Here is a 206958-nt window from a genome sequence, read left to right as displayed (position 1 = left end):
CCTCTGCCCGCTATGCTTGCCCCTTTAGTCTCAGTCAAGTCACAGAAGGATGCTTTAAAACGTTTTCTTTCCAAAAATATTTCTTTGATTAATTAAGTAAAAAAGAAAATGAGGCAAAATATACCCCAATCACTGCAGGTCAATAACTGGGGAGTACGAACTTCCCCCACAGAAGATCAGATAACATGTTGGCAGGATTCTTCACAACAACAAATCCACATGTTAACCAATAAAAATAACTTAGTAACAAATGTTTAGTCTCAGTTTTGATAGTAATCCTACATTCAAAGTATTTTTCACTTTAAGAAAAGCCCACAAAGCAAATCTATAAAAGCTAATGAACCCAACAATTTCTTTAATTTTTACACAATGAAAAATAAATGTATTTCTCCAAATAAACGGTGGGCAGCCCACAGGCAGAGGAGGTTTTCCACATTCTTTCATGAAGCAAATGTTTCAAAGATAAGAATTTGAATTGCTGATGCTTTCAAACTCTTATCTCTGAAGACTTAAAGCAGTGAGGACAGGACAAGTTAAAAAATAACACAGTATTTTTATGTCGCTGCGTAAAATTCAATTTGCCAAGGCAAGCAATCATGGCAGGTGAACAAAATACCATTCATATTTTAATTACCAGGCTAAAGGCAGCCAAGTTGATTTCTGTGCCTGACATTTTCTTGACAATTTTGCAATGCTTCGGTAAGGCAATTAACATGAGATGTAGGCTTCTGCCCATGGCTAATAATTCTCTTTAGATCCAGCAAGACACTGGTTGACTAAGGGTATTTGAAGGAAAAATGTGCTGGGATTCATTTACTCTGCATGTACGAGGATAAACTCAAGGCAACATGATTATTCGCACGCAAAAGGCGCAGGAGGGATGACCACTGTGCATTTAGGAGCACAAAACCTCTCCCCTCCTTTTTCTTTCTTCTGATATTTTGTGTTCACATGTAGGCACAAACCCAAATGTTCAAATGAAAAAAAAAAAAGGAAAACAAAAATCATTTTTCTTCCAACTAACTGAAGGCTCTACATTGCACCTAGCAATGTATACTAGTGCATTTGTGCCTGTGGCTACATACTCAGTTCTGTTTTCCTGCTGTCAGGTAGTTAATTTTGGCGGTTTCTCTCACAAGCACCGACTCCCGACTGTAGTGTGTGCTCCAGAGGAGCAGTGGACAGGCAGCCCGGTGTAACACAGATGTACGCCACCCTGGGGAGCCTCCACCCAGCTGAGTGTGGCTCTCCACTTGTCATCTCAAATAAATAAAAATGGGAATTCTCTTAGGGAAAGTTTGGGAAACGTTCCCTCTGATAGACAGAGCAGATATTTGTATTTTCCTAATCGGTTAAACCCTTTTAAACGGCTACCACTACAGCAGCTTATGCATTCGTCATTCATTGTACTGCACAGCAGAGCTATTAGCTAGGCTACTATTGGATAGGGATCTGACAGCTGTCGGATGCTTTCTGATTAGCTACTCTGTTATTTTGTTTTCTTGTCAGTACTGAAGATAAGGACAACCACTGACCATCTAGGATAGCCTTCTGTATTCATCTGGTATAGTGCACCCTACTATGTACCTCGGGCTGGAGCAGTGTTGTGCACACTTGGTGAATTCACGTAATCATGGAATTCAATCTCTTTTGGAAGCCATTGCTTTTAGTTATCAAGAAAACACTAGCATATTGAATTTCCTCCCCAATGGAGAATTTTTGAACATGAAGGCATTTTAAACTAGGCAGTAGAAAGGAGAACCAGACCAGAAGCAGGGCAGTGAGGTCATCAGAGAGCTGCTTTTCCCCCGGAAGGCTTTTAAATGATTAAATACATCAGCAGCTGAAAATTATTCCACATCAGAAGCATCATTGTCAGAAAGATGGTAATTACTTCCCTTCACCCGAATATACTCAATATACCTCCCTTCATCAGAATCTGACACGCCACACGTACATAGCCTGCTTTCAAACAAAGATTCGATTTCCTCTAGCTTTTTCCCTTTAGTCTCAGGAAGGCAGCCGTAGATGAAAACCAGTCCCAAGCCGGCAAAACCCGCGTAGAGGAAGAAGGCTCCTGCAACAGAACACAACACACACAGAGTGGGTTACAGAAGTTCCCATCCCGTGTGTGCTCCAGCACAGAGCAGCGGTGGAGGCAGCCGCCTGCCCGCTTCGAAGGAACGCGCAAAGTCAAAGTTTGGAGCAGCATCATCACAACACCGAGCTGGGGGCTGTGGGTGCAGGAGAAGGCTGCTTTGTTGTGTGGCTCTGCAACAGAGTAAATTAACAAAAGTAATTTAATTTTGCATGGATGATAATATGTGTCCTTTTTGGGCAAGTTGTTCTGCTGTTAAAATAAACAGCAATTGAATGGTTGCATACCCAATAAGAAAAGCAGATATGAAAGGCAAGAACTTTCTTAGTTTGCTGCAACAGCTGAGGATGCACTAAGACCAACCCGCAGAATGAGAAACTTCAGCAAAAGAGAGTAAGGATTAAAATAGTGCTTGTGACTCTTATAGCTTATGATTATTTAAAAGACCTCTGCAGAGACAATTAGCAGTGAGAAAGAGCTTGTTCCACCCCCGCTCTCCCTCCTGCCTCACCTAGGGGGGCAGAGAAGGTACCAAAGGACCAACAAACATTTACCTGAGATGTGTTTCAAGACTGATGACTCAAAGCAATGACAAGTAGAGCTGAAAAGCTCTGTAGTAATAATGATGTGAAGGTCACCACAACTCCCTAGCAGCTTAATGTAATTTAAATGACTTATACTTGAGTGGCTGAGCAGTAATCTAACAAACTCCCTACAGGCTCCAGCAGACAGGACTTAACAGCTGGGACCAGGGCAGCAGCATCTTACACAGCTATTTCTGCAAGGACCATCTGATCTTGGCCTTGGATACTATCACAAACTGGAAAATTGCAGATGTTGTCTCCTTAAGTGGGAATCAGCATCTTTCACTACATCAAAAGTGGGGTTTTTTATTTCCAGTTTCCCTGTTTTAATCAACTGTCTAGGTTCTCAGTTAAGGACAGAAGGAAATGTTTCTTAGGAAAGCTGGACCAAACTCTATGATCCAGGCAGGTCGTATCAGGTCTCTAGTCTTACTAAACCACGGTGTGTTGAGAACACCTCATTCACAGCTGACATTTCACAGCAAAACCAACCGAGTGACCCAGAATTGGGAGGAAAATCTATACGCTTACAGCAGTACTGCACGCACAGACACATACTGTTTCTTACCATAGTATGTCAGATATTCGGCCGCATGCAGAAACGTCAGTGACACGAGCACATTGAAAACCCAGTTGACTCCAGAGGAACACGCGTTTCCTGTACTTCTAGCCCAAAGTGGGTAAATTTCAGAATTGATGGTCCAAGGCATAGGACCCATCCCTAAGAATTAAGAAAAAAGATCAATCTCAGTTTAATGGCTGGACTCAAAAGTAAATTTATCCTGTAGCCTCACTAATTGACATTTTACCTTTACAATTTTTAAACTTATATGTGTAAACAAACATTTGCTTACCAGGTGCAAAGAAAACCAAGTATAAAATAAGGCCCAGAAGTGCTGTCCAAGAGTATGGAGTGGGGCAGAAATTGTACGCCCAGAACAAATCCTCCTTTTTGAATACTGTTTCATTTGAACATCTGAAAAATAACAATATAACTTAGTATTAAAGAATTTTTTGGGAAATGGGTGACATCTCAATATAAACATGGCACATAATGCCTTATGAAAAGCTGACAAATGCAAAATTAAGATAAAGAAGCTCCACCCTTGTTAATTTATCAAGATCTTTGGGCCAAGTCCTACATTCAGAAATGTGCTTTTCCCCAAGCCTGGTCTGAGGAAAAGTAACCAGCAGAACACTCCTGAATTTAAACACTTCCCTTGTATTTACAGATCTTCTTCATATGAATAGTCTTTGCTATGCAAGTGGTCACACCAAAGCCAATGAGACCATTCACATGAATATCGCACAGCGCAGAAAGAGCTGCAGCAGCAGAACTTCGAGCTAAGGATGCTGCACACAAGGATGTACGGTCAAATCAAAGTTAGTTCTTCAGTCACCGATGAACTATATGCTGCACACTGTTTGTGCAATCAGTGATGCCTATGGAGTGTGCCAAGATCCAGTTATAAGGAAAAGAGGCGTACACTTTTTTTCTACGCAGTGAAATCATTTAGAAGAAGGCAGCATTTCTAATTAGCCAGTAAAAACAAGAATCAGACCAGAGGTAAGCCATGCCTGCAGCAATGAAAGAAAAAGTGACTCTGTTCCAAGGACTACATAGAAATCGCATGAAGGTATAAAGCCAGGTATTTTCATCTGACTGTCATCAATATATTTTAAAGGAATATTGGCAACTTACTTTTTCGTTATAAATGTTATTTTTAAAATTTAGCTTTTGTTTAAAGGGACAACAAGTCATAACTGTAACTAGAGAAATTTTTCAGCTGCAACCACATCAGTTGCTACAGTTGAATAACTGTGTACTTTTGGAAGAGAAGACGCAGACACCACCCTTTCATATGCAGACAATGTTATTTACTTGGAAAGAAGAAATCGCAGAGAGCTGAACATTTGTCTCAGTTATGATTTCCAGATCAACTGAGCACTTATGTGACAGACATGACCCTGTTGACAGCAGGAAAACCAGAATGAAGATGGCTGCAATGGGTGATAAATCACAGCTGGGCAATGAGCGGAGAGACAGTGGAGCAACAGACACCCCAGAACATTTCAGAGCACCTACCACCACTGCAGCTGACTTTCAAAAGCAGCTTAAAACAGAACATTTCTCCTCTAACTTTCCTGTTGAGAAATGACCAGGCAGGCCCAGGCTGAACAGGAATGTGCTGAGCACTGGTGGCCAACCCACAACCAGTCCTGGGACAGAGATCTTCCCTGTGCTGGCATGGATGTACCAACAGGACAACACTGAAGGCAGGACACCACTGTGAAGCCCCAAATCCAATTTCAGGACAGTTGGAAATCCAAAATTCAAATACACTTAGAGAGGTTAACCCAACAAATCCTGGAAAAATGCACATCTGAAACCCCAGCCAAACCCAGACACTGCCTTAAGGGGTCATAAACCTCGAGGTTTGCAGTTCTACCTGGCACCTGAGCTGTGCCTGAGCAGCTGGTGCTCCCCAGAGAAATGCCAAGCCCTGGATGTGCTGCCGGCATCAGCATTCCCTTCCACCCTGCCCGGCCCAGCTGCCCCCGAAAGCCCCTCTCATCCAGCCCACACAGCTTCTCGTTCAGTCTCGAGGTGAGAAACACACAGAAAACAAGCCAAATGGACATCTTTCTCAAAGACACATCCCTCGTGCCTGGATATGACCTGCTCACGGCTTCAGCTGCTGCCTGGCCACTGGAGCACCTGTCAGCCTAAGACACCACCAGCTTCTATAACAGAGACTTTTCACCATTTCTCAGTGAAAAGTAATGCTGCCATTCTTGCCACTTCTTCATCTTGCTTCTAAGCATTACCCGAGGTTCCCTCTTCTGTCACTTTGCTCTTTCACAGCTCAGCTCAGCATTTCTATGTTAAAAGCACATGACATGGATTATTCCCTGTTAGTGTCTACCTTGACACTTCCCTACTGCTCTGAGCACACCTCACCACATGAAGATTAAATCAAGTTTGAGCTATGACCTGGGTACAAGACATACAGAAGAATGAACTGTGCTGGAGAACTATCCAGATGTTTAAACTGGCCGTTCCTTACATGTTAAGGAAATAGTGTTTGAAAGATTAATTACTGAAGATGTGGTGATCCTGCTGCCATCTCCTGCTGAGCCCCACACAGCTGCCAGCTCTGCATCCGCACCACAGCAAGATCGCAGGATTGCTCAGATCCAGGCTGTTTTAACAACATCAGGTTTGCTTCTTTTGCTGTTACTCTAATTTCATTTGCAGGTGCTTGGTAATGAATACAACTGATTAGCATTTTAAAAGATCTCAGTGCTGAGTTTGGTTTCTCCAATCTGCCCAGCCAGATCGGCAGCTCCTCAGAGAGGAGCCTCATGCTTTCCCTCCAATCCTGCTGTAAACAAAGACTTACTTGGTTTATTATCTTGCATCCATCTCCATCAGCACAAACCACCCTGCTGACTCATACAGACACAACCACCGGGAGGTCTGGATGTTTCCTTCCCCCGCCATCTTTCCCCAGATGTGTCCTACTTTTGACAGAGAGGAACACAAATGATACACGGGAAAACCAGATGTCTCTGGAACCTGCCATGGCTGACGCCACTCATCTGTTTTCCTCTCTCTGCCCATAACCGAGAGGAAATTCTGTTTCAAGAAAGCAGATTCAGTGCGCTGAAACAGGAAAAATAGCACCGGAGACTCGATTTAACAGAAACTTTGCAGTACTAAATCGAGTTTTGCTTATCCTTCAGTAGTAAACCAGCATGGCACACAGAGTAAAAGCAAAGATATCTGTATTTACTGGCATCTTGCAGTGCTGTGTACATTCAAAAAGAACTCTCCTTTGAGGTTAGGGATTTGTTCAAGCTCTGTTACTGTGCTAATTCTACTGCTATACTACTATTTCTACTATATCTGTTATTTTGCTGGGGAATATATTAATAATTACTGTAGAATGTAATATCAGATAAAATTCTGGGTTTTGTCCTGCATGAAGAAAACATCTATAATGGAAGGCAAAGGAGCAGCAACCCATCGCCTCACAAGCTGAAACACACAGAGGAAAATGCCCTGTAAAACACTTAAAAGTGAAATGATGCACTCAGGTACCATTGCAGAGTTTGTAAATACTGATATGCTGGGTAATCATCAGTATAAACAGTGAAGACACATCACACCATTTCCTCTGAAATAACTGCCAAAGTGAAAACATGACAGTGCTACACTGAAAATCTTTACTGTTAATTTCTCTTGATACGTATTTTCCACAGATAATTTAAGATGCACATTTGATTTAATTTGTGAAAACCTGACCTTCCAACAACTGATGCGAACAATTCAACTGACTGGAAATATATCAGAACAGCAGATTTATAAATTACAGGCATTATATGCTTGGTTTCATATTCACAGAATCCATCCTTTATCAGATATCGTCTGTAGTTCAGAAGACCTAAAGATTTGCCCCTCACCTCCTTAAATTACCTTCATAGGGCACATAAAAGAAGGTAAGAGGGGAAGAGCTGGTGAGGATGGTCTGAATGTTCTTGCAAATAATAAGAGGATGAAACAGGATAAGACCATTTCCTTGATAATCAATCTAAATTTTCCTAATACTTGAGCCAATTTGGCTGTGGAATAATTCTCAAGTGCAACACTGAAAACTGCAGATAGGGAAATGACTGGAGAGTACATAGCACAGGCAAGTGTGCACAGCATAAGACAGAGACCTCAAATTTCCATTAATTTTTGCTTTACTGTAGAATGAAGACTCTGTAGTCCTAAAGATATGGCTTTTCTGGGAATTAAATGTTTCATTCTGAGCAGTTCATATATTTTTAATATGAAAGCTGCTGACTTCTCATTGTCTTTTAAGCCCTTCATAAGCATCTTAAATGGATTTAGATCAAAAGTCTTAAAAGGTCAAAATTCAAATTAAATCAGGCTAAGGAAATAAATGACTTCTAAAGAAAATCACTAATGTGATCATCCATCTCCTTAAAATGCATGTTAGAACAGGCATATTTCAAAATTACACATTCTGCTCCAAGATAAACTTTAACATCAGGTGCTGATGGTACAGAAAGATTTTACACCCAATTCAGAGTTTCCCTAATCCCTCATTTCTTTGTTCTAACAAGAGTAAAACTACTTAAGGACTGCTCCTATGCCAGACTTTTGTGTCTGGGTTATCAAGATGATCATAATCTACAATTTACTAAATTAGTCTGCGGTGTAACACAAATATATTGGATTTTTAAAAAATCTCCTTTAAAGGGATTTTTGAAGTCTCCTGTGTAGAGTGCTGACTTTTATATCACACCAATTCAACCAAACAATATACATTTATGCCAAGCTTATTGACTCATCTTTTCACCTGAAGCCTGGTCATGGAAAGGTCAGAGGACCAAGCAGACACAATTTAGAGTAGCTGCTGAGAAAGGTTTTTGTGGAAGGTGCTTGGGAACAGCTAAGATTATTTATTCACAAGCAATTACTCATCCTGTGGAAGAATCTGGACCTTGACATTTGGGTTAGCTCTCACAACTTCAAGTCCCTCTTTTTCTGCTAAAGATATTTAGTTGTCTGAACTAACTAATTTAGTAAGGTACCAGATTAACTGTGTAATAACAGTGGTAGTCAGACATGTAACTAAGGAGAACGCTGCAAACTGTCTCTTATCCCAGGGGTGTCAAACTCATTTTTTACTGGGGGGTCACATCAGCCTCGCAGTCACCTTCAAAGGGACGAATGTAATTTTAGGACTGTATAAATGTCAGAGTAGTTACGTTCATACAGTCCTAAAATTACATTCGGCCCTTTGAAGGCGACCACGAGGCTGATGTGGCCCCTGGTGAAAATGAGTCTGACACCCCTGATCTGTCCTGTCCATCAAGTGGCCTCTCTAATCCAGCCATATACATTCAAAATAGTTACATCAGCACAACCCCTAGAAACCAGTGAAACCATAAGGTACAGTATCACTATAAATCAGTATATTCTGATTTAAAGAAAAATCTCCGCTCTTTTCAGTGCTTAATTTTTTATATATACATACTGTAAGATGCTATCTGAAGTACTGAGGAAAGTGTAACTTTTCTCCTGAAGGCGAACAGATTAATTTAAACCTGACTGATGTCTGAATCAATATTTCCTAAGCTTTCTCACAATTCCCTAGCTACTGGCTTCTGTGCCTCTGAGAAGACGAGCTCTCTAGAGAAGTTTGCACCTACCGCTTTGACTTTGTAGTTTATACAGAGAAATAACTCATCCATTAAACCAGATGTTGCTAAAAATATGCAGATGAAGCTTCTTGCATCAGATGATGGCAATTGAAAAAAACTGAAAAGAACAAACAGATGCAGCTTTGAAAAAAAAATAAAAATGTACCCATAAAATTTCACGGTGTTCAGCTAGACATTGCTTAACCTTCATTACATAAAAATACCAGCAGCGTTTTGGGACACTCATTGAAAATTTCTGCTACAGCTGGCAAAGAGGTTTTAAAATAGTAGCATCCACTTCAAAAACTTGGGAAAATAGTTTCATTCACAACAAGAAAGCAAATTGCACCTCAGCAGATCACTGATGCATTTGCACATGACAGGAGAAGTCTTTATGATGCTGAGGCCCCCTGCTATAAGATCTATCCATTGTATCTATGGAGCTGTGGGTGATAGGCTGCACCAAGAACAGAAAGCAGGGCACTGGAATAGATAACAGCTATACTAACTGCCACTGTCCAAAATATTAAAAAAAATCTTCAACTAAAGAGAAAAAGCCATTTCCTTTCTTGATGCAACACTTCCCATGCCAAGTAAGTTTAGTAGCAGCTACTAGGGCTAGAACAATACCAACAGGAAAACTATGCTTCTCAAGCTGAATGACCCGTACTTCATACTCTGCATCTGGGAAACTGAAAGCACATATTCAAAGATAGCTAAAAATGAACAAACAAATAAATAAATAACAAAACCAAAACCCCAGCCAAACAGAAGCTTAGTTGTTTTGCCCATTACAGAGCTAAAGAGTTTAGAGGTACCTTCCTTTACTGTGTGCTGTAGGGTAAGGACTCAATTTCTAATAAGATTTTACATTTAAATCAGCATTTCTTACAGATGTGCTTGGAGGCAGAACGTAACATATATAGCAATAACTCAATTATTCACACTGAGCATCTTTTCCCTTACTGGCTCTTATCTTCTGATCTCTCTTTTACCTTCTTTCTTACAAAAGAAACAGAGACTCTACAGACTGCTAAAATCAATCACAACTAATATTTAACCATCACTCATACACACTACTGAACTTAAAAAAACCTAATTAATATTTCATTTACCCAAGCAGAAGACCTTACTGAAATGATTACTACATAGAAATACCTATCTCTAAGACATAACTGCCTTCTGTCATGCTTGGATGGGCATACTCTTTGCTGGGTAAAGAACTGTCTGGATGGCCGGCTCCAAAGGGTGAATGGAGTCAAATCCAGCCGGCGGCCAGCCACAAGTGGTGTTCCCCAGGGCTCAGGACTGGGGCCAGTTCTGTTCAATATCTTCACCAATGATCTGGACAAGGGGATTGAGTGCACCCTCAGTAAGTTTGCAGATGACACCAAGTTGGGTGGAAGTGTTGATCTGCTGGAAGGTAGGAAGGACATACAGAGGGATCTGAACCATCTGGATCGTTGGGCTAAGCCCAATTGTATGAGGTTCAACAAGGCCAAGTGCTGGGTCCTGCACTTGGGTCACAACAACCCCAGGCAGCGCTACAGGCTCGGGGAACAGTGGCTGGAAAGTGCCCGGGGGAAAAGGACCTTGGGGTGTTGACTGACAGCAGCTGAACATGAGCCAGCAGTGTGCCCAGGTGGCCAAGAAGGCCAACAGCATCCTGGCTTCTATCAGGAATAGTGTGGCCAGCAGGAACAGAGATGTGATCAACCCCTGTACTCAGCACTGGTGAGGCCGCACCTCGAATCCTGTGTTCAGTTTTGGGCCCCTCATGACAAGAAAGACATTGAGGTGCTGGAGAGAGTTCAGAGCAGGGTGACGAAGCTGGTGAGGGGCCTGGAGCTCAAGTGTGATGAGGAGCAGCTGAGGGAACTGGGGCTGTTCAGCCTGGAGAACAGGAGGCTGAGGGGAGACCTTATCACTGTCTACAACTACCTGAAAGGAGGGTGTAGCATGGAGGGGCTTGGTCTCTACTCCCAAGCAGCAAGTGGTGGGACAAGAGGAAATGGCCTCAAGTTGTGCCAGGGGAGGTTTAAATTGAATATTAGGAAAAATTTCCTCACAGAAAGGTTTGTCAAGCATTGGAACAGGCTGCCCTGTCTGATTAGACAACTCTAATTTCCCAATGAAACACATTCAGCTTTGGATTTGTTTCTGGACTGAAGGTTCTCTCTCATATTACTGTACCCTCTTCCTGTCCTCTCCAGGTTCAGCCTGCTGCTCTGTTAGACTTGTTTGATCCCACCCTGCTGCCTTCCAAGTCCTGCTGGCCGCCTCCAGGCTACAACTTCCCACTGTGCTGTCACACCACCAGTGTTTCAAGCTTCACTTTCCATCATTTCTACCATGAATGGAGAGAAACAAATCTCTGCTACTACCAGAACACCATCCTACAAGCTTCTCTCATTGTCTTTTGCAGTCTCCTCCCCTTGAGAAATGGACTCACACCAGGAAAAGGCAGAAGAACATTTACACCTGGTGTTAAAGCCCAGCCCTTGGAGGTTTCACCCCAGCTGACAGACAGCACCTGTTAGGTACACATGTACACCAGTCCCAGCTACGGCACACTTGAAAACTGGGAGCAGAAATAAGCAAATATCTGGTTTTTGTTACGGGACATACAATTACCTTAATCACACAAGACACAAAGTGACTTATTTTTCTTCCCAGGCTTTTTCCTACTCTTCCAAAGTATCAGAAGGTAACAAAAATATCAGGAAACATCTCATGTATTTGTGCTCTACAGAGTCCTAATTCTGATCCCAACTTGACACAGTGTTTGCCCCAGTACAAATTAAAATTAACTAGCAACTATTAAATTGTAGGATTTCAAAATCAGGAGAAAATCATAGGTAATTCACGTATTATAATATATTAATAATGTGTGAACTTGTGAGTGGTCATATAACAACTACGAAAAACAATTATCTGTTCACTTCCACAGCTAGCAGTCATGCCTCCAGAATCTTAATGGGCTGAATTAAAATTAAAACCTAATCAAAATGCAAAATCTTAATTAGTTTTGAGAATAAGTATCTTACCTTAATATTCCTAACGAATTTCTACCCATGATAATTTTAACTACTTCAATCATTAGACAATGATTCAAAGTTTCAAAATATGGTATTTTGTGTTTCTTTTAAACAGTGGACACTTTCAGGTATCAAATAGTTAACAGTACAAATGTAGCTGTTCAGGAAGCAAAAACAATGAAGGAAAATGGTGCATCTCTTTCATTTTTCTACGAAAAGCTTCAAAATTCCCCTAATTTTCAATTAAAAAAAATGACATTATAAAAAAGCAACAGAAATGTCATAAAATAAAAATTGTCTTGGTTTTGTTTTGCATTTTGTGTGGGAAAGGATTATTAAAAATATTTATAGATATAATTAAAGAAAACTAACATCTTCAAAAAGCACTTTAAATAAAATCCTCAAATATCTAAATATATTACTGCACAAACTGAGTGCACAGAGTTCCATTCTATATGCACTTATATCCAAGTCTAAGCCCACACTCAACAAACAGCCGGCAGATAATGACTTAACACCCAGCTAAGGGGTTGAAATCATAGCTGTAAAAATTAGGTGCTGTTAAGAAGCCATGACAAAAATGGGTTTATTATGTATACCCAGAAGACTACTTTAGGGTCTGAAACTGTAAAATTCAGGGACACCAACAGCAATAAGTGATAATTCTAAGATGGAGAATCAAATACCAGTGTATACGATAAACATATTTCAGTAGGAAGGAAAGAGAGAACAAAATATTTATACTTCTGAAACTTCCACTAAAATCAAAAGGAAAGTGTAAGGGTGCAAAAATAATTTTCTGAATTTGCTTTTTTGTTGAACTTGATACCAACAAACCTGTAAGGACAAGGCATTTAAATTATAGATCAATATTACATGTATTAGTGTACCTTTTTTAGTGCTTCCCTGCTCTATTTGATTTCTAGTTATTGACATACATATAAGGTTTATATTTTAATAGTTCTAACAATAGCATTTTGGCCAACTTAACCTTCCATCTGAAGTAGTGAACTGTGACATTCAGTTTCTGTAACAGCAATTTAGACTCAAACACTACATTTTTAACGATTGACAGCAACTGTCTTTCTGCCATTACAACTGAAATCTATCCAGACTACACATTTAGGATCTTGCATTCACAGTTTTAAATAGATGATGGAAGAGTATTTTTTTTTAATAGGAGCTTTTCCCGAATTCCAGTAGGTGGCAATAGCTCTGCCCTAAAAAGCTCAGAGAAAGTGGTGCTTGGGAAGGGGAAAGAAGGCGCATCCCTGCCCAGGGAGCTGTCCTGGGGAGGCTCTGCACCCCAGCAACCAACAGAGCCACACAAAGGAGGATTCCTCCACTGCCAGCCCTAAAATCCACTGGAAATTGTTAATGTCGTAACCGAAAAATGGAGCCCCAATGAGATTCAAATAATACTCTAAGATCACTTATAACAAGATAATTATTTCATGCCTGATTTGTGAGAGTGAGCACTTAACATGGAGTGTTGCTCTGCTTTGATTTGTGCATGCAGGTGCAATACCTAGGCCAAATCCAATGAATTTTCTAAAATATAGAAATTGTAAGTGGTTATACTAGCTCTAGTTTATGACATTTATAAACACTGGGTACCAAAGTCTGTGTTGTTACATGAGACTCAAAGTTTGGGAACTGGCAGTAGAAGAACTCAGCAGAAATCAAAATAATCATCTACTTTCCGTGGCCTCTGACAGCTACAAAGCAACTTTACATAAATAAGTGCTTTTTAACAATACTTTTTTGCCAAGAAAAATATGCCAAATGGGAACATACATCATCTGAATCACAGGTTTGAAGAAATAAATAATCATGCGGAGCCTCAAACTTGTCTCTCATTATCATCTATGCAAAGCTAATGTGGCAGCTGTGCAAAGCTACAGGGAAAAAGAAGGTCTTTGGATCTTACAAGCCAGAAGAAATGCTCACAGTGCTGCCGTTCAGAAGTACGACCTGCCATCTACCAGACTGCCCATTTCCTAGCCTGTACTAACCCACGAGCCGAGTTAAAATAAGGTCACGACTCTAAATCAAATGAATCAATAATTCCAGCTCATCTTGTACCAGCGAGAGATTGATCTTACTGCCTCCATTCTCAAGGAAATGAACTACACGTGCAGACAGCACACACAATAATTTATATGAATTAAACTCATCAAACATATTGAATTATTCAACAGGGCTAATGCAGAAACGTGTTAATTTATTTTTCCTCAAAAAGGAAAAAAATACTCTGAAAACTTCGTCCTTTCAAGAAGGGAAGAGATCACAATTTTATTATATCAGATGATGTGATTATTGAAGAGTTGCTTATTATGGAATAAAGGTGTGTAAGGTTTGGATTAGAGATGCTGTTAAAGGTACAAGCTGCTGTACAGAGGGCTGGGTTCAACCCTGCTGAATGTTCTTTATCAATAAAAATCCCCAACCAAAAGCATCTTTCGAAAACATTTTCTTCCCTCAAAACAGAGACAATTTAGTTTTAGCAAATTCATTTCAGCGTGCAAAAACCTAAAGGAATCTGCTGAGGCAATTTTCACTGAGGATTTTTAGTTAAATCTGAACCTCAGAGCCAATAACTGAATACACATGAAAAACAACTATTGGAAGTATTCCTCTCTCAGGAAAAAAATAATAAAAATAATCAAATCCACACGCTCCCATAGATGAGTCAGTTCCTCCTGCTTTGGCTTGGAGGCAGGAGGGGAAACCACCAGCCCTGTCTCAGCCCCCTGCGCAGCATCATCCCGGTGCCCTGACCCCAGTGCCCTGGGCCGGGGAGGCGAGCACGGCCTGGATGCCCCGGGAGAGCCGCCCTGGGGAGGCACAGGAGCCTTTCAGTCCATCCCCAAAGAGATGAGCAGCTGGAGAAGCAGTAACAGACTCTTTTCTCCAAGGTACATTTTGTAAGAGAGAGAGAGAGAAAAGCTGCAGGAATTATCCACGTAGCCTGAGCACACTGACAAGAGACTGCCAGCTCTCTCATGTACGTTGGCAATTTTTTCCTTTGCATTCCTGCCTATCTCCCTTGTCATCTAAAAGCAAACATGCCTTTTCAGTAGGAAACAAGATCAATTTATTCTAGTCCCATTCATTTCAGCTGACAAGAGAACGCCTGAAATGATCAGAAAGGTTTTTCCTTCAACAGAATGTCAATTCCAAATTTAAACACCACCGCATCTTCTTCCTTGGACCACTTTTAAGTGGTGAAGAGCATTGACTCAAACAGTTTTCCATTTAAATAACACAATTTTTTCCTGACACAAACCAGCAGTTGGGAAAGTTTTAGCTCAAGGGCCGCTTTTGTTCTTCTATTCTAGTTACATCAGTGCTATAGCATCTGAAGCAGTTGTTACAACAAGTAACCCAAATAACTGTCAGCATGCATCTCTTCATCATCCTCTACCAGAATGCCTCTTAAATGGTCACTTAGAGTAAGATCTGGAAGCAGTGTTCAGCAGCAAAGTGCAATACAAATGAACAGGTAGAGAACAGACAGAAGAACAATGTTTCAAACTACCCAGGCCTGCTTTAAAATCCTATTTTGTGCTGGGTGTCTCCAAGAAATAAATTTTGTCTTCAGCATATAAACTAAACTTTTACATTCACTTCATAACAGGACTGACAAGGAGTATATTTTGTCCTTCTTTTCAAGCATCCAGAATTTGCCATTGGTTGAATAGACATAATGAGTTAGGCCTGTTAACATTTATTCTTAAGCAATAACTTTAAAGGTATGTAAACAGTTTTAGTTTAGATTATCATGTTGCTCTGCTCATTATTTTAGACCTGAAATGCAGATACAATACACAAAGGACATTAATTATTCAAGCATTAGATTCAGTAAAAAATAAAATACCAAAAAATGCTTTTATCCCCCTTGAACATTAAAAAAAATAATGAAGAGACTGTATCATCTGTTAAAGTTACAAAAAAATTCCACCCGCAGTTTAAATTGTTTAAGTACATATATAGATTTTGCCATATATTTAAATGCTTAAAGAGATCTTATGGTTATCAGGCCCACCAGGAAATAATTCCCTTTTAAAATAACTTAAAAACATAATGTCTCAAAGACCTGAGCAGGAAAAGTGGCTGATAGGATCAAAACATTAAAATTGCACTTAACTTTGCTACCTACTCCTGCATCACCAATAACAGAGGCTTCACCTACAATCAAGGACAGGATTTCCTGCATCACTTCATCCTTCTGTTCTTCCTATTAGCTCTCACCAGTTAGCAGAGACAGCATTAAAATATGCACATCAGATTTCTAAAGTTCCTCCTCTACCTCCCCAGCTTTCCAGTATGTGCAACCATTACTGTGATTACACTAATGTCCTCCTCCCAGAAAAGACCTTGTGGCTCAGATTTTAGGCTGACAAAGACTGTAATAAGCTCTAAATCTTTTTTTTAATTTGTTTTTGCCCACCTCACTAACATGCATTAGATATTATTATGCTGAGGTCCATACTCTTAATTGAACAGGACAACCAGCATTGTGTTCTGCCACCCAGCTGCTTCAGGCTTCCAGACTTACTGGCAACGGTGAAGATAATCAGAACTCAATTCTATTTGACACTGCATATATTTTAGTTTTCCTTCCTAAATGATCCCAGAAGGAAGAGGGTAATTCTATGTTCTGGCTCCTACTGAAGTGATGAATATTTCAATTTAGTAAATATTTAGCATATTGTCCAGAAAGGTATTTCTCTAAGACTATTGCTTGTAACTGCAACTCTGAGTGCTGCCGATACACATGCAGATGTAAATATTCTAGATCCTGCTACTTTCCTAAATTATTTACTCCCTTCACTACCTTTCTAATTTGCAAATGTGAATACCATTATCCTATGTATAAACTTCATCTATTGATCTGAAGATTTAGTAAGAGAAGTACTAGTTTCTCCTCTAACTGCTGCTGAATTGAGCAGCACTTTTCAACGCCCGCTGTTGTAGAAAGATTCCAAATCAACACTTCAGCAATAAAATCTTCTACCAATAGTTCCTGCATGACAAAACAAGCAACGTCTACCTGTGGACAGAGGAGTACTTCATTCCTGGAAGGCTGCTGTGCTGTGAGCCTTTCCGTGGTAAAAGGAAAGGTCTGTACACCCATTCCCCATGATGAACTGAAAATAGATTCTCAGTCTTTAAACGTATGAATACGCACATACATTTTTTGGCATTAGTAAAGCAGTCACGGCAACTTTTACAAATGTACTTGTCATATTGCAAAAGCATCTTTATAAGACTGACTAGCAAAACAAGTGTAATGAACTTGCTTATGTGTGTCTGTATTTACAAGCAGGAAAAGGAACCTGACATCTGTAGAAAAATCTAATGTTGCTACAAAGGAAAAGTATTCTAATAATCTTAACAGTCTCATCTGCTATGCATTAGACAACGGGCAGCACTGTGTGAATGTAAAGCTCCCCAGAACACTCCCGGGGCTGTGACAGACACTGGCATGTCTCCCATTGGACATAAACCAGGCTGTTGTCTGAGAATCCAGCTAATGAACTCCCATGGTTGGTTTTTTTGACCACTGGAATCTAGTTAGCGTCCAGGCTCAAATGCCAAGGTCGTTAGGCGCATTCCTGTGGTGGGAATTCTCCTGCAGCTGGGAACCAGGGTCTGCCTGCCTGACCTGATTCCTCACACTGCCCAGGTAATTCAAACCCACTTTTCCCCAGAACGGGTTTCCGAGACACAGTTAAAATCCTCAGCAAACTGACAGATCTGAGCAACAGGCACCCAGCGACACGCAACAGCATTACCGAGCATCTGTAAACATGCCCTTAATTTTACAGGGAAGGAAGGAGAACAAGAGAGCACTGGCCAGGGGGAAATGAAGATCTTCCAAACGCAGAGCTCTGCTGCACTCATCTTCGCACGGAATGCCCTTAGAGAGGAGAAAGCTTCTTTATACTGACCAAAGCAGGATTCTCCATGAAGCATTGAACTCCCGTGGCAGGGAGATGTTCCTCTAATGAAGTTAATAAAAATGGCTGAAGAAAGCAAATCACTCAGCTCCTCTCCCTTTATAGATTTTTGTTCCCAATCGTCCTCCTTCAGGGACTGTGGAGACCTGCCAGCTAATTTTGTGGACAAGATGGCTTCTAGGCTTCTCTCTGATCTGCAGATAATGTTATTATTTCTTCATAATTGTTTACTGTATAAAGTCAACATCTTTCTCTCCAGAGGGAGATTGCTCAGAGTCACTCCTGAGAGGCTTTTAGCTCACAGTTGTGGGCCTGCTGTGGTCTTGACAACATACTCATGTCAAGGTTAATGTCATGTCACAGCACTATTAGTAGCTCCTTTCCTTGTGCGGTTATTTTTTCAACTGTAAGAATATTAATGCAATTTAAAGTTACTTCTAGAGCATTCTTTGCTGGCCTTGTGGGTTATTGCAATTATACAGACAGAAGTTTCAAGGCTTCCGAGAGTACGGTGGGAGTAATTGCAATTGTGGGGAAAAACTAGATTTTGGTTTTTGCTCTGAAAGCAATCACCTCCACATTCACTCCTGGCTGAGACACGGACTCTGCCCATGACCTCTTTCGTGCCACCTGAGCTTCACATTGGAACTTTCCCATTGCAGCCCCATCTGTAAAAGCAAGATAACGCTTTTTATCAACTTTATGGGGATTTTATAATGCAATGCACATGAAGAGAACTGCAAGCCTTTCTGTGGTATTGCTGAATGCGAAACTTCCCTAAATCCTGGAGAACAGAGTCTCAACACAGAACCCCCAGACCACACTGAGAGAGAAGACTCAGCTCTTCTTCCTTTATTACAAAGTGAATAATTTAAGAATATTCTTGCTCACTGTCTTGAAACCATCCTTTATATGTCCCTGGGCAGAGCTGGAGGCAGCAAGGTTTGCATGTCAACAGCTGTTTTGGTTTTTTTTCACTGGTTTGATAATACCAAGAGCAGCAAAGCACCTGACTGTGCTGGTGCCCTGGGCAGGACCCTCCACCCTGTGTTATTCCAGTATCAGTCAAGCTTATGTAACTGAATAAATAAAAAAATAAATCAAACTCTATTCTTTGTCTTACATTTATAATCTCACAACAGTACCCATTGCACATTACCCATGCTGCTTGGACTTTGTCAGATTTATTTTTATGGGGTCTACATCCCCTAGAGCCACTGCTGGCCACAGAGTTCCCTATACTCAAAAGATCCAAAATGCTATATTCTTCTTGAAAATCATTTAGACGCTCTAATTGTCTCCCTAGGTTTCTATGACAACCACAGCAACATAAACAGCCTTGCTGGCAGCCACAGGAGACTGAAATCTTCGCTCTCTTCCCTGGAACTTCTCAATGTAGAATGTACTGTAACCAAATAAATACAATTAACAATAAACACAGAGGTGGTATCTAGTATACCAGGCTGGCACTGGGGAAACTTCTTGTAAATAAAAAAACATTACAGTATTTTATGATAACAGTCAAGGCACTGCCTGTTACATCAATGTTACTGAAGTACCTTGGGATTCACTGTGAAGAACAGTGCAAAGCTATAAATATATAAAAAGGAGGCTTTTCTATGTCAGCTTGTGTGGCTGCAGAGAGCTTTAAAACAATATATGACAAGACCTTCTCTGTTGGTGCCCCATAGCACCTCTCACCTCGCTGGCAGGTTGCACATCAGGAACAGAGAAGCCCCCAAGCGAGTGTCAGGATAGCTGGGGTCAGGATGGCTGCGGAGCCACAGGGCTCCATGCACATCATGTGCTGTGACCGTGGGCACCTCTCCTGGCGGCAGCTCCCAGCGTCCCAGCAGGAAGATCATGAAGACGACATGACTGCAGCAGCAGTGAAACGCTCTGCACAGCACCCGCGCTCCGAGCCCAGCAGAAGCTGCTTCTCTGAACCTCCTGCGTCAGGCAAGGAAGTCAGAGCTGCTGTTTTTGCTACAGTCGAGCAAACTGAGGTCCAATGAGTCCCAAACAAATCACTCGGGTCTTCCTACTCTCCTGAGCAAAATGAATGGAAAAATAAAACGGCCATATAAGGCCAGTGTAACTCGGGAGGTTTTAAACCATTTAAATCCATTAAGCCAATACAGGATGGCATGAAGCAATCAGAATATACAGGAGCTACAAAGAGGTTGCATGTGATAATTATGATTATTCAATGTCCATAGATCACAAAATCGTCTTTCAAATTGTTAAACCAGCTTCTGATCATAAAAATGCCACATATTTTTAAAATAACTGCCACTGTATACCCAGCACATGGTGAAATAACTTTATGAAGCAAAGATACAATTTCAAGCATCAGCGCAAGTGTGATTCCTTGGCCAGTGCTGTTAGTTTGTCTTGGGCAGTTGTTCTCCCTGTGCTGCCAGAAGATACGGATGATTCTGCTGCTCTGAGACAACCAGGGATGTAATTACGCTGTTTCCACTGCAGCAATCTGCCCATTTGGAGAGAAAATCCTACAGCTTTTTGAGACTGGCTTTGCTGTAAAGCGGGCTCAGGATTTGAGGAAGGAAGGGGGGGCGGGAGGTGGGGTGGTGTACATGAATGTGAACCCTTGGAAGTCAAAATCCACGGAGATACCCTCTGGACTGGGGTGCAAAAACACACCGACCCACGAGGAGGAGGAGGCGGTGAAACGCTTGTGTGTCCCAAGGGCTTGGGAGGCACAGAAGGGGCCACCTGACATTTCACAGCTTGGAGGATCAGCTTTTAGAAAACTGCCTGATTCCATAGACCAGGTGGAGATGAGATTGGAAATTAATGAACACTAGAAATAGGGATAAATGTACAATCTTTGAAAAATATTTGTGGAATTTCAGTGTTTTTCTTTCTTAAGGCAAAACTTCCATTCTAATGACTACCAATATTAACATGGCGCAGTTTTCTCCTGAAAGATTTTGAACAGGGTATTTATGCTATGGAATTATTGTACAATACGGAAATATTGTATTTTGCAATATGGAAAGGAAATATTCCTCCTTTTCTCTCTGATTTGCTCCAACAGGCTGTACAGCAAGGAGGGTTATGTGAAAGTGAATATAAAAGGATTGCTGATGTCCACATTTACTACATGTTATACAATAAGATTGCCTAACTAAATAAGTCTGATTTTATCTATCGAGTACTCATAACAAGTTTATGTTTCCATTATACAATAAGACTGCCTAATAAGTAAGTCTAATTTTACATATCAACTACTTGTAACAAGTTTATATTTCCATTTATGGCTGCCTGCGTGTTAGCGTGATTTTGCTAACTACAGATGTGCTACTTAAAACTACATCATATATGAAATGAATGTTGATTTGGAATACAAAGACAGATCCGTTAATTTAGAAATATGAAAGTCCAAGCACTGGAGAGCATAGCAGGACAACAGGTAATTTGCAAAGTATGTTGTATAAAGCGCCATAGTCACCGAAAAAGCAAGAGGGATGAGAATTTGTAGTTTTCAGTTATTTATTAATAAACAGTAATAAACCCCAAATGATCACACTGCTTTTAAATTAGGATTACAAAGCATACAAGCTACCCTCTTGGCATCTGGAAGGAACCACTAGGCATAATATTCTAATAGTACTGAAATCAAAAGAAGGACAATTTCAGAGTAATTTTAAATTAATGATTTTACAATTAGTAGATATTTTCATAACTTCCAATCTTGGTACAGTATGACTCACTGCCACTATGGCGCTTGGTTTTAAATTCTGATAAATACACAGAAAGTTAAAAAATATAAGAATAAACAAGCTGAAACCACCACACAATCCTTTCCATATTTCCCAAGTATGTTTATGGTGCGTGGGTGGCAGAGATGAGTTATGGCAAGGAGGTTTTACCAGCAGTAATTACACATTTTATCAGCAGTAATGATATAATTCCCTTGTGGCACTGAACCATTCCAAACTCTAATCCAAGCCCTAATCACCATTAAAGTATTGATAAAGCCCTTACAGGACGTTGTTCCAACTCATAAAGCCATTCCTTAAGAACAGTCAATACTTAATAAAACTTGAAGATTGCTGTGACTTCACAGGAAATCTTTGTGCTCTTAAGTGTGATGTATTTTACAGTTGCCTTGGGACTTTTGCATGAACACACACAGTTTTACATTCCAAGCACAATGTGTGGCATTAACACCACTTTTAAGCACAGAACAGAGAAATCAGTGGCCACAAACCACACTTTTGACAGTTGGAACTTTTCAGAATTTTGGCATTTTAAGTTATGCAGCTGAGCAACTTGGTTTCTTCAGTAGGCCAATATTAAAATGTGGTTTAATTAAAGCACTGAAAAAGACAATTAATTCAGAGGCCTTTAAGTGTATACCTAGGGAACATGCCCCTCAAACGAATGAAGACCTCAGGGAGAAGTAATTTTCCTAATTGCTAGTGTACTTTTGCCACACTTGCTAGGTGGCAGACCACACCGAACTGGCTGCACACATCAGGATTGCAGCTTTCATTTAGAACAGTTGTTAGAATGTAATAACCCACTTTTGACAACGTCAAGTTATTTTTTTCTTCCTGAACATCATAAGAGTAACATTTTACGTAAAAGCAAAAGTGCTCTCGTTAGCATAAAATAAACCATCAGTAGAGCACAAGATCAGAAAATCCTGAAAAGTGACATACCTGCCCCACGCTGCTTTCATTGTAGAGTCTTTATCAACAGGAATGCATGAGGACTCAACAACACTTGATTTATTCAATTTGTAGCAGAGACCACAGTCCGGATCTAACATACATCCATTACAATAACTGAAAGAGAAAGAAAGAAATACTGAAGCCACACTTTATTCATTTGTACATATCAAAACCAACAGCATCTCCTAATCAATCTTGGGATGCACGTAGTCAAGTTGTCAGTGTTGGAGACAAGATAATAGGAACTGCCCAAAAACTAATATAGATTGTTTTCGCCTTTTTCTGTACCACATTTTGGTGGCCCGGTTGGAAATCTCCCAGTGACATCTGATCAGGCTGTAGGAGAATTCATTAATGGAATGAATTTTAATCTAAATAAAGAAAGATTGAGGTTGAAAAGAAAGAACCATACGTCATACCTAATAACCAAACTCTGATTTGGGCAGTCAGTCTGAGCTCACCATACTGCCTGTGTGTGGGAAGTCGGCGCCTGAGTTCCCGTGATATTCGATGGATGGAGTCCATATGTCAGAGGAGCCAGTTGACATACAGGTGTCTAGAGCCCAAAAATATTCCCCTTGCTCTTCACCTGGCACGGCAGAGCATGTGGTGCTCACGCAGACCATTCCTGTGCAGCACACTTGCCAGCTCCCTACGGACACCTCCCAGCTCCTTGGTAGTCTCAAGGAACCAGAGATGCCTGGATTTGGACACATGAGCTATGCAAGAATTCCAGAAGCCTTCATGCAGTGCAGGTGATTGGAAAGCTGCTGGCACAAGCTTCCCCAGACCTTGAAAGCGCTTAAGAACATTGCTGTGGTGGTGTTTACCTTCCTTGGAAGCCATCTCAGATTCAGAGACACATTCTCATCAGCAGAGCCCCTGATATATTCTAAGGAATAACTTCAGGACTTAAAAATAGGAGAACGAAAAACTTCTGAACACAGACTAAGTCTGGAAATTTGAAATTAAAATTAGACTTTGAAATGTAACATCTGGAAATGTATTATTAAGGTGACTAAAATAGCTTCAACATATATCCCTGTAACAACAAAACCAAGGAAATAATCCTTTCTGAGTGTGTATCTTTATCATAACAATGACCTAGTGAATGCAAAAATAATCTGCTTAAACTACTATACCATTATGAGAAAAAGTAGAAGTGTATAACAAAGTCCAAGAAACTAAATCAGTAAAGCAGATTGTGTGGATTTTAAAAGTCTGAAAGTAAATCCTTAAAATCTAGTAGTTCAAACTTTTCTTACTATGATATTTCTAAAAGAGTTATAGTGAGCTCAATTCATATGGTAGTTGGCAAAAAATAGAGAGCTGGGAAAGTGTTAAAACCAATGTATTCATTTGCATTTTCCTGCTTCTCCCAAATTTCAGAAATTTGTGCTCTTTGTTATCATGTGCTTCCTAATTTATCAAATTACTGCAGAATTTCCACGTTGTTTACTTTTTAGAAAATAACTGGTATGCCAAATTCATTTTTGAACAGCTTTTTCTTTTATATATATATATATATATATACATATATATGTATGTTAGGAAAACTGCATTGAATTAGCTCTTTAAACAGAGATATAACCTGCAGAAAAGATTTTTAGAATGGAGATTAATCAAAACTTTCAAGTAGAAGTCGATAATTTAACTGCAGTAAACATTTCTTCTCTTGCAAATATAAATGAGAAAAAGATAACTCTGCAATTATAAATTATGAAAGGAAAGGACAATTCCAATATTACATTAGTGAGACTTGGTTAGATTTTGTTAATTAATATGAGGACAGCAAGGGGTAGCAATGAAAAGAGCTGACAGGAAGAGAAAACTATACACGAATAAAAATGTTTTATAAATCACAAATGTGTTAAAGGATGTAATAGCAACACTGAAAAGAACTATAAAATTATAGCATCTTCTAGTGAAAATAATCCTATGATATCCAACAGGATTCTGATACATGATTTTCAAACTGTAGAACACTTTCCACTCAAATTATTTTATATATCAAAGTACCTTTTAACAACATGAATTTATAAGATCACCCACAGTGCTAACACATCCAGCACGGCAGCCTGGCACAGAAAGCTGACATTTCCAAACGTTCCATGCTATCAAGTGCAGAAGTGGATTTTTAAGTCAACTATATGCCAACCATATTCATTGTGAATACCATGTGCAAAATCTAACACAATAAAGTGGTCTTTAGGCAACAATTATCTTCAGAAAATTTCAAGGTTCCTCTAAATTTATCCTTTTTTAGGTTTTATTTCATGCAGAAATATAGTCAAATAACCAACACCAGCCAGACCATCAGCAGGACACAGGAACGCAGAGGAATGACAATTAGACAGGAATGAGCGTCATCTTTAGAGTGTTGCCAGCAGAGGACAGGATGGGGACTGGACACCTCCTCATTTCCCTCAATGTCCTCACAAAAATCAATGCACGAGACGAATGACAGAACAGAACCGTCCACTGTCTGTTCTGTCCTACTGGGTTTGTGCTCCGGATAACTCCACATGACCTCAGCAGGCGGTGGGTATCAGTAACCAGTCAATTAGGAAGCAGAAGGTATCTTATTTATTCCTCCCCCTCCATCCAGCAGCCCAGAAAAAACACAAGAAATTTGATTAGTGATCCCACTGTCTGCCCACACGGCTGTTAATTCAGCTGCTCCTCAGCCTTCATTGGGAATGCACAACTGTGTCTTCCAGTCGGCGTTCAACATCATAAAAGCTGCTGGATTTCATGTCATGCTAAATATCGGAGGTTACACTTACTCATAACAGTTCAAATAATTTAAAACTCTTATTTTCCGCAGCTTTTCTACAGCTTGCGTTTCAGGTTGAAAAGTTAAATAACAAATATTTTTAAACCCTTTACCTTTAGGTTAGGATTTTTTGACATTAGCTATATAGTAAGTTCATACACTCAAGCTTTGACTTTAGATTTTAGAGACAAGACCAATTTACGTCAGAGGAAACCTGGAAACTGAATATACAAGACCTCTCAAATCTAACTCCCAGCAGACTGAGGGTAGGCGGCTGCCATTCAGACCATCTATCATTCTTCTGTGCTCTGTTTTATCATTGATATAAAACCTTTATGTTGACTTTGATCAGGTAGATAGTCATCACCTTTTCCAACATGACAGAAATTTTTTTTTCCTCCAGAATTCCAACGTATGCACATTACAACTGTTTTATGCACAATAAAGAAATCTGTATTGGTTAATAAAGACTAATGATCACTGAAGATGCAGCATGAAACAAGAAAGGAAGGGGTTTTTCTTAATGAAGCAAGTTAAAAACAACTAAAAAAATAATGTGCTGAGGCTGTTTACTCCAAATTTCTGTCTCAAAAAATGGAAATAAAATATATAGTAGTTTCAGGCTTCTGCTCTTCTTCACTCTAGCCCCATTACCATTTGCTAAACAAAAATATTTAAACAATTTGAAATTGAGCACATATTCTTACATGCTCATAGTGTAAACAAATTAGGACACAGTATACCAGGAAAATAAATGCACAATATAATACTTATTGACATATATGTACTACAGATCTCCTTCCTGTCCTTCAATGTACCTTCTTATCAGCCCTATCCAGACATATCGAAATATATGTCAGAGTACAAATATATAAAAATACTGATACTTCTTAAATCTATACCACAGATCAGTTATGGCCTGAACAGCTCCATACCAGAACACTCAAGGATGTCTATGTAGGGAAGGAAATTTGCATCCAATTATAAATGTGAAACTTGTTTCCTGTACTTTATCCTAAAATATGTATATTCATGCTTAGGTTATGAGCTAGTGTCTTGGAAACAGGTTCTGCCACAAAGAGACAGTTTAAAATTCCCAGGCAGGGTGTTTCTCAGTCAGACTGACAACTCATCAAGACTGAAATACATGAGAGAGATTATTTGATTTTGATGAAACCAGGCAGCATTTCAGCACAAAGGTTCTACAACGTGTCTAGTTCCCTCCCTGCGTACCTGCTGGGCTCTTGGGCAACGCAACAAGGCAGCAAGTACCTAGACTTCGGATGCTTCAGCTTACTTAGCCGAACAACAACAACCAGTGATGTCAGGCTTCAGAAGTCCCAAGATGTTCAGTTTCTTGGCAGCTCGGTGGCATGAAGCCTCCAGAACATAAGTCCCAGTAGCCTGGCCCCTCAGTGCACTGGGAACTGCCAGGGAATGGGATTTCTGGGTTCCTGCTTCATTGTCAGAGCATGTTTACTGACAAGCTGATGGACCTTTAGGAGACTAGATATCCCCAAACCTGCGATTCCACACTCTGATTCTGTGAACACAGTCAAGGCTTCCATGCTCTTATGTTCCCATTATCTGACCACAAGGGAATATGTGACCTTCAGAAAGCCTGACTGCACTAACCCCAAGGTCCCTTGCTAGCAATTTCTTGCCAGCCTGAGCACCACCAGCTTTCTTGATGCTCTGTTCTGGAGCAGCCTGCCCCATTAACCGCTCCTGAGGTCACAGATTGGTCCCAAAGATCACAATTCCTTCCCCTTTCACAAAGAACTTAATGTATATAGATGAATTATTAATGGACTTACTGTGCACATTTTTCTTGATAACAAAATTACTGTTTACTTTCTTCCTAACAGTGTAGTCTACCAGCCTCCAGTGCAGTTTCTAAAAAGACTGAATAAAATCTCTGACCTGCTAAAGTGACCCTCCAGATACCAGTGAAAGGTTCACGATTGTTTCTTCCCATGCGTTTTTCTCCACTACTTAGAATACTCTGTACTTGTATTTGGTTTGTCATGATATTTTGTGCTTTAAAATTTGTAAAATGACCTTGTAAGTGTGACTTTCCTATAATTCTCAGGAGCCTCTTAATTTGAGCTGTAAATTGTACCTTGCCACTTTTTGTTGAGTGATTTAGCAGTAAAACCTTTGCCCAGTGCCCTTGTTCTGCAAATGCTGTTTCTCTTTGTCAGATTATTTTGCCTTTTACAAGCTGAACCTCAGTTTCTGAACTATTCATTTCAAAACATTTCATCAATTTTCACTTTTGCCACATGGTAAGGAACTTATAACTTTGCCTTCCATATTCTGTTAGCCAATCATAAAACTATATTAACATGTTACTGCCATCCAGTTACAGAAATACAAATTGAGCTTGATATTATATTCTGGATTGTGTAGTTCTTTTCCAGAATAACACTTGATTACATTTCCAGTAACACCTGATTTCATAATATTCTACTACATGGGTAGCATGAACAGCCTCTCAGAGTATCCAAATGTCCAGAAATATGGACGAATCTTGGGGATGGACTCTTTCTACTTGTTTTGGATTCATCAGTCCCCCTGAGCACACGCTGCACAATCAGCCCATGTATGCGAAGAAGAGCTATATGCAAAAATCTGATACACTCACAACACACAAGACATTTGGGTCATGGCCTGTCTTCCTCACAGAATAAATTCTGCTGTTGTGTACCTGCTGAACACACTGCTCCTGCTCTGCATGATGCTCATATTGCTAAACAAGGTTTTCCTCACAGAGCTGTAGGAACAATAAAGAAAATCTCAGTCAGGAAAGCCACAATGTAGGGACAGGAGGGTCTTGCAATATCTACTGAGGATTAGCACATACCCCTCCAAGAGAACATAAGCTGCAGATTACCTCAGGCTGGAAAGGAATGTCACTTTGTTTGCACTGCTTGCTGTCTGCCATACTGGAGACATGATCCTAGGCCAGGTGGATCTTTGATCCTACCTGGTATGTCCTCAGGTTTACTCTTTGCTCTCAAGACTGGTTACATACACAATCCTCCACCTCCCTTAGAAGGTGGTGTAGTTGCTTTCCAGCTCTTTACAGAAAAACAACATAGAATCACGGAATCATTTTGGTTGTAAGAGACCCTCAAGATCACTGAGTTCAACCATAACCTAACTCTAGCACTAAACCATGTCCCTAAGAACCTTGTCTATGCACCTTTTAAACACCTCTAGGGATGATGACTCAGACACTTTCCTAGGCAGTCTGTTCCAATGCTTCACAACACTTTCCACAAAGAATTTTTCCCCAATATTCAATCTAAATCTTCACTGGTACAATTTGAGGCCATTTCCTCTCACCCTGTCACTTGTTATCTGGGAGAAGAGACCAACCCCCATGCTACACCCTCCTTTCAGGTAGTTGTAGACAGTGATAAGGTCTCCCCTCAGCCTCCTGTTCTCCAGGCTGAACAGCCCCAGTTCCCTCAGCTGCTCCTCATCACACTTGTGCTCCAGATCCCTCACCAGCTTCGTCAACTTCCTCTGCTCTTGCTCCAGCACCTCAATGTCTTTCCTATAGTGAGCAGCCCAAAACTGAACACAGTATTTGAGATGTGGCCTCACCAGCACCGAGTACAGCAGGACGATCGCTTCTCTAGTCCTGTTGGTGAGACTGGAATCAAGCTTTCCTTGCTTCTGTGCTTATATTCTCTACTCTACAACCAGAGAATGCCTCTTCCTCCAGCCCCAGCTGAAAGAAAATGGCCAGGATATCTGAGCTGAGCATCACCATTCAGAGCACGACTACCCAGCTGGATTTAACAAGGGACATGGGCAACTGATTAATCGAAATGAGAAAAACAGCAAATATATTTAACTCAACAAAAATATAAGACTTTTGGACAAATAATGCAGTATATTTCTTAGCTCTGTTGACATGTGAGAAGATTGGTGTATTTGGCTTTCAGCCAGCTACACAATCAAAGAGTTTAAGGGTTGTTTTTTTTTTTAAATGGCTTACTTCATTCTCATACAAACTCATTTCAGTCAGGTACTAGGACCTTTTTTAAAACTTCCTGATGTTTGTGTCTGAGGTCTTGTGCTGTTTGCAAATGCTTCACCGCACCTCAGGCAAGAATTTAAGCACTTTGTGATACTTCTGATGATTCCTGTGTTGCTTCTGAAAGCTAACCATTAAATTCTGATTAAATATCACTGGCCATAGGGGATGCTTTAAGTAGTTATAATGTGTGGTAACTGCAAGATACCACTCCAAGCTGTCATATCTGGGACACATAAAATACAATACTTAACAAAGAATGAGAAAAACCTACTTGGACTTCAAGAGCACTTTCTTGCTATTACAGGAGACATAAGTTTATTTGCTGAGGTCTCCTAGCAGTCCGTTACATAACACATGTATCCACTCAGTGATTTTCATAAAGACAAGCTACTATTTATAATCACAGTACTCATACGCTACCTGCAGTTCTGTCATTTACTATGCAGCTATTCCAACAGGTCTAAATCACGGTCATATTCAAGTATGATCAGCTCTTCCTCATCTTCCAATCAAGCTCCATCTAGTCCACTGACACTGTTCCTCACTGTCTCCTTCATAGGTAAGTTCCAGACAAGTACTGAATCCTTATTCTTCTTGATATGCCAGCCACACATGAATCCATTAGCTCTCTTCAGACCTCCCTTAAACTCTCTTTTCCAAAGACGCATATGCCTCAACTACCCAACACAACTTATATACACTCAGAGCAACTGGTTTTGGTGTCTTGGTGTTTGCTACTTCTGCTTTAGACCCAAAGAGGACCCCGATGGCTCATCCATTATTCCTACCTATGATAGTCCTACAAGGGAACTACTCTCTGCACTATTGCTTTGCTGAAGTCATCATGGTTACAGCACTACTGCTATAACCACCTTGGCAGCAGACTGCGCTGGAATGCTGACACCACATGAAAAATGTCCCGACCTACTGGCACATAGGTATCAATTGTCTCTTGTCCTTGACGATCTTTCTTTCTGAATTTATACAGCCCCCAGCACAACAGCTTCCTGATTTATGCCTGGAACTGAGCAACACAGACAATAAATAACAGAAACAACTGTCTTACACGTACCTTTATTTGAGTGTAATGGCAGTCTCCGTAGAATACTTTGCTTTTAAAACTACTCTTCCAAAGAGACCCTACACAGAGCTATTATACTATACTGCCAGTTTCTGGGCAGATCAGATACAAGCCTTGTTCAAACTTGATTAAAAGCATTGTTTTGAGTTTTTCTTTAACAGCAAAGTTTTAGAAGTATTAGCGGAGATGTGAAGTGTTAATAGGTCCCTCAGTAATGGGGGTTTGATTCAAAGACAAAGTGGAAATGTTAACAATGGTTATAGGGTCTGCATTACACTGATAGACGTTATAGTTCAAGTAAGTCACTTCTCAGATCTTTGTGTTTAAATTGATGACAGGAGTTTTTCCTCAATCACATTAGAGTTGCTTACTACATGGAAATGACATATTCCTTCTTGTTGCTTATGACTTTTAATTAAACTACAAGCTTTGAGTGATAAGGAGCAACATGCCAGCAGGTAGAACATTATTACCAAGTGATAGATCCTTATAGGATCTCCTTAATAAATTTCAAGACATTTTGAGGACATTTTACAGTTCTGCAACATACACTGCCTCTCAGAATTTTAATTATATTTCATAAGAGCTGCCAAAAGTATTCTCAAAGATATTTATCTCTTTACATACTCATAATTTTTGAACTTAATAGCAGAAACACATTATCATATTTATTCCTGCAATTCTCAGTTATCAGATGACCAGCAGCTTAGTCATTTTGACATAAGAAACATAAAGAGTATTTTTAAAAATACAGGTTCTGTGATACAGTGACAGTACAAAGAATACCAGCCTCTAGTTTGCAGCTAAATAAGATTGTCCATCTCAACAAAACAAAGTACAATAGCTAATATACTTCCTATATGCATCCTAAAGCTATTAAATACAATAAAACCAGCTTCAGTCACTAGATTAGCTAAATTTTTCAGGACTGATCCCAATTATATACTTTGCTAAACTAATGAAGAAAATTTATATTTCTGTCTATTAGCTATCTTGTAAAATTTCTATGTAAGAGTACTAAATATTGGTGCCTTCATCTCAGTGGTGTGTATTTGTACAATGAGCTTAGGAACATTAACCATGTGAGGGTGACTAATTCAAAGATGAACAACAGAGTCCTTGTGTGCTCAGCACAGCTGGCACAGCCTGTATTATTTTAATCAAACTCTGAGGACAATTTATTTGGGAAGAACCTTGAAAAAGTTCTTGTGCACAAGTATTTCCCTAGTACATGAGCTTCAGGGTTAACCTAAGCTTAACATAGAGGTTACCATTTTCATATAGTAGCTGATGTGAAAAAATATTGCTTAAGTAGAACAAGTTCACATTCTGTCTGCCTGGAGAAGACTGAGGGGAGACCTCATCACAGTTACAGCTTCCTCACAAGGGGAGGAGGAGGAGCAGGCATTGATCTCTTCTCTTTGGTGACCAACGGCAGAGCCTGAGGGATTGGCAGGAAGATGTGCCAGGGGAGGTTTAGGTTGGACTTTAGGAAAAGGTTCTTCCCCCAGAGGGTGCTGGAGCACTGGAACAGGCTCCCCAGGGAGGTGTCATGGCCCCAAGCCTGACAGTGTTCAAGAAGAGACTGGACAACACCCTCAGACAAACAGTGTGAACTGTGGGGTTGTCATATGCAGGGACAGGAGCTGGACTTGATGATCCTTGTGGGCCCCTTCCAACTCAGGACATTCTATGATTCCATGATGACTTTATGACTCTATGACAGTGCATATGCCCTAACCTTGAACTCCATTCAGAACCAGGCAAATCTCCATTAAGAACGGGAACACATTTATAGAGTTTTGAATAGTCAAAATATTAATAGGAATGGCTAGCGTATATTTTTATTTTTAAGGTTATAAACTTTGGAATGATGCTGCTCTTAAATTTACCTCTGAGCTTCTCCGTGGCCTTGATAAGTAACAGATCACAGCTATTGAAGAGATTATAACAATTCAAAGAAGAGAAGTGGTCACACTGCAAACATCAGTACAATCTTACACAGCTTGAGTGTGAAAATGGAGTTTAAGGATGGCACACAGATGAGCATGCACCTTACCCTTCCTCAGTGAGATACCCACCCACTTCTACCTGTGAGAAGGCAAAGAGAATTTCAGTGTTCTACTGGGTTTGCTTTACTTCCATGATGTCCTTGTGAATGAGGATTGCATTCATTTTTTTTCACTGATTTACAGATGATTTTTGGCTGTTGATCAACTACGATATTATATGCCTCTATGCCAAATGAAAATATTTTATTTTACATTTGCAGCCTATCTTACTGGTTTGCAAGCATGTACAAGTAACCTGTACCTCTCTTTGCAAAACATCGCTCTTTCAGAAAGTAGTATTCAAGGTGCTTTTTTTAATCAGGACTGTGACTGTGTTCTTTATCTGCTAGTTTGTTCTGTCTTCATTGTTATTCTAGCAGCAGGAATTAATCTGTGCAGAGGAATATGGATTTGAGGGAACAACAAACAAACAGACTGTTTGTAGTAGCTCTAAGGCTTCCATAATGGACACCTACACTTACTGTAGCACAACAGATTTGCAAAGATAAAACGCATTTTTACTCCGCACAGGATCTGTGAAACTTTTGTCAGAAAAATATGTTTTACCAATGATTTTATAACTTGTAAATACGTTTTGGTGGAGAAAATTATAGTTATATTTAGGAAACACTCTCATACTCTGAGATGGCCAAGCTGCAAACAGGTTTAGACTCCAGCTAAGTGTATCACCATTCAATGAAGGAGACTATGAGCTGCATTTGTGTAGGCACACATATTTTAAAGGGGTTATGGTGGCAACAGGGAGATGGCATTACATGTTGATCATCTGAAGTCCTGCTGTCTTTTTGCTTTTCCAAAATTTCTGAGACCTCTTCAAGGCTTGCAAGATACAATGCTAAGCAACATGAGATACCAGCAGTTATAATGAAGCAAGCTAATACATGCATTAAACAGTAAGAGACCACTGCCACTAAGTTGCTTCATTTTACTTTGATTGGGTAACTTACTTGTAACTATTCCTACAGTAACATTTGCCACCTGATGTGGTGGTGATCTGTATGGCTCCTTTAATGCTATTATCACAGTATCACAGTATGTTCTGGATTGGAAGGGACCTCAAAAGATCATCCAGTCCAATCCCCCTGCTGGAGCAGGAACACCTAAGTGAGGTTGCACAGGAACATGTCCAGGTGGGTCCTGAATGTCTCCAGAGAAGGAGACTCCACAACCCCCCTGGGCAGCCTGTTCCAGTGCTCTGTCACCCTTAGAGCAGTGTAGAAAATATCCAAAACTGGCATTATGCAGAATAGACTTTTACTTCCAAATCCTCAGGATTGAGAATCTCTTTGACTCAACTCCATAACTGCCCTGGGGATAACTTCAGGGCCCAAAAGGAGAGAGGTGATCCCCACAAAACACAACACAGCCTTTAGCTTTCCTTTGGTTTGCAGCCCCCACCTCCTTTTCTTTCCAGGACCGTGCTTGTTAAGCTGCAGTTCTTCTAACCCAAGTGGAATGGTGAAGATACCATGTACTTTCTTGCGATAGAATGACTTCTTTAAATTTCATTCAGCTTATTCACCATGTGCACAGAACACAGCTGTGTCTCGAACAGCCGTGTTTCCAAGTTGAATATAATGTATGCCTGTATGTTACCCCCTCCAGAAATAGTTTAGATAAAGGAATAAATTAATGTATATTTCCTATGCACAAGAGCTTGGCAGAAAGGCATGCTGAAATTAAGCTCCTCGAGACATCACTGGAAGTAAAATCTTTAAAATGGTTTTCTTCCCTTGATCCATGCTGAAAACAAAGAACATTTCTTGTACTTCTTGCTCCTTTGGCTGAAGACACCTGGAATTTTGAAGCTTCCTGGTACTGAGTCAGTGGATGGACACTAATATTCATGATGCTGATGGAATATTCTTTGTCTGATTCTAGCAAGATCAGGGTTTGGTGATGTTTTGAGGCATGAAAATTCATATCCCAAATACAGTTTTAGATACACAGGTGTGAAAGTCATTATTAACCATATAAATGCCTATTTTTAAAAACATTCCAAATAATGGGTGCTGTAGCCTAAGTCTGTGATCTGTGGGCAACTGCATCCATTTATTAGTTTCAACTCTCCCGGCTTTTGTGTCTCTTTACCAAGGTATACTATCAGACTAAACCAGAAGCAACTAAAGCTTTCCCCTGTGTTGCTCATTATTTCACATACCGCTCTACATGTTCACTTTTATCTGCAGAATAAGAGAGATCCTCCTATTTCAAAATATTCCCAAATGAAAATAATTCAATTATTTTATTGGTCTTTTCTAGACTCTTTGAATTTTTATCATATCTGCATTTGCTCGCTTCATGCTCGAAACGGAAATTATGACAGATTAAAATATTCCAATAATTCATGATAAAACATGCTTTTACTAGAAGTAGCTGCTTTCATTTTTCATGCTTTTGCCCAGAAGTGCACACCAAGCAAGCCACATCAAATCTATATTTCCTTCCTGACTAGCTGTGGTTAACTGGAAAATGAAAACTGTGTTGAATAATTTTTCATTATTTCTTAAGGTGGACTAACCATAGTTCTTCTACACAGATTTTACAATGTTTCAGGTTATGCAATCACCTAGCTTTATTAGATAACAAATAATGAGTTCTACAAATGGTGCATCTGTGCTCTCCAGACATCTTTTCCAAATAGTTAAATCCTAGGCAAATCCTTCTGACATCTTACTATTAAAGTTCTCTTACTCTGTAAGCAGAGCGTTTGACAGCTCTTCCCCTCTTTGCATCTTTTAACCGGATTACTTGCCATTTGAAAAAGCTGTATAGGCACATCTCAAAACTTGCAAAACACAGTTCATTCTGTAGTAGAAAACAAGTAAAAATATGGGTTTTGCATGTAGGGATCCTCACATCTGGTAGTATCTAATGTCACAGTTATTAGCCTCTATCTACACTTTTCTGAAGATGCTCTGTCCCCTTCCTGGGTACCTATAAAGCTTCAGATCCCCAGAATCTTTCACCTAAGACATTATTCTGGCATATGAAAAGCCATAAACCATATTTCTAGCCAGTACTGCTAGGAAACTAGAAGCATACCTCTCATCTCTTCATACTCATCTCTATTGCAAATACATGTAAACCAGATTTCGAATGTAAGAAAGAATTTCTTCAGCCACTTTAATAGGGAATTTCCTGCTCTGCCAGCTAAATGAACATAAGAGCACTCACACAAGAATAAAAACATCAAAATACAAAAATTTACACATTCTTTGTTAAGAAGTAACGTTATCTGAAACTATTGCATATGAAAGCGCATCTTCTGCCCACTATAGAGAAAAAGGTTAGAAAAAAAAAATCACATTTGTTTTAATTGTTACTTGATCTGTAATTATCCGAAGGGTTGTTCGTTTTATTTTTCCTTTTTCCATGCAGGAAGACAAAAGGCAAGGAGGGCAAGGAGCACATCTTCTTCAAGAGTTTACAGCTCTCATACATGACAAGTCTACAAGCAGACAAATAACAGCAAGTATATTTACAAATCACTTTTAAAATACTCCTAACTTTGTGTCCACCATAAATTGCAGCAGGTGTGATACAGAGGAGATCTCAACCGGGGAGTTTGCTGTTTAACCATCTTATTTAGTCCAAAAAATTTCAGAGGATTATTCAGAACTTTGAAGAAAATAATCTAATTTTCTCTGTTGAGGGAAGTTAGGATTTTAACTTGAGGTATCTAGCGTAGCCTTGTACTAGACTTAGTGAATAACTGCCTATTACTTACACTAGGTTGTAAAACTCAATTCAAAATAATGTTCAAGAAGATTGGATGAACAACTGAAATCTCACCTGTATTTTGTGCAAGTAGAGTTTTGATGTGAAGGATCTGGTGGATTAAGTGTGATTCTTGGCGAGACCTGAGCTGATAGCAAAAATCCCGAAGCTAGGATAATGAGTGCTACAGCAGTACCTAAAAACACAGATAAAGAACAATGTGACATTTTTCTTCAGAGTACATGAAATAATTCTCTATTGAAATGAACTATGCTTTGGAAAACAAGGCACCCCATTACTATGTACACAGCATTGCCTAAGGAGTTGTGATGAGAACCTAAGAAAAACACCCTTTGCTACATCCACATCTTGAATCAGGTTAGATGTTAAAGTCAAGTGCATTGGGTTTAATGTTCAGATATTAATAGGTTTAGACATTTTTTTTTATTATGCGTTATTGAAGACTGGATGAATGAACAGACTTTTTTTTTTGGTGTTGAAAATTATGCTGTAAAGGTAAATTTTAATAGTGACTTTGAAAGCACGACACTTCTTCCCCCTCCCACACCCAGACTTGCAGGCTTTCCTGAGAAACTGAAAATAGCATCAGCTTTTTCATTGACTCCGCTTCTCTTTGTGAAATGAGAGAAATTTGACTTCTCATAAAAATACCACCAAAAACCGCAATTGCAATTTTTGATCTTGTTCCAAAGAGCACACATACCACCTGCTAGGAAAAAGTCCCCTTCTATCTATTTGCCCAATGAATTCCTTGTGCACAAGCTGGGCAAAGTGATAAGGAGGAAGATGGAAAAAATGTTCATTCTTTGTACAACAGGCCGTTACTAGAACGTAGCCCATAGTTCTCCTACCTCCTTTGTCACACACACACAATATGCTGCATCGTTTTTATGAAAATTTATATACTTCACAACAGGATACTACCCTAACTGTCCCAAATTCAGACTTATAAAACATTTACATCTTGCTATTCGACAAGGCATCTAACTCTGTGTTGCATAAAATACCCTGTGTACCTCTTTGTATACTCACTATTTATGTGGCATGTTTGAGAGGCTGCATAGAACATGTACAGCCTGATCTACAGACTACCAGTACTAAAACCATAAAAACTAGTGATAACTTCATTTGTGAGCTAGTTACTAATGATGTACTACAAAAAACAGTCTCACAAAGCACTGAAGCACCTCCCAGGGAGTCGGCAGCACACGTTTGCAGGGGTGCAATGATACAGCTTAGCGGCTGAGGGCAAATGAGGTTGAGGGCAATTCTTAATTCAGCTCCAAGTGCTCCCCATCATCTCTTTGCTCTCTGCGCTGGAAGCTCCTAAGCAATTTTCTCAGAAATGCTTCTGTGCAAACCTTTAGAAAAGCCACTACATTGAAAACCTTCCCGTGTCACTGGTCATCTTTAAGAAATTACACACGATATGGTTTTTATTTTGGGCTTCTTTTATTGCTGGTGGGCAGACGGGATGTTTTGGCAGTTTCGGGCATGGGTTTAACCGTGTTTTTACAGAGAAGAGAAGGAGTTTTCCAAGAGGCAAACCCACTAAGTATGTGAAAAACTTTTTCTGAGATATAAATAATAACTTAAGGACCAAGATCAGTGTAATAAAATGATTCATGAATGTGGCTGTGCAGCAGCCATGGCTAAAGGGCATGAATATGCACAAACTGGAGACGACTGGACCACCTGAACTGAGTCAGCTCAGACCTTAAATTCAATCATAAACTATATGTGGAGAAAGCACCTACCCACCATAAAATGTGATTTAAGTTTATGCCACACTTGGCTTTATACTGCTGTGGCTGGGAGGTACGCTAATAATCCCAGTTTTCTGGGCTGGCTGGATATTGCACTAGATTTACTGTACTTTCAAAATGCCATGAACCAGACAGCAAATATCTTTAGACAGGGTCTATAATCTTATTTATATTCATTCTAAATATGCTTTGTCTGTCTTTTAAGTTAACCAAATACACACTACCCACTCACTTCCAGCACCTCTGCAAATGTCTTATTTCTTTGGAAAAGTACTGATCATGTAAATTGGGCAAATCAAGTTTATTATATATGTATTCTTTGGGAAGTTTGCCTATGAAAAGAAAAGAAAAAAGTATCCTGAAGATAGTTTAGATTCTCTCTGTTACACAAACAGATAGAGATTGTCCAATGCCCAACTACCACCTGCTTTCAAACTGACATTTTCTGAAGGGGAAAAAGGAAAACACAAATAAAATGAGTAAGGCTCTTGTCAAAATTGCTGCATGTTTCCAAATTAACAGTTTTGAAGCAAGAAATTAACCAAAGAAAAAGATCAAAAGAAAGATAAAGAAATGTTGCCCAGATATAAAATAAATGCGAAACTAAAATTAATCAGTAATTATAGTAAAGAGAATTAAGAAAGTGTGATTAGTTTCCCTAATGCCTTTGAATCTATCTGAAAGTTTGCATTTTTCAGAAGTTGTTAACATATTATTTTGAAAATGATGAAGATACATTATATTAAGTGTAAAATAGCTCTTTCCCAAATGTTTTCAGAAAGCAGGAAAAGCTGTATGAGATTACAAAAGTAAACTACAGTACGTTGGCTTTTAATCAAAATATTAATATTAATATCTCTCTATTCTTGTAGGTTTTCATCTAACAAACATCAAATCAATTAACCTTTACCAAAAGAAATCCCCACACCCTTGCAGCAAGAAGCAGTAGTTTTGTCTTCATTTCATGTAACGGTAGGCTGGGGCACAACTGGCTTCTCTGAAGACCAAAGAAGCAGCCAGGGATAACTCTGCGTGAAAGTCAGTGTCCTTAGAAATGCAAATCAAAGTAGATCACTAAAATATAAGTTTATCCCATAAGAAAACTCATAATGGGAAACAAATGCATCAGCAGATTTAGCAATTTTCATTTTATTAAACGGGCTTCTCGGTAAGGAAAACACATCACATCCACCGCTACCTAAATCAAAGTGCCAAACATTGCCTAAAATAATTCTAAATAGTAAAGAGAGATAACATATTATTTCATTACTGTCAGTATTTGTATTTTGCTTGAGGAGGGACTGTGTGATAAAGGACACAGCAAGCAATGCAGCATCGATCAAGTGATGCTGCAGACTGGCCACCAACCACAGAGGACCAAGAATATTCCTACCAATTACTTTGTGTCCAAACATCATAAACAAATCTGTCTTATTTCCATATTCTTCCCCATTCTATGACTAATATGCTTTGTAAGAGACATTTATAGCTACATTTCAAACATATGACCTTTGAATATGTAAATGGGAGCCAAAAAGCTCTCTAGTTCTGTGACTGTATGAAAAATCCACACAGGAATGACACCTATACAGCTGAGTCCACAAAAGCAATAACTCTGCGGGGGGCTGGACAGATGTATGAGGTATCAAGGCCAAGTATATAAACGTAAATATACTCCATTCCAATAGAATATAAAGGAGAGGCAGCACCCAAGAACCAGAAGTATGGGTGCAGTGCCAGAGGAGATCCACTTTGTGGAAAGACAAGAAAACTGATCAGTACCACAGTGGAAATAAGGTATTGAGCACAGGGAACAGTACAGAACCAGGTTGTCCCTCTCTAAAAGACTGGGCAATGGGTGAAGACATAAAAGAACTTATACCAAAGGTGTATTTTAACTGATCTGGAGGTAGACTGTGATAAAAGTAGCAATTTGAGATTTTTGTTGACTTTTGTTAAGACATGAGGAACATGCTCCTGGAATATCCTCTGTCATTACCACATTTCTGACCTCAGATCATGAAATATGCTTCAGGCTTCTTGACTCCAAATCTAAACAGTAAGACACTAAATACATTTTTATTATAACTTGGAATACCAACTTGCCTCAAACTGCATGTTTTAATTAACAGATTTGGGTAACTGTGTATCAAACCAGACGCGGCACTGTGCCGCCTATATAAATGCATTCAAATACTGTGAGCATAGATTAACTCCTGTCCCTTGGGAACTGCAGATGGCCAGTGACTTGGCAGGTGATCCCTGCTCTGCTGTGCTGCTTTAACTACAAGTTTGGATCCCTGACAGTGAAAACAGAACAAAACATGGAGACACTAAACCTTCCGAGCTAAACACTTGTGAATGTTATTTAGAGAGGAGTGTGAACTGTTTCTCTCTTCCAAACCCTGTTCTCGGAAGCACCTGAACCTTTCAGACGTTCAGCCAGAGGCAGGTATCGGTCACAGGTCACTTCAGCCAGAACGAGCACGTAACGCTGGAGCAAATGGGGACTTACTGGGTAAATGGCAGGAGGCAGCTGGGCGTAGGCAAGGCTGCTCGCTCTGCCTTTTCCTCATCCAAGAGATGGCTACGTGATAAGTTGTGGTGTTGGAATATTTGGAAAAAATGTACAAATCCAGAATTCTGTCTTTCAGTATCTCATACAGTTGATTAATTAAGATCACATTACTGTAGAGAACGTATTTACTGCATTGTATATGAGATAACTGTGCAAAGAACTGCATTAGTTTTTAAGAAGTGCCACAATGGCTATGCACTACGCTTTCTCCAGTGGTTCTTGATAAGATGTTCTGAATTCACATTAATGAGCCAGAAATTACATACTGTGTATACACACATGAGATTTAAAAACTAACCAGCTGTGAAGTTCCAAGCACTTGATTCCTTATACTGAAGAAAAAAAGCTTAAAAAGCTAAATGAAAACATTGTGAATCATGACTTGAAGGAGAAACCGTACTTGAAAACGTAACATGCTAAACCTCTGGTTTTTAAATTAGCCTTTAGCTGTGGTTCTATCCTACTAGTCTCGAAAAGCTATATGATTTCAGGGAGAAGAAAAGGTCAACACTTAATTTTATCATGGTAGTCCTCTTTAAAATATCACTTGAAACTCTATTTTCATTTTATTAGTAATTATGAGGAATACACAATACACTAATTAAGCACTCACCTGTTAAGCTACCAAGTGTAAGTTTCCGGCGACCCATTCTTTCAACGAGCCAGACTCCCACAAGAGTAAAGATGAAGTTTATAAACGCTGTCAGCGCAGCCAGCCAGATTGCCAGCCTGTCGTCTTCAACCCCCGACATCTGCAAAATGGTAGCACTGTAGTACCTGCAAGCAGAGGGAGAGACAAATACAAACAGCACTCATTTCAATTTGGCTTATGTTAGTGTTTCTGTTTTAAATTGAAAAAGATCATAACGAATATCAAGCGTGGCCTCCTGCATAATGCAGCCACAGAGTGACACTCGATTATCCTGGGAAATCCGGCATAACCGAGGCATGACTTGTGCTTGACTAAACTTTGGATTGGAAGACATCAAGAGACGAATTGCTGTTCCCTTGGCTGTTTACATTTTCAATGGTCCATCATATTCTACTAGAAATGGGGTTTGCATTTTGAATTTAAATAAATCCAGCTTTCAAATCCAGCTGTTCCTTTGTGTTCTATCTTCTTTCTGCCAAAACATGCAGGATTTTAGCACTCTGTGTACTGTCTAGGGAAAGACAGCTCAAAAATCAAATACATTTTCACTCCTGCTAAAGGTCATACAGAATTAATCTATGGCATCCAACACATTGCAAGTGACACTTGCAACCTCCCGGTTTAGGTTTTGCAGTTTTATTTCACTGCCACTGAAGCATCCAAAACCTCCTCTGCTGTATTACTTTCATCTTAACCAGAATACGATTGCTTTGAAATGCCTTAGCACCACATTGCAGCAATGTGAATCTACATCCAACAGGAGCATTTGACAGAAGTTTCCACTTCTCTCTAAAACAAATAAACCATTCCACGCAAACAGTAACTCATAAATAACTCAATCCAGCAAAATGAAAAGGGAAAAAAAAAAGCAGCCTTCTGCCATTTTTCACAGAGATCAAATGAAGACAGATATTCTGTCTATGTTCTCAGAGAAAGCTAAATAAACCTTCAGGAAAACACATGAGTAATTTTGTTAATGCTGTAGAAGCAATTTTCATCTTGTTCTACTAATCTGTGCTGACTGGAATACTGAATATTCAAGCCCTCAAGTATCTAGCAGCCTATAGGCTTTTACACAGTAATAACCATCAAAAATGTCAAAGCTGAGGACCCTGAGGAGCTCAGGGTGCAACTCTTGGTGCCGAGGAGCCCGTACCTACACACACATGGGGCCTGAGCCGGGCTCTGAGGCTTGACTGCCCATTACCAACTGCAACACCTTGTCCAGGCTCAACTGCCTCAAAGAGATCCCAGCAAGGGTGCGAATCTTGGAGAGACGAAGATATATGAAGGACAGACAACATTTGAATTAAAACACTAATGTTAATGTGTCCACACTTCTTAAGGCTCTCTAAATTAAATTGCTAACTTCCTGTCAAAACTTACATCCTACTGCACTGTTCTAGTCACCAAAATCACCCAGACACTCTCCAATCTCAAATACACCTTTCTTTTTCTTCTTAAGGGTAAGAAGATAACAGCAAATGTCAAGTCTTGGCCTGCTGACACCTACTATGAAACCCCTACTTGCTTCTACCAGACAAGGCTTCAGGAAGCCAAGTTTAACTCTTCACATCTAAATCTTCTCAAAATTCAGTTCTACCGGCAAGGCAGAAATTGATATTTGTCAGCAGCAATGTATAGCATACTGATTCTACATGGTTAAAAAGGCAAAGAATAAAGAATCACATAAAACATGTGCATGTCTACTGCCTTATATATGTAAACAGGCACCTTCTGTACCCAACATTCCTTCTGGTTGTTTATTCCAACTCATTGGCTATATATTCTCAACTAGAAGCTTGCTGTTTATCTATAAATAAACAACATATTTCACTTATATGGAAAACAAATCAGGGGAATTAAGATTCTATGAATCCAAATGCCAAGCTACCAAAGCCTGGGTGCTAGGCAATGACATTCACGTTTACTATGGCATAGCAATCTAATTTCAAAAATGTAGAGGAACACTTGCATGGTTTATGATAACTACTAAATCCATTTGCTTATGTTTCTCTATTTTAGTACGCTCATTTTTTATACCAACCTGTGCAGCCCTAACTGTCTATTAATACAACAAGATGAAACACGGAAAAAAAAAAATCTATATGGCAGAAAAAGGTCAAGTTGCAATATTATACAAACACAGTGAATATTGCAGCTCCTGCAGGGAATGCAATTTCAGTGGCAAAGCTGTGCAGTTCTAGCTTATTTTCTAAAATGTAAAGAAAATGAAAAAAGAACATGTGTATCCTTGGAATTTTTAAGCAAGTATTGCATCTTAGAAATCAGGTAAATACAGACAATTACAAAGCCACACAAAGTAGCTGAGTCAGATATATACAGAAATATTTTCATAGTGATCATTTCTGAGGATGTCAAAATCATGAAGTTCTATCAAGAGTCGCTGTACATTTTTAAAAAGCCAGAAGCATTTCCACATTAGAGAATCCTCAGATTAACCATTTGACTATATGCTGAAAACGCATAGTATTGGAGGATATGAGGCACCCCAAACACTTTCCTTTCTCTTCTCCTTTAAGAGTCAGTATTTTTTTTAAAGCAACAACATTCAATATTTAAAGAAAAGGAGAATTTCCCCTCTTCAAGCAGGTGTTACAGATAATTCCAGCTGCATCTGGGTTCCCAGGTTAGCTCATTCGGCAGCAGACAGCAGCCCATCATGCCAAGCTTTGTGGCTCTCAATTAAAAAACAATGACTGTCAATCAGCTGCCATCACGGCTTTGGTCGCCCCCATCTTTCAGAAGGGGCTCCTCCAGCCCATCTGTTATACCAAGCCTACTCCAACACAGTTTCCGTGTAAAGATGTCAGCCTTTTCGGACAGAATTCATAATTCTTGTAAAATTAATGAACACATCTAAGTAACTCAGAGGTACCTTTCAACATCTTGAAAACGTTTATATTTTTGCTTTTCAGAAAACAAAAACAGAGCATTCTGGCACTGCTTTGCAAGGGTTTGATAACATTTTCTAGCATAATACTTTGGAAATCACTGTCCAACTACTCAAACTACTTAATCCAAGAAAATCAGTCTCTAGGGATCATGAAACCCTCTATCTTTTTTCCTCAAATCAACTGAAATAGCGCTAAGTGCATGGCAAGCAGTACAACAGCCAAGAAGTAAAGGATTCAATATTGAAGAAAATCCAAAATGGTGGCAACTTCAACAAATCTATTTTTTTTTCCTGCAACTGTGCATGAACAAAGATCCTCTCCTTCTGCTCTATCAGTTTATTTTATGTTACAATTATTGGACTAAGACAAAAGCATTCATAACAAAACGTGCTCCACATTCAAAAAATCGGATTTCATTTGCACCTTTGACCTGTTTCCCTGGTTCTTCAGGAATTACTAAAGTTTATTCCCATCAAGGTTGGTGATTCCCAGCACGGCAGGTGCAGGAGATGTGTCCAGGCTGTGCCCGGCGTGCCGCGTTCCCCAGCTGAGGCACCGTGGGTGCTGCAGCTGCTGCAGCCCATAGCCCTGATCAGAGTGACTCCTGCAACCACGCATGAGACAAAGCATAGGTATTTTAAAAACAGCAATATACTACAGACTATAAACATACGGAATTTAGCATCTTGTCCTTCAGACCACTTTTTAAGCGGTGAAAGGTTTAGCTGAGAAGCGGCAAGTCCATGTTTTCAGTTACGGATGCTTGCAGACTGGCCATGGGGCCAGCTGCCAAGCCAGGCAGCTGCATTACTATGAGACTATGACAACCCCAACTGGGAAGCTGGACCATTTAGACAGATACTGTCTTGTAAAAAAATCTGAGGGCCTAAAGCTAATTCAAATTTCACATCCATTTGAACAAAAGTGTCCCACTCAACTTAAAAGACTTCTGATTTGTTTCATGTTTCCCTTCTTTTGCAAACCATCCCACATCCCTGCAAATACAATTATAACATTCTCCAAAATAGCTTGTTGTTCTGACACAGGCTTCGAATATATAAATTACAACAACAATGAAGTGAACAGGTTAAGCCAGCCTTCAAATTTTACCTTTGGTGATAAAAAATCATGTTGGTTTTACATCTTACTAACCTGAACAGCAACAGCCCAGCAAACGGCATTGCCACGGTGCAGAATACAGAAGCTCTGCAGCAGCACAAGGCTTGGCGGTGCTGGCTTAGCTCACCAGGTCCCACTCACTGCAGGAGGGGTTGGAGAAAGACCCCACGCTCCTACATACAGGTCCTGAATCATTCCACCTAATCAAAGGCCTGAAGTGAATTTGCACGTGATACAGTTTTGCTGAGAACTGAAAATGGATTTGTATAATAGTACCATTGCTATTAACTGTTTTTAACCATGCAGATGTACACATTTTCCTCTTTAGTCTTTTGTTTGCAACTTAAACATAACAATCTTACTGTGTTTGGCATTTCTGAAGATCAGAGATGCTGAAGAAACAAGAAACAAGCCAGAAAACTCCCACTGGTATTACTGCTGCTGGAAAGAGGTCAGGCACATCGAGAAACTGCAGTTCACTGAAAGATGGGACTATATAAACTTGAGAACACCTTCTAGAGCAAAGCAGGCTTGCAGACAGAGCAAACTTGCATCTGCCTGTCACACCCATTTGCACCTATGTTATGAAAGGGATTTAATCGGGAAAGTTCAAGTTGACGCTTTGATCACTAAGGGCCTGGAGAATTACCATAGCTTCACTATGATGTTAAACTGTGGCAACTCATCTGTGTAGATGAACTCACAGAAACAGCAGGAGAAAGCAAGAGCAGCATATGGCAAATTAGATGCCAAAGTACTGGAAATGAAAACAAGACAGGAAGAAGTTGATATATCTGTAAGGAGCCAAACACAGCAGATGTTCCAGGTGCAGAGGCTCTCTGACAGGAGGGATGCTGTGGCCCTGCTAAGCACCATGCGAAGCCTGGGGAAGGGAAACAGGCACATTGGCAAGATGCTACAGGAACACCAAAGTAAAAATACCCCTTGGTTAGACTTGTTTGAAACAAGCACTGCAGAGCAATATCGCAGCATTTGATGATAGAAATGGAGTGTCGGATAATGTGGCTGAACTTCTCAGCTCTATGTTCTGCACACCAAAGTGGTGTTTCAGAAATATTAGTAAATCTGGTTTCACCTTATGCATTTAAAAATCACAGAGAATGTGAACAACAATACTTACATAAGAAAATATTTTATATTTAAATATATATTACTCCACGTGCAATTGTATACACATACAAGAAACTTTGTGGCTAACAACATTCTGTTAAACACAGTGCATCTTGTTTTACTTCATCTGATGAATTGCTTCAGCAGGGCAGCAGGAGACATTCTGTCATACCTCCTGTTGTCTTCCAAAAGATACTTAACAATAAATTTAATTAATTATAAGATGTTCCTCTTTGTGCATGTCAGCGGCATCTCTTGTGGCACAGATGAGACGTGCTTGTATGACACCGTACAAACAAAACGTCTTTGATCATCTATCCGCTGGACATCAGTAAGACCCTTTCAGCTCATCAGCTCCAAAGGCAACTGGGCTTCAGCTACAAAACAGGACCACTGGGTGCATGTACCTTTCTTTTCAGGTTAATAAGGCAAAATATCTAAGGACTAGATCCTGAAATCTTACTGAAGCAGACTCTGCCGCTTTATGGGACTCCAATTTAAGACCAACAGTTAAATATTCTTTCCTATATTTCCACTTTTGAAGTCCTGAAGAGCTCTCTGAGGAAAAGGTTGCTGGATCATCTCAAAGTCTATAGTGGATTTTTCAAAAAGAGTGCCTGGGAGGCAATGCGGGGGAGTGCCATTCTACGCTTCCCTGCTGTAATTATACCTTCCAATTCCCCATTTAGCAGTAATAATGTATTGTGTTGTAAATGCTTTCAGCATAGAGTGAAATGACAGTGAATGTCATTTATTACAATAAGTATATTTTGATAATAAAACCCCTAAGTATTAAGTACTGTTTGACATAATTCTTTACACCAAATATGTTCTCTGATTGACCACACGTCATCCACATGCAAGGAACAATGAAAGGTTTTAAGGATTACCATTTAATTATGTTAAGAAAATGCTCGAATTTTTCTTAGTGTCCAAAGAGACTAAATTCTATAGCTATTAAGCAAAGTAAGTGTACCAGTGTTTAGCAGGGATTAAAAATACCTTTAAAGGCTTAAGATCACCAAGCTACACAAAGGAATTCACTTCCCTAATTTAATGGATACTGTCACACAGGTATTCAGTCATTTGAAAATACTGTTGTAATATCTGCTGTGAGACTGGAGAAAAAGAATCCTTTTTTCTTTTGCTTATTCACTTGGTACCATATATATCTTCGCACACAGCCAGAGTGCTTTTCACACTCAGTCATTTCACCCATTTATGTGGGTCTTTCACAGGTCTCACCTGAACCTATGTGGGAGAGAAACTGTTTTCTTCTTCATAATAGAAAAACAGTAAAACACAAGGAGGAGCTAGAACTATTATTTAAAAGAAAAAAAAAATCAGACAGAAAAATAATAGCAAACTCCTACATAAGTCTCTGACAGACAAAGTGCCCTGTAAATTTGAAGACATAACCCTGTAGTTAAACCCATTGAAGAAGAAGGTCAAATTTAACTGCAGAGTTAAACGGAAAAGTACCAGGCAGAGCTGGTAATTAAATTAAAGCACTGGAAGGAACAAAGTCTTGACCACCCTCCTCCTCGTCCCAAAACAGAGATGAAGTTTCCAGCACAGAACAGGCTGGAGTCGGTAACACCTATATGCTCAGCACTGCAACAAAAAGCAAAGTAATGGCAACTTTTTCACCTTATATATCGAATGAAGACACCAAAAACAAGTGCCTAACACTTCAACAGAACATTTATGAAAGAAAATCACCATTATCATCCCTATTTCGTAAATGAAGACCAGTGAGGCTTTTGGGAAGAGGAGGGTGACAGATGACCATCTACAGTTACCCACCAGAACTACCTGCAGCATAATGACGACACGGCAGAGTCTCACTGCAGATAAGTGCTCTCTGCAAATTAATAAGTATAAAGCAGGGAAAGAAAATCTGCCAGGTGTTTTGCAAAATATACCTTGTTCCGTTATTCATTTATTCTCACAACTTCAGTTTAGTTTAAATTGTTTAATATTCCAGGGTATTCTAATGCTGGAAAGCACTGATGCCTGCCATAAGCTGTCTGGGATCCCCATAAATGAAATCAGCTCTCATTAAAATCAACAGACTGGCTAAACGTATGTAGCATTTAAAAAATAAATAAATAAAAATCAAGCAGCCCCTTTGTTTAAGCCAAGGCCAGCAGCAAACAAAGGGATTCCATACACGATAGTCTCACTGTAAGAGCCAGGAGTTAGCAACTTGGGAGTTACGGGATCTTGAAAGGTAATGAAAAAAAAATGAAACAAGCTTTCTTTTGAACCATGTTCATGGATGCTTCTTCAAGAAAGACTAAGCTTCTCTGCTAAATATTTATTTGGCTTTTGGGAAGAAATGTACTACTTCTAATTTTTGCTTTTGAATAGCAAAAAGATAACATCACAATTTAGCCACAACTTTCCAACCATGGTTTAGTAGCTGAACAGAATCATGCTAGTTGTCCCAAGCTTCCCTCCCAGGCAGGCAGAAGGAAAATCATATGTTAATAAATGCACTATGAACTGTTAAGAAAAAGTAATTTCAGTGTTCCTTACAGGATCTGATCTTTAAGACATTTTTCAGTTAAGAAAAGAAGCAGATTTTTTTCATGCACAGCAAGGTGGTTGTTGTTCAGTTTGCACAGCGCCTCTTTTCAGATAGTACATCTTCAAAATAGAGTTCTTTTATTCCCCCAGCAGGGTCAGATTCCCCACATATGCTCTGTGGAGCTTTAGGACATCTTTGAGTAACCCTGTTGGTGGAGCTCCCTGGGGAAACCATTTCACATGGTATAAGACAGCACTGAAAAAACTGCTTAAAGGTACCACGCCGCCACCTACCACTGGAGTATCTGAGCTTTGTTTACAGTTTCCCTAATTAGAAACAAGACAAATACATATGTATTTAGAATAATAATTTCAACATATACAAATGGGAGCTCGATGAAAATGTCCATTTTAAAACAGCCCTTTCCATGGCAAAGATACATGACTCAATCCTTAGAGCATGAGCCCCACTGCTTCCTTCGGCAACAAATTCATGACTATACACACAGGTATCTTCTTGCAGAAGGAGGCGAGCCCTGCACAACTACCTGGGAGAACACAACTAGTTCAGGGGAATTAGCTAGGATTAATAGCTCACAAATGATCTCTCTAACATTTTCTGCACAGAGTAAATTATTTCTGATATCTCCACATTTAGAAACGCTTCATCTTGTACTCCTGCTATTCACTTAACAACTTTTAAAAAATGTGATTTAAAAAACAAACAACCCCCTCCACCTTGCAACCAAAAAACCCCCCACAGTCCCCTCCTTCACTCCTCCAATTCTTGTATTTTTAAGTAAAGGGTATGTTATGAAAGCTCTGCAGCTAAGCACAGGTGAGTAAAGAAAAGTACTTCTTCCATGAAACCACACTTTATTCTTTTAAATGAGCAAGTTTGCTTACAGACAACATACTATTACAAATTTAAAGTTTACAGAGTTTTAAATATCCACACAAAACCAGGAACAACATCTATGTGAATCTCCCAAATCTGTAACTATCTTACTAAATACTCAGTCTTTCACTTACAGAACTTTATTTCCATATTGATATCATATAAATTATCAAAATAATTTGTCTATGGCATATAAAAACTAGTTAATATTCCAGCAACACTACAAATATTAATTCATATGTGAAATCTTATTAATATTCTATCCTTTTCAATTTTAATTAGAAGATGTTGCATTAATAATGTTTATCTTGCACAGCTTAGCATTTTTAGAGCTCAACCCATGAGAATAATTGCAATGAATTATTACTAAGAATCCACAAAATTGGTCTAAAATAATGAATAGGTCATCGTAGTATCTTCTGACCACCAAGAGCGACTTAGTAGAGACATAAGAAAGCCTTCCGGCTATCAAGCTATATGTTTCTTTATTTTAAGATACTGATTGACCTCCTAATACAGATGTCCAAGTCTTGCCTATTTTATAGACCCCAATCATTAACTGCTGTGCCAAGCCTCCTTTCTTAGCTTGCTGAACTACATGCTACTGTCAATTTTAAAACCCAGGAAGCCTGCAGCTGCCCTTCAGCTCCTTCCTACTTGTCCCATTGCCACTGTTGTCAAAGCCAAGCGGCCAGAGACAACGCTGCTCTTAAGAATGAAGCCGCTAGACAGCTTCAAACCAACAGAAAGTCTTCTGCTGTCTTAAAGGCTTTGGGTTTCTTTGGATCAGGTTTCAAATACTTGAATAAAACATCCCTGTTCCCCTGGAAGAACAAGTTTCAAGACAGATAGTGGGTTGCACTTCTGGAAAGGCAAGAGTAGGCATCAGGGAAAAAAACTAATTTAACCAGAAGTTAGGCTACTGAGATGACTGACTGTCGAGGGATTCCAGCAATTAAAAGAATAGAAAACAGAGAAAGACATAACCAACAGCAGAATTTATTACTGGGGACACAAGGATGGACAAAGAACAGCAGAAATGAGAAAGTCAAAACTCATCTGTGAGGTGAGGCTGACGGAGCCAGAGCAGCTGTGGTGAACCTGACACATTCCCCCAATGATGCTAGAATAAATGGTGGAAGCCTACTTTAAGAACTTTGCAGTAAATATACATTTTCTTCTCATTCTGAATAAGTCTATTATGGCACCATATTAAAAAAAAAAAAAATCTGTTGGCAGCAATTCCACAGTCACTCAGGGAAAACCCCATGATGAGCAATGAGGAATAACAACATGCATATGTGCGTATGAGTATGCCATAGCTGCAGTCACTACTGGGCACAATGCCCTCACTAGTAACAATTTCAAGCATATGTCCTATGTAAGAAAAAGAAATAAAATAGTTCTGGGAAATAACTGGCAGAAAAGTCTTCCCCAGGCTCAAATGCACAGATGCACCCACATTGTCAACAGTCATTTCAGGACTGCTGAAAAAAACAAACCCAAAGAGTAATGCTGGAGTGACACCATCTGAGCTCATTATTCGTGGTGGCAGATGAGATCCTTTTTTGGAGCATTGGTTTTGGCAAAAACATCCTAAGTTGACAACCTCAACTGACCACTCTAAATCTGCATTAAGAAATTTATATTTTTAGATGTTTCTGGCACCAAACACCAAGAAATGGCAACTGTTTGGTGTCTTTCAAATTCATGCCACTCACTTGTAGTGATTTAATTAATATTTCTAAATCCAACCTCAGGTTTTAATATTCATATAATCAAAAATTACCCTTGCAATACATTTCAGACATACACTGCACATAGACTAGATCTCAACAGACTTGTATTTTCTGCTTCCTTAGAAAACAATATTAATTGCACAGCAAACTTAACTGTGTGCAGCGTGAATATTAATTTGGCAGTGTCTGCTTCTATTACACGCAGTCTTTTCTGTTGTCTTTCGGCCCATCTGTTCCATCATAGAAAGGAAAAAATTATGGCAGACCGAAAAAATTCCTTAGAGTCGTATCACCAATGTACACAGATTTTTTTTTCCTTTCATGTTCAGGATGTTTAAAACTGTAGAAGTAATTTTAACATGGCATATAAATGACAAACAGAAAACCAAAGGGTATGATTTCTGATGTTGGAATGATTAATCCACCTGAATGCAACATCGAGCTGCTGCTTTCGAAATGTCTTCTTCACTTTCAACAGTAAAAATTGCCTGAACAGATTAGTTCTTTACCTTTCACTTACTACAAAGTGATCTGCAAGCATCCCAAGTATGCAGTTCTGCTTTTCTGTCAATAAACAAACCATCAGTCTCACATTCTGATGCTCTGACCTGAGATTCTCAAGTCAGATCTCTTCCTACTCACGTTGTTTCACTCCATGCCCTGAATATGCTTTGTGGAGACGCTCTAGTCACAGCAGAGCTGAGAAGAACTGGATTCTAATACCCAGTCCAAAAATGTTAATACAAAAATGTAACACCATCAGATGGAAAGACCCAGAACAAACTTTTAGTGCCAAATCTAGAGAATCACTTGCCCAAGCTGAGCTCCTTTCAACAAGTGTGCCTCACCTGATGCGCTGGGTGCCCAAATCACCAAGCCCTGCTGCACCTTAAGGCGACTCTTCTGCCTTCTTTTGAGAAAGACTTCCCCTCACTTGGGCACGTTGCTCTAGGAGATCAATGGCTAAAAATGGAAGAGGAGGCAGGTATCGCCCTGCTCCAGAGGAAGCTATTTCTCCTGTTGCCACCTCCTACAGCATGGCTCACTGGTCCTCTGGTCAAGTCACCGACCTTTGTGAAAGCCCTTCACAGACACCTCAGTCCACTCATGTTCTAGGTGAAGACCTCAGGAATTTTACCTCAGCAAACTGCATTTACTCATTGCTCATGGATTTAGCTTTTAGCTTGTACTTTCTTCATTATTATGTAGGTGTCAACTATGTTTCGCCACTGCTGTGAAGTTTGTGACTTCTGCACCAGTTGCCATTCGTAAAGGCTAAGCAGAATTATAATCGCTCTTTGGATCCAATGAGAAAGTTAAAGCAGCTATGAAACAGACCTCTAGCAGAGGACTCCACTACATTTCTAATGCACCGTGAAAAATAAATCTGTACTTAGAAAAGCACTGAATGGCTATTTTGGGAAAGTATGTTTCAGCATGGTCTGCACAATGGAAGCAGAGTGCTGTGAATGTGCTACCTGTTCAAAAGGACAAACATATTGCTCTTTTCCTCAATACAAAATGTAGCAATTAGCACAACATCAAAATTATTAGAGCTATACAAAGCACTTTGAAGACTAATATAATTAAGAATTAAAGGCTAATGTAATAAAGAGTTAGATTCTCCACAGTGCAGAATAGTAGCCTTTTAATCTATGAACCACATGCTGGGCAACAGATTTGTTTGATAATCTCTAGAGTGCGTTATACACTGTATACTTCTATTCAATAGGGCAATTTGTTCTAAATTTATATAGACAAATTTTAAAATGTTCTTATATATGATTTAACCACATAGAAGAGAACTTACTGTTTATACAAAGCATACAGTTCAGTATTAAGTGTGCATGCACGGTTTACTGCTGTATGTTCTGTATAATATTTACATACACTTTGAATTTAAAATTGAGTGAAGCTGCTAGAAAATACATAAAAGTTTAAGATAGAATTGCATGAAAATTTCTACCACAAAGTCAATAAGCAGATTAAAAGATTCCATGCTAGATATTTTTAAGAGTACCTTTAGAAACAACATTTTAACTTCTCTCTGAAACAATCACTTGTGAACACCTAGCAGAGGATAGATGCAGAATGGTATTCATGTTCAACTGCTTCAAACAAATACTTCCCGTATCAGCTGTCCATTTTGCTGTGTCACCTCCGGGTAAAGATCACTTTCATGTTAACCACTGCCTTGTTTCAGCTAATGAAGCTCCCAAGTTTTAAATCCCTGGCAGCTTATACTATTCAGACCAATTATTCTACATGCTAGGACAGATTGACTACATACAATCTCTGTTCTCTGTCCTTCAGAGTTCATCCTGTGAACTCAAGGCCAAGATCAAAAATGTAAACTATAATCTCAGTTCTATGACTTTGTAACCCTTGGGGATGTCACCTCATTCCTTTGTGTTTGTTCCTCCTCTGCAAAAGCTTTTTGAGTATCTTTTCCACACTTCTCACAGGAAGATTCGTATGTGGATAGTACTTGAAAACAACTGGAAGAGAGAAAGGAGACCAAGGTAAGTGTTGATCAGTTCTCCTAATGCTCACCAGAAGGACCCCATGGAGGTCTGACCCATGGAGGTCTGCATCACAGCTCAGGAATGTGCTGAACAGCAGCAATCTCAACAAGGAGGAGGTGAAGAGTGAAGTTGTTTTTCAAAGCAATGGAAACAAAATCTGGATCTCCCTCTTAAATTGTTAAGAAGCTAAAAATTGTCTTTCACTGCCTTTCAGACTCCAGTACCAGAGAACTGTCAAGATCATCTTCCACTTCATACGAGAAGCCTCTTCTGCAAAGAATGTCTGGAGGGACTGGTTCTGTTTTGAAGATAACGTGCAACAATCATCAACAAAACTTTAGAACTGAAGTGCTCAAGTGAGGAGCACTTGAAAAACGCTTCACAAGGGGACAGTAGTAACATCAACACTAAGCTCTGCACTTGCCAAAAACTAATCACAAAAGCAGTGCAAAGAAAAACTAAGGTGTTCTTTATAATTAAAGAAATGAAAAGATATGAGGAAGACTAATTACATTTATGTAATTGTGCATTAATTCCACAATTTGATTAAAAATTAATCTAATCATAACCTCAATCCAGATTCTACTTTATGTTAATCAATGCACTATTTTACTGGAAATCAATTTAATGTACCAAACAGTAATACCTCGGGTTACACAATTCTCAGCTAGTTACAGAACAAGGGGCCTCTGTGGGAGTTAAGCAGAATGTGGAGCTGTAAGATTTATTACACATACCTTAGTATGACGACAGGGCCCTGGGATTTCCCATGTTACTTCTGCTCCACCATATCGGGTGTACATTTACAGCAATAACAAGATTTAACAGTGCTGAAAACAAAAACTTGAAAAAGCAGGTAGCCTACTGCATATTATTGTAAGGAGTTATCCTCTTTGAGCTCTGACATAATTTTAAAACATGAAAGATGTGATTTCTGATCACACCAAACCAGACCATGGTGAAAGGAATAAAGCATGTCAGCAGAGGCTGAGGGAGGTGGGTTTGTGTAGTCTGTAAAGACCACAGGTATTTTCCACAACCTAAGTGGGGCTACTAATGGGGTCAGTCTCAGTCACAATTGTCACAAGCTGGAAGAAGTGAAATTCCAACTGAAAATCAGGAAAAAAATGTTCTTTGCCATGAAAGTGGTTAAGCACCAAAATAGGTTGCCTGAATCTATCCTTTGATATTTTGAAATCTCAGCTCCGTAGAACCCTGAGCAACCCCATCTAACTTTGAAGGTAGCTCTGCTCGGAACAGCAAAGTGGAAAATGACCTCTAGATGTTCCTCCTAAATACAAGTTAACTCAATAGCTAAGGCTACTCAGTCGTTTCCACAATCAGACATCTTAGAGATGCGAAGCTAATTTCTAACATTCTTGATATTAATCTAAAAGAAAGGATGAAGATGATATCCCTAAATCAATCCTGCGCTATTGCAGGAAACCACAATATACTCTGTAAAATCAGTTAGGCTCCACCTTAAATTATGCTCCAAAACTATCCTCCTCTAGCAGTTACAAATTCTCTTCTGATTTTCAGCCCATCTTTATTACCAATGACAATGAATTCTAATTTCGTTTCATTCTATTAGCAAAAGGAAACCTTTTGCAGCAAGGTCTATAACAAGAATACTAAATAAGGCAAGATTAATTAGTCTTTCCTTTTCTCACAACCTTCTGTCACATCATCTTTGCTTAGACCTTTACTCATCTTACGGTCCTTGAGCAATCCCAGCTATTCCTGAAGTAAAGCTGAACTAAAAATTTTTCATGTGAAAAAAAGAAATTGAAACTTAATAGGTAAATGACATTTTCAACAACTTATTGTTCTAGCAAAGCCACTTATTTGTTCAAAGAATAATACTTGGTTGGTCTACAGCTTGATTTTCTTAAATCAATGCATCGTATCCTATTCATCCCATTTTACTTTATCCAATTATTCTTCATACTTAAATATTTTTTTTAATTTGCTTGCACTCCTTCTGCGTTCAGCTACTATTCTTTTGTCATTTTAACTGTAATCTCTCAAAACAAGAGCTGTCCTTCTGCTCTATATTCCTGCATGACTTAGTGCAGCACTGTCCTGATCCACAAATAAGCCTTTAAAATTCAACAGTAATGCAATTACATTTTATTAGGTTAGAGGCTGGTTATGACAAAATTGCCTGGTTTCCCCACCATTTAATGAAACAATTCTATGTTCTCCTGTGTTCACATGCCAATAGTAAAGCTTGCTGCTAATGGATATAATGTTCTCTCTTTCTGAAATTTGCTATGATTCAGCTATTACGGGGTTGGAGAAGAAAAAAAAAGCACACTTTCAAGATTCCTAGTAAATGACACACTGGTTATTGCTATATTTGTTCTTTTTTTAAAAAGAAAACAATGTAAAGTATGTAAAATGCAACATGATGTACGCAGAAAGCCAGAAAAGTCAATCAAATTCACGGAATCAAAATAGGAAAAAGAAGCCCTACAGCTACAGCGTGAACAATGAAGATGACTGTGCCATCATCTTGTTCATAGGATGAACTGTGTTTCACACAAAAATTGTTTTTATACATATTTTTCATCACTCAACCACGCTCCAAGGGTAAAAACAAATGGCAACCTATACAAGGTTTGTTTAGAACAACCTTCATGGTTTTATGATAATAACATAGTAAATATCAAACAGCGTGGTATCACCAGAGTTCTCTTGTGCAGGCAAAGGTAATTCAGCTCTAGTACTTTTAGAAGAGTAATGACTCCACCTGTTTAAGCATAATCTAAGAAAATGAACAGCACAAATGTATTATTGAAAATGCACAGAATAACTGATTCTTCTCTTTAGTATTATTATTATTATTACCATGACCTGTGTACTGCTTGTAGACTGAAATGTCTAAACAAACTCCTTTTGGTTTACATTCACATTTCATCCAGTAGGTTCTACTGAACTGACTATCTGGTGAAGACTCCTCGTTTCTTATTAGAACAGGTTGCATGGAAACCAGAATGAAAGACAAAATAATAGAACTGTATAACAACTCAAGTGAGAACATGGATGAAGTTCTGTTATCAGGCACCTTGTTAAGGTCTCTGAAGAAAGCCAGACTTCTTGATAACTTTAATTTAAATCCTGCAACCGAGATTTTGCTCGAAAATGTCACACTGAACAAAAATTTACATTTGAGAATGTTCATGACAGGTATCTAGAGAACTTAGGGGCATATTTGAACTGAAATATTTTAATGAAGTACCAATTACAGGGCAACAGGCATCAGCTTTCAGACAAAGTCAATTCTCCCCAAAGGTCCTTCTAGAAATAGCAGCCTTGAATAAAATCTGCATCTCGGCCTGCCAGCCCCGCTGATGGAAGATGACTGCCTTCACGGTGGGCAAGACACATCATTTACTGTTTCGCAAAATATTCTGCATGAGACAATTGAGGACTATGACTATGTATCCTCATTGAACTGGCTTTGCTGGCCTGCTAAGCAGGAGTCTAGAAACAGCACAGGAATAAAAGTCCTTTTCTTCTCAAACTGGCCAAGATAAATTAATCCCAGAGGGGCAGAAAGAGTGAAACTGAGAGGAGAAAATCCATCACATAAATGAAAATTCTATGAGTTTCACTGGCACAAAGAAAGGTCTTCTTGCCTGAGGACATTCAAATCAGCGGTCCCGAAAAAATGTTTTCATTTACAAAAGAAGTAAAAGGCAAATGGAAGATGGATATCTACAAAAATACAAAACAGCAGCAGTTCACTGAGCAGACACACCTGACATACAAGGCAAGGGAAGAGTACAAGTCCCATCAAGCAAAGCTGTTCATGAATAGGGTTTTCCTCTTTTTGAGGGAAAAATCCCAGCTGGAGGTAATCCACATTTTGCACCAATTGTCCGCGCCATATGAACCTCCTCAGGTGTTGTCTAAAATGTTTGGAGCAAACTCTATCTTGTGAAACTGCGTGCTACATTTTTTAGATGTTAATGCCAGTATGGACTATGATCAAGTAATTTACCTTCTCACTCATTTACTTTTTTTTTCCTTCATTCTCTTTTTTTAAGGTCAGAGCTAAATTTGCCAGCTGGTGACTCTGAATGACTAGCAGGATGACACTGCCTTTGTCCTGTTCATTCCTACTCAGAGCAAAGTGGGAATGCATGTAGGAAATCTGGATCTTGTTACCTCCGCATTCCAAATCATCCCATCTGAATGCTGTTGTTTTGTCATAACTCACTTTTTGTGATTTGGAGTGTTTCAGAAGATTTTTAAAAGTACAATCAGATGCATGGTAATGGATTAGTCACACATAGGGTCAACCTGTTGTGGTTTAACCCATCAGGCAGTGAAACACGACACAGCTGTTCACTCACTCCCAACCCTAGTGGGGTGGGGGAGAGAATCAGAAAACCAGGTAAGCCTCGTGGGTTAAGATAAAGACAGTTTAATAGGACAGAAAAGGAAACACTAATACTAGTAGAATATATGAGTGATGCACAATGCAATTGCTCACCATCCGGTGATGCTCAGCTCATACCTGGGCAGCAGTTCCCCCAGCCAGCTCCCCCCACAATATATCCTGAGCACCACATTATATGGTGTGGAATATCCCTTTGGCCAGTTGGGGTCAGCTGTCCTGGCTATGCTGCTCCCAGCTTCTTATGCACCTGGCATGGCACGAGAAGCTGCAAAGTCCTTGACTACTTAGCAACAGCTTAAAGCATCACTGTATTATCAACATTATTCTAATTCTAAATCCAGCTACTAGGAAAAAATTAACTCTATCCCAGCCAAAACCAAAACGCTGTCAAACAGTGACCAGCTGGCAAAAAAAAAAAAAAGCTAAAAAATTAGCAAAATGTGGGCTGTAAAACATCCTTCAAAAATTTGATGGTCTATTGCTTGCTACCTGATATAAAGAAACATTTAATAACATACAACTTCTGTTCTTATTTGTTCCGAATATTTCCCATGGCAATATAACAGAAGTTAACAGATACACTAGCATGCTAAAAATCCACTATTCATCTGAACTCTTCCTTGTGCTTCTACCTGATTTCCCTGCTGCCTTTGTCTTCACTCTTCTTGCCTTTTTATTTGGTCTTAATTCCATCCCAGAATCTACTTAACACATCAAGAAAAACATCCAGGATAAACCAAAGTAAGCTCTGTCTAAGACAGACAAGGATTGATTTTCTCAAACCAAAGTCTGTTTGAGGATCCTTGCCAAGAGAAGAACAATACATGTAAATACAGTAGCAAGACCTCCCTACATATGTGCAGTTTCACTGCCCCACCTAACAGTGCTTCTAATAATACCACATACCTGCAACAACATATTTTATTTCCATATTTGAGTTACATATTTAAAGTACAGAGATGTTAACACACTACTGAAAATAAAACTTCTGCAACTGTGATCTCTTAAAGCTAAGTTGCTATTTTATTTTCTAGTTCTACAATATACACACTAAAAATGCATTTTTGTTGTTTAAAATTTTACCTCTTCCTCTCAGTCTGACCTCCAGCCTCAGCCTTGGGCTCTCCACACATCTCCACATTATGCCAAACTTGGTCTTGTTCTTTTCATCTCACTGTGACCACTGAGGCTTCAGCAGGCCCACAGCTCCTGAGCAGGGAAGAGCCTGGTGCTCTTTGCAGAAGACTGACTTGTGGATTTGCACGTTGTCTCAACATTGAGAAGATAAGACTGAGGGCACTTTTGCAGCTACTAGCATAATTAGCACTGTGTGGCAAACAACTCAGATTACCAAGGTTTTATAAGAAGTACATAGGATTTAACATAAGACAGCATAGTAGAGAGACTGGGAAATCACTATCATACCAGAATTATCAAATTCTCAAATCTAATACTAAATGGTCATCTATGTTCTTCCTTTAAATATTCCACTGTAAAATAAGGCATGCTGCAATATAAGATACAAACATTCTAGGCTTACCAAGTTAAGTTTTGATAACTGTTGTACCCTCAAACACTAACACTGACATTACAACTGCCAGACTCGCACAAGCGAAAAAAAAGGGTGACATCTAACCATTTTCTCACAAAGAATTTAAAACTCGCAGCTTGAATTAATAAAAGGGTTGTCATATATCATAAACAAAGCTCCTTCCATTGTAATAGATAGAAAGGATTATCTAGGTAGTTTGTTTGGTTGTGTTTTTTTCCTTTAAATAGAAAGACTACTTTTGTTAGAGAAAAGAGATACTTATGGCCCATGCAGACACTGCTGCCTGTGACTGTGTGGCAGGGCCAGGCTATGACCTTCCTCCTGGAAGGGAAGGCTGCATAAGGATGGAGCAAGTTTTCCATCAGTGAGCATTAGGAGGAAGGAGAAGAGGAGAAATCAGATCTTTGGATTCCACACTGGTATAAAGACAATTACTTTGAAGAGAACTGTCTGCAAAATTACACTGTCGGAAGCAAAACATCACATAGCCTCATTCCTAAAGGTTGACAGCATTACTGAAATATCTGTCTCCACTACTGGGAAGGACTCTGTGTACTAAGTGCTGTACAAATACAAAACAATTAAATGACCTCTGTCAGAAAGCTTGCAGTGTAAACACAAGGCAAAAAACCAAATGGATGCTGACAGATGGAGATAGATAACGAGGAAGCACCAGTAGTCCCTGACTTACAACAATGTCAGCACACCAACACCATGCACCTCTACTGCTCATGGACATCTTGCTCTGAGAAGGTTGCTTTATTTCTTTTTTTAAGCATCAGTTACAAGGATAAAATTTGCACTGCAGGGAAAGGAAATGAAAGGTGAATAGCTTTCAGTAGATAACACAGCTAAAACACCTGCATTGGGGAAATGCAAGACTGATACAGCAGAGAAAGGAAACATCCATTTTCCTGAGTGATCAACTGTACAACTGCACAGCATATCTACCTGACAACTTAGTCCTTTAAGGAGTATGGAGAAATTTCAAAAAAATAAAGCTACGTTAAACTCTTTACACCCAGTCTACTGGCTACAGTAAGCTGCTCTGCCTATGGTGACAAGTCTAATGAGCAGAGACCTGTGTTGAATAAGCCAGAGCTCAACATACAGTTCTCAACCAAAACACACCAGAACAGCCTAGTTCAGAGTAGCTGAAAGCCTGGATCATCGTGGCATCATCATGTTGGAAAGAAGCAAGCCGCACTTCTCACTGGCTCACAGCAATTTTTATCAGAAATACTTCTGAGAGAAGCCAAAAGGAGACATGTTTTGTCCTTGAATGCTGGAGATTTGGGCATCACCTGAAAGTTAAGGCTGACTTGCTACTCTTCCTTTAGACTGCTGCTGCCCCTTACCAGACTCAGAAACATCTCCTCCAGACACAAACCTTGAGCCAGCTGCCTTTTCATTCAAGTCCTTAGCTCAGGCTGGCACTTAGAAATCTGAGTGACGCAACAGTCTGCATTTGATGGAAGCAACTGTTGAGCTGGGAGTTGTCAACATTTATTACAGGCATAAACAGACTGCCACATAAACTTGCATAGTTTTGAGATGACAGTGTATGATACAGTTTCTGAACAAGGAATACTGAATGTTAGCTTTTGCTAATTATACTCTCGTGGGGGGGCATGGAAAAAATCAGACTGAAAAAAATTCGTAAACATTACTTATCTGGCACACCTGTCCATGTAGGCTGCAAGTTCAAAAAATTCACAGCATTTAAAAGACACCAAATAGTAGTATGCATATAGTAAATAATCACACCTTTTAGCATTTTAGTATGCCTCTCTTCATTATTCTTCACAGGTATTTGCATGGAAGAAAATTTCCTCAAAGGCTGTGTCACAAGAACATCAAATGAATTACTGCATAATTCATAGAAAAATTAGTTTACTTTGTTGGGAAAGTAACAAAAGATTACTACTACTTGATACATTATTGCCCTTTGGTGGCCAGTCAGGTGGCATCTCCTGAAGCAAAGGTCATGCTCTCAGTCAGGTGGGTCCTCAAGCATGATGGACAGAGAACATGGGTTTAGAAGACTGCAGGGTCAAGGGGTTCACCCCTTGAACAGTGATGGATAGATACGTACTCGCTCTAAAGCCTTCTCGCCACCTGGTCGCACAATTTTTCAATCTTCTTCAAACACTAGTAACTCTACACCCTTTCTATCAGTCATCAGTGTCAGCTCCCTGATTTCTCCAATGAAAACAGTGCCATACTATCATCCATCGGTTCAATTTGGCTCAGACATACTGTGGTCACTAAGATTCCTGTGTTTACACTATCTAGCAAATATTTTGTAAATACATTTTATTTGCAAGCACTGCAGGCTGTTAAACACACAGAACACCTTTGTCAGTATCAACAATATGTATGACAGTAATATTTTACATGTTTATGTTCCTACCCACACATTGCAGAAACAAAGCAAAGTGAATTCTACCTTTTTCTATATATTTGAACAACACCTTATTTTAAAACTGTCATGTCTTCAACCCTTCTCTATCTAGAAAGACTTAACATACTTCTCATTTATCCTTAACCTAAAATTTCCCATCCTTTCCTCACATTTCTACAATTGCCCATAGAAGGGAAAAGCCTACAGATTTTAGACATGATGTACACAGTTGTGGATACATAAGAAGTAACATTTTAACTTTTATCCATTGTTAGATTTATAATGCGTATAAACAATAATTACTTATGCACATGACATAGTTAGGTATTGTTATCCTGAGAAGAATTAAAAGATGAGCCTATCTCAGCACCTTCCTTCAAAAACCTGGAAAAGCAGCACAAGTACCTAAGCAGGGGTGAGGACAAACTGATGCGGAGTATTTTCTTGCAAGTGAAAAAACACAGCACCATCATGAAATACCAGCATATTCAGTGCTTTGTGGTGTTCTACTTTATTAAGTAGAGCAACAATTGTAGCACTACATTTTGCTCCCATTCTCCCCCTTCCATCCCTCTCATCTCCATAATACCTCTAATTTTACACAGGGAAACAACACCCTTATGGAGTGGATTCTGTCTGTCTGTTCCTTTCCACAAACACAGGTTTTGCTGGGTTTAAATACCTCTGTACAGCTCAAGCAAGATTATAACAGGCAGCAATGTCCTTTTTCCGACTTTAATGACAACATGAAAAAAATTGCTTGTTTAAAATCTTGCATGTAATCAAACATTTATTTAGACACAGAAAATCACCAATAACTTGAATTTTTGAGAAAGCTAACAAAAACAAACAGGCAAGCCATGTCACATTGCTGTACTCTATCATTAATTAGTCTAATGAACACAGAAATCCCACCAAATAGGATGAAGTTGTGACTCAGAGCAGCAGCTGTGATTCTGATCTGAAACCTCTGGGGAGTGTCTGTGCCAGTGAGTGTGGCAGGCAGACTGAAGAGCACGACCACAGAGGAAGACATTTCTGCAATGGAGGAAGAAATTACTCCTTGGATGGCTGTTAATTTGTTCCAGACAGAGAAACTTGCTGTTAGGAAAGGAAAATGCCTTTCATGAAACCAGGATAAATCCCCAAATAAGTAAATTATTTTCCTAGTTTAAAAAAAATATCATAAACAAGAGTTGCTTATAACCTCTTCGTAACTATATTTAGATAGAGTAAAAAATAAAAAACCATGCAAAGAACATAAGACATGTCTATACCAATAAAAATGTTAAAATGTGCATGTCAATTTACTTCAGTGCTTCTGTACACAATGGTTTACTGTGCAGCAAGCGAGGAATCACTGCAAGATTATGTTGTTAGCAAAAGCCAAAAGCTGATTTACTGAAAAGATGGGCCACAGATCAGCTTTGATAGTGCAAGAGAAGATGAAAGACAGACCTTGGAGCAGCCCTGGCCGATGACAGTCCTGTGGCTCCAGCCACCCTGCGTGACCCTGCACATACAGCTCTGAGTGCTGCAAGAGCCAAGAGCTTTAGAGGAGCTAAACTACAATTTCTTCCAAGCTAATAGCCTAAATGAGTCTCCTGACTGAGTTAAGAGAAGCTCAAAAGTATGAAATCATATCACTGTGTGAAAACTATTGTCATATGCACGCTACAGGCACACCACAGGAAGCTAAAACGTGCCACTTAAGGGCAGTAAATTGCTAGCCGGAGTTAGAAAATGTGCTTAAAGCTGCTTGCAACCATGCAGACCAGTGTGGTGTTTGTCAGTCCTTCTAAGAAGGACTGGAGGCAAGATAATATGTTCTTTGCAGGAATATACTGATTTCATTTGTCCCTCAGCTGAATAATTTTCAGGAATAACTCCTTCAGGAAAATAAAAAATAGTTGCTACTTCTTCACGGTCAAAAGAAAAAACACCGTTTTCAGAGCAAGATTGGAAGTCTTACAACAGTATCTTTTCTTTTACACAACCATTTGCTTCAATGTATCCTAACAAGACACAGCAGAAAGGAGGGCTCAAGTGTAACACAGATGCCCAAGAGCTACTTGTTCAGATTTCAAAAGACAAAAACCTCAATATGGCTCTCAGGTTCTGCTGAGAGGAAAGCCAAGTGAACTAAGCGTCTAACCATTGAATTCAATTTCATTTTCCAACAAAAGCTTTCCAGTATACTTTAAAGCTCTGTCCCTCTCAGGCAACACGTTTTTCTTCTCTGTTTCTATACTGCCTTTTTTATTTCCCTCTCTAGCATTGTCTAATCGTCCAGTTGTCTGCAGTAGCATACTACACTATTAAGGGAATTAAGATTTCCTTAACCGGACACAAGTCCACCATCTCAAACTGCTTACCTATATCTACTGCTTGGTCAATATGCATTTCTGCACTGAAGAGTTTGCATAGGTGGTGGCATCAGTTACACCTGTGCAAGGAAAAGTCACTGAAGTTGCTCAAGCACAACTGAAGACACAGCTGGGCAGCACAGCCTTTTGCAGAGATGCTTAAAAGGATGTGATCAGACCAGAATTTGCAGAGAGAGGAGGAATTTGACAATAAGGTAATTTGTTTAAATTATTGTCTAGCTAGTTTAAGCTAATGAATGTAATAAATCAATCAGCAGTAAGATCCAAATACCTGTGGAGACCTGACCAGTACCTTGCAGAGCCTGTGCTCCAGATCTCAGTACAGTCCATCGTATTTTTTATATGCATAGATTACTACAAGAAATTCTGTTTCTGTCTCTGTTCAGAATTCCATCAGTGCCTGAGTTCATTTGCCACAACGTGAAAAGAATCATCAAAAAATTGGTTTTTGCTGTAAGATATTAGCATTTAAAATAGGACTGTATACCCTGGAAAATACAATGAGATAAGTCTTGCTATTTTTACTTATTCAAAACTCTAATAAAGCATATAAGATAGAAAAGACTACCATAATGTATTTGATAATTTTAAAACTATAAATGTTTTAACACAATGATTATTTCCTTACCATTATATGAAACAGAAAAGGAAAATTACTTGGAATGAGTATATGTATCCCTTAAGAGCTGCCCTATTTCACTAATAAGTCACTCTCCATTCCTACATGCACCAGAAAAAGAAAAATCAGCCTGTATCCTGTCTTTTATTTCCACTGTAAAAAATGCCATTCTAGGCGTATCCCGCTCCTTCCCTGGACTCCCCCCATCACTCCTCATTCTCCTCACAGGCCTTACAGACAGGTTGCTTTCTTGCTGCACTGAGGAAATAAGAGTCTCTTAAGTAATTCCTTATTTTCTTTTGATTTGGTGACTGTACTCCATACCACACCTTCCATCTGGGTTATTTTGACCATAGTGATCTCTTTTTTACAGACTGCTTGTGATAACAAAGTCTTGATTAGCCTTTAGATGCCACAAGGTTTTATTTATGATCCACTTCTGGACTACTTTGACTCATGGTAAGGCTTTACATTGCACATAACCTTTCAACCTTCTTTTGGTCTCTCTCCACCTCTGTGGCACAAGGCATTTTGTCTAGCCTGCAGTGGCTTAACTCTTATTGACAGACTCCAAAGAATCCAATTTAAAGAACCATTTTCTATGCCCTTAAAGTAAAGGTGAATAAACAGATCTAAAGGGCATCATATCTCTTACTCTCTGTTTGAGTGGAATCAGTAATATATTTCACCGAGGTTGTTCATGTTGCTGAATCAGGCAGCATCTAACCAGGTGACCTTTTATACTTTAATTTGGTCTTTCAAGACTGGTTACATTGTGAGCTCTGAAGTGCTTCCCATTTATACATTCATTGTTTTTCATCTAAGGAGGAAACACTTTCTTATGCTAAGAAAACAGCCCAATATTTGGATAATACATATCCTCTGTGTTTTCACAAGTGAGCAAACCTACATTACAAACAAAACCCTCTCCCCCTACTACTCTACTCTACCTTAAGGAAAAAAAAATAAAACCAATTGGTCACTGATTGATATCTGATTTCCTGATAGCTCTCAAAACTTTTTAAAAATGGCCTTTGCTAGAGATAATGAAAAAGCACAGTTCAACAAAATGATTAATATTAAACATTAACAACTGCAGAAGAAAGGAATTTTCATAAGATTATTAAAAAGGTAATAGCACAAGACAAACTGTTGAGACCAACCAGAAGCTGTCTAGACAAATAATACATTAAAACAAACAAGGCAACCAGTATTGCTATTTAGGCAGCTTCCTTCAGCAATCATTGACCAATGATTTATAAACAACATCATTGCTCTGAGTTCATGTCATTACTTGGCTTTACATACAAACAACATGAATGAGATGCATTTAACTGAGTTAACAGCTACATTGTGCACACACTATATATAAAGATGTTTTTCTTTACATAATTGCTTTACCATAAATGATAATAACCCAATCCATACATTTCAGCAAAGACTTTACTCCCACCCATGCAGTTCACACAGTTCCTCCTGTATGGCCCTGCAGCGCAGTTCATACCAGATTTGTGACATGGGAGTTATTACCAAGGCAACAGATAGAAATCAAACAGTATTGTGACTTCACTACAGGCAAAAGGGAGAGTAGAAGCCAAATGCCAAAAAAAAGGGAAAAATTTCTATTAAAGACACAAATCCTTGAATAATATCAAAAGAAGTGGTAGAAAATAGTGGCTTGAATACATTTCTTCTTTAAATAAATACTTTGGTTTTAAGTTATCTCCAAAATGACAGTCTTTCTTTAAATATGCTTTCACAATCTGAAGAACTATAGAACAGATTTTATCAGTTACCATTAAAAAAAAAAATAATCATAATTCGGTGAAATAAACAAACAAAAGTACCATCAGCAGGACTGTTGGTTGTTTTCCAGCATTTTAATACAAATGCCTCAGCATTCTGGCTGGTTTACCACTGAAGATTACATTAATTTGTATGAAAAACTGGGGGTAAAAATAATACATTTGTGCACATAATCCCTGCTGATGAGATTTCATTAAAAATAAAACAGGTCGCAAGTGAGAAGACAGATAGCAGTATTTGCTTCAAAACAACTTGGTGTGTCTGCTCCTACACAGTTCTTTGAACATGTGTCTTTTGAACATGTTATATTTATTAAAGACACTTGACTTTGGGTTTTGTTGTTTGGGTTTTGTTGTTGTTGTTTTGGGTGTAGTTTCTTTTTGATTGGTTTGTGTTCGGTTGTTTACTATTATTATTATTACTACTACATATTATTATCATAATTATCATTATTATTATTAAAGTATTAGTTAATGCTCAGAAGAATCCTTTTTAATACATCTGCAAGATTCTAAAGATAATTAACCAAATCATCAGGCAGACCTTCTAGTATATGGGTGCAGACTGTGGCTAATAATTTGCTGCTGTCATACCATGAGGTTTACTTCCACTCACGCTATTCCACTCTTCAGTATAGTTTCTTCTAGCCAATAACCTGAGACAGAACTTAAAAAAGACAAGAAAAATATATTTAATGTGGTGGTTTTCCAATGCATTGAGTTAAAGGTTCGGGTTTGGGGAAGAAAAAGAAGAAAAAACAAAACAACACAACAACAAAAACCAAAACACAAAAAACCCCCACAGAACCACCACAACCAAGCCAGTGTTCAGGACCAGAAAAATAAGCAAAAGACTAATATTTAAAGACTTATGAAACAGAAAAAAATCTAGTGTTTCAAAACAGAATGAGAGGCTGCAGTTAAACGTTCATTCCAGTACCTCACATCAGCACCCTGAACCTGCTTCCTCTGCAATTTGAGATGGTATTTTGTTATTTTTAAACCTGAAGAAAATTATAACGCAAATAAACATCCACCTCAATATCACTTTATGTGTCTGGCAGTCTAGGATTTTTTAAGTTTGTCTTGGTTTTATGGGAAGGTTGTTAAGTTTTGTTGTGTTTTTTTTAATAATAAATGGATAGAAGGTGAGAATTATCAGAAGATAGGTGCGGTGTAAAGGTTTAATTTAAAGGAAATCAGCCTTTTCTTTTGAACTTACATTCACCTTCTATTGTATGTCTACTAATTCCAACACCAAAGAAACCCAAATACATTATTTCTAATACATTCTCTACTGTTGTAACAATTTAAGCAATTAGAAATAAGGAGCGCTTCCTACTTCCCTCAAGACACTCAGTCTAATATCTCTAAGACTAAACTATGCTCTGATAATCATTCTAGATTTTACTTAACTTCATTCTGTTACTCTCATTGGATAACATCTTGAACTACCCTCCCAATCTTCCTGGTACTTAAACCTTCAAAACTTTTATATCTGAATTACCTGTTCTTTGATCTCCAATACTTAGGACAAGGCTGTATCTGTAATAATCATCTTCCAAAAGCTCTGGCTAGTTAGACTGACAAAGCAAGCAACTTCTTAAATAAGATGAACGTTTTATAGCTTTAATCTAGTTAACAACTCCATCATGATTCAGTGGCTTGGTTTGCATTTTTTTTTTCCTTTAAGTGGATTAAAGCTGTGATTTTCTATTTCAAAAGGAACAAGAACATGAAATGCGCACAGAACTGGCATTAGCAGCGAGAAGCTTCAGCCTGAGAGGAAACCTTGAAGTTTGCCGTACGGCATTGCCCAAATAACACAAGCCATAGACTTCAGGCTTTGTGTTTTACAGTGAATTACAAATCTATACTTACAAACTGACTCACATTAATTTCTGGCCATCATACCATGTCAGCACAACAGGAGAAGAAAGATCCACCTGCTTTTTAATGTTATTTTTCAATAGGAAACTTAAAATAATGTGGTTTTACTGATAGCAACACTGATACACGGGTGACTTGTTTTGAAATTTACTGTCTTTCTTGTATCCTAAATACCCTCTCACAGTTATTTCAACTGATAAATTACAGACTTTGGCGCTAAACCATTAAACCCTTAAACTGCTCAGGGTTTTGTAGGCCATCTCCAAAAGCACACACAAGAATATTTAAGAAAAATGTTTCACTCTTTAAACAAAACTGTTAAAGCACAGAAGTTATCTTTAAAACACAGCAAATGGATACATACACTTGAGCAATATTGTGGCAGCCTTACAAATCTTCACATTTAATGAGCTGCCTCCTTGTGCCTCAAGCACAAGATGCATCCATCTACATCACTCAGACTTGCAGTTTGCTGGCTAAGTACAAAATCAAAACAAAGTATAAGGTTTAGAACTATTTAATACATCTGGCAGTATGATGTGCTATTTTCTCTCCCCATCCCTCTCGGTGATTCTAAATCCCAATACTCACTACTATCCACAACCTCTTACCACGGTCAGGATTTGTGCAGGTCACATTAATCCTCAGGCTAGATGTGAGGAAGAAATTTTTTACGAGGGCAGTAAAACACTGGCCCAGGTTGCCCAGAGAGGTGGTAGATGCCCCATCCCTGGAAACATTCAAGGCCAGGCTGGACAGGGCTCTGAGCAATCTGATCTGCTTGAAGGGTTGGAGGGGGGTTGGACTAGATGACCTCTGCAGGTTCCTTCCAACTCAAACTATTCTACGATTCTAATTCACGATGGAAGCAGTCAGCAGCCTGCTTCCTCCCTGTGGAACAAAGAGTTAATTTATTTTCTCAGACCTGCTGCAGTTTTCCTTAGCCAGCTAATGTTTTGTTTGTTTGGTTGGTTTCAGTTCCTGGATGCTGCTATTGGCATCCTGTCATCAACACATTTCTGTTTCAGCCACTTCCTAGCAGATTGACTAAGGCCCACTCCCCTTCCCAGGCAGCACTCACTTCCCACGTCTGTATTTTCTAATGACTGAGAAGAAGAAACAACATCAGAGCAGGGTCTGGAGAAACTATGGTCAAATTCCTCCTTGACCAGCCCCAAGCAGGAGGTGAAGGCAAAGAGAAAGAGGGAATCAAAAGGATTGACTCAGCCAACACAGCCATTTCCCAGCTGTTGTATAATAACTACTACCCACGGCTCCTGCAGACAGCCTTTGATGAAAGGGTGTTTAAGTCTTCTCTAACCTGCCCCACCAGCACCTGAACTGTCAGCTTGTAAACTGCTCCGGCCCAGCCTGAGGCCTGCGCCTCACACAACACTTTCATCTCCAAATCCGAGTTTGTCCTTGGTCAGAGTTCCAAAGCCACTGCTTCTCTCTTTAGGCTGTGTGATAATTTTCCAAATTAAAGTGGAAAGATTTCAACAAATAAGCTAACTGTTCAGTTCAGGCCTGCCAATGGGAAGAAGAAATAAAAAAAAAATAAATAAATCGCTGTTCCAAGGCTTGGAAAACTTATAGCAGAGACTGTTTTCTATGCAAGAAGCTAGTGTCCGATAAGGACAAGTTGGTGACTATCAGCTCTTCAGAGCATTTTTATTTTTCTTTTAATTTCTAATACACCGAAGCAGGTGGTTTCCATAAAGTCTCATTTATAATGTTTTACATTGAGTAATATGAAATCATTTATTAGCTACAATTTGTTCCTCTCAAGCTGTTAGAAGTTAATCGCATTATTTCTGTATACATAACAGAGGCATTTGGTATAACAGGAGAATCGCCTTTGCTTGACTAAACCAGACTTCCACTTAGTTGTTTTTCCAAAAATATTTACAGTCTACCTAAAAAGTACCTGTATACTATACATACCCAAAGATACATCTCTTTTCTCTACTAAAGTTTTTCACCTTGTAAGTTTGCATGCAGTACTATATAAAACTTTTGCAATATGAAGGAAGGATAATACGGTAAAACTAAGGGTCACTTCTCCAAAAAGAGTTACTGGAAGGATTTATTAAAAACTAATGAAATATCTAATGGATTATTATCTGAAAAGCAAGTGCACCTGCAACACAGGGTTTCTTTTTGTTCTATTGAACATTTTCTAAAGCCAAGAGAAAAATGGAAAAATTAAGAGAAAGACAAAAACTGTACAGATTACTCATAAAAGCATACTGAAGGATGAAAACCTAAGCAGGCAGCAGCCTCAATCTTCTGGAGTCAGAGAAAATTAGACTTGAGACATCTTAAAATTTTCTTGAGAACATATCAGAAAAAAACATTGATGTAATTGTTCCTCCTTCAGTCAGACTTAAAGCACAGTTCAGTCTGAGTATATTCAAGAACTGAAGTGATAAGTTACTGGCCATGCAAAAACAAAGAAATAATGGCAGCTTGCTTTGTAATTGCTTTGGCCCAATTTAAACCTAAGTGGAGACTACAATAGAAGATATATTGCTCTTTAGTAACTGCTGCGCAACTTGGATGACATTGTAGCATTGTGTAAGTTTTGGATTTTGTTTTGTTCATTGTTGTGGGGTTTTTTTTTTTTTAAAAGAAGTATGCTTTCTGCATTTTGCTGGCTTTGTTTTAAAATGCACAGCCAGAGAACACATTAGAAACTAATACAACCTTAAAAACCAATGCTCATATACAAACCATAAGAAAAATGTGAACCACCATTACTTTTTGCCAGTCGAAATTCTGTTTGCAGATCTCAACAACTATTTTCCAAAAGCTAAGCTAACAGTCAGTGATCTAGCAAAGTCTCACTTCTATGACCAACTTACTCACTACAAATCTGGTATAATTTTAAAATACATTAATCCACTAATTATAAGTCTCTCTGTGGCTACTGATGCTGAAGGAGCAGAGAAGGCTCGTATTACTTGTGCTGTAATTCGCAAAACAAGGTATTTATTCAATGTTCTTCAAAAAAATAAAAGGTTTAACAGCAGTCACTGTCCTATGCTACCTATTCAGTATTTCATCTCCAAAAAAGTTTAAAACATGGAATTCAAAGTCAAGTTTCTCAGTCTTAGCTTTCAGCATCCCTCTGGGGTTAAATCACACGTCCCTCTCGCAGCAGCCACCACCAGGAGCAGAAGTTCCCAGTGCTGGTACCAGCCCTGCTGGGTCCCAGGGTGACAGAGGGGCACGTGCTGCCCCACGCTCGCTTCAGCAACAGAAGGATTTTACAGCTCCTCATGGGTTCCAGCTCTGCAACTGCTGCACAATAGACCCAGCCATTAAACCTGTTGGGATTTGTGCTTTGCTTCCATTGAACTATTCTCTAGCCTCTATTCAACTTCAGAAGTATCCTGGCTTCCTTCCAGTACCACTCCTGTTCTCTTTGATTCTCTCATTTACATTCAATGCGATATTCGTTCATTTTTCATGGTAATTGTTTTAATATTCTTATCTTCAAACCTTCAATTCCCGTTGGTTACATAACCTCCTCTTGTCCTCCTTTGTCTTTTCCTTCTCTCTTTTATCCAGCTTTTTCTTCTCTATCATTACTCTGAGCTTTTTTCCTTCTCCATATAGTATTTTCTTCTACTCCCTATTTCTTGCCAGCTGGAAAAAGATACTTCTTTTTCATCTCATTCTTTTTGTTCTTTTGTTTGCTTGCACAGATTAAAAAGCAAGACTGCTAGAGCTCAAAAGCATCTGTAGACCAAATCTGAACACCAATACATTTTACATGTGGATTCACTTAACTTTTAGGAGATGCAAGGATATCTTAACAATAAAGAGACATTTTATTAACTAGGAATAACAGATCACATCCACCAGGAAAAATGCAAGTTTAACAAAAGTGCTGAAGGCCATAAGCTCTCCCTGTTGACACATTATACCACTCTTCCGTCGCAGAAAGCTCTTCTAACACAATGTGAAAAGATAATGGCAAATTACAAAATTAGCATCACATCTAGTTTAGTGTTTCAACTGCAGAACCAAATATTATGTCTGGCTTTCATCCAGTCTGCCTAAAGTTTCCTGAGAATAAGAACAATCAAGATGATACAGCTGCCTCTTCAATCTTATCTCGGATTTATAGTCCTGAGGGCGCAGGCAGCTTGAGTGAATGGCCACCAGCTCAGAACTAGAGAGCCCCCAAAAGAGCAGCAGAAACTCCAGCACAAGCCACAAGACCTGTGTGCAGCTCTGACAAGACAATACTGAACTCCCTCCAATCATGCCTCAATTACGGCTTAGTATTCAAGATAACTTGGGATTTTTTCCAAAAGCTTTCTTCCTCATGTTTTGTTTTGTTTGTTTTTACTGCAATGAAGCTGCACAGTACCGAGAGTGTTTTCAGAAGTCCTAGTTCTACAGGAACACGAGCACATAGCTAAAACATCAATATACTCTATTGATGTTTTTCACCGAACGATCTGGAATAGTCAAATCCTCAAAGTTCTCTCTTCCTCCCACACCCCAGAAAATGTGTTGTGGGTTTTTTTTTTTCCAAAAAAAAAAAAAAAGAAGAAACTGATGGAAAAATTAGCTTAAAGTTTTACCTTAAAATAGTCCTCCTCCCCTAAGTCTTAACTATGAGCCACTGTGGGCTTGAAAATATCTACACATCACTGTTTTAACAAAATTCTTGGATATGTTACTACTAAAAAGCAGAATCGTAGTAACTGCTATCCTGGAATATAACTTCCTTCACAGGGCCTTTTTCAGTCTCCTATCAGCCAGAGTTGAGACTTCAGGCACTCTATCTTATCTGTCTAAAATTGTATGACTTCATCTTTTACAGGTCAGTTAAACCAGCAAAAGCCATGACAAAAGGAAACATTTTTTCTACTTCAGGCACTCTATCAAAAAGCAGTGGTACCCTTGTTCTTAGGCAAAAAGGGAACCAAAGCTATAGGTCACTGAGCTTTATTCTTTTCCTGACTAAATTTATCATGCTAGAATTTCTTCCTGTGAGAGTCACAATCTCCTTTGCCTATTTTTACATTTTGTTTCTCTTTTAGATCCACCTCCTCAATGCAGAGGTTGCTCCACGCGCCGCTCTCACCAGCTCAGTAACATCCTGTTCGTGATGAGAGTTCCTGGTTCCTTGGGGCTGGATGTTCCACACGTACATGGCTGATTCAAACACAATATGAAACTATTGCTGTGCATAATCTAGATCAGTTTATTGCACAACAGCGTGAACTCTTACAAAAGTTCTTCTAGGTTTCTTCTCCCCATCCTCAAGAGAAATCCACCTACACATGGACTTTGCTCTCATTGGCTTCACTACTGATATCCAATTTTTAACCAGAAAATGTATAACAGATTTCTAAACACTTAAGCATTGAAGGTCTATATTTTTGTTGTTGTCTTCATGTGTTTCTAGTAGGTATTTTTCTGCTTTTTATGATCTCTTCTACTACTGGGTACACTCAGTGATTATTTTTAGACTCCTGAAAAACTCATATATATAACTTCCTACCTCTAACATCCATACTTTTTGATTCAAACTCCTGTTTTCTAAAATAGAAGATTTACTCACATAAATCGGGGAAGTATTAAATCATTCTACAACTGTTTTCTTCCCTATATTTTCATTTCACTTTCCTGCCTTGTGGTTTGATTATGTTGGGAGGCTTTTTAATGAATTTTTCACAGACATACAAACTCACTCCTATGGCCTCACTTTCTTACAGTTAAATACAAGATTTAACGCATTATTTTACATCAGAAATAGTGAAAATCCTCAAGCCAGAAGATTAGAACAAGTCAGGACTCATCATGGATGCTGCCATGTTAACTGGTCACAGCGTAGAAGAGTCCCATGGAAATAAATAAGGAAGAATGGGGCAACCAGAGCCTAAATGCTCGGGGCAACAGCAAGTAAGGGTCATTAACTGCTTCTCCTATGGCCTAGAAAAGGGCATATGCCAAGCAAAGAAGATTCACAGCTGCACCAAACTTACAGTGAACCATCAAAACATTTTTTTGTGACTGTTTTTGGTAGAAGAGTTTGCAAAACCACTGAAGGCAAGTCCACGCAATCCTACAACCTGAAACAAAACCAATGTCTGTTTTCCTGATGCAACAAAACAGCAATCCCGGAAAAACACAACCAAACATGATGGAGAAGAAAATAGTACTTAGAGAGTTAATACAACATGACAGTTCCTTAAGGTACAATTTAATTACTGCATTTAAAGCAATCACCAATTTTTATGTAAGCAAACCATCAACAGACAAATGGTTACTTATATTTGAAAAATGTCCTTTCATAGAATGTCTTGCATACTCAATAACTAAAAATTTAGTTACACTGCTTTATTATTAAAAAAAAAATTATATTGCAATTAGTTTACAAGCAGTCCCTTAACAACAGTGCCTTCATGTGTTTATTATAGGCATTTTCTTATTTTAAAACTAAGATTCAACTATGGTTTATGGTTGTAATTCTGTCCTCCTACACATCCACAAGCAAATTAGGTCAAACTATTTGTAAAACCTCCTACATAGAAAGGAGTTTATTTTAAACTTCATGTGTTTTAAAATCTCAAACAAAGTCAACCTACCAACATCATAAACCTTGTGAACTGTCAAGTTTTTGTTCCAGCCTAATAAGGCCTCCTAAAGCAGTAAGACCCAAGATGTGACTGTCCATGGCTAGAGGTTGCATCCACATGGTGCTTAATAACATGTTAATAATGTTTATTATATAAGTTTCCCTAATTAACTTCTAAACTTATTTCTGCATTTGGCGTCTGTAAGATCCATTGGCAATGAATTCTACTATGTAATCATGTGTCACCTGAAAAAATATTTATTTTAAGCCTACTGCTGGGTAAGAGCTAGAAGTCATCAAAACTGTTATAAAATATGATAAATAATCATGCTCTCTTCATCTTCTCTATACATTAGTAGCTTTATATGCCTCTTACATTTCTGAACTCATTTCTCTTCGAAGTTGCAGAGTCCTAAACATCTTGTTTAAACACAGGTATCTCTCTCCCCATATGTAAGTTGGTTTATCCTTATTAAAAGAAAAGACAACTGCAATGTTTGTGCTACTGCAGATCGGTCATGGAAGTCATTGTGTTTGTACAGAACTATAATGCAACTTCAAGACCTCTTGAGTAGTAACAATTTAGACTGCCGTCCATGTTAGTTAGCCAGGTCTCTCCTGCAAGAATTATTGTATCATATTGTATAGTTAATATACTTGCCATTTTATTAATTTGTTATCTTGTATTATCTTTCCACAACTATTCACATTCACAGATTTGGGGGTCTTAATATCATGAATGGTGTACAACTGCAAGCTGTCATTTTGCTGTTTAGCCTCTCTCATGGACTTATTAGAACAGCAATATCTCCACAAAGATCCCTGTGGGAGTCTATTCTTGGCTTGTGATAACTGATCTTTTATTCTTATCTTCATTTTTCTCATCTTATAAAGTTATTAACCTGAGAGGGCTTCTCTCTTACTTTTGTGACCATCTGGTTTCTCCAAGAAACTTTGGCAGCAGCTGTCACAGACTAGGAGGGTTAGTTCATATGGGATATACAGTTCTAATGTGACCACAAACTCACATCCAATCAATTTGCAAGCTATAATCTGTCTACAACAATCACATTGGCTCTTCTTTATTATTTTATATTCTTCAGGTCCATGTTCATTTTTCATATTTATAAACATATCTTCTCATTTAATTCTATGACAGTTTTAATTAATTTTGATACGGACAGAAACAAAACTTTCTGGGCTGTAGCTTCACGCAGATTATGCAACATTTCCAAATTCAGTGATTATGTATTCAAATTACTCCAGACCTGTTGGGTGAACCCTGATTAGTCCAAGCAATTTGTTATTACTCATTTTAATCAGCTTGTTCTAAAAGTTGTTTCCATAACACTTGAATTTCAAACAGACCATCTGAGACATCTCAAGTAAGCTCCAGTGCAAGAACATTCATGTAGAGTCCATAATTAACAAAGATGCAAAAAGAATCTTCGTAAGATTTGCTGCTAAAGATTTTTCTTCTGCTAGTGTTCTCACACCATCTTGATCCTTACTGGGCCTGTAGACTACAAGGTCTCTTGCTTCTGATGTGCCTGAGGAATTTCTCCAAGCTCGTTCTGTGCCTATCTTCTGGTTTTCACACGTAACTTACCAGTTATGCCTTCTCTTGTTTCCCACATTTGGTTGCAATTTCTACTTCATAAAATCTCTCTTTAGCTCTTACAGATCTCTTTTCTTTGCAGTTTAACAATAATGAGTTTGGGTTTTTTCCCCTCCTTGTGACAGATGGCAGATATTTACTCTAACATTTAACATGGTACCTCTTGATACCACAAAAGGCTTTACCCTTTTGGCCATTATTTTTAACTATTTCCTAATAAGCTTGCTCCCTGAGATGTAGTTCTCTCCATAAAACATTACTGCGACATATTTTACACTTCCTCTTAAGATAATATTGAAATTGCACTCATTATATTTACTTTGTACGGTAGCTCCACAGTAGTTTAGCCTTCAACTAGGTCTTGTGCCCTGCACATTTACCAAGAGCTGCTCCTCTTGTGAGCTGAGAGCTCATCACAACACCCAATATATTGTTCTTCACTTCTGCATTTACCAAAAGTCTTCACAGATGTAACAGAACCATGGAATAACTGGAAATGCTTCTTCCCTCAGCATCTTACCTCCTTTAGCACTTCACAGTAATTTTCCATCTCATTTATATGGTCAGTAATTTAACCCTCGCAGTATTTAGATCTATTTGCAGATAAAATCAAACTTTAAGTGTACTTTCTTATCTAGACATAGGTTTGATCGTAAAACCCTAACATATAATAACACATCTCCCAGAGCATAGTTTACATTCTCATCTCTGTATAAATGTTTGCCTTTATACTAACATTCTCTTGTACCAGTTTTCTGAGATGCCAAATATGTCAGTATCCAGATTTCAAACTAGCATTACAGCTTTCACATTTCAGATTTTGTCCAGAAGCCCATCTGTAACTGCTATTAGTCTTTTTCTTATATTTTATAAAGAGAAGCAAGCAGTAAATACATACATGACGGTGTTAATCCCTGACAGTTGTTGAAACATCTGCAGACCACAACCCACAATTAAGGCTCTTCGAGTTGGAGGGTATGTTAGCATTCTGCAGATCACAGGTCCAGCTTAAAAAAAAAAGAGAGAAAAGAAAAGAAAAGAAAAAACAACAAACAAAAGAATACGTAATAGTTCTTTAATAGTGCTTAAGTGATTGCTATCAAGACAATGTTCCCAGGCATAACAGGCTTTGCATCTTAGTTTCAAACAAACTTGGATTATTTCAATTATTTTTTAACAACTTAATCATTTCAGTTCAGCTTTTCCACACTGTACCACAAAGATGATTTTCAGGAAGTCCAGTCAAAAAAATTAAACTGTTTTTGTACACAGTATATACTCCTGGTAGCAAATGTACAGCTCTCCTATATCATACTAACAGGCTGCACAGCTGCTGCAGCTGAAAGTACTCAAAGTTATCACCAAATATCATTGTTTTCTTTCTAAAAGTTCCCACTGTTATTGAGAGCTTATTTCAGAAATGCCATTATTCACTACTCAGATCTGGATCTTGCAGATAAAGTGTTCTCCCTTGGCCCCCAAACACCCAGTTTCCACAAACCAGTTGCAAGTGTGGGTACTTTGAAGGTATGGGATAAATGTTCTGTACAGCTGTAAGGCCAACAGAGGAAGCATTTATTTTTCCCACACCTTTGGCAGTAATGGTATGAGACTGCATTCAAAAAGCAGAAAACAGCTTCTCAATGAAGAAAAAAAACCCAAAAATTCTGGCAAACAGAGCAAGTTTTCTTCTCTGGTAATTTTAAATTTTCAAAGTATCCTATTTTAGAAAAAAAAAAAGGTAATACAGGAATCTGTATGATATCAAGCAAAAATTTAAGATACTTGACTCCCTTATTTACTTACTCTCTTATTTACTTGAACTTGTTTCTGTCCAGCATGGTATTTAGGGCAGAACATAGTCTGGTGAAAAATTCTATGTTTTATACATCTTACAATATCTGGTACACCTATTCAGAATACCTAATACAATAGATCACAATAGTCAATATAGTTGCCATAAAAAAAGTGAGGAGGATCTACATTTTTACATGTTCAGTCTTTCCCAAAATACAGAAAATATGAAATGTGTTTATTCAGTATAAAAAACCTATATGGATCTGTTAGAGAAGAACAATTTACATATGCAAAGAGTTTCAACTTCAGAAAGGTGACAATCTGTGAACAGTTTCAATAGGGGAACTCAAGGGGGTTTAGATAACATTCTCTTCACTGAATGATAATCAGACCTGCCAAGAAAAACCTACTTTCATTTTAAAATTATGGTATTTTTAATTCACATCGCAATTGCATCACCACCTAACTTTGCTTCTTTACTATTAACAGTAGAATGGAGTCTGAGAAATTTTGCAGGTGGTTCCCAAGTACCATTAACATTCAGACAGTTCCACCTGCCCTGCCACAGAGCCACAGCACAACCTTAAAAATGTCTCTATTTGAGTAAATACAAATAGAATCATAGAATCGTTTCAGTTAGAAGAGGCCCTCAGGATCATCAAGTCCAACCATGATCTAACTCTAGTACTAAACCATGTCCCTGAGAACCTTGTCTATGCACCTTTTAAACACCTCCAGGGATGGTGACTCCACCACTTCCCTGGGCAGCCTGTTCCAATGCCTGACAGCCCCTTCCATGAAGAAATTTTTCCTAATATCCAATCTAAGCCTCCCCTGGCACAACTTGAGGCCATTTCCTCTTGTCCCATCACTTGCTACTTGGGAGAAGAGACCAACACCCTGAATGCTACAACCTCCTTTCAGGTAGTTGTAGACAGTGATAAGGTCTCCCCTCAGCCTCCTGTTCTCCAGGCTGAACAGCCCCAGTTCCCTCAGCCGCTCCTCAGACTTGTGCTCCAGGCCCCTCACCAGCTTCGTCACCTCCTCTGCACTCTCTGTAGTACCAAAATGTGCTTCTTATGATGAGGAGCTCAAAACTGAACACAGCAAATAGAGCCCACCTCCGTATCTGATAAGATATTCTCAAGCAAGACATGTGATAACACTGGATAGACAAGTATATCAAAGGGTTCAGTGGTCAAAGTGGCACTTCCTCAGTGGACAAAACACCAAAACCAGCCTGGGCTGTCAGCTAGGAGCAACCTGGAGCTCAGACATACCCTCAGGTTTCTCTTCAACTCCAAGCTTTACAAAGAAAATTTACTAACAAATGCAACCATGAACCTCTGTCCACAAAACCAGCTTTCAGGTTTTCATACTTGGCCCCACACCTGAGCACGGAGCCATCAGGCTTAAAAACCTTTATCTGGCAATTGCAGCATCAGTCACGAACTCAGGCTGCTGAATGTAGATGAGATGGCCTCCATTTCTCACAAGCTTCCTTATAAAGTGCTTAACGGAGTTGAAAATCCATCTTTATCTCCACAGGACCTTACAATCAACCTAAAGCTTGAAGTCCACCATCAATGAGTACACTTATTTAATAAGCTGGAACTCTGCCCCAGCAGCAGGGGCTGCTAGGAAAGGAAGCAGAAGCATCCTAAGGAACTGATGCAAAGTTTTGAACAATTCCTGATCCACTCAGCTATTTGATGGAAGTTACATAAAACTCTATTCAAATCCAGCATTGTACAAAACAATTGGAAAGAAGGCATTAAACTGAATAGCTAGAAATTAAAGCAGCTGCTCCCAGACAATGGTTTGAGACTCAGAGGGAGTCGTGAACTCTCAACAAAACCTCATCACACAAATCGGTTTGTGTGCCTGAAGGGGGGCCCTGCAGAAGGTTTAACACCACGTAGTGAAGTCCAGAGCTTTACTTTAGAACCCCAGACTTTTAGAGCATCCACTCAGCTAAATTCAGTACTTGTAATTTTTCAGAGTTCTGATTAATTGGATCAGAAAAATGATGCTAAAAATCATCATACTAGTTCAAGTCAGGGATTTTAAAGTTTCACTCCAAATCTGTACCATGGCAACTGCACATATCAATAAGCATACACAAAATTAAAGGATTTTCTTTCATAAAATTCACAGCCTTCAGGTTTACAAACCAATAAATGCAATCAAAGAAATAAAAGAAGACGTTAATCTCTATATTAAATGAGCTTTACAAACTCCACTAAAAAACCCAAAGGACTTTGACTGCAAGGTGGCTGTTTTTAAAACAGAAAATGAGTTTGAAATGTTTTATTAAAATTATTTAGCCCTAAAACTAATTATATTATGTCTGCATTTTCCTGTCTTCAATTCTGCCACCCATCTTCTGTTATATTACAACCTTAAAACTAAACAACTCTAGGCAAAATATGGTTGCTTACAGAGAATGAGTCTAATCTAAAAAATAAAAAACAAAACAAGTTTTGAGAATTAAATACATTTTTCTTTTGAAAATAAGTCTTCTGAAGACTGAAAGTGTGCTTCAGGAGTTTCTGATAACCGTTAAATCTGCTGTTAGTTATTACAATAGATTAAAATAGCACAAAACAATAAAATCATTAAATCTTTAAAAAGGGGAACGACTTAATTGCTCACAGAACTAGAGGGAAACAGATGATGCAAAAGATATATCACAAAAAAAGCCCCAAAACACCACCCACAAACAGCAAAAATTTGGCAATTTCTACAATGGAAAAACCAGATATTTGTCACCAGAAGTCAATATTTTTTGTTCATGATAGTTCTGCCTTAATTGCTGTTGCTTTCTTTTCTGCTAGATTAGAAACATTCCTGCATTTGAACCACTCCATTTGAACTTTAGAAACCACAGCAATGTTTGCTTTCCTCCTTCTAATCTACGAACAAAAATGAAGTCAAAGGATGAGACTTCCTAATGTCATGAATAATTTAATGAGACTAGATTTAGTTGGACTTTTTCTGCTGTGGATTCAGGTAATTACTTTATCTGAAGTAAATTTCCTTAATGCATATGTTTACGAGGGTTCAAAATCTGCTGCAGTAAAGGGCAGCTGAATCTTGATGTAGTGACAGTGCAAATGGCAGCAATAAAGAACACTGGAAAAACAAGGACAACGCTGTTGTAGAAGGCGACATTACATGTAGTGATGATGCATGAAATGGATCATCATGGTCTAACTGGCTTCTTCTCAGCCTGGTCTAAACTGTCTGTATAACAAGACATTCATCCTTACAAGCAAAAGCCAATATTAGAATTTGGAAGTTCGGCTTCACATCCGAAAAGCCTTATTAGCTTACACTGAGCTAAATAGGGTGGGAAGACCTGTTCTTGCAAACCTTTACTTCAGAAAGTGAGTGATGCTTTCCAAATGTTACATTTTACAAGTGGATATCTGAAACTTTTAATGACAGCTTCCTGTGCTTTAGCTGCTGTTCGTGTTATTAGGCATAACCCACAAGTTCGGCATAGAAATTGGGAATCACCTGGTAAGGCATGTTGATTTTCTTCTGTAGGTAAAATGGATTGGGTGGCAATCATAGGAGCTTGGGTGTGACACATTGCCAACTAAAAGATATAGAGACTTTTCAAAAAATGACAAAACAAACCCTGGTTCTAAAAAGAGATTAAGTAACAAAAGCTAAAAAGCAGAAGAATGGATATTAATGATGTTTCAGCATCTCCCTCTGAAAACATACTGCATACACTTCCGGGGGGATAAAAATATTGTAGATAGACATAAAGTCAACCTAAAAAATCCCACAGCAAATGCAGGCAGACATCCGCTGCTTGGGAAACCTTGTGATCCCCCATCCCTCAAATTAGTAGTACAATACTTGGCAAAATTCCACAGCCAGGCAACTATGGTTCGAGATGAGGCTCTGCCAAAGTCATTTGCAGGTTCAAACATTCTTTTGCCAGCTAATCTAGGTGACAGCTTGGAGCAACAGCTTAAAACTATGTAGGGCTCTTGCCAGCATTTTGTGTTCTTGCTGTAGACGAGTGTTTCCAAAAAGGCTCGGCCAAACAATGAGACACTCACTCATCAATTAAACTTAATCTTCAGATCAGTTTCTCAGACCCATTCTTGTCCCAGTGCCAGTCAATACCCCCTCTTCAATCCAGATAAATCTTCAAAGAACAAGTCTACAGTTAGAAATGGGACAAAAAAGAGAAACTTGCAGATAGTGCTCTGGATAACAGAAGATAGACATGGGAGCAATTTCTCTGTTTTGCCTTTCCTCACAGAACAACAGCTTCCAGCCCCGCTTTCTCTGCATCATTTGCAGAACATTCCTCTGCCTAAGACTCCTCCTCTTAGACTTAGCTATTATTTTCTGCATATGAATGACACAATAAAGCAAACACCCTTTCCCTCTCCAAGCCTATTACATCGTTATTTTCCTAAAGTATCAACTTCATTCATTTTCACAATGTCTTTCTGTAAAATTCACCAAATCACAAGAAAACAGAAGTAGTTTTAAGATCAAATTCACACTATTTATCCTCAGTAGATACAAAACAATTTTATCTAAGTACACTCTCAATAATACAGGAAGCTTCCTACCTCATAGAATTCTCTAATCTGTTGAGAAAGCTCAAAAGCATTGCTTGCTTCAGTGGTTTGTTTTTTTTACAGTATAGCCCTCCATCAGCCAAAAATGAGAAAAGACCATCAGATTGCCTAATAACTGAGTTACAGCATTTTTTGATTTTCCACAGCAAATATATACAGTATAAATGGTATAACAAGACAGCCTGCTCTAAAAGCAAATAAAAGCTAATTAGACATAACCATTTCGGTTCTAGAGAGTTAAGTAGTGCAAGAAGGTTTTCCACACCTAGTTGAACTGAAAGAGTTTTTTCGTTGGCTCAGGAAGCCTAGATTGCAAATAAATGGCCCTCTAAATGTTCTTTTTAATCCACACACTGAGAACAGAAACACTAACAATAAAGAATTTTTTTGGTTTGTTTTGACAGCAAGTTAGGTTGGTCTCTTGGGAACCCTGAAAACAAAGCAACTTTCCTTTATCTGTAAAAGGGAAAAAAATCCCTTGATATCACATTCTTTGATATAAAGCTTTGGTGACAGAAAATCAATGACTGAGTACTTGCACAAAGGCAGCAGCAGTTAAGAAAACCTTTGAATAGGACAAGAAGGACCGACAAGCAGGGAAGTAAAAAAGGAGGGCAATTTTGGCTGTGTATGACATGTTCTTTAGAAAAAACAGAAATTACCGTAATGTAGTCCTTTAAACTGAAGAAACCGTGACAGAACTGATAACAAACAGAGAAGAGTGGCCATTTACATGATGCCAGCAGGAGCTGAGAGAAGTGGCCACAAGGACAGTGAGATTCCGTGTGTGTGGAAGAGGGACCCTGGTGTGGGACCACGCGAGCTGAGGAGTGGGAGGTTTACCTGGTTCTTTAATAGGAAAAGTGGGGTAGGGATGGAGAAAAGCACTGATTGCATCGTGCTCCTGTTCCAGCTCTGGTGGGCACCTTGGAAATAAAGCAACAGGTATTACGGTGGACTTGTGCACACCTGCAGGCTGCCCTGTGGTTTTAGCAAACAAACGTTTCTTTTCACGGGCTGCTCTAGAACCGCTTTACACAGGAGACAGGAATGTCACCCTCACTTAAAAATGGAGAAAGGCAACGAAGAAAGATAAGATGATGTAGCCAGCATTACACAGGCACAACCAAAATAAGGCAGGTGTTGTAACAGCCTCAAGAGCTTCCCACTCCATCTCTCATCAAGTGATGAAGTGCAGAGCATTCAGCAGTCTGGAATTGGAAAGCTTTTTTTCCTTCATTGCAAAATGAAGAAAGACAATTAAAATAAAATCACAGCCAGGATAGTTCAAAAGTGCTTTTTTTTGGTGGTGTTGTTTCTCTTGCTTTTCAATTAAAAGGGCATCAAAAAAAGGTGATGACTCAGAGTTCCCTCCAACCCAGCCAGTAACCTACTCTCAAGCTGATCTGCCCAACTGTTATTGTATTAATACTTGTACAAATATTGTATTTTAATTCCTGGGCAACACACTTCAAGCCTTACATATTTTTGCCTTTTTTTTTTTTTTCTACCAAAAGTCTTACTTTAGCATTTTCCCTTCTATACCTTGTCGCCAAATGAAATATCCGTGTACCTGCTCTAAGTCAGTGGTTTAACAGTAAAAACAGATTTCTACTTCTTGCCCTCCAAAAGAATGAGATACAGGGACAAATTCCCAGTAGGAAGGGGAAAAAGGTCAACAAAAGAAGTCGCCATGGGAACTTTTGGATACAATCTGTTGAATGTTCACTTCTTTTTTTTTAACTTTATTAATAGCACATTTAGTTTAGAGCATCACCTTAAAAAAGGTTTTAAAAAAAACCAGTTTATCTAGGGGGCCTGTAAAACTCCTTGTACTTTTGAAAATTCAGATGCCATTAGTATGAGATCTTCATTAAAAATAAAAGAAAAAAGTTAAATCAGAGATGAGGTTCACATTTAAACAGATTTTAACAATGTGTTTTGAAATCAATATAATTTTAGCACAGATCAGCTGGGTTCCAAAGCTATCAGAGGGGAGAAAAATCAAAAAAATCACTTTAGGTTAGAGTCAAAGTACTTGAACTTTGACTTATAACAACAAGATAGCACCATCAATGGTTGTATAAATGACATACAGCACAGCAGGCTAGTTTGGAACTAAAAATAGTAAGTCTTAAGAAACTACTTCAACATCAAAAAAAACCCCAAAAATATGAAGCATTTGAACTTGACCACAAAGCTGAGTTCCACTGAAGACAGAACACTTAAACATTTCACTGAACTGCAGCCTAAAACCACATCTTAACTTAAAGGATCAGCTAATTTACTACATGTTAGTATTAACCATATTCCACCAGAAACACAAGAAGTCTCTAAGACAACCATTTCCACTCAACAACAGCATGTTTTTCAGCAGAGAAGGCTACCGGAGGGTCAGAGAGAGACCCAGGCTCCCCAGAGGTGTGCAGGGGGAAGACAAATTAGAATGCAGAAAATTGGGACCAGATGTGAGGTTGTTGTCTGTTTATTTTGCACCATAGAAGTGGTCAAACACAGAAAGAGAGATGCAGACAGGTCGTGGTCAAAATTTCACTGAAAAAGTTCAGGAGAACCCTGCTCTGACTTGTCCTGCTTTGATTAGGGATGAGATTACACAACCTTGAGAGGTCATCTGCATGATTCTCACATGAAACCTACATCATTCTTAGATTTGTGCTGGTACCAGTTATTACAACCCTATGAAAAACTAAGTCTGGTCCTTCACAGTAGCCAAAAAAACTCCATCAAACTGAATATTAGGAATTAACAGATTATCACGATACTTTGTGACAGTGCACTTCTTTCTACTTCTATTAAAACCTTATTGGCCTTCCAATATGTAATAATAGCACTATTTTCACAGTTATCTCAAGCAACAGTTACTGAAAAACATCCTTGCATGAAGATCCTGTAAATCTCAGCCATCTCCATATCACCACCAGCACATCCGCCTCTTTTTGCAATTTCAGGCCTAGGCTTCGTTAATCAAGAACCTGTCAGTCACACTAGACTGACAGTTTTTACCCTGAGAATTTATAACCTCTGTAGAGAATATAAATCAATATTGGCACCAGCAAGTGAAAATACTCAATTGACAACTCTCATAACTGGTATGAACTATGACACAGCAATAAACACCTCATTGTGGCCTTTCAATACACAAAAGGGGCTTAAAACATAAATGGGGAGAGACTTTTTACCAGGGACCACAGTGACAGGACAATAGGTAATGGTTTTAAACTAAAAGAGAGTAGATAAGGTTGGATACAAGGAAGAAATTCTTTACCGTGAGGGTGGTGAGGCACTGGGACAGGCTGCCCAGAGAAGCTGTGGATGCCCCAGCCCTGGAAATATTCAAAGCCAGGCTGAAAGGGGTTGTGAGAAACCCGGTCTAGTGGAAGGTGTCCCTGGTCATGGCAGGGGGGTTGGACTAGACGATCTTCAAGGTCCCTTCCAACCCAAACCATCCTGTGATTCTAAGATTGTTAAGAGCTGTACAAAGTTCTGGTCCCCTTTGCTTTCTCCCCCTCATTTCAAAAAAAGGAATACGAGAGACATGAGGAAAGACTAAGAAAAAGGCAAAAAGAGCAATCAAATTAATGGAACAATTCCAATATACAGCAGTGCTAATACCATCTTTACTAGGCCCCTGGGTATTAAAATGCAGATACGATTATATCATATTAGTGTAGTTATGTTTGGATTCACTACAAACTAATATTAACAGTCTCTTCAGTGTGATTCTGCCTTCGTTAGTATAATCAGCCTCTGCTTTAGCTACAGGTGAAAGCAACAAATCAAGTGCACCATCCTACAAGCTGGAGGAAAGGAGCTGGATTAGGTGATGGAAATGTAACAAAAATTTCATAAAATCAAGTGACACAATGAAGGTGAGTAGAGACTATGGTTGTTTCAAAGTAAGACAGAAAAAGAGATATATAAAATGGCAGATGCAGAACCAAAAGCGCAGCTATCATCCAGCATGTGTTGGCCACTACTGAGACAGAAGAGCAGTGAGACAGACTCTGTCTGACACTGCATGGCCATTTTTATCAAGTGTGAAAAATCCACAGTGTAGTGGACGTTTGGTTCTTGTCTGTGGTCCAGAAGACAGAGACAAAGGGCCAAATTTTTGCTACTGCAAATTATACCTCACTGGAGCAACCACCTGCTTGATTCCAAATCAGCCACCTGCTTAAGTATTATCACTGGCTCAACTAGTAATAATTTACAATTTGAAAATGCAGAGAACTGATGATAACCTCTTGGGCTATGATCCTAAGAAGTGTTTTATCATGAGAACTGAAGATTATGAAAAGCTGATGTTCGTAGCAGTTTTCAAATCTTCCTCTTTCTGTAGGATTCACATACAGCTTATCTGAAGTTTTACATTCCAGCCACTCTGGAGTTTCAGACATAATCAAGTACTTCACAATGAAGTATGATTCTTCACAATTTTGTATCAGATATAATAATTAGCATCAATGCAAAACCAGCACGGAACCAGTTTATTTGCACAAAGAAGAAAGCCTATGGAGAATCAGATTAGTAACTTCTTGATTTATTTCATAATGCTGTCAATGGTAGCAACAAAACTCCTCCAGCAAGATGCACTGACCATTTTTAATGTACCTTCACCATAAAGTCTTACTGGCTTCCAGAAATTAGAGAGAGACCGTCTCTGCATAAACTTTAGATAGTTCCACAAGAGTAATTCTTGCTAGTGTCAGTGAGACTGACAATAAGTAGCTGGATCTATGTACAATTATTTGTACAGCTGAAATAATTTTGTCTGTTGATTAACAGAGAACATACAGTAGGCCTCACTTTCATTAGATCTTTTTTTAAAAGTAATTTCAAAACCTGACACACTGATGTGCTGTATCATTAGCTGTGACTAACTTGGTGAACGAAGGCTCCAATTAAAATGGAATTTAAATAAAAAATACCTTTTGTCTGCTGTTTTATGCAGCATTATAGTATCTTCCCATGTCATGATGCTGGTTTTAGGAAAAATTGAATTAATACTCCCTAATGGACAGTTCAAGGTCTCTCCTGTACTATGGAATACATCTAATCTGCAAGCTGCTTGCCTTACAGCAAGGGAAACCCTTCTGATCACTTTCAGCATAATGAAGGTAGAATGGCATTGCCTAAATGCCATGTTTATTAGCCATGTTTATTAGTCTTTGTAAATACGAAATATTTTAAAGGACAATTATTTAAATAGCTGTTGAAAATCCAGTAGAGTGTAAGATAATGCTTGATCTCTTTTCCCCCAGTTAAGTATGCGCTACAGGACAGAAGCATGCAGGACAAGGATCTTTTCAATGCTTCTGTGCAACCTCAAAAGATTCAGCAGATAAAAAGGAAAATCAGAAGGATTGTATTAAATTACTTAGAGAGCTCAGGCCCATTTTTCAAAAAGATACAGAAATTCTGAGAGATGTTCTCATGCATTCCAGGAAGCAGATTTTTATGATGATTTTATACCCTTATCGAGTTAATCCACCATCTAAAGGAAAGCACAGTATCCAAATGACAGCCATTGTTCAGAAGACACTAACCTGGCTCTGTGTGTGTGTGTGTATATATATATTTATTTTTTTTTTTAAATATATATATATATATGTAAACTAGTGTTTATGATGCATCTCAATTTCCTCTTGTGCTCCCCTACTGAACTCCATCTGTTTTAAAATTTTAAAGAGAAGTTTTTAAGTTTTGGACAGACATCATGTTTTCAACCTGTGTTTCTTATGCAGCAGCTTCCAGCTGGTCCTAATCAGAGAAAGTGGCCACAATAACACAAGGAAAATGGAACCATTAAGAGTGGAGCCAAGCCCCACCAGAGCCACCACTTTGAAGGGGCACATTTCCATTCCATCACCATGTTTGACCATATTAAAATCAAACTATTTCAGAGAAAGATCATTTCTCAGATACCTGCAGCGATATGAGCCATTGCCATGTCAACAGATATACATTTCTTTCTTTGGCAATAGATACTAACAATAATTTTAAAATACCACTTCTAAATATCTTGCAAGAGGACTATTCTCTCAGAATGAAACGGAGCATCAGGATTTCTTCAGTGCTAAGAGTAAAAGCAAGCAAGTTTCAATGTGGTAGTGAGAAGAACCACAACAAGCTTTGGCCTGCAAGCCAGTAAGAACAAAAGTGAGACTCACACGAAAACTGGAATGTTAAAAAAAAACCCAACAAACAAACAATCAAACAAACCCCCCACAAAACACTACACATTCTGATGCAACTATGAAGGAGTCAAACTACTACACAAACACTAGAAGATGTACGAAGATCAACTGATCTCCAAATACACACTGGGCAAGGACAGGTCAGAATTCGTATTCAAAAAGTCCCACATTACAGGAAAATTGCACACGTCTGTGTCACTCACAGAGGTGATCTGGTGAGCTGCTTCAGGACTACAACGCTGGCTGTCACAGAATGTGATACGGTACCAGTCAGGTTAGGTTATAGTTGGACTTGATGATCCTGAGGGTCTCTTCCAAGTGAAATGATTCTGTGGCTCTTATGATCATGGGAAAAGAAACACAGTTTATCACAGAATAACATCAATTTTTTCCCAGAGGGGAACAAAGTACTAAAAAAGCTCTTGCACGCCAAAAGATGAAGGGAAGGTTTTAGATAACATTCACAGCACAGATTTTCACTGGCACATTGCTGTCTGCCAGCACACGAGGGGATGCAATTTCAGATAGCACTGATGTGCTGGCAGGAGGCTCTTGTGGAGAGATGCTACCGAAAATCCATAGAGTTTTGGGAGTAGGGATCACTTGAACTTGTTTGTTTGGCAAGGGTGGATTTTTCCCCCATTATTGAGGTACCAGGACAGCAATGCCAAACCAGCAGAGTCCATCCTCCTGTGTTCTCAGGGCTGTACTCCCACAGGAGCTGTCACAGCTGTTCCTCGCCCCTTCCACCACTGTCACCACCACGTACCACAGAGGTCCTGCCTGCAGGCAAGAGCCGTGCTGCTGCAGAGCCCCAGGACACAGCAAACACTCAGTATTGGTATGGGGCACAACTGTTTCTTTACTAGAAGATCAGCTAGGACAGACATGGTTTTGTTTCACTTCTATATTATTTAAAGAAATGGAAGCTTCTGACTTCTTTGTCAAAATTATGGATTTCTTTTCAATACAGGTCAGAATCTATCAGGGCTCAGCCTACCCTGTGCACAGGTACTTGGGTTTCCAGCACCAAACAAGGGCAAAAAACCACTGTGCATCTCAAACTGCCCTGCAGCACTGAAGAGCCTGAGGGAATATGCCCTAGCTGATAAATGAAGACTAAATAAAAAAATAAGTAAAAACTGGATTGGCATCAAAACAATCCTATCCTTTGAGCTACTCTACATATACCCTCCAGACCACAACAGAAAATCACTATTTTAATAGAATCAATGCAGCCATCTACTGAAAACCAACTCTTTTAGATTCTTTGGGTTGCGCAGGCACTACTAACTGTCTGAACTGGATGAACTTTCGAGGTCCCTTCCAATCCCTAACATTATGTGATTCTGCGTGTGAAGCTCTGTCCCTGGGTCGATATATCTGTGCCAGCAAGCTGCTTTCAGATCAGCCCAGCTGTCCCTAAAGATGCTGCACGAGAACATGTTCAGCTTCTTCTCAGTTTCATTTCCTAATGCTCATTTGTGCAGGAAGACAAAAGAGCAACAATAGAAACAAAACCAGCAGCACAAGGGCATGTACAGGTAAATCAATAAATATACTCCTATATGTAATAAATACACAAGAAAGTTTACATGTTAGGCTAATGGTTGCACATGGAAGATGCTGCTAGAACCTGCTATATAAATATTTTTTTTGCCTGATCACATTCCAGGCCAAACCTGTTGGAAATAAGAAATAATATGAGGAAAAAAAAAAATTTGCATTACCGTTTCATTGACATTCTTCAGGTTTCAGCTTAACATTACAACTTGCATCAATGCAGCAAGCATTCTCAGCTGTAACGCTATTTCCAAAAAAAGACTCAAATTCCTTTCTTAAGGGCAGTAACAGCCTAAACTATACTAAGGGAAGAAGCTGGTTTTAGGACCAATATGAAGTCTTACTCAGGGCTTCACAAGCACACGTGCAATGCCTAAAGGCAAACATGATGCAAGACAAACTTCAGGTAGTGATTCACAGCATCCCAGTGGAAGAATGTGCTCAGCAACTAGTGGTTACTGAATTGCATTTCAGTTTCCCCAGAAGCTTCTGGTTTTCCTAGTGTTGAAAGCAAAAAATATCACTAGTGTGGATGGAATTTCAGGTAACAGAATCACAGAATCGACTGGGTTGGAAAAGACCTCAGAGATCATCGAGTCCAACCCTTGGTCCAACTCTAGTCCGTTTACTAGATCACGGCACTAAGTGCCATGTCCAATCTCAGTTTAAAAACCTCCAGGGACTGCGAGTCCACCACCTCCCTGGGCAGCCATTCCAATGCCTGACCACTCTCTCTGTAAAGAATTTCTTTCTAATATCCAGCCTACATTTCCCCTGGCAGAGTTGAAGCCCATGCCCCCTTGTCCTATTGCTGACTGCCTGGGAGAAGAGACCAATCCCCACCTGGCTAGAACTTCCCTTCAGATAGTTATAGAGAGTGATGAGGTCACCTCTAAGCCTCCTCTTCTCCAGACTAAACAACCCCAGCTCCCTCAGCCTCTCCCCATAGGTCTTTTGTTCAAGTCCCTTCACCAGTCTTGTTGCTCTTCTCTGGACCCGCTCCCGCACTTCAATGTCTTTCCTTCCCAGCTTCAGGGCCAACTGCAGACTTCCCACCTGTGATCAGCCAGAAAGATTGGCTGTGGCACAGAGAAGGGGCAGAATTTTACCCAGACGTGTATCTTCTTTAATGCACAGGAGCTACTTTACCAGGATGTTTAACTGCTTTCCAGAGGCAAAATAACTTGTTCTGAAAAACAGGTGTTTCAAGGACAAGCTCTAAAAAGAATAGAAATAGTATCAGTCCTCTTGTTTGTTTAAAAAAAAAAAAAAGGAGAGGGTAATTACACCATTTTGAATTTGTCAGGCTGCATGCAGAGGCTGGCGAGCTGAAGGCATCAACAAAATAGCTTCATACCATCACAAGTTACAATAGCCTGGTTGGCACTGGATTGGGTCAGGAAACAACGAAAGTCAATTTTCAGTGTCAGATAGAAGAAGCATCTGCATCTTTATATGGATACCAGGAAAATATTTTCATGTTTTTCAGTAAGAGCATCACTGCCCAACTGTGCCTTCTGCCAACTGTCACCAACCTATTAAGCAGGCTGAAAGGAGAAATTCTTGGACAGGAAGTCCGGGGGAAACTGGTAAACAAAACCAGAGGGAGAGCAAAGCTGGAAGAAAGCTGCAGTGTTTAGGCCACCTACGCTTCAGGGTAGATATTCAAGTATCTCCATTCACTGACCATGTGTTTGCTGGCTTTCCATGAGCTGCCACTTAGTCACTGAGAGAAATCACTGCTTCTGATCATGCAGGCTGTGAAGCTCATCTGAGAAACTAATTCAGTTCCATTCTCTACCTATACACACCTATATGCATTCTCCACCTATATACACCTATATGCATTCCGCACCTACACGGCTAGGACAGAGACACCAGCAGACAACAGACTAGAATAGATTTCAGTTGGAAGTGACCTATGACAATCATCTAGTGCAACCGCCTGACCAAAGTATGTTGTTAAGGGCAATGTCCAAATGCCTTTTAAACACCGACAGGCCTGGGGCATCAACCACCCCTCTGGGAAGCCTGTTCCAGGGTTTGACCACCTTCTATTCTATGGGAATAGCTGGCATTTAAGATCAAATATATTAAAACTTGCAGAGTAATGCTGAGATGTAACAGCCATCTGACTTAATCTCAGCATCTGACACACTAAAACACAAATGAATCATTTGCATTATCAAAAATCACCCAACTGTAAATTCATACTTAATGTAATACACTAAGTGCAAGCTACAAGGCCATACCATTATAACTTTGAGATCAGTTCCACCACGAAGAAAAGTAGTTTCATTAAGGACAGAAAATGCTATGAAGTTCTCCCCACTGTGGAAAAGTGCTGATTTCAACAAGGGTTGAGGGAAGGATGCACATAAACTCCCACATCCAGTTATCTTTAACAATATGCTCATACTCTAAGTTATACATCTTTAACACAGAAGTTCACTCATTTACAAAGAAAATCAATTCCCTGGGCAATATGCAGTTTAGGAAGCAGTACGACCACATGAATCTCAGCATGTAAGGCAGTGCAGTAGGCAGGGATCATCAGGTTGAAGCTGTTTCAAGACGAAGTCCCTGGAATTACACAACATGCTATTTGCAGGTTTTATGTCAGACTAGACTTAGCCCAGACCCCTAAACAGAACTTTGCTGTGAGAAGCTACCCTGAGACTCTATCATTGATTTGAACCGTCACACCTGCAAAAGAGCCTGAGCACATTGAATCCAGCCCTGGAGCAGAGCCCTGGTTTAGTTTCCCCTAAAGGAAGCTACTCCGTGGGCACTAACATAACTTTGTGATCTGAACAAACAGTACATGGGGGTGACAACAGGAGATGAGAAGAGACTCACAGCGGAGCTATTCTGCTGGTCACAGCCAAAACGCTAATGCAGATGCAGTCCGTGCATCTTTTATAGCTGTCAGTAACTGGAACTGTTCTGCATTACACCACACTAGGAAAAAAACAATATGAGCTGCTCCTATGAACTATTAGGTTTTATTTTAAATTAATTTAGAAGAAATACAGAACAAAATTAATTCAATTTTTGTAACTCTGGCACAATGTATTCAATAGTGCAACAGCTCCCTATGGGTTTGAGTTTTAGCCTCCCCCCATTCATAGTTTTGCAAGTTCAGCCTAAAACCTGAGAATAACTTCGCATCTTTTGCCATTAGCCGTCTTTTTCTCGTCAACAGCCATCAACAATTGTTTTTTTTTTTGGTGTAGAATAGGTTTTTTCTCAACAGAATTATAAGGTCTTATTCCCTCCAGTAGGGCTGTACAACCTTTTACTATGCAAGCTTAATAAATAATGATAAAAAACACAGGGGCTGGCTGATTGAGCAGGGGAAAAACAAAGGCAAGTTTTGAGAGCTGGTTATGTTCTACGCCTTCTTCTTCAGCCTGGATTTTCAGAGACAACCGACACACAATGACGGAAAAAGAATTTGTAATCTGAGAATAGATCCATCAGAAAAGGTATGGAAAGGTTGAATAAGTTGGCTTTCACTTTTAAAAATCAATTTAAAGAAATGTTTACGATATCGTTAGGGAAAGTTGTTGGAAACTAAAAGTATGCTTTCAATTCAAATAAAAAGCAAATTGTGCCCATTAAGAACAAATTTAGGCACACATTATTGTTACTAAGCCAACAGCAATGTCAACACCAAAAAGATTAACTTATCAATGTCACTGCAACGTGTCTCCGTACTTCCAGCGTCAGGAAGGCCACTATTTAAGTGATTTTAAGTTTAGCAGTTTCAGATATGAGCCTTCACGTCAAGTACAGATTACTTCACTTTCTGCTGCTCAATGACTACACTGCCGTTCCTTCGGACTGACCTGCGCACACCTTCTGGGCACCTAAACACCGGTCTGAAGGCAAGTGTCCCATCCTGGCAGGGACCTGTGGTGTGTCCCAGCTCTCCCTGCCCACCCTCACCTGCAGACGCCATCACTCTTTCCCAGGTCCCAGCCCCTACATATCTCCCACTTCCCCCACTGGCCGTGCCAGTTGCTTGGAAGCACCATAGGAAGGGGATTTTGCATTGGCTTTACATAACGATGAGCTTAATTGATAGCACCTGACTGAAGACTGCATACTTTTGTGTTTTTCCATATTTCAAACCATCCTCTGCAGTATTAATAAAAACCCACAACACATTTAAAGAATCTGAGCAAGAGCCAGGACTGAATTAGGACAAAGAAAAGCAGAAAACTGTGGTTCTAAGTCTAGTTATAATTTACTGAAAGAAAGAAAAACAAACAAACAACACCAAACTTCTCAAAGAGGTAGTTTTGAAGAAAACAATTTGCTGCTCTCAGATGAAAGGGCTTAGGAGAAATTGCTTATTTGTGCCACAAAAATACAACTGATCTCTGCCACACTGAGTTAGAGCTGGCACTTCCAGGCACATTGCAGACCTCTGATGTTGAATATTGGCTCTTTTACTTCCAGTCTAGCCACGGAATTTTTCACCTAGTGGCTGTTTCTGCCTGTGCTACTGTGTATGGTGAGCACCAGCTGGGTGACAGGGCCATCCGGGTGACACTGAAACCCAGGTGACTGAATGGAGCATTTTGCAGGAACACTACACACTACATTCTGTATCTTTAAAATAATATATGAGAAAGTGGTTAGCTATCACTTATCGTCAAAGGAAAGCACACAAGTATCCCTTGAGAAATACTGAGGCCAAGCTATAGCTCACCATCCCAGGCAGTAGGGGAAGCAGTGACAATGTGGGACCCAGCAACATTTCTATTCAGCAAGAAACACCCAAAACTCAAAATAACAACAGGAGCTGGGGAGGCATCAGGTTGTGTGAGAGAAACAGACCCAGAGGAGTGAACACACACACACCTCCACACACCCCCACCAGCAAAGGAGACCAGCATATGTTGCCCTTACTGGAAAAGGACACAGGAGGGCAGATCTGGCTCCAGGGCCCAGGAGCTTTGCAGCTGAGCCAGGCAACTGCTTTTTCTTCGGTGCTCTCTACAGATGTCCTGCTGTCCCGTGCTGCTGTGAAGCCAAGTGGCTACCTCAAAAACATGCAGTAACCTCCTGCCATGCCGCTCACATCTTCCACCAGTTTCCATCACAGCTACAGAGAAATAGTATTTTATGGAGGAAGTGCAAGCCTTCAAAGATGCGATACGTAATGCTATTTACATGAGAAGAGAGGCTTAACTTTTTTTTTCTTCTTTTTTACATTGATTCTTCCAAATAATTCACTCTGTAAACTCACCTGTAAGCGTAAGTCTAGAAGAAATTACTGTCATCCCACTGGGATACAATACAAGAATGCGGATTCTAAACGAGTGACCTTCCTCAATAAAGGACAGCAACTCGATTCTGTGATTGAGAAGAGCAATATTTCACTTCACCATTCACGTCTGAGAGATGGCATTGCAATGACACTGACTTAAAAAGGGAGGTTTTTCTATTCTCAGTGGACAAAGACAATGATCACAAATGTCACCTACGTGACACGCTTTTTCCTGGGCCTCAGTAGAGAGAAGTTCTCAAAAGCAGCTGATGTGACATAGCGATAGTAAAAACATAGTTCTGTCTAGAAAAGTGACATCAACATTTGAGTAACCATTTCAGACTACCAGCATACACAATGAGCACCAGCGTGCCCTTTCTTCTGCGCAAGGTGACACTGAATCATCCTGACTCTTTAGCCCATGAAGCTCTACCAGCCTGTACTGCTGTAGGAGAACAACTCCCGGCTCAGCATTTGCTGTCCCATTTCATCATGTAAATTGTGTCTCTTAACACCCTTCCTAACACCACACTCTACTAATACTGTGTTCCTCTCAAAGACCAGGTATTTGCTTTATAACCTCAAAATTTATAAATGACACTAACTCCATATAACACTGCACCACAAGGACTAACTAGAAACATTGTATAGATGGTAAACTTTCCACAAACATACCGTATAACTTTTGAACAAGTAAAGGAAAGTCTTTACACTAAAAACAATTTAAGTTATTCCAATCTCAAGCTCTGTGATGCAGATCTAACACCTGCATCTCCAACATCTTCCCTTATTTTACAAGGATGGGAGGAAGTATTTAAGAACATAATAAACACATTAATCTGTCACTGAAACAGTGACTTTTGGCTGTTCACATTTGGTATATGCTGGAATGCAAGTCTCAAATCCATGTAGACACTAAAGAGCAGGAAACCAAAATGAACTACAGCATGACAACAGCTTTTCAGTTAATAACAGGAGAACTCACTGCTGCTTTCTCAAAGAGCACCACAATGATACCAGTGGTCTGGCATCAAAGAAAGAAGTTAATGATGCAAAACTTTTCAGAACCACTGGGGAGACTTCAGCTGTGGCTTCTGCAAGCCCAAGCTTGTTTTTCATTCCAGTGTGGCAACACTGCCATAGCATGCACAAAGGGCCCACACTCATCTTTTGGAAGTACATTAACTCAGGGTAGGACGTTGCTGAGATGCACCATTGCAGCACTCAATCACAAACGATGCACTAATGGAAATTGTTTTACTGAAAATGTTACCTGATGGCATAATGCTGTGACAGAAAGTATTAAACGCACATCCTGACCCCAGAGGTGATCACTACCTCCTGCTGACACAGAGGCAAAGTTTAGGGCATTGTTTCCAAGAACTAACGCACAAGACTCTGTATCCTTCTGGATGTGACATTCTTAGTAAATAAGCTATTAAAGAAAAGAAAATTCATTTAAGGCAGGTTAACATGATAGATATGAAGAGTAAGCACAGGCAAAATTTCAAGTTCTGATTTCTCTCAACTACAGCAAAACCTGCAGTTGCAAGCAGCAAGCCTCAGTTCAGCTTTTCCTGAGCATTCCTTGTAGAAATTAATTCATTAGCCATTGTTATGGAAACAGTAGAAGAAACAAGAAGTATCTATCCCTATAGTATCACAAGAATTAAAGAAATCAAAAGACAATGGTAGATCACAAAGAAGTAATAAAAACAGCTTAAAGAAATGAAGAAAATATAAACCAACTAAATGCTATAGGACGACGAGTGTTCCCCAGAGCTCATCGTTCAGAATGTCTGTACTTAAACATGCATCCAGGATTAACTTGTGACCCCTGTTTTAACTAGAAAGCTTTTCATACAAACGTGAACCAGTCAAGGTGTAATGCATGTGGATTATCTGTCTGCATCTGTCTTTGGGGATCCATTGACCGAGTTAGTTATCTAATGCTATTATTGGTGATCATTACTTAGGTTTTTTGTTTGCGTTGCTTAGTATTAATTTTTAAAGAGTCTGTAAGAGTGTTACCATGTGTGTATGTGGCAGCTCAGCTCATACAAGAGCACGGGACCAGTCTCCTCTGACAGTGTTGGGTTTCTAAAGCACTTGAGAAAAGCATTACAGCATCTAAGCTTGTCAGACAGCACAAGTGAAGCACCAAGCTTCAAATACAAGAGTAATGCCATCTGAGGCAGATGTCTGTAACAGCCCTTGTCCACACTATCTGAATTTTCTACACTTGTGTGAGACCTATAGGCCACACAGAAATCCTCCTCACAGGCATCTGGAATCTCACCACAATTCAGTGATAATTTGTTGTTGTTTTACCTGCACAGAAATTACCCAGACCCACCTCCAAACAAGGATATACAAGAAAATATCACCTCAATTCAAGGACCAAGGTGCTTGAGCAATGGAATAAGAGCTTGAACAGTTGCTTGGTTTAGCAGCACCCACTTGGGTACATTTGACAGAAGTGTCAGCACTAAGCCAGCTTTGTCAACAGCCATGCTTGGAGCTTCTAAAGAGCTGCCACCCATGGCTCTCATGCACCTTCTGCTCTCCCCTCAAGGTGCATGTACATGTTCATGTACTTGAATATAACATTTTGAGGATGGTCTAGTATTGCCGAGGGTTTGTTGTAGGAACTGAATCCCATCACAAGCCTCGTGCAGCCCTTGGAAACTTGGTGCAAAGCCTTTGACTGTTCATCTCTCTAACATGAGATTAGTGGGACTTCATTGCATTAAGGACGTTGAAAATGCAGTTATTCAGAAATCAAGGGGTGCATACTTTTTATACAGAGACATTTCCCTAATGAGAATACAGAACAACAAATACTTTTCCTGAAAATGGTTAAAGGATTCGTTAAGAGGAGGCAAATCCTACAAAAAAAAAATCCATTCAAAAAAACTGCATTAGTTGCTGTAAACTTTTGGAACATTTAGCTATTACCTTAAAAAAAAAAAATCACATCTAAATACATAAGAACATCTAGTGAAAAGCTAGAAAAAGAACCTTAAATTTAAAAAATGTAAGTTACAGAATGAAAACTATCACTTACATTCCACACTTCAGTTAATCTATGTTAAGTATGCGTCAGGTACTAAAAGTGTCCATGGGCAGGCCAGACAATTTAATGCATGATAAATTCAAAATCACCAGAAACTGGAAGAGTGCTGAGGTAAAATATCATATGTGTTCATGGCCTTCTACTCTTTCCTAGACATTTGCTGTTGACTACTGCTGAATCAAGATTGGCCTAGTGGGACTACACAAACAAACACATAAGCAGAATTACAGGCAATTTAATTCTTGCATTTCCATAAATGTGTGAATGTTTCTCTTCACTTCTGCACATCCTGCTAACATGACTGCTGAATGCTCTTTTGTTGTCACCAACACACATTTTGTTCATCAAAAAATTGTACAACTATCTGTCTGCAGACAGCAGAGTCCATGTATCATCTTTAGTAAATGAGACAAGACTAATCACGTAGCAGCAGATTTATTGCCACTAGAAGATGCCATGTAACAGAGAATAGTAAATGGTGTAAGCACATTTCATAGGTGACACATACAGTATGTGAACTGTATTATGCCTCAGAAAGCTGCTGTAGTCAAAGCACTTGATACCTGGGGTCTATTCTCGATCCTACCAGAAATTATATCACACTGCTTCAACTATTCTTTCTGTAAAATAGCAGGTTGACCTTGATTTCTCATCAATGAAGACACAGAAGGACCTATAGGGTATTCAGTACCTAAAAATCTTAGTAGTGGAAAAGTTGTAAGAGGAACTGAAGACTTTATTTCCAGCCTGTTTTATAAACCCCCTCTCCAAAATACTTCAAATGGAGGAAAATAAGAGAAAGTGGTTCACTTGAGCTTTTAAGGAGTTTGGCTCCATGCTGTGCTTCCCAATAGTTCATGAACACCATGCAATTTTTCAGTTCAACAATAAATGTTTTTAAAATAAGAAGAGAAGGTAAAATTTTCTAGTGTTCAGGATCACAACTAGCCCACAATTACTTTATCAAGCATGTAACAAGTTTGCTGATGTATTATTACAGGACTGGTTCAATTACTGTAGTAATAGATCATCTTGCACATTTTTACTAAGAAATATAACATAGCAAAAATATATACAGCCCTACTGGCTACACTAAATAGTCTCTGCTGTAGCTACACAGGAAAGTGAATCACTGATAAAAAACAAAACATGCAGACTCTCTGTAAAGACAAGTAAGAGCTTGCACTTCATATCATCAAATCCTTCATGGAAATCACTTGGATTTTTTTTTTTCCAATTGAACAAGTACACATAAAAACTTCTAAACAAATCTAAGTTTTAAATCCAAGTTTATTCTACAAGTAGAGTTTGGATATAATGCATTACTACAACTGAGACTCTAAAGGCAACTTATATCGTAAAAACAGTTCATATGTCATTCAAGGTTTATATTCTCAATGGAATTAAAAATGTAGATGATACTTCTTTTTGTAGCCATTTCAACTACAATAAGCTGCTGTAAAAAATACTGAAAAAAAATATGGTGTTTAGCACCATAGCAACAAAATACTACACTTTTGAGTATGATATCATACAGGATTTACACAAAAACTGATCAATAGTTTTCAATTGTTATGTCTTACAATTAGAACTCACAAATTTTGTCTAATGTAACACTAATGTCTCCATATCGTTATTACAAAATGTAAGCAAAAATTTGGCCTAACACTGATATCAGTATAAGACAATATTCAAATTTGCAAAAGCATTGAGAGTGTAGAGGGGAAATTTTATCACCAAATCAAATAAATATGTTTAAGAAGAACCATAGGAGGCAGAGAATTTTTTTTAAATTATCCAGATCATGATAAAAGAAAACTTCTTTGCAACTGCTAAGCTAAAATTGAAGACCACTCTTCAGATTCATGAGGTTCCCAAATACAAGTTGGGAAAAAGCATTAACAGGTTTTTCAGGTTAACTTCTCCCTACTGGAGTTAGATAAAGGGACAGAAGTTTATCAGAAGGGCAGAAGAGTGCAAGCTTATTAAAACTACATTTCAAAATAACTCTCAGTTGATTTTGACAGCCAGTTTCAGCTGATAAGAAGAAAAAAAATGAAACTCAAAGCATATTAGAAGCCCTTATTTTAAAGTCTTTTTGTATATAGTAGCTCCTAACACACCCATTATGAGTTGCATGGTCTAGTAAAATGCAGCTACGTTCATGAAAGACCTGTGAATGTCACCCAAAATTCACACTTCTAAAGGATCTGCCTGCACCCGAACAGGGAATATCTTGACCTCGATCAGTCACATTCTAGGTAGAGGTTGTCAAAACCAGGACTACACAGACCAGCTGATATTTTGTATTTTGGGCCAGGCTCACACAGCACCACAGACAAGTGGCTGCAGATGGAAGGGAATGTTTGTCAGACGAGAAGAGAAAGCTAAATTGAGCAATGACTTCTCAAATTCATAAAATACAAATAATTTGCCTCAAAATAGCTAAAAAACAAAAAATAAATCCTATCTCCTGTGTAATACTGCTGGATTAAACTACCATTGCATTCAAACGTAAATTAAGCTACATTTTTAAAATGTGTCTGTTTATTTCAAGTATTTAAATCTAATACAGCATGTCAAGAAATATTTTAAATCAAAACACTATCATTATGCAGCCCTGGAGTACATATGTCACTTCTAGGCTTACAACATTATTCATTAACCATGATTTGGTACATTTATACACAGATTCATATCACATAAAACCGGACAGTTTTTCCCTAATAAAGCATTGCACACCAACAGCTTCATGGGCTCCTGGCAGCTCAGACACCCAAAAAAACCTCTTTCTTTCAGTCCTGATTCTCCTGTCAATGGGAACTGGAGCCCTTGAACCATCATCCTAGCAGCACAAGCAGTTCTCAGCTGGCACAGACCCCACGTCTTTTCATGGTGTATCATCCCTTGCCTTTGACACTGAGTAGTTAGCACTGATTATCTGAATTATCTAGGACAAACAAGTGAACATTCACTCTGATGAGGGAAATGAGTGTGCGGCTCATAGATAATACCAGAATCTCTGCAAATTTAGGTTGGTATTTTCACATTAAATATTCTCAGGTTATAACTTTAAGAAAATCTTGACTGTTGCTGCAGAAGATTTCATGAAATCTGACATGAGGGTCAACTGAAAGACCCCATTTCAACCTTGGATGGGCACCACGTGTTCCCATCCTGCCAAATGAACAAGCATTTTGGGTACCTGTCAAGCTCTGTCCCTGTCAGGGAATGGCACAACAAACCAAAGTGTACAAGTGACCAAAACCATACTACTTGGTTTCTATGTATGGATATACTGTGCTCAAATAACAGCAAATTTTGGCTGCAGAACATCTTCTTATACATGAAATAGGCTGCCCCATCTATCCTACTGATTTGGGGAAGATTTGGAGACCAAGAAAAGTAAACAGCTTGAAGGATATCAAGTATGACAGATGGGGGCAGGATGATTAATTTGAGGCCACTCATTTACGGATAGGTGATATCTGGGTCTTCTATAATGGATCATTTTTCTGGAGATGTGATTCAAAGGGATGTAAAGCTCTAAACAAACCAATCTAGAAATGAAATAGTGTCTCAGACCTCATCCATTATTATACTGGGCTGTAATTAGAGTAGGATAAACACTTCTCACTATATTCAACCCTATTTATTTGCCACCTGTTACCTCCTACCCACCCCATCAACCTCGTGTTCTTTGGTTAACGCCGCTTTAATTTATCTTCTGTTGTAAGACTCTCTTGTCTCTTAGTACTACTAAAAATAATAATCACTTAACACTGAAAATGTAAAGTCCCAAAAAATTATGAAAGATGCAAAGGTAATATAAATCACCATTAAAGATAAAATGACTTGATGATAACAAAAGATTTGTATAGCATTTATACACAGACTCACAGTGAAAAGCAAGGAGAAATTAAAGGAAGGGAAAAATAAATAACAGAAAGAGCTTACAATTAAAAAATTAAGTATGGGGCAATCTAGATGCATTTTTCTTTAATAAAAATCTTGGTTTCCTTTGAGTATGAAATGAGCTATTCTGCAACTGCCACCTTTATTTTAGACTAGCAACAGTCAGAACCACCTACATTTTAAATCTGCTTTTATTGCCATAGAAACGTATGCTTGCTTTAACTAAAAAGGAAGTCTCCTGGCTTATATCCAATTGTCTACTTTCCGTATCATACACTACAAAAGACATAATTTATGCATTCATATATCCATACTTGCACTCTCAAGTGAGCTCCATCTGCCTCACCTACAATGAAAATCACATGCAGTTTGTGTTATGTGAGATATTTATATGTTTATATTTAAATGGAAAAAACTAGTGCAATCTACTCTATATAGCCACAAAAAGACAGAATGACTTTAAAATTATTTATGCTTTTAAATCAATCCAGTTCCAAGTACACTTAAGCTGACTTTTGCTTCAATAGTAATTTAATGTTTAGAGCAGTCACATACCATATTGTTACATATTTGTAATTAAACTTTTCAGTGTTCAGTAAGTGATGGCAAACAGGTCAAAATACACCAAAGAAAATGGTATTTTTGTTCTCTTTGTAGCCACTGACACCAAGAACGCACATAAGAATTAAAGATGTCCAGTGCTGATAAAAAACCCCAATATATTCATGCAGTTTTAGTACCCAAAAGAAAGATCCGTGCTTTTTCTGTCCTAAAGTACTGTTGTAAAAGGCACAGGGGTGCCTGGAAGTCCCCATAGCCACAGTTTGCAGAGGTTTGGGGGCACAGACACCCACAAATGCCATGGGCTTCCAGCAGCCCCTGCCCAGCACTGCAGATCGGCCGGCAGCGCCCTGCTATTGCCTGGTGCAGCAAGATGCTTGTTTCATAACCTACAATAAACACTGCCATTTCACTAGAAAAGGACAGAATAAACATGCAGCATGTCCTATTAAACATATTCAAGCAGCTACAAGCAATACAGCAACTTGGACTCTCAACAGGTTCTTAGCAATTCTCCAAGCTCCTTCAAAAGGAAGGTGGGGGAGAATAATGTGCCAGCTTTGCCAACACTAAATATTGGCCTGAATTCAACTCTATAAGGGGGGAATTGGATGCTCACTAAGTATGGCAGGGAAAAGGAGAAATTTTTCAAGCCCTCAGAACCTTTACTTACAGAATAATTCTAAATGTAACTCACAATATTGGAAAAAAAATATATATATTTCTTCATTCCTAAATCACCATGGCTGCATCGTAACTTACTGTCACTAGATAACACTTTCCATATGACTTCTGGTAAGTATCTGTAGACACTGAACTATACTGCTTTTGAAAACATTATTTCTGATTCAACAGAAATATGCACGCATGTGCAGAATCAGAAAAAAGTTTAAAACCATTATTATCCAGAAATGCAGCATTTATCTCTATGCTCACAGAAAAAAACAACGTACGCAAATTGACCACTACTAGAACAGTGGAGTGATCCTCTTCTCATAGGAAAAAGACATTTAACAGAATAGTGGTTTCCTGGGGGAGGGAAAAAAAGAAAAGGTCCTAAAAACGACAACTGGGTTTTGGTGAGGAATTGTTGTTAATGGCAATTTTTCTTTGTTGGGATGGATTGATTTGGGTTTTTTTAGCAAAATGGAAACCTGATAACACGAGTGGAATAGACCAGTCTTACTGATTCCTTTACAATTTTCTTATTCTGTTAGTTGAGCTATTCAGAGCTTTATTTGTACAGGTATTTCTAGAACATGACTGAAATACTGTTTAATATTTGTGAAAGCCGCTATTTCCAAAGAGTTCATACTAAAAATTTCAAGTTTGCAATGCATTTGTTACAGGTTCACATCGAAAAATTCAGAAGTATTTTAACACTTCCAAAACAAATATGTCTAAGGAAACAGCAGTTTCTCTACAGACAACTGACAAGCAGAAAGAAAGTCTAAATTAATTACATAAATTATTCATTGTGAATTATCCATGCAGCATTAGTTATCTTGTGCACACACACTTGCTTCAACCATACAAACCCCCTCTAATCTACATGGACATTTTCCAGGAAAGCAGTAATATTTTAGAATACAAAAATAGTATAATAAACTTCCTAGAAAGTACTTCACTTGCAGACACACCACACAAAAAGCGTAAGCCCACAGACACATTCATTCAGTGGATGAAAGGAAAAAGGGGTGCTCACCCTTCCTATTCTGGAGTGAAGCAACAGGAGGAGGAAGCTCTTTTCCTAGGGATCTGGCTCTATGGCAAGACTAGCACACTGCTACAGCTATTGAGCATCACTATAGCCTAGGGAATACCATTAAATTAAAAAAAAAAATAATAATAATAAAAAGGAAAGCAGAATTCTTTTTGCTGATGAAAAAATTACGAACGAAACAAAATTCTGAACCAGTTCACCAGTTGTAAAAACTATAGTCAAACAGAATTAAAGAAATAAACTATTTCTTATCCCCTAGATAAAAGCACTAGATTTAAATACATATTCTGGCCAAGTAATCAACATGAATCACAGAATCACAGACCCTTGGGGATTGGAAGGGACCTCAAAAGCTCATCCAGTCCAATCCCCCTGCCGGAGCAGGAACACCCAGATGAGGTTACACAGGAAAGTGTCCAGGCAGGTTTTGAATGTCTCCAGAGTAGAAGACTCCACAACCCCCCTGGGCAGCCTGTTCCAGTGTCTGTCACCCTTACTGAGAAGAAGTTTCTTCTCAAATTTAAGTGGAACCTCTTCTGTTGCAATTTGAACCCATTACCCCATGTCCTACCATTGGTTGTCACTGAGAAGAGCCTGGCTCCATCCTCCTGACACTTGCCCTACATGGAAGTACTACAAAATTTTTGAGTTACTTTCAAAAGGAAGAAATCCCAACAACTTGCATTCTTAGCACAAGGAAAGCTCAAGAATATTTGTGTAAGGGAGCATTCACATAGATAGCTTGGGAGTCACAGCAGCACCATGCTCAGCAGACAACTACATTAAAGTATTCTATCCTTTTTTTTTTCTTTTTTTTCTTTTCCAAATCCATCTTCAGCCAAACAAACCACAATCCACACCTGGCAGCATGCCAATGGTGACAGACTTCACATTCCTTGACGAGCTTTGCTGAAATGCTCAGTGTATGAATACTTCGGATTAACTATCAGGAGGTGAGCAAGGATAGCTGCTTATTCTGAACGAAATCCTTCAGGTTCGCTAGAAGAATGAAATGTCTTGAAAAAAAAAGAGATTAAAAAAAGCCCACAATGCTGTTATTTCAAAAGACAAGACAAAAAGATGAGCATTGGGCAAAAAACAGGCAGACAGTACCTTGATGAAGGCCTCCAGAAAAAATGAAGCCTGACTAGATTGCAGGAGCAGAACATGGCTTTACACAAAAGAAATAATTGCAAGCCACATTTAAAACCCTTTTCCCACCCTAATGGTTTCTTCCTCTTAACAAAGTACTTCAGTCTAAACACACTGTATAAATACTGTATTAATCTGGTCACAGGGCCAAGAAAAATCTACTGTTGTTGAAGAATTATTAACATCTGATGGGCTGGCCAAGTTCTGCCCCTGTCATCCAGAAGGCAGCAGCAGAAGTCAGCTCCGCACTGACGTTGTTCTCACCACACTGCAAAGCAATTGGAATTTAAAGAAAGTGGGGGGTGGAGGGAAGGCAAAACAAAATTTTTTTTTTTTAATTTTAATGATTATGCTGAAAAGGCTAAAATGGGATCAACAGGTAAAGTTTGCTCAGCTACTTGTCTGTGGCATTTACATATAAGCATTGCTATTAAAAAGCTTAGAGTTTCCAGTCATCTTCACAAGGTCAGAGACCAAAGAAGCTGCAAGATTATCTCCAACTTTTGCCACAGAACCTGCTTTCAGAGCTAAATAATGAATCATATTACTAAGCTTAGTGAAGTGTTATAATTATTCCTCAGTAGCCTAAAAAAAATTGTCCCCCTATGCCCATTAACATTTTCACACAACACTGTATATTTTGCCTGAATCCCCGCTGCATGTAAACAGGCAGCTCAAGTGGGAGCAATGGGCTTAGAATTGTGTATTCAGAGCAGATGCTGGATCCAGCGGGGAAATGATGGAGAACGGGGCCTGCTTGTTTTTTTTAATTAACTGAGTTCTTGAATACAATTAGCAGCTCTAGAGGCACCATAATTTTATTACTTCTTAAGCACAATATACCTAAATAAAAAAGCAGATGCAAAATTTCAGATGAGAAACAAGTACATCAGTGTAAGCACATTAGGAAAAAAGCAAAGGCCCAAAGAGCAAATTCTGTTGGGGAGGCAGCGCGTGCTCGTCTCTCACACAAGCACACAAAGGAAATTCGAAATCATATTTCCACTTGGTGATAGAAGCGGGCTGACCGTGCTCCAGCAGCTAACTTTTACCAACAAAGGCTTCTCTCTCTCTCAGAGAATATTCTTGACCAAGAATATTCCATACAAGTCCTTCACATTCACTTCCACCAGGAATCTTCAGTCCAGTTTTCCTAAAAATCTCCCCACACTATTTTTGTTTTTCCCCTCAACTAACTGGGAAGGAAATACTGTAAACACATACAGTTATAAATGCTGTTTAACACTGATGCTATTATATAGCAGACTTTTAACAACAGGCCAAGTTACACAGCTAAGCACTACTAGAAAATCCAAGATATGTGTCTACCTTACCACTTTCTAGAACTGAACTGAGCACCCAGAAGGCACAGAAATCAGTGCCAGAAGCCGATAGCTTCTAGAAACTGATCTAGTCCAAGTCAGTTGGAATAGCCTGTAGTTTGTGCTTCTATAGTAGTAGCTACCCAAGTAGTTTGTGTTTCTATAAATTTGAAGAACTGTAGCTAGCCCTAACAGATAATAAACGTGAAATGGAATGAATGATAACACCTGGACAAACAGCCAAAAATGCCTAATTTTGGCTGTTCAGATTAAGAAAGAAAAATAAACTGTTCTAGTTAGATTAGCAGGGGTAGAGTTTGTAGGGATTTCTTTGGTTTTTTAAGCACAAGTTACAAATTCTTATTCCTCTGAACAAGACAAACAAAACATACTATCCTAATTTACAGCCTCTCCTTCAGTCACAGTTTGCTTTAGAAGAACATATTTTCTCACAAAAGAATGTCCATCACTAGTCTTACCATTCCAATTTTTTCCACTCCAAAACATGAGTTTTCACCAAACAGGGAGTAGCTGAGTGTTCAGTGATGCACTAGTATTGGTACATTAGACAGGTAGTCCCACAAGTGACCTCTGATGAATAGCAGCAGTTAACACTACCTGAACATCAGCAAATTCAACTTCAATATCTGAACAATGTCATTTGGCTTAAGCCAAAATCATTATGTCCAAATTCATCTTTGAACTGGTACAGAATGAAGACTTTTACATTTTATTTTCCAGACTTGTAGCTGGAATTTTCCGTAGGCTTCAGAAGCTGTGAACTAATATAAAGCTAATAACGCTGACAATAGAAAGTTAATTTACTTCCAGAAACTTCACAGGGATTCTGAAGTGGTCAAAAGAAACAAAACCAAACCAAACTCTCCCACCTCACAGTGCTTCCCTACACTTACATGAAGCTTTACAGAGCCCTTTAGGGGCTTTTTCTTGCCCTTCAGGACTACCATGCACTAAATCTGTCTGGACTTCAGGCAAAGAAGAGTTTGTTCTAAAACATATATCTGAAGCAGTCTACCCAAAAGAATCTGATCTTCAGACAGGCAATTAACCACCACTTCCAGATAAACATTCAATTTATGTCAGCACATTTAAAACCAAGGTGAAAGATTAAGGGACTGGTTTTGGCCATAAGCCACTGGAGCAAGACTGACTTGAAACGCCCTGGCAGATAAACACACAAACACCAGGATTCCTGAAGTATGCAGACATTCCCAAAATCATGGTTAGGTGCCCAAACTGAAGGTATATGCAGAGCTTTAAGATACCAGAAACAAACTATTATTTTTAAAATATAGCGGTCATATTTCTATACAAGGCAGAAAAACAGCAGTTGTTCTTTATACACTGTATTTCTCAAAGGTCATATTTGCAAGAATCAGTCATCCTTTTGAAAGACTTCAAGGATAAAATGAGAACCAAAAAATCTTATCTCTCTTTATCAATTGTTTAATACAGTAATTCATACTTTCCCTATTCCTTGCCAAGTTTTCTGGAAGGTTTTTTCTTGTTATCTGATTGTGCACTGAATTGAGTTAGTGTACTTTCTCAGGATCAAATGTCTCCATGTTTTATTTGCCTGCATTCCATGAATTTCCAAGTATCCAGAAGAGTGCTGTTTTTATGAGTTCAACTCAAACCAAATTCTAGTAAAGACATACACAGGAAGAACTTCTGTTCTTAAGGAAACAGACAAGGAAAAAAATCCTACACATCAAATGGTTAAAATACAAGAATGAAATGAAGACATGCCTGTGAAGTACCTCTTGCATCGGCCACACTTCCCACAAAACCCAAAGGGAAAACCCACCTACAGCTGACCTTGGCACTTGGTATTGCCAAAAAGCAAGAATTTCAGGCTGACATGACTACCAACCATATTGGATTTGGGGTTTTCTTCAATGAATCCTTGGCCCAACACCTTTGTCTCCTTTTGTCTCAAAGACTTCCATCTAATTTCATGGTTACAGATAACAACAGCCGCTTATTAGGAGTTGAGTGCCTGGAAGTAGAACATTCAGAGTTCTGCACAGCCCTAGCAGAGCATCACAGTATTACCAGGTTTCATTAAATAACATTCTAGTGATGTCCAATAATAATAATAAGCACGTCTATATCTTTTTCAACACCAGGCATGTTGGGCAATGGCCTAAGATAAAAGGGACTCCCTGAATCAAGGGGAGAATTATGATTAAGAATAAAAACTGTGAAGGATTCCAGTATCTGCCTAGAAAGATGCATGTCAAATGATTCCAGCCAAAGCCAAAGCCAGGAATGCTAACAAGTTTAAATAGTACTTAAGAAGAAAATGGGCAAGAAATGGAAAAATACTGGAACCAAGAAGGACTGAGGGAACAGATCTCCTGCCTGATAATATCCTCTTTTAACTAACAGCTAATTGGGTAAATTTATGAGCTCAAATCTAAGGGCAATCAGGCAATTTTACCTTATAGCATGTAACATTTATCTCCAACAGGAAAATACAAAACTTAAAAAAGAGACTGATTCAATGATCCAACAGGATCCAACAGCAAAGAAGTGAGTCAGGCCTAGAGGAGTGAGAGAGTGGCATCAATACATTTTTCTTGGTCTCACACAAAAAAAAAAGCTAGACTATTTTTTAAAAATGTATTAAATGAAAACACAAGGAGATGTCTGATCTAGAAGCAGTGCTCATTACATGACATTCTGGTACAGCTACAGAACAGTAGGTTAAAAAAATATTACAATGTAATGATTGATTTTCTAAATCACTCAGTGAAGTTCATAGAAGCAGCATTGGTTTCACGCACCACTGAGCCCCAGTAGTTTTACATGGCCAGAATTACTCACCATAATCTGCAAAAAAGACATCATCATGATCAGAAGTTGACACATACACATGCATAAGAACAGATAATAAAATGTAAAGGTCCACAGGCATGGCAGACAAGGTCAAGGGTCTCAACCCTAATTCACAGGGTAGAGAAATGTAAGATAACTAGGGCTGGGGGAGATTACATCGCTCTCCTAGTGTAACCGTGATTCATGGTTACACATCCTTCATCTACACAAAAATAAATGTCTAGTCTTAATGCAAATGATGTTCATTTCGTCAAGATGTTAAGTTAGTACTATACTCATCACTACTGATTTCACGTGAAATACCAGGCATCCTGGCACACCACAGCTCAGTATTGCTACAAGACAGGAATGAGGAAAAGCCAGGCAGTTTGCAGATGCTTCCATGCAAGTAGACAGGACAAAGTGATACTCTTCTGTGATCTGCTTTGAACACCAGAGTGTTGTCAAACATATAGGAAATTAATGATCTATTTTAAAATCTCTCTTGGATGCTGTAATGATTTCTTCTCAGTCTGAAATGACCACTACACTGGCAGCCGTTAAGACTTTTGTTAAAGGTGTACTAGATAGCTTTATTGTTATGCACCAAACCATCACTGTTAGATTCACTCCAGTGTTCTCTCTAGAGTTAGCATTACAAATCTCACCCTCTAATTCACTTAGGTTACTTCATCCATACCTGTGTATTAAGCCACGGCGCCAGCGCTTACCTGAATTGCTATGATTTGATTGCCTGTTTTTAACTAATGTGCAGTACAGAACCTCTGCCTTAACTGTACTAAAACCCACAATTCAGCAGCAGTGCAAGTCAGCCATGTTTTGCTATGAAGAGTCACTCCTGAACCTTCCTGTCTTTAATCCTCCCATTGGTTGCAAACCCCTTCTGACCATTCTCTCCCCTTAGGCTTCAGAGCCTGAGCCAAGCACCGGGGATCCACAGCCTATCTGAAGGTGAAGGCCACTTTGCACCTATAAACTACCGCTTCCACAACTCTTCGGGAGCTTTCTTGCCTCTAACATCTTCCTCACCAGTCCTTCCTACCACCAGCTCCCTTTTGCACCACAGCCCAAACATCTGAAAGGGGGATGACGTTAAAAGATGATGATTCTTAGTAACGTTACTGCAGAATGCAATGCTCTCCACTTCCCTCCTCAAAATGCAAGGTTACAACACCAAGTCACACTGCAAGTGCAGAACGCAGCATGCAAAAGCAGTTATTCGTGACTGCCAGAAAAAATGGCATTTGCATAACCAGCCATGGGGAAAGTGTTTGTCAAAAAGATATATCCTTTTCCTGATACCAATCTGAAAATGCTAAAATATAAGCTGTTAAGCAGCATCAGCAGCAGTGATTTGGCTGAATGCATTGGAAAGGATAAAGAAATGTGAATCATTTGCTTAACAGATATCCCACATTGATACAAAAGACTTTTGAAACAGAAGTTTGCTGCTGAAGGCATTTTAATTATTTTCCAGACAGAAGCTGTTTAATGACCACATGGAAAATGCAATGAACTTCTCTGGTTTTATGACAATAAAACCAAACCTTTAAGAAAGCAGGTAAAACACCACAGATGAAGTTCCCCTGTGATTCATCATTTCCATGACAAGAAGGTGATGAAAGAGTTACAAAAGACATTGTAGTTTTTAGTGTGGAACCACCTGTAAGTCATCGAAAGGTAACAAAAATAAAGTATGTCTTGATGCTGACACACAACATACCTTTTTATAACAACGAAGACTTCGGGTTAAATGAGATGAAGTGCAATTATTACCAAGTTATAATAAAAAAACAAGAGTGACCATAACTATCTAATGCCTATTTGCTAAGCATTTATAGTAAGTGAGACAGCATATACTTGTAACTACCCTTATTTTTTAATGCTCTCTGGTGACAACCCTGAAGCTGTGGATTACCTGAGAGGCAAATGCTGATTCCCTGTACCCAAGATTTCTCCTAAGAGTGTGATTGATTTAACTACAGTCCAGGAATACAATAAGTTATCAGGCAGGTGTGTGGGTGGAATCAAGAAACCTACACATCCCAGAAAGCCAACAACCTCATAATTAGTGTGCCAGTCCAAGTTACAAATGTACAGAAGACCGATGAAGTCAGCCCTACAGCCATCTTACACCACCACATTTACCCTACAGTGAAAAAAGGTTTAAGAGAGAAAAACAAGGTCATACCCTTGTCTCTTACCCAGAGACTAAAAATAATGGACTGGATGTGTCAAACACATGCTCCTTTTATTTCTACAATGCATAAAAACTTTAACACTAGACATTAAGTGGCTCTCCATGGAATTGAGCAGCCCAATCGCTAATTTGGATCAGGAATCTCAGCACAGGACACTTAAACCCAAGCTGTTCCAATAATATCCTCTTCAGCTTTTTATCAATCAGCTTTGATTAACTTCATTTTCCCCATCTAAACTGAAGAACTGGAAAAAAGTATCCAAAGTCTCAAAAACATAATAGGAGAAAATAAAAAAACAAACAGCCCTACTTCACACCAGTGATCAATATTTTGAAAATCCTTTCACTACTATGTAGCAAATAACTTTTTCCAGATACTTGTTTATTTATTGTAAGGCTCAAAGCCAAACTCCTTGAGGCAACAAGATTATGTATTATGTTAAGTGTCAATTTATACAGACATAAAATAACTTGCATTTTTCTTTTCATCAGATCTAAGAAGACACAGTATTCTCCTATCAGCGTGTAAGGAAGCAAGAATTAAGATGAGCCTTAATTAAGAGCATTAGTAGAGATTCCCATGTTTACCCTTCCAGGATAAAGCAAAGGAAAAATATGTAGTGGACAGAAAGTCAACGGAATTATAATATTGCTTTATAAGTACACACAAAGTCTTGAGTAATTATGATGTACGGATACAAAAGAGTAAAAAAAAGGATTTGATTTAGATGCCTTATTCTCTTTGGGGCAGACCAAAAGGACTTTCAGAAAGTGCCTTTACTGAAAAAGAATTACATGCTTAGTTTTGTAGATCTTTCCAAAGGCTGCTTGTCTAGAATATGGTGGGCCAGGATACAGCCTCTGGATAATTCAGGCATATAAAATGCCTTCTGACTTCCCTGGCATCTGTTTGGTTTTTTCCACTGATGAAAGAAACAAAACTTTATTTCATTTATTTCCAGTCTTCACGGTGTGCATTCTTAAACTGAGTGATTTTCTGAGTGCAATTCTCAGTAAGTGTGGGAGGTATAAACTTAGAATCTTACACAACTTTACTTTTCCCTCACTTAAGAAATCAGAACCTAATTTAAAACTGTAGGACTGCAGAAACATCTGTTCATTTTTCAAGCTACCAGTATATGAAATATTTCAAATAGCAAAATGGATAAGAAAAAACAAAACACCAAGTTCCCACAGGCTACGATTTCAACATTTCTTTTGATTTTTATCTCCTCATTGATAGAGAGGCCAACAAGCACTCAGCATACCTGCTCCAACTTCTTTTTCCTCTTCTTCAATGTTGTTTTTGATACTGTCATACTCCTCATCGATTGCCTGGTTGCCACGCATTTGAGACAGAATTCTCCGTGCTCTCTGAGTCTGGCCTTTCTGAATGAGCCAGCGGGGACTTTCAGGAAGAAACAGAAATCCAAGAAACTGTATAACTGCCGGAACAGCTGACAGGCCCAGCATGTACCTGGAAATAATCAAATAAATAAATACATAAATAAGTATCTAATACTTGGGTTCAAAAACATGCTATGAGAAGATGCAGCTACAGCTCCTCAAGCTGTAATTCATAAATCAAGCCCTCCTCCCCTTGTATTCTTTATCATCAGAAGTTAAGCAGGCAAGATTGATATTATGCAAGTATTTTAGAAAACAGGACCCTCGCTTTCAATTCCAAGAAATCTCATGGACATGTTGACTATTCTGCCACCACTGACCCTACAGCCACTTGTCCTGAGGACACTAAGTCAGACTTAATAAAAACCCTGAAACAATCCAGTAGTCTGGAAACTGATAAATCCTTTGGTTAAGATATAAGAAAAGAATGAACAGAAAGAGAAAGCAAAGGCAGAGAGAACAAATGGGTACTGCTGATGGAAAAAAAGAGACCAAAACCCTGCTGTTTCAGAGACATTAAGAAAAACAACAACAACCACCAACATCCCTCGCCAAACCAGCTAATCAAAAATGCTTAATTTGGTCAGTAATATGTATGCACAGACACACTTGACCAAGGAATAAGGCTCTTGTGTAAGGAAATGCCTGGTTTACTTTTGAAAATTTTTTACTAGAAGCAGAAACCCTGAATAAAGTTCATTTCACCACCATGACAATTTACACCACATCTTTTAGAGAGTTTGCTCTTAAATCTTCAGCCAGCTGCAATGTTAGGTTTAAAAATCAAAACTGCATTTTAGATGCTGGGGGTTACAGCATTAAGGCTAGTTTGCTATTCAGAGAATGATCACAGATATTGATTCCAGCTAAAGTGGGGGGAAAGGATTGTGGAAGACAAGCATACCACCAACTTCCATGCGTAGTTCTGGTCTATACACTTCACATTTTTATATCACTTCAATAAACACTAAGAAACACTAAGAATAACAAGAATTGCAGAACGATGTATAATTTTGTTCTGCTTTTTAAATCTGACCGTTTCCCATTTGTGCCTCACTGAGATTTTTTTCATTTCCATTAAAAACTTTAAACAGTGCTCGTGTCACCTGTACGTTATTGCATCTACTGTGGGTTTCACATCAGTGGTTATAGTCATTGAAACACCTGCAGAAACCGGCCCTCGGGATTAATACTGAGGTAGCCTGTGCTCAAACAGGTTCACACCTTGACATTAGTGAGGAGATGAAGCAGATTTGCTACTCTCTGCTCAGCCCCCAGGATGCACGCTTTCATGGACGATTTGGCAGTCTCTCACCTGGATGTTTTTATAAAACACACTATGAAATAAGATTGCTAACGGAGTAGGAAAGAGAGCACAACCATTAATGAAAACCTTGTTCAGGGCAATGAACCAAATGTATTTGTCAAGTCCAAATGCATTTTGGATGAAAAGGGAAAAAGACTTCCTTAGAGGCATTTGTAAATTTAATTTAAAAAAAATACGAATAATAGGGCAGAAAACGGGAGAATGGGGAAAAGAACACGCAAAAGGTGATGCAAAGAGGATGGCCATCCTGGGACAACATGCGTGCAGGCCAGTCTTGCCATCCCCAAGCCGAGCCCTCAAGTTCTTCCTACAACCAGCAAAAATTTCCAAAAGGTCATACAAGCAAATCTTGGTCTAGAAAGAAATCCATGGGCAAGGCTTCTATTTTCTAACACTTTAAGAATGGCATAGCTATCATTAGTTGAAAAAAGAAAAGCAGATGGAAGACAATAAATTCAAAACACAAAGCTTGTGGAAAGATTATTAGTTGATTTATCTTCAGCCAACACAGCTAACAAGTGTCACTAATTAACTAATGTTCTCATTCCTCACACTAATGTTCTCATTCATTAATGTCCTCCTTTCTTCCTATACTCTTCCCGCTCCACAAATATTTTGGTAGCTGTATGCAGCTTTATGCACCTTTACACATTCACCATTGAAACTCACCAAATTGTATATTCAGTATCTGCATTAGATTGGTATTTAGAAAGCTTTTTCTATTTCAAATGAAAAGCAGAACAAAACCACAGAAATTAAAAACACAATCACTTTATTCTGTCAAACTGCAAGCAAAAGGATCTTTCAATGTATCTATATAAACAAATTTAGTCCTTTACACTCAGATTATTTAATTTCTGCTCCTCCAAAGCCCTTCAGTCCCTTAGATGCAGCAGAGCCTCCAGAATTAAGCAGCTGGGTACCTGCAATCATCTTAGGAGGCAAAATCAATTGACACTCCCAAAAGCTTGATCCAGCCTGCTAAGGCAACCAGTTGCACTCTGTTGGATTGTTTATCACAGGAAAGATAAAAAAGAAAGGTACAGAAAGTGCTTGGTCACTAAAGTCAGTTTCCAATTGACATGTTTCTGGTCAAAGTTGAGTACAAGGAGCAAGCCAGAAGGAAAATGTTCTGTTAAGAGCGCACAGCCATTGCCAGTTCAAGAGTTGTTGCAATTTGCCCATCAAGCAACTTTGATATAACCAATTTAGAGTTAGGGCAGGCAATTTTAGACATTTCATGCAGCGAGCCAGCTTTCAGAAATCTAATATAGTTCTTTCCTATACAGAGTACAAGACTTTGCATATGAAGCCAGATGTCTAGCAGACCTGAAAAAATCCAGCATGAAATTTAATAAGTCTGCTGTAACATTTCTCCTTCTCAGACATACTGCTGCAATACTATTAAGATGGCATTAGCAGGGTTTATAAAGCTAACCTGACATAAGAGTCAGGTTAAATGTTTGTTTTCTTTGGTTTACTTTTAATTTAATATTCAGCATTTCCAAGGGCAAGCAGAGCTGAGATAAAGGAAAGTTCCTTATTGTTTTTTGTAGCACTCCAATACTTCGCCATTCAGTCACTAAGAGCTACAATAACTGATGTAATTTTCCTTCCTGTAGGCAATGACTCAGGAGTGAACATCTGTGGTTTCTCCCCATGTGTTCGCTGGCCATTCTTCTCAGGTGATTGACCACCTGTGCTCTTCCCTGCTCAGTCTCAGGTTGCAGAAAACTCGCTGAGGACAGACAAGCACACTATTGCCAATTAACAGCTCCAGCACCACCACTGCAAACCCTTGGACATCTCAGCACTAGCACAGCCTCAGTTTCTGCCCAATGCATCATCAACAGCTTCAACTGGCTCAATCTGGCAGATCAGTACTTGGCATGTACATAAAACATAGAATTACCACGTTATCAAAATCATCCAGCACGAGCCAGCAGGCTAAAAGAAACAATTCTTCCTCTCTACTCAACACACCATGCTGAACCTGGAAAACAAAGACGGGGAACACCAACATGAGGGAGAGCTATGGATCAGGAATAGCAACAGGTCACAAAGGCGGTAGCGCAGCTGGAGTGTATGACATAAAAGAAGAGGCCAAGAGAACTGGGTTTCTGCTGTCCAGAAAAAGAAATTATCAAGAGGAGATTTAACTGCAACTTTCACAACTGAGAAGGAGCTCATAGAGAAGATAGAGACAGACTCTTCCCAGATGTACACTGTGAAAAGACAAGAGTCAACAGGCACAAGCTGCAACAAGAAAAACTCAGATCAAAGATGAGGGAAAACAATTCTTCGCAGTATGAGTGACTGAACATCTGAACAAGTTGTCTTGCCAAGTGAAAATGCCCATTGTTGGGAGATTTTCCAAATTCAGCATCTCACACAGCTGAAATCAAACACTGAACCTCTTAGTCTTACTCAGTCCCCAGGTTCTAGATTTTATTTTTAATTGTTTCAGTTCAGATAGGTTAAAAGGCCTGAATTTACCAGGGCGGTTTATTTTTTGTTCCAAACAGAAGAATAAGCTACATCAATGTGGAAGTTCTCAGAGCAGTTGTGCAGCATTTCAGTGGGTAGGAGCCTCATTCCTATTCAAGGTATAGTGGCATATAAAACACCAATGTTTTACAAAAATACGAAATCTACATTTGACAATGACTATTGCCTTCCACTTAATCTTCCACTTTAGCTAAATAGATTTACAACGTAACATATCAAAAGACTGTAACATGTGTAACATTCTGGAATGATATTTTTCAGTTAAATTATCATTTACGTACAACTGTACTTGTCAATCCTACATCACCACTTGATTTGAAAACTGACACATCTTATACTACACTGTTAGCTCTGATCTTTTCCAAAGAAGCCTACAAGTTTGCTTTCGAGCTGCAAAAAAATCACGCTAGGCAATACCTTGGTTTATCTGAACAATTAAACAATAGCCACAGCTCCAATAAGATCAATACTTTCTTAGCTTGTATTTTTCTTCCAGTACACTAGTATTTACTGAAATACACAGATTACAAACACATCCTCACCTCCTATGTGTCAGCCCACTGAAAGGGAAAAACCCACAGATTTACATCCACAAAAGCTTCCCCCAGCTGAATTCCTCACCACTGAGGAAAACTGAACTTAAATCTGCCTAAACAGAAAGTGCACAACGCCTCTAACAGTAACAGTGACTCATAGTTCCATTTCTAAATAAATATCTTTACTTGTCTATTCCTCCCACCCAGACCTATGCGCAGGAAGCCAATACATTCGCAAATTATTTAGGCTAAATGTTAATTTAAAATAATAAAGCAACTACTGAAAAATGTGCATCGAGGATCAAATGCTTTAGCTGGTATTTCACCTAGAAAAGCATTACTGCATGCCATTATTTCTTCTCAAAATTGAGCATATTCCTTTAGCTGTAGAAAGGCATTAGCAATCCTATAAAACTAACTTTTTCTTTCAGTGATGGCTGTTTCTCTGTTCCCCATGAGTGGACAGAATACAGCTGCATTGAAACGAAAAGGTCATGGAAAGCTTCACATAAAAATGTGAAATGCTATTTCCATTTGAGCCAAAGTAACTAATGCACTTCCAGAAAGCACAAAGCAGAGCTAAAAATATTAAATTAGAATTAAACAAAATCAGCATGAAGTGACTTTTTAAGGTCAAAATATGACACCTTTTTACAAAAGAGGCAAAGGAAGCAATTGTATGGACAAAAAATAAAACCTTCAAACTTCCTGAATCTTCAGACATGCACAAATTAAACCACAGATTCATTAAGAAGAAAACATTGACTTTTTGTTTTAATGCACATTTCTTTACATACTATAAAAAGATCAGCTTCCAAGTTCTTCTGTGTACCAAGTCCCAAATAAATTGCTCTTAAACCTGAAACATCAGTGCACCTAGAAATCCCTATTTAGCTCAATCGGAAGCCAGAACGTGTAATAATATTTATGTTGCAAGCTTTTAAAGGTGGGAGAGGCTCCTTCAAATTACGATTTGCAAACAGCAAAATGATTCCAGGCTGTAGCAACAGAAATCGAAGGCCCTACAACAACATGCATCCCTTTCCCAAGAGTGTTTCAAGAGAAAAGCACACACTATTAAGCACAGGTTTCCAGAAGTCGGGATGCATAGTGTAAGTTATTCCCCCCGTGCATTTCTGTTAATTATTTTTTCAACTCAGCACTGCAAGTAAAATACTGAGCTACCGAAATTTCTCATCTCTCAAATGACACACCACTATCAAGACAGTAGGTATAAAGCTGCAGTCCAGAAACACCTAGTGATGCCTACAGGAAGAAGACAATATGAGAAAGCAGAGTAAAAGAGATTCATATTGTTGTATAACTTAACTATAAAGTTATGCTGCAATCCCCTTCACTTTAATTCTGATTGGATTACTACTGCTCAGACTAAGATTATTGAAAATACACCTCTGTTTTGCGCATACAGCATCATACTTATTGGAAATGTGCCTTTTGAAAAATCAGCATGTAATTATTCTAAATGCAAAAGGCAAGCTACTTGCATAAACATCACGACAATCATTCAAGCTTATTCGTGCATATTTATTGCTCATCCATTTTAAAGTTTAGTAAATTCAAAAAATCTAAGCATACTGTGAATAGTAAGCCTAAGTGAAAGCAGTATATGTATATCATTTAGCAGGACTTCCATTTCAGTATACAGTTTTACCACTTTATATATAAAGTCTATTTTACCAACAAGAATTATAACAGCTGCCAACCCAATCACGACCACAGCAGTTTTGCTTTCAGCAAGGAAGACTCACAAACCTCCATCCATCCTTCGCGAGGTAGCTGAAGAGTCCATCGACGACACTTGCAAAAAACTGCCCTCCAGTGATGAACAGAGTGTTAATGGTGACTAATCTGCCTCTTAAGTGCGGTGGAGCAACTTCTGCGATATACACCGGCACAGTCATAGATGCTACACCTACAAGAATAAATTAAACTACAGTTATATAATTGAAAGAGATACTATATCACCTTTTCGTCATAAAATATTATACTATTTAAATGGAACAGGCGGGAAGAATTTGATTTCCAGGTTCCAAAAGAAGAAAAGAAAGAAAACGCACCTAATGAACTCTAGAGGCATACCCAGAGCAAATGGGCACATACACTGGCTCCTAGCAGCTGCACTGCAAGTTCAAGGTTTGATGTGATGATACAAGGAATCACTCACTCCAATTCACACTGCGTGTATACTAAGAAGAAAAAGTTTTGAAAAAAAGAGTTGCTATGATCCAAGTAAGCACACTTAAGTCAAAGTGACTAACTGAAGATGCCGAGAATTCACAGCTCTGAGTTCAAACAGAACTTCAGCATAGTTTACACCTCCAAGAAAGAGCAAGGTCAAGCATTATTATTCTTGTGTAATGTCATTATTTTTATATAGAACAGATTGTTTCTTGACTTGGTTTATAAGTATTCCATATGCAGTGTTAACAACTCTACCACAAGGAAGCAAGGACTAAAACTAAAGCACAGCTGCCTTTTATTCTGTCTTAACACTGGCAGCATTTCTTACAAATTATGTGATGTCTCTAAATGAGCCATTTGTGTAAAAGACAGAAATGCCTGTGTGCAGCACACACACAAGCTGTAAAAACAGGAGTTCAGCGGTGTATGAAGAGCAGATCTGGGTGAAGTATGTGCTTTGGTGGTCCAAAGCCACCAACCAAGTCATGCTCTCATTTTATATGCCTGTTTCCCTAAGAGAACCGACAGTGACAACCAACAGCGATTTCTTTTGTAGTTAAAACTGGAAGTATGTTGGCAGCACCCACACAAAACTACATTTTGACTGAAGCCAGTGGAGATACAACTTGAGCGCGGTGAGCACAGCCAAGCCACAGCAGAGACACCACATCTTCCAGCCTGGGCAGCTCCACCACATCCACACCAACAGCCCCAGGCCAGCACCATACCGCCAACGAGAAAGAGGGTCACCTAAAGGTGTGCACTTGGCCCCTGAAGCACAGCCATGGTTCCTGGCTCACGTCACAGCAAAAACGCTTCCCCAGTAAATGGCGGAGGCTTCATCCGGCGCCCCGCTGCCTGGCTGACTCACCGAACTGCGCACAAAATCATCTTTAGCAACAAGGTTAGCCTGACAGAACCGCTGGGAGCCTCCAAAAGCTGGAGCAGGGAATATAGATTGTTTAATAATAAAATGGCATCAGAAGATCTTTTGTTACGATAGGTGAACGCTCGCAGCAGCCGCTCAGCGCAATAACCCAGTTCCTGGCAGAGCCTCCCAGGACACGCCAGCGCCTCCTCCTCCTACTGACTGAGCAACCCACACAGAATTTAAAAAAAAATACATAAAACTGTCAGGAAAAAAAAAAATTCAACCATTTTTCAAAGCCAACCAGAATGCACCATGGAAAAAATGCATTCAAATAGCCCTTTGCGTATTTGATAGAGAAGCAATTTTTCAAACGCAGGCCACCATTAGGGATATTTCTCTCACACCTTTCACATCAGCATTTGAACTAATCACGATTAAAGCGACACAGATTGCAGATATATTAGGGAAAAGCCTTTATGGGAAAGCATAGGAGCACGTCCACTTTCTGCACGCAGAGGCTGCTGAGGCCCCATGTGAGGCAGCGGCCCAGGCTGGGGCAAAGGGGAAGGGCCAGACCCCTGCAGGGCCCTGCTCTGGGGACACCGGTCCCCCTGCTTCCCCAGCCTCCCCCCCTGCCTTGGAGCCACCACCCCACACCCTCATGCTGGCTCCCCCCCCCAGCAGCGTGGCCATCGTCCCCCTGCCAGGACACCCAGCCCCGCGGGGCCGGGCCCAAAGCCCATGTCCTGACCTCAGCCTGCGATGGGCAGCAGAGGCGTAGGAAAAGCTCAGCAGCAAAACGAGCATGGAGTAATTTCCCTGTTAAAACCTGAAGCAAGCTGCTAACAGTCGCCAGGTTTGGCAATTCGTGACTCAGTGGAGCAGACACTGGTACCTCCAAGAGGGTTTTCTTGATGCCATTAATTCTCTGGTACTCTATTAAGATCAATCATCACTAAAAAGCCATGGTACCTCAAAGACTCAGGGGGGTGGGGGAGAGGGGCGGGTAAAAAAAAAAAGGAAATTAAAGAAGTCTGCTTACCAGAGGCTATTCTATCATTTGGCCCATAAACACCTTCCCTGCTGTTTGCAAGATGGAATGCGGGAAGATGACCGAACGCGGAGCAGCATGAATGAGATGAGAGACCAAGCCCTCCAACGAGGAGTCAACAGGTATAGAAACAGAACAGAGTCTTGCAATAAACACAAGGGGAAAGAAATGGTTATGTTTCTGTCTTTCGGGGGACACAAAGACAAAACTGGCTTACCATCTATCTCTCGGAAGCTATTTAAAGTCAGCCCCTAGCATTCATCCTCCCCCAAGCCCTGCAAACACGGATACCATTAAAAGCCTTAGAAAAATAACTTCTACTACCCAAAAGGTGTCTTTGAAAAACAATCATCTACTGAAGCTAACTTGAGAGGTAAAGATGGCAACATCTGTACGTGGATTTTACTGAAAAGCAGTTAGAAAGAGGTGCACAACCAAAACCAATATACACTGCAAAACAAACCTACTTTCAACCCCCCACCCGCAATTCGGCTCTTAACGAAAGCTGATGTTACAGAGTAGCTGCAGAGAAACCTTGTTCAAAGCATGCCAGCCAAATCTGGATCTCAGGTACTGAAAAAAATCAGAGCCATGCCAATGACCAAACCAACAGCTATCATCAGTGTTTAGCAAACACCATTCAGCTGTTCTTTATCATCAAACCTGCAATGAGCAGTACATGATTTCCTAGGAAAAACCTAAAGAGTTAGAGTGTTAGTTCAAAATCACACAGAATTGGTTAGATTGACCGGGACACATGGAGAACATATGGTCCAAGCCCTGTTCAAGCAGGGTCAGCTAGAGCAGGTTACCCAGGACCAAGCTCAGTTAGGTCCTGACCATTGCAACAGCCATGTCAGCTTTCTCACCCAGAGACTTTTCACCATGTTGCTGTCAAAAACAGCCTTTTTGGCTTTGTACTGAGAACTTACTTCCTCTGCTGGGTTTCCCAAAACCTACAGGTTCAAAACATCCAAACGAAAACCTCAGTTCAGAAGAAAAAGTTATATTCTGTATTTCGAGTATATTCTGTATTTCCAGGAAAAAAAAAAATAAAATCATAGCACTTTAAGGAAATAATGTTTAAAATTCTATAATGTTATTCACATTACAGATTTGCCTTCAATTGCCCTAAAATGTACCAATGTTCTGCAGATTTTCCTACCCTAATTTCAATTTAGGGCTATAAAGCTGGTGAAGGGTTTGGAGAAGAAGACATAGGAGGAGCAGCTGAAGTCACTTGGTTTGTTCAGCCTGGAGATGACTGAGGGGAGACCTCATCACAGTTACAGCTTCCTCACAATGGGAGGAGGAGGAGCAGGCACTGATCTCTTCTCTATGGTGACCAATGACAGAACCCAAGAGAACGGCAGGAAGATGTGCCAAGGGAGGTTTAGGTTGGACATTAGGAAAAGGTTCTTCCCCCAGAGGGTGCTGGAGCACTGGAACAGGCTCCCCAGAGAGGTGTCACAGCCCCAAGCCTGAGGGTGTTGAAGAAGAGACTGGACAACACCCTCAGACACGTGGTGTGAACTGTGGGGTTGTCAGATGCAGGGACAGGAGTTGGACTCGATGATCCTTGTGGGTTCCTTTCAACTCAGGATATTCTATGATTCTATGACTGAATTTCAGACACATTAGAACACAGGAGAATAAGTTCTTGTGAAAAGGCATAGTCAGAAGCAAGGCATTAAATGTTAATCAGCTATAAATATCTCTAAAACACATAACCAGCTTTAGTTATGTAGTTATTTTAATAGATAGATATTAAAGAAATTTGAAAACAACGAACAGCTTTCCTAGCAAAATAAATATGGCTGCAATGTAATCTTTTCTTAATCCTTCATATGAGAATGCTTTCATTTACACGTAGATGACATTTTCTAATATGCTCTCACTGTTAAACTGCTCACACCAAATAAGAGATTCTTGCTGCAGGCAAGTATATTACTAACTAATAAAGCTGATAAGTGACAAGATGTGAGGAAAAGAAAATGAAAACAATTAACTGGAAATCTGTCAGAGAAAGTCTAAGCTCTACATTGTGCACTACAGCTATGAAATCTGAGAGGAGAGAGCAGGCAAGCCCAATCCTCACCCACTTGAGTAACCACAGCATCAACCTTCTGCCCTCATTAAAGAACATAGTTCAGAAAAAATATAATAGAAGGTTTCTTAAATTTCGACCACAAGGTGCATCTAATTATTATACAGGAAGCAACAGATGACACGATGGACTGAAATAGTGATATTAAATGTTTTTTCACTTTTAAGATCACTTAGGAGACAAACTGCTGGAGTTGGTACTATAATCTGCAGACTTATCATTGGAAAGAAGAGACAAGACAGTGCACAGCTCAATTTTAAGACAATCAATAGAAAGCAGATGTGAAAATGCATCTTAGAATCCCATTACCATCCAGAAAGGTATTTTCAGTATGAACATGTAAGCACTATGAAGAATTCATTAAGTAGTTCAGGAATTAAGTCCACAAACCTACTGACAAGAGAGAGAAAAAGGTCATGAAGGAGAACTCCTATGGTAATTAGAAGAGTGAAAAATATACTTTAAGAAATTATATTAATGTAGCAAAACAAAAGAACTAATGTAGGAATCCAAGTTCTTGTTTATAAAAAGCACTTGGGAATAAATACTAGAGAGATGGAATAATTGTAAAGACTTTTTTCCAAGATCAGGTGCGTATAAATGTCTGTAAAGACCAAGTGTTCCACTACAGCTCCAGTCGTGTGTCTAGCAGGCAGGACGGAAGGTGCGTCACAAAAACAATATATGAGCAACAAAAGCTGAAGACAGAAAATGGAACGAGATGTACTTTTACTCCTAGCATAACAAAAAAAGCTCTAAGGTAGCAGGGACGTGTCAGTCATTTCACTGGCGTCAACCAATAACCAGTGTCAGGAGCAGCAAAAACATTCCTAACGATTTTTTTGTGGTTGCTGTTTAGATTGCAACCCTGAAGGTCCATAAACACAAGAAATAAGTGACAAGAATTGGGTAACTCTAGAAAAAAAAAGACTCGGACAACCCAGGCAGCCCTTTATGCTTAGGAATAAAGAGGACTGATGGCTGACTAGAAGTGCTAAAAGGAGGCACATCCAGGAGCTGGGGTCTCTTAGTGCCATGGTTCTCTCCCTCCTTCCCTCCAGCTCATGTTTTGTGTCCACACCGGGCGAACCAGGGAAAGCAACCAGCTGGGAGGACATCCACCTACCCGCAAAGGCGTTTGTACCCTCAGTTCCCTTAAACACCATGAGCTTGCTATGAGATCAAAACCCTAAAAGCCTGTACCGGCCCACAGGCCGCACTATGTATGAGAACTGAGACTGGCCTGAACTGCCACGGGACTCCCAACTGTCCAGTTGGAAACTAAAGTCAGGATGTGAAATAATCACCAAAAAATCCCAAAAAAACCCACACACACCAAACCACAACCCTGGTCCTATTTCAGAGTACAGCAACTAGGCCATTAATCACATTAACAACAAAGAACAGTCACAGCTCATGACAGAAATTTGTATTGTTAGGAGCTCCAAATGAACAGGCAGGAACAGGAATTACTGAAGCATTTCCTTTCTGGAGAATACTCATAGGAAGGACACATTCCTCACTAACACGTAAAGCTGTACTAAAACATTTAACCACGGTAAAAGTTTGGGGTTTTTTTAAATATATCTCAGAATGAACTTGTTATATAAAATTTTCATTAAAATGTTAAACTTTAACACTACCAACTTTAAAGTTCACTTCATTAAGAAGCTGCCCATAAGTGTACCACTTGTAAGGATTCCAAGCAGCTTTAGCAAGTAATTCCACAATGGGAGGATTTGTGGAGGCAACCTGGTAAACAAGCAAGTTTATAGCAAAAAGAATCAGGAATTAAATATTAATAAATAGCTTAATAGAGGTTGTTATGCTACAAGAAAGTTTGAATATGAATTTGAGGTTTGGTTGCTGGTTGGTGTATTTTTGTAATTAAATACTAAATTCCAAAGAGGGTAGGGAAACTTGTCAAGCTACAGCTGAACACCAGGCTCGTGTTTTCTTCCAGCAACTTTGCAGGAAATCTGATGAACTTCTTACATCTTGGCTATTGGACATGCAATCTAAATTTAGTGCCTTGAAACACTATTGATCCCAGAAGTACATCAGATTATTCAGACAAAGAGACTTACATCAAGTATTTTCTTTCAGTTGTGTTCCCACAAATTACATTCTTTTTACTTTATTTCTGACAAGAACAGCATTCTTGCCAACCGATAATTTTAGAATGTTGCTCATATCTGAAACGTAATATTCAAGAGGTTAAGGGCAACACACTGGTTCACTTTCTGAAAGGAGTGACAAGTTCCACAATAATTGTATACTCTTTACTGACAATCTAAAGAAGAATCCATTTAGGTAGTCTGTGGAGAGAGGAATGTCTATCATCACTGACAACGTGGATACATTCTGACTACAAAGGACATTTATTTTAAAAACCCATGAGCTTTCACAAACACACATACAGGAGCTGCACCAATGGGCCCCCTCTACTGACAAATCCACAACGTATTTTAAGTATACGGCTCAGTCCAACAAAAATTAAGCCTTTTCATAGTCTTGTGGAGTCCCTCTCTGTTCTTACGGTTAACAGTTCAGTGATGACAGCCAACCTAAGAGGATTTTGGAGTATTTCATTAAACATGCTAATAGGAAGCACTTGAGCAAGCAGAGTGTTTGAGCACTGCTCCAGTACACCAGGCACCTCCCCAGCACATGAAGCTAAAACCTTCATTGAAACAGCTTGTGTTTGAGTGGGAGCATCACGGGAAAGCTCAAGTCCCCTCTAATACCTAGGATTTCCACCCACTGCACGTATCTAGCAAAGGCATTATGAGCAGTTTGTAAGTAGTTACCACAAGCTATTCCAAGGATGACTGGCAGCACCCTTCCCCATTTCACTCCCTTCCCTCCATCAGCCCAGTAGAAGTCCAGCTCTTAGCAGTGGCACAACTGTACTCAGCTGCAGCAGAGCCCTGAAATCCATAAGGACCATGGGACAAACCACTAGCACTAAGCCCACATTAATAGACAGATTTAGGTGCACCTCCTCTATTATTGGGGGTCCACAGTCAGCAGACTTCATTGAAGGCCCCTCAGTTCAAGAAGGACAGGGAACTGCTGGAGAGGGTCCAGCGTAGGGCAACCAAGATGATTAAGGGAGTGGAGCATCTCCCTTATGAGGAAAGGCTGAGGGAGTTGGGGCTCTTTAGTTTGGAGAAGAGGAGACTGAGGGGTGACCTTATTAATGTTTATAAATATATAAAGGGTGAGTGCCACGAGGATGGAGCCAGGCTCTTCTCGTTGGCAAACAATGATAGGACAAGGGGTAATGGGATCAAGCTGGAACATAAGAGGTTCCACTTAAATTTGAGAAAAAACTTCTTCTCAGTAAGAGTGACAGACACTGGAACAGGCTGCCCAGGGAGGTTGTGGAGTCTCCTTCTCTGGAGACATTCAAACTCGCCTGGACATGTTCCTGTGCGACCTCACCTAGGCATTCCTGCTCCAGCAGGGGAATTGGACTAGATGATCTTTTGAGGTCCCTTCCAATCCCAAACATACTGTGATACTGTGAAGTCCTGTATTTTATTTAAACACTAATTTATTAAATCAGAAAGAGCACCGTAGTTAAGGAACCTGCACTGCTGAACATCTAACTCACTAGGTAACTGCCGATCTCTATTTCCCTATCTAGACACTAGCCCAAACCAGAGTGACCAATATTGTAATCAGTGACAGAAATCTACGTTACTCCATGGCATCCAACTGTGAAGGAGATCACGGCCAAAACAATTTGAAGAAAAATAAATGAAGCTCCCTGCTAGTTGTTATTGCTTCAGATTTATAGAACAATCATATCTTAATAAGTCTGGATGAATAATTCCTTCTGTCAACCATGAGAAGGTTTTTCACTGTTTTATGTAACAGTAAGAACACAAAGTTCTTCTTCACCTAAAAGAACCTCAAATTGTGTCCACTAGAAACAACCACAACTGTCATATTGTAAATGCAAACCCTATAAAAGATAGCATTAGCCTTTGTGAACTGCATTACACACAACAATAATTTCAAGTTTCAAACTCTCCCTTGATCAAAAGATATAGATGCAAACTCAACTCATAAAAAAATAAGGATGCCAACAGAGAGTACAATTCCTGTATAATGAAAGCACTAAGACCTTCCTCTGACATCTCCAGAGCAATATCTTGCAAGAAGAGCATAAGGAAACCACAAATTACAGTAGAGAGACATGAATATTCAACAAATCGAGTAATCAAGAAGCAACTATTTATCACAGTACTTATCTTCCTACACTGAAATTCTGCAAGCCAGAGAATCTTTTTAACCTGGAAACCGGATGGTTATGAAATGGGAAAAGGTAAGTGAGCCATGACTTTTGAGACAAGATAGACAAGACAAAAAATTTGCAGGAATATTTAATAACACACATGCAGTAAATTAATAAGTATTATGCACAGTCATAAAGCTGCAGGCATTCGGTTCTGCCAGATATTAATAACGTCCCAGTGTAGAGGGGGATACAAAACATGCCGCAATCTATGGACACTAAAAGAGTAATAGAGCCAGAAGGTAGAAAAACACGCCTACGGAAAATTGCCAAACAGTAGGAACAGAATTTTACATGAAAGCAACTAGAAGTGGGAAACTTTTTAAGGTCAGATGAAAGTAACTATTGTAAGTGTTAGAACCACTCTAACTGTAGCGTCCTATTCAACCTCAGCCTCAGTACTATACATAGAACAGCTCATTATGGGAAGAGAATTTTTAAAACAAATCATTTCTTCTAGCCAAAGTTATTTTAAGATTGTTCAAGGTTACAGCAATCCACAAACATGTAAAGAGAAAATTTATTTTGAGTGGCAAAGTCAGAACGAAAGAGTGGGATTTCATCAACCAGAGGCAAAATAATAAAGTTAAACATCCACAAAATTTGCAGCAAAATCTTCACAAGTGTCCAAAGCATAGGCGCACACCTAGCACTGCAGATGTCACATCACAGTTTACACTTCCCAGTAACCCAGAATTAGTTACCCATATTCAGTCTGTCTTTATGGCCTGCATGTATTTCTTTTAACAAGTTACTCCCCTGAGGCTGCCCAAATCTATCCACAGAGCTAGCTTTAAGATTTACTCTGTTTCATATAACAATTGTCCGAATCATTCCTCAAAGAAATCCAGCTATAAGACAGCATAATAAAACCGTAACAATTGAACTTGTAATTAATCAAGCTAGTTTATCAGTTCTAGTTTCCTCAAAATATAGAAGAAAAGTAATAGGTTGCTAACCTGTACCTACATTTTCAATAAACAAAAGACTTGAGAAGTGTTTTGTTGGGTCACCTACACAGTTATCTATTTGCATTCAGCATCTTTGAAACGGATTTTCTCCTTTTTCTGAAGTGAACTGGACAGCAGCAGATGAATTATTTCTGAAACAGCATTTTTTAAGAAAGCTTAAGTAGAAAAAATTATTTCTCAGAAAGTACGTGTGTGTGGACAGGCTTGCAGGGAAGGGAGCACCCCTCATCTTCAGCACTGAATTTGCTAGGGCTCCCTCTATTTGAAAGGTACCGGGAATTGTGAAGTGCACTTCTGAACTGTTATATCAACACAAGATAAACTAAAGCCCTAAAAGCTACTAAAAGCAACTAGTAAAAAGTCCTAATTTCTTTGGTTTTGAACTAATTTTGATCAAGCACTATTTGCCAAGATTCTGTGAACTTAGAAGCTGCGGAAGATCTTTTATTGCAGAAGAATGAAAACAGATTTTTATACTACTCAATGCAACCTTTATTTTTACTGTATTGCAAAAGCTTCTCACTTCAGAAAATAAGGGCATTTTATTCTTCTTTCACTTGAAAATGATAAATACAACATAGTAGTTTTCTTTATGACAGCTTGTACAAGCACTTAAGCATTACTTAATCTACTTCAAAAGTGAAGCTTTCAGTTCAAATAAACAGTAATTTATACAGAAGCGGTGCTTTGCTATAGTCGTTCTCTAGCACATGTAGACCATGCACTGTATGTGCTGCTTGCTTACACCTGGGAAAAACAGGCAGATGAAGCTGGCCAGGTTGCGTGGCAGGCACGGCCAAAGACAAGGAGTCCCTCCCCAGCCAGGGGAGGCAGCAAGGCAGCAGAGCACGATGCTGATCTGCATCTCAGCTGCTCCCTTTCCCATTTGAGATGTTTGATCTGGCGACTGACATGAACTGGAGGTCACACCAAGCACTAACAGAGTGGCCACCCAGCTCCTTCTGCTGACCCAGCCAAGCAAACAGCCATTCCCTGCAGGGAAGTCTGGTTTTCTAATGACCCTGAAAAATCTGGCAGGTCTCATCTGCATTACCATCCACACATGCTAGAAAGCCAGCATTACAAACACCATGCAACCTTTACATGGTTTAAAACAAAAAAACAAAACCCACACACATCAAAAACCCCAGAACAACAGTTGAATGCTTCAAGGATTAGCAAAGATGTCCTACACAGAGAAATTTTATTTTCAGAGGACAAGGGTAATGATTTGAAAGCTACACATAAAATGAATACTCCTTTCCAACGTTGCACTGTTGTTCAGAAAGCATTATTTTCTTTCCTAGCCCTACTGCAGTGATGCTTTACCCACCTTAAACTAATACCAAGAGAAGTGATATCTAAACAAACACAAACAAGCTTCAGAAGCTGAACTACAGCTCAGCTTAAAGCACACCTCCAACTCATACCTGAAAGCCCTTGTCAACCGAGAAGTAACTTGGTTTTAACAGCATCTCTTTCTACAAGTGCAGTTATTAAAATGGTTAAACTGGCTAACTTCTCCGTAAATTGCCTTAGGTTTCATTAACGAGAAGCCCAGAAACTGACTCCAAACATGCAGATTAAGATGAAGACAAGGAGAAGAGTGCATTTTCTTACTTTTCACTTGCTATTAATTAAGAAAAACTAATCTAGAAAGACTAATCTCATAGCAAAATTAGTAGTTTAGACAAAACCAATGGAATAACATTTAATGTGTTAATCCACTATTCTGGAAAGCCATTCATAAAAATACTGATGTCTAATTCGCTGTCCCAGTGATTTTATGCTTGCACTGGATAAATACAGTGCATACATCAATGCAGAAAACTATATTTTGACATGAATTACTACATTTAGTTACTTACCCACTTGTGCAAGAAACAGCATGATTTGTAGGGACAGTTACCAGTTATATGGTTTTATAACTATTGCTCTAAAAAAAACCAAACAAAAGCTCTGTAAGTCTTTTACAGTCTAAAGCCTGATTTAAAAAAAAAAAAATCTATTATATAATTATAATGCACTCATGACAGTAGTGCAAGTCTAACTATCATTATAATTAAAATATACAAGTAGCAGTTAGTGCTCATTTACCTTCTATAGTAGTGGTATCATACACAAACAAGAATGAGTCTACAAACACAAATGATCCATCCATGCAGAGATAATAAACCACATTTTTTGACTGTATGGGAAAATAGATGGTGTCTGTATGTGCACTACTGGAGCATGGGGGTGGTGGTAGAAAGGAGTATAGTACTTCTTTCTCAAAATACCTTCCATGGCATGCACATTTGGTATGATAGGAAGAGTAAGGGTGTTCCCAGTGCACAGGGGTTAAATCAGCATCTTGAGTCCATAGTCCAAGTGCTGCACACTTCTTTGCTTAATGAGAAGCAGCTCAGGTTATGTGTCTAGCTTCTGTGCACCTCCTCCCCATGGGCTGGGGTTTCCTCACCACCATTTCAGTAACAGCTGCTTGGTGCCAGTGAAATGCAACTCTAATAAGAGAACATCCTATGGAGGAATCCCAGGTAGGGATCTCTCAAGGAAAGTGGTTAAGTCTCAGAAAGGGTTTTGACTATTAGGAAAATGGTTGTAGAATCATAGAATGGTTTGGGGTGAAAGCTCATCTAGTCCAACCCCCCTGCAATGAGCAGGGACATCTTCAAGCAGATCAGGTTGCTCAGAGCCCCGTCCAGCCTGGCCTTGAATGTCTCCAGGGATGGGGCATCTACCACCTCTCTGGGAAACCTGGGCCAATGTTTCACCACTCTCATTGTAAAAAATTTCTCTCTCATGTCTAGTCTGAATGTCCCCTCTTCTAGTTTAAAACCATCACCCCTTGTCATGTCATAACACACTGTTCTAAAAAGTCTGTCCTCATCTTTCTTATAAGCACCCTTTGAGTATTGAAAGGCCACAATAAGGTTTCCCTGAAGCATTATCTTCTCCTGGATGAACACCTCCAACTCTTAGCCTGAATCAGCCAGATCTTGCACTAAAGGGACAAACCATTGCTGAACTTCTTCATGCCATGTGGGTTTACCCCTAGAAATGACTTGCAATAGTCTGGATCAGCAGTCACAACTGCAGGATTCATGGTGTAACACTCAAGCTGTCAAAGGATACAAGGGTACTTTAAGCTATTTTGCTGTGTATTTACTTCCATCAGTTGCTTATACTGACAAAAAAAGAATTGTTATAAGTGAAGAATAAGGCTGCTGCATTTGTGGAAAAAACCCAAGACAGTAGCTGTCAAGCACTAAAGGGAAAAAAGGAACAGATCAACTACTCCATTACCAACATCTAAGGGACAAAAAGCTGAGGAGAGTCTCAGCTAAGCAGGAGTGGGTGGATGCTGCAGGTGGGAAGAAGCTACTGCTAAATTTTATCTGGGAAACAGGCTGTCAAAGAGCTTCCTAAAACAATGCTGCAAGTCTCAAGGCCTCAGGGAAGAGATGGGTGGAGGCCTGAAGATCCCAGGAAAACCTGGGAGATGCTGCTCTCATGGCTTTCAGCTTTTGACAACTTGCAGGCCTCTAGACGCACGGCAATGGGCAGCCAGCTTCCAAACAGCAGATGTGATTCTGCTAGCAGGGCTGCACTACTCCACCTTTTACTTTGCAGACCTCATTATTAATGACAGCGCTCAGAGCGAACAGGTATGAGAACCACGGATAAGAGGAGCACAGCTACCAAGGTGTCCCCAAGAACTCCTCCTGCCCTCTATTCCTTCTCCAGGCACATCAACAGGCGAGGACGGAGGAGGATCTGCAGGTCAGCCTGCACAGAAAGCTGGGCAAACATTGAGATGTCCTCCGTAAATCTCCTTAATTCATACAAGACCCTGGTAACTCCAGACAACCTTAGGATTAAAAGGAAATAAAGATGGGTATCTGAAATGCGTTGCTGTAACTCAGAGCACTGCACTGATTCTCTCATCCGGCAGCCTGCTGTGCTGCCCCTAGACAATAATAGCACAGTGAAAACAAGAAATTTTAAGAAGAATTAGGAGTTGAAATTTAAAATGGCATATCTGACAGTCCCATTCTAATTAACATAGATGCAGCAAATATCTTTGTTAAGATAAAATCTGCTTTTCTTGTGACTTGCACTGCACAAGTTCCAATAAATCAATTTAAGTGGCAAGATTAACCAGGCAATGAAATATTCTGCTGCTTGAGTTTGCTGCTTCCCAGCCTCTAAGTGCCCCAGCTCTCTTGTACTCTGAGGCACAGCTACTACACACAGCCTCGGGTTAATTAGATTTAACTCCTTCATATCTGCTCCCACTAAGAAGGGGACTCTGTCCTTAAAAAAAGAAAGATTTAAAGCTAAAAATGAAGCCCTGTTCTCTTTCAACATGACAGAACATTCTCACGTCAGGTTCAAGTTTTAAGTTAAAAGATCCACGCACAAGCTACCACCAAGAAAAACAACTACATGCAGGATCTCTCTGAAATACAAACTTTGCAAGTTCTGCACTTAGAGCATTGCTCTACTTTCACAGAGAAAATGTATAAAGAAATGTTCGTATTTGAGGAAAATCCTAACAGCAGAGTGGGGAGGGAGCTCTGAATCCTTACAGCACTCTTGCCAAAGGAACCCTACGAAGTAATTACTGTCTCCCATCTTGTTTCCTTATAATCTGGTCACATTTCACCTGATCTTTTAATTAAGTTTTCATAAAGCAAGATCTAATTGAAATATCAATTACAGTAGAACCTAGCTACATATAATTGAATTTTCACTCAAAAGTAGAAAGAATGACTTTTATTTACATTTTAAAAACATCTCTGGTCTACATCCTCTTCTGTATTTCCCAAAACAAAAGGTAAGGGCTGCTGACAATACTTCAGGAGGGCAGCATCAGGAGGCAGAATTAATTACCTACTGGAAAAGAATCATTAAACTGAGCACTAATAGAGTAACTGTGAGTAGGAAAGAAACCAGTTGTGATAGCTTGTAATAAAGCACCATGAACCAGCAACAAAGCACTAAACAGCTCATAGGCGACTGGATCTCTGAATTACTCATTACCCACTCCTGCCTGCCCAGTTAGTACCATTTATACTTGTATGCAGTAAGAAAATAATAAAACCACAGTATTTTTACAATCCATTGCAAAGCACACATGTTGACGACCGGTTTATGTGTAGATGAGGTCAGGAAGAAGCTTCTACTCTAGCAGAATGCTTCTCTTCATGGCACCAAAGACAGTCTCCTTAATAGCAGAATTCCCTTCCGGAATACTCAGGACCTACCATACTGCAGTAACATCACAGCTAGAAAAGCTTCCCCCAGATGGTGCTTCCAATGCACCGTGTGCTTTCAGCAATTCAAACGTCCATTGCTCATTGTCTTCAGGTACAGCATGGTCCACCTTTCAAATAGTGTCAAGTTCACATCCACATTCATCTGTTCACTCTGAGTTTACATTGCTCTCTCAGTTTAAAGGACTTTTTAATTGCTAAAACGCATAAACCCTTTGAGTAGTGTCTCAATACACCATATCAGAAAACTCAAGCTTGGGTATAAATTACTAAATGCATTTAGCAGCAAAGTCCTTTAATGACTCTTGTGCCAACTGCTTGTAAGGAACAGAAAAGGCTCGTGGGAGTAATTGAACAATAAGCATAGTTAGTGATACAGCATGTCAGATTACATTCTGGAAGTTAAATCCACATTACTCCACTGAGATACATGCTAAAAATGCTTTATAGTGTTGGGTCGATTTCAGGCAACCCTATTTTTCTGTGCAGTGACAAGTATGTGACAACTTGTATATATTTATCTATTAACACATGGCTTGCGTTTCCAGTTAAGTAGAATTATCTACAGTTACAAGGCCCAGTGGGAACTACGTAACAGCCATTAATTGTAATTTGTAACAAATAATTTACCAGCATTTCAGTAAATCTGAACATGAGGCTCCCCTGAGCCCAGGCTCCTCTGACTGCTATCCCCAACAGTACAGCCTGTCTGAAGGCCAAACACACAGCAAGGAGGGACAGAAAAGATCTCATTGTAGACGAAATTATTCGAGAAACTGAAAATCAGACTGTTAAGTCCATTCACAGAAACTGTAGTGTTGAACAGGCTATGATTGATAGAGTTGAAGATTGATTGGTTTTAATAAGCAAGCAACCATCAGCCCCACCTTACAGAAGGAAAAACGGAGGCATGAAGTACCACAGTCGTTTTAAGATTAAGTGGCCAGGAAAGGACAAATCCAAGAATTACAGACTTGTCTTATGTTTACTGAGAGAAGATGGTGCCTCAGACATTTGGGGTCACACGATGCACAAGTCTGGCCTTTCAACAGTACAACAGAACTTTTCTAATTGCAGAATTTAGAGTCAGCAAACCTGAGTGGCAAAGTAAAACAACTGCGCGCATGTATTTAACTCATCCTATTACAAGGCTCGTGGTAACTCAGCCTTGAGACAACAGGACTGCACGATACAAAAAACTTCATGTTACAGAGTTCCAGGCTATGTGTCTCCAGCCCCTTGTACCAGCATGAAATAACGTTTTTCCTTGCTAGTACAAGAACGCAATAGTGTCCCTGCTACTACTGCTTTCACGGCGCACAAGCAAACTGTGTGGGTTCCAGCTCCTAGGACAGGTAACCCAATCTGGTTTTTGCATCGGCAAAATTTACTGTGCCTTAGAAAACCGATGGCTACAGATCCTGTAAGAGGGCAAATTTGCAGAGAACACATGGCGCAATTGTGAAAGCAAAATACAGCAGACCAGACGCTTCTCAGTCGGTTATTGCTTCAGGGATGTATGTATTTTAGTGACTGATAATGCATGACAAATAGAAATCCAAACCACAGAACACACAGAGCAACTGTGAAATGGAGATGCAGCAGACCAAATACTTCTCAACCTATTATTGCTTTAGGGATACATGTATTTTAGTACTGATAATGTACAACAAATATAAATACAAACCAAAGAGAGCCATGCGCTGCTTCTGGATGATTCAGCTCCACCAGGAACACATTTTTACAAGGCTGAGAAATATGCATGAGGGCATTTTTATGTTTTACTACAACTAATTGAATCATTTGATATAAGCAAGAAACAGAGCATTGCTGTAAGCAGAATATCATGGAAGATGAATATAAGCATTTACAAAGAAATATTATGTGTGTCATCTTCAAATATCAGCTTGCAAGTCTTATAAACTTCTCTAACAAATCTGCATGAAGTATTTTTCAGTTGTAGCTCAGTGCAACATCCATCTCTACCTTACAGACTTAAATTTTATATGAACTTACAATTACCTAATGAACAGATATGTATCTCCTGTAAAGTACTGTGATAATTACTAGTTTATCAAGATTGTGAGGTAAAGAAAACAATGCTGCCATAATGTCAGCGGCATCACACTGGTTTAAAACTGGTGAGAGCATACTTAGGTCAGCTTCTTGAAGTATACTCTCTCTCACTCACTGCCACAGCACAGATGAGAACTGTAATAGTTAACCCATGCAGGTTAGACCATACAAGTCCATGTTATCTCAGCCAAGAAATATACATCCCTACTTGATAAAAAGAGAATGAAGAACTACTATATATTCCCAGTTGATTAAAATAAAAAATTAAAGAAGTAGAAAGAACAGCTCCATAGCTCAAGGCAGTTCTTTGTACCTTCTCCTGTTCTCCAGAGCACAGCTGTGGCAACCATTCCAAACGTACTCGTCTCGGAAAGCAGCACAATTGGTTTACAGCCTCCTCTCGCATAGCCACTCACATTTTTTTCTCACTACAAAAATACAAACAACTCCTAATTAAAATATCCACTAATATAATTTAATTTCATTACTCCATTCTTCCTGCACATGCACACACACACAGCTCTCCAGATGTCTGAATTCCTACTTTCCAACACGACTGTGTAGGAGGCCAGATCAGACATTCCTTCTCACCAATTTGTGGCAGACGAGTTGCTGAGGTTCAAGTACCGCTAATTTAGCGCTGACACTTCCAGTTCCCCACCTTCCCACCAGCACAAGGAGCGTGGTTTCCCTACATCCCAGTCCAAATGAAGCTCCCTCAGAGGGGAAACTTGGGGATAAGAAGCCATTGCAGCCAAAGAAATTGAAACACTGAATAGTTTGACTGTAATGAAGTGGTCCATAAACAGTCCCCATCACACCTAGCATGCACAGTTTCACTTTGTGTATCCTGGAAAGAGCCTCTAGGAAGAAAAGGAGCATTAATACAAAACTTGAGACAGGAGGCTGACAGGCAGGCCAGGCTTGTCTTCATCCAGCCCCACACTGCCATAGGGATTTCTGCCTCAGCAACCCACCCGAAGCAGTCACACACACAAACCTGTGCCCAGGGATTAAATGTACAGGGGAACACACGACCACAAGCAGAGGCTTTTTCAGCCAGCCATAAACAGGTTAAGATTCTAGGTAAAGAAAACTAGAAAACACACACAGAGTCTCTTAGTTTCACCATTACAGGGTGAATTACTCAGAATTAACTTCTGAAGAGGTTAAGCATAAATATCCCTAACAGGTGGCTCAGATCTTGTTAGAGATACAGCAGGTATTACAGAGGAGACAGGCCTGCTGGTCTTGAGCTCTGAGGAAAAACCTCCGCTGTATTCGTGAGCTCAGAGCACTGCTTCCTTCTGTGCAAGGGAGCACTCCACATCTAAGAGGATAATGATTAATCGCCCAGATAGTACTTGGGTGTCAGGCAAAGCAATTAACTTTGAATCAGGGAGAGGCCCTGCAGACTGATACTACAGACAGCTTTGGACTCCAGGGAAAGAAGAGTCAGAAGCAGGTGGGGACAGGCAGAATCAAAGCCAAAACACAAGCTGCATCTTTTACTTTAAAGTCATCAGCAGCAGGCACAAAAGAAAGCAAAACAACACAGCTTGACCTAAAAATTATGCCTTGAAACTACAGCTTTTTCAGACACATGCACACTGTTGAACGTGATAGTATTTTGTTTACCCTAGCTAGTAAAACTGCAGACTGGGGCCAGGAGCGGAGGGAAGCCCTAAACCTGAAGGATGGGGAGATGAACACAGGTGTAGGCAACTATTGTGCCCTGCCCCAAAGTCTAGATTTTAAGATAAATTGTACCTTCTCTCACCCCAGCTTTCAAATAATTTAGTACATTCCCACTCACTGGAAGCTGACATTATTTGTGCAATGCTCCACTCAATGTGTGCCCAGACTTCTGCTATATGCACCAATGATTTTATCCAGGAACATGCCAGTCAATCATTACAAGAGAAAGGATCTACATTCTGTGCCTTATTTTTCCTCCTACCCAAGAACTACCTACAGCACAAAACCAGACCTCGGTGTTCAGCCGAAAATATTACTGCAGTGATTGAATTCCTGAGTTAAAACATCATGAATGCCTATGTACAACATTTAATCTTTTCCAACCCTTTCTTCGTGTTCCTGAAGTTGTGCAGGAGGCTCTGGCTCTCCATTCGTACCAGGGTGTTCCAATGTCAATTGGACTGCGGAGGTCAGCAGCACCTGTGATTAATGCAGGAGCAGGAATCTATGAGGCAAGACTTAACTGCTGAACTCCACAGTGAATAAAACCAGATTTGCCCTCTCCCCTCAGGCAGATTTCCCATTCTCGTGCTGACATAGCTACTACTGACCTCACTCGTTCAATAATCAAGGATGTGAGAACAAACAAAAAAGGTCACTTATATGCAAACATTTGCTAAAGTACACACAGCTTAGGTCTTAACCAGTACTTCCTCCATGCTCACTGTGCTTTAGTTCACCTGTTACCACACTGACTTTCTCGGATGTTAGACTCTCCCCAGGCTCTATCATAGCTCAAACTAACAACCGTAAAATAAATACTGAACCAAATCAAGAGAGCAAGTGCTTAGTGGTGAGTCTCTTTGATTTTTATCTCCTTAACCTCACAAATTAAAAGAAACTTCCTAGGTGGACAGCTACAAACACAAAATTACGTTCAAAATAAGTCAGGCAGATTAAGTCCTACTACAGCGAGGAGAAAAAAAAACTATAGTACTTTGACCTGAACCTTAATCAGACAAAAAAATATCATAAGCAGTGTTTCTCTCCTACTGTCACACGTTGGACAAGCAGATCCCAAAGGAGTGCTAGCTCTGACTCAAGGCATCTGACATTGGGATCCTCATACACCACCCTCCCTCACCTACACTAGAACTTAAGCTCCCAACTGCACTCCGCATCCCACAGCATGGGCAATACCACCTGTGGCTTTTCTGCTCTTTCCAACTTGGAAAGCATTTCCCGGGGTTTCCAGAGTACAATGGGAAAGTAGAAGAGCTGTGCTAAACATCAAGACATCCCTAATACTTCCTTCCAGCTGCAAGAAAATAACCTTCTTTATCCAAAGCAAGAGAAGCAACAGCTGAGGAAACCATGCAGGTGAGTGTCCTGAACAAAAGAAAGGGGAAACAGAAGGGCTGTTACTCCTTGTTTCTGACCAAGACACAAAAGGTTAGCCTGCAGAAACTCCCAATCCTGGGAGAAGCTGGAAAACTCTTGCCTTAGGGCTAACGCTTATGGTATATTTTTCTAAAGTTATTCATTTTGTCTAGACTATGAAAATATGGGTGATTGCCAGGTGAATCTAATTTTGGATACAAGTTTTTGTTTACACAGCAAGTCCTCCACCATTTCTGGCACCTTCTGTCTATCATCTAGAGATCAACAATCACTTCATTACTGCCTCAGAGACAACCGAGGACACAGCTGTACGTGCCTGGCTGGCTGATTAGACCAGAGAGCTCCTCAGTGCTACCAGCTGGCATGAGACCTGTGAAAACTCAGACCTTCCCAAGTACACAGTGTTGAAAAGAGACCAGAAAGTTCTAGATTTGCAGCCTGAGGCAATTGCCTCCCAGGGAAACCCCGCTTCTCCCTTCAGACCGTTCTGCCTTGCAGAGTACCTGTCAGCCCACGTGCTAAAACCATCAAGTACCACCAGGGTTTTCCACACTGCCTGGAAATTTTTGTTTTGCCTTGAAATTGCCTCATCACTCAGGAGTAGAACGAGTTCATTGATGTAAGACACTTAGTAGCAAAGGATGAGCCCCAAGGTTGGTGCCAGGTGCTTCTGGAAAACACCAGCTCTAATGAGAGCCAAGAAGCCTTTCAGATTAGCCACGGAGGGCAAACCTCCTCCAGAGAGCTGCTCCCTTGCTGAATTACTCCCGTTTAGCCAAGTCAGAGACGGAACCACGGGGAGGCAGGGACACATTTGCACACCCACAGCCAGCCGGACACCTGTGGGCTCCAAGGTCATGGCGTGACAGTTCATCCACGCTGGCAGCACGTCTGTAAGGGACGTGCAAGGGAACAAGGGACAGACTCCCTCATCACAAAACCCAGCTTCAGTGACTGGGTACGCCAACACTCAGACTGAGAAACCACCTATAAAAAACTCACCTTCAGAACAGACATTTGCTTTGAATAAATCTTTAATAAAACCACAGGTCTAAAACCCCCAACAAATCAGACAAAGATCAGAAATGGAAAGAACAGGAAAGAGTGGTTTTTTTAAAGCTTCATTTCTTCAATTGTCATAAGCAAAATACATTTTAGACGTGTTTGCATTCAAGTTGCATCATAAGACCTCCAGAAAGATAGTTTAGCTAAAGTAGTGAAATGACCACACACCACATCCAGAGCTGTGTTGCACAAGATCACAGAATGTCAGGGATTGGAAGGGACCTCGAAAGATCATCTGGTCCAATCCCCCTGCCGGAGCAGGAACACCCAGATGAGATCTCTACAACATATTAATTAACAGATTCTCTTGCTATTTGTTCACAGGCATAATCACTGTAAAAAGAAACCAATGGGAGAACTCTGCTCCCCTGATTTTCATCAGTCGCTGGTTTTAGGCTTTGAGCAGCTCCAGTGACTGTCCTGGCCCACCCAGCCTCTTCACACCAGCAACACTGACTGTACAGGTCAGATGCCAAAACTCAATTATTCACCAATGAAGACTCGTAAAACCATTTTGCAAACAAAGCTCCATCAGGCCCATTACACCTCCATGGCACCAGTATGCAGAATAGCTACAGTCACCCTATTTGAGGCCAGCCATCTTAAGTAGAAATTATCAGTTTTAAGGACTGCTATAGGACTTGCAACACAAAACCTTATCACATTTTCATGGAATAATCCTTAAGATTCTTAGAATGTTACATTTTAAAAGAAAGTAATGTATTCAGAAATACAATATATTCTATTAAAAAAACCAAACACTTAAGAGCATACAGCTGCTATAATTAATTATCTTGAAGTTTACTGATAATGACATAAGGAAAAAATGTAATTTAAAAAAAACAACAACTTTTCAGCATGTACTTTCAGTGTTTTTACTTTTTTCATTGCCTTTCAGGATGCAATTGGCAAAGCACATCCTAGCATGCTCAGAATAAAAATGAGGAGCATAGTCTGACAGTGCGCAGCAGAGACAGCAGCTGACACTTGGAATCTGCCGCCTGGACTGTCCTCAGGTGTCCTGCCTCCCACCTCTGCCGATGTGACCGGTACAAGCTGCACCCAAGCAAGTCACTCAGATTCAAGAGTTCCAGGAAAATAATTTGCTGTCTTTAACGTCATGGTAGGTGGATGCCACTGGGCTCTTGTTCTGGCAGCATTTTGAAAATAAGCCCACCTATGGTGCCCACATGAATTTTTCAAGATGGGTAACCAAACACTTGTGTTTAACGCAGCAAGATTCCTTCAAGCTGCCTTTTTATAAGGAGTAAGAGGATCGTGAAAGTTTCAATTTTATGTCACATATGAACTGGGTGCATTGTAATTTTTCCAAAATGAACAAAAATACTTAAAATACAACAGGAATCACATTCTGAGAGAACAGTTTGATCAAGGACAGGGAAATCTATTTCACAAGATTCCCATGTTTTACAGACAGAAAATCAATTTCAAGGTTTACGAACTATGGGATTTTTTTAAGTTAAACAAAAAAAAAAACAGGAAAAAGCCCAAAGCAAAGGTTTAAAAAAAAAAAAGGAAACACCACTCATGAATTTAAATAGTTTCCAGAATCACAAGTCAAAAAATTCTATTAGATATAACTCTGTGTGCTTAATACTTTATTTTGAAAAGGTCACTAAATATTTGCCAAAGGTAGCAATATTTATGTATCAATAGCTGATCGTCTTACATTGCACCATCACACAAAACAATAATGGAGCAGGCGCTTGTTGACTCAAGGTGAACTGAGCCAAGCGCTGGCACCCTGTCCAATGCACACAAAATCACAGCACTTCAGAAAACACAGTTGTTCATCTCCATGGACCCCTGGTACCCCACAAGATCACAGGTCCAGCCAGAAAATAATGCATCCTCCCAAATGCTTTTGCACAGGAACAGATGAAGCTCTTAAGATGCAGGGACCCAGCCCTGAGCACCCACAGTAACAGCAGCAACAGATCCTGGACACTCTGGTCAGCAGCAGAACAAGAGTTGATTAAAACAACGTGGTTCTTTGTCCCTCCATCCCCACTGCAAGCTTATGCTAACAAACCTTTGCCTCTGGAGGAAAAAATACCCTATGAATCTCTGGATTGAAAATCAGAAGTATCTGCCAGAAGCAGCACGGAATATTTGAGTGCTGAGGGTCACCTTCCCCCCAAAAAATGTACTAAGGTATAAACTCCTTTAAAAGAAATGGTGGACAGTCACTTTTAAAAACAGACTGAAGCTTTAGAGCTTCACGTGGGAAGCTGAGGGGGAGAAATTAATCTGTAATTTTTTCCAAGATTAAAATAGCACCTGAAAAAGCTCAATATCATAGTAAAATAAAATAAAATAAACCCCCAGCACACAAATCCTCACCTTTAATTGGCAACAGTTCATACTGGTTATTTTCCAATATTTTCACAGCATACATGATAGTCCAACTGATACAGTAGACCTTTACTTAACCACTGGAAAGATAACACAGAGCTGGTACTACATGACACTAGTCCTTTGGTTAAATTTGATTATTTCTGTTATTTGCTACTGGATCTTACTGTCAGTAGAAGCCAGTCTCACCAGGGAAGCCCTGAACCATATGCCAGCACTTCTCACTCCTGCCTAATTCCGTGTACAATCTTGTTTCCTCTACTGAAAAAATGACCTACATACGCAGTAAAAAGATGCTACAGGAACACTACATATGTCACATTCAAATATGGCCATTAAAAAAACAAAACCAAAACACTTCAGACATTTTGAGTACAAAGCAAGCACTGAGCAGCAGGCTCACATTGTGCAGATACACCACATACCAGCAAAAACAGGGGTCAGAGAGAAGATAATGCACCCAACCAGTCAGGTCTCCATCGCACTGCAGACCCAGGAACAGAGCATGTGCCCACACAGTGGCCACAAGAAGCGATTCTGCTGTCACAAAAGCTTGGGGAGCATGTGCATTAAGTGGTGCCCAAGCCACACACTGAGCAAGAAAACAAAACACTGAAGAGCTGCTCATCAATGAGCACCATCTAGTCTGCATGCTGAACAAGACAGGAGAATCTAATCATCCAGCTAATGACTGTACATTAAGATAGAGATCAATTCTGCACGAGTAAGCTTAATCCTGTCACTTCCTGAACTCTGCGTAGCTCAAACAGCTTTCCTTCCACAGCTGCTACAAAAATGCTCTCAAAAAAGGGACCTGAACAACAGACTACCTGGAACACCACAACAACACCCACGTACATCAGCTGCAGGTTTGCAATCTCCAGCATCCTCAGATGACAGAAGGATGAACTGCTCCCATTGTAGACTGGAGAGCCACGGAAACACATCTCGCCAACGGGTTCAGACAACAAAGCAATTGTAGAGTTAGGACATTGGACTGATTACAGCCTAAGAAAGAAGTGACTTTGCAAACACAGCTATTCACTGTTATCCTGCCTAGTCTACTGCGTTTAGTCCCAGCGCTTACTCTGCTCACTCTCCACCTCCCTTCTCACAGCAGTAGGTTTTCAGTAGAACTGGCTTTCATCTATGGCCATGCCTAGCTCTAACCTTTGGTGCTTCAGTTCTGGCCTGTCCTCAGGCTTTGGTAGGACAGACCAAAGATGAGCCACATGAAGAACCTGGCTTTCCTGCCAAGCATATGAAATGCAGCAGCCAACACAAGGCAAACCTATGCTGGCCCTCAATCCCGTACCAAGTGTGGCTGGTCACCCTTCAGCAGCAGCCCAAGGCCTTTAGTACTATCAGATGCAAAAGGTCCAAATGTTGCTTTGTACCAATGACGTTTTTCCAAGCTAAGCTCACAAAAAGCGCTACCGAGCACAACAACCAATTTCTTCAATGTCTGAATTTTGCCCACATTTGCTGTAATAAATACCCATCCAAACACTGCATTCCTGACAACAGGCTCAGCCAAGTTCCTAAAGAGTCAAGGACACAAGAGCTGCTCAGGAAGGGGCAGCATTGGGAAGGAATGATGGCCATAACCTTGTTCTTAAGTCATCTTGCCTGTAGCTGTCATGAATTATCAAAAATAGCCATGCATATTCTAAGTTAATGCTGAATGTGGTTTCCCTTTTTTTGCATTCTCTATATTTTGTATGTATGTTGGGGGAAGAGGAAGGAAGGGGAGGGATGTGGGACAAAACTGTTTCCAACCATAAAAATCTATTCAACGTTTGCAATAAAAGAGGATTTTGGCTTGTCCTTGAGAGAAGGTCTTTATTTCCACAAACATCTCCTTCTGCAAATGCTGGGGAGAAAAGGAGAATATTTCTATCTCCAAGCAGCTCTACAGCAAAAGGTAAGAAGCTGACAAGACAGTCAAGGGAGAGATGTTCCTCATTTCAGCATAAATCCAATTTTCATCCTTGAAAGTTTAACCGTAGCCCTTTATAAATCACAGTTGAGAAAAATGGCCGTTTTCTCACATGGACACAATTAACACAGATTCACCCTGCACCAGGGAGGGCAGAATGAAGTCCCGCAGGTCACCATCCCTGCATCTGCTCTTACAGCACCACAGTACTGCCCATAACACAGTAACTCATTTATTTAACGCCAGCAAACACAATTTCCTGCAGTAGATCTCTCGATGTGCTATTGGCAGTTACGTGAAAGTAGTCTCAAAAATGTATAAAACTATATGCAGTTAAGTTTATATCGGTTTGCAGGTAGGAAAGTATTTCATAACCCTACACCATCGCACCCGCACATCTCAGCAGTTTGCACTGTCACTGGAGTGTCACGTTACCAAGCGACCTCCTTACACCAGCGCTATAAGTTCTTGCTCACTACAGACACTAAAGTGATAGTCATAGGGCTCCAAGAGATGAAAGGGAAGAAACTGGCTAAAAGTTCAACCGATTTCTAATGCCTTCATGAAATTATCCAGGCTCCCTCTGGTGGGGGATTTAATGTAGAGACTGTTGCAGTTTACTGCGTGAGAACACTTTTGAACCACAACATATTTTTTCCTTTGTAAAATAAACCTTGTTAGGATTGGACTCTGCGATTCTTGGAGCCTCTTGTGATGCTCCAGTCACAGCAATTTAAGGTAACGCTTTGTTTCTGGCCATACGCTGCATCACATAAAGAAGAGCAACCTTTGATAAACAGGAGAAAATATCAGGTTTTAAAATACACAACAGTGTCTTTGTTGCTCCAAAATCCTCAGTACATTTCTCAGTCCTTACTTCAGGTCTCCAGAGCCCCAGTAGAACCACCAGCTTTATCCCCGATGTGGAAAGAGGGCAAGGAGAGACCTCTCTCCCCTGACCACACAAGAGATCTACTGCTGTACAAAAGAACAACCCCTAGCTCCCAATTTCCATTTCTGTCTTTTATATATTAATTACATTAAGCCCCAAGTCTCATAGCCCTCCAACAACAGCAATGTCATTTATTTGCACCACTGTAAGACAATTCCAGCATGTCTATGCATCTCTCTACAAGACACACATAGACAAGAGTCAAGCAAACCATCCAACCCTTTCCTCTCTTCCCCTGAAGCTGACAAGGTAACCAGTTATGATGGACATAGAACATGAGCGGTTTTATAACACAAAAAGACATCAAATTTGGTATTTTTAGCATCTACCACTAAACATATGCACTACATATTGCCATCAAGATACCTGTTCTGCCACCTCATAGTCAAATTCAGTTTTCTTGTCTCCTAAACATTGCAACAAACATCATCAACATTCTGCAATCTGAGGTCTTGACTGGACAAAAAAAACGCAGATAGGTAGCATTTAAAAAATAAACAACAACCACCTAACTGGGGGCAGGAAAACTGCAACCTAAAGATGTTCCTTACTGTACAGGAAAACCAGCATGAGACCTTTTCAAGAATGGAGTCAGTTTTATTTCTGACAGCCCTTATTATGACTCACTAACTTTTTTTTCCTTAATAAGACCATAGATTGCATCACAGCAAGTGTTTCTATAACAAGCCAGAGAATTCAAAGAATCAATCAATGTCTGACAGAACTTTGCTATGTAAAGGAAAATAAGTCTAATCCTCAAATTATTCTCATGCTTTTAGATAGGAAGCGTTGCAAGATTACAGTAAGAAATATTTACTTTTTTTTTTTTTTAATACATACTATAGTCCAAGTACTGTGAATAACCTCATATAGCCCCATCTTGCATGAGTATAATTCAAATTACTGCCTGACGGGATGGCAGCTAAAGAGCAAGCAAAATTCTGGGGATAGTTAGAACACAGTTGGCACAGAAACCAGTCTCAAAGATCAGAGGAAACACTCCTCATCACTTCAGGTTTTTTTGGGACAACTATAAAGTTTTGCCAGATCCTACTGCTTGCAAGTTATGCAATGCATGTAGGAAGGCGACCTGAGAGCAGCAACAAACATTCTGTTCTGCAGGATGCTATTAATGAAACCCAAAGCCTTCCAAAGCAACTGTCTCATTTGAACAGCAAGATTACTACCTCATTTTGTCCCAAAAGCAATCCTGAAGTGCCCAATGAAAAGCAAAAACGTGCAGGGAATTCACAGTTCAGAAAGTCAGGCATGATCTCCTCGCTCCCGACTCCCCAGCACCCTACCGAATGCAAAGCTCCCGGTGTGGGCTGCTGGTGCTGGCAGACCACCCTAAGGATGAATTTGGTAAAGGACGCGAGACCATTCTAGCACTGAAACCACACAACTCGGACACAAGCACCTGCCAGCAACAAGAGGGCAGAGCACACACACACACTCACACACTCCTTCCCTTTCCCCAGCGGACTCCGTTCTGACCGCAGCCCGGTCACACACGCCCCCGGCCAGCAGCTCTGCACTTCCAGCCCCCCGGACACTGTTCGCCTTTTGTCTGCGGGCCGCCTCGCATAGACGGGCTGTGGACGCGCGGGCTCTCGGCTCGGTAACACCTGCCTCCGGGGGGAGCTGCTCCCCGCCCGGGGCAGCGGCCGGGGTGCCCCCGGGAGCCGGACTGGGGCTGCAGTGGCCGGAGGGGCCCGGCGGGACGGCGCGGCACTCACCGATGCCCAGCCCCACCACCACACGTCCCCCCAGCAGGGTCTCCTTGTCGCGGGCGGCGGCCAGCACGCCGGCCCCCGCCGTGAAGAGGCCGCTGGCCAGCAGGATGCAGGGTCGCCGGCCGCACAGCCCGTTGAGGACGCCGCCGGCCAGGGCGGAGAGGGCGGCGGCGCCCACCGTGCTGGAGACGAGCAGCTCCTGCCAGAGGGCGTCCAGGTTGAGCTCCCTCTTGAGCAGGAGCAGGGCCCCCGACACCACGCCGGTGTCGTAGCCGAAGAGGAAGCCCCCCAGGGCGGAGAAGACCGACACCACGTAGACGAAGCCGGGGGTCTCGTCCTGCTGGAACTGCCGCCGCGCCGCCCGCTCCAGCTCTCCGCCCGACGCCGCGCTGTTGAGGCTGGAGCACGACTCGGCGGCGATGAGGCTCCGCTCGCCCGCCGCCGCCGCGCCCGAGCCGGCGGACCCGTCCGCCTGCCGCCGCCGCTTCTCGCCCATCAGGTTGCTCAGGCTCCGCAGCGTGTACTCCACATTGTCGCTGGCCTTACGGGACATGGGACGGCCGCGGCGGCTCCTGCCCCGGCCGGGGGAAGGCAGCGGGCTGAGGCGGGAGGCTGCCGGGCGGCTCTGGCTACAGCGGTGGGGCGGCTACTGCCGCTGCTGGCGCCGCCTGTCCTCGCCTCGCCCCGCCCGCCCCTCTCAGGCCGCGCTCAGCCGGGTCGCATCGTCCCCCCCGCCGCCGCGCAGACTTGAGGGGAAGTTGCCGCCGCCGCTCCCAGCGCCCGGGCGGAGCTGCGGGCGGGGACAGCGGCGAGCGCGGCCCCGCGGGCGCCGGGGGGCGGGCCCGGCCGCCCCCCTCCCGCTCCGCGGTGGCAGCCACCACTGCGCATGCGTCGAAGCCGCGCCTGCGCACTGAGCGCCACGACGCCGCAGGCACCGCCCTCTCTCCCTGCTGGGAGGTGCTGGCAAGCGGTGGGGCTGGCGGCAGCTCCGGGTGGGTTTGTTACCGGATACAGGAGAAGTTCGGAGCTGATACTCGTGTTTATATCTAAAGCGGAGCACAGCGGTTTGATAATTCCGTCTTGGGGCATTTTTGTTGGGGCTTGTAACTGGGATGAGGACGAAGCTCCGGCCCGGGCAGCGCCGAGGATCTGCCCGCGGCTGCGGGACAGCGGGGCCGCCTGGTGGCGGGAGCGGCTGGCGGGAAATGCCCGATTTCCCGGGAAATCCGGGAGCCCGTACCCGCCGGTGCGCGCGGCAGGGCCCGCCGGCTGCGATGCAAAGTGTAGGGAAAAAAGAAATCACACCAAAATATTCTAATTTGTGCATTATTGCATACATAATGGCACATACTTAACAAAATTTTCTTTCTAACGTGACTGTCTTCTGTAAAGATCCTCATAATACGGCCAGCCAGCAGATGAAGAATTTCACTAATTAATTGGACCAGCTATTCTCTACCCACACCTAGTGAGCAGTACTAAGTCACAGTCACATGAATTTAACGATTGGGAGAGGGAGCAAAGTCCAAGGCGGCCAGCTGTGCACAGCCTCTGTGCTGGTTTGACTCAGAGCAAGCGGGGACCTGCTGATTCTCTGTGGTCCAGATAATACCAACTACATAAAACAGTGAGCTGTAGCTACTACAGTGAATTGTAATTCATAATGAATTATAATGGCTATGTAGTTAATCCCATTAGTGGCAGATGTGGCAGTGCCAGGTCTGAGCATGTGAGAAGCCTGAACTAGGTAAAAATTAAAACACGTTAATATTCAGTTGGTTTTAATCAAGATTTGGATGATGTGGTGTGACTGGCACAGAGCATTCCTTATTCCTGTACAGGCTGTTAAGGCCTGACCCAGCACTAGAGCAAGAATCAGTTCCAGGCTGTGGCGTCAGGAATGAAGTTCTGTTGTGCTACAAGAAACTGTCCCCCCAGGTCTGGCAGCTCCCCATGAGCCGACAGGCTTACGCTTCTACAGCACCATATGAGAGAGATCTGTCATGCTCCAGAGGTCTCCAGACTTGCACAGCACTCAATACTTTCTAAATGCAAGCCCCAAATAAAAAATGTGGGACGTAGTGCATTACACAGAAAGAAGTCACACCAAATCCCTCACCAGCCAGAAGGAATGCTTTCACAGAATATTGTCACAACAGCTGGCTGTCACAAAAACAACCTGTCTTTTTAACAACCACGTCAGAAGCTGGAGGCATTCTGTATGTTACAGTTAATAGAGACTCAGGAGAGCTGACAAAAAGGGTTTTTTCCATTGCTGGCCCAACACAATCATTCGCAGACATAATTTGTCATCAGATCACGCTGTCAAGATTATCTCTTAAAAGGATTCCCTGAAGAAACAACATAGAAGTTCAGCTGTGGGACATGTTACACTGAAGAGTGACTTCATGAGAAAGGGGGGATTTGTTTGGTTTATGTTTCGATTTTCATTACTGTGATCATCTCTCCGTAGTACTGGATTTAATGGTAAAAGCTCACTTATAAATGATTTCACATAACACAAATTGTTGTAGGTAGGATTTATAACCTAAAACAGGGCAGCCAGATCCAAAGAAGCATTTGGGTAGATTTTAGGTACCACATTATGCTTTCAAGAGATTAAATGTTTAATTGAATCACTGTTTAGGTTTGCAGCTCTGCCTCATTCTTTCTTTTGCACCATTGTTTGCCAGGTGATGTGAACTAGATCAAAGAACTCGTCCAGCTTTAAGAAATTCGATTTTTTTGTGTTTCAGCAGAGAGCAGGAATAATTACAGGATTTCACTCCTTTTATATTGTTGATACACAGCATACATCAGAAAACGTCTTCGGGAAAACTGAGTGCTTTGTGCGTGTGCTCAGAACTCCCCCAGACCTGAGCAGCCAGGGTAGCTCCTGTCCCTGTGCTGGCGCTCAGAAGCAGCTGTGATGTCTCTGTTAAGTTTAGTGGAGTCTCACAGAAGGTCAAAGCGGACCATAAACAAAGAATATGATTCAAACAGAACAGGAATTGGCTACTTATGAGAGGAACTTAAAGGACAAACCCAGAGATAAATCTTGAAGAAGACACACATAGTAACAAACAATTAAATTTGGCAAGGACTAATGGTATATAATGACCCTTGGTGATCTATGCTCATTATATAGTCATTTTAATACAAAAACACACCTCCTTGTCAAAGGCTACCCACCTCCAGGAGACCACTCCTACTCACTGAACACGCATAGAAGATTTCATGTTTACCATACCATTTAAACCAAAGACAGCAAAGCTTAGACCAATGAACTTTGAGGAGGCACAGATATGTACAAGATGTTAGGAGTGGCTAAAAGTTAAAATGTATGAACACGCAACTCGGTTTCCTTCATAGTGTGCTGGCTTTGCGAGAGATCGCCCAGCACCCTTTTCTGCACAGAACCGTCAACAAAGCAAATACCTCAACCCTGTTGGAGAATTGGTATCTGCACGCCGGGTAACGACCCCACATTTTGGGACAAGTGCCTAAATCTCCTGGGGCCGTCAGTCCAGCCCAAGTGTAGGTGCAGGTGCACAGGTGCAGCAGGTCTCCTGTGTGTCAGCCTGGTGGCTGATAGCCTCACCTGAATCACAGATTTCCTTCGGGCCAGCAGGATTTAAATCTCTTGTCTCACAAGAAAATTGTACGTTAAACTGGGGAAAAAACAAAACAAAACCAAACCAAACAAACAGGTTAAAGGAAACTGGGTTGTTGTGCAGACAAGAATGCAAGAGCCATGAGGCTAGATGGACAGTGAGGCAGAAAACAACCTGACTCTGTGGCAGAAGAAAGTCCAGCTTTGTCAGTGCTGGTTATATTCTTTACATGAAGCCATGGTTGCATTAAAAAAAGAGAATAATACAAGGAGCAAATCCCCAAACCAATAATTCTTCCCATCTCAGTCAATGCTGTGGGGGTAGGCTCGTGGGCTTTAGCCTCATGTGAGCGTTAGCAATACGGTGTGCAGCCTCTTGTATTTTAAGGCTCCTTAACTGATCTTCTGTCCTTTAGTGTTACGATGCCTTAAACTGTGATAAGCAACCTGCCCTGATACTCACGGTATTTTGCCACGAGCAGAGTTGTTATTTAAGTTGAGATATAACACTGTGCTGGGCTGAGGGAGATCCCCTGGCTGAATATGCAAAAAAGGAGCAGCAAATCCTGATTATAGGAGCAGCTTAGGTAGTGTCTGAGACCTTGGGAAAGCACCGATTTTTTTACTCACTGGTGATAGTTCACTAAGTTTCTTAAGTTTGCATGCAGTTCTCAAGGTTCAGAAACCTTTTCTCTGCACAGAGTTATACATTATCAGTGTGCCAAGGAATATGGTTAGATACCTCTGAAAAGACACAAACCCTGGTCCTGGATCACATCGGTTTGTTGAGTTTGCAAATATGTATTGGTAATATAGGGCTGGGACTATAAGGAACACCGTAGTTTAAAAAAAAAAATAAATCTATAAATAGGAATTTATATTAAAACCAAAACAAATGTGAGCTGTATATTGCCTTAAAACTCCATTTTGTTCCAGAGTCCCTCCTATTCTTGCAACGTGTTTTGGTTTCTTTGGAAAGAAGACACTTAGATAAATTCCATAATTTTCCAATCCCCATATAACTTTCCTTCCCCAGCCACTTTCAGTATCTTGACAGAGTTGTTTTGTTCACTTATCTGAATGTATCTATCCCTTAGCTCTCAAAAAATGAAATGCATTAGTTGTTTGTAATCCTTCCAGTGTTTGCTTTGGATTCTCCTTTATACGTACAGATCCCAACTGGACCCTACTCCAATAGCTCAACAAAAGTCACCCACCTCGATTGTGGGTCCCAATGTTATGTGGGACTTTATTTCCTGGCTGCCCTGGCCTGCAGGGTGGCTTTTAACTGGTTATTAACCTCCTGCCTTGATTGTCTGAATCTGTGAACTGGGGCAAGACTATTAACCTGCTCTGTAAAACCCTTCCAAATTGAACGTAACATCAGAATTTGTTAGCAAGGAACCTACCGACACCATGCGTTTAATCCTGCTGGCCAAGCGTTAAGAGCTAAACTGCTTAATGAGTAGGAAGAGTTTGCAGCATTAGCGCTGGCAGAGGGTGCGGGTGGTGGCGATGCAGACAGAAGCTGACAAAGCCGTGGGACGACGCGTTCCTTGCCTGATGGGCAGAGCTGGCAGCAGCACAGCTGTGTTAATCCCATGTAACTTCACCAAAGTCATCATGTGAGCTCACATTTTGCATAATTGCTCACTCCTGCTAAATACATGAATTCCAGCAAACACACTTCAGACCCATTGAAAATGCAATTGCAAGAAACACATGGGTTTCAAAGTTAAATTCTTATCTCTGTTTTTAAGATCTCTAGCTTTTTCATGCTTTAAAGTAGGGAGTCAGTTTTTGGCAGGAGAACAGTTTCTTTCTGCTTTTGGCTGTCATAAGAAAGTACTAACAAGATTTGACTGAAACAGAGTCTCTGGTAGAGTCAGCAGTGACGTATAAGAGCTTGAGCAAAATCAAGTGTGCCCTGGGTGGGTCTGCAGCTGCTAAACTGATTGACAGCTGTGCACTAGCCCCTGTGTGGGCTTCTGCAGGTAAGATTCAGGCAGCCCATTTCAGTGCTCTGCTTTAAAAATCAAGGCCCAGCATCTGCTGAAAGCCAGGGCTGGTGCAAAATGGAGTGGGGGAAAAAGACTTGTTATTGTACAGTTTTGAATTTTTGCATTTGTTTACTTGTAAAGATGGTTCTCCAGGTTACAATCCTTATCAAGTCACTGTTATCCTATAAAAGTTATAATTACTCAGCTACAACACCTGGCAGCATAAAAATCAAGAATTTGGCACCACACTACTCACAAGATACCAGAGAAACACTGCTCTTGATACACCGTGTCTTCAAACAAACGTCTGTCAGCACAGAGCTGTGTGTCTGTCTGCAAACAGAAACCTCCTGCAGTGCAGCAGAGGTGCCCAGAACAATAGGTCATCTCTCCGTCAGCTCAGATTCCTGGGAGCAATGGGTAACCCTCTCTTCAGACACCTATTATCTCGTGTACATGAAAGACACGCAGGAAGAAAAGAACCACGTGTAAAACCCCTTAATTCTACTGCTCACTAAACAAATTTAATTTATCAGACTCCATTTCTCTAAAAGGTAGACAGTACTGCTAAACCAAATCCTTCTACAGATTATCTAAGACCAGCACATCAGTTGTCCATCATTTAAAGCAATAAAACCAAAAAATAAATTGGAAAGGCTTTTAGGCTTATGTAGGGCTACACGCTATTCTGCATCCCTAGAAAAATAACGGCCGAGCCAGCATGAGCTCACTGGTTTTATAAGCTCTCACCTCATCAAAGTAAAACCTAACCATCAAATTAAAGCCCCAAGAAGTGGAAACCATATGTTTTAAGCAGCAGGTTAAAAGCTGGCTTTGCTGTCAGCCCTGACATTGCGTTGCCTCTGAGCAGAACACTATTACACAGAATTGCTTTATCTGAGGTTGCAAATGAAATTGGAAACAGACTGGGAAGAATTCAGTTACTGACTCATTATGGTCATACCCTCTGGATCTGACAGATGGTGACTCCATCAAAACTTGTTTGGTGTTTTTTTGGAGAGAACTGCACAATGAGGGATAAGCAAGTTTGAAAGGGAAATTGGACCACATGAATTCCCTGTGCAAAAGCAAAATATGCACAGAGAGTGACTGAAGTTGACTGATATGTGCCAGAACGTCCTCCTGGCATGTAGAAGATGAAAACCAGTGCTTTCCATGGCTGGGAAACTGGATGGAGCAGCAGCAAGCTGCGACTTTTATTTGCTTTCTTGCTTATTTCTTTCTGTATCTGTGCTTCAAAAGTCCTATTTCCACCACTGTAGGTAGACATCTTTTTAAAATCTGTTTTGTTAGCCTGGGAGTATTAAAATCTGACACATTTTTAAAATAGGTCCTCTGTGAAATGTTTTATGGAACTCCGTCTGGAAATTTTAACAAATTCCCTGACAAGCATCACACGTGTCACAGGGATATTTTCAAAGGTAACATTAAACACTCCTGAAAATGGCATTAAAAGTGACTCTTGACCCCTTCGAAGCAATCAATAGGAATATGTGCCGATATCATGGGAAGGTAAATGCCATCAGTAGGAAGTGTTGAACAGTTGTTGATATTCATCACAAAGTAATGGCACTGATTTGTGAAAAGCCCCTGTGAGTCCAGTGGGGACTCTCGCTCACACTGACACTACTGTGTGACCCTGTGTGATCTAGGAGACACTTCTGACTTGGTGTTCTAGGTGAAAAAAGAGGGGTGGCAGTTAAACTCATGGGGGTCTCTTGCTAGAGGCCTTCCAAGGTACCAGGCTGTTCTCATTAATGATGGAAAATTCACGCACCTGCTTCCCTCTGCAGCTATAAATCATATGCCTAAATAAGGCAGATTTGGTCCCACCCCATTTTTGCTTGCATTAAAAAGGCATGGATTCAAAGGCCTCTGGTACCCCCACAGTGATGCACAGTGCCTGGCAATGAGGAGGAGAGCTGCACTGCCAGGCACAGTGGTGGCAGAGACTTTGTGGGGTGGTGCACATGGCTGGAGTGAGGCCACAGATGGATATAGGATATTTAGAAATGACAGGCAGAAGAGAGCAAGTGACATCATGTTTTATGTTAAGTAGCTCTTTGACTTCACAGTGCCCCAGTATAAAACTGGAGACATGTCTGCTGAGAGTTTTTGGGTCAGGAACAGGGTGAGGAGGAACCTGGGGATGTTGTGATAGGTGTGCACTACAGACCATGAGGAGGCAGGGGCTGAGGCTTTCTGCAAAGCAGGAGTCTCCAACTTAGAGCCCTTTTCCTTGCTGGGGATTGCAGCCACCTGATTGTCTGCTGGAAGAGCAGCACAGCATCAGGCAGGCAATTCAGGAGGTTCTTAGCCTGCAATGGTGATGTTTTCCTAATATGAATGCAGGAGGGAGCCAATCACAGCCTTCTGCTTAATGATGGCTTGACCTCCAGCTGAGGGGCAGGGAAGAAGCTGGGGAGAGGGTGGTCACAGGGCACCGCTTGGGGTGCAGCAGCCACAAGGTGACAGCTGCAGAGGAGAGCCTGGAAGGTGAGCAGCAGAGTTAGGACTCATTGAGCAGACTGCCTGGCTCAGGAAATAGCCTGTGGGAAGCAGCCGTGAAGAGTCCGCAGAAGAACTAATTGTAATTGTTTTTTAAAGAGAACTTCCTGAGACCTCGTGCATGAACTATCCCCTTGCACAGGAACATAGGAAACTTCAGCTGACAGCCCATTTAGCTAAACAAGGACCATCCTAATGAACTAAAATACGAACAGGGAATATGCAGGAAGGAGAAGCGAGAGCAAAAGGCGCTGCTGAAGCACTGAGGGGTAAAACCTTGGAGGCTAAAGCCCATCTGGAACTGAAATTAATGAGTGACATAAAGGGTTGTAAGGTAAAAATATACACCTAGAGATATCACATGGGTCAGCAGATAAACGTCTCTATGAAAATGCGTGTAACAGAGGGAATAAACAAGAGGAGTTAGAGATGTGCACACACCTGCAGGGCTCTGATCTTACTGTCATCATAGAGACGCCATGGGGCATGGCTGCTGTGACTGGAGTGCTGTAGTAAAAGGATACAGGCTCTTTAGGGAGGACAGGCAGGGGAGATGAAGAGGGGGTGTCACCCTCAATGTCAGTTACCAGCTCCCTAGACTTGTACCCAAATCCTGCCTTTCTATGAGGCTGGGATGAGAGGAATGGATGGGATTTCCCTTCCACTTGGAACCTTCTTTCTCTAAGCATCACCAGCCTTTATCAACTCAGCTAGCAGCCCACCTCAGGAAAAGCATTTATTAGTGCCCTGCCAGCTTGAGGTTTCAACCTGTGCCTGAAGCCTGCAGTTGCTGGCCCAGTGCCTATGTACCTTCTTTCTTGGGGCCAATACATGGCACACAGGAGCAGATGAACTATCCCAGCAGCCAACTGTGGGTAAAGACTTGGATGCTCTTGCACCACCCCTTAGTGTGGGTGTGAGGTTCAGAGCCCCTTGCAGAGGGCAGCCCACCCAGCCTGCGGCCATGCAGCAAATCTCCCTCCCGCGCATCCGACCTGCCGTTCCCAGCCCTCCCTTGATGCTGAGAGAGGGGAAGTGACCAGCAAACTGAGAAGGCTCAAGGTTTCTGGAGCTGCTGCCATTTCTCAGGGACATGCAGCTGGAGCCAGGATTGGCTTGTCCCTCATGAAGATGGCAATGAACCAGGCTCTGACTCCTCTACAGGGATCAGCCTCACAACAAACACCTTCCCTTGACTACAGCTCACCTCCTCTGAGCCAGACGTACATTGGTCCCTGCAGACCAGGCTCTCTGCTGCTCTCCACACAGAAATGACCCCTCTGATGGTGCTGTTTCTCCTGTTCCTCCAAGTAGAACAGTTCACACAAACTGGTGTGCTGACAAGTTCTGGTTGAACAGGAAAAATTACTTCAGCACCACAGTGATCTTTCCATTTTCCCCAATAATCTTGATGCACTGTGTATATTACTTTGTGCTTTGGGGCCAACAGAGCCCCAAAACAATGTTAGGGTTTTGAGCAAACAGCAATATTAAAAAACAGATTCTGCCCTGAAAGTGTATAATTTAGACAAAACTGGAGATAGATAAAATGGAGCTGGAATATAATGCAAAGAGGGTTTGCTGTTATGTTAGCTGCACTGTCCTCCTTATTGCCCACCAGAGAAAAAGAAGGGGAAGTAGATAGGCTGTGAGATGGATTATTTTTTACAGGCATCCTGATACCTCAAATTCATTCATAAAAAGGGAGCACGGAAGAGACAGGCAGGGAACGGTAGCACCCCAAATTACACTGGAACTTTCTGTAGTACTGATGCATCAGTGCCTGCCATTTGAAATTTCTGCATCAGTTATTTGAGAGTTATGTGAAAGGACAAAAACAAAATAATTGTTATTCCTCAAATTCTCATAACTGCTTAGGAAATAGGGTTCATCAACAGAGATCAAAGGAAGTATCTGAGACTTGAGGTAAGAGAAGAGATGAGAGGATCCTCCTGGATGTGTGTAATCCCCAAGGAAAAAAATTACCAAAGAAAGAAAATAAACCTTGTAAAATAGATCATTGATTTGTTGTATGGGGGAAGATCATGAATGAGCTATGTTCTTTCCTCAGAGGTCTTACCATGAAAGCTGCCACCATCAGCCTTTTCATGATGCTGCCTAGGATCACCGCTCCTCAGACCCAGGCAAAGATGTTTGGGATTGGTACCTTGTGATGGGACCTGCTTCCATTGCCTATGTCATCAGGTATCCAGCTGGAACTCTTGGTGGTGGTACTTCCAGGTGCTGAGGTGCCTGTGTGGTTACTCTGCTGTTCTCTGGGCACCTCTGCTCACTCTCCCTTTCTTATACAACATTAAGAATTAACACCCTCTTCTGGTCTTATTTTCTAATTGCTGGTTGCCCTGGTGAGCTAGACCATTGATTTAAGGTCTCTGCTGATGAAAGGGATGGACTTCCTATTCTAAGGAGACTTTTTCCAGCTCTCTGAGAAAACAAATGAGTTTATGAGAAGCACTCAAGCAGATCTGATGCTGAGGAGCAAAACAAATATCTGCTTGAGGCCAGACTTTCCAGACTGGGGCATACTCACAGCAGGTTCATCTTCTGAGCAGCTAAGAATCTCTCACAAGTCTCTACTGAAATATTTTTCTCAACCATTTTTCCCCCCAGAAGGTTTTAATGAGTCTTTTTAGAAATCACAAAATAGACAGCTGATTTAAAGTCCTCTTTTCTCCTCAGAAATCATCACCTCCTGAGTCCAAAGCAAAGACATAGCTGGTCTTCTCAGTCCCAAGGTTGTAAGAACTGGGTATTTGGTTACTGACATGGTCAAATCAACATCTTTCTTCTATCATTTATCCTTTGGAAAATTTTACTGGCATTTTCAGGAAAAATCCAGACTGAGACAAATGACAAACTGCAGTCTAAAAAAGTTATAACTGTGCCTTATTCCCAGTGGGAAACACTGAACAGCTTTAACAGTGGCTGGCATCTGAAGAAGTGAGAGTACATCTGCACCACATGCTGCAGCCTCAGGCATCTGTACTTGAACTAGAGCAGAGTACACCTGGCTACCCCAGCACAGAGCTCTGCTTGAGCTAATTTGTCATTCAGACAGAGGTTTTATTAAAGTAGTGCTGAATATCGCACTAATGAAGCTATGTTGAACAGGTAGCCCAGGTACCACACTACTAAATATTCAGGGATTAAGTGTCTGCACTGTTATTTGGCTTATGGCCTTCAGTTTTGCTGCACTTAGTGTAAGCCAGTCAACACACTACAACTTCATACAGGCAATATAAACTATCTTCTATTAGAGCCATGCCTGAAGATGGTAACAGTTGGTCTTCAAATTTTCCTGTGCCAGGAGAATAATTTACTAATTCCTTTTGATTCAATCATGAAGAATGTTGTGTCCCCAAACTGTCTGTATTTGATGAAACAGGGTGAAAAGTTTGCATAGTAGAATGGACTACATCTGTTGAAAGCAGTGATCTTACAACAGCAAACTGCCACACCAGCTGTGTTCTGTAACATGAATTTATCTTGGGGACTGATCCTTAAAAAAAAAACCAAGAAATAAATCAACCGAGAAGTCACAATGGCTTTAAGGGATTCAACTTACACGTATAAATATTTAAAGCTTCAGATTTGCTCATATCTGCTATCCAGCAAGAGAAGAGCTCTGGGCTTTTCAGTGAAGCTTGTAAATGTTCATTAATACACTTGGATACAATAATGGGCCAAAGAAGATACTGCATTAAAGGAAAGTATTAAGATATTTTAAAAGATAGACATTCACCAAAGGAAACTAGAAATTAAAGTATCACTCTTACACTGAGAGAAAAATTATAGCAACGGCTCCTTGGGGAAGGGGTGATTGGCCCAGAGTGGGACAGCAAGGCAGGGACAGGCAGTAACATCATTGCCAGGGGTGCTGTCCCACAGGACTTGAGCAAGATGAGCAAAGCAGGTTGAATGGCGGTAATCATGGTCAGCCAAAGGTCCACAATGTCCACAGATCCTCCAGGCAAGTCCATGGCAATAAGGCAGATCCAAGGTTAAATAGGAAAATCAAGTCAACAGGTCAGGATCAGGTCCAGCAAGGCAGTAACCAGGGCAGCCAAGAGTCACTGGTGGCCAGACAAGTTTATAATAATGATGCTGATCCAAGGTGATGCCAAGAGGTCAGATGCAGGATACCTGGACATGGCTGCAACATAGCTCAGGCACACACAAGGGCAGAGCTCTAAGCTGAAATGCAGCTCCAGAGTGAAGGAGCTGGTTCTCACAGCTTTCTCACACAACTCACCTGAACACAATTAACCCAAACCAGGATTACACAGAAGCACCATGTCAGCACCAGCCTTGAGCACAGGCAGACAACCCAGGAGTGGGGAGCATGCTCAAGGGCCTGACAACAACAAGAACAAGATGGAAAAAAAAGAACTGTAACTGGCCTGTTTTATGCCCTATTTGTCATATATTCCCAAATATAGCTGTAAAAAGAACTGCTGAAATATCCTTCAGATGAGACTCAAAGTGCCAGGACCAAGAGAGGAGGAAGCAGCAAGTAAAGTGGAGACAGTTTTTGTAATTGAAGTGCACATTCCTTTAATTGCAGCACGTGATACGCTTTCTCTAACTGAAGTCAGCTGATGAAGGTACCAATTATGTTCTCTGGGGTGGCCTGAATGCATTCTTGCTGTTATGATCTGGTGCCTGAACCCATCTGTTGGTCTAAAATCTATAACTGAAGTTCCTCTGACCAGTGGTTTTAAATTTACCACTTTTTATTATTGAACAAGACTATGTCTCAATGTAAGTCAATCTCTTCTGGGATCGGCTTTACCTGAACAAAATGCTAGAGGCCAAATATAAACCTAATTATCCTCCAGCATTCCAGGCTACTAAAACAAATACAAAAGTGTGTCAGCAGTTTTATCAGCTAAGTTCTAGAAGCTGTTTCATAAGAGGTTTTGAACATGGAAACTGCTATAGATCCTGTGTGCTGCCATCCATTGCATCTACAGCTTGGAAAACAGCAACACCAATTTGAATAAAAGTGGTTATGAAGTTTTGACTGTAAGAGTTAATGTTAAATTAACTCTTAATGTTACATTAATGTTAAGAGTTATATCTTTCTGTCTAATAATGTTGATACTAAAGTACTACTAATCCTTAACAACAACATATTTCTTCCTGGTTCAGTAGAAGAATGTGGTGCCACAGCTGCTATTTTGATATTAACATCTGTCCATGCCTTATGGGGATTTTGACTTTAAAAAGAAAACTAACTAAGCGTATGCCAGCTAATGAAATTTATAGAATATTAGTGAATGAAAAAACTTTAAAGCTGATCGGAAATTGCAACATATGAAGAATGAAAAGTGTCAGGTGAAGTAGTTAGCTAAAAGAAATGCCATGGAATTCTGAAATGCTATTTACACATAATTAATTTGGAATGCAAAGCCCCGAGACTTTCAAGTCATGGATGGTTAACACACGTCATGTGCAGGTGTGGTAGGTACACTGAGCATCCTTAGTTTCAGAAGTCACAGACAAATGCCAGATAGACAACTCCACTCTCCCAGGCTTCCTTGCACAGAGCAGTCAAAGGACTTTTTACACAGGATGGAATAAAATATTTTCTTTAGAAAGCTGCCTGATCTCATTTTCAAGGCCTGCCAGCCAATTCACCTCACCTGTGGAAATCCCCATCTATCAGATTGCAGCTGCCAGCTGGAAACCTCACCTACAAGCTATTATGCTTTTGTCTAAAACACTGAGATGTTTGTCACTTCTCATTCCCACATCTAAGCATTTATACAACATAAATCACTTTCAAAGCTTAAGAGATTGTATTTCTTAAATTTCATATTAGAAGACTTATTTTACAGCTTTTTACTTTTTTTTCTGGCTTTAATCATGGGCAATGACACAGCTTTCAGTCAATGCACATGGATATATTTCTTCATGTATAGATGTTTCTCCACCACTTACATTTCTGACTCAAGGTGACATAGGAATTAAAGCACTGAAAATATGCTGGGAGTCAGTATACCCAAGAAGTTGTGGATTGGTATGTAGTTATAACAAACTTTTAAAATATTATTTAACTGTGAAGTAAAGTAGTTAAGACATACCCTAAATAGGTATTCTGGAGCATCTATCCAGCAGTTTGAATGTCCTGTTGAAAAAGCAATGTGCTCATGACACTGAATATCACACCATCATGACCAATAAGAGGTACCTGACTGTAAATCCGTCTCTTGTGTGCTTCACTTAATCATTTGAAACAATTATTTTGAATAAAAGAGTAAAAAAATAATCAATTGGGTTCAAAGGCAACATTTTTGTTACCAGGAATCAGCACTAATATTTGAAGCCTTGAACCTCTACCACCACAACTGACAGCCTTCAAAACTATTAATAGCTGTGCTAACAACCAGCCAGCAGCTCAGTATAGAGCTCCAGCTGCTTCCAGGAGCCTGGAGTGAGGCAGCTCAGAACAGCGCCCAAGGGCACAGACTCAGGACCTATTTCTAAATTTGGCTTGGCTTTGGGGGTAAAAAGGATATACTATGCCTATAACCTCTACCGTTTGCCTTAAAGAAGACCTCTTCCACACAGTATCCTTCTCCTTCGCCTCATTCAGTACAGCTGCTGCGGCTGGTAGGCTGGGAACAAGGCATGTTGAGCACTTGTGTGAAATGGAGCATTCCTGTGCAGTTGCTAAAATTATCATGAGGACTGAAAGAGAGTGGAAATAGCAATTAACAGCTTATAGCTCCCCAAATGCTGATCAGAATTGTGTGTGACGCAGAAGAGGCACTGCTGAAGCCCAGTGCATCTCCCCTGCTGAACATCAAAACCCTGTTATAAACTGAAGAGTTATGACAGCTTCTTAAAGATAAGGCAGCAACAGCCCTTAGAACTTAAATCTATTGCGATACCAGTCTTCCCATCTTCACTCCTCTTCCTCTGCATTCCTTAATAAATGGCTTAAAACGTTCAGTGCTTGAACATACAAAGCATTGCATTTACACTGAAGTCACTGGGATTATCCTCCTGTCCAGCCAGCACTTCAGCAAAGACTCCTCAGTAATAAACACTCAGACATCAGAGAACTCTACTCACAGAATACAAACAAAAGCACCTTCACGGTGCATAAACCCTCTTCCTAACCTCCTAAAGGAGATTTTACAACATGTTCTGAAGGCACGGAGATCTGGCTTTTGCAAACAAGATAAAGAATCTATTTCAAATCATAGGGCTCTGCTGTTGTTCAATCCCTTTTATAGCAGGTAATTTCTAACTCACTACTTTCAAGCGTGGTTTATCAAACATCTCAAACAAGGTGATTTCACAGAGAAACACTCTCTGTCTTGTTTACATTCTCTCCAGTTATTTGGAGCCAGCACTTTGCTGAACTTACAGTTCACACATTTGTTAACCTTGCCCAGCTTCCCAAAGACGGCTACTAGTGACAATTAGTCCTTGTCAGCCTCAAGCGTAGACCCAACACCTACCATGCATGCCGATGCTCCCTTGTGCCTTTGTAGACATTTCCACCATCTGCACAGGGCTCACAAAACAAACACCGCCCACATCACATAGCTACGAAAATGCCTCAGGAAGAAAAACAGGCTCTCAAGTAACACATCTGCAGTTTGTGAATAGTGACCAACACTAATAGAAACAGCAGGTACAAAAGAAAAGCCTTGTTTCTTCTCCCATTTTCAACATAATGTTTTTCTTCCAGGGAGAAAGTACCAACAAGAAAACTCTGCAAAGATTGCTTGCTCTTAAGTATGCCACACAAGATATGGATTGCCCATTTCACCCCAAAATAGTACACTGCTTTCTAATTGCCTCACCTTCTGAACACTGGGAACCCAGAGAAACAGAGGCAACAAGGTACCTGTGCCGTAAGTCCCAGCCACCTGGAAACGCAGGAAGACTTGCTGGTGAGGGCAGCCCATGAAGGTCTTACAGGAGCCAGTGCTTTATCTCCTCCAGGCAAATGTCCCATGGAAGCATTTATGAGGACACATGCAGTACATCAGCCAGGCATCTTCATCCCAGGGCCTGGATGCTCCTGCATGCTTCTCCTTCACAGTGTGTCTTCCAAGACCCAGTACTGTCTGGTCTTCTGCCATTTGCCGTATTAATGAGCAAATTTGTGTGCAAAGGATCTTGTGAAAGCAAAGGCTGGGTTTGATACGGGGCTGGAAATGTCTGTGCAAAGAAGGGTTATTGTTCCAGTGAATGCTAATGTACATACTGCCCTGCCAGCACAGCCTCGTGTGCCTGCTCCGTGAAGGAACTACTGTCACCCCATCCAGGTGTGCTGTAGCCTGGCATCATGAGCTACAACCTGGCTAGTAGGTAGCAATGGGCAAGAGTACACCTTTCACCTGGCAGACACAGAGTCCTGCCAAACTGAGAGGAGCTATAGCGTCACTTGAGAAACACAGAACTGAAATGATATGAAAAATACTAATAATCACGTTGTCACAGAGGTACTACATGGGGTCCGGTACAGGCACAGCTTCTGAGCATCTATCCTCAAAGGAAACTGGGACAAATCAATGGATTTTAAGATGCATTCATACCCCCTCTTCCCATCACATTCATGTAGGCTGAAATTCCACAACAGTGGTACCTGCAATGAAATGAACGACAACTTTTCAAATAACCACTTGCTAAAAAGCAGCACAAGCGCCCCCGCATAGCTGATAACACAGCGTGTTTTCCCAGTCAGAAAGGACCATTCCCAGAATCCGCCTCTGTGCTTCCAACGTGATCAGACTTGGACCATTGCAGGGAGTGGGAGAGAAAGAACATAGTGGACAATTTGGGACAAAGAGTCTCAGGGATTCCTTATCAGCCCCACTAAGAAGTATATTCCAGCTTTGCAGTGATATGGCTCTGAGAGTAAGATGTTTTTCTAAATAAACTATCTATAGCCATTTGTGAATAAATGTTAATTAAATTCTCACAGAAATGACTGAGTATCTTTAGGTTTCAGTTTCTGGTCATCTAAACTAATTCAGCCTTAGTAGTTGTTCCTCAAAATCTGACACTTTCAAAAGAAGTTGGTGTTAAAGTGAATTGCTAATGTGGAAAACAGCCTGCGATGCAAAGGAATTAAACATTTCATGAAAGAAAATGTGGAAATCAAAATAAGTGGTGGGAGTTGATGTATAGTCAAATCTTTATTGCCAGAAAAACACTTCCCTCCCCACTCAGCAGTGTGAGTCCTCATCAGGCAAAAGCCACCACAAACAGGATTCTGGGGCATCTTTCCCTGCTCTGCTGCTAACACACCCCATGGGGGATCACTGCTAACCATCCCAGGGGGAAGGGCAGTCAATCTCTGGTTAGCAGGAGGAGGAAACTCTATTTGCAGCTTTCCAAAAGGAGCAAGAATTCACATACCAGGGTCAGAATCATCCCCAGGGCATTGCAGGGGCCTGTGCTCATTGCCTCTCTGGGGATCACAATCAAGACATGGCTTCAAGATCAGGAAGATGCAAAAGGAAAATGGCTGGGACATGGGTCTGCACATCGCAGCACTGAGCAGCCAATGATGCCATTTGGCTTCTGTACCCAGAAGGGCAGTAAAGCAAGACACAGGGCACCGTTCTGCCTCTGTGCAAAACCTTGCTGAGCTCTCATCTCAAGCGCTATTTGCAGCCCCACTTTCCACAGCCCAGGAAAGAGCAGAGACAGGGAAGGAACACTGAAGGGCAACTAGAATGATGAAAGAGAGAGATCAGCTGCCTTGCAAGGAGAACTAAAAATGCTGAGGGAGCATGCAAGCAAAGCTTACAAAATCATGAAGGGGGAGAAAAAGTTAAATGTGCAACTTATCCACCAAATCCTTCAAAAAACAGAACTATAGGTAACTCACTGAAAATAGCAGGGGATCAGCTTAAAATGTATAAACTGTTTTTTTTTTTCATGGGTTGTAGTGAATTTATGGAATCTGTTGCCATAAGAGGAAGGCAAAAGGTTCAAGTGGGTATTGTACCAATTGATGGACAACATGTCCATAAAAAGATACTGAAGGAGACCAAGACTTTCCCCTCTAACATCCCTCACACAATGAATGTGGGTATTCGAGGAGTACAAGTGGAACGGATGACAGAAAGCAGCTAGATTTGTGTGTTCTCCTAAGCAGCATTTTGGATTGCCACCAGCAGAGACTGCTCTGACCCCACAGGCCATTTCTCAGATTCTTGGAAACCCAATGAGATTTCCATGAGATTTCCACTACACTTCAACTGATTCCTACAGCAGCATCTACTAAACAGGCAAAGCCTTTGCTAGTGCAGACCTTGAGTAACAAACTGAGATATTCATAACTGGTAGAAGAGGAATACGCTCCTAGCAGCCCTCTTCTTCAGGGACTCCACAAAGAAAATTACCGAAATGCCTGGGCTACAAGCTCAAAGAGCAGGATTAGGGGGATAATTATGTATTTGACTTGTGCAGGGTGCTGGAGAGGGCACTAAAGCATGAGTCTCTAAGTGGTCATACTTTGAAACAGAATAAAGCATGATGCTCAGTGGTATAGTCAGATAATTGGGCCCAGCTTCAATTTTCTTTTAATTGCTTCAGATAAAGATAACAAAATAAGTACATTAATTAATAGAGATATAGTTTTTCCCTGTGCACTTTGGCTCTTTCTGTAGTCTTATGTCTTCCAGGGTATAATGTGAGCTCTACCACAATGCTTACAACACCGACCTTGCTTACCAACCAGGGACCAGCGATGTACACAGTATGACAACCACACTTGTATTCAGGGTTGTTTTGCAAAACACTACTTTTTGGTTTTTTTAGTACTCAATAAAATGCTGCATTAGGGCAAATAGCAAGTCCTCAAATAGTTGCTTGTGGCTTTCCTGAACTCAACAGTTTTTGAAATTACTACATGAAGGAAGTTAATCTGTAAAACAAGAAAAACAGACTAAACTGACATCCAGGGTTGCCTACTCTGCTCAAGAAAAAAAAATCAGTAATAAAAGATATGTTAATCCCACTGTGAAATATTCTGTAGCAACATCACCCCAAATATACTACCTGGCATTGCTAGCTCCCCACCTCAGTTTGCTGCATCAGTTTCTCTTTGACCTCTTTTGTTTAAGCATAAGCGCATGGCTGACACGGTCCTTCAACCAAATCTACCTCCTTTTGGGCCTTCAGCAAAGACTTAACTTAAAAACAAGATGAAACTTACATTCTTCCATGAGTCCTTTCATCATCCAGCAAGGTTTGCTTTGGTTTTATTTTTGGTTCTTTTAAATTTCTTTCTCTGACTCCTAATTTTTAGTAGTCGTTTCTCCTTTTTCAGGTCCAAGGCCTGTCAACCCCAAATAAGTAGGCTGTCCGAACTACTACAGAAACTATTCTGCCTTTTCCTTTCCATCTGATCCTGTCATGATGCTTTTCCATAGCCCTCTCCCACCTTGATTTCTCCCTGGCTGAACCACAGGCTATGGCCAGAAGCTACTTTTAAGTATTCCAAGTCTGGTGCTCATTTGCCTCAGCAGAGATTAGCTCAGCCTAATGCAACAATATTTGCAAGTTTATAAGGACAGCTCATGCTCTGATGCATCTCCTTTGAGCCCAAAAACTTGACTGGCTTTTAAACTTAATTTAGAGTCACAGAAATATGTTTATAAACATTATAATGCATTATAAATACATTCTATATTGAATTGAATGTATATTTCACTCTCTGGTAATGTTTACAAAACACTAGTTTTTATAAATCTCAAAGCACATGTGTTATAAAAGGTAATAAAGGAAAGCTAATCTCTGAAATAAAATGTAAAGAAACAGAACATAGATCCTTAATCCAATGTTATTATTTATTTCAAACTGCCCAGGAAGCCCACCCAAGTTGCCTATACTGTTAGTTATTACTGAAGAAGTTGTTTTCTACTATTGTTACAGTGGCCACATCTGCAAACCCAGCTTTGGAGTGACTGTTAATGATCAGTCCAGAAAGAAAGTGTGTTTAGTCACTATCAGAGTGACTTGGAACTATGGAGATTAAACATGATATCTACTAAAGTAGTATGTTGGTTTAGTTTTCCATTTAAACTCAGTGTCAGAAGCAAAGGTTAATTCTACAACAGGCTTGTCTGGACAGAACATTAGGAGAATTTCATAGTGTATGAACCAAGAGGTGGACATAAGTCCTGACAGAACAATGCTTAGTGTGACAAACAGTTTGCTTCTAAATCATCTTTCACAAGGTTTCTTGGAACTAATGTTCTGTTAATCTAATAATTTTCTATTTATGCACTACTATGGTATTTGTCAGACATTAGGAACTGGCTTTGAGAAAGACTCAAGGCTCTATTTTAACCACATGGCATTTAAGAGTAACAGACATGAACTAAGGATTTAAAGCTGCATAAATGGTCATGCAAGAAAGCAAAACATTTTTTAAAAAGCTAGCAGTAAGCTTTTCAGAAGTTTAAGTTAGAATGGCAAACCAAAGAAAACAGAATCTTTTCATTGCCTACTTTTTAACGCATAGTCATAGCCTGAGTTAGTTTAAATGCATAGGAATTATGTGTGTAGCACAAGTCTTTTCCATCTCACTCCAGAACAGATTAGTACACGAGGAAAAGAAAAAAAAAATCATTTTCTAATCAAGACTGCAAGATGATTCAGAACCAGGTTTCACACTTCTGGTATACCAACTGATGTGGGTAACATTTAGCGTAAAATGGCTCTCCTATTTTCACCTGTTGTTGTTTAATACCTTTTCTTCTGCCACTGACAGTTGGTTTAGATTACTTGAATTTTAAGCCTCCAAAGAACGCTATTAAGAAATAAGCTTGACAGCAGAAGTTGCAAAGAAAATATATGAAAAAGTTATGCTGCACACTAATAGAGACAGGTCTAAAGCCAGGTCTATGCTACACATTAATGGAGACAGGTATAAGGTCACACCTTGGTTTTGTGAATTTGTGCCTCTCAATGCAATGGTTTAGGAACACTGAAAGCAACAAAGCGATGTAAAGCCAAAAGAAAATAATACGGAACATGAAATACTAGTCATAGTAGAATAACTCATCTGTTTTGGTTTTTTCTTACCTTCATAACTACTCCAGCCATTTTCCTACCAGTTCCCCATCTACTACAGAACAGATGCAATTCACCAAGAAAATAAGGGCTCTATGCTGCCTGTTAAGATGGAAGAAAAGACCACAAGAGAGATGCTTGCATGGCTGTAAATCACAGGGGTTTGAGAAAAACTGTACGAGTCTTATCAAAACATATAACAGAAACGGTCTGTGTAGGAAAGGGAACAGGAGGAAGAAAGGAAGGAATGAACTAGAACCTAAATTTCAATGCTTTCAATCCATTTTTGATATTTCCTCTTGCAAGTCCAGTAAAAATATTTTGTAATAATAAATGAGATGATAAAATGGATAGCTTTCTGTCTGCTACAAGTGGATGACAATATGAATACTGAATATCTAATTTGATTGTTCAAGATAACCTGTACATCAGCAAAAGTAATTGTGTGTAATTAACCTAAATCTGAGGAATAACAACTGCCACACTCCAAGCTCTGGCAGTATGATTCATTTAGCAGATTTACAATTTGTTGATAACACTTGAACCTAAGAGCAACAACCAAAAATCAGTGTGACTATTACTGATTTGAATTTGATCTGACAAGAATAGTAGTTACATAGGATCCAAGATGCTATTAGTTAAATAATGCAATAGAAAAATTATCTGAAAGAAATACTGTATTTCAGAATATTTTGTGTTAATGCATCATAAGCACCTTGCTGTTCCTTGTCCAACAAGTCCCATTGCAAAAGAACAAGTTTCTTATTGTATGGTATGCAACTAAAAATCCATCCATGCATATATTTTTAATATCCCTGAACCAGACCTTAAATTGATAGCAAAACACCTCAAATAGAAAAGTATAGCTTTCCTTTTAATACTTAATCCATCGTTCTAAACATAATATATGTAATGTGTCCACAAGTACTGGAATCTTTCACAACACAAGGTCAATTTTTTAATTTATTTCCATTTACTTAATCAAAAGTGACACCTGAGAAAAGATTCACTGGAAACATTTCAGGTTGCAATAGTCAGAAATCTTGAACTTCCAAGGAAACAGAAAAAGCCCTGAAAAAATGCAAACAGGAACAATTCAAGCAGCCCAATTTAGGAATCTTGTAATTATATCTATTTGGAAGCGGTTGCTTTTAAAATGGTCAGAATTCAACCGCAATTCAAACAAAAAGGCTATAACAATATTTAGAATGGTGACAGCTTCAGATTCAACAGATACAGAAATCCAGTGTCTGAGATATATGGTTCAAATATCTGCATCAACAATCGCAGCTGAAAAGACTATTGCAAGCCAAATGCCATCTTACAAAAGTTATGTCCAAGTCAGTTCAGAAATATCTCTGTTTACTCACCCAAATGGAACTATATCTTCTATGCAAATAGTGCAATTGGTAATGATAAAGATGCTTTCCTCAGCTCATTGCTCAGGCAGTATACTTTCTGTTCTCTGCATCACATTAAAATCTGCCTTTTAATCCTAACAGGACAAAATAAGGCTTGGCAAACAGGTAGTCTCACAGTTGGCAAAAAGCAAATTCAATTTTTAATCTGTGGTTCCTTAAATATCACCTGGAATTCTCTTAGTTTTGTGTCGGTACAAATTGTGTAGATGTGTACCAGGACTTGACCTGTCTGCTGCTCATTGAATGAGACTGAAGAGCTTCAGTTACAAACTGAGAGCTTCCTTCCACTGATGGGACAGTACAGAGGAAGCTCACAATACATCCTGCAACACCCAGTACAGCCAGGTGGCAGAACTAGTGTTATTTTAACGCTCCCAACACTGAAACACTCCACATGCACCTTGGAAGTGTGTCTAGGTGGGAGTCCCCAGCTATCTGTATTCAGTGGGGTTCAACCCATTCATCAGTATCATTCACACGTCAATCCTTGACCAACAAGTGCAACAGTTCAGAAGAACAACTGCTTTCAGTTTCTTCTTTTTTTAAACAAAAGCTAAAAAATGCAGAGCTATTTTCCCAAACTATTTTCCTCTTACTCCTCCTCAGAAAAAGTAATGACAGCTGAAGATACTGTAAATCAAAATATTAAGAAGAATCTTTTGTTATGTTTTCTTCACTGTCCTGGTGAAGTCAGTTTAAGAAACAAAACCACTTGCCTATCAGTCAACTCTTCTATTTGTGATAAATCTGTTGTTTCATTACAGGTTAGTTTAGCAAATAAAGGAATCCTACTCTGATGTACCTGGCCTTACATCTTAGAGAAAAACACTTTTAAGATGCTATCCCTGCAGTAACTTGCAAAGTAGACGCTGCTTCTTCTCACTGCATTTTTTTTTCCAGGATTGTGTAATCCTGGGCAACTTTGGGCTCCTTTCAAAGGCTGTAAGTGACTCAATGACTCTTAGTGGGGGGAGCAGAAAAAAGAGAGATGTCATTCAAAGGTTAAGGCTCAAATTCCCATTCTTTATCCCCCTAGGTAAGCAATGTTTTATCATAGCAACCTAAAATGTTTCTAGGTCGGTGCAGTGCTTCCTCAGCAACAAGAAAGGTAATAGGCTCTGAAAACATGCTGCCTGTTTCAGTGCCATAAGCACAGTCCTTGCAGTGCACAAACCATCCAAGTGATCTGTGAGACTAATTTTATAGGGAGCTGAAATGTGATGAGAGGCAATCTCCATCCCATGCACACCTCCAGCACCAGGTGCTGCAGCACCTGGCGGCTGGTGCCCCACTCATTAGTGTGATCTGCTATTGTCCGAATGAGTTCACTGGCTTGTCAAGAGCCCTGGATCCTCTGCTATCTCAAGGATTAAATTATTGTGTGCTTTTTAAAACTGCTCTCACAAGAACACAGGAAAGTAGAGAAGTGTGGCTCAGGATGATGAATTCACAGTGAAAATGTTTGAGCGATACATCTGATTACCTGGACATTCCCAATTTGCACCTACAAGGAGATAAAACCATAGTCAACACTTCCAAGAAACTAAATCTTTTCTGCGTTTTTTCTCTTCTTTCAGCCGACTTCTATTGCCAAAACATCCCAGTTTCCCAAAGTTGGATAGTTCTAGCACACTGTCACCCAAAGCACCTAAGGCAATGACCATTTTTTTATCAAGTTCAAGAATAGTTCAGCTGACAAATGTCAAGATTTCCACCAGCTTTAAACCCACAATGTTACTTCACCAAAACATGACTTCGCATCAAACCAAAAGCAATGTTAACATGAGCAAAGTCAGTGATGGCCTGTCCCCTAGTTCCACAAGGAATAAGTAGAACTTCCCAACTGAACATGGCAATCATGCTTCAACTTTGTCACCTAAAATTTGAATATATTTGTGTTTATAAAGATTTTGGTAAATATTAATGTTATGCTATTACAAAAGTATTACTTAGCATTTGTAAGTCTTCAGTAAAATTTTGCTTTACCAAGAAATTAAGAGTCCAGGAAGAATAACTAACATAAAATAAGGTAGGTTAGAAGAATTCGCTTTCATTTTGATTAAATGGCATACGAAGCTTAGGCTCTATCTAGATGTACTTGGCTAGTATCCTTAATAGTATACACTTGTTTTGAAAATATAAGATAAACAAACATGCTGATGGGTAATTTTAAACAGTTAAATCATTAAAATATACAGGTTTTTGCAGCTCTCCTAGCTGTCTTTGTTTGATTCTAATAAAGCGAAGATGTAACTGTTTTCCCCAGCAGTGGGATCACAAACAAATACTATAAAATCTGTTTATGTAAGAGAGAGATAAAAAGAAAAAAATGAATAGTTCTTAAGGGAAAGCTTTACAATCATTTTCCAATTAAAATCCTAGCCCTGAAAGAGTCCTGAACTTAGATAATGAGAACACTATGGCAAGCTGTTAATTACTTTTTATTTCTGTGAAAATTGCAAGATGTTTTGAGCGTAATTGGTACAGCTCCTCTACAGCATTAATCCAAAGGCACTAGGAGGAGCTCTAATTTTTCCCCAAAAGAGACTAATTACCACCTAATAGCTGTTAAAGTAGGCCCAGTTTACCCGATTTGTTAACGTAGGTTTTACGTAAGAAGTATGAAGTATATCCATACCATCAAAATGTAAGCTTATTACTAGAGATGAAATAAGACCTCCTACAGAACAAATTGTATCAATGCTGCTTGTTACTGTGGTCTCTCTTTGTAGATATTTTTTGTATTTATCTATCACTATATCTGTTCACACTGTTCATCCTATGCACCTACATTGTGTTCCCATCGGAAGTAGAATAGTAATGACTATAGGTGGGTTGGCCTCCCAGGCTAGGAACACATGCCTGAGTGGATATATAATGATGTATATATATTACACACAAACTTTTTTGGTTTGGAAGAACACTATGCTAACCAGAGGTAAAAGGCAACATGTTGTAGAAACCTGGTTTAAAATGGACTTTGTTTATACATGGCTTTTAATAATGTCTTTAACTCATTAGATGTACATATTTCAGCTGTATGTGGTTTGATATCAAACCCTGCATTACAGTCACCTTAGGTTACATCCATATGGCCACAAACATCTCCCCTGGGGAGAAGTTTCCCTCTTGCAGCCCAAACAGCACAATCCAGACCACATCTATTCTATCATGTCCATACTGCACTTGCAGTGCTCAGTATCCATCCTGTGATCTCAGGCATCGTCTTCTTACCTTCACACTTTCTTAGCACAACACATGCACTCTGTGCACCACTTTTCTGCTCCTGTCACAGATACAGATGCCTCAAGGATGGCTCCTGCCTTTGTAGGACACAAAAGGCAGACACAGGTAAGTCTGGAAACATTCTAGTTACTACAGATCATGACACTCACTCTTCATAATTCTCAAGTTGAAATCAGAAAGCTGAAACAGATGCCTGAGTGACACAAGTCACACCTTGTGCAGACTCAACGCTTAGAGGCATTCCACTAGTGGCAGTAGTCACTTTGTCAGAGAGCAGCTTGAAGTGACAAAGGATAGAAAGTCATGGATCATCTCAGTGTTCACACAGTGATCCATGATCTCAATAAGATTATTTTGATTATGCTGAGAAATTAATGCACAAGGCCAACAGTAAACTGAAGCCCACACAAACTTTTGGTGCTTGAGTAGAACACCAGCCAGGAATGACACCTGAAGTCAGCACCACTTCTGATATTTGGTTAAAAGGCAAACAACACTTAAAGAAAGGCAAGTGGTGGGACTCAGTGGTGTGTGCCTATATCTCAGTTGCTTCAGTCACAAGTCCTCCATTCTTCATTTGGCTTTTGAGCAGCATTATTCATTTTCTTACCTTGGGATTATCTTTGAAACTCAGTCTCTTATGTATACCTGGAACCTAGGTGTGTCTTCATCTGAGTCTGTGACAATATTTTAATAAATATACAAAGTGTTTCAAACTGTATGTAATGTAAAAAGACTGCTTTACTTTAAACAGGCACGTTTGCTACCACTGCTGCATGGAAGAGAGCCACACATCTGGGCACTGCTCCATCTATACATAGCTCAAGTCTCATAACCTTCAGAGGGTACTCTCAATAGAACAGCTGGCAGAGAGGTCAGTAACAGTGACATCTGCCCATGCAGCTTGAAGAGGGCAGCCCAGCTAATAACTCTAATTCTGAAAAAGAATCTCATCTCCAGCTGTTGTAGTACCCCTTTTTTTAATTTGCATCACAGATCAAATCACCTCTACCTCAGAAGATGGGTTCTAAGACATCCCATCCTGTTCTGAGTATAAGAGAAGCTTACAAGTGCAATGAAATGCCAACATCAGCACCCACCATGGCTGCATAATTTTCTGTGTATTCATTCAAAGTACAAGACAAACATTTTCTTTCCCTGATGGTTAATAAACATTCTTCTACAACAATGTAGTTTTCTTGCATTCTACCTTCATCTTAGCATCCACTACCTTGCTTCTGAATCTCCATTCAGTACACAGAAGGAATCTTCTTGTGCATGAGTGACTTGGATGTTTCACTCAATTCTCTGTCATCTCTGTTTTCTAATCTGCCTCTTCTTTGTCTGGGTAAGGCTGTAGAGAGATGGTGGTTCCTGCTACCACTCAGCTTAAGCATTTTGATCAAGCTCAACATTTCCCCCAGAAGAGAAAAAATAAAGCTGTTAATCTGCCATCTTGTCATGCATGAAGCCAACATCCTCTTCCTCCTCTGCTACAAGTCCCTGAAGTAGTTAATTTGACAAACATCTACAAATTCAAGCTTGACTACATTCAGCAGACACTATTCCAAGCTATACTGTTCCAATAGTTCTGAAAAAAAAGTATCTAACTCCAGGAGGACTTAGCCCTCTAAGGCAAGTAAGCCCTTCTTTGCACACTTCAGAGTCAGTGGATCCACTCCACAATTCTTACAGCCTACTTATTTCACATTTGTAGATCTGGTTTTGCAGCATCTGGAAGAACATGGCCAACCACAGAGATCAGGAAGGGGCTAAGACACATCAATAGGTGATAGAAATTGTTATTTTGTCAGCTGAACTGTCACCTGTGGTAGCACACAGTAGAGCTGAGGAAGCAGAGAAATGGTACTTCTCTAAGGAAAGATTTCAGATGTATTGGATGCTTGTGACACTGAGCAACAGCTGGAGGAAAGGAATTAGAATCACTTCATGGTTTCAGAGCTGTCACACGAAACTGAATTTTAGTCAGGGGAATTTAAGAATGGGAAAGATAAAGTGAGCTGTTTGTAGGCAGGTCAAAGGATAACGCTCAGAATATCAACAGTATGAAACTATAAAATGACAGTCTTCGCCTCCATCTGTCCAAACAGATTTCTGTGTTGAGTTTGGTTTTGGCAGGGAACAGAGATTAAAGAGCTTAGACAGGGACTCTAGCATTAAAACCTAGAAAAAAGGTTAATGCTTTTTCTTTAATACTCTCTCTAAGTCCAGAGCTGCACTTGAAGTGTGTTGACAAGCAGAAGAGAACGACCTTTCCTTCTACAGTGTCATTGCACTGTCCTCTGAAACCAAACATGCTGCAGCTGGCAGTACCACACTTCCCGCATACAAATCTAGCCCATTTGTATGAGTCTTCTGTGTTGACTACCCATGTATTTAGTAACAACCAGGTGCTCTACCTGCTGAACTACTGGCTTTTTTGATGCTGTTTCTTGACTTCAACAGCAGCCTTAGCATTATTATCACACCTATCCACTGCAACTTGGACTGCTCAGCACCAGTACAACTTGTCATATGTCACTTACTTTCAAGCACTAGCAATAATCTTACACTACCTAGACTGTGATTCAGTGTTGCTTGTTTCCCACTTCAACTCACAAGACAGAGCTGTTTCGAGACTTTCATTTTAGGTAATGGTTGACCCAATCATCATGTTTTCAGCTCCTAAAAACCTATTAGATTCCACAGCATCATCACAGCAAGTTTTATCCTGACATCTGGTGTGCAATATGGCACAAAGATGGCAGCATAAACCTGTCTAAAATCATATAACACCACGGCAGTTTTACAGGAGTACTACAAGACTATGAGTGACCTAAAATATCTTTAAGAGCAGCATAAAACATAAAGGCTTCTTGATAGTCAACACAGCCTTGTAGGTGTTCCACCTTGGCTTCTCATCAACAATTTCATGTATCACTTAGTTCAATTTCTGTAACACCATAACTTTTAATTGATTGCTGTTACATCTGCAGGAAGAAAAAAAAATGAAGGTTGTGGGAGCATTTTATATTCTGCATTAAGTAGCTACTGAATTTTAGCATTGACTGGATAACGTCCATCAGTCTACCCTACACACAGCAGCTCCAATTCCCACAGCCTTCAAATCATACTTGCTGAAAAGTTATTTAATTAGATTCTGTTCAGTCTTGCTAGGATTCTGGATATCTTCACACCATCTTTTTCTTTTGTACAGTAGACAAAAACGTCCAATAACTTTGAACTAGTGCTTGACTATTTACTTACTATGTCTTTCTATTTTTCCAGACTGACACCCTCTGTCACGTCACCAAGCTGCTAGCTATTTCCATTTTGTCTTGGAGTCCTCATAACAATATTTGTTACGTGCTAACACTAATACTTGTATTTTCTAGGTTGGAAAGGAAGAATTCAGTGAGTTAACAAAATGTAAGTAGAGACTGGGATATGCAGTTGAATACAGTATGTGCAAGGAAAGCAGGACAGAAAAAAGGAACCCTTTTAAAATACTGTCTTCAGTAAAAGGCAGTGCCCAAACATCACTGCCCAAGACTTTAGCCCCTCTGGGATCTGTCTCTTCAACATGCATAAAATTAATACCTCCTCCATGAGACTGGATAGATCATTGCTGCCTGACCTAAAAGTTATGTCCAAGATCTACCTGAATCACATACAGCTGCCTTGGCTTTGTACCTAACCTCATGTGCTTATGAACCGAGACAGTCCTTTACAGGCTTGATGTCAAACTGTCCTTACACCCACAAGTCCACAGGAACAAGATTCTCACATAGTTACCATCGTAATATAATGATGTCACTAGTCAAGACATCAAAAGCCACATAATCACTGAACAGAGATAGCCCTAAGTTTCTAGTTTTGCACAAGCATTAGGAATTGCATCCATTCAGCTGACTGTCATCCCTAACCAGCTATTAGCTCTGGAGAAAGCACAATAAGCAGAACATGTCCACATGAAGCCATTAGCAAACTACAAAGCTACCACATACTGTTTATACTATTCTTGCATAGGCAGGAAATTAGCCTCACTTGGAGCAACTTTGAAAGTTTTCTATAAATAAAACTGATTCTCCAGGAAGCAAGGATCAGAAAAAGCCCATGAGAGCTGAAATGCCCATTCTGAATTCAAGCACAAATACATTTCAGCTTGTCAGAGATGGAAGCCTCTGTACTGCTAGTACAAACACCAACCTTTTGTACTGATACACTTTTGCACCCACTCCTACCCAAATGCATAGGTATTGTTGATATTATTGGCATTTTAGTTCCAAAAGGTGGTTTAGGTTTAACCAGCTATGCTCCAAATATCTCCTCACTCTTACAGATGAGTACAAGAGTGGGGAGTGACAAAGTCAATAAGCAAAGGGTGTGGGGTGACATGGAGGGAATGGATCACAAAATCAACAATATGAGACCTAAGTGGGGCCACCTCCGGCATTTGCAGGTAAAGCAAGAAAATGCCTGCAAAGCACCATCATAGAGAAATTCCAAAAATCCTCTTTAGTAAGTCAACATGCTAAGGTGCCTCACTGAAGTGCTTCTCTGCTAACGCACACAATGGGGTGAATAAATGTGATGAGTTATAGATCTGTGTGCAGTTGCAGGGCTACAATTTTACTGGGATCACAGAGATGTGGTGGGATGGCTCCTGTGGCTGGACTGTTGCAATGGAGGGATACAGGCTTTTTAGAAAGGACAGGCTGGAAAGACGAGGGAGGAGAGTTGCCCTTTACATGACAGAGCAGTTGGAGTGCATGGAGTTCTGCCTGGAGATGGATGATGAAGCTGAGGGATCTGGCCAACGTCATTCCAAGGCTGCTCTCTATAATTTTTGACTAACCGTGGTGACTGGGAAAATCACCTGAAGACTACAGGAAAAAGAAATGTCACTCCTATCTTCAAGAAGGAGGGCTCAAGGAACTACAGGCCATTCAGATTCAACTTGCTCCATTGGAAGGTGACGGAGCAGTTAATCCTGGAAACCATTTCCTAGCACATGCAAGAAGATAATAATGAGGAAGAGTCAGTATAGATTTACCAGGGGCAAGTTATGCTTGACAAATGTGATAACCTTCTATGATGAAATGACTAGCCTGGTAGACATGGGAATTTGTATTCCCATGTGGAATATAGTCTACCTAGGCTTTACTAAGGCTTTCAGCAGTGTCTCACAAGATCCTCACAGAGAAGCTCTTGAAGTATGGGCTGGATGAGCAGACAAATAGGTAGATTGAAAACTGGCTGAATGGCCAGGCCCAGAGGGTTGTGATCAGTGGCACAATGTCTAACTGGAACCAGTAACTAGTAACATACCCCAGAGATCAATATTGGGTCTAATCCTGTTTACCATCTTCATTAATGATCTATGTAGTAGGGCAGAGTGTACCCTCAGCAAATTTGCAGATGACACAAAAGTGGGAAGGGTGGCTGATATGCCAGAGGGTTGTGCTGCAACCCAGAGGGATCTTGACAGGCTGGAGAAACAGGCTGACAGGAACTGCATGAAGTTCCACTAGAAGTGCGAAGTCCTGCAGCTGTGGAGGAACAATGCCATGCACCATAATGTGTGACATAATTTGAACATCAGGAAACACTTTTTCACTGTGAGGGTGACTGAGCACTGGCACATGTTGCCCAGAGTGGTGGTAGAATCTCCCTCCCTGGGCACATGCAATAGTCTAGTCATGGTCCTGGGCAACCAGATCTAGGTGGCCCTGCTTGAGCAGGGAGAGTGGACCAGATGACCTCCAGAGGTCCCTTCTGATCTCAACTATTTTGTGATACCTTATTTATCAGTTCCCACATTGCTTCCCCCTCAGCCTCACTGAGCCATTTGGATTATTTCTCATTGTGATGATACCTTCCATTTCCTCAGTTGCTCAGATATTTTGGGAAAAATGTCTCCCCAGCATTTGCACAGTAAAGCCCCAAGAGTCAGATTACAGCACTACACAAATTAGTAAGAACAGACCTGCCAGAAGTCAAGGTTTGATCTGAGCAGTCCAAGCTTCAGCAATGCTTCCAGGAATTACTATCTCAAGGACTTCCTGAGCCAGAAATCAATCTTTGTATTTAATAGTCACTGACATTTTTCTTGTATGAATTAGTCCAGTCATTTTTGGAATGCATGTATATCTTTAGCATCCATAATGTCCTGTGATGAACAGCTCCACAGCTACATAGCATATCACAATTAATGATACTTTGCATTTGTTTTGAACCTACCATGGGCTAGGTGGCTTTGACACCCACTAATTCTTGCACAGAGGGAGGACTGAAGAAATTCCCTGTGCAGTTTGTGCCATTCACAGCTTTATACATGCATAACCAAGATCAGTTCTCTCTTTGAGACTGAGGAGCCTGGATGAAGATTCAGCAAATTGCTGATTTCCTGATCAAGGAGTGGAAAGATTCCTGTATAATGAACAATCTATTAAACAGAATATTTGCAGTGTTACTATATTCTTGAAATGAGAGAACCAATTACAAAGTGTTCAAGATGTCCATATAACACAGATTTATACAGTAACATATCCATTTAGTGATGAACAGTTCAAGAAAGAAAAGAGCACAAGCGAAGGATGTTGCTGAGAGAGGATGATGTTAATTGCATCTACTGAGCTTCACAATGGAGCATGATGGCTTTAGAGTTGTGAATGAGCCCAGGAAGTGCAACATTTCTGCAGAAGGCAGTGAAAAGGACTCTTGTGACAGAAACAGCAGCTGCAAAGAGAGGAACAAGTAGCATCCACAGAGTTTGTTTTAACCTTTCATGAGATAAGTCATAGCCATGGTGTTGATGTGCAGGACCATGGAAACAAAATTACAGCTGCAATATTCAATTTTTTCCATTGCATGTACAAAAAAATGTGAATATACAAAGACAAGTGAATTTTTGATCCTACATGCAGAAAAAAAAACCTGTATTATAGTCCTTTTCATCAGCAGATACAGAAAACAAGTGACCAAGAATCTTTGTTTATTATTCACTTATTTTCATAAGCAAGAAGGCAAAAAAATCTCCAGATTTTTAGGAAGCCACCCATAGAACCTCCTTGACTACACCACAGCACACAGGCAGATGCCATTTACAAAAATGCTGGCTACTCTGGTCTGTAGCAGTATTAGATTTGCTTAAAATTTGGCAACTACTCAAAATTTGCTTATCCTGACTCCACAGGAAATACTCCGCTCCAAATTTCCATATTTCTTATATTTTCAGACTATCTTCAGTTTTATAATTTCAATGTTTGCCAAAGCAACTGAAGCCTGAAAAATAGCATGTTAGCATAGAATAGCAGCAGTCACTAGATTTGCACGGTAACTGTCTCTAAAACAAGTGCATATTATTTAAAGATGTATTCATCAGCAGGAAATGCAGACCTGACAGCAAATATATGATGCGTGAAGCTCTTCCAAATATACAATTACTTCAATTTGCTAAAAATAGCTCAACACATTATGGCAATATCAGGAAGCAATACTCACAACCGATTATTTTCAGCAACATCTATAAGTAATGTGCACACTGGGCATTTTTGCCCTAATGAACAATTTCAGGTCTAGTACAAGTGGAATAGAAAAGGAAGTTCTCAAAACAGAACCATGCTTAAAGCAAAACCTCAAGTTCACCTCTGATGTTTACAAAGGAAGTGAAAAAATAGTGCAAGACTGAACAATAAATAGGCTAAATACTGTGATTATTGTGGGGAGCGTAGCAAGGCTGATGAATGAGGCTGAATTGCATCACCTTTTCTGTTAGCCCTCTCTGCACTAATAAGGATAATGTGAATATGCTAACAGGCACATTTAAGTCTCATCTCTGAATTTTTCAATTAACAAATAAAAAAGGAACAATCATAATTTTGCCATCAAAAGCAGACTTCAGATTTTTTTAATTCCTAAAGAGAAGCAATGTGACAGAAACAATGTTAATGGCAAATTACTGTCATCATTAATATTAACTCTTTTTGCAGCCCTAGCCTTGTAAAACCTTATGCTTGAATTCTGAGCCTTTTTGTTTGTTTGTTTATGCCTGAATTTAGCAAGTATATGCTTTATATATAGATTTGAACAACCTAGATTCTCAGCCCACCAGTTATGCACACAACTGGTGCTGTGCTAACCAAGTTCCATTTGCAGCAGAGATCCATCATACATTGATTTAACCTTAACAAGTTGGGGCATATTTGTTCTCTGAGATTTCTGGCTTCACAAAGGGCAAATTGTGCCTGACTAGCCTGGTAGCCTTTTACGATGGAGTGACTGAATCACTGCACAGAAGAAAGGCAACTTATACACCTACCTTGACTTCTGTAAGGCCTTGACATCCTTGTCTGTAAATTTAAGATGTAGAGTCTTCTATGGATAACAAATTGAGGAGATGGTCACATGCAAAGAGTTGTAGTCAACAGCTCAATGCCCAAATGGAGATCAGGAAAAAGTGCTGTCCCTCAGGTGTCTGTGTCAGGACCAGTACTGTTCAATGTCTTCATTAAGGACATGGACAGTGGGATTGAGTGCACTCCCAGCACACCTGCAGATGACACAAAGCTGAGTGGTGCAGCTGATACACTCGAGGGAAGGGATGGCACTCAGAGGGACCTTGACAGGCTTGAGGAGTGGCTCCATGTGAACCTCATGAAGTTTGACAAAGACAAGTGTGAGGTCCTGCACCTGAGTCCAGTATTGATACAGGCTGGGGATGAATGAATTCAGAGCAGCTCTGCAGAGAGGGAGGTGAGGATACTGGTGGATGAAAAAATTAGATATGACTCAGCAATGTGCACTTGCACCCCAGAAGGCAAATCATATCCTGAGCTGCATCAGAAGAAGAGTGGCCAGCAGATCAAGGGAGGCAATTCCACCCCTCTACTCCACTCTAGTGAGACCCCATCTGCAGTACTGTGCCCAGCTCTAGAGCCCCCAACATGAGAATGACATGTGCCTGTTAGAGTGTGTCCAGAGGAGGGACACCAAGAAGATCAAAGGGATGGAGCACCTCTCCTATGAAGACAGGCTGAGACACCTGTGTAGCCTGGAGAACTCTTCAGGGAAACCTTATTGCAGCCTTTCAGCATATAAAGGAGGCTCATAAGAAAGACGCAAAGATACTTTTTCACCAGGGCCTCTAGTGACAGGACAAAGGGCAAGAGTTCTAAACTACAAGAGGGGAGATTTAGATTAGATATAAGAAATATATCTTCATATACTTTTTCTGTGAGGGTGGTGAGCTGCTGGAAGAAGTTTCCCAGAAAAGTTGTGGTTGTCCCATTCCTGGAAGTGTCAAGTTCAGGGCAGATGTGGCATTGAGCAACATGATTTAGTGGATGATATCCCTGCCCACAGCAGGGCAGGTGGACTAGAGGATCTTTAAAGGTGTCTTCCAACCCAAACCATTCTATGATTCTAGGACGGGAACAAATACTGAAGGACTTGAACAAGGAAAGACTTCATGAGACAATGAACATCTCACTGCTGCAGAATCCATATCCTCTGTATCCAACTGATATGGTTGGATCTCTCAATGGGTCTGTGGATCTATCACAAGGTCACTTCTTGACCAGAGTATAAAAATCAGCATTCAGTCATGGGCTGACCAAGCACAGAGAGACCTGGAAATGAGGCTACGCTGCACATATCTTACCTAGTGGCAGTGTCTAACAGTTGTCCTCAGAACAGATCTGATACCAACCAAACCTTCAGCTCTTTCCAAGCTAAATCTGGGCGGGCCTTTGAAAACATTGAGCTTTGGGACAAAGAAGTGAACTCCTCCCTCCTGCAAGAGAAAGTCCCCTTCCTTTTAACTAAGTGGGCCCCAACTGACTGAATCATTTTTGAATCCCTGTTCACAGGGATACAGGTCAGAACTCACATATTCACAGCTGGACACAGTTCATCTCATGATGTGCAGATATGTGTGCAAACAACATCACTATAAATATCTATACAATTACAAGTAAAAGTCATGACCTGCTATTCAAACCCAATTACTTCAGTGTTTCTGTCATCCTTTGGCCAGTGTCAGAGCAAGTCACTGCCTGCAGTTAGTTTTGAATTATGATGTACCTGAAATGAAGTACATTTCATCCAACAGTGTTTGTGTGTAGTTTCTGTCATAAATGCTGTAAAAATCAAGCTGAATTTAAGAAGTTACTGAAGACTTTGACAGAAAAATGGGCAAGATTTGCATGTGCCATGATCCAGGTCTGGATCTGCTTGTAGTCTGTGTTCTTCCACTACAAGTATGCTGTCCTATATACTTAATTTTTTAAAAAATTCCATTTACGCTCTAACGGTGAAAAGGATAGCTAGTTACAGTTTCTTAATTTAAACTAGCTCTGTAGCAGGTATTTTGGAGAAGTTGGCTATGTTACAAAATGCTTCACAGTCTCCCTTTATGACTCCATCCAAAGCCAAAATATGATTAATTGCACAGCAAAAACCTTGAACAATCTCCAAACAGAAAATAGGATATGCCAAAATTAGTTGATTCAAAAAATCTTTCAGTGCACACATTTCAAAATAGCTCAAAGCACATTTTTTTTTACCAATAAAGAAACTAAATCAAAGTGTAGTTGATGAAATAAGAACAAGACTTACAGCCATTTCCAACCAATGTCAAAGGAAGAGAAGGAAAGCTATAATAGTAATACAAAGATTTTAAACTTTCAGTGGGGCAAGCAATACAGTCAGATGAAGAAATATTTTTCTAATAAAACAGGAGTGAAATAATTTCTGCTAGTGACCGTTATAATTAACTCTCAGCTTTGAAGACTTCTTAGTCATGGCAAATACACTGACATACTACATTCTGTCCACTACTTCGTGGGAAAATATTAGCAAAATACAACTGCAAGAAGCTGCACAAAACAAGGCTTTGATTTGCTGCATGACTGAAAATGAACTAAGCAATCTTCCCACCAAAAAAGACTAAGTTAAAGATAGCGCAATATATTTGACAGTTTATAACCAAAGCCATTCAGCAAGACCAGACCAAGAAATAGTTGCCTGGCCGCTTACCCCCAAATTCAGAGGATTAGCATAAAACTACACAAAATTGAGAAGCAATCCTGAAACTTTGCATATAACTTAAGTGGAAATTAGGATTTACTTAAGTTTGTCAGCCACTACACACACAATAAGTCAGTGTAAAAAAAGCCTTTTTTTTTTTAAATATTTGTATTAAAATATAAATATTTTAATAGCTTATAAAACTTCAACTATTTTTGGTTCACTGATACTTTCGAGAGTTCTGACAATAACAATTTCTAGTTATTACCTAGGCTCAAAATCTTGGCTCATATTCATTTTGTCCCAGTTTTTTGTCATAAAACAAAAGAATCCAAAGAATCCAAAAGCACATGGACCAAGGCATGAGCCCTACTGTGCATGAATGCTGAGAGTTCAGAAATGAAATGCACATAATTACTGAAAGCCTGAATTTATACTCTACAATTAAGGGATGAGATGATCCAACTGTTGGGTTGGGACTGACTTCCTTGTTTAGAATGGATATATTGGCAATTTGGACTTTGCAGATGAGCCTTAACTGGGGAAAAGAAATTTTTGCTGTGAGAGGAGAGGAATATGGTGATGTGGCTGCTGTTCATGGGATCCTCTCCAGTACTGGAAAAGTTTTGTTGGGACTCAATTACTCTGTGAGGGAAAAATGAGGTATTATCTGAGAGTATCTATGAAGGCTTATCTTACAGGAAGTACAACTGCTTGCCAACATTGACAACACAGCAACTTCTGGAATACTCTTGCAGTCCCCAAATATCCACTCCTGTCACTATACCCTGACTCATGCACCTAAATGCGGACTAATTTTAGCTTGATAATAGATATGTGGGGACAGTATTAATTAAAAGGTTAAGGCCACACCTCAAGAAGAGTAAGTCCCACTTTAGCTACAAAAAGCTAAAAAATAAATTTATTCTTATTGTAGAGTACATGTGCAGGAGCCATATCTCACTTTCTACCATGGAAAAAGAAAGGACCCAGAGGTGTTAAATGCATGGTTTCAAATAGTCAACTACAAACTCTTCAGGGAAAAACATCACACTTCAAATAGTAACAGAAGACCATGAGTCTTTCATATGAGGCTCTTTTATACTTGCGTGGCAGACAAAAACAGCTCAGATAACACAGTGTCCTGGTTTTGTTAAAAACAAGACCAGTTCTCTTTTAGTGAATTTTTCCTTTCAGCTAAGTTCATCTAAGTAACTGTAGTTTTCTGAATTTTTGCTTGCATATTTTGTTTCCTCAGCACTGATAGTGCTGATAAGAAGACGAATAGAATGCTGAAGCAGCTCACGTTTAGATTTATTGCTATGACAGCCAAGAAGACTAATAAGATTCCACACATCCTATAATTCAGAGGGGTGTGTTTACAGGAGGGGTGGACAGAACAGGTGACTAAAACTGACCAACTGAGTATTCCATCCCATAATCATCATACATGCTATATAAGATGGAGATCATGAGAGTTTGACTCTCTTTGACCATGGCCGGCATTTAGAGAGGACCGTGCCTGTCTGCCTGCGATCCACAGGCCTCAGGCCCTGCATCCCTGAAATCCAGTTTCTGGTTTGCTATGAAGTCCTGTCCATGACTTCAGGTGCCTGCCCTGCAGCTGTGGGAGCCAAGCCAGCTCCCAGCTCCACCACCGCTGGAGTGACACCAACTCCATATCAGGCATTCAAGATCGGTTTTGTATATTTTGTATCATTTCCTCTATTTATTAGTAGCATTAGTAAAGCCTTTAAAACATCTGCAACTTGCAAGACTCTTTCTAACTTAAAGTTCCTCTTCCTTATCTTTCTGTTACCTTTTATGGTAGGAGGGATTAATAGCATCTGCCACAGTTTATTGTAGCCTTGCTTTAAACCTTGACACACAGTTAAACAGTACTTGTGACTGCGAAATTAGGTGTTACAGTCTGTGTTGCATGGGACTATGGACTGACTATCCAAGAGAAAGCTTGCAGCATTCTTCTGTACCAACATGTGCCTTCCACAACCACTGATGTTTAAAGACACTGGCTGCATCAAAAGCAACAGCTGATTATTCCAGCACGTTCAACAAAACTTGCCAGGCAGGCTACAGATGGATTTTACAGCCTAGTTCTGTGCATAAGTGGAAAGAGAAAGGAAAAAAATATATATATATGTATGTATGTATATATAACATCAAAAGGGGGGAAGAGAGAAAAATAGATCAAATCAGGCTTGCTATTTTGGGGAGGCAGGGTGGGAGGGGGGGAGGAAACCTCCACTTTCCTCCTACTCTTTAGAGGCAGAAAAAGAAAAATAACTGCAAAGTACTCTGTCACTCAGCCTCATTCACAATGAGTCAGATCCACAAAATTCTCACATGAATAGTGACAAACTTTCTGAATAAGCAGCAGTGAATGAAGCTTTGCATACAATTGCAAGACTCAGTACATATCACCGGCCAATTAAACCATTCTCACACAGGAAACAGCAAAAAGTCCGCACAGGCTGTGTCTGTGTTACAAAATAGCCCTAAGAAGCAAGTCTGTAGCAGCCAGACTACATCTACATATTAAATAACTCAGTGATTCAAGGGAATCAGCCTAGAATGAAACCTCAGACTGAGTGGGCTAAGATGCCAGCAGGGATTGTTGTGCAGAGGTTGTGTGGACAAGGCCTTGCTAATATCCCATGACCTTACCACAGTCTGCCACATGCCTTTCCCAACAGGCTTGAGGCTTCCCATGCTCAGACACATCTCGACACCATCCTCTAAGGCATCCTGTATACATTCATCCCATCCTGCTATGCAAACAGTGGTGATCTACAAAGTGGTCTTACCCATTATTTTGGGGCAGAGCCTGTCTCTGCAAGCATCACAGGGGAATGCTGGAGCTCAGTGCTGCAGTCTATACCAGCATCACACAGAAGAAGTAAAAAGTGATCAAACAGAGAGGATGGTCAGATGGCTTTCCCTGCTATGATAAGCTGCAGGAACACACATCAGCACTTGACTGTGCATGATCACTGGTCTAAGGCCAGGTCTCTACTACTGCCAAAGCTCAGGACAGGAAAGGGTGACTTGGCTTCCAGCTCAGGCTCTCACTTGACCATGCTCCTGCCCTTTGGATGGAATCCCATCCTCCCAGTCAGGTTCATATCCCTCTCCTCTATGCAAAACCTCTCGGCTTCCACAGTGACAAACTTCTTCAGTCTCCACACCTCTTTGTTGGCCATCTCCACATATCATGTGGAGCAGGACTTGAGCTTTGCTTGGGAACACTCACTCCTGAGGCACCACAGTGCTCAGGCAGACAGGGCAATGACCAACCCCTATGAACGCCTCATTTTCCTTTCTGTTTAAGAACTCAGCTGAGACAAAGCTTATTTAAATTAATGTTTTTCCATAGCAAACATCTGGCTATTTTTTTCCCTCCTTTAAAGACCTGGCTACACAAGGGCCACACATGCATTCCAAATAAACATTTTCTTCCCTATAATCTTGCAAGACCCCACTGCACATTTCCCGTTCTGGCAGCTCCTGCTGTGGGTCAGCAGACGGGCCCATTGCTACTGTACATAACCAGCCCCTGATATGATGTAGAGTGTTATTCAGCAACTGAAGTGAATGCCAAATCAATTCTGAGAGGCTTAATTACACTGGCAACACCAAGTAAAACAATAAGGACCTTGTACACAGTCCTCGTGTTAACAGAGTGAAAGAAAAAGTAAAACTGTACCTTTTCATTTCCAGAGCTGGAACATCACCCACTGAGGTGATAGGAAGCCTGCCAGAAAGTCAACCACCGCCAGTATTGATAACACCGAGATAAATGCACATTACAGCAAGCAGCTGTGCTACTGGAAGCATTCAGTGCTGCATCCTTGGTGCCAAAGGCTCTTTTTTTCTTGTGAACACTTTGATATTAATACATATAGCTTTTTTTGGAAAGAAGCAAAAACATGGAGGACTTGGCACACGTGCAGTGAACATTAACTGAGATATTTTACTGACTTTCTTGTGGCTCATGGTTTTTATCTTACTGCTAAGATAAGATCAGCCATTGCAAATAGACTACAAAGTGTTCCATAGCACCACCAAAAGCAGTACAGGAACTACATAAGTGCGCTATGTTTATGCAGTCAGTATCAGTGACAGCACTTTGGGTACCACATTATACAGCAATGCATTTACTAAAGTGATTTAAGTAGTTTTCTGTTAACTGCAATGTAATTTCAACACTATAATCAGTTAAGCACAGTGGCTGGAAGTGTACCATTGGGAAGTTTGCATACCATAATGCTTTTCAGATCAGTCAATAATGCTCTATCACAGTATTTGACAGTGCCATTACAAATTTTTTGTATCAATATTGTGGAAGATCCAAGACAAGCACCACTGAGAACAGCGACAGGGATGGCAGACACCTGACCAGGCTGAAAGAGGGAGGGGAGTGATGCTGCCCCAGGATGTGACCCTCTCGCCACACGGGCCCCAGTCCTGTCCTTGGGCAGGTACCACTTGTGCCTCCTGCAGTCTGGTGAAGGACCACAGGAAACAAACCTGCCAACGTCAATCCAGAGATGTCTCGGACAGTAAGAAGAGTTCTCTGTGGGACAAGAACAGCAGTGGGGAAAAAGAATGGAAGATCTCCCATCATACCAACAGATTTCTGGTCTAATCCAAATCAGTGTGCAGAGTTGGCGTCTTCTGGACTTGTTGCAGCACAGCCCTCATTTTTCTCCAGCAACTTTTGCAGCATATGCAGTATCAGCTCACCTTGGAGTCAGCACAGATATGATACATATGACAGATTTCACACGCCTTGAATATATTTAATTCACTAATGACAAAAACAACCCCAAATTTTTGCTATCAGTAGATAAGGACTATCACACTGTTTTGTGACTCAATTTCTAAGATTAACCATATACCTCATGCCCCTCCATGCTGCTTTCTGGAACATACAGAAGATGCATTCAAGGTAAAAGATTTTAGAATTTGCTTCTAATTAGAAAAGAGAGAAAAGTTCATTTGGCAGAAGTTGACAAAATAACTTAAGCTGGACAGACAATATGCAAAATCTGTCTTTGAAGAAAAGACAGATGCTAATTTATGCTTTGAAAGTTACGGATTGGGGTTAAACCAGAAGAATATTGCCTTCCACTCCTGTTATTTGCTTCAAAAGTAAGAATTATTATTAAATTTGAATAGCAAGATTTAAATATTGCTTGATCCTAGCAGCATACTGTTAGATTAAACTTGCCAAGATAGATAAATAATGCATTTAATATGGTAGGTAATTTCTGCAAATATTCAGGCAGTAAAACTTCTCAGGACTGAAGCTGCTCCAATGATCAAGAGAGAAAATATTGATTAGTAGCCCCTTTCAGTGACAACAGGCTAATTTGAATTACTTAAATACACAGTTTCACAAGAAAATTAAAGAAGTTGACTCTAGTGCTACTACCTTATCTAAGGAAATAAAGATGACAGAAGATGACAGGCCTTACCACTGTCATTGCTGACAAAGGCTAATCCAGTTTGAATCAATATTTTAACAAAACTACTTGGCTAATTAAGAGCATTGCCAACTTGTATTCTTTTTACTAGCTTGGCTTTTTTGGTGTTTGTTTTTGTTTGGTTTTTTGGGGTTTTTTTTTGTTTTTTTTTTGGTTTGTTGTTGTTGTTTTTTACTTTGAGAACATTAGCCAATTGATTTTTTTTTCCAATTTGAAAAAGGCAATAAATAAATAACCAACTAATTGGGAGAGATGTCCTCTCAGTAAATAGAATGGGAAGTTTTATAATCTTTCAGCGGTAAGCTCAGACCTGCTGTATGATAGCTTAGCTATAACCTGTCAGTTACTCGAGACAACACCAGAATACTTGAGAAACACAGGAACTCTGACTGTCTAATTGCCAACCATTTCAGCCACTTGCAAATCTGGAGTGTGCTTCTTAGAACAATTTTTATATCTAAACTAATTAAATAGGCTCTTGTAAAGAAAATGCCTTTTACTTTAAACCAGTGCAAAAACGTATTAGAAAACAACGTATTCTCTGGAATAACTAAAAATCAGATCCTACTAAGCCTATAAAGATTTGTAGAAAGTGAATAGTTTATCGTTTATAATCCTTGGCAAACCAGACTCTTTTTTTATATTAACTGCCAAAATCTATGTAGCATAAATAGTGAACCCACATGAATAACTGCCTATATAAGAGCCAAGAACCTTCTTCCTTACTAAAACCAGTATGAAATGAAGAGACAGAGGGGAAAAATTATGTTGCTGGATTATGACCTGCCTTGGTGTCACATTCTTAAATTCTGCTTCAGGGATTTACACTCATTTGCATCTCTGTCTGTATTTGTACTCCTTATGAAAGTTGATGACAGACAGACATTATTGTACAATTAAAAAGACCCATAAAAATTAAATTGGAAAAGACAGACAAAGCTCTAGAGACAGTCAAAATGCATCATACCTGGCTCTGTAAACCCACTGGTGCTGTATAGTATTAGCTTCAGTTATTAAGAAAACAAAAATGAAATAAGAAATTAAATAATCCCAAGATGAGCAGTGCTACCCAGGTCAGACAGAGTGCTGGCCTCCAGCTGGCAAACAAAGCCATTTCTGTATGTGCTGTAGCGTATCTGGGTGGTATCAGCTACAGAAAAGTAGCATAAGGAGAGGTAGCACCTTCTAGTGGACCCAACATGAAGTAGACCATACTGAGCAAACCAACAGCCTGCATTTCCTATTATATCCAGGGTCCATATATTTTGGCCACTCTGAAAGCATTGATTCTTCCTGGCTCTTGTTTTCAGGCACTCAGTGTTGTTTGATCCTTAGTCATGAGGACCTCAAGTGCTACAACCCCAGCTGCTCCATCTGCATCAGCTGGTCCTTAACCCTCCTTCTCCCAGAACTCTTTAAGATAACCTTGAAGTCAGTGCCCAGGAATTTAGGCTTTATGTTGCACCTCCTTAGAAACTAGACACAAGTCCCACTTACTAATTGTTCAGGTTTCCTTAAAGATCTGATCAAGTGAAAATTTTGCCTCTTCAACAGAAGCTCTTTAATCAGCTGGATACTGGTAGAAAACAGCCTGAACATCTCCTTCAGTTTCTAATTTAGACAGGGAAAGTGCATCATCAGCTATTCAGCAGGAAAAAATATCTGAAGTACTACAGTAACCTTATCTGCCCTGTTAACTTACAGACCTCACTGTGTGTGGCAAAACAGCGCACTCCAAAGGGTGATGAGAAGGAAAAGCAGGCAGGATGAAGACAGGAATTTCAGTAAAGGTGGAGGGCAGGAGCACCAGGAACAGCCCTTCTTTTGACCAAATCCAGGTCTTCTCTGGCCTCTCCTGAGAACAGCAGAGTTTCAAGCAGCCTGAGTTTAACAGTCCACAGGACCAAAGGATCCAGAGACTGTATATTACTGTATTGTAAGTATACCCACCACTAGGTGTCAGCCCAATTTAAGACATTTATTTAAACAAAATCTCACTTTCATTATACTTTAATCATCTAACTGTAGCATGGCAATATTCAGACATACGTATATAATATATGCATACATATATAACTGACTTTAAGGAACACACCTGATGACATTTGCAGAAAAGCAATGCCCAATACCTAGCACCTTTTTGAAACTCACGTAGGGCACCTGCTTTCACAAAGGTACATTTGGAGGCTGTGGAAGATGATACACCCTAATGTACAGAGAGCAGAGAACAAGCTCAGGCCCATGGTCAGTACTCCACCTTTTTAAAATTCAAAGCCCTGGCACCTAAAATGTAAGCTGAAAAGCCCATCTCTTAGGTCAAGGTAGAATACCTGCCTTGCCACTGCTTTCTGAACAATGAATTCAGTAACACCACAGAGCCCCTGCTGGCTATGAGATAAAAGCAGATGGACCATTTATCAGCATTTTGTCCAGGGAAGAATCAAATAACTGTCATATCACTTCTGAACAGGCCCTGTCTGGGCACTTTCTGTCATTCAAATTACTACCACCCCTTTCCAGTCACCAGGCTTAGAACACAGAACAGGGATGTACCACACGGAAAAATATTTATTCAGAGTATTATGCCTTTATTAATAAATATGCATAGGCTTTTCAAAGCAGACTTCAAAAACAAAAGAGATGGTTATGAAGTCTCCTGTAATTAAATTTTCATTCCCCTCTCTAGGGGGAGTATGATAAGACAAAACTGAACATGGAAAAATGGACATGACTGACATCGCACTTGGTCAGAAAAGAGCTTGCAGAGCAGAGTCCCAGGGCAATACCTAACACAGCTTCTGCAGACTCACCAGTGATGGAAAGCACTGCAAATAAGGTAGTGGGAGAGTAGGAAAGAAAAGGAAAAATTAGGAAAAAAAAAACCCACAACACACATACAACACACCCACAGAAGAAACAATCATCCAAGCAAAAGAACTGTTGCAGAAGAACACCTACCTTTCCAGCAATGCAGAAAAAACAGCCTACAGTCTTCCCTTGCACACAGCCTCCCTCTCCTGTCAAAAAGATGAAGCTTCAGTTCTGAAATATGCTTGTATCACACTGCAACATACAGTCATTTCGCGACCCAGAGGTTCTCTGTGTTTCCTGATCTCTGACTCTATAAGTGTCATAGAACATCCAAATCAGTGTAAACACCAAAGCTGGGAACATGAAAAAAAAAAAAAAGAGAGGGAACTGCTACACAACTGATGCCAAAAGTCATTCTGAAAAGGCTGGCATCAAAGATAGCTGAATTCAAACATGTAGTGGGAAATTTTATTCAAAACATAATTAATGTAGCCATGATGGAAAAAGGGCCCAAGACAGTAAAATGACTCTCAGAAGAAACTGAGGACAGAAGTGAGAAATGGCCCCTTTACAACCCAAATCAACATGGACCTCCAAGCTAGATTTCACTTCTAAACCTAATCGTAGGAACAGGATGAGCCTCAGACCCAGAAAAAAAGTTCTGAGGGGAGGAGGGGGTAGGGAGTGAGCACATATCTGGTGTATCTTCTAGTAGCCCGCTGCTTCCCCTGGAGTCCCATTTGCAGCCCTACCCCAACAGAAGCTCTAGGGTTTGCCTCTCTCCTAAGCCTAAGGATGGACACAGCCAGAACATTGAGCCATGAATCCCAGCAATTGCTTAAAAACAATGTTCTTGGGAGGAGATCTTTTGGCAGCCCAAGGCTTCCCTTGGCAGCTCCCTTCAGCCCACACCAAGGGGCACTCAAGGCTTTCCTTTGCTCCTGACCAAAGTCCTTCTCTCATCCTCAGACTTCAGCCCCAATTTAGACCAAGCAGGTCTCAAGGGAGAGGTCTTCTGGCAGCCTAAACCTTCTCCTGACACCCACTCTGCACTCAGACTCTAAAAGAAGTTCTAGATCTGCCCCTCTCCTGATTCTGTGATGTGAGTAACCATAAAAGTGGCCTGATAGGAAAAAAAACAAACACCACAACACAGACAAAAAACGCACCCAAACAAATAAACAAACCCTCACCACATATACATACACAAAAAACACAACACACCACAAAACAAAAGACTGAATAAAATAAAATACTGAGAAATGCCAGTGAAGCCTGGGAAGTAGGCCTAAGAACCAGAAACTTCCTTGAAAATTGCAGCTGGTCTCTTTGAAGTAGACAGCTGGATACATAGAAACTAGAGACATTCTGGGATAACATTGATAAGTGAAAAAAACCCAAGAAACTGTAACAGTGACTTATCTTCTGAAAAAGTGGAAACAGTCTGGGAAAATAAAAAATGGTCTGAAAGAACAAAATCCATCACCTATTAGCTGTTACAGATGAAAAATAAATACTAACAGCATCTTTTGGCTACTCAAAGCAGTAGTGTCCTACACCCTCTTATATCTCTATGATACAAGGAAGACTTAATTTTTTGGGAGTACAAAGTACAGGGTTTTTTTGAGAACTTCCAGTGCTGCACGTACTCTTATTTTCCTAAAGAGACTGAAATCTCCACACAAACCTCCTATGAGGTCTTGGACCACTGCCAGAGACACCTGACTGACCCCAAACTCCATGACACAGATCAGCTTTGCAGTGAGATTTATTTTATTGGTCTCTCTCCAGGCCCACCTCAGAGGTCTGCTCAGTCCATCCATTCACTTCTGGGATGGTTAGGTCCCCCTCTGAAATCTATTTAATGCACTTGGTACTACACATATCTATACATAAAGTAATCTAACATATCTGCTGGTATATTGTTGATAAGTTTGCTTCACTAGTGATATTTGTAGTAACTGGTAATAGTATATATCTATTCAATTGTTGCTGTTATATTGATTGTTACTTAAAATAATTTTCTGCCACACTACTGATTGTTGCTATATTATTGATTACTGATAGTAATTTCTAAGCTTGATGTTTATATTCCAATTTATTAATTTTAAGTGTACTTGCTAATTATGATCTTTGGTGATCTGTAATAAAGAAGAGAAATGCAGAGCATAAAAGCCTCCATGTCCTCATGCATTACAGAACTCTCCAAACCCAACAGTCATGATCTCTGCAGACCTGCAGCCCTTCAGGTGATCTGCTGTCATGGAGCAGCAAGAGGCAGCTGTTTTGCAAGGGCAGCTGAGTGCCCAGGCAGGCAGCAGGGATGTCCCCAGCAAGGGCAAGGCAGGTCTGTGTCAGAACTGCACCCAGAGATAGGGATCTGGACAGATACTGTCCAGAGATCACCCAGCAAGTCCACAGCGATGAGGCAGGTCCCAGGCCCAGCCAGGAAGTCAAGCCACAGGTTCAAGTCAGAATCAAGGAGGTCTGAGACTGGAACCAGACAGAGCTGCTGCTAGCCAGTTGTGATGTAAACGATGCAGGGGCCTGCAGGAAAGCCTCAGCTTAAAACCAGTTGCCAATGGAAAGCTTCAAAGTGCTTTTCTGATGAGGCACTGGGGATCTTATAGATGCAGAAAAGCTGAGCAGAAAAAATTTGCTATCTGACAAATTGGGATGGTCAGGAAGACAATATTACGTGACTGCCCCTTTATCTGATAATGTGGTATGTTAATACACATATACTCCTCCTGAGCAGAAAAAAGGCTGAGGGATTTTTAAGCCAAATAAAAACTATATAACCCAAGTCCTGATTCCTCCTTTTCCATTATGAACATTATTACAGCATTCAAGATGTCAGGAACGTATATGAGGCAATAAACTCTTGTGAGCATTGTTTATATATGGTATAGTCACATCCACAATAGAATTATAGCTCGTTCTGCCTGTCGCAAGGCTGTGCAGTTAACACAGGCACATGAAAACATGGCCCTAAAGGCATAAGGCCCTGTGTATTAAAAAACTGGATTTTTTTTTTTGCTACCATCAGTGCAAGGTCTGTGTGGGAAAGCATCACAGGTTTAGAGGCTGGAAGTGTGCTAGTTGCTATGAGCAGATTTTAGACAAAAATCCAGCAGCAGTTCTTCGTCTCTGGGATCAGAAATAGAGAAGAAAGGCAGGGCTACATTTTCTGTGACAGAAGGCATGCAGAGATGCATGGTATATACCAAATTACATTTTTGTCACACAGTACTGGAAGCACGAGAGTATGAAGAAGTAGAAAGGAAAGCTGACAGTTCAAAGGAATACATGCCTTGCAGACTTTATTCAGTTGCTAAAGGGCAAAATTTTGAGGCTTTCCTAGCACATAACACCAAAGGCTATATCATGGCTATTGCACTTGTAGCTTCTGCTCAGAGCCCTATATATTATCATACTGTTTACAAAAGTTGTTGACATCCCATTTGCTCCTAGAATTCATTTATTAACTCCTACTTCTCCTGCTCAGGGGGAATGAGGACAGAGATACCTCATGTTTAAATCTAAATATTCAAACTGAAAGGATAATCACTACATTAAAAATGAGTAAGACTAGAACAAGCTGTGAAAGGAGAAAGAGGTATTTTTGCATGCATATTAGGAACTGTGTTGAAAAACCTCAAGATGAGAAGGCTCAGGGCAAATCTTATCAATGATAGATAATTCCTCATAGGGAACAGTAAAGACAACAGAATAAGGCTCTGCTCAGTGGTGCCTAGTGACAGCACGAACAACAGTGGTACAAACTAAGAGAGAAAATGCCATTTAAGCACACAAAAAAAAATTACTAGGAGAGTGGCCAAACACTGCCATAGGCTGCCCAGAAAGCCTTCAGTCCATGGAGATATTCAAAACTCAATTGGATGTGGGCCTGAGCAACCTGCACTAAATAACCCTGCTCTGAGCAGGAGTTGGAGTAAACAGTCTCCAAAAGTCCCTGCCAAACTTAGCTCTTCTGTGATTCTGAGATTAATTACTGTTGAATATTGACTTGGCAGTGAAATAATAATGCTAAAGCCTGATGTAAGTGTATAAAGCTCAAAGGTCAAAAAGAAGCAGCTTCCAGGTCCATTTTGCATACAGATAAAATTTAAGCTCAGTGAAAGAGCATCTGAAGTCACAATGCCACATTGTCTGGTTAGATGTGCAGGAATTAACTGTCACAAATAGAAAAATACCAACAAAATATCAGAAAAAGTTCAGTAAAAATATTTTAACAATTGTTATGAAGGTTGTAGTATAAGAAAGGTCAAGATCAGGTTATGTAAATTTAAACAGAAGTAAAAGTAACTGTTGAACTGTCACAAGAAGTCAGGTCACAATACTGACAGTTCTTGTTCAATAAAATATGCCAATATGAGCAGTTGTCTTTACTTTGATGTCTGTCCTATAGATTTCACAAAATCAATCATATTAGAATGAAGATTAGCAACAGAGTGACAGTCTCTTTCTCCCCCACTGCCCCTCAGTTCTGTCTGGACAAAGGCAAAAGCATCCTGTGCTGACAGCTGACACAGGAGAGGTTCTGCTCTGTGTATTCCAAGATGGCATGAAACAAGAGATCGAAGTCTTGCCATCACAAGCTGGTTTCAGAAAGACAATCTAACTAGGAATTTTGCACAGCCACTAGTCATACAGTCATGTGCACTGAGATTTTACTATCATTTATTCATGAGAAAAGCAAAACTGTCCATGATTAAATATGCTATTAACTATTCAGAAGTTCTCAGTGGCATCTAACATAACCACGCTGACAGATGTCTGGAATCTCAGCACATTTCATTAAGACTTGAACTTTGATAAAGCAACAGCTTATCATCTAAGGTCTGCCACTGAACAGAATGGAAAACATAACTCACAGGATAATTCAGATTGGAAGGGATACTTGCAAGTCTCCAGTTCAAGCACCTGTTTTAAGCGGTCAGCTCTGAGGTAGGTCTGGTTGGTCAGGGCTTTATTCTATCAAATCTTCCATCATAATGTGGGAACAGCATATGCAATCAGTAAAAAATAAAGAATAGCTTATTGAGCCACATTTGTAAAGAGCAGAAGTCAAAAAGAAATGAAACTACTTGTACTATGCAGACAATAGCTTTTTGGCATCCTGTCCTTATACATCTTCGCTTCTAGACAAAATGAGATTTGAGATTTTTGGGGCTGCACCACACGAATATTAACACAGCTAATGCTCAGTAGACACCTAGTGGTAATCTCCAGTAAGACTAAAAAAACAAAACATGGCATTCTCAGTAGTCAAACCCAGCTACAGGTCTCAAAAAATGTTGCACACAGGTAAATTTACTGCCTCTTCACAGAAGGAAAACTGAAAGAATACCAAAGGTCAAGGAAGAATGGAATTGACAGTAAGGCTCTGTTTGGTGAAATGAGGGAGCTCGCTGGGAATAAAACAGCACAGTGTCCAGAAGGCTTAAGAGAAGCTCATCATGGCAATCCTCTGTAGAAGAAAAGGAAGTAAAACACAGTATCATCAAGATTAAAACTTCTTGAGACTCCCACTTGCATAGATACAGTCAGAACCAAAAGTGTTAAACCAAATATCAATCAGGGTCCAAAGTGTTAGACCAAATATCAGTCAGGGTCCAGGCACTATATTGGCAGGTTAGTGAAGATTTCCAGCTAGGCAGCTACTGTAAGGATACAGGTTACTTGATGCAGACAGTTTAGTCTACACTACCTCTCTGCTGCCAGACAGGAATATAACAGGAAAACATCTGAACTATTATCACTATCCATTCCCTCTAGGTCTGATGGCAAAGGTCCAAGATAATACACATCTTTCCTGAAAATACTAAGTCAAAGTAAAATAGTGTCAAGGACAATTCTATTAATTTTTAAGATTAGGCTAATGTTTATGAATATGCTGAGCAGGGCACATTGCTCCTGTCAGCTCCTACATCTGAGGAGAGCAGGAAGCACAGTTCAGAACAGAAACCAGACAGTCCCATGATCTGTAGTCCCTCCTCCCACAGCCAATAAACTGGCCAACTATCACCTCACACTCTCATGTGCAGGCAGCACTGATGAATGTTTTGCTTGTTTTCTGTATTCCAGTCCCAATCAACTACTACATGGGGTTAAAACAAAATTCAATTGTACGAGACTCAAATCTATCATCACATTCACTTAGGAACGTTTCTATATGGTTCAATGCTGCCTTCATTCACGCATAACACTACACTAATTCTGAGAAAGCACCACAATAATAATTATACATTGGATGATGAGGCTGTGAAAATTGTTATATCAAATCAGAACACTGGCTGATCTGGAGTTATAGCTTGTGGCAAACAAGAAATTCTCCAGAGAAAACAGCAAAAAGCTTTGACTGAGGCTTAGGAAAATCTGACTTAACATTTGTTCCACAAAGCACAAATCTTTAGACTCCTAGAGAAGCTTAACCACATTAGCTCTTGCAATTCTGAAGAATATTCTGTGCTCCTTTAACTCTGCTACACATTCATACTGTAAGGCAATGAGTCCTATAGCTCCAGTAAAATATTGTGAAGCTGTTATTTCCATTTCATTCATATAATATATCTTGCCTTTCAGTGTAGGGCTAGAGTAATGGCTGTGCTTAAGCAAATGAAAATAGGTCACATGCAGAGAAATAGGAGAGTGTCCTGCAGGAACTGTTGCATGGCAACATCACAAGCCACACTACAGGAAAAAGTGACAGGAGACCAGAAAATGAACCAGAGCTCTTTTGAGTCACTGGGCAGATAGCTACTGATCTACAGAAACTTACGCAAAGAAAATAATAATTCAATGTTCAGAATCAGGTAACAGTGAATACTATTACAATCTGGAAAAATATATAAGTTTTTGCTTAGTAGATTCAAGACTGATTGCAAAAGTCTCCAGTTTCTTGGGTATCTCTACCAGGTCACTGCAAGGTATGCATCAGTTCCCCAGAGTTTATACTTGGGGCACCTGTGAAAGGAAGCAGCTCTGAGGGTGAGATGATGCACACAGGTCACGGTCCCAACAAGCACTTTGCATGCAACCATGTCAGAGGTGCAGCCATACTACAGTTTGCTCCATTCCTCCAAAGGGATCGTGGACTGACTCATGTCTCACCACACCTTCCCAACACATCACCATGGCCAGGCACCATACATTTGCCCACACAACTGCAAAAGAGACAATTCCCATTTTAGGGAAGTGGTTATATGGCCTTAGTGAGGAAAATCTCTTTTAGCCTGCTGTGGATGTCATAGTTTCCTGGTATACCCTCTACTGACCCCTCCATTTATGGTTTCTGCAAGATGCCTGTCAAATTCATTCAATTATCAAATCCATCTTTCAAGACTCAGGATACACAGCTGCTATCGTTGCTTCTACCAACACCTATTAAATATAAGATCCAGGAAATCACAAGGTCTTTGGGCAGTTGCAATGAGGTGTATTGACTACTCAGGCTGCAATGGAAAGCAACAGTGTAGAGGTTACACAACACTTTCCCTACACGGGCCCATAGCTTCTGGGAAGCTACATGACAAAGTCAAGAAGTTGCAACCACCACCACACACAGTGGCAGAAAAGTTACACCAAGTAGAAATAATAGTTCCTGGTACTCTCATTCCCCACAGTCTTCTCTCTAGAGAGTGAGAAAGTATAGTAACAAGGAGAGGGGCCACCAAAACAAACACATTAAAAGGACGGCTAAAATCAGCTACTTTACAAGTGTGCTTCTCTGTTCAACACAGGGGACAGAAATGCTTCACTGCTGAGTGTTACAAGCTGCACTGGTTGAGGAGGAGGTGCAGCAGCAAGCTCTCAGAAGGTACAGATGAGACCTGGTATGGCATTCAGGTTGAAGTCATGGCTTAAGAACAGGGCCAGAGGAACACAGGCCAGGCCCTGCAGAGGAATAAGACTTACCAGAAGTGGGCTGACACTTCTTGAGCCTGGCTTCGTGGCTGAGCACTCAGGGTCAGTTCTTTCCTGCCACAAACACACAGAATGAGGAAGAAACAGAAACCAGAGTAGTACTTCCCCATGTTACACACGTAACATCTTAGACTTTAGCAGTCCAGGAGTATGGCCCCAACATGAACAGTTACAATTTGGCCTGTGACAGCCCATTTGACAAGAAAAATGAAATTCAAGCTCACACACACAAAAAAATAAAACTCCACCTCTCTAGTCTTCACTGATTTTTTCAGTTCTGGCTATAGCTACAAAAAGAATAGGGAAATGACTACTTGCTTCTTACAGGAAATTACCCATTCAATAAAGAGGAGACAATTATTTCTCAGTTTCTTCTGTTATATTTAGAAGGATTACATCTGCAGTGGTATAAACTCATTCCAGCAAGTGGCCAGCTGCACATCAAGCACACTGTTACATGGCCCCCCTTCAAATTCTGGATTAGCCTTTCAGCAACATCCATTAATTGCCAAGAAGAGTGGAGACCGCCTGGCAAATGCCTGAATTCCACATGAACAAGCTCTCATCAGATGCACTACCAATGTGATTAATCACACCCCATCCCCAAAGAGTCCCAGACTCCCAGAGCCAGAGGCAATCAGTCCCAAAAGGTAGAGGAAGTCACCAGCTACAACAAAAGCTGGGGTGAGTCAGAGTCGAAACAGTGAGGTTCAAACACACCAGCTGGGAAATGCAGTCCCACAGCCTAAGACAGATTTGCTGAGCATGGCTGTGGTATGAGCATGGCTGCCCATGAGAACTTGACCTGGCAACACTGTCAGCTACCAGAAGGGAAAATATTAAAGAGGCACACCAGAGGTAAAGCCCATTGCCACTTTTCCGAAGCTTTGATAAGAAAGCCATCCAGACACAGCCTCTCTGCCAATCATCAAGACAAGACCAGTCAGTCTACAATCCCTAATCTCTTCTATAGATATCAATATCTTCACCCGATTTTCCTAGGAAAACATAGCAAAACTATATCACATAGATGCTTACCAGGGCCACCTTGCTCTATCCAGTCTCCTCTGGTCTAACTAAACACACTGCAGAAGACTTTTCATAAACTCTCCCAGACTTATGGAGACTTAGCAGAAGTTGGCATCCCCTCCAACGTCAACATTAAACATCAATCCAGGCCCCAAGCTGTCTAACTCAGGAACCTACAATTGCTACAAGTGACATGGACAGCATGATAGCTGTATACAACAGGATGGAACTGGCAAGAAGACTGCAAGTACCCATCATTTATCACAATTTCTCTACCTCTTCCCCCCTTGCCAAGCAGTGCAGGGGCAGGGAATGGAGATTGTGGTCAGTTCATCACACCTTGTCTCTGCTGTTCCTTCCTCCCCACATTCTTCCCCTGTCCCAGCATGGGGTCCCTCCCACAATAGACAGCCCCCCACAAGCTTCAACATGGGTTCTTCCTATGGACTGCAGTTCTTCATGAACTGCTCCAGTATGGGTCCCCTATAGGGTCAAAAGACCTATCAGTAAACCTGCTCCAGCCCAGGCTCCTCTCTCCACAGGGCCACAGGTCCTCCCAGGACCCTGCTCCAACATGAGCTTCCCACAGGGTCACAGCCTCCTTTGGGCATCCATCTGCTCTGGCATGGGGCCCCCACAGGCTGCAGGTGGAAATCTGCTTCACTGTGGACCCCCATGGGCTGTGGGGGGACAGCAGCCTCACCACAGGCGGCAGGGGAATCTCTGCTCCACAGCCTGGAGCACCTTCTCCCCTCCTTCTTCACTGGCCTTGGTGGGTGCAGAGTTGTTGCTCTCACATATTCTCATTCCTCTCTTCAGCTGCTCTTCTCCAGCAGTTCTGCCCCCACCCTGCCCTTCTTAAATACATTAACCCAGAGGTGCTACCACCATTGCTGATGGCTTGGCCTTAGCCAGCAGCAGGTCCATACTGGAGCCAGCTGGCATCGGCTCTGTCAGATACAGGGGAAGCTTCTAGGAGCTTCGCGCAGAAGCCACCCCTGTAATCCCCCCACTACCAAAACTTTGCCATGCAAACCTAGTACAACTGATCATGTTGTGGTTTTTTTTGTTTACAGTACTGCCTAAGCTAATACATTGGTATAATTTGCTTTCTCTGCCTCTTGTACCTTCCACAGGGACACCTGTCATCCATGTGAAAAACTTTTTCCACTGAAATTAGGTGACAAATAAATACAAAGAGTTCCTCATGTATGTGTTTTAAAGTGACAATGATCAAGGTGAAACCCACATTCACATTGTGCTCTATTCTCTCCACAAACCAAACCTCAGTCTTCAAGTTATGTTTAATATTCCACATAACTCCACGATACCTCAAGGTATTTGTAAGCTACAGAAGAAAAAGCAGGGTGGCCTAAAACAATAGGAGTCTCATCAATAATGCCACCACTGTGGGGGACTACGGTGGGTCCATGGATTCCCTGACGGAGGGCATGGGAACAGAAATTAGCCTTGAAGATATGAAGGCCTACCCATGAGAAAGATGGGAGTAAAGGAGTATCCAGAGATGTTAAGGATGTACCTGTGAGAGAGAAGGGAGTAAAAGTAACATTGATGACAGCAAAATTAGCCAATGAGATGTTATTGCTGTAACTTGTAACCAATAGTGAAGAGACACATGAATTGGTAAAACTGTATAAAAATGCACTTGTGGCAATAAATGGCATCTACTACTTTCATCCTGGAAGAACTTGGTCTATGTCGTTTGTCCGTTTCAACCACGACACACAACCAAGCAGCAGCAAAGGCCCAATTCATTTGAACAAGTGTCAACTTCAGGGATCATTGATGTCAGACAATTTTCCAGTTGGGATATAGGAATGCAAAAGCTGGAGGTAAACATCTGTTCTTACACTCTACCAGACAGAACAATTTATTAGTCTCTCCTATGTTAGCATGTCATGTCTCTTTATTGGTCTAGGTGGTCACACACCAGAGATGTGTGCTTAATGAGTATTAGTAGTCCCATCTGAGACTAAGAGGATAAATACAGAACAGTCCAAACTAGTTAGTTAGCTACCAATCTCATTAAAAACAAGAAGGGGAAATAACTCTTTTATACGAAAAGAACCCTGCCTCAAGAATGAACCAGCTGCTACATAAATCTGGCAGATTTCATAAAAACCATGAAAAGGAAACCTCAAGGGAACATAAGTACCCAGAAGCAAAAGTAATTTGAAATTTAAGGAGCAACAAGGGAGGTAGAGTGACAACAAAACCACTTGATGCCTAACTAGGACATGCTGAAGAAATTGCAGTCAAGATATCTTGTGAGACTGAAAATAAATCTTTTAAAGGATAAATCAAGGTCACAGTTTGCTCTAATCTTTGCTTTCTCTTTCCCACTTATCTATCCTCCAGTACCCTGGCCTTAAGTTTGCTAAGCGGCTGACGGTTGCGTGGGACAGAGCTGACCAGAAAAGAACTAACACAGAAAAGGCTCTAAAAGCAGCAAAACATCATCTCAAGCAGTTTGCATCTAGCACAGTTAGAGACCTCAACATATTTCAGGAGAAAGGTCTAGTTCCCAATTTTCCTTAAAGAAATCCACAACTTTTTTACACTTATATTCACTGAAACTCTAATGTGTAACTTGTACTTGTGTGTTCTTATACAAACCAGAATGCAAGGAGGTCCAGAGCCACAGTACAGCAACTCTGCTAAAGGTACAAAACAGCCACAAATTCAATTTAAGATGAGGATTTGAAATTTGTATTAATGCAACTTTATCGATATCACTAGCTGTAACTTACAGCTGGCACTTCCAATCTGTATAAACTACAAAGGCTGACCTTTAAAGTCTTTTGCCAAAATCGTAATAGTAATAGCTACAGCTTTGCAGATACTGGAGAAAGCTTATGACTAATATAAGCTGAAAGACTGTATGAATGCAAACATTCATACCATTTGCAAGATAAAATAATCTTGTCAAAACTGTAGGAAGCCAACAATGATACTTTGAATTTAGAAAATAATTTTTGAAGTTTTGCTTTGTGGTTGAATTAGTACTTCTGCAGAAAGGGAAAATATCTTTCAAGTGAAACTAATCCATTTAATTCAACTAATTCTTGTTTTAGTCTATATGTAACATATTCCACACATCTCAAACTATGAGTCACTATTTCATAAAGCTATCTCACATTTGTATTTGTCTTCCAGTG

The 206958-nt window shown here is 40.2% G+C and overlaps 1 protein-coding gene across 1 annotated transcript; it reads right to left on the bottom strand.

Moving 5' to 3' along the window:
• Nucleotides 1-1850: 1850 nt before the first annotated feature.
• SLC2A13 (solute carrier family 2 member 13) lies at nucleotides 1851-150121 on the bottom strand (the record flags this gene model as incomplete). Its single annotated transcript, XM_080359507.1, has 10 exons — nucleotides 1851-2077; nucleotides 3251-3403; nucleotides 3537-3658; nucleotides 22597-22722; nucleotides 36387-36507; nucleotides 41290-41453; nucleotides 78376-78484; nucleotides 115029-115237; nucleotides 121312-121471; nucleotides 149572-150121. The coding sequence occupies 10 exons, from the start codon at nucleotides 150119-150121 to the stop codon at nucleotides 1851-1853; spliced, it is 1941 nt and encodes a 646-aa protein (XP_080215633.1).
• Between the last annotated feature and the right edge of the window lie 56837 nt (nucleotides 150122-206958).

This window comes from Nesoenas mayeri (genome assembly GCF_963082525.1).
Source record: "Nesoenas mayeri genome assembly, chromosome: 1".
Lineage (NCBI taxonomy): Eukaryota > Metazoa > Chordata > Aves > Columbiformes > Columbidae > Nesoenas > Nesoenas mayeri.
The sequence above is the reverse complement of the archived record's forward strand: the minus strand, read 5'-3'. Positions and strand labels throughout refer to the sequence as shown.